At 35.2% G+C, this 222185-nt stretch overlaps 36 protein-coding genes, 1 long non-coding RNA gene and 36 other non-coding genes across 95 annotated transcripts; 17 read left to right on the top strand and 56 right to left on the bottom strand.

Moving 5' to 3' along the window:
* Nucleotides 1–8393: 8393 nt before the first annotated feature.
* Nucleotides 8394–10287, bottom strand: LOC111809346. Its single transcript, XM_023695790.1, has 3 exons — nucleotides 9373–10287; nucleotides 9195–9266; nucleotides 8394–9047 (listed from the first exon to the last, which is right to left on the bottom strand). Exons 1-3 carry the CDS (start codon nucleotides 10033–10035, stop codon nucleotides 9042–9044), a joined length of 741 nt encoding a protein of 246 aa, XP_023551558.1. The 5' UTR covers nucleotides 10036–10287; the 3' UTR covers nucleotides 8394–9041.
* Nucleotides 10288–15686: 5399 nt separating this feature from the next.
* Nucleotides 15687–22505, top strand: LOC111808951 (E3 ubiquitin-protein ligase HOS1-like). Its single transcript, XM_023695204.1, has 10 exons — nucleotides 15687–15973; nucleotides 16364–16751; nucleotides 17002–17136; nucleotides 17235–17410; nucleotides 18270–18674; nucleotides 18770–18928; nucleotides 19640–20134; nucleotides 20538–20675; nucleotides 21071–21750; nucleotides 21844–22505. Exons 1-10 carry the CDS (start codon nucleotides 15860–15862, stop codon nucleotides 22016–22018), a joined length of 2865 nt encoding a protein of 954 aa, XP_023550972.1. The 5' UTR covers nucleotides 15687–15859; the 3' UTR covers nucleotides 22019–22505.
* A 423-nt stretch (nucleotides 22506–22928) lies between these two features.
* LOC111807996 (O-fucosyltransferase 30-like) lies at nucleotides 22929–26738 on the top strand. Its single transcript, XM_023693746.1, has 3 exons — nucleotides 22929–23576; nucleotides 24211–25913; nucleotides 26455–26738. Exons 1-2 carry the CDS (start codon nucleotides 23131–23133, stop codon nucleotides 25265–25267), a joined length of 1503 nt encoding a protein of 500 aa, XP_023549514.1. The 5' UTR covers nucleotides 22929–23130; the 3' UTR covers nucleotides 25268–25913; nucleotides 26455–26738.
* Nucleotides 26739–28413: 1675 nt separating this feature from the next.
* LOC111809255 (peroxisomal acyl-coenzyme A oxidase 1-like) lies at nucleotides 28414–35695 on the top strand. The gene is made up of 14 exons (XM_023695679.1): nucleotides 28414–28834; nucleotides 28920–29028; nucleotides 29123–29184; nucleotides 30292–30501; nucleotides 30599–30686; nucleotides 30769–30931; nucleotides 31876–32071; nucleotides 32376–32573; nucleotides 33454–33585; nucleotides 33765–33885; nucleotides 34008–34118; nucleotides 34296–34365; nucleotides 35062–35245; nucleotides 35334–35695. Exons 1-14 carry the CDS (start codon nucleotides 28697–28699, stop codon nucleotides 35541–35543), a joined length of 1992 nt encoding a protein of 663 aa, XP_023551447.1. The 5' UTR covers nucleotides 28414–28696; the 3' UTR covers nucleotides 35544–35695.
* Nucleotides 35696–36015: 320 nt separating this feature from the next.
* On the bottom strand, nucleotides 36016–41326 carry LOC111808252 (probable glycosyltransferase At5g03795). The gene is made up of 6 exons (XM_023694122.1): nucleotides 41135–41326; nucleotides 39110–39767; nucleotides 38887–39017; nucleotides 38183–38531; nucleotides 37244–38067; nucleotides 36016–36204 (listed from the first exon to the last, which is right to left on the bottom strand). Exons 2-5 carry the CDS (start codon nucleotides 39563–39565, stop codon nucleotides 37381–37383), a joined length of 1623 nt encoding a protein of 540 aa, XP_023549890.1. The 5' UTR covers nucleotides 39566–39767; nucleotides 41135–41326; the 3' UTR covers nucleotides 36016–36204; nucleotides 37244–37380.
* A 5826-nt stretch (nucleotides 41327–47152) lies between these two features.
* Nucleotides 47153–51831, top strand: LOC111809421. 2 transcript variants are annotated; one of them, XM_023695879.1, is made up of 12 exons: nucleotides 47153–47342; nucleotides 48318–48359; nucleotides 48442–48473; nucleotides 48592–48651; nucleotides 48777–48816; nucleotides 49390–49568; nucleotides 49722–49760; nucleotides 49949–50035; nucleotides 50162–50222; nucleotides 50781–50905; nucleotides 51379–51470; nucleotides 51571–51831. In XM_023695879.1, the coding sequence occupies exons 4-12, from the start codon at nucleotides 48607–48609 to the stop codon at nucleotides 51683–51685; spliced, it is 783 nt and encodes a 260-aa protein (XP_023551647.1). In that variant the 5' UTR covers nucleotides 47153–47342; nucleotides 48318–48359; nucleotides 48442–48473; nucleotides 48592–48606; the 3' UTR covers nucleotides 51686–51831. The 2 variants fall into 2 exon arrangements, with proteins under 2 accessions (XP_023551647.1, XP_023551646.1); XM_023695878.1 differs by lacking the exons at nucleotides 48318–48359; nucleotides 48442–48473.
* A 1324-nt stretch (nucleotides 51832–53155) lies between these two features.
* LOC111808782 (3-isopropylmalate dehydratase small subunit 3-like) lies at nucleotides 53156–55503 on the bottom strand. Of its 2 annotated transcripts, XM_023694953.1 has the most exons (3): nucleotides 54721–55503; nucleotides 53361–53438; nucleotides 53156–53274 (listed from the first exon to the last, which is right to left on the bottom strand). In XM_023694953.1, the coding sequence occupies exons 1-3, from the start codon at nucleotides 55463–55465 to the stop codon at nucleotides 53270–53272; spliced, it is 828 nt and encodes a 275-aa protein (XP_023550721.1). In that variant the 5' UTR covers nucleotides 55466–55503; the 3' UTR covers nucleotides 53156–53269. The 2 variants fall into 2 exon arrangements, with proteins under 2 accessions (XP_023550721.1, XP_023550722.1); XM_023694954.1 differs by lacking the exon at nucleotides 53361–53438 and having other exon boundaries at nucleotides 53158–53274.
* A 1132-nt stretch (nucleotides 55504–56635) lies between these two features.
* On the top strand, nucleotides 56636–58683 carry LOC111808783 (60S ribosomal protein L15-2-like). The gene is made up of 5 exons (XM_023694955.1): nucleotides 56636–56677; nucleotides 56721–56725; nucleotides 57238–57410; nucleotides 57909–58106; nucleotides 58252–58683. Exons 3-5 carry the CDS (start codon nucleotides 57294–57296, stop codon nucleotides 58495–58497), a joined length of 561 nt encoding a protein of 186 aa, XP_023550723.1. The 5' UTR covers nucleotides 56636–56677; nucleotides 56721–56725; nucleotides 57238–57293; the 3' UTR covers nucleotides 58498–58683.
* Nucleotides 58684–59783: 1100 nt separating this feature from the next.
* On the bottom strand, nucleotides 59784–59856 carry TRNAK-CUU. The gene has a single exon. It is a non-coding gene; the product is annotated as a tRNA-Lys (tRNA).
* Nucleotides 59857–59972: 116 nt separating this feature from the next.
* Nucleotides 59973–60045, bottom strand: TRNAK-CUU. Its single transcript has one exon. It is a non-coding gene; the product is annotated as a tRNA-Lys (tRNA).
* A 336-nt stretch (nucleotides 60046–60381) lies between these two features.
* On the bottom strand, nucleotides 60382–60454 carry TRNAK-CUU. Its single transcript has one exon. It is a non-coding gene; the product is annotated as a tRNA-Lys (tRNA).
* Nucleotides 60455–60562: 108 nt separating this feature from the next.
* Nucleotides 60563–60635, bottom strand: TRNAK-CUU. Its single transcript has one exon. It is a non-coding gene; the product is annotated as a tRNA-Lys (tRNA).
* Nucleotides 60636–60735: 100 nt separating this feature from the next.
* Nucleotides 60736–60808, bottom strand: TRNAK-CUU. Its single transcript has one exon. It is a non-coding gene; the product is annotated as a tRNA-Lys (tRNA).
* A 476-nt stretch (nucleotides 60809–61284) lies between these two features.
* Nucleotides 61285–61357, bottom strand: TRNAK-CUU. Its single transcript has one exon. It is a non-coding gene; the product is annotated as a tRNA-Lys (tRNA).
* A 117-nt stretch (nucleotides 61358–61474) lies between these two features.
* Nucleotides 61475–61547, bottom strand: TRNAK-CUU. Its single transcript has one exon. It is a non-coding gene; the product is annotated as a tRNA-Lys (tRNA).
* A 148-nt stretch (nucleotides 61548–61695) lies between these two features.
* On the bottom strand, nucleotides 61696–61768 carry TRNAK-CUU. The gene has a single exon. It is a non-coding gene; the product is annotated as a tRNA-Lys (tRNA).
* Nucleotides 61769–62027: 259 nt separating this feature from the next.
* Nucleotides 62028–62100, bottom strand: TRNAK-CUU. Its single transcript has one exon. It is a non-coding gene; the product is annotated as a tRNA-Lys (tRNA).
* Nucleotides 62101–62200: 100 nt separating this feature from the next.
* On the bottom strand, nucleotides 62201–62273 carry TRNAK-CUU. Its single transcript has one exon. It is a non-coding gene; the product is annotated as a tRNA-Lys (tRNA).
* Nucleotides 62274–62457: 184 nt separating this feature from the next.
* On the bottom strand, nucleotides 62458–62530 carry TRNAK-CUU. The gene has a single exon. It is a non-coding gene; the product is annotated as a tRNA-Lys (tRNA).
* A 184-nt stretch (nucleotides 62531–62714) lies between these two features.
* TRNAK-CUU lies at nucleotides 62715–62787 on the bottom strand. Its single transcript has one exon. It is a non-coding gene; the product is annotated as a tRNA-Lys (tRNA).
* Nucleotides 62788–62935: 148 nt separating this feature from the next.
* Nucleotides 62936–63008, bottom strand: TRNAK-CUU. The gene has a single exon. It is a non-coding gene; the product is annotated as a tRNA-Lys (tRNA).
* Nucleotides 63009–63267: 259 nt separating this feature from the next.
* TRNAK-CUU lies at nucleotides 63268–63340 on the bottom strand. Its single transcript has one exon. It is a non-coding gene; the product is annotated as a tRNA-Lys (tRNA).
* A 165-nt stretch (nucleotides 63341–63505) lies between these two features.
* Nucleotides 63506–63578, bottom strand: TRNAK-CUU. The gene has a single exon. It is a non-coding gene; the product is annotated as a tRNA-Lys (tRNA).
* A 117-nt stretch (nucleotides 63579–63695) lies between these two features.
* On the bottom strand, nucleotides 63696–63768 carry TRNAK-CUU. Its single transcript has one exon. It is a non-coding gene; the product is annotated as a tRNA-Lys (tRNA).
* An 89-nt stretch (nucleotides 63769–63857) lies between these two features.
* On the bottom strand, nucleotides 63858–63930 carry TRNAK-CUU. Its single transcript has one exon. It is a non-coding gene; the product is annotated as a tRNA-Lys (tRNA).
* Nucleotides 63931–64047: 117 nt separating this feature from the next.
* Nucleotides 64048–64120, bottom strand: TRNAK-CUU. Its single transcript has one exon. It is a non-coding gene; the product is annotated as a tRNA-Lys (tRNA).
* Nucleotides 64121–64262: 142 nt separating this feature from the next.
* Nucleotides 64263–64335, bottom strand: TRNAK-CUU. Its single transcript has one exon. It is a non-coding gene; the product is annotated as a tRNA-Lys (tRNA).
* Nucleotides 64336–66224: 1889 nt separating this feature from the next.
* LOC111808290 lies at nucleotides 66225–68628 on the bottom strand. 2 transcript variants are annotated; one of them, XR_002817043.1, is made up of 3 exons: nucleotides 68531–68628; nucleotides 68235–68383; nucleotides 66225–66541 (listed from the first exon to the last, which is right to left on the bottom strand). It is a non-coding gene; the product is annotated as an uncharacterized LOC111808290 (long non-coding RNA). The 2 variants fall into 2 exon arrangements; XR_002817044.1 differs by having other exon boundaries at nucleotides 68231–68383; nucleotides 68531–68616.
* Nucleotides 68629–69863: 1235 nt separating this feature from the next.
* LOC111809178 (cucumisin-like) lies at nucleotides 69864–74278 on the bottom strand. The gene is made up of 10 exons (XM_023695559.1): nucleotides 74192–74278; nucleotides 74026–74114; nucleotides 73711–73805; nucleotides 73248–73494; nucleotides 72639–73152; nucleotides 72437–72540; nucleotides 71861–72082; nucleotides 71669–71780; nucleotides 71369–71582; nucleotides 69864–70393 (listed from the first exon to the last, which is right to left on the bottom strand). The coding sequence occupies exons 1-10, from the start codon at nucleotides 74276–74278 to the stop codon at nucleotides 69864–69866; spliced, it is 2214 nt and encodes a 737-aa protein (XP_023551327.1).
* Nucleotides 74279–75607: 1329 nt separating this feature from the next.
* On the bottom strand, nucleotides 75608–79346 carry LOC111809040 (VAN3-binding protein-like). Its single transcript, XM_023695362.1, has 6 exons — nucleotides 78633–79346; nucleotides 77780–78146; nucleotides 77047–77223; nucleotides 76723–76772; nucleotides 76587–76644; nucleotides 75608–75986 (listed from the first exon to the last, which is right to left on the bottom strand). Exons 1-6 carry the CDS (start codon nucleotides 78870–78872, stop codon nucleotides 75751–75753), a joined length of 1128 nt encoding a protein of 375 aa, XP_023551130.1. The 5' UTR covers nucleotides 78873–79346; the 3' UTR covers nucleotides 75608–75750.
* Nucleotides 79347–83099: 3753 nt separating this feature from the next.
* Nucleotides 83100–83172, bottom strand: TRNAK-CUU. The gene has a single exon. It is a non-coding gene; the product is annotated as a tRNA-Lys (tRNA).
* A 316-nt stretch (nucleotides 83173–83488) lies between these two features.
* Nucleotides 83489–83561, bottom strand: TRNAK-CUU. Its single transcript has one exon. It is a non-coding gene; the product is annotated as a tRNA-Lys (tRNA).
* Nucleotides 83562–83666: 105 nt separating this feature from the next.
* TRNAK-CUU lies at nucleotides 83667–83741 on the bottom strand. Its single transcript has one exon. It is a non-coding gene; the product is annotated as a tRNA-Lys (tRNA).
* A 144-nt stretch (nucleotides 83742–83885) lies between these two features.
* TRNAK-CUU lies at nucleotides 83886–83958 on the bottom strand. Its single transcript has one exon. It is a non-coding gene; the product is annotated as a tRNA-Lys (tRNA).
* A 105-nt stretch (nucleotides 83959–84063) lies between these two features.
* Nucleotides 84064–84138, bottom strand: TRNAK-CUU. The gene has a single exon. It is a non-coding gene; the product is annotated as a tRNA-Lys (tRNA).
* A 144-nt stretch (nucleotides 84139–84282) lies between these two features.
* On the bottom strand, nucleotides 84283–84355 carry TRNAK-CUU. The gene has a single exon. It is a non-coding gene; the product is annotated as a tRNA-Lys (tRNA).
* Nucleotides 84356–84816: 461 nt separating this feature from the next.
* TRNAK-UUU lies at nucleotides 84817–84889 on the bottom strand. Its single transcript has one exon. It is a non-coding gene; the product is annotated as a tRNA-Lys (tRNA).
* A 491-nt stretch (nucleotides 84890–85380) lies between these two features.
* TRNAK-CUU lies at nucleotides 85381–85453 on the top strand. Its single transcript has one exon. It is a non-coding gene; the product is annotated as a tRNA-Lys (tRNA).
* Nucleotides 85454–85824: 371 nt separating this feature from the next.
* On the top strand, nucleotides 85825–85897 carry TRNAK-CUU. Its single transcript has one exon. It is a non-coding gene; the product is annotated as a tRNA-Lys (tRNA).
* Nucleotides 85898–86147: 250 nt separating this feature from the next.
* Nucleotides 86148–86220, bottom strand: TRNAK-CUU. Its single transcript has one exon. It is a non-coding gene; the product is annotated as a tRNA-Lys (tRNA).
* A 73-nt stretch (nucleotides 86221–86293) lies between these two features.
* TRNAK-CUU lies at nucleotides 86294–86366 on the bottom strand. Its single transcript has one exon. It is a non-coding gene; the product is annotated as a tRNA-Lys (tRNA).
* Nucleotides 86367–86409: 43 nt separating this feature from the next.
* Nucleotides 86410–86482, bottom strand: TRNAK-CUU. Its single transcript has one exon. It is a non-coding gene; the product is annotated as a tRNA-Lys (tRNA).
* A 1360-nt stretch (nucleotides 86483–87842) lies between these two features.
* Nucleotides 87843–87917, bottom strand: TRNAK-CUU. Its single transcript has one exon. It is a non-coding gene; the product is annotated as a tRNA-Lys (tRNA).
* A 232-nt stretch (nucleotides 87918–88149) lies between these two features.
* LOC111808087 (pentatricopeptide repeat-containing protein At5g06540-like) lies at nucleotides 88150–92613 on the bottom strand. 3 transcript variants are annotated; one of them, XM_023693883.1, is made up of 5 exons: nucleotides 90775–92613; nucleotides 90574–90697; nucleotides 90195–90437; nucleotides 88837–88988; nucleotides 88150–88506 (listed from the first exon to the last, which is right to left on the bottom strand). In XM_023693883.1, exon 1 carries the CDS (start codon nucleotides 92436–92438, stop codon nucleotides 90843–90845), a length of 1596 nt encoding a protein of 531 aa, XP_023549651.1. In that variant the 5' UTR covers nucleotides 92439–92613; the 3' UTR covers nucleotides 88150–88506; nucleotides 88837–88988; nucleotides 90195–90437; nucleotides 90574–90697; nucleotides 90775–90842. The 3 variants fall into 3 exon arrangements, with proteins under 3 accessions (XP_023549651.1, XP_023549650.1, XP_023549652.1); XM_023693882.1 differs by having other exon boundaries at nucleotides 90195–90697; XM_023693884.1 differs by lacking the exon at nucleotides 90195–90437.
* Nucleotides 92614–94647: 2034 nt separating this feature from the next.
* On the top strand, nucleotides 94648–98923 carry LOC111808043. Of its 2 annotated transcripts, XM_023693818.1 has the most exons (11): nucleotides 94648–94944; nucleotides 95375–95453; nucleotides 95561–95671; nucleotides 95961–96074; nucleotides 96255–96596; nucleotides 96815–97119; nucleotides 97314–97413; nucleotides 97489–97548; nucleotides 97948–98034; nucleotides 98121–98261; nucleotides 98370–98923. In XM_023693818.1, the coding sequence occupies exons 1-11, from the start codon at nucleotides 94832–94834 to the stop codon at nucleotides 98697–98699; spliced, it is 1782 nt and encodes a 593-aa protein (XP_023549586.1). In that variant the 5' UTR covers nucleotides 94648–94831; the 3' UTR covers nucleotides 98700–98923. The 2 variants fall into 2 exon arrangements, with proteins under 2 accessions (XP_023549586.1, XP_023549587.1); XM_023693819.1 differs by lacking the exon at nucleotides 94648–94944 and having other exon boundaries at nucleotides 95534–95671.
* Nucleotides 98924–101657: 2734 nt separating this feature from the next.
* LOC111808660 (metalloendoproteinase 1-MMP-like) lies at nucleotides 101658–103971 on the top strand. The gene is made up of 2 exons (XM_023694776.1): nucleotides 101658–102396; nucleotides 103607–103971. The coding sequence occupies exons 1-2, from the start codon at nucleotides 101721–101723 to the stop codon at nucleotides 103969–103971; spliced, it is 1041 nt and encodes a 346-aa protein (XP_023550544.1). The 5' UTR covers nucleotides 101658–101720.
* A 2533-nt stretch (nucleotides 103972–106504) lies between these two features.
* Nucleotides 106505–115393, top strand: LOC111808626. Of its 3 annotated transcripts, XM_023694736.1 has the most exons (5): nucleotides 106505–107567; nucleotides 112081–112191; nucleotides 112312–112407; nucleotides 112671–112826; nucleotides 115332–115393. In XM_023694736.1, exons 2-5 carry the CDS (start codon nucleotides 112129–112131, stop codon nucleotides 115377–115379), a joined length of 363 nt encoding a protein of 120 aa, XP_023550504.1. In that variant the 5' UTR covers nucleotides 106505–107567; nucleotides 112081–112128; the 3' UTR covers nucleotides 115380–115393. The 3 variants fall into 3 exon arrangements, with proteins under 3 accessions (XP_023550504.1, XP_023550501.1, XP_023550503.1); XM_023694733.1 differs by having other exon boundaries at nucleotides 112081–112407; XM_023694735.1 differs by having other exon boundaries at nucleotides 112081–112407; nucleotides 115349–115386.
* LOC111809477 lies at nucleotides 108196–108331 on the top strand. The gene has a single exon (XR_002817246.1). It is a non-coding gene; the product is annotated as a small nucleolar RNA Z247 (small nucleolar RNA).
* Nucleotides 115394–116684: 1291 nt separating the features above from the next.
* LOC111809113 (zinc finger protein ZAT9-like) lies at nucleotides 116685–117674 on the bottom strand. Its single transcript, XM_023695465.1, has one exon. The coding sequence runs from the start codon at nucleotides 117584–117586 to the stop codon at nucleotides 116828–116830; it is 759 nt and encodes a 252-aa protein (XP_023551233.1). The 5' UTR covers nucleotides 117587–117674; the 3' UTR covers nucleotides 116685–116827.
* A 1680-nt stretch (nucleotides 117675–119354) lies between these two features.
* On the top strand, nucleotides 119355–124277 carry LOC111808858 (polyadenylate-binding protein RBP47B'-like). 7 transcript variants are annotated; one of them, XR_002817137.1, is made up of 10 exons: nucleotides 119356–119469; nucleotides 119570–119809; nucleotides 120523–121006; nucleotides 121612–121685; nucleotides 121756–121886; nucleotides 122123–122219; nucleotides 123130–123285; nucleotides 123559–123659; nucleotides 123774–123944; nucleotides 124069–124268. XR_002817137.1 is itself a non-coding variant. In XM_023695068.1 (9 exons), exons 2-9 carry the CDS (start codon nucleotides 119675–119677, stop codon nucleotides 123862–123864), a joined length of 1251 nt encoding a protein of 416 aa, XP_023550836.1. In that variant the 5' UTR covers nucleotides 119355–119469; nucleotides 119570–119674; the 3' UTR covers nucleotides 123865–124275. The 7 variants fall into 7 exon arrangements, 5 of the variants coding, with proteins under 5 accessions (XP_023550836.1, XP_023550835.1, XP_023550834.1 ...); XR_002817138.1 differs by lacking the exons at nucleotides 123774–123944; nucleotides 124069–124268 and adding an exon at nucleotides 123377–123488 and having other exon boundaries at nucleotides 119355–119469; nucleotides 123559–123647; XM_023695068.1 differs by having other exon boundaries at nucleotides 119355–119469; nucleotides 120523–121000; nucleotides 121624–121685; nucleotides 123774–124275.
* On the bottom strand, nucleotides 124248–126835 carry LOC111808860 (probable pectinesterase 68). The gene is made up of 5 exons (XM_023695070.1): nucleotides 126588–126835; nucleotides 125432–125621; nucleotides 125098–125304; nucleotides 124753–124991; nucleotides 124248–124556 (listed from the first exon to the last, which is right to left on the bottom strand). The coding sequence occupies exons 1-5, from the start codon at nucleotides 126821–126823 to the stop codon at nucleotides 124400–124402; spliced, it is 1029 nt and encodes a 342-aa protein (XP_023550838.1). The 5' UTR covers nucleotides 126824–126835; the 3' UTR covers nucleotides 124248–124399.
* A 3071-nt stretch (nucleotides 126836–129906) lies between these two features.
* On the bottom strand, nucleotides 129907–137573 carry LOC111809419 (protein arginine N-methyltransferase 1.6). Of its 2 annotated transcripts, none has more exons than XM_023695875.1 (15): nucleotides 137498–137573; nucleotides 136861–137311; nucleotides 136537–136759; nucleotides 136338–136463; nucleotides 135320–135484; nucleotides 135124–135242; nucleotides 134958–135037; nucleotides 133685–133956; nucleotides 132707–132943; nucleotides 132527–132600; nucleotides 132134–132227; nucleotides 131884–132033; nucleotides 131695–131769; nucleotides 130421–130517; nucleotides 129907–130295 (listed from the first exon to the last, which is right to left on the bottom strand). In XM_023695875.1, exons 2-15 carry the CDS (start codon nucleotides 137265–137267, stop codon nucleotides 130138–130140), a joined length of 2277 nt encoding a protein of 758 aa, XP_023551643.1. In that variant the 5' UTR covers nucleotides 137268–137311; nucleotides 137498–137573; the 3' UTR covers nucleotides 129907–130137. The 2 variants fall into 2 exon arrangements, with proteins under 2 accessions (XP_023551643.1, XP_023551644.1); XM_023695876.1 differs by having other exon boundaries at nucleotides 136918–137311.
* On the top strand, nucleotides 137466–141826 carry LOC111809420 (bifunctional adenosine 5'-phosphosulfate phosphorylase/adenylylsulfatase HINT4). The gene is made up of 6 exons (XM_023695877.1): nucleotides 137466–137630; nucleotides 137717–137763; nucleotides 138679–138755; nucleotides 139264–139327; nucleotides 141321–141398; nucleotides 141500–141826. Exons 1-6 carry the CDS (start codon nucleotides 137556–137558, stop codon nucleotides 141579–141581), a joined length of 423 nt encoding a protein of 140 aa, XP_023551645.1. The 5' UTR covers nucleotides 137466–137555; the 3' UTR covers nucleotides 141582–141826.
* Nucleotides 141827–142494: 668 nt separating this feature from the next.
* On the top strand, nucleotides 142495–145713 carry LOC111808803 (vesicle-associated protein 1-2-like). Of its 2 annotated transcripts, XM_023694990.1 has the most exons (9): nucleotides 142500–142695; nucleotides 142850–142920; nucleotides 143002–143048; nucleotides 143293–143374; nucleotides 143462–143577; nucleotides 143655–143819; nucleotides 143899–143949; nucleotides 144956–145033; nucleotides 145314–145713. In XM_023694990.1, exons 3-9 carry the CDS (start codon nucleotides 143025–143027, stop codon nucleotides 145422–145424), a joined length of 627 nt encoding a protein of 208 aa, XP_023550758.1. In that variant the 5' UTR covers nucleotides 142500–142695; nucleotides 142850–142920; nucleotides 143002–143024; the 3' UTR covers nucleotides 145425–145713. The 2 variants fall into 2 exon arrangements, with proteins under 2 accessions (XP_023550757.1, XP_023550758.1); XM_023694989.1 differs by lacking the exon at nucleotides 143002–143048 and having other exon boundaries at nucleotides 142495–142695.
* Nucleotides 145714–146026: 313 nt separating this feature from the next.
* On the bottom strand, nucleotides 146027–148430 carry LOC111808804 (leukocyte receptor cluster member 1 homolog). 4 transcript variants are annotated; one of them, XM_023694992.1, is made up of 3 exons: nucleotides 148164–148430; nucleotides 147037–147732; nucleotides 146027–146358 (listed from the first exon to the last, which is right to left on the bottom strand). In XM_023694992.1, the coding sequence occupies exons 2-3, from the start codon at nucleotides 147687–147689 to the stop codon at nucleotides 146316–146318; spliced, it is 696 nt and encodes a 231-aa protein (XP_023550760.1). In that variant the 5' UTR covers nucleotides 147690–147732; nucleotides 148164–148430; the 3' UTR covers nucleotides 146027–146315. The 4 variants fall into 4 exon arrangements, with proteins under 4 accessions (XP_023550760.1, XP_023550761.1, XP_023550762.1 ...); XM_023694993.1 differs by having other exon boundaries at nucleotides 147037–147725; XM_023694994.1 differs by having other exon boundaries at nucleotides 147037–147725; nucleotides 148251–148430.
* Nucleotides 148431–150207: 1777 nt separating this feature from the next.
* On the top strand, nucleotides 150208–153062 carry LOC111807979 (autophagy-related protein 8f). Its single transcript, XM_023693726.1, has 6 exons — nucleotides 150208–150405; nucleotides 150838–150885; nucleotides 150974–151029; nucleotides 151432–151484; nucleotides 152376–152494; nucleotides 152782–153062. The coding sequence occupies exons 2-6, from the start codon at nucleotides 150849–150851 to the stop codon at nucleotides 152877–152879; spliced, it is 363 nt and encodes a 120-aa protein (XP_023549494.1). The 5' UTR covers nucleotides 150208–150405; nucleotides 150838–150848; the 3' UTR covers nucleotides 152880–153062.
* A 2620-nt stretch (nucleotides 153063–155682) lies between these two features.
* On the top strand, nucleotides 155683–157754 carry LOC111808196 (L-lactate dehydrogenase A-like). The gene is made up of 2 exons (XM_023694038.1): nucleotides 155683–156410; nucleotides 157132–157754. Exons 1-2 carry the CDS (start codon nucleotides 155802–155804, stop codon nucleotides 157573–157575), a joined length of 1053 nt encoding a protein of 350 aa, XP_023549806.1. The 5' UTR covers nucleotides 155683–155801; the 3' UTR covers nucleotides 157576–157754.
* Nucleotides 157755–159747: 1993 nt separating this feature from the next.
* On the top strand, nucleotides 159748–160665 carry LOC111809401 (14 kDa proline-rich protein DC2.15-like). Its single transcript, XM_023695851.1, has one exon. The coding sequence runs from the start codon at nucleotides 159749–159751 to the stop codon at nucleotides 160226–160228; it is 480 nt and encodes a 159-aa protein (XP_023551619.1). The 5' UTR covers nucleotide 159748; the 3' UTR covers nucleotides 160229–160665.
* A 3334-nt stretch (nucleotides 160666–163999) lies between these two features.
* On the bottom strand, nucleotides 164000–164698 carry LOC111808944 (14 kDa proline-rich protein DC2.15-like). The gene has a single exon (XM_023695195.1). It carries the CDS (start codon nucleotides 164619–164621, stop codon nucleotides 164202–164204), a length of 420 nt encoding a protein of 139 aa, XP_023550963.1. The 5' UTR covers nucleotides 164622–164698; the 3' UTR covers nucleotides 164000–164201.
* A 3578-nt stretch (nucleotides 164699–168276) lies between these two features.
* Nucleotides 168277–168687, bottom strand: LOC111809212 (14 kDa proline-rich protein DC2.15-like). 2 transcript variants are annotated; one of them, XM_023695606.1, is made up of 2 exons: nucleotides 168598–168687; nucleotides 168277–168528 (listed from the first exon to the last, which is right to left on the bottom strand). In XM_023695606.1, the coding sequence occupies exons 1-2, from the start codon at nucleotides 168685–168687 to the stop codon at nucleotides 168277–168279; spliced, it is 342 nt and encodes a 113-aa protein (XP_023551374.1). The 2 variants fall into 2 exon arrangements, with proteins under 2 accessions (XP_023551374.1, XP_023551373.1); XM_023695605.1 differs by having other exon boundaries at nucleotides 168277–168687.
* A 3225-nt stretch (nucleotides 168688–171912) lies between these two features.
* On the bottom strand, nucleotides 171913–172323 carry LOC111809207 (14 kDa proline-rich protein DC2.15-like). 2 transcript variants are annotated; one of them, XM_023695596.1, is made up of 2 exons: nucleotides 172234–172323; nucleotides 171913–172164 (listed from the first exon to the last, which is right to left on the bottom strand). In XM_023695596.1, exons 1-2 carry the CDS (start codon nucleotides 172321–172323, stop codon nucleotides 171913–171915), a joined length of 342 nt encoding a protein of 113 aa, XP_023551364.1. The 2 variants fall into 2 exon arrangements, with proteins under 2 accessions (XP_023551364.1, XP_023551363.1); XM_023695595.1 differs by having other exon boundaries at nucleotides 171913–172323.
* A 3054-nt stretch (nucleotides 172324–175377) lies between these two features.
* LOC111809217 (14 kDa proline-rich protein DC2.15-like) lies at nucleotides 175378–175788 on the bottom strand. The gene has a single exon (XM_023695613.1). The coding sequence runs from the start codon at nucleotides 175786–175788 to the stop codon at nucleotides 175378–175380; it is 411 nt and encodes a 136-aa protein (XP_023551381.1).
* Nucleotides 175789–179027: 3239 nt separating this feature from the next.
* On the bottom strand, nucleotides 179028–179438 carry LOC111809220 (14 kDa proline-rich protein DC2.15-like). Its single transcript, XM_023695616.1, has one exon. It carries the CDS (start codon nucleotides 179436–179438, stop codon nucleotides 179028–179030), a length of 411 nt encoding a protein of 136 aa, XP_023551384.1.
* A 3916-nt stretch (nucleotides 179439–183354) lies between these two features.
* LOC111809205 (14 kDa proline-rich protein DC2.15-like) lies at nucleotides 183355–183765 on the bottom strand. Of its 2 annotated transcripts, XM_023695593.1 has the most exons (2): nucleotides 183676–183765; nucleotides 183355–183606 (listed from the first exon to the last, which is right to left on the bottom strand). In XM_023695593.1, exons 1-2 carry the CDS (start codon nucleotides 183763–183765, stop codon nucleotides 183355–183357), a joined length of 342 nt encoding a protein of 113 aa, XP_023551361.1. The 2 variants fall into 2 exon arrangements, with proteins under 2 accessions (XP_023551361.1, XP_023551360.1); XM_023695592.1 differs by having other exon boundaries at nucleotides 183355–183765.
* A 2448-nt stretch (nucleotides 183766–186213) lies between these two features.
* On the bottom strand, nucleotides 186214–186624 carry LOC111809222 (14 kDa proline-rich protein DC2.15-like). The gene has a single exon (XM_023695617.1). It carries the CDS (start codon nucleotides 186622–186624, stop codon nucleotides 186214–186216), a length of 411 nt encoding a protein of 136 aa, XP_023551385.1.
* A 4761-nt stretch (nucleotides 186625–191385) lies between these two features.
* LOC111809088 (14 kDa proline-rich protein DC2.15-like) lies at nucleotides 191386–191796 on the bottom strand. The gene has a single exon (XM_023695437.1). The coding sequence runs from the start codon at nucleotides 191794–191796 to the stop codon at nucleotides 191386–191388; it is 411 nt and encodes a 136-aa protein (XP_023551205.1).
* A 5022-nt stretch (nucleotides 191797–196818) lies between these two features.
* LOC111809090 (14 kDa proline-rich protein DC2.15-like) lies at nucleotides 196819–197256 on the bottom strand. Its single transcript, XM_023695438.1, has one exon. The coding sequence runs from the start codon at nucleotides 197203–197205 to the stop codon at nucleotides 196831–196833; it is 375 nt and encodes a 124-aa protein (XP_023551206.1). The 5' UTR covers nucleotides 197206–197256; the 3' UTR covers nucleotides 196819–196830.
* A 3658-nt stretch (nucleotides 197257–200914) lies between these two features.
* On the bottom strand, nucleotides 200915–201320 carry LOC111809193 (14 kDa proline-rich protein DC2.15-like). The gene has a single exon (XM_023695578.1). The coding sequence runs from the start codon at nucleotides 201287–201289 to the stop codon at nucleotides 200915–200917; it is 375 nt and encodes a 124-aa protein (XP_023551346.1). The 5' UTR covers nucleotides 201290–201320.
* A 3924-nt stretch (nucleotides 201321–205244) lies between these two features.
* LOC111809083 (14 kDa proline-rich protein DC2.15-like) lies at nucleotides 205245–205682 on the bottom strand. Its single transcript, XM_023695428.1, has one exon. It carries the CDS (start codon nucleotides 205629–205631, stop codon nucleotides 205257–205259), a length of 375 nt encoding a protein of 124 aa, XP_023551196.1. The 5' UTR covers nucleotides 205632–205682; the 3' UTR covers nucleotides 205245–205256.
* A 7413-nt stretch (nucleotides 205683–213095) lies between these two features.
* Nucleotides 213096–213669, bottom strand: LOC111809082 (14 kDa proline-rich protein DC2.15-like). The gene has a single exon (XM_023695427.1). The coding sequence runs from the start codon at nucleotides 213615–213617 to the stop codon at nucleotides 213243–213245; it is 375 nt and encodes a 124-aa protein (XP_023551195.1). The 5' UTR covers nucleotides 213618–213669; the 3' UTR covers nucleotides 213096–213242.
* A 3434-nt stretch (nucleotides 213670–217103) lies between these two features.
* On the bottom strand, nucleotides 217104–217177 carry TRNAI-AAU. The gene has a single exon. It is a non-coding gene; the product is annotated as a tRNA-Ile (tRNA).
* A 64-nt stretch (nucleotides 217178–217241) lies between these two features.
* TRNAI-AAU lies at nucleotides 217242–217315 on the bottom strand. The gene has a single exon. It is a non-coding gene; the product is annotated as a tRNA-Ile (tRNA).
* Nucleotides 217316–217395: 80 nt separating this feature from the next.
* TRNAI-AAU lies at nucleotides 217396–217472 on the bottom strand. The gene has a single exon. It is a non-coding gene; the product is annotated as a tRNA-Ile (tRNA).
* Between the last annotated feature and the right edge of the window lie 4713 nt (nucleotides 217473–222185).

The raw sequence follows: 222185 nt of genomic DNA, 5'->3' as shown, positions 1-222185 counted from the left end.
TTAAATACTTGATTAATAAAAATAAAAATAAATAATTTAAATTATTCAATGAGACTGTCAGAATGTAACTGTCTATTAATAATAACTATTACACGTACCATTTATAATTTGGTTGTTCCAAATAACTACGAGATGCGAATTCGAGGTTCTTTTATCCTTTTTCTCGTACACCCAACGATGTAAAACTGTAGCATGTTTTTGGGCTCGATGTAGGTGTTCTTGAACCTTATTTCCCCGATCCGTGCCACGACTTCAAGCATCCCTCCGCCGTGCAACAGTGTCAATTACCAGGAGATTTCAGGTGGTTTCGTCGACCCACGGACAGCAAAAGAAGCAGTGTCGACGCTGCGTTCCCCGGAGGAGGAAGTCGGAAACGAGCCACGAGGGGTGGAGAAGAAATGGGTGTCGGGTCGGGTCGGGTCGAACCCAACTCGCAGTCTTGATCCACGAGTGCAGACGACCCAGCCCATCCACACACAACTCAGGTCCAGACTTCCACCAGCTCGGCCCAATGCAGATACAAGACCGACTTCACCAGCCGACCCACACTTGCGGCTCGCCTCCATGGTAAGCGCGCGTTCGGCTTGGATAAGCTGCATCACCTGCGGTAGGCTCGGTTATGCTTTCGTCGGCTTAAACGGCTTCCTTAACTTAAACGGCTCGACTAACTTTTCTCTTCTTAGTGCTCAATTGGCTCGTTTTAAGGTTAGTATATGTTTAGCCAATGCAAATAAGCTATAAGCTCAATATTTTTAAACGGATAGAATGACGTAGGTGAAATTGAATCACGTTAAAGCTGATCTTACAAATAATCAGCAAAGAAGAGCTCGGAATTACCAAAATTGAACTTAAATCGTAAGTCGACTCACTAATGAAACGCCTACAATTTAGTTGGAGAAATTATTGCGTTGTGATTAATACACGTTATATATGATAATGATATGACTATGCATATTTTTATGTGATATAACGCATTTTCATGCCTGTAAATCTTATGACATGATTATATAGCCATGCATATTACTCTCGAGACACCATGAACCGAAATATGTTATAAAATATGTCAGAAATGTCATAATTTAATAAATTCTATGAATAATACATTAATTAAAATGTAGGCTAAAATATAATTTGGTCCTTAAATTTCTATTTATTTATCTTCGTATATAAAATAAATATTATAGAAATTATAATTTAATATAAATATTATTTTAATAATTTTACTTCCATTTTTATAATGTTTTCATATTTAATTTTATAATTTTATAAATATTACAGTGAACTCACACAGGCAAATGAGTAATGGAGTCGAGTAATTTGTCTGAAACAATTTAAATATGTTATAATTATCGTGGATGATTTGTTCAACTCAATTAACAATAAATTTTGAATGTCTATGACTCGTTCATTACAATTTTTTTTTAAGTACAACCGAAACCTTTGACCAAATTGAAATAATTCAAAACCATGGATGGTTGACTTCTTCGCAATTTTCAGCTGAACAAATTCATAGTCAATGACATGGAAAGGACAAAGAAAGCTTCCCAAATTCCCCATAACCCTAAATAAACTATGCATCCAAACCAAACTTCCCTCATTCTTCATTTCCTTCCACTCTTCTTCTACTTCCAATCCATGGATCCCCCTCATCCATTTCTCCTCCCGCTCTCTCGTATCGACCACGGCCACACCGAGTTTGAGAATTTCCATCTCATCCACTCACTCGTCCGCACCAGACCTTCTATAACTGATTTAGAAGACGAAACTCCACCATTAGATCAGAGCTCTAGCTCAAACACCCACGACAGTACAAATAACAACAACCAACAAGAACGACACGAAGAAGGGGTTTCGTGTTGTGCATGTCACAAGCCATTGACATCAATAGGTGTCGAAAGTACAACTCTTTGTTACATATGCAATAAATTGCATTCCACGTACTTTTGTGGACCGTGTTCAAATGGATGGATCAATTTCTTTGATAGAAGATGCTCGGAGTTGCCAAAGGAGATTCATTATCCCTACCATCGTCATCGTCTCACCATGAGCATTAGAAAGAACTCGAATTGCTGTGTTTGTGGGAAGAGGTGTGGAGCTTTCAATTATGGCTGCGATGGCTGCAGCTTCATTGTTGATATCAAATGTGTTTTGAAAGAGAAAAAGAAATATGATGGCCCTAATACAAGTGTGAGAAAGTTTATGGGTTTGGTCTATGATTTGTAATTAAATGGTTTATTTATTGTAATTTTTAATAATATTGATATTTAAATAAGATTTATTTTGTGAATTTTAGGGTTTATTTTGAAAAAAAGAAATGAAGGAATAATATTTTTTTAAAAAAAATTAAAAAAAAAAAATTTATGTTTTTTTTTTTTCAATCGAGTGGTTGCTCTAACTTAATATTAAAAAAATAGCAATATATTAATTTTAAAATTGTGTATTAATTGGTCAATTTTATTTAGTGTTTTTTAATGGTTGACTTCAACCACTTTTTTTGTAATTTAGTTTCTAAGAAGCCTAGGGAAGAATATCATTGTTCAACTAAACCTAAAAATATTAACCCGTAATGAATTTGACTTCGCTTAAAATTAGCTTTAGAGAATAAATTACAAGATAGTATGTAGAATATTACTGTATTTTGCTTTACTTAAGATGTAGAATATTACTGCATTTTGCTTTACTTGAGAGACCGTATGTAGAATATTACTGTATTTTGTTTTACTTGGGAGACTGCATTTTGTTTTACTTGAGAGACAATATGTAGAATATTACTGTATTTTGTTTTACTTGAGAGATAGTATGTACTGCATTTTGCTTTACTTGAGAGACAATATGTAGAATATTACTACATTTTGCTTTACTTGAGAGACAGTATGGAGAATATTACTGCATTTTGTTTTACTTGAGAGACAATATGTAGAATATTATTGTTACTGCATTTTGCTTTACTTGAGAGACAGTATGTGTATGTAGAATATTACTGCATTTTGCTTTACTTGAGAGAGTATGTAGAATATTACTGCATTTTGTTTTACTTGAGAGACACTAGGTAGAATATACTGTTTACTGCATNATATTACTGTATTTTGTTTTACTTGAGAGATAGTATGTACTGCATTTTGCTTTACTTGAGAGACAATATGTAGAATATTACTACATTTTGCTTTACTTGAGAGACAGTATGGAGAATATTACTGCATTTTGTTTTACTTGAGAGACAATATGTAGAATATTATTGTTACTGCATTTTGCTTTACTTGAGAGAGTATGTAGAATATTACTGCGCTTTACTTGAGAGAGTATGTAGAATATTACTGCATTTTGTTTTACTTGAGAGACACTAGGTAGAATATTACTGTTTACTGCATTTTTGCTTTACTTGAGAGATAGTATGTAGAATATTACTGCATTTTGCGTTACTTGAGAGACAGTATGTAGAATATTACTGCATTTTGCTTTACTTGAGATTGCTTAGGATTTCTTTGGCGGACAACCTTAATAGGGTCGAGAGGTATTTACAATAGATGTTAGACAATTTATTTCTAAAATATCTAAATTATTTTTGTAAAATATATAGAAAATAAGCTCATACAATTGATTTAGCGATGATATTTTAACAGTCTCTCTCACTAGTCCTAAGTCACTGCACTATATTGAGCTGTCATTGAAGGCTGTCACTTAGTCATTTGTATTCTTCCTTCAAGACTTTGTCTCTAATATATTGACAATGCACCTCCACATGTTTTGTTCTACTATGAAACATCGAATTTTCTACTAGACGAGCTACAGATTGGTCGTTGCAAGGACATGATTCCAGATAGCCAAATCTATTACAGTTTTAGCCATGTAATTTTTTGAGTTGTTCCCTGTCGTTGCTCTATACGTCGCTTTTATAGTTGACAATGATATTATTGATTGTCTTTTGTTGCAACAAGAAATTGCTCCTGAATTGAACTTGAACACATATCCAATGACAGATCTTAAGGTATTATGGTCTACTGCATAGTCAGCAGTACAATATCCAGCTAGTTTGCAGTCTTCACTTCTTTTGTAATAATAATAAAAAAAAAAAAAAAAAAATTGCATCTCGGTAAGCTAAATGAGATTGACAATGAATATTATATTTCTCATCTCTATCCTCCGTCCCGCCCTAATTCTCACCATGCCTCACCTCACTTTTTTGTAAGCATTATTGAAAACTATGTTGAAATATTGAAATTTGAATTTTTTAGAATTTATGTTAAATATTATAGTAATATTTTTTCTCGGTCGGTGTATTATTACCTAGACATCTCTAAATATGAGTCGAATAGGATCCATATCTGACAAATATGATTAAGCATATTTAGATTAATGGAATGTTTATGGTCAAAATGTGGATTCAAATAATCATTTAATTTGATACTTTCCTGGCAGAGGGATTGAACCAACGCCTATAAATGAGTTTATTTGGAGTCGGAGCTCCAGCGTCCTAATCTAATCTGATCTTGGGCTTCTAGACAATACGTTGGTCTTCTCCTGGAGGAGGAGGATCAACCTCCACAAGCCTCCACAGTTGAGGCTACAGAAGAAATAATATTAATATTATCCTTTTTATAGTGCTCCACGGCATGTATCTTCTTTGATTATTGACGTTCTTCCAGTATTTTCTTTTACGTTTCTTCTACTTGTTGGACCACAACACTTCTACTCTTTTCTTTTGATTGTTGTATCCAAGAAACATACACTTGATTGATTTCTTGTCAGACTTGTAGTCTAGATGACTAGACACAAATACATATCAAACACAAACAAATACTCGAAAGTAGCTAATCGTTGGTTTCATAATAGCATCTCAAATTGTGCAATGAAACCTAATCTAGAGTGACATTCAATTTGCATTACTTCGGCCTGAAATTTTTCTGGAGCATTCTTTGCATTTAGCATGCTTCAAAACATCTTTACAAGATGTCGATTATTTGTCTCTGTTACACCATTTTGTTGTGGCGTGTTGGCACATGTAAATCGATTAGACTCATCTAGCGTATATTCTCCTTCATTGTGGCGTGTTGGCACATGTATGCAACAAATCTTCATTTTTACTTCTCCTTATCTTGAATTCCTGAAATTTTGAGAATGTTTCGTACTTTTATTTCCTGAAAAAAAAATCCATAAATATCTCAGGTAGTCATCCATGAATGGCACAATATACCATATTTCGCTTATTGATGTTAGTTTGACTAGACCCACCAAATCAAAGACTCTTTGTATGTAATTGATGAGATTGTTCGTACTAACCTCCCACACAAACAATATCTATTTTGATCTTAAGTTGAGATATCATCGTGAATTTCTTCATAGTCACCTTCAACTTGTGGTGGCCAACATGTTTGGACCTTGCGTGTCATATATTTGTTGTCTCATTCTTACAAATCTTGTCCACACAGTAGCACATAAATGGACACCATTCTTCTCTCTTTCATGATTGGCTCTCCCACATCTTAAAATCTTCATAGACTTTCACATCTTCTAGCATGATCATCATGTTGTTGATTTAAGCAATTGGCAACTGTGAGTTGTTGGTTGTGCGTACCATAAGACTTCCTTTGTACTGTTTCTTGTCTTGCAGTTTTCTCTTATCGCCCGTCGTTGTTTTAGTATATTGAATCAATGATCCAGTCATTCTCATAATTGATATGCTCTCTCATCATCATCATCACGAGTGCTTGCTTGTGTTCTTCTAAAGCACATAGTACCTATGTATTCCATTCATCCTCCATCTCCTTTTTGGAAGTTGTCGCATTAGACCCAACAATCATTTTAGACATATGACCCTTCTCACTGTAGCAAATGTCTTCAAATCTTATTCTTTCAAATCTTATTCTTTGAGAACTCTTCTTGTCATTCTTTTAAGTTCTCTAAAATTGTGCAATTACTTGGCAACTTCTTCCTGGTGGGCAACTTATTGTTGTTCCGACTTTACTTGTGAGAGCATTTCTTCTTCACACTTCGGTGTGATACCTCTCATTTACTTAGCCATAGTTTCTTGGCTAGCTAGCAAATTTTCAAACTCTACCGGGGTGGTTGAGTGAAACATTCTTATACAGCAATAATAAAACTTTTATATTCTAGTTGTAATCTATGGATGATAATACTCAATGGACTTCGAATTTAGTTCAGTAATCTCGCGACAGATTGACTTAATCGTCATGTCACGTTGTGGGATTGATAACAGCTCGTTCTCCAGAAGTTGCAATCTCGTATAGTTCTTCTTTGAGAAAAATGTCACAAACATATCTCATGCTTGTTTCAGTTCCTTGTCATCCCAAATGTGCTCCAACATCTCTTCTTCAACTATGGTCTTCAAGGTGATCATTGCTTTACATGCTTTGATCCTCCATTTGTGCAAGACGCCATTAGGATTCTACTATGGCAACATAGTTTTGCTTTCGCCAACAACCTCTCAAAGGTCTTGTCCTTGTAGATAGGAGATCATTCATAATTGTTATGGTTGAGTTTCTTGATTCTTCCAACAAGATCACCCATCGTATACTAAACAAACTAGTTTTCGACACAAACTAGTAGAGTCACGGTCTACTCACAACATGAAGAAACACATTCACTAATAATCTCAAAATATAATTTCTAATGTGAAAGATCAAGGAGACCCAACCACAATATTAGATTGTCGAACAAACAATACCCATAAACGTTAAACTAAAAAAAACAATAATAAAGATCAAAATCAAAGGGTAAATCAAACTTTTTTCGTTTTAACTACATTTTACTTGCAAAATTAACGAACCTTAACCTATACCATAACTACAATACAAGTACAAATGGACCAAACTTGTAAATATCTTTGGTCAAGTGAGCATCACAATATTGTAACATAATATTACTAGAGAAATTAAAGGGAAAAACATTATATAATCCAAACCTACTTTCATAAGTTTAGGTATCGAACAATAAATGGTTGTGGTTAAATAATTAATTTGATGAAAATCACAGTTCAATTTTTCAAATTTCTTTAAAAAAAAAAAAAATTAAACTGGACCAGGTCTAGATTAAATAGATACAATTATTAAAATACTTTTAACTCAAATTTGACTTCCAACCTAGGAACCTTCTTATCAACACCCAACAATTACCTGTTAAAAACAACTAAAAGACTTGAATTCTATTTCGTACACATCTTAAGGCCAGCATACCAAGAAAAATCAATTCATGAAAATTTTAAACCATTTCTACAGATGCGATAATCATAGCCAGAAGCTTATTAAATTCCAAAGGTCAATAATGGAGTCTGCAGTCATCAGCTAAGAAGAACATGTGTATTAAAGAAAAGACCAATCTGATCAAGGAGTAAAGAACCACGCAGGCTTGCTTCCATATCAAACAATGGCACTTAAAGATCAGAAACTGAAAACTCTACCAACTAACCAGCTTACTAAACACACTCACACACACAGACTGATTTAGAAGTTACCCTTTCGTTCTTCGAGTGATGACATTCAGCTGCAGCTAAGACGAAGAAACGCACAACACATTTTAATTCTAGACGAACAGAAAAGTTAAGAATACTAGCGTAAGCATAGGAGAAATTACGACATTTCATCAAAATATCTGTCCCCTAGGTTGTACACAATTGTGTCCTTGAATTCTAAAAACATAGAGGAGAAAGTTTGTTTTCGGAAACTGAGTCGGCATGATTTGCAGATATGGAGGAACAAAGGAGAAGAAGCTACTACTCGTAGGATCAAAATTTTAATTCATGGTTGGACCCAACTTGAAAAGTTAACAAAATGAAGCAAATCATGCAATATAAGTATCAATTTCTCATTATCAATCATGGAAAGATTCAGGACCGGGGTATGGAATGACCTTATAATTGCTTAAAAATACTTTTTTAAGCACTTAAAAAGTCATCCCGATCGACCTTAATCGCTACTACATAAGGGATTAAGGTTTCTCAAAGAAGAAGAATAGACCCAAGCAGAGAAATGTCACCAAAATCATGGAGAGACCATATGAATGATAGTCGTGCAAAACTACATGGTAGATTTTTGATCAATGATAAACAAATGTGTTCAACTGAGACGAGAAAAATCATCGTGAGGAAACTTTCATGGACAACAGTATCCTTTAGATCTAAAGAGAATGAAATCATCATACGAAAGCAGCCCAGCCTCTCATATACATTCAAACAAAACAGAATAAAGAACAAAAGGCCAGACCCAAATTATAGCTACAATAACCACTTACCTCAGGTGGGCAAACCCACAGATTTGAGTAACAGGAAGAATGAAAAAGAAAAAGCCAAGCAGTGCGAGGGACTTTGAAGAGAAAATATGAACATTGAAAACATTCACAAAACTAATGTTCAGACATCCCAGAGATCCCAAAGATTTAAATGATGCAGAACTAGAATGTTTTTTCAGCATATTATTGACAAGAAAAAGATGCAGCAAGAAGCTGCTTTTAGCCCATTCAAATACAGTAAGAACGGATGAAAATCACGGAACGTTACGAAGGATAGAAACATATCACCATTAGCATCAGCTTGAAGCATTTGAATGAAAGTTCTACCTGAAAAAAGAATGCACAGACAGGTACAAGCTATAGAAATTGCAAAAGAAACCAAGCTCTTGATAATCTGCCCCCAAGCAATCTAGGGAAGCCTGTGAAACATTATAACCGATCAACTAATAAGAATTGTTCATATGAGCAGTAAAATTCCAGACTATATCACAAAAGGCTTTAAGAACAAAACCTTGTAATAATAAGATGCAATTCAACCTACTTTACTTTCATGTTGCATAAGGAAATTACAGAGTCAGATGACTAACACTAGAACCTGCTCTTGCAACGGACCATAGAGATTATTACACAAGGGGGAACAACAGCATAGAAAATTTGGATTTCCTATGTGGTCAATGAATCGTAACCTTGTTTCCTCTTCCTAGAAGTAAGAACAGTATACCTCCAACAAAGGTCCGAATCATTGCAGGCGAGGCAAACTATTCCAGCTTCGAAGATCAAAAGAATTATCGTGATCTTGTCTATCTCTGCAGCCACAAGAATAAAAAACATGTGGGAAAACGAAAAATCTTTGGTTTGTCAAGTTTGACAAACGAAATGGAATAAATGAGGAAATATTAATGCACCGTCGTGTTCAGAATTCAATCGGAGCAAGAAAAAAGTCTTTGAAGTACCTTGGCTGGAGAATCCGAGAGACGATAGGCGTCCGCAGTAACTCCGACCAACCACAGTCCAGGAAACACAGTCTGAGAGACGATCGAGAAATTAAGAATCGAAAAAGAAAATAGTGAAACCATTTCAGTATCACCAAGCGGAGAAGAAATGGTAAGAAAATTTCAGGAAAAATCATACATCGAGTTGCTTCTGCACATTCTTAGGTCTCTTCTTCGGCCGCCGAGAAGGTCTAGATCCAGTCATGATGAATATATCTTCCTCAATCTCATCTCTCGACAGAGCGATCCAGAACTTTCTTTTCTCCTTCTTCTCTATCCTATGCGACTCTGTAAATCCCCGCAACCGGAGCGACTTCGGCTGCGGATTCTCCCCTTGCTGAGACGCACCAGCAGCGGATGAAACTGCCCCGTCCGGTTCTTGAAAGTATCCTCCATTCTTCAAATCACCAAAGCCTCTCAACGACGGCCCCTTCCGCGGCCTGAGATTCCAAGGCTTCTGCACTATTTCCTCCCCCTCGGCCTCCTCCCCTTCCTGCTTCTGCTCCTTAACAACTTCATCTCCAACCTCACCTTCAGAATGCTTCGCCAATTTATCTCCCAGTGAACATGGCGAAAACGCCAATCTGTTCCGAGCGGTGCGCGATCCACCTCGAAGTTGAAGCTTAGAGTCAGCTTCAGACTCTGGTTCGGAATGATCGACAGCATGCGATGAGTCACCGCCGCCGCTGCCGATTGCCCGACGAATGCGGTGATTGCTGTTGGTCTGGTTCTTCCCACCCCATTTCAGAAAAGGCAGAGCGAAGTTATGCAAAGGCTGAGACTTAACCGGTCCAGTAGCCATAGGAAATCCACAACTTCCACAATCTCCACCTACAAAACGTCGTAAGACACAGAATGCTTCTTCCTGGAAACCACCTTCACAATCTGTATCTACAAAACGTTCTAAAACAAACTTCGCGGCCTGTCAAGATCAATGAGCCCTGAAAAGAAATGGTCCCCGGAGATCGGCAGAGCCGCCGCGGCCGGAGGAGACGAAGAAAGAAGAAGAGAAAAGAGAGAGACCAAGTTCCTTTTGGGGTGAAATTTGTAGTGGGCTTCGTGCTCGCCTAACTTATACGAGGAACGCAGAGTCGCAGCTAAGTTCGTTCTGCGTCCACGGTTTTACGCCATGCGTATTTACGATTTTACCCCTCCAATTTTTGTATTGATAGATAAAGGTACCTCTGTAATTTATTCTATTACATGCCACGATGATCACGCCCTTTTCAGTAATTTAATCGCTTTTATTAATTTTTTCTTTTTTCTTTTTTACTTTCATCTTTTTTTTCATTGTTTGCTTGCTTTATAAGATAAATGAATAATTTACCCTCAATTTTAATAGAATTTAAAGTAAATTTTGTTAGATCAATCCGACTCTTTTGTTTGACATTTGATACCATGTTAGACGAACACGACTCACGACTCTCCACAATGGTATGATATTGTCCACTCTAAGTATAAGTTCTCATGACTTTGTTTTGGGTTTCCTCAAAATGCCTCACACGAATGGAAAGAGTATTCTTTACTTATAAACCATCAGTCGATGTGGGACTTTCATAATTCAACAACTTTAACGTAACTTTTTAAATCTTAATAAATTAAAATTACTCAGATTAATTTAATTTAAAAATTGTTTGAAAATTTATATATTATTTCAAAATCACTTCAAGTAATTAATGGAAAACCCTTAAAGTATATAATAAAAAGGAAAACATATTTGTAATTAATATAAATTGTTTTTTTTTTTTTTAACATGCCATAGAATAACATTTTTATTGAAAATATTTAAAACAATTGTTGAACCTAAGCTTTCCAATTTTGAAACTATAATGACAAATTAGGTTTGCAGTAAATTTTGTTGACTAAATTACTATTTGGAACAAAAATGTTTTAAATACATTTTAAAATTATCTACTTTTTAATTTTATATCAAAATTATATGTCGGATAAATTTATAAATTTTTAAATCAATGTCTAATAATTTTATAAATTTTTTATTTTAGTTTAATAAATCCCCAAATTAAAAAAGTATCTCGTAAATCTTTAAATTCACTAAATACAAAATGGAAATATTATATTAGTATCATCTCTCGACTTTTATAAATATTATATTTTCTGTTTAAAATATTAATTATTTTATTTTAAAAAATTAATACCATGAGTAAAAAAATTGAAATAAATATAATTGTATAAATTGACGGTGTAAAATATGATGATACTCGTATTTTTTTTAATGAAATAAATAATAGCAATAATTTCAGTATTATGTAACAAGTTAACTCAATAATTTTAAGGGTATTAAATAAATCTTATAATATCACTAATATTATCTGATAAAAAGTAATAAAATATCAAATATATATATATATTAAATAATTAATATTCACTTAACCCAAATCCAAACTTTGATTCGATAAGTCAAACTCAAACCTGAATTTTGATTCGATGAGTCAAATCCAGTGGTTGACTCATTGGCTTGGCTATAAGGTTGAATCATCACGAGCTAGCCTCAGATAGTGTCTTAGGCTCGTTGGATTTGGACCTCAATCGAGCTTGGATTTTTCTTTGTAGGGTCAAGTTGCTCGAATGGTGAAGATAAATTAGGTAAAAAAAAAATCACCAAAGGTTCGAGATTGGGTGGCTAAAGCCTATAATTAATTTTAAGAAAACATTCGTAAAAATAATTAAAAAAAAAAAAGAAAAAAAAAAAGGATAAAAGTGCAAACCAACCCAGAGGAAGAAAAATTAAAAGATGAGACTAAGTTCAAAGTCCTAACTTCGACCCACCACAAAAATCAATTAGTCATTAAAGTGTATATTAGCACGATTTTCATGATGATACTCTCTAGTCGCCTTATTAAAATATATTAAATAAATATTTTTCGGTGAGTCGATTAAAAATAAATTTAAAAATTATGAATCTTCACACCGACCACGATGATGATGATGATGATGATTATTATTATTATTATTATTTATTTATTTATTGGAGAATATATGCATTGAAGGGATTAATGGATAGGAAAATAAGAGAGTATATTTGTAAATTTAGTTAAAATCAAAGACTTTGAACAATCAAACAAATGAAGAATCTTTAAAAGCTGAATTGTTGAATTTGGGGGTATATTTGTAAATTTAAAATTACATCAGGGGTAAATAAGTCCAAACGAAACTATTCACATTGTTTTACAAAAATTATAGACACGTGTCTATGAATTGATAAGCAATAGCCATGGACTCAAAAGTCACAATTAATTTTCAAAAATGGGAAAAATCTTGAAAATAATAACTACCTTAATTTGGCATTAATATGTGCTTCACCCATAAAAACAGCTATTTATTTATATGAGGTGTATTTTTTAAAAAATGATAAATTAATAATTATGGTAATTTAAATGGCGAGGAAGATGGGGAACCAGCACACTTGGAGAGCGTCGAGGAAAAGGATGAATCGATCCCGAGAAGGAATCTATTGATTCTCTTATAATTAATTGGATCGTACATGCGGTGATTTACGTTACGGGTGAGGTTTCTAATTCAAGTTCAGAAGGAAAAGGATGAATCGATCCCGAGAAGGAATCTATTAATTCTCTTATAATTAATTGGACCGTACATGCGGTGATTTACGTTACGAGTGAGGTTTCTAATTCAAGTTCAGAATGGCCCAGTTACAAGGAAAAAAACGAAAGAATAAAAGAAACATTTGAACCCTTCATGAAATCAGTGGGTCCATGCCGTTACATCTGAATATACCTTAGATAGGTCAATCCCTCCCTTATGACACCAAAAAATATTGGGCCGAACTTCTACCCGCCCGCTTCCATAGAACAAAATCGTGGCAACGTAAACTAAGTGGTCATATTATACCTATATTTGAACAAGAATGTCCAACGGGCCTGGAAGAAAGTGACTCGCGTAGACAACTGACTCATTTTCAATAGAAACGTATAGTCAAACCAACCCAGCTGGATGGTCAATCTCAAAGATCTTACCAGTCAGCAAATCGGAGACGAATGACCACGGTCCTAACCTTACCAACACCAGAGGTTTACCAATTAATGAACCCCTGAAACCTATTTTCTTTTATGATAAAATCAACCAAGCCTAACCAGTCACGACATGTCATTGGTATTGATTGAGTTGGATTTTCATTGACTGAATCAATTTAGACTATTCTTTATAATTTTAAATGCAAGAATCAGCTTAAATTATAGAAAATGGCAATTGTGATTGACTTGGGAAGTCGCTCGAGTACGTGAGCATCCCTAATGGCCCCAATTCAAGTTCATTTTGTGGAGATAGACTATGATCGAGATAAATAAACTTACTTTTGGACTCTACACGTCATGTAAAGATGTATGATGTTATGTATTTATAGTATGGGGCATGTTAGTCATAGTCAGAATGATAATATTTAATGAATAGTCATGACAGTATGTCACGAGTTGTATTATATATATATATATATATATATATATATATATACATATATTTGTTACCATCGGGTGGATCTGTGTTTGTATAAATTTGTCTAATAAATTTTAATATTTAAGAAAATGAGTTAATTAATAATTTTTAATACGTTAAAGACAAAATAAAAAATTTTAAAATATTAAAGATACTTACTGATATTATTTTACCGATCAGATACAATTTAGTATAATATGAACTTAAAAAACGAAGTCAATTTGAGTCTAACCCATCTAACTGAATAATAAAAAACTTGAATTCAACTAAAATAATTACAATAAATATACTAAATTTTTTTAAAGATAAGGTATTTCAATTTCACATAGAGTTGGGAACGGGGTGGGACGAGGACATATCCTTGCCTCGGTCCCTGTCAATCCTAGATTTTTCCCCGCCCAAAAAAATAAATGTTAAACAAATCAATATATATTTTAAAATTTTGATTAAGAATATGAACGAGTCGAGTTTAGGAGTGAAGTGAGGGATGGGGTAGAAATACCATCCCATCCTTGATCGGACACCTAAAATAAATTTCCAATTCGACTCCAACGCTCAAATAAATCGAGGATCTTTCGACTCGATCTCTGGGGTATTTTTGTCATTTCAAATCTCATAAAAAATTGATATTAGAATATGATTGATAATTAATTAATTGTTATGTGACTTTTCCCTCACACAAAGGCAGAAAATTCTGAAACTCTAAAAATCGAGAGAGTGAAATGACCATAATACCCTCATGATGGCTATTTTATTTCGTGAATTACAAAAGGGAGCGTCATGTGCTTGGTAGGAAAAGAGGTCACAACAGCCGACAGGTGACGCGTTGATACTGATTTTTCCTTTTTTTTTTTTTTTTCTTCTTTTGTCGTTTAGTGGCCTTTACCAAAATTCACTCTATATTAAGGGTAAATTGGTAATTTGACTTTTTCCAATATGCTCGCACATTTATTTTAATGATATTTTTGTGAAAATCAATTTTGGTGTGAGTCTATTTACTTGTAATAATTTAATACGTAAACTTTAATATATAATAATATAATTTCTGTATTTTAAAATTTAGAATAGTACCCTAAAATTAATATAAATATTTAATGAAATTTATTGTACTAATAAAGGGACTAAAAATTTAATATGGACGAAGAAAATCTAAATCATTAAATAATAGAAATAATTAATTTTTTTTTATTAAAAATTTAAATTGGTGATTAAATTTTTATAAGTTACAAAATTCGAGATCTAAATAGTTACGTATTATTATGAATATATTAATTTTGATTAAAAATTGTTGGAATAATACTATTTAATTAAAAAATTTAAAAACTTATCATTCTTAAACCTTTAAAAGTTTTTTTTAATTTATTATTTGGGTTAAAATGTTTTACCCATGCTATTTTATTTTCAATAAATTTTTATTTTTTTAATTAATATGAATTCTTACGTTTAATATGAAATTTTTTTGTAAATAAATGATGAGAAAACAAACATAATTTTTATAAAGTCGAAAAATAAAAAATTAAGATTTTTTTTCACATAACAATATAATCAGTTAAATTACATGGTTGATTTTTTTATTGGATAATTATTCAATAAATTAATTTTTATAAGTACTTTTAAAAAAATAATAATTTAAAATGTTTTTAGTATAAATTATTGAATGATTTAAAAAAAAAATTAATAACAGAAAAAAGCATTTTATAAAATTGGATTTATTCAGAGAAAAGAAAAGACTTTAAAATAATTGACGGAAAATATTCCAAATATTTTATTTGGAAACACATTTGTAATGAAATAAACTCCACAATTAAAAAAAAGAAATGTGAGATAATTTATTATTATTATTATTGAGAATGTTTTTTTTTAATTAATATCATTGGGCCAAGTGCGAGCCCAAAACCTGAATTAGTTTGAACCCGGCCCATTTATATTTTGTNAAAAAAAAAAAAAAAAAAAAAAAAAAAAAAAAAAAAAATCATTTATTTTCTCCTCTCCCCCGTAGGAGAAGCTTTTCAATTTTTCTGTATGCGGAACTTGGAAGCTTCAAAACCTTCAAACATCTATAATGGCGTTCCTCCATTGACAAGCCCTAGCTTCAACTTCTTCACTATCATTCTTTGTCCTCAACGCTCGGGGATATTGTTTGCTTCTTCTCCCTCTCAATGGACAGGCAAATCGACGGTCACGCCGTTCCTTCGACATATACTAATGGCAGGGCTGCTTCAGCCTCCACTTCTTCGTCTCTGCGACCTGATTACAGTAGTCGAGCAGTACAGGTACTCGTTTCTTTCTACTAGTTGATGCGTTTATGTTGTAATGCTTGATAGGGAAACCCTAGCTATTTTGGTTAGCATGTGGAGAGTTCATGTTTTTTTGTGCTTTGATTTTTCTTTCCGGAAGTATTTCCCTTCTCGAGTTGCTGCTGTAGAGTGTAGAGCAACTTTTGCTTAAAGTTTTACTAGTTATGTGCTTTAATGGTTGTTGTGGTTGTTATATTATTCAAAATTATTGACTGCCTGTCGAACGTTTGTGTTTGTGGATTTGACTGGTTGATGGCATTGTATTCATTAAAATGATGCTTATCCTGTTAGACGTTGATTTTTAATTAGTCTGTTCATTAGGTGGTAGACTGTTTTTAACTGTTTTGATTATATTTTTAAATCTAGGAAGCGCTGAAACATTTGGCATCTATTGATCTGATCGAGTTATGCAATGAAGCAAAAGTTGAGCATTGTCGAGCTACACGAGACTTGAGAAGCTGTGGACGGGATGTTCAGTTTGTGTTGAATTCATGTGGGCATGCCTCTCTGTGTGAAGAATGTTGCCAACGGTGTGATATTTGTCCAATATGCCGAGTCCCAGTTCCAAAAACCAGTGCTAGAATACGTCTTCGTCTCTTTTATGAGTGTGTTGAAGCTGGTCTCATTCCCAAGAATTCCAAGGAGAATCCTCCTGAGGAAGATGGGGAGAATAGAATAACTACAGATGTTCAACGCTTGTACTCCTTATTTGATATTGCGCTGGAAAACAACTTAGTTTCTTTAATCTGTCACTGTATCCTTATCAGTCTGACTATTGTGCTAGCATTCCACGTATATGTCATCCAGTTCTTATATTGTCCTCTTTTCACCTTACCGTGAAACACTTGTTGTTTCTCTCTCTTTATTTTCTTTTGCATGGGAGGCCTTAAACAATCTAACAAAGTTGCAATCCGTTTTGAAGAAATACGCTTATCATCTTACTTTGTTAACTTGTGTTTAATCTAATGTTTAAAGTTCATGATTCCTTTACAATAAGTTCTCAGATGTTACAGATGTTTGTATGGATGAGAGTGCTGTATCAAGTGATCCTGTAATTGCATTCTTATTGGATGAAGTGGTTGTGAAGGATTGGTGTAAGCGGGCCTCCAGGAACATTATTACAGAACTTCAAGAAATATGTAAGCTAAATCTTGAAGATTTTGATTCCTTGTACCTTAATATGGCCTGCATACTGAATACTTATAAGCTTGTATGTATACTTTCCATTTCATTTTAGATAACTCTGGTGTAGAGGGAATGAGGTCTAGGATGAGCCTACTACTTAAGTTTTCGGTGCTGCTTGCTGGCATATCCAATGTGCTAGAAGTTTTAGACTCATCATTTAGAAGCTCTCATTCAGCACAACTTGAGGACCTGCACAATCTTCATGAGGGCATATTGAAGATCAAGCAGGTTCAATATCTTTGGTAGCAAATACGGTTATCAATCTCAGTAGTTTTCTGCTTTACATTAGGACATAGTTCTTGGCTGTCCTTAAATGAAATATGTGCTGGCCTTCGATTAACTTAAATGTCATTTTAATAGTTCATGTCACTGAATCCTGATATCTGGCTTTGTTAATTAGTAGATCTGCTTTCTGATCAGTTGGAGAATACTAAATGGAAACAAGCTAACTCAGTAGATATGCTAAGATGTTCTCCAACTTGAGAAAAACAAAGATAGCCTTTCCCAAAATTTGTTTCTCTTTTCTTCCTTTGATGAAAAGATATTATCACAACTCTGTATTCAATATTTCCTTTCACACGACTGAAAAATATTAAAATTGACATTCCTTAGTGAAGAAGGAAAAAAAAACATTATTACTGGTTAGCATCTGGCAATGATAAGTCATCCAGGAGGTTGCATGTGTGATCATTTTATCACTCTTCATTTATGTCGACTACGTAGATGGTTTCTATCAAATTTATTATCGTTGGATAAGTAAACATAGGAATTTATAATCTGTAGAGACTAGACTCTCATCCATTGGCATTGAATGCTATTTTTTATTTTCTTTTGCCATAAATTTTCTAGGTTTAGAAAACAGATTATGAAGGTAAAATTAGATTATTTTCTCTTAGCTTTCTGTTTTTTCCCCACTTTTAAATAGTAAATGTTTGCAATTCAGTTACTGGTAGATCTATATGTCCCATGGAGGGTTAGCAAGAAGCTGGGAGATTAGAATTTTAGACCATCCTACTGTAACTACTGTCCCTTTTCTCACGATAGTCTTCATGTTAAAATACTTTTTGGTTACAATTTCTTTTACCAGCACATGGAGATTATGATGTGGTGCATAAGGCATCAGTTTTTGGAGAATATCAGGTCCCGCCATTCTAGCTTCACATCATGGCTTACTGCTGTTCGTGAAAGGAAATCTGCTGCCATCCGGCAATCATGGCCTGATGCTTTAGATGACTCTGCTGATTCCATTGGACTGGATGGATCTCTCTTTATCGAGGATGCACTGGGGAATCTTGATATAGAGCAGTGGTTCTCCCTAGATGTAGTGGATGGTTTAGAAATTGCATCTCTGGAAAATGATGGGGCCCCAGTAATCTTTAGATCTAAGATTGGGGGGAGTTCAGGATGCTACCCATTTGAAAATCTTCGAGTTGCTGTTGACGTCCTCTTTCTTCGTGGAAGTTCTGATGTATTGGTTGCAAAGGAAGCAATTGTATCCTTCTTTAGTGATACATCTGTTTCATTGCCCATATAAATTATATAATTGGCTAGATATATTCCTCTTTTTTTTCTCCTTAATCATGGTAGCTTTTGTATTACTTGTTTGACCGCCACTGGACAATGCCTGACGAGAAATGGAGACATATTATTGAGGATTTTGCAGCCTCTTTTAGTATAACACGGCATTCTATATTAGAATCCTTCGTCTTTTATCTTCTAGATGATCATACAGATGAAGCTCTGCAGGTAAATTCTGTGCAATCTTTCTCCTGCTTGTCCTCATCTTATAGTTTCAGTTTTGCATTACTTATTCAAATACCTAAGATTTATGGTTATTTGCTGTGTAACTTTTTAATCATGGGATCTATGTTTGATAGGAGAGATAGACGATTGATTTAGAATATGTCTTACTGTGGTTCTAGTTCAAGACCAATGAATTAGTACTGACCCTAAAATTTCAAGTTATTCTTTGAAAAAAGTAAAATCATGCAAACGATGACGGAATTTGAGAGAATGGATTCAAACCATTGGCGATGTGCCAAGGATTTTGTATCTTTTGAGTTATTTGGTTACTAAATGAATGATAGGGTTGGGTGTTGTATTGTCATAATAGTGGTTGTGCAAATGGTTGAATTGATGAATTCACTTCGATGTCTTCGACAGAACCCCATGGTAAGGCGAGTCATTAGTTTAACAAACTGTCCTACGTGTGGGGATCTAGTTAACCCAACATGTATACTCTAATACTGAAGTGAAGGATGAAACAGTATCACCCTCGTTGATGTACACTAGAGCAAGACAAGTCCTTTAAATTTCTGCCAATAGTTTAATCTAGTTACTCGAGAGTTTTTCTAGTTTCAAATTTACAGACTGCCTATTTCTTGCCGTTTCTGTAATGTATGACTGTCTTCTTCACATGCTAACTTCTAACTTTTCCCTGAATATGATATCATATAGGAAGCCTGCCGTCTTCTTCCTCACATTTCAGGCCCAGCAACACATCCTAAGATTGCTCAAGTTTTGTTAGAACGGAAAAATCCTGATACAGCTCTTATGGTTTTGAGGTGGTCAGGACATGACAGTATGTCAGTCCCAGTTTCACTTGTGGAAGCTGTAACTGGTGTCCGGGTGAGACTGGAATGTGCACTCCTGACCGAAGCATTTATGTACCAGAAAATGGTCTGCAATAGGGTAAGAGATAGGAAAAAGTATGAAGAACATGAAGATGCATTTGGTAATGCTCAAAGCAAATTTAAAAGCTGGGAGGGTTGGATGAAAATATTGGTGACTGAAATTTGTTTTCTTTGTATCCGTCGAAACTTTGTGGATAGAATGATTGAGTTACCATGGAGTTCTAATGAGGAAAAGCATCTCCACAAGTGCTTGCTGGAGTGGTCCACTGCACATCCATCATCCACTATTGGAAGTCTCCTATTCGTATACTATCTTCAGGTAATCTCTACATTTGCCCGTTATGACTTTTTAAGAAACCATCCCATTGGAATTAATCACTTAAGGAATACAAGGAACCAGATAAGCTATCAAGAAGAATAACAAAAGCAAACCGAACTATTGCTTCTTTTTAAGTTCTTTCCCTACATTGTACGTTCAGCAGTTCCTTTCCAACTAATGGACTGAAGAGATTGCTTTGTTTGCTCCAAAGAAGGTTGTCTCTTCTTAATGGTTTAGCTTACAGACATGTTTTATTTGTTAACTTTTTGTTGTAGTTAAGTCACTGTCATTTCTAGGCATCTTTTCGTCTGCGATATAAAGCATGCTTACTAAATTATCATCTTGAGATCTATTTTGCACACGGAGATGGCATATCATGAGGACTTTCTGTATATTCTTTCAGAGGTTTCGATATCTTGAGGCCTACCAAGTAAACCTCTTGCTTCAGAAAGCAGAACAAGGCTATCTTTCTGAAAATTCTGTTCATGAAGATGTTTTATCCAGGATGAAATCGACTAGTCACTGGCGAGCAGGATTGGTTGTAAGTTTCCCGAACCATGTTTATTTTATTGGGTGGTTGTTTGCCATGGGGTGAAGGCATGTTCTTTAGAAAACACTTTTCAGTGTAATCTAAACACCAGAAGTTTCCGGTTGAATGGGTTCTGAATTGTTGTTGGCTTGTTGTGGTTTAACATATTCAACCACAAAGGTTGAAGTATTTTATTGAAATCATTTGGCACCAACTCTAAATGTGAGGTTTAACCTCACGATCTAAACAATACTATATTTAATTGCAAAATCAATACAGCCATTTTTTTGGTCCTTCATAAATGCTTTTATAGTACTTTCTGGGTTCGCAACTCATGCTTGGTCTTGTTATTTCATTATTATTATTTTTAAGTTTTTGATATTTAATTTTATGCCTCAAATGAACAGGATAAATTCATGGAGTTGCTACCAGAAGTCCAACAGCTGGAAATAAAATCTGGGAAGTTGCCCACGGTCGATGTTAGTTCCAAAGTGGAATCGTCACCAGAGGCTGATCCATCTGGGGTCCAGGAGCAGCACTTAAGTAGTATATTGATCCCCTCAACTAATACGTCTACTGTATCACAGAGAAACGACAGTCAATTTATCCTCAAACCCCCAGTTTTCGAAACTCCAGGAAGACTAGGTGGGACATCGAATCATTCCAAAGTTGCGAAGTTTGGCTCGCCATCGGTTCACAAAAGGCTGTTTAGTAGTAAGGAAAGAGTACCAAAGATAGGAAATAGCCTACACAAGAGTGTAGATTTTCAGGACATGTTTAGTTCCGGATTCCATCAAGCAAGTGCTATGAATATTTCCCCCTCAGAAGAAGCCACGAGAAGTTCAAGGCTCCTTCCAAATAGTCATGAGAAACTCTCACTGGATAAAGAGCAAAATGGAATTACTAACCAAGTTCGGAACACCTCTCAATATTCCCGTAGGATAACTGCTAACCCGACATATAATACACCCGACCACAAGTTCGGTTTATTAGATGTTCCTTCAAGGAGAGTGCAGGAAAATGGATCTACTAAAGATAATGGAACTTGGAACATCTCTTCTTTAGATGATCCAATGGACATTTCGAGGTAAGAAACACCTATTTCATCCTCCCATTGCATTTCTTTTTTCAGTTTTCTTGTTATTATTTATGTTTATACTGTCTGTTCCAAAAAATTCAGTCATGGAGGAGGACAAGATTCTGCAGCTGATATTCGATATTCGAATGGTGCTCCAAGATGGAGATCTGATGAAGCGAGCGACGAGGAGGAAGCAAGTCCTAATAGAGTTCCAAGCAGGGTAGGTCACAGAGCTACCCTAAGCGGTAGTAGAAGGACAAGGCTAACCAAGAGATAATGACCATCATGTTCATCGAACAACTCAGAGATAATGCATTTTATGCGATGTGGCTAGCTTGGAATCGGTTCAAAGACCATGAGAGTTGCAAAACCTTACCACCTTCAAATACTCTTGGCTAGGGTAGGAGGACGCAGTGGCTTGAATTTGCTGCTTCCATGAGAGATCGAATCATTTACAGCCAAAAGCTTCACGTTGCGAAGCTCGGAAAGGAACGAGGAACTCATTCGAGGTTTGCTGTTTGCTTCCCTTCACTCTCTATTTTCCATGTGAATTTTTGTATTTCAAATGTCAATATCAATAGCTTGATAATTTGATGAAATGAGTGTGTGTTTGATCAGGCCAGCAACGGGTGAGATTGGTTGAAAATATTTCTTGTAATGCCTCTTTTTTCCATTGCGAATATTGATAGAGAACTAATTTATGTGAGGTAAGAGGTAGGACTCCCTCAATTTTGACATCTATATTTAAGTGCAAATTTTGAAAATAATTTTTTTTTTTTTTTTATGTATTTATTAGATCTAAATTTTAATTTTAAAATTTTTTAATATAGCATTTTCTCTTAAAAAGTTTAATACATAAAATATTTCATGGTATAAATTATATGATATTGCAAACTAATAATTATACAAAATAGGTTTATAAATGAATTGATCATAGTTTATATTCAACTTGTGCAATTTTTTACATTACTTAAAACTTTATTATCTAAATTTGTAATTTTAATTTTTAGAATACTAAATAATTTAATGTCTAGGAAAAAATGATTTTAAAAAATTAGAAAAATGATTTAATTAACATTTTCCCTCTTCCGAGGTGCTTATAATTATAGAAAGGTAATTTATAGAATTTTAAAAAAAAAAATTAATTTCAAACTCATAAATTGGATCGATAATTCTTTTTTTTTTTTTTTTTGTAAGTTTTAGCCCAAAAATTGGTCCCAGCTAATAATCCAGGCCCACTATGGATCCATTGTGAGCCCAACTAATATCCAAAGGCCCATTCCTTAAGGCCCACTAATGGAGAAAGGCGACACTGCAATCTCCTTTGTTTCTCCCCGTCTTCAATATCTCACCTCAGTTGCAGAGAAGCTCTGAACAGAGAGAAAAGCCATGAATATTTTCGGTTCGAGCAGATCTCCGATCAATGGATGGAACTCGAAGAAATCCAATTTTCTGCACCGACGTTTTTCTTTGCCTGTTCTCGCTCTACTCTTCTTCTGTTCCTTCTTTCTCCTCTACCTGTTCTCCTCCTACTCTTCCTTCATGCCCTCGACTGCATTCTCAACTTCAAATTCGCGCCAATGCAGTTCCCGGATCTTAGATTTGGGGGAGAGATTTCTGTTTTACGCGCCTCACAGCGGATTTAGCAACCAGCTTTCTGAGTTCAAGAATGCAATTCTCATGGCCGGGATTCTCAACCGGACTCTTGTTGTTCCTCCGATTCTGGATCACCATGCCGTAGCTCTCGGGAGTTGTCCGAAATTCAGAGTTACGGATCCTGGTGAGATTCGGTTTTCGGTTTGGGAGCATATGCTTGAACTTCTTCGGAATGGAAGGTAATCATTTTCCCCTTGGTTTGTAGTTTTTTTTCTTTCAGATGTCTTGATTTTTCTCTGGATTCATGAGTGTTCCGTTTGTTGGGTTGCTAGATTGATATGGAAGTTTGTTCTAAATCAAATACTTGTACCGTTTTGATGAACTGGTAGCAATCCTAGCTATATAGCTTTAGTTTACTTTTCCATTCTTTTCTTTTGTGACTCTGATTTCACAAGAAGATGAAAGAAGATAAGGCTAAATTACATATATATAAAATAAAATAAATAAAAAAAACCTTAAACTTTTTTATTTGTTATAAAAATGCCCGGTTCTTTCAAAAGTTGCAATATTATCATTGACATTTCATAAACGTTGAAACTACCTTGGTAGAAATTTGCTAGAATGTTAAATGAAAATTGAGACTCTGGTAGGAGTTTGAGGATTTCTTGGATCCCAAATTGGGACCACAACACAACACCGTTCCAAATCCCAATTTTTATGCAACGTTCAAACGAGTTTCTACTCCAAGAACAGGTTTGAAACTTCTATGAATGGTCAAGAGTAATATTGCAATTTTTGAAAGAATAGGACAAAGTTCGGGAGTTCTTTAGTAATATTTTATGACATAATCTATGTATTTCAATTCTGTGGCAGGTATGTTTCAATGGCGGATATTGTAGATATTTCATCTTTAGCTTCTTACTCTTCTATTAAGGCAATAGATTTTAGGACCTTTGCATACTTATGGTGTGGAGTGGATCTGGAAAGTGTTTGTTCCAATGAATACAACCTAAAGCAATGTGGTCGTCTACTAGCAGGGCTTGATGGAAATGTAGACAAATGTTTACATGCTGTAGATGAAGATTGCAGAACTACAGTTTGGACTTACAAAAATGGTGAAGTTGATGTAGCATTAGACGTTTTTCAGCCTAACGAACAGCTTAAGAAGAAAAAGAATGTGTCGTATGTCAGACGCCGTCGAGATGTATATAGAGCCCTTGGACCTGATTCCAAAGCCGAACTCGCTGCTGTTTTGTCGTTTGGAAGTCTTTTTACTGCTCCATACAAAGGTTCAGAACTGTATATTGATATCCATGAAGTTAGTGGAGATCAAAGAATTAGTTCTTTGATAAAAAGCATTGAGTATCTACCATTTGTCCCAGAAATCTTGAGCGCAGGGAAAGAGTATATTGACAAGATCATAAAAGCTCCATTTCTTTGTGCTCAACTGAGATTGTTAGATGGGCAGTTCAAAAATCACTGGAACGCTACTTTTTTGGCCCTCGAACAGAAACTAGACTCTATATTGCAGGATGGTAATGAACCCGTTCATGTCTTTGTGATGACCGATCTTCCTGAATCGAATTGGACTGGAAGCTACTTAAGGCATCTGGCTAGGGATTCAAATCACTTCAAACTCTTTTTACTCAAAGAACACGATGAATTGGTTCAACGAGCATCGAAAAAAGTGATGGCTGTAGGACATGGCTTGAGATCGACATCCAGTGCATTTGGTCCTAGCAGAATTCATGATATGAAGAACAAATGTACTTCTGAGAGATTACCCGATATTCTCTTATACATAGAGGAAACTGTTTGCAGTTGTGCTTCACTTGGTTTTGTTGGCACTGCTGGCTCCACAATTGCAGAAAGCATAGAGCTGATGAGAAAATATGGATTATGTTCAGATCAAAATTCAACCCCATCTTGACATTTGACTTCGAACTTTAAATTCTTTAGGATGTCCACTGAAGTTGTTCTGTGTCGACTTAGTATCTCTGGATCATTTGACGTAGTCAATGCTGATGTACTTGGATTGAACGTATGCAAACCATTTGATTCTGCTCGGTTTGTCATCCATTGAAGACTACTCGAATCATGCTTCGAATTTACCAGCATCTGGTTATGGTGGATTTCACCAACATTTGAATTCTTTAGGACGTCCACTGATGTTGTTCTGTGTCGACTTAGTATCTCTGGATCATTTGACGTAGTCAATGCTGATGTACTTGGATTGAACGTATGCAAACCATTTGATTCTGCTCGGTTTGTCATCCATTGAAGACTACTCGAATCATGCTTCGAATTTACCAGCATCTGGTTATGGTGGATTTCACCAACATTTGAATTCTTTAGGACGTCCACTGATGTTGTTCTGTGTTGACTTAGTATCTCTGGATCATTCGACGTAGTCAATGCTGATGTACTTGGATTGAACGTATGCAAACCATTTGATTCTGCTCGGCTTGTCATGCATTGAAGGCTACTCGAATCAGGCTTCAAATTTACCAGCATCTGGGTATGGTGGATTGTACCAACATTGATCATCACATCAGTTTTCAAGGTTGCATTTGGATGTAAGTATACATACACTATCATATTCACCATGTAGAGGAAATCATATTGTACTGTCTGTTTTGTACAAACTGGATAGTTTAGGAGAGTCATATAGTTCCTTTAGGAAACACCCCTGTTGTTTTCTTAGAAAGATTGGATCTCTGTACCGCCTTTTATCGGACTTTCGTCCCTTTGCCTCCTTCCTGACTTTTCAGAGGGACCCTTTACGACTGTAAAGAAGAAAGGTTGTTCCCCTTTGTCAACTTAGCTACTTAATATTCAATACTAAAGTCAAGACGAACGTTATTCTGAGCTATAAGGAGGTAAGCAAATGAAGGGAGGCATTACGGGCCAACTACAGTAGACTCGACAAATTGCTTATAGAATGTCGACTACCATGGTGGACATTCTTCTCCTCAGCCCTCCATGTGGGCTGTACCATTGTGTATTTAGAACTGTTTTATTTCTATTTAAAGTTGTTTTCACTTGGGGCTTAACTCCAGAAATGTTGGGCTTCAACTTCATATGAACTAACTTACAGTCCCTTTTTCCTTCTTCCAGATATTGGTCATCTTCCTTGATTGAGATGCATGGAGCTGGCAGCTAAGGGTATAGACAAGGAAAAATGGTCGGTTTGATCTGAACCGAGCGGGTTCGGTTTGTTCGTGTCCCTTGGCAGCTTGAGCCTAGCATAATGTCATTTTCTCCTTCCCTATTGTCTGCACAAGCTTTGTGCTCAGATCTGGTAAGGATATACAAAATCAATGTTTATTTTGTGGAGCTAAACTTTTGAAAACTTTGATAATTAATATCTAAGTATATAAATACCTCAGAATTATAGGATTTATTTTAAAATAAATACATTAATTTTTTAAAATGCTAATATGTAGTTTATATGAACAAATCTAAACATAAAAAAAAAAAATCAATTTTGGGAAAGCAAGTTAAAAGAAAAAAAAAAATCAAATATAATTTTGGTCCATATAAGTATATGTATTTTCAACTATTCAAATTTTGTTTATTTTTTGTGAAATCTCTATTATAGCCTTCTTTTTTTTTTTGTACTTTTAATAAATTTTAAGTTTAGTCAAAATTGGTTAAATAATAATAATTTTCATGTTGAAAAGTACACCGTATAAATATATTTTAAATATGTATTTTCAACATTTCAAATTTTGTTTATTTTTATGTGAAATCTCTATTATAGTTTTTTTTTTTTTTTTTTTTTTTTTTTTTTTTTTTTTTTTTTACTTTAAATAAATTTTAAATTTAGTCAAAATTGGTTAAATAATAATAATTTTAGTACACCGTATAAATCTATTTTAAAATTTATAAATGGAATTCAAATGCAAGCTAATTTTTTTTTAAAAAAAAAGTCACACAAACAAATAATACCAAAAGAATCTTACCATTTCAAGTTATATTGTCCGAAAACTATTTAACATTTAATTTAAAATGTTTAAAAGTTTCAAACCTTTCTGTTACCAAAAAAAAGAAATAAGAAACAAATATCATTTTAATATCTATCTTAAAATAAATCTCTATTGATAATTTATGTTTAATTTCCAAATGCACATTTACAACTTTTTTTTTCCTTGCATGATAATAATAATTATTATTTAACCAATTTTCATAACAAACAAAACTTCAAATTACTTATTTTAGATTTATTAAAAAAATACAAAATTAAAATAATATTTGGATATTTAAAAGGATAAAGACCCAAATAATATTTTAAAATAAAATTTAAATAGTCTAACAATCATTAATTTTTAACCCTGGGAGAATAAACATGTAACGACCCAATCCACCGCTAGCAGATATTGTTCTTTTTGGGCTTTCTCTCTCGGACTTTCCCTCAAGGCTTTAACGTGTCTAAGATCCACCACTGTTAGATATTGTCCTCTTTGGGCTTTCCCTTTCGGACTTTCCCTCAAGGCTTTAAAACGTGTCTGCTGTTAGATATTGTCCTCTTTGGGCTTTCCCTTTCCCTCAAGGCTTTAAAACGTGTCGTCCTCTTTGGGCTTTCCCTTTCGGATTTTCCCTCAAGGCTTTAAAACGTGTCTACTTGGGGTAGGGAAGGTTTCCATGGTGGTTTGTTCTCCTCTCCAACCAACGTGGGTCACAACACAATTTGAAAAAAAAGAAAAAGAAAACAATTTGAAAAAAAAGAAAAAGAAAAAGAGTATTCGGTGATATATTAAAAAGAAGAAAAAATTGTACAAAAAAGATCAAAATTGGAATAAATTTTACCACTATATAAAATCCATGAAAAGTCAAACTTTTGAACATTCAATTTGGATTAAAATAATCTCAATTTGACTGTTATAAAATTTTAACTGTATTATATGAAAAGTTATGAATAATCACACTCAATCTTAATTATTGAATTACCTAAAAGGTATAAATAACGATAATCAAATTCGAATTATTGACTTATGGAATTGGAACAAACTTACGGTTCCAATCCAATGAACATAGAACGAATATTTAATTTGGAAAAACAAAAATCTCAAACCCACTTTAGAAATCTGTGGATGAGAAATAAATAACTCCAGGATACTTGCCAAAAAAAAGTGAGGAGTCTATGGACAAGGGCTATGGTCATATGAACACGAGCTTAAATGCGAAAAGTAATCGAAATTATCGAAGAAGTGAACTTGGACAAGGAAAAGCTGCCTTAAATACCCATGAGCTCCATTGCATTTCGGCGTGATTTGCCGCTCGTTTTCGTTATCTGAAAGCATTTTGCGAAGGTTTTTCCATTTGGGGGTTTTGATTTTGAATTCTTTTTGAGGAACAAATGGAGGGCGTTGATCATCTTGCGCATGAGAGGAACAGCGCGCAATTTGATGTCGATGAGATGAAGATCGTTTGGGCGGGTTCTCGTCATGCATATGAAGTGTCTGATAGAATGTCTCGCCTGGTTGCTAATGATCCAGTGAGTAATTTGTGTTCTACAGTCCAATTTTTCCTGATATTGGATCAATTTTGGTTATTCTTTTGATGGATACTTTGGGTTTAAGGCGTTTCGAAAGGACAGTAGGGCTCAATTGACAAGGAAGGAGCTGTTTAAGAACACTCTTAGAAAAGCAACTTATGCATGGAAGAGGATTCTTGAGCTTAAACTTTCTGGTAGGGCTGCTTGATTCGAGCTCTTTCTGTGGATTGTGCTGTGTTCCTTATGTTCTTTAACCTGCATTTACCTTGTGTTGTTGTTTCTTGGCAGAGGAGGAAGCTGGTAGATTAAGGTTCTTTGTGGATGAGCCAGCATTTACAGATCTTCACTGGGTGAGTTGAGTTTATTCTCTTTGTTGGCATTTCAAAGACACAGTAGATATGGTCTTATTTGGACTTTTCCTTTCGGTTTCCCCTCAAGGTCTTTAAAACGCGCTAGGGAGAGGTTTCCACCCCCTTATAAAGAATGTTTTGTTCCCCTCTCCAACTTATGTGAGATCTCACAACCCACCTCCCTTCAGGGCCCAACGTTCTTGCTGGCACTTGTTTCCCTCTTCAATCAACGTGGGATCTCACAATCCACCTACCTTCAAGATCCAACGTCCTCGCTAGCACTCGTTCCTCTCTCCAATCAATGTGGGATCTCACAATCCATCCCCCTTCGGGACCCAGCGTCTTTGCTAGCACATCACTTGGTGTCTATCTCCTTCGGGGCTTAGCGTCCTCACTGACACACTATCCGGTGTCTGGCTCTGATACCATTTGTAACAGCTCAAGTTCACTGCTAGCATATATTGTCCTATTTGGGTTTCCCTTTTCGTCCCCTCTAGGTTTTTAAAATGCGTATGCTAGGGAGAGATTTCCACACCTCGTTCCCTCTTCAACTGATGTGGGATCTCACAACCCACCTCCCTTCAGGGCCCAACGTCCTCACTGACACTCGTTGTACTCTCCATTCGACGTGAGATCTCACAATCCACCCACCTTCGGGGCCAGCTTCCTCGCTGACACTCATTCCTCTCTCCAATCAATGTGGGATCTCACAATCCATCCCCCTTCGGGACCCAGCGTCCTTGCTAGCACATCGCCCGGTGTCTATCTCCTTCGGGGCTTAGTGTCCTCACTAGCACACCGTCCGGTGTCTGGCTCTGATACCATTTGTAACAGCCCAAGTCCACCGCTAGCATATATTGTCCTATTTGGGCTTCCCCTCTAGGTTTTTAAAACGTGGCTACTAGGGAAAGGTTTGCACACCCTTATAAAGAATGTTTCGTTCCCCTCTCCAACCGATGTGAGATCTCACAACCCACTCCCTTGGGGGCTGAACATCCTCGCTGACACTCGTTTCCTTCTCCAATCGTTGTGGTTTCCATCATCTGTCCTTCTAAGCTTTTGGAATTACATTTAATGTTTAATGTTCTCTCTTTCACTCTAATTTAGGGAATGTTCGTTCCATTTCTCAAAGGGCAAGGAACTGAGGAGCAGCTACAAAAGTGGTTGCCATTGGCAAATAAGTTGCAAATAATTGGCTGCTATGCTCAAACTGAACTCGGTCATGGTTCAAATGTTCAAGGGCTTGAAACAACTGCAACATTTGATCCAAAGACAGATGAATTTGTTATACATAGTCCTACTCTTACATCGAGCAAAGTAAGTTCACTGATAATTATATATTCAGGCAGGGGAAGTTTGGATGTGAATTGCTGCACTATATGTCTTATTTTTGGTTCTTCTTGCTTGTGAACAGTGGTGGCCTGGTGGTTTGGGTAAGGTTTCAACACATGCAGTTGTATTTGCTCGTCTTATCACCGACGGTCGGGACTATGGAGTGCATGGTATGCAAACTCTGATTGGTTTCGATCCTCTTGTTGTTGATCATGACTTATTAAGTGTAATTGGAAAGCTTCCATTTGGTAGGTTTCTTGGTCCAGATAAGGAGTTTGGATGATCACTCAGTTCTACCAGGCATAACCATTGGAGATATTGGTATGAAATTTGGAAATGGAGCTTACAATACTATGGATAACGGGGTCATGCACTTTGATCATTTCCGCATACCGAGAGACCAACTTTTGACGAGGTTATTCTTTTCTTTCTTTTCGGGTTTTATTTGTTGTTTCTATTCATTTTCTTTGTCAATTGTCCATTTGTGAGATCCTATATCGGTTGGAGAAGAGAACGAAGCATTCCTTATAAGGGTGTGGAAACCTCTCCCTAGTAGACACGTTTTAAAACCGTGAGGCTGACGGTGCTATGTAACTGGGCAAAGCGGACAATATCTACTAACGGTGAGCTTGAGCTATTATAAATGGTATCAGAGCTAGACACCGGGCGGTGTGCCAGCGAGGACGTTGGGCCCCTAAGAGGGGTGGATTGTGAGATCCCACATCGGTTGGAGAGGGAAACAAAGCATTCCTTAAAAAGATGTGGAAACCTCTCTCTAGTAGACGTGTTTTAGAATCGAGAGGTTGACAGCGATATGTAGCGGGCCAAAACGGACAATGAACTTGGACTATTATAAATGATATTAGAGTCAGACACTGGACGGTGTGCCAACGAGGACGTTGGGCCCCCAAGGGGGTTGGATTGTGAGATCCCACATCGGTTGGAGAGGGAACGCAACATTCCTTATAAGGGTGTAGAAACCTCTCCTTAGTAGACGCATTTTAAAACCGTGAGGTTGACGACAATATGTAATGCCAAAGCGGACAATATCTGCTAGCAGTGGGCTTGTTATACCATTACTATTTCACTAGTTACTAGTTAGATACCTACCAACTTCAACATTCATTAGGTTTGTCATTGTCATATGAGTTAATCATGCCTATCAATTGGAAATGGGGATGGAGAGCATTTTCCTTGTTCTGCTCTCATTGTTTGATCTTTGTTTCGAGGTTGAGCCTTAGAGAAATTCATTTCTATTTTTCCATCTTACAAATAAAGAACAAAACCAATAAAATACGCTCGTATGTATCGATACATTCAGTTCAACAAGCCTTCTAACGTTAGTTATAAACGTTACAGGATTTCTCAAGTTACAAGAGAAGGGAAATACGTGCAATCAGATGCTCCGCGACAACTAGTTTACGGCACTATGGTATTCGTTAGAAAAGCAATTGTAATTGATGCTTCAAATGCCTTATCACGTGCAGTCTGCATCGCTACTAGGTACAGCGCTGTTCGTAGACAATTCGGATCACAGGATGGCGTGGAAACCCAGGTATGAACATTTAATGCTAGCTCAAGCTGTTCGTACCTGCTATAGTAACAGCAGACCACATTTTTAACCATGATTCTGATGCATAGATCTTATCATTTTACTCGGTTTCATGATCGATACCGATGGAATTGTTGCCAGTTTCTCGCATTTAACTGACCCGTTGCATTTATTTTCCCGATACGAGTTTATGACTACAAGTCTAACATAGATTCAAATTGATAAGTATATGAACATTGTCACAAGTACATTTTGCCCTTTTAGATTGTCGACAAATAATGTCGTTCTCGTTTGTTCGTTTCTTTAGGTGATCAATTATAAAACGCAACAGAATAGGCTATTCCCTTTGCTGGCCTCTGCCTATGCTTTCAGATTTGTTGGTGAATGGTTACAATGGCTATATACGGATGTGACTCAGAGACTGGCAGCTAGCGATTTCTCGACGCTGCCTGAGGCTCATGCATGCACTGCCGGGTTGAAGTCGATCACAACGGCTGCAACCGCTGTGAGTAACTTTTTGGATTACTTTAGCTTGGCCATCTATTTGTGCATTGTTCTTTTATGTTGAACTTTTTAATCAATCTCTTTCTCCTGGTTTAACTTGTTATGCTAATATTATGTTAACAATTTGAGACACTCTTACATCTATGTCACTTATTTTACCCAAGGGGCTTGGGATGTTTGGATTACTCCCAATGGTTTTGGGCTCGATCTTGCGGATTTAGAACTGAATAACTTAAAACCCTTACTGGATAATGGAGCTCGAGCTGGCCTTGGGCTGGCAAAGCCTACCAAGGACTAACCAGTGGCCCATGGCCCGTGACCATAATGCAGGAGTGTCCCACTCTGTGAGATCTCACATCGGTTAGAGAGGAGAATGAAACATTTCTTATAAGGGTGTGAAAATTTCTCTCTAGCCAACGTGTTTTAAAACCTTGAAGGGAAGCCCAGAAGGGAAAGCACAAAGAAGACAATATATGCTAGCGGTGGGCTTGGGCTGTTACAAATGATATTAGAGTTGACACCGGGCGGTGTGCTAGCGGGACGCTAGGCCTCCAAGGGGGTAGATTGTGAGTGAGATCCCACATCGGTTGGAGAGGAGAACGAAACATCCCTTATAAGGGTGTGGAAACCTCTCTCTAGCAGATGCATTTTAAAATCTTGAGGGGAAGCCTAGAAGGGAGAGTCCAAAAAGGATAATATCTGCTAGCGGTGGGCTTGGACTTGGGCTTGGGCTTGGGCTTGGGCTGTTACACACTCCCAGTCCTGTACTTTTCTCTGTTAGTCTACTAGCAGCGTTTTTGGTTCTTAATTCTTTATGTACATCTGTATAATCAAGCCGACCTTTAGTTTTCTTGCCGTGTTATCTTACATTGTAATTTCAGGATGGGATCGAGGAGTGCCGGAAGTTATGCGGTGGCCACGGTTACCTGTGTAGCAGCGGGCTTCCCGAGTTGTTTGCAGTTTATGTCCCTGCCTGTACTTATGAAGGAGACAATGTTGTGCTACTCTTACAGGTCTGGTTTAAGATTTCAAGCGATGAATTATGATAACGACTTGTATCAAACTCCTCGACATGGGCAAGATGCTCGACGCTCACTTCATACTACTTCCATCGAAACTTCAAGATTTTTGCATTCAAGTCTAGATTCTCGCCTCTTCCTCACCTGACTATTGTCGAGCTGTTTTGATATAGGTTGCACGATTTCTCGTAAAGACCGTGTCCCAGTTGGCGTCTGGTAAGAAGCCCGTCGGTACAACAGCTTACATGGGACGATTACAACATCTTATGGAATCCTCTTGCAAAGTTCAGAAAGGTAATTTTTTTTTGTTTTGGGGTTCTCAATCCCTTAATGGAGGCCTGTGAGGGTGGTGTGGAGCTGAAGTTTTCAAGACTTTTGTTTATATTGATGTTCTTGTCAATTTTGATAATCTACAGCTGAGGACTGGTTAAACCCGAGCATCGTTCTTGAGGTTTTTGAAGCACGGTCGGCTAGGATGTCCGTTGAGTGTGCCAAAAGACTTAGCGAGTTTACTAATCAAGAAGAAGGTTGGTATACTTCTACCTAGATGAAAATGGATTTGTTCGAAATATCGGAATAACTACGTCGAAATTTTCTGCTATTCGACCAGTTTGCACTTGCGTCTTTGAACTATTAGTTAATTATCGATGCATGACAATGCCGATTTGTTCTAATCCGATCGAGATTTTCGTAATTAACTGCAGGTTTTCAGGAACTTTCTCCTAGTTTAGTTGAGGCTGCAGCTGCGTATTGCCAACTAATTATTGTTTCCAAGTAAGTTCCTGCCTTGTTAGATTAATCAAATCCTTGAAAGCTTTGATTCTTTCGACTGGTTTTGAGCCCATCATATATGGGCTTTCCCCTCTTGAGCTTCCTCTCAAGGTTTTTAAAACACGTTTGCTAGGAAGAGGTTTCAACACCCTTATAAAGAATGCTTCGTCCTCCTCTCCAACCGATGTGAGATCTAACAATCCACCCCCTTTCGGGGTCCAGCGTCCTCATTGGCACTCGTTCCNCCCCCCCCCCCCCCCCCCTTCGAGGCCTAACGTCCTTGCTAGCACACTGCCTCGTGTCCACCTCCCCCTTCGGATCTCAGCCTCCTCGCAGGCATATCGTCTGGTGTCTAACTATGATACCATTTGTAACAGCTTAAGCCCACCGCTAGCAGGTGTGGAAACCTCTCCCTAGTAGACGCGTTTTAAAAACCTTGAGGGGAAGCCCAAAAGGAAAAGCTCAAAGAAGACAATATCTTTAGCGGTGGGCTTGGGCAACAACAAATATTTTCACGCACCCTTCTTCCCGAAACATTACAAAGACGTTTTTTTCGCACCAATCACCGAGCGTTCCTTCTTGTGAAGTGATATCTGATTGCCATGAAATTTGATTCAAAGAAGAACCCGGTTTTCGTGTATTCAACCTCGTCTTTCCTCAATCCCTTAACTAATCATTTCGAAAATATTTCCATTTCAGATACATTGAGAAACTTCAGGGAGACATACCTGGAAAGGGAATAAAAGAGCAACTGCAGATTCTTTGCAGTGTTTATGCTTTGTATACACTTCACAAACACAAGGGTGATTTTCTTTCCACTTCCACCATCACTCCCAAACAGGCTTCACTTGCTGATGATCAACTCAGATCTCTATATTCCCAGGTTTGAACTCCAACAAACCTTTTAATTGTTGAAGGGAAGCTGGCTGGCTTCTAACCCGACATCGGAATTACGTTTACCTCTTTTGTAGGTTCGGCCAAATGCAATTGCTCTAGTCGATGCGTTTAACTACACCGACCATTACCTTGGTTCTATTCTCGGCCGTTATGATGGGAATGTTTACCCAAACCTGTACGATGAGGCGTGGAAGGATCCTTTGAACGACTCCGCTATACCTGATGGCTACCATGAATATATCAAGCCATTGCTTAAGCAGCAGCTCAGAAATGCAAGGCTATGAAGAACACGATAGTGTAACAAAATGTTGTGTTCTTGATAATTTGTAACAAATCCATGGATTCAGCTTGGAATTCTATGGTATTGTATGAATTCACATTAATTTAGATCCAATTACTGCTATTAAATTGAATGGGGCAAATTTGTTTTATTTTATTGAAATTAATAAATTTAAGAAAATTCTATACGGATTTTTGTTAAAATTAGTGGTGAATTAGTGAAAAATTTTATTTAAGTTTTTGAGAAAATAGACCTTTATGAATAAAAAAAATAATAATAATAAAATAAAAAAAAACTCACTAGATGTCATTTCTATCTAGCTCGATATAACCTATCTAGAACTATATAGAATTATATAGGCAATTTATCGACCATAGTTCAATAGATAAAGACACCTATTACTATTTTACTGATCGATAGCTCGATCTTTTACTCCTGCAATGTTTGAACTAAAAAAAAATGGAAGTTCGAAAGGGTTACTCAAATCCATATTCTAAATTTATCTTAATTATAATTTATTTACTTCACAAATACATCCAGTTTACAATAATTGGTCTTTCAAATTTACTCGAATACTCACTTACAGTATATATTTTGCATTAGTGTATACACCGTGCTGCAGTATTTACATATCCAGCAGCAAAGCCCTCTTTTCCTTGCATTCCCTGCAGTGGAGATGGAATCTACAGCTTTAATATAGCACAAAAACAGAGAACAAAGGGACAAGAACAGCATAAACTTATCAAGTTTGGGAAACTCCAAAAGATTGGGCTACTAAAAGTTCATAATAGAAAGAGAATCATTAAGTATTTAGTCCTTTAAAAATGTTTAATAGTTACCTAAAAATTTAGTACTTAATAAGTCCCTAAACTTTCAATATTATATCAAATAAATCTCTAATAAATTTAAAATTTGTTGATGGGCTATTTTGGTATCTTGGTTGCCCTCTAGCTAACACACCCCTGCAAAATAGATGCATCTCAACACACTCTACTCCGGAGTTCGTAGGAGAGCTCTATCTTGTCAGTGGAAGAGATGTCGAGGAAGTGTGAAGACTTGACGATCGGGCCGGGATTTCTTTACCTCGGGATAACCACTTTGATAGCTTATGGATTTGGTCTCATAATACCTATTACCCACATGTTAGGAAAAGGAAAGAAATTCCTCGGGACTAGTAAAAGCCAAAGTTGAAAACTAAATAATCTATTAGATATAAATATAAATTTTATGTTTGATATGAATCTAGTAAATAATTACATTTTTTAAAACACCACGTTTTTAGAGACTAAATTTATAATTTAACTAATTCTGTCTCTTCTCATTCTTCCTTTAACTTTTGTCTAAATATACTTCCACTTGCTAATCTTTCTTAGGCACAATTCTCTCACTAATTGTTTTCTACCCACCTGCTTTCTCTCCATAATCTAAACTCTATCTCCATAATCTAAACTCTATGCACATTTTCTCTTATTTGTTTCACTACACAAATGCTCCCTCTAACCAAAATCCATCTTCTCTTTTTACAATTTGTTTTTAGTTGCTTTCTCAATTCAAGAAATACTGGATTGGGAAAACCAAAGAAGAGGGTGGTTAACAGCACATGATGAAAGCACTATAGTACTCCCAAGCACATCTAAGAATCCATTCAACATGCAGTAAATATAAACAGCAATTCATAAAACAAACGAGTTATCCATGCCGTACCTGAATGCTGCTTGATGATTCCCAAGTGCCATTCTTGTTCTTAGGTGATTGTGTCTATATCAAGATGATGTAAACCTCTCAGCTCTGTAAGACTTCGATTCTGCTCGGTTCTTCATTTAAATCAGGTAAAAGAGATATTATGTCCCTGGGATTTGAAACCGATTTAGTCTACTAAACCAAATTGAGTGCAGAACCATGTGGAACAAATCATATTTAAGGGGTTTTGGGTTCCAAAGAAAGTGTTTCTGAACCATTTTCACATTTATCTGCATAGCAAGATATCTCCTCAGTGGGATAGCCGTTAGAATCTCCTTCAGCTTGGGAATATCCTTTTCAGCAACAACCACAGAGAATGCACTCCAATCGAGAAACTCACTAAAGGGAAGCACAAAATTATCAGCAATGATTACTGGGACACATTCATAATAAATGGCTTCAATTATCCTTGGGCTGTTCACTTCATATCCCATTGGGCAGATGCAGTATTTGCTTGACTTCATATGTTGAATGTATGACATCTTACGGGAAATTCTCTGTGGCAAAGGTCCATAGACTCTGATATCATCATCTTTGTCCTTCCAATGCCTCAGAAGTGTTGGACGGACTCTCCCATGCATGTTCCCAGCAAAGAAAGCAAGAATTGGACGCTGTGATACCCTTTTCCCACCAACATTCCTAAGAGGTTTCCGAGGTGTCCTTATTGTAGTTTCTGGCAATGAAACATCCTTCCCAAGTTTAAAGACCCCTTCTGATACATCAGCATTACATAAAGCTTTTATGGTGTTTTGGCTAAGTTCTCTATGTTCATTAACAGTGTACGGGCCCTGCAGAAAGTTTGTGGCACATCAAAAGAAAGAAAATGGATAGCCATAAGAGTAGTGGCTTCAGTAATCTCTGGCATTCATTAAGAAATCTGAGATGGAGAAATAGGCTTCTCACCCAGTCATGGCAAGCGACAAGGAAATGATCAGAGCCATGCGTACGGTTCCAAAATGGATACTTTCCAGCAAGCCAATTCACATGGTTCCTCAGGTATATTGACAATGGTTTCATGTTATGCGAATTAGGCACATAAAGAGCCGTTTGCAGCTGGCGTGCACTATATGCAAGATAAAATAAGTGGGCCTTTTCTGGGTCCTTAGTGACGAACTGCCTGTTTTCCTCCATCAACTTCATAAACCACCCTTCAGAAGCATAAATTCCTCTCAGATGGGGAGTATGAAAGATAGGTCTGGATCCATCTCGGTAAATGTAGACTTTGAGTATCAATTCCATCAGTTCATAACTCCTGACAATTTGGGAAAGTACAACGGAATCAGTTGACTACAAATATCGGAAAGGAATGACATGTAAGAAACTATACAAAGTATTAATTGAAACATTCTTCTCATTCTGCGTATCATACGTGTTAGGAATTACACTCTCTATAATGGTATGATATTATCCAATTTGAGCATAGACTCTTATGGTTTTGCTTCGGGCTTCCACAAAAGACCTCATACTAATGGAGATGTATTTCTTACTTATAAATACATCATCATTTCCTAAATTAGCCAAGGTGGGAATTTATCCATTCTTTCAAATCATTCTAAAATACTTAAAACATATTTAAGTTAATACCAAAGCAGTGATGATTCAACTACCTTTTGAAAATTGATATATTCAAGAACAAAGGGGCATACAGATCAGCATCATCTATTACTGTTGGAGCATGTTTCATCTCTTCTTTTGCATAAGCAAGTGCTTCCACAGGCTTTAAGGACCAAACATGCCTCTGGATTACATTAACATGGTCATAAAAATGTTAAAATAACTTTACTTTATATCATTAAATAAAAAAGGAAACAGAGTTCGAAATTCCCATACCTCCAACGCAGTGGGCGGTCTCCTGGGTGGGGGAGGAGTAACAGTAATTGGCTTCTCTTTTACTTTGGCATGCTTCCTTCTTTTAGATGATTTTCTACTCTTAGAAGTTTTGTCTCTCTCTTGATTCACTGAAGCCAATTGAATCACTTGATCGGAAGCATTATGCGAGACAACAGAGTTAGTTGGTATCAGTTGGACCCTTTCTGTGCTATTCTTGTGGGTCTCATTCAACTGCATGGGTTCCTTCGTGGATTCATATAATGTAACTGTAGCTGGCCGATAAATGAACCATGTGTGCAATGAATAAGGAAGTATCAACATTTGAAGTGAAATGCCACCAACGGTCAAAATGGCGCCAACAAAACATATTTTTGTCCAATCAATTTTATAGCTTATGGAAGCCCTAAAAATTTCTCTCATTAGATATAGAGTAAAACGGTGCAATAGTCCACTCATTTCATTGCAACAATGTTTTCAACCTTGTCAGTTTGGAAGACTAGTTCTAGAATCTTGGTTAATGAAAGAATATATTCTTGCTGTCATCATGATGTGAAAACAGACATAGAAACTTAGGCCTTAGAAACAGTCATTCAAGACCAAGGCAGTATCGAAAATCACACCGAACGCAATCAGTTACAAAATCATCAAGCTTCAGCACCTGCCAACAAACAATTTAACAGTCATATTGGCTTAAAAGATTATTTCTGCGACAATAAGGACAGAACTGAAAGTAGATTCAATATAACTGAAATGTTACAAATGAATAGCTTATTATCTATTTCATGCAATCAAACTCTCTGGAAAAACTAGTCTATTGTGCTAAAACGTGTTTAAAATAAGCCCAGTTTGAAACATCCATAAAGAAAACGCAGATCCTGGAAGAGGAAGAGATTATCGTAACTTCAAAAGGATATAAAGAGAGTCGACATGAAGTAAAAGTTAGGGTTATATTTTTCATTAAAGAGGGTCACTATAACTTTAAACCACTGGCAATATGTACACATTTTTTTCTCAGATTAGATTAATTAGGGAGGCCATGCTCCATATCTTATATATTATAAGGCAATTTCCATGAAAAGAAAAGGAAATTAAGTCTTAAAGGATTTTCAGATATGAACATCAGAGTTCTGAGAGAAATGTGATCGCTGTACTCCTCTGACCAATATTTCTCATTAAAGTACTAGACATTGCTGTGGTTTAAAAATCCCAAATATGGACCAGAAGATGATCAAAGGGTTTGATGCAGCTGCCCTAAAAGTTTGTCCAGCTGATGTACCAGGCAAAATGATTGGTGATAGGGCTAAGGGAATGAGCAAGGAATCCAGCATTTAAAACTCTAGAAAGTCCGAGGTTTAGAGAGGTGAAGAAGTTGTTTCTAATATCTATGGTGATGCAGACGACACACATCTATACTCTGTTTGTAAAAGCCACAGGATCCATCATTCTAATTGTGGACATGGAAAATAACAACCCAATTACTAGCAGACGAATAAACATAAATCAATTTGAAGTTCAAAAATCTAGAATGGAAAATCCACTGAAAGAAACTAGTGGACGACACAAACCCATACTCCCTGTTACTAAAAGCTACATGATCCATCATCCTAATTGTGGAAATGGAAAAAAGAACCTTATGATTAGCAGATGTCAATTTTAAACTCGAAAAATCTAAAATGGAAAACACCGAATACAGGGGGCAATCAAACTTCGTTGATCAAACAGATACAGGATCATTATCCTCCATCAAACATCCTGGAGGCTGGGAATACAAACCGATAAACAGTCACCAAATTCTAAACCTAAACTTCTTAATTTTCAACCATCACCAAAATCGACGGAAACTTACGTCATGAGAAATCTAGAAGCTCGTATTCTTCTCAGCTACGTCAAGTCGGAATCAATTTCAAGAACTGAATTAAACAACTATCTTATATAAAAGAAAACGTTGCTAGTCGAGTAAATATAGAAATCATAACAGCAAGAAAAGATCAACACGATTGTTGATAGTTGCATCAAATTCCATACCTGGATTAAGAATGCACAAAACAGAGAAAAATTGAGCCGAAAGGATGCTGAAGAACTTTCGGGGGAACGATAAATTGTTGATAGCAAGAGAATCGAATGAAATCAATCGTTCCAGATTCCAGAATGAATGAGGAAGAACTAAAAAGGAACAGCCGAAATGGAAAACAGAGGGAGTGGAACCAAATGGAGGGAAATTACACACAGGCGACAATTGCGGGAACGGTTCTTATTTATATACGTACACTTTTTTTGGCTTAACGACCCAATAGATAAAATAAGGGAAAATTAAAAATAAAAAAAATAAAAAACAAAAAAAGCAATAATTATATATTCAAAAAACAATAAAAAAAAAAAACAGTTTATTACTAAAAAAATTATAAATATCTTAAATATAACTCAACCATAATCTTGTTTTTAAAATTAGATATTCACATTTTCATAAATAAAAAAAAATAAAAAAAGAATATTTTTTAAAATAATCATCTATTTAGTTAAATATTAAATTAAAAAATTATCGAGATTCCGACCAAAATTCAAAATTCAAATTGGGTCCTTGATGATATGGTATTCTCTTACTACATAACCATGTTACCTATCTGTCTTGGAACACTTTTAAAAGTGAAACAATTCACATATATCTGTTGGATGATGAAAGTTCCACCTCGGCTAACTTAGAGAATGATCATAGGTTTATAAACAATCTCTATTCGTATGAGCCATGAGAGCTTAAGCTTAAAGTGGACAATATCATACCATTGTGGAGAGTCGTGTTCGTCTAACAGTATCAACCATGTCAGAAAATTCTCGAAATTTCATCTAAATTTTTTTTAATAATTGAACGTAAAATGGAGATGTATATTGTTGGTATAAAAAGAAAAATAATTAATTTTATCCTTTATTGAAATGAAAATTTTGAATATTTTCGGTAATTAAATGAAAAAAAAAAAACTCAAATTTCTTATATTGATAAATATGAAAATAATAATTTGCAAGGTTTTGTTTTAATAATAAAAGAAATTTTACCACAATAAATTGAATAAACTAATTCATAAATTATAATATACAAAAATGAGTGTACGACAAAACTTGGAGTTGCAACCATGGTTTGACTTCGGCTTAGATACGCCACCGTGGTTTGACTTCGTGTTTGACACGCCACCGTGTCCTCATAACAAAGGGCGTGCCACATACAGCTGGCGGCATGTGATTGGTGGCATTGAATCGAAGTTGAGGAAGACAGCTACTAACAGAAAAAAATAATTAAGTTTGAAAACGTTGTATTATATTTTTATTTTTAAATTTTGAATTTTGAGTTTAATTTCTATTTTATCTTTTGAGTTTAAAATTTTAATATTTTTGTCCATAAATTTTTACTAATTAGGTCTTTGACGTTTAATTTAAAATAATTATTATGTGAAGTTTGTTAAGAATAATTATTAATATTGAGTGCTAAATAAATTTAAAAACTTAAAATATATTAATAATATATTAATAAATTAAAATTAAATCAAAATTTAATTAGTTAAAATTATTTTAATAATTTGACTTAATAAAAATAAATTAACTTACAACAATTAATTATTCAATCATGTAATAAGTTTCTACGATAATTAAAAAATATTATTTATTTATATAAAATTTTAATAATATTTCATATTTTATTTTGAATAAACTCAATTAGTTAATTAATTTTAGCTTATAAAATAATTATAATTAATTATTTAATTATAATAAATCAATAATAATCTTTTAAACATATATTTAATTTATTTTGACCAATAATTTTCTAAAATTAATGAAAATAATTTGGTTACCTACCATACAATATGTAGACCTATTTTCAACCATTTTTTAGGTAAATTATTTTTTATCGAGCATCATGAATAAAATTTTAAACTAAACGACCCTAAAAGCATTAAATTATTGATTTAAGAAAAATGTTTAAATTATATTAATTTAATATTTATTAAAATTATTTGTTAAAATATTGTATTATTTTATACTTTAAAATTGTATTCTATAAAAATAGTTGTTGCACGTTTATTTTTTAAAGAAATTTTTTTTGGTTAAGAATGAGAAATAGAAATAGAATTGAAATGGAAGGTGTATATTCTCATTGATATTATAAGCTTTAAATAGAATAACCACTGATACCAACAAATAAGGAAATTATAAACTTATTAAATATTAAAAATAAAATAAAATATACTATAAATTAAATCATAAAGAAAGAATATTAGGGGAACCTTCGACTGAAAAAGAAGAGACCTAGCTACATTTAGGATATGACGATGCTTACGTTCTATGACTACGTGAGCTGAAATTCAATGCCACAAGTGAGAAAAATCATCAACAACAGTGAGAAAAAAACCCAAACTAGAATGGGTTGAAATTTTATGTGGTCCCCAAACATCACAATGTAACAGATCAAAGGCAGAATGGGTCGTTATTGAACTTCTTGGGAAAGATAACCTAGTTTGTTTTGCTAATGGGCAAATGCTACCGTTATGAGAAAGAGTAGCATTATTAAGATGCAATTGATCTGCTAGAAATTTAAAACGAGAAGAAAAAGGATGACCTAAGCGTAAATGTCATAAATCATATGACTGAGATACTTGATTTGCTGATGATTTGATTGGGATGAAGAAATATGATAGCGACCTCCGAATTGTTTACCCGAGCCAATCATCTTCCCCGCAGCTAAGTCCTGCATAACACAAGAATCAGGATAGAACGTGACATAACATTTCAAGTCATTGGTAAGTTTGCTGATAGACATTAAGTTTAAACTGAATGAAGGCACACATAAAACATTGTTTAATTTAAGGTTAGGATTAAAGGAAACATTGACAGTATGTGACACATATGTTGTCCCTCCATTAGGCAAATATATCGTAGATATGGTGGTAGCCTTTGGTTCAGTCATAACAGAAGCTTTGGATACTATATGATCTGTAGCTCCGCTATCGAGAATCCATGGATTAGAATTTGTAGAGTTAATAGATAATGCAGATACTGGAAACAAACCTGCAACATTGATGTTATTATCAGAATTACCAAAAGGACGATGATTGAGTGCAGATAAGGCTTGTACAATCTGTTGTAATTGCTCAGAAGAGAAATTTTGGATGGAATTAGGTGACTGTTCTTCTGTATTCAACTGAGAAACATCGGCCATATTTGGAGATGATTGATATCCTCGATTGTTGCGTTGATTGAATTGTACTGCCANGTGCAGATAAGGCTTGTACAATCTGTTGTAATTGCTCAGAAGAGAAATTTTGGATGGAATTAGGTGACTGTTCTTCTGTATTCAACTGAGAAACATCGGCCATATTTGGAGATGATTGATATCCTCGATTGTTGCGTTGATTGAATTGTACTGCCATTCTAGAATTATTTTTCTGTTGACATCGATCTTCTGTATGTCCCCTTCTATCACAAAATTTACAGTGAAACTTAAGAATTCGACACTCATCAATTGTATGACCACTTTTATTGCAGTGTTCACATGATTTATCCCTGACGAATTTTGAATATGTTGTTTTCTTCTGCACTGCTGATGCAATCGAGAAATTCTTAGTACGTTCAGAAGTTACCTGACGTTGCATCTCTTCTTGTACAAGTAATGAATAGGCTTGCTTCACATTAGGTAATGGAGTCATCATCAATATGTTATATCTCACCGTTTTATAAGACTCATTGAGCCCCATGAGTAGTTGCATCAACTTGTCTTCTTCGCGTTGATCAACATGTATTTGACGTTGATTACAGGTAAATGGTGTGCGGTACGCTTCCAATTCATCCCAGAGTGCTTTGAGCTTGGTGAAATATGCTGACACTGTCATGGTTCCCTGTGACATAATTGCTATCGACTTTTGTATCTGAAAAATTGCTGGAGCATTCTTTTGTGAGAATTGATCGTGAAGATCAACCCACACTTGATGAGCTGTCTTGGCGTGAATAATACCCTCAGCGATATCTGCTTCAACTGAATGAGTTAACCAAGATATTATCATACTGTTGCACTGATTCCAGAGTTCAAATTCGGTTGAATTTGCATTTTTAGACGGTTCTTCAATTGTGCCATCAATGAAGCCAATTTTCTTTTTGGCAATAAGAGCATGCATAACTGATTTACTCCAGGATCGGTAATTTGTTCCATTTAATTTGATTGGAACAAGTGAATATCCCGACTGATCAGAGTGATGAATATAATAAGGATGTGTTAAATCAACATCCGAAATTTTGAAGCTGGATTTGGCTGATTCCGCCATAGAAGAAATTTTGATATTTAAGAATATCAAGATCGGTTCTTTGATACTATGTTAAGAATGAGAAATAAAAATAGAATTGGAATCGAACGTGTGTATTCTCACTAATATTCACAAACTTTAAATAGAATACAAGCTGACAACTAATACCTACCGATAAGGAAAAAATAAATTTATTAAATATTAAAAATAAAATAAAATATACTATAAATCAAATCATAAATATATATTTCATAAATAATATATACTCAAAATATTATTTCTCAATAGATATTGATAAAAAATTTTAAAAAATATTCTCACATTTTACTTGCATAAAAATAATAATTATTATTTAATATAAAAATTAACTTTAAAAGTTTAAATTTGAGATTTGTAAAAAGTAAAATACTAAAAATTAAAACACAAATATTTTTTTATTTCAATTTAAAAAATTAATGATTAGATGATTTTCCGATATATTTATTTGAAAAATACTTTCAAACTTTCAAAAGTTAAAAAAAAAAATTAAAAAATTACACTTATCATTATTATTATTATTATTATTATATAATTGTTATTATTTTGTTTAAAATATACTTTAGTTTTTAAATTGATATAAAAATAACTTTAAATTTTTAAAAGGGTTTAAAAAATACACTCGAGTTTTCTAAATATTTATTAATACTCTTTAACCTTTTTTTATTTAAAAAATACTTTAAAAAAGTTAAAATACTCTTACCATTAGTATATACATATAACCGTTAGTACCATTTTAAAAATATTAATGAATTTTAAAAATGTTAAAAATGACAAACAAAAATGGAATTAAAAGTCTGATTTTCATTGATGTTCACAAAATTTAAATAAGATATAAGCTACCAATTAAATATATTACTAATCAAAATCTTGAAAATAAAATAAAATATACAAAATATATTACTAACCCAAATCTTGAAAATAAATAAAATATACGCGAACCAATTTCTAAAAATAAGAAAAAAAAATATGTAAAATATATATTATACAACTAAATTTATATTTTAAATCAAATTTCATAATAAAAAAATAAAATCATTTTGTTCGTTTGATTTTTTTTTAAGTTTAAAGTTATTAAAATTTTAGTAAATTTAGATATATTTATTGAGGAAATTTTGCCAAAAATTAATCTAAATATTAGATAAAAAAAAGGGTAAATACTAACCAAATACAATTATAATTGAATAAATTATTGAAATATAAAGTAAATACGGAAATTTCTAAGTAATAAAGATAGATTATCCGACCAATTACAATTTAGAGATTTTTTTAAACAAAATTAAATGAAACATTTGGCTATTTTTGAAAACTACGATCTAAATATGGATGGAATTATTTAATTATTTATTTAAAAGAGGCTGGCCAAAAGATAATGTCAACGGCTCTCGAACTAACGGCGTCGTATAGTCAGACCGAATAATTCGTCATCACGGCGCCCTATGTGCTTACGTGTCATCTAACACGTAGGAGGCTGATAGTGCGCCCAATGAAAAATAGCCACGTCATTAATTTCTCAACGTGGACTCCACCATGGAATCCCCTAATCTCAAATCTGAAATGTATCAGTTCATTGACATATAAGCCATCAGGAAACCGATAATTTACAAGATTCCACGGCCATTAATGTTTTGCAGGAAAGGCTATTTCAGTAATTTAGGTTTTCCCCAAATTTTTTCCCGAAAAGTAATTGGGAAAAAAATAAAAGAGAGGAAAAAAAGAAATTGGTCTATTTCAATTCAACTCCTTCTTGAATTTTCCGTTTCGGAATTGCTACTTGGGCGCATCAATGGTGGCATAGATTTTAGAGTGGTGCGCACTTCTGGTTCGATTTCGATCTCTGGTGATTTAGAATTGAGTGTTTCTCGAACATGGCTGCTCCGTTTTTCTCAACGCCATTTCAGCCTTACGTTTACCAGGTGATCTCTCATTCTAGATTCTTATTTTGCCTTTTGTAATTTTTAAGTTGATTCTGGATCCTGCTTGGTTTGGGGGAAATTCAGGAAGTTAATGGAAACGTTGATTGTATGTGGCGTGTTTGATCGTTCGGCATTTTTCTTTTGTGAATAAGGGTTAAACTTCCTTTCGAATCTCATCGATTTTGAATATTGGGTTTTTTTTTTTTTTTTGTCCATTCTTAGTTGTAAACGAAGGGTTTATTGATTCGTGGAGGATATTTTGTGATTCAATTAGGCAGGCGCGGACTGTTTTTGAGTTATGTTCTTACCAGCCTTGTTCCCACAGCCCAAACATTAGATGCATTGATTGAAGCACCAGACTTTGTCTGGAATGTGCAAATTGTTGAATACTTTTCCACTTCTAGATTATACACTGGTCATTAGTGTGTTGGTCTTCTAATTTTTTTTTAAAAACACACACACACACACACACATGAATTCTGAAGATGAGTTAACCGGTACGTTTCTATAATATTCAGTTACTTCAAATGTAGTTCAAGGTATATAACTCTATGACAGAGTGGGATGGGCCTTTTTAACTCTATGACAGAGGTGAGCCATTTAAGCATTTACGAACCAACATCAAATTCTTTGTACAACCAATGAGGTATAAAGCAACAATCTCTCCTAAGTTATTGGTTCATTATGTTGGATCACCATTTACCTAATCTCTACAAGTCTGTAGAGTGTATAGACTGTTGGAGTAAGTTGTTATAACCTAGGCTGTAATACCACCCATTGGCCAAATGGGTCGTCCCCCTCCAAAAGCTAGTTTTAAGAGGCAAGTCAAACATCCAACTCTTTCATGATCGATGTTGGCCTAATCCAAAAATAATGGATGTCAATTTAAGAAGGCATAAAACGAAAAGAAAAATTTTAGACATTGCCCCATGCCCATTCTTACACTAAGAATACATGTTTGTGATATGTCAACAGGCCTGAAAGGAGGTGATATGGGTTGATGACAGACCAGTAACCACTCTGAGACAGCGTAGCATTAAAATAGCCAAATAGGGAAGCACACATTAGATGCCATCCTATTTAAAGAAAAAAAAATATGAATGGCTTTGAATAAAATCTCTCCTTCTTAATGTAGATTTGGAAGATTTGGAAGGATTAACTCTCATGAAGCTTTATTGTATTGCAATCTAGTGTATAATGTTTATTACTTTTGTTTTACTAACAGTAGTTTTTTTCCTTCATGTTGTAGAGCCCACAAGATGCAATGATACCTTTTCAGATTTTGGGTGGTGAAGCCCAGGTCGTACAGGTATATAATATATTATTATTGTTATTTCGTGTCACATAGTGGCATCATGGTTAACTTTTTTCATATTTATTGTCTCTCTTGAAGTACTGTAACTCTTTATTTTCTTGTTCATCCTGCACTGGCAGATAATGCTGAAGCCACAAGAGAAGGTTATTGCAAGGCCTGGTAAGTAGTGTTAGAATGATTTTTTTTTTCTTGGATACACTCGTTTTGGTTTCTGTCTCTTTATTGAGAAACGTTATTGAGCTTTTAGAATATAGTTTCTATTTCTTATAACACTTTCTTTAGGTCAAGTTCATGTTTAACCTTTTTGGGATATCGACCTCAAATTGCCTCAAACACTTGTTTGATATGCTTTTAATTTGTACACAATGTTCTCACTATCTTGACACACTTGTATAAAAGGATTGTTTCGTAAACATAGACCCTTCTAATTTGTGAATAGTAGTTCAAGTTCTCTTTCCATAGTGTTGGTAAATAGACATTGGCATTAGGTATACAGAGCGTTTCCAATATGATGATTTTTTATGCTCTTTATCTGCTGTTTTAAATGAAATTCACTAATGTTCATATGAAACTTGCAATGATAGTCTTGACAATTTTTCTTATTTCAAAAACTTTTGTTTATGAGAATTGAGGTTTCCTTATAGTTCATCTACTTTTTCTTATGGGAAAAGGTTCTCTTGTTTCTTTGTTACTTGCTTATTGTATGTGCAACTGATACACTTATTCTTGCAGGCTCCATGTGCTTCATGTCTGGGTCTATTGAGATGGAAAATGTTTTTCTCCCCGAAAACGAAGTGGGCGTTTGGCATTGGCTATTTGGCAAGAGTGTTACTAGCATCGTTCTTCGGAATGCCGGTACAAGTGATGGATATGTTGGAATTGCTGCGCCTTCTCTTGCTAGGATCCTTCCGGTTTGTGCTGCGTTTTGTTTTCCCTTTTTTAACAAAAAATAAATAATTAAAATTAAAAAATAATCAAAAGCTTTCATCAATCGAATTTAGCTTCAATGTAGAACATTCCAATTTATCCTCAATGTCATATATGTTTCTACAATTATGTTGCAGATTGATATGGCGATGTTTGGTGGAGAGCTTCTATGCCAGGTAGAGAATATTGTTTATTTGTTATTTGCTAAATAGCTTCTCTCTGGTACTTTTCTTAATCGCTGATGGAAATAAATTAAATTTATATGTTTAAGACATTGGAATTTTAGTTACTTTAATTCAATTATTCAATCTTATTCTTCTGAGCTCCATTGCCTGATAATCTTCGCTTCATTTTTTATACGTAGCCAGATGCATTCCTTTGCTCTGTCAATGATGTGAAAGTTAACAACACAATTGATCACAGAGTACGCAATGTTGTCACAGGTGTGGAGGTATGCTGATTTATTAATCCTTATTGGCTATACTGCTCCATGTATCTCTGCTTTCTGGTATTCATTTTTGTGCTTCCTAATGTTATTTATTTTTCCTTTCTCTCGCTACTCTGGATGTTATTGTAGGGGTTTCTTAGACAGAAGTTATCAGGCCAAGGACTTGCCTTTATTCTTGGGGGTGGATCAGGTATGCACTTCTCACTTTTCATTATATTTTAGCAAATTCTCCGAGGACTGTTTGCATTCGTTATGCAATCGTGAAAACGGAAAACAAGCCTGAAGTTTCTGCTTTGAGTTTTCATGTGACCTCAACCTGTTGGCTAGAGCATCCAAAGTGTTCGATTTGTTATTATGATTTATTTCCACACTTTTAATGTGGTGAAATCACAACTGCTGACCTTGAACAGTAGCAAGTCAGATGCTAATATGTTATATTGGAATTATATTTTAATCACACTTGATGTAGATGGAATACTACTTTACGTGCTGGTGTTTGTTTTTCCTTCCGAGATTTTTGGTTCATAATTTACTAGGTATGATATATATAATGGCTTGAAGGGGGAGGGAGATCACATTATTTATATCTAAATGTTTATTTTAATCTTCAAGATGAAACGCACTTCATGCTTCAGCCTTTAGACAATTCAAAATTAGTATTTTTATTTGAAGAAAAAGCCTTCTGCTTTTAAAATAAATAATGTTAATCTATGTCTACTGATTATGAAAGTTTTTCGGGTTATGCTAGTTGTACAGAAAAATCTCGAGGTTGGTGAAGTACTAGCAGTGGATATCTCCTGCATTGTGGCTATGACCACCACCATTGATGTCCAAATTAAATACAATGGTCCTGTGAGAAGAGCAGTATTTGGAGTAAGAGTTCTTTATTTTTATGGAGTTTGCTTTCACTTTCCATGTCTAATCTTCGTTCGCCATGCCGTAATTTTGATTTCTGGATTATTATCTACACAAAAGCCGAACCGATATGGGATACACTTCGCTTGAAATAAAGTAAAAATACAAACACACACCAAGCTTTTATGTTTGATGATGATGGTAGGGCTATATTCTTCAAAATTATAGTCTCGGGGCTATTTGGGGATGTATTTGTATAGTCTTTGTTGTGGGCTTCTCTCGGGTGGATATCTCATTTGGCCTTCGTCCTCTTAGTTATTTGCAGAGAAATCATAAAAATACCAGCGCCTTCTGGTTCACAAGAAGGAAACTTAGTCCAACCATTTCGAACACTTCTCGTTCTTAAAGCTTTAACCAGACATTCTGTGTATTTATATAGAAAACATTTGTATCATCTTCTAAGAGGCCTTCTCACCATTGTTAAATTGCAGGGTGACAACTTAGTGACTGCCACATTAACAGGACCAGGCATGGTGTTCATACAGAGTTTGCCATTTCAACGACTTTCGCAGCGTATTGCGAGGTAATTACTGTCAAATTTCTGTGAAGCTATGGAAAGATGATCGGTTTCTTCTCCTTTTGCCTTGAAACTTACTGGAGAAAGTATGTTATGAATTTTGCAGGGCCGTAACATCCCCAAACATGAGGGAAAATCCAAAGTTTTTCGTTCAGCTTGCACTTTTCTTTTTTCTGGCGTATGTTGTGATTGTATCTTCAATAATCTTGACAGATGTATGATTTTAGATCTTTAAATCTCCCGGGGTGTTTAGGTAGGCTGAAATTGGGATAAGTAATACAAAGCTTTAGGGGTCTGAGTTGGATAACTTTTTCTTTCCTGTTAATTATTGGTTTTTATTTTATATATTGGAGAAGTTGTGCAGATATTTTGTGCTGAGTAAATGATATATCTCCCCAGCTTGATTTTGGGATTTGCATTGAATTTTATGTACTTGTTATCATGTGATGGATGTAAGAAGTATTTTATAAATATCATGTCTTTAATTAACTATGCTAACTTGATTTATGACATGTTTAATATTTATCAATGTTTGAACAAAATGAAACTTCTCTCTATTAATCTATTATTTTGTGTTGAGTTGATTTAACCGAAACTTGTAAATTAATGATAATGCATCGTAGCCATCCGAGTAAGGGTAAAGTGTTGAAGCAAAAACTCACACTCCCTACTAATTGAACAATTTAGTTGATCGAGCCAAGGAGATCAATCAAAGTGCATACATACAAGCTTGTTCAAACACTTCAAATATTAAAAGAAAAATAGAAACTTGAACTAATTTGGACGGACTTAGTTATTATATGAACAGTTATGTTCTCTAAGAAAGGTAGTACAAGTTAATTACGGTCTAGTTATGCTCACCTTAAATCATGTCTTTTTGGTGTTATCATTGTCAACATGATAATTGACTTCCCAAACAAGATTTTGCAGAGGTCTAAATGCAAAATTGAATTTTGTCAAGGAATTTGCATGAACTAATTTGGAGTGGACCATATCGATAATGTCCCGCTTTCACAAATAGAAATGGTAAAGGAGAGATGATGAAGACTTGAGTTACATAGCTTAACAAGGAAAGTATGATGCACACCTCGAGTTACATAGCTTAACAAGGAAAATATGATACACACCTCGAGCTATGATACACACCTCGAGTTACATAGCTTAACAAGGAAAGTATGATGCACACCTCAATAGTGATCCAAAATAAGACTAGGCTGATTTCCTTCCTAACTGTTATTCGTAAATGGATGCATCATATCACAAAACAAGACACAGATTAAACATGATATTTCAGCTATAATTGGAGAAATGGTCAACACTAGGAATCTAGATGAGGAAAAGGATGTTATTGACCCAAAACGGAGTTCAAACCTTGGCATAAGCTCATTCATACAAACCGTTCATCGACCACAAAGTGCATTAGTGATATCACAAAAAATTAACATCCCATAGCTCAAAGGACACTGATGTCAATATGGGATAGAATTCCTTGCAAATACGAGTTTTTCGTGACAATCCAGAAATGTCATGGTTCCTCATATACACATTCAATGTAATTAGTGCATAATTTGACGATTTCAATTTTCTTTATCCGATCCAATTCGTTTGTCTTCTTTCGGATCAGCCCTATGAGATTGAGAAGGGCTTCCGATTCTGTATGATAACAAAACGAGCATTCGCTGGACGACCAAAGATTTAAGTAGGAGCTCGAATTCTAAAATAACTATCTGCATTATATGAGCCACAAGTTGATCAAAGAACCAGCATACCTCTCATATCGTTCATGATCATGACCTAGAGGACTATTAGCCTGAACCAGAAAGCTCAATCTCAGAGACTCTAGTTGCCAAAGAGCAAAATGATTCAATATTACGAGCCCCATCAATCAAAAAATACCTAATGCAGAGTAAAAGTGGTGGCTACATTCCCTTGCCAAGCCATAACTCATAACTAGTTTGAGCATCTTAAAATCACCTTCCCCATGCACAAGTAACCTCAGACTAAAGTCAAATTACTAGCTCCGGAGGCTTACCTCAATCACTCGACTATTAGGCCACAAGAACTAGAACTGATTAGTGCCAAAATTTAACTACAAGACTTCATTTACATCGAAATCACATAAAAATCAGAAGTGAGAGTGAACACTAAACCATCTACAACCAGCAAAAAGGTGTAAAAATCCCTCTAAGCGCTCTCCAATATTACGAATGTGAACACATAATCGATATTGCTTAAAAGTGGAGCAGGCCTTAAATATACAAGTACAGTATCTTACCGAGACTACGTGGGTGCTTTAAGCCGAAAATAGACAATATCTTTCTATTGTGCGGTGTACCCGTCACCAACCAACCAATCAACCAGAACTCCCACGGTGAGATCCCACATCGGTTGGAGAAGAGAATGAAACATTCTTTATAAGGGTGTGGAAACCTCTACCTAGCAAACGTGTTTTAAAAACCTTGAGGGAAAGCCCAAAGAGGAAAATATCTACTAGCGGTAGGCTTAGGCTGTTACAAATCGTATCAGAGCCAGCTAGGAGGTTGAACCCTAAAGGGGAGTGGACACGAGGCGGCGTACCAGCAAGGACGCTGACCTCGAAGGGGAGTGGACTTGGGGGGTCCCACATCAATTGGACAAGGCAACAAGTGTCAGTGAGGATGCTAGACCCTAAAGGGGGTGGATAGTGAGATCCTACATTAGTTAGGAAGGTGAATGAAACATTCTTTATACGGGTGTGGAAACCTCTCCCTAACAAACACATTTTAAAACCCTTGAGGGAAAACTCAACCCTTGAGGGAAAACTCAGGAGGGAAAGCCCAAAAAAAGGACAATATCTGCTAGCGGTGGGGGCTTGGGCGGTTACACCCACTACGACAGGAATAAATACGACAGGAATAAAATCCCCAAGTTGTCCATAAATTAGCAGGAGATCAGAACTTTGGCAGAAGCAAATACTGAAACATATAACATCTCAAAATCAAACTTTCCAAAACATGTAATAAACGTTGACACAATGCCTCCTCCTAAAGAAGCTAAGCTAACAACACAAGACTCATTTCAGACTTCAATTCTAAGAGCAATCATTTTTGCTTCCTAAATTCAGTCCGAATTGTTGATTCATTATTGTTATCAAAGACAGACAGTTCTACAGAATTCTAAGCTCAGTAGCAAGCAAAGAAATAACTCTAACAAACAAACAAGAAACGATCACTACAATCTTAAATTGAACTTCACTGCGCATGGCTTGGAATCATACCAGTCTTCCTTGCATATGCGAAGATCCCTCCAGCCTGGATGACAGGACCCGCATCCCCAATAGGCTTGAGCTTGTATTCTTTCCCCGTCGTGTGGTTGATCAAGCAGCCATCTGCGAGCTCGATAGTCACCACATCGCCAGTCTTACATTCATCGCAGACCCTAATTTCCGATTCCAAAGGATAAATCTCTCCAGTCGCTACCGAGTTTCTGAAGAATATACGCGCATACGATTCAGCAACCACAGCCACCGCACCGGATGCTCCCAACGCAACCGGTGCATGCTCCCGTGAAGAACCGCAACCGAAGTTGTCACCGGCAATTATGATACTATATTTGGTCTTCATCTCGTTAGATTCCACGAAGCGTGTGGAATAAGAGGAAGGAAGGCCAACTAGGGCGTGAGATCCGAGCTTCTCGTACTCGCTGGGATTCGAGGGGACCAAGGTTAAGTACTCAGCCGGGATAATCTGATCGGTGTCGATGTTGTCTCCGACGACATAGCAGAAGCCGTGAAATACGGTGCTTGAAGAAGCGGCGGAGGACGGTGTAGCGGTTGCTCGAGGGAGAATACTTGCAGCACGTGACGGCGCGTGGGAGACAGTGGTGGAGAGATCATTGAGGAAATTGGAATAGAAAGTGGGAAATTTGATGGTTCGAGGAGGTGAGAGATGGGAAATGGAGGGAGACGATCGGGGAGTGGAAGTGGCGAAAGTGCTTACAGACACAGAGGGTGCAGTCGTCATGGTTGTTGCTGGGCGAGAAAAGGTGAGATCAAATGGGGACTCCTCACAAAATGCTTTGATAACTATATAGATTTTTGAAGCACTCCACCCCTGAACAAAACCTAATATTTTTCCTTGTCCTACCTGGACTAAATTGTTACATACTAAAGTTTAAGCACTAAATTGTTACTCTCATAAAAAAAAATTCTAAGAACAAGTATGTATGTACGTGTGTATATATATATATATATATATTTTTTTTTTGTACGCTAACATTAAGATAAAATGTATAATATCTTAACCAATTGAGTTATACTACGACTTTTATAGAGGGTTAAGTGCATCTGATACGATAAGGAATCAATACAAGGGGAATAAGATTCAGATTACCTTGTTGATCGAATATCTCAAGGCAAGAACACTTGTTTGACCTAAACTACATAGAATTGAAAATAAACTTAGCCATTGGCTAAAGAACGCACAAATGCTTCTTTAATAATATTTTCCAAGTCTGCTTACAAATACAACATATATGGCTTATATAGCCTCAAAATGAAACTATTAAAGGCATTTCAAGAGTGGTAACATTCATACTTAATGACCATAATCAACCATTATGTAATTGTAACCTAAATTTAATAAAAAGTTTAAAATACAATAACTCTAAATTGTAACCCACCCAAAATTTAATCAAACTTCATTCTTCTTCAATGTGGCATGAATTGAAACAACTTTTGATAATTTTGACAATTTTCTTCACATCTTCATTGAAGTATATTGTATGATTGATATCTTTTGGTTCATATCAACATGCCTCATAGTAACACATGGGCTAATTTTGAAGCGATACAAACACACATGGGCTAATTTTGTAGCGATAGTAACAACCGGTTCATCAGGCAATGGGAAAGATATTATTTCTAAAAATTTAAAATTAAATAGAAATATATATTTAATAATATATATATATATATATACTAGCAAACTTTTACATGGGATTGCATGAACATGAATAAGGCGAGCAATATGGGCTCCTAGTTAATAAAGCCCATTGATGAGTTGGGCCTACCATTCGAAGCCCAAGGTGTGCTTTTAGTGATGGGTAACACGACGTCGTTTCAAAGGGCGAAATGGACGGTCCAGATCGGAAACATGGGATAAATCGCTCTATATAAACTGTGGTTCTCTTAACGAAAACCCTAGTTGGTGAATCCTCCCTGCAAGTTCTCCTTCNTTTGATGGTTCGAGGAGGTGAGAGATGGGAAATGGAGGGAGACGATCGGGGAGTGGAAGTGGCGAAAGTGCTTACAGACACAGAGGGTGCAGTCGTCATGGTTGTTGCTGGGCGAGAAAAGGTGAGATCAAATGGGGACTCCTCACAAAATGCTTTGATAACTATATAGATTTTTGAAGCACTCCACCCCTGAACAAAACCTAATATTTTTCCTTGTCCTACCTGGACTAAATTGTTACATACTAAAGTTTAAGCACTAAATTGTTACTCTCATAAAAAAAAATTCTAAGNCTCTCGTTCTCTAGGGGGTTTCTTTGATATATTCATTCTACTCTCCATTTTCGTTCCAATTTGCTAAGAGAATTAGGGTGTTGTTGCAAGTTTCCGAATCGATATTCTTGTTGCTTTTTTTTATTTTCATTCATACTTGCAAGTAATCTTTTAGTTTTGGTTTGTGGAGAAGCTTAGACTGTTGAATGTACTTTTTTGATAATGTGAAAATTGTTTTTTCTTTTTTGCTGATCGTTTGGATTTCGTTCGGTTGCTCTTGGAATTTGGACAATAGGGGCGTACAAGTACGTGTCGGAGCTATGGAGGAAGAAGCAATCGGATGTGATGAGGTTTCTACAGAGGGTGAGATGCTGGGAGTATCGCCAACATCCATCCATCGTCCGCGTCAATCACCCTACTCGCCCTGATAAGGCTCGCCGTCTCGGTTACAAGGCCAAGCAGGTTTCAAAACTTCTAACCATTTTAAGATTCAGTTCTTTCTGTGTAGCCTTGTTCCCAGATTTTCTGTGTCGTCATTTTCGGATGTGTTGTTTAGGCCGTCACTTTTGCACACTATTTCTGTTGCATTTCTCTTAGGAGCGATTAGCATATTATCTTCTTCTGTTTCTTGATTGTTCGTTTATTTGAGCGTTTTTCTTATGATATTGTTTAGAAGTTCAGATTTCCTGCAATTTTGTTGGTCGGATTCATGTATTCTTTGATTCTTCTTTCTATCGGATTGGTTTGTCGCACCTGCCATGATTTTTTGATAGGGTTTGGTAGAATGGTTTCTGTTTGATTGACAGGCTTTGCATTCAATATTAAAGTCCGGCAGTATATTTTTTCAAGAAAAATAAATATATTAATGCTATAACCACGTTTAATTGAGTCTGGTATTTTCGTACTGTGAGCGTCATATGCATTCGGACTTGTATTGTTACCAACGAAAATTGTTTGCAGGGTTATGTGGTATACAGAGTCCGTGTGAGACGTGGTGGTAGGAAGAGGCCAGTTCCCAAGGGTATTGTGTATGGAAAGCCAACCAACCAGGGTGTTACCCAATTGAAGTTCCAGCGCAGCAAGCGATCCGTTGCAGAAGAACGAGCAGGGCGAAAGTTGGGTGGTTTGAGGGTTCTCAATTCATACTGGATCAACGAGGTTATATTCTCTACCTCCTATTTTCATTTGATAACCTGAGGCCTGTAGCAGTAAATGAATATGAAATTGAGTACAAGTTATTAAATCCTTGCATATCGTTCTCTTTCTGCTCTACTGTTCTGATTGTTCTTGAATTTGAAAACAGGATTCTACTTACAAGTACTATGAGGTGATTTTGGTGGATGTTGCCCATAATGCTGTTCGCAATGACCCAAGAATCAACTGGATCTGCAATCCAGTCCACAAGCACAGGGAGCTCAGAGGACTTACATCCGCCGGCAAGAAGTACAGGGGACTCCGTGGAAAAGGACACTTGCACCACAAGGCCAGGCCTTCTCGCAGGGCAACCTGGAAGAGGAACAACACTCTCTCCCTCCGTCGATACCGTTGATTCCGGTGATGTTTCTCTCTGTTTTGGTATTATTGTTATTAACTGCATTCTGTTTGGAGAATTTAGCTGGAAGATTTTACTCCTTCGATCTAGAATTTTTCGAACTTTATATTTTACATTGAGATTTGTCTGAATCTTTCTAAACTAAGTGATAATTTTTGTTTATTGCAGTCCCTGATTTTTATATTTCATAACCATTTTTGTTTGGACCTATTTGGTTAAAAGTGCCCATGAGTTAGTTGTATTTTTGAACATTCATTGAAATCATAATCCTATTGGATATACTGTTCATTGAAAATATTATCAGTAGTACCCCTGAACAAGAAGGGGCAAGCCTGTAAGCCCGGCAGGTCTTTTTGTTAACTCAAATGCTTGAGCACAATTTTCTCACTTAAAAACGTCTCGAAATGGAACCTTTTGTTTCTGCACTAAGCATTTTATTACGAGAAAAATATGAAGGTCACTGAGAATCATTGCCTGCAACTAATTATAAACCTTTTAAAGTTTAAAACGCAAGGTTTACAAATTTTTAGAAATGGGAATTAAATTCTATATCCCAATCCTGTTTAAATTCAAACTATTATGTTGGTATTATCTAAACAGAATGAGAGTTGCTGTTTTGGAAAATGGTGATGAACAGAATTTTCAACCGTCTTTCGTCTTCATTATCTATATATACTCAGAAAATTTGTTTAAAATTTTTTATTATCATTTTATCTAACAAAGCGTATATTACCCAAAATAAGCCAATTTAGTGTAGTATAGGTTAAAAATTGGACCATTGATGATCTATGTGTGAGAACAAATCCTACAAGGATTGGTTTGAGTGAATGTTCTATTTTTTCAAACTTGCTCCCTTCTTTCCAATTGGACTTTGGACATGCCATTTTGAAGAGTAAAACGATGGTTAGGTCATCTTATTTTAGTGTGTAGGTTGGTGATGGCTATGTCATCTTATTCCAAGTTTCTTTTTTATCCCAATTCCATTACGATCCCCATGTCTCATTAGCCCATACGGCCCCTGAAAGAATACCTCTGCTTAAAATGATAAACCATAGATTTATAATACGATAACTCCAATGATCTAATTGTTGAATCAGTAGTTTTGAAATGAAATCACTATAAGAACTACTGAATATAATGATCCATACAATCATATTTAGGTGACCAACCCAATTAGTGTTTATTCGTTAGTGTCTCTTCACCGAAGAAGAGTGAGTCATTTGTTGTCTTGATCGAGTGACATAATTAGTAACTTTTCTCTATTAAAAACAATTCGAACAAATTGCCCACCATGGGGCTCCTACCCATGACCACAAGGTTAAGAGCCTTGCGCTCTACAAACTGAGCTAGACGGGCTTACAGAATAGATANTTTTCTCTATTAAAAACAATTCGAACAAATTGCCCACCATGGGGCTCCTACCCATGACCACAAGGTTAAGAGCCTTCCTCTCTACCAACTGAGCTTCAAATGGCCCACCATGGAGCTCAAACCCATGACCACAAGGTGAAGAGCCTTGCGCTCTACCAACTGAGCTAGACGAGCCTACACAATAGATACAACCCTTAGACATCATGTCGAGTGACCCAATTAGTGTTTCTCAGTTGGTAGAGCGCAAGGCTCTTAACCTTGTGGTCATGGGTAGGAGCCCCATGGTGGGCGATTTACTCTAAATTGATTTTAATAGAGAAGAGTTAATAATTAGGTCACTAGATCAAGACATCAAATGATTGTTTATTAGTGAATAGAGCCTTGCGCTCTACCAACTGAGCTACAAATTCAAAGTTGGGTCTTGGCCAAAAAGAATGGAATGAGCCGGTGTAGCTGATGGAAAAGGATTGGGAAGAGAACATCTTGCGCTCTACCAACTGAGCTACAAATCGCCCACCATGGGGCTCGAACCCATGACCACAAGGTTAAGAGCCTTGCGCTCTACCAACTGAGCTAGACGGGCCTACACAATAGGTACAACCCTTAAACATCTTGTCGACACTAATAAAACAATAATTGATCGAGTGACCTAATTAGTAACTCTTCTCTATTAAAAACAATTAGAGCAAATCGCCCATCATGGGGCTCGAAACCATGACCACAAGGTTAAGAGCCTTGCGCTCTACCAACTAAGCTAGACGGGCCTACTCAATTGGTACAACCCTTAAACATCTTGTCGACACTAATAAAACAATAATTTGATGTGTCTTGATCGAGTGACCTAATTAGTAAATTAGGGCAAATCACCCACCATGGGGCTCGAACCCATGACCACAAGGTTAAGAGCCTTGCGCTCTACAAACTGAGCTAGACGGGCTTACAGAATAGATACAACCCTTAGACATCTTGTCGAGTGACCCAATGTTTATTTGTTAGTGTCTCTTCACTATTAAAAACAATTACAGCAAATNCCACAAGGTGAAGAGCCTTGCGCTCTACCAACTGAGCTAGACGAGCCTACACAATAGATACAACCCTTAGACATCATGTCGAGTGACCCAATTAGTGTTTCTCAGTTGGTAGAGCGCAAGGCTCTTAACCTTGTGGTCATGGGTAGGAGCCCCATGGTGGGCGATTTACTCTAAATTGATTTTAATAGAGAAGAGTTAATAATTAGGTCACTAGATCAAGACATCAAATGATTGTTTATTAGTGAATAGAGCCTTGCGCTCTACCAACTGAGCTACAAATTCAAAGTTGGGTCTTGGCCAAAAAGAATGGAATGAGCCGGTGTAGCTGATGGAAAAGGATTGGGAAGAGAACATCTTGCGCTCTACCAACTGAGCTACAAATCGCCCACCATGGGGCTCGAACCCATGACCACAAGGTTAAGAGCCTTGCGCTCTACCAACTGAGCTAGACGGGCCTACACAATAGGTACAACCCTTAAACATCTTGTCGACACTAATAAAACAATCATTTGATGTATTGATCGAGTGACCTAATTAGTAACTCTTCTCTATTAAAAACAATTAGAGCAAATCGCCCATCATGGGGCTCGAACCCATGACCACAAGGTTAAGAGCCTTGCGCTCTACCAACTGAGCTAGACGGGCCTACACAATAGGTGCAACCCTTAGACATCTTGTCGAGTGACCCAATGTTTATTTGTTAGTGTCTCTTCACTAAAAAAACAATCATTTGATGTCTTCATCGAGAGACCTAATTATTTACCCTTCTCTATTGAAAAGGGTTAGAGCAAATCACCCACCATGGGGCTTGAACCAATGACCACAAGGTTAAGAGCCTTACACTCTACCAACTGAGCTAGACGGGCCTACACATTAGGTACAACCCTTAAACATCTTGTCGAGTGACCCAATGTTTATTTGTTAGTGTCTCTTCACAATCATTTGATGTCTTGATCGAGTGACCTAATTAGTAACCTTGCGCTCTACCAACTGAGCTAGACAGGCCTACACAATAGGTACAACCCTTAAACATCATGTCGACACTAATAAAACAATCATTTGATATCTTGATCGAGTGACCTAATTAGTAACTCTTCTTCTCTATTAAAAACAATTAGACCAAATCGCCAACCATGGGGCTCAAACCCATGACCACAAGGTTAAGAGCCTTGCGCTCTACCAACTAAGCTAGACGGGCCTACTCAATTGGTACAACCCTTAAACATCTTGTCGACACTAATAAAACAATAATTTGATGTGTCTTGATCGAGTGACCTAATTAGTAAATTAGGGCAAATCACCCACCATGGGGCTCGAACCCATGACCACAAGGTTAAGAGCCTTGCGCTCTACAAACTGAGCTAGACGGGCTTACAGAATAGGTACAACCCTTAAACATCTTGTCGACACTAATATCTACCAACTGAGCTAGACGGGCCTACACAATAGGTACAACCCTTAAACATCTTGTCGACACTAATAAAACAATCATTTGATGTCTTGATCGAGTGACCTAATTAGTAACTCTTCTCTATTAAAAACGATTAGAGCAAATCGCCCATCATGGGGCTCGAACCCATGACCACAAGGTTAAGAGCCTTGCGCTCTACCAACTGAGCTAGACGGGCCTACACAATAGGTGCAACCCTTAAACATCTTGTCGACACTAATATCTACCAACTGAGCTAGACGGGCCTACACAATAGGTACAACCCTTAAACATCTTGTCGACACTAATAAAACAATCATTTGATGTATTGATCGAGTGACCTAATTAGTAACTCTTCTCTATTAAAAACGATTAGAGCAAATCGCCCATCATGGGGCTCGAACCCATGACCACAAGGTTAAGAGCCTTGCGCTCTACCAACTGAGCTAGACGGGCCTACACAATAGGTGCAACCCTTAGACATCTTGTCGAGTGACCCAATGTTTATTTGTTAGTGTCTCTTCACTAAAAAAACAATCATTTGATGTCTTCATCGAGAGACCTAATTATTTACCCTTCTCTATTGAAAAGGGTTAGAGCAAATCACCCACCATGGGGCTTGAACCAATGACCACAAGGTTAAGAGCCTTACACTCTACCAACTGAGCTAGACGGGCCTACACATTAGGTACAACCCTTAAACATCTTGTCGAGTGACCCAATGTTTATTTGTTAGTGTCTCTTCACAATCATTTGATGTCTTGATCGAGTGACCTAATTAGTAACCTTGCGCTCTACCAACTGAGCTAGACAGGCCTACACAATAGGTACAACCCTTAAACATCATGTCGACACTAATAAAACAATCATTTGATATCTTGATCGAGTGACCTAATTAGTAACTCTTCTTCTCTATTAAAAACAATTAGACCAAATCGCCCACCATGGGGCTCAAACCCATGACCACAAGGTTAAGAGCCTTGCGCTCTACCAACTGAGCTAGACGGGCCTACACAATAGGTACAACCCTTAAACATCTTGTCGAGTGACCCAATGTTTATTTGTTAGTGTCTCTTTACTAATAAAACAATCATTTGATGTCTTGATGGAGTGATGTCTTGATGGAGTGACCTAATTAGTAACTCTTCTCTATTAAAAAATAATTAGAGCAAATCGCCGACCATGGGGCTCAAACCCATGACCACAAGGTTAAGAGACTTGCGCTCTACCAACTAAGCTAGACAGGCCTACACAATAGGTACAACCCTTAAACATCTTGTCGACACTAATAAAACAATCATTTGATGTCTTGATCGAGTGACCTAATTAGTAACTCTTCTCTATTAAAAACGATTAGAGCAAATCGCCCACCATGGGGCTCGAACCCATGACCACAAGGTTAAGAGCCTTGCGCTCTACCAACTAAGCTAGACGGGCCTACACAATAGGTACAACCCTTAAACATCTTGTCGACACTAATAAAACAATCATTTGATGTCTTGATCGAGTGACCTAATTAGTAAAATCACCCACAATGGGGCTCGAACCCATGACCACAAGGTTAAGAGCCTTGCGCTCTACCAACTAAGCTAGACGGGCCTACACAATAGGTACAACCCTTAAACATCATGTTGACACTAATAAAACAATCATTTGATGTCTTGATCGAGTGACCTAATTAGTAACTCTTCTCTATTAAAAACAATTAGAGAAAATCACCCACCATGGGGCTCGAACCCATGACCACAAGGTTAAGAGTCTTGCGCTCTACCAACTGAGCTAGACGAGCCTACACAATAGGTACAACTCTTAGACATCTTGTCGAGTGACCCAATGTTTAATCGTTAGTGTCTCTTCACTAATAAAACAATATGTCTTGATCGAGTGACCTAATTAATAACTCTTCTCTATTAAAAACAATTAGAGCAAATCACCCACCATGGGGCTTGAACCCATAACCACAAGGTTAAGAGCCTTGCGCTCTACAAACTAAGCTAGACGGACCTACACAATGGGTACAACCCTTTGACATAAGTGTTTCTTAAAACATTGTTCTCTTCGTTCATATATTGGATTTCATCAAAGGAAAATAACGCATTTAATAAATGATTGTTTTTACCAAAATTTTTTTTAGAGTTTTGAAATGTAATCACTATAAGAGCTACTGAAAATAAGATCCACATAAAAGAGATGCATAACTCAATACCATCATACTTACGTTCATCATTAACCAATGAGATTGGATAGCGGGAACTAATATTGGTTGAGAAGGAACCTTTTTGTATATTGATTTTGACAAATACATTCACTTATTCATAGATCAAAAGATTAGAGATTCGAATATTTCACTCTGCATATTAAATTAAAAAATGTTAAAAAAAAAAGTCAACTAAAATATCATTTTAGTTCATACAACTTTTAAATATTAAAATTTAGTCATCTACTCTTAATAATGTTTATTTGATGGTAGTTTTTACTGAACTTTGCAAAATAGTTAAATAATGCATATGAACAAAATACAAAGTGTGAAACTGTTTGAAGTTGATAGACTGATTTTGTACATTTAAGTACTTACTAAAATAGAACAAGTGGTTTATCTTTATAACAAGATAAAAAAAAAAGCTTAAGAATAATGAAGAAGCTTAGTGGTTAATTTACTGATAAGCCCATAATAATAATAATAATAATTATTATTATTAAAAAAAAAACGAAATGGCAATAGAATAGAAATAGTGACATTAGCCCGAAAGATTTAACAGGTCATGTTTAGAAGTGATTTTGAAACGAGTCTAANAAGGAAAATAACGCATTTAATAAATGATTGTTTTTACCAAAATTTTTTTTAGAGTTTTGAAATGTAATCACTATAAGAGCTACTGAAAATAAGATCCACATAAAAGAGATGCATAACTCAATACCATCATACTTACGTTCATCATTAACCAATGAGATTGGATAGCGGGAACTAATATTGGTTGAGAAGGAACCTTTTTGTATATTGATTTTGACAAATACATTCACTTATTCATAGATCAAAAGATTAGAGATTCGAATATTTCACTCTGCATATTAAATTAAAAAATGTTAAAAAAAAAAGTCAACTAAAATATCATTTTAGTTCATACAACTTTTAAATATTAAAATTTAGTCATCTACTCTTAATAATGTTTATTTGATGGTAGTTTTTACTGAACTTTGCAAAATAGTTAAATAATGCATATGAACAAAATACAAAGTGTGAAACTGTTTGAAGTTGATAGACTGATTTTGTACATTTAAGTACTTACTAAAATAGAACAAGTGGTTTATCTTTATAACAAGATAAAAAAAAAAGCTTAAGAATAATGAAGAAGCTTAGTGGTTAATTTACTGATAAGCCCATAATAATAATAATAATAATTATTATTATTAAAAAAAAAACGAAATGGCAATAGAATAGAAATAGTGACATTAGCCCGAAAGATTTAACAGGTCATGTTTAGAAGTGATTTTGAAACGAGTCTAAATTGTACATATCACATCAAAACATATGTTTGATCATTCAATATCAATTTTGATAGTATAAAAGTCGTGTTTAAACATAGAAAATCAACATTAAATTAATTTTTAGTGACTAAATACACGTTTTGAAATTATTTTGAAACATAAAAAAGTAATTTTTAATCTTTTAAAATTACTTTCAAACATGCCCTTGCCTGCTTTGGCTTTTAACTATCAAGCATCATCATGACAAGTGGTTTCTCGTTCATTGGTTCTTTGGTTACTTTGGTGTCCAATCCTTGCACATGGCGGCTTTCAACTCGAAATTAGTAGCAATAAAATGTTGATCAAAGTCATAATCGACTAAACCTAAAGCTTTCAATTCAAAGTCACTGGGAGGAAAGATACCCATAGGAGACCAACAAAGAGTACTTTCATGCCTTTGTGGTTGTATCTCAATAATACTAAGTGTGGGTCAACTGTAATCACACATAACTCCTTCAACAATACAAATGACAAGATGCAGTTGTATGCCATTGATTTCAAGAAAAAGCAACGATGAAATGCATTGCTTAAGGTCAATAATTGGGCCATAATCGTGTCGGTTTCAACAGAAATTTTAAATCTCAATGCATTTACATTACCCTGTGAATAGCATCCTCCATTAGCTGAGCCCAAAACTGAAGTAGATGTGTCTCTTCCTCTATGCAACTAAATCAAAACCTTGATCCTGAAATTCCAAATTGCAGAATTCCCATTAGAGTCGATCATAAAAAAACATCAATGTACTACAAAAGACTAAACTCGTTACTTGCTACTTGTTCCTATCGATGATCCGCTTACACATGCATACAAGCGCTTACACTGCCCTTTTTTAAACTACAGTTCCATCCTTGCATTAAACTTATCGAAAGTTATGCATATGAATCCTGTAACCTTTACATGGATAGCTCTGAAATGGTACAGATAGGAGAGGAGTATCTTAGTCCTATATGCTTGAGGAAATATGGAATAATCTTCCTACGTCCAACTCACAGGATAATCTTCTTCCCTAAAAAAATCCAAGATGATGCTCCTCCATAAAGAAAAGAGGGAACTTTATCTTTATGAGCTATGAAACGCCTACTTTAATGACATATACAACGTGTATGTACAATCTCCAATGAAGTTTGACTTAACAAAAAAAGGGCTACAAGGACTAATATTTCAGAAGGAAAAAAGAATTAGGAGTACAATGGAAAGACACAAAGAACAACGGGGGCATCATTCAAATAAATAGTTCATTTCACCCTAAACATAGAGATATAGAAAAGTGTGTAACCGATGAAAGTTCCTATACATATTTCACTTTCTGAGTAGCTCTGTTTCAAGATTTCATCATAAAAGCACAATTAATACTTCATATTTCTTCACATATTATTACATTTTGCAAATTGAATGTTCTAATATACTCTCCCCTATCACTTATTAGGAAAATGAAAACCCCACGCACACTGCCCCTCCATCTATTGCTTCCTACTTTTTGACATTGCCTTTCCAACACGAGGGCATGGCTAACAATGGATGTACCAGCAGATGATGAACTAATGTAGTACAGGAAAGTGAAGGAAAAGCGGATACAGCAAGGTCGAAGGAAAGGAGAAGACGATGTTCTGTTTGAGGTAGTTTTAATTTCGAAAAAGAAGTATGAAGATTTGTAAGTCGAATGACTAAATGCATACCGAAACTTCCAACATGTGCCAATTCAAATGATATCTAAAACACAAATACTAATTCACAATATCCTGGCCATCCAAAACACTAATTTTAGTTGCTAAAAAAATATCTCACCCGCCCTCTACCTCCATCCAGAAAACTCATTTTGGTTCATATGATCAGTTGCCAGATTTCTGACATTTCCACGAGAAGTTCAAGAAGAGAGCCTAAACAAAAGGAGCCATAGAGGTAAGGAAACAAGGAGTTCCTACGCTAGAGTCAAGTATTTTTGCTTTCTTATTATAATCACTCTTTTCTCAACAGGCCTAAGAAATAATTCACTGCACAACGAGAAATTCCCTTCATCTTTTAGACAGAAATCCAACCAAAACCTCATTTGGAAATTTACAAGGTGCATCAGACCGCATAATCCTAATAACCAATACTAGAAGTAAATGTTCAACTACCATTTGTACCCAAGTCCGATTTCTTCCTGTAAAAACCGAGCTCCGAAAGTCCATAAGTCAGGTCAAAGCGATTTGAAGAATGAAAGAACAAATCCAATTTCATATAAAACAACAGGAAGAAGACCTTGATTTCCAGTCATAAACAGATCACAGGAATGATAAAATTATACAGATAACGCGAAAGATCAAGAAGAAAGAACTAATTAACAAAAAAGCGAAAAGGAAGAATCGAAACCAAGTAAATTTCATAGGCACACCTACGTCTGTTTGGAGTAAGAAGAAGAAGAAGAACCACGCTTGTTCCGGAACACCATATATCCGAGGGGCAATACAACTCCGATCATCATTATAACGGCCCCAATTATGTATCGCAGTGGACCGGGTGGTTCCACTTCAATGAACGTCGTGAACTGCGGCCAACGCAATCATGTTCCCGGATCAGAAACTCACAAATTCCATTGCATAAGAAAACAAAATGAATATAGAAAGAAGAACCCTAGAATTTGAGATTCAGTTGATGTTCTACGAGATCTGATCTTAAAGTTGGAGAGACTTACAGGCATTTGTCGAACACAGAGCGAGAGGACTGCAGGAGGTGGAAGCCAGGGATCTTAGTAAAAGACGGGCAGGGGGAAGATCACCAACCGGTTTATTCAGTTTATTTATTTATTTATTATTTATTTTTTTAAAGTATTTTTCAAATAAATTTCTCGCCATTAATTTTTTTTTTNAAAAAAAAAAAAAAAAAAAATAATAATAATAATAATAAATAAAAAATAATAATAATAAAATAAAGTAAAAAACAATCCATAAGAGATGAATTTATGCTTTGATCGGTTACATATCATTGTCAGTCTCACGATTTTAAAACGTGTCTATTAAGGAGAAGTTTCCACTCCTTATATAAGAAATGATCCACCCCTGGGTCTAGTGTCCTCGCTGGCACACCGTCTGATGTCTGGTTCTGATATTATTTGTATCTGTTGTAGACCGAAAGTGGAACAAATGTACTCACAACACCAATGAACGAAATTACACAAAGAGACACCAAGATATTTACGTGGTTCGAAGAGAAGAAGTTCCCCTACATCCACGAGTAGCAACCAATCACTAATAAACAGAGTGTTACAAGTGAATACTTCACTATCATACTACACAGACTCTCACCAATATGTCACTCAAGAAATACGCTGTGATACACAAAACTTGATAAGTTCAGCAACAGATTGTTAGAGCAGAGAACCTAAACAATTGGATCTCAAGTGTTTTTTTTATTAATTCTAAGTTGTCATTATGTAGACTTTACTATCATCCTTGAACCTAAAAATATCAGCAGAAAGAAACTTAAAGTCCCATAAAATAGGACCTTACGAGAATTTACAACAGTAGTATACATATAGTCGTCAGCCTCACGGTTTTAAAACGTGTCTGCTAGAGAGAGGTTTCCACATCCTTATAAAAAATGATTCATTCTCTAGGGCCAGCGTCATCGCTGGCACACCGCCTGATTTCTCGCTCTAATACCATTTGTAATAGCCCAAGTCCACTACTAAATATTGTCCGCTTAGGCTCGTTACATATCACAATCAACCTCACGGTTTTAAAACGTGTCTGCTAGAGAAAAGTTTCCACACACTTATAACGAATGCTTCGTTCTCCTCTCCAACCAACGTGGAATCTCATACATTATTATTATAATTATTATTGATAAACAATCATGATCATCACAAATTTTAAATTCCGTTCATCTATGATCTAGATCACATTCATATCCAAATGATATATTGTATTAATCTATAGCCACCTTCCCTCCGAATAATCATCGACATAAATTAATTTATTAATAATTTAAAATTTTATGTAACAAGAATAATACAATAATGAATTTAATTAAAAGGTATTAGGATCAAAGACTACTATAGGACTCTTCACTTTATGTTGGCCATCATCCCACACCAATGAACCCGACGCAATGCCCCTACTAATGCTTCCTTCAATTGTAACCTCAAAGCTCAGCTCCTCGCCCAAGGCATTGAACGAAAGAACAGAAGGATTTACTGTAATTTTAAGCCCCGAAGGACCCGAAACTATGGCGTTATATGTCGAATTCGCCGACCCAACATTTGTGACCCTTCTTCTATAAACTTGGCTGATCGAGGTTGAGATAGGCGTGGAAAGAGCAAATGAAGGATAGTTTAGATCGAAAACTAGGTCGAAATCGCCTCGAGAACACGAGCTATTATCTCCAGAAACTTGCTGGACCAACTTGGTGCTGTAACCTTGACCACAAAGGAACCTTACATAGTCGATCTCAGTGGCGTTGTAGATCAGTCCGGGATTCACTGCGCTTAAAGGGTTTATGTGGCCTGAACCATATGCGAATTCTGCTTCTGGGTTAAGGTCAGCTCTCATGGGAAATGCTGCATTCGTAAATTCATTGGGTTAGTAATCTATAACCTAAATTAATCGGGTTAATAATAGTTAAAATGCGTTCACGCTTAGAGATATCCATTTGTCCTGCAGGATTAATCTAGAACGAGGAAGATCCATTTAAATGGGGGAGAGAATGGAGAGAAATTTTTACCCGTTAGCTAAACGGGGCCGAGGATAGTGATTATATTCTCCATCCCCGAACTTGCCCCAAACCCCGCCTAAATCCCCGTCCTGTCTAATTATATATATTTGAAGTGTGGAAGTGTGATATCCCACGTTGATTTGGAGAGGAGAAAGAAACACCATTAAGGGTGTGGAAACTTTTCTCCGACTAAGTAACGGGGAAGCCGATAAGGGAAAACCCAAATACCTTGAGGGGGAAGCCCAAATGAGAAAGCCCAAAGCCCATAAGGGAAAGCCTAGAGAGACAATATCTAGTAGCAGTGAGCTTGGACGGTTATAAATGGTATCAGATCCAGACACCGTACTATGTACCAGCGAGGAGGCTCTTCCCTGAAAGGGGTAGACATAAGGCGACGTGCCAGTAAGGACGCTAGGCTAAAAAAAGGAGGTGGATTTGGCAGGGAAAGCCCACAATATCTGTTAGCAATGAGCTTGGATTGTTACAAATGGTATTATAGCCAAATATCGGACTATGTACCAGTGAGGAGGCTCTTCCCTGAAGGGGGTAGACACGAGACGGTGTGCCAGTAAGGACGTTGAGCCACAAAGGGGGGTAGATTTGGCGGGGTCCCACATCGATTGGAAAAAAAACGAGTGTCAGCGGGAACGCTAGGCGGGTGAATTGTGATATCTCACATTGGTTGGGAATGAGAACGAAACACCCAAAAAATTATGTCCGGATCTCCGCAAAAATAAGTAGAGAATTTTGTAAGCTTTCCCATCCCACCCGGTAGACATCTCTATACAAACTAGCTACGAGTCAAGTATTGGTGTTATACCCGTTGTCATAAGTGCGGATTTGAGGGCAGCAGGAGACCAAGAAGGGTGAAACGACTTAACATAAGCAGCAACAGCGGTAGCATGTGGGCAAGCCATTGAAGTCCCTGAAATGATATTAAAAAGGAGTTGTCTGCTATCTTCTTTAGCTCCTGAAGGTGGGCCTAGAGGACTCCATGCGGCTAGAATTTCAACACCTGGACCACTCAAATCTGGCTGCAATGCCACAACAGACAACTCAATAATACTAATAATAATCAAGATTAGAGAGTGATTAAGTTTATGATTATGAAGCTAATCACCTTCAGAATGTCTGGGGTTATTGGATTTGGACCTCTTGAAGAGAAGGATGCAACAAAAGGGGTTTCTTTATACTTCCCTTCAGTGCTTTTTAAAATAGTAGCCGTTGGAAGGCTGTAAATAATGATGTAATTAATTAGTGTTAAGTAATGGTAATTAGTGAGATTAAAAGTAAAAAAGATTGGATTAATTACCTAGTTAAATTGGCATAAGAAGAAATGAGAGCTCCTTCTTGTGTGCCAAGATGAGAGGCAGGCAAAGGAAAAGGGGATGAGAGATCCTTTGGATTATTGTCTTGCATTATAATCCCGATTGCACCTTTTAAAAATATTGTCTTTTTCGGCGATACGAAATGATCACAAAGGACAATTTTACCCTTCATCAAATCCCTATCCACCGAGTTTCTCGTACAAAATCTATTTCACATCAAAAAAACGTCAAAATTCAACTCGAGCATAGCTCAATTATATTTCACAAACAAGAAAATATTCTAAAATATATCGGGTTTGAAAGCTCGTGTTATTTTCTCACTGTTTGACCGTGGTTTTAATACTTCTTGACTGAATCATATTCTTATCTTTATTTCATAAAGAAAAATAAGTTTCTAATGGTAAGATCTCGGATTGTAGCATAAATTAATTCATCGAGTTGATGATAAAATACACGGACGTGTCATGCGATTTGTTGAGACATAAGTTTTTTTTTTTATATTTTATTTTATTTATTATATAAAAACAATATTTATAAACTATATATATAATTAATAGTACCTCGAGATGGATCCATTAAAGCCAGCAGTAACATTGGGAATATTTCCGGCATACACCAATGGATATTGTGTTCCATTTAAATCAAATGTATTGATCGTGACTCCCTGTCATAAATATATATATAAAAAAATTATATTCAAGTTCATAAAATTTGATAGAAAAGTATATTATATATATATATATATATATATACACGACTTACATTGAAGCTTCTTCCATCTCCGAGTTGAACTTTAGACAAAAATCTCCTATCAGTAGTACTAGCTGCTACCGAAAGAGACCAGGGTGAGAAGTTTCTAATAGTGAAAGGTTTCCAACCATCGTTACCCGCAGACATCGATGTAAGGATTCCGTTCTTCATTGCATGGAATGCTCCAATAGCTATGGAGTCATTGAAGTAATTATTTGGTGTGTGTCCTCCGACCGACAAAGAGATGATATCAACCCCATCGGCAATGGCATCATCGAATGCGGCAAGAATATCAGCTTCAGGACAACCGTCAGACCAACATATTTTGTAGGAAGCGATTCGTGCTGATGGGACTCCTCCCCTTGCGGTGCCAGTGCCAAGACCAAGCATACTCGCTTGCCTGACCAACCCGCCTGCTACTGTTGATGCCGTATGCGTCCCATGGCCATTTGAATCTATTGGACCTTGGATATCGCCTATTACATAACTACCACTGGTGCGATATGATCGAGCTCCAATGATTTTACTACGTGGCACATCCAATATCATATTAGGCTTGATGAATACTAAATTTGTGGGAAAAAAAAATCATTTGAGAAAAATATATATAATTGAACGTACTTGTTACACGAGAAATTGAGTGAGGCTTCACAGCTACCCTTCCACTTGGGTGGCGGCCGGCCATATCCTTCATCGAGGAAACTAGGTGATTCTGGCCAAATCCCCGTGTCGAGTACTCCAACAATAATATCACTTTCTATGGATGGAACTCGGCTGACTTGTTGAGACAATCCCATGAAGTCCCATGATCTTGTCGTGTGGAGTTGTTTCTTTCCATTTGGAAAAACCGAGATTACACCCTTCATTTCTGAAATTAAAAAAAATATTTTTTTTATATAATTTTTTCGGAGAGAATCAAAAGTGTATATATAAGGATATTTTCGAGACCCGACATGGAAAATGTTCAACCATATTGTTTAAACATATTGCATTATATTTTTAGCTCACGAGAAATCTTCTCTCATTCCGTCTCTCGATCTCCATAGAGAAAAAAAAAACATATTTTAGGTTCTTATGAACGTACCTGAAACTTTTTGGACTTCGTCTTCAGTCAGCTTCGCGACAAAGCCATTAAAACTTCTCTTATAGCTATGGAGTAAAGAGCGTGGAGCGAAACTACTGAAATAACGTTTAATTTTATTTGTCAATATATTTTTCGACCTATATTACTTAATTTATTAAATTTTAAATTTTAAAAAGTGTTTAATAGATTCTTCACCAACTAATTATTCAATATTTTTTAAAAATTAAAATAATTATTTGATACAATTAGATACTTTTTTCAGACACAAACACGAAAGTTCATTGACTAGACTCGTAATTTAACCTAAACAATCACCTGCCAATGGCTTCTCCTAACATTCTCTCGTGATGAGCTCGAGTCGAAACTCGATCTTTTGGATGACTTCCCATGTACACAATATACGTCTACAAATTGAAAAACGACATATTAGACAAAAAAAAACACGACGAAAATTAAGATTTAGAGACAAAATTAGGGTTACCGTTCTATCATCATCTTCAGAATTTGAGCCGAGAAATAGCAGAGAAAGGCAAAAGGCGAGGTAGAGAAGCCTTGAAAGAGAAGACATTGAATATTTGTTTTGATATTAAGGCATGAAAGGATATGGAAAGGTATTTATACACCAAAGTTTGATTGAAATTTATGAGGAAAAAAGAACCCATTATTTGAAAATGTCAACAAAAGTATTAATGATTTTTATTTCCTTGGTCTTCAAATTAATCAACAATTGAAATAAAATACATGGGAGACGCCTTTTCTCCTTTGGCTTGTATTTAATGAGTCAAATTAATAAATTATATTTAGATTGGTATAATAGGTCGAGAAATGCATTCGTGTACATGTATCGTGACTATTGTGACCTAAATTCATGATTATTTCTTGGACTTTTCTTTTCCGGGTAGAGTTGGATGAATAGTACTTTTCTGCGTGGACCCACTAGTCGAGCTCATTAACGTACTGTAACAGCCCAAGCCCACCACTAGCAGATATTGTCCGCTTCGGCCCGTTACGTATTATCATCAGCCTCACAATTTTAAAACGTGTCTGCTAGGGAGAGATCTTCACACCCCTATAAAGAATATTTTGTTCCCTTCTTCAACCGTTGTGGGATCTCACAATCCACCCCCTTCAAGCTCAACATCCTTGCTGGTACTTGTTCCCCTCTCCAATTAATGTGGAATCTCACATGTACCTCTTAAGCTTGACTACGGACAAACATACGTCCACACGTTCAAACTCGATCCAATGTTTCTATGTTTTTGTGAGTTGATCGGCGCCTATACTCAGCCTTAACGGAATGCAATTCTATCAACAACATTTCATTCATTTGATCAATTTATCTTAGAGTCTATTCACGAGACCGATATAACTTAATTGTCTTAAAATCATCCCTAAATAGTAAGAAATATTACCAGTCGAGCTAAAATTGATCAATACCGATTTTAATTGGGACTAAAACACTAAAAAAACGTTCTAAAACAAAGCTAATAAAATAGTAATTTATGAGACGAGTTTTTATTATAAAATTCAACATTTTTTTTAATGAAATAATTGAGAAATTTCAATATAATAAAAGATAAGTTTGAGAATTTCAAAATTTTAAAGAGCAACTTGAAAATTGCCTTATTTGAATGATATAGAAGTCATTTAGCACGTTTAGTTGATTTTATTTATCTATAATATTTTAATTACTTCTAGATAAAATAAAATAAGTACTTGTTTGACCGCCAAATGGTTTCTATTTTTTGCTCTTTAAAATAATAACAGACAATAAAAATATTTTTTTAAAAATATAAATTTATTCAAAAAAATATTCTTAATTTTTTTGATAAATAATTCTATAAGAAACTTAACTAATAATACAAAAAAAATTATAATGTTTATATAAAAATGTCATTTAATTTTTTTATTCCACATATTATAGCCTCTCGACCTCAATCGTTATACATACATACATACGTATATACGTGCATAACTTTGGTACTATAGCTCATTTTTATTGATGTGTACATATGTGCGTGTACCAAATGAACAAGTGATTTACATACTCTCATTGAAACTCAAAATCTGTAACGACCTCGTTGTTTCGATGCAGTTAACTCGATGAAGAAGGCTTTGAATCCCTTGAACCCAGCTCTGTTTATGGATCTTGTTTTTGCACTTGAACTCTAGAAGACCTTGGGCAGTTTTCAAGCCGAAATAGACCTCGTTCAATATGTCTCTCTTTCTTACGTATGGCCATGAAGATGATTCGTCGCAGAGCCCGTAAACAATACCTAGAATAGGATAGATGCTGTAACGCCCCAAATCTACCGCTAGTAGATAGTGTCCTCTTTGGGCTTTCCCTTTCGGACTTCCCCTCAAGGCTTTAAAACGCGTTTGCCAGGGGAAGGTTTCCACACCCTTATAAAAGGGTGGTTTGTTCTCCTCCCCAACCAATGTGGGACATCACAATCCACCCCCTTCGAGGCCCAGCGTCTTCGCTGACACTCTTTCTTTACTCCAATCGATGTGGGACCGCCCCCAAATCCACCCCCTTTGGGGCCCAACGTCCTTACTGGCACACCGTCTCGTGTTTACCCCCCTTGGGGGAACAGCGAGAAGGCTGACACATTGTCCAGTGTCTGGCTCTAATACCATTTGTAACGCTCCAGATCCACCACTAGCAGATATTGTCCTCTTTGGGTTTTCCCTATCGGGCTTCCCCTTAAGGCTTTAAAACGTGTCTGCTAGGGGAAGGTTTCCACGCCCTTATAAATGGTGGTTTGTTCTCCTCCCCAACCAAGGTAGGACATCACAGATGCACAGTTAAGACAAGTCGTTTTCTGAGACGACAAATAGGATGGAAGAAACTAATGATGATATTAGATGCATACATTTGTTTTTCTTGGAAAAGGTCCCTCCAACGTGCTTGCTTTTGATCGATGCTACAACCTGAAACCACGTAGTTGATATGTTCATAACAACAATTTGGATCATAATTCTACTTTCTATTACGCAGTTTCTCAGCACCTGAGATTTCTTGTTGATGTAGACAGATACTTCCTTCCATCGCAGGGTTCCTGTTAGTACAACGAGAAGTGATTCAGAATGAGCAGCTCAACCAGTGACATATCATTAAAGTTCTGTTATCATCAAGAGTGATTGATGTTTAAATAAAACAGCTAAGAAGAACAGACACTTTAGTTTGGCTAGCATGTTTATGTTCGATGCGTGTCGGACATTTGGACGCTCCGACACTTATTGGACATGTGTTAGAGACTTGTTAATGCAATATATCCATCTTCGAGTAAGAATGTAAGAAAAATTGAAGTTTGTGAAGAAAACAAGCTGTACCTTTCCGTGTAAACTGCAGCAATTCACCCACACAGGGAAGCTCCTGCTCCTCCATATGGCTACTAAAAGCGGTAGCCCAATGATTCTGAGCCATTATCCTATCATAAGGACTCACAGAAGCTATTTTTCGGCCTTCCTTCAGTAATCTGGATCTGAAAGCGGCTTCTCCTCGCAAAGCTGGATTAGTAGTAAAAAAACAATACAGCATTAACTAAGATCCAGATATGCTTTCTTCCATGAGCGTCGAGGATTGTTTAGAGGGAGTCCTACATTGGCTAATTTAGGGAATGATCATGGGTTTAATAAGTAAGGAATACATCTTCATTGGTATGAGACCTTATGGGGAAGCCCAAAGCAAAGCCATGAGAGCTTATGCTCAAAGTGGACAATATCGTACCATTGTGGAAAGTCGTGGTTCCCAATATGGTATCAGAGTCATGCCCTTAACTTAGCCATGTCAATAGAATCCTCAAATGTCGAAGAAATAAGTTGTGAGTCTCGAAGGTGTAGTCAAAAGTGGTTCAAGTGTCGAACAAAAGGTGTACTTTGTTCGAGAACTTCAGAGAAGGAGAGCCTCAAATAAGGAGAGACTGTTTGAGGGCTCTATAGGCCTTGAGGGAGGTTTCTCCTTGCAAAGCCAGCTTTGCTCAAAGTGGATAATATCATACCATTGTGAAGAGTTGTGTTTCCTAACAAACTGCTATTGAGAAGCAAAAAAGGATAGAACAAGTGCCTGTGGCAGCCGCAGCTGTTAAGGTCATGAGGTCGCCCGGGCTCTGGACATCAACTGCCGAGCTGATAACCGAACTGACCTGCTCATGGTCAGCGCCAGAGAATTCAGCCATCTCTACGCAATGTGATGCCAAAATCTCAGTAGCTGAGGCCAGAGCCATGCCCATTTTGGAATCAGACTTCTCTGCTGCGGCCACGGCAGCCAAGGCTGCAGCAAGTGCTGTCACAGATAAAGCAGAATGAACTCTAGCATTTTCAATTCTTGCCCTGTCCTTCTTTTTGACAATACTATTACCAGCCTCTTTGTGGGGAAACTGAAACCATTTTCCAAATGATCCTACCCTCCAAGCACTCACAATCTTTCCTGGCTGTAAAAAGAAATAGAACAACCACTCAGCACAACACAACACCAGAGCTGAAAAGCATTTAACTTGCCACGAATATGAGAAAAAAGCTTTAAAAGCCTAAACCCACCGCTAGCAGATATGTCCTCTTTAGATTTTTCTTTTCAAGTTTCTCTTCAAGGTTTTCAAAACGCGTCCGTAGGGAGAGGTTTCCACACCTGTATAAAGAATGTTTCGTTTTCCTCCCCAATCGATGTGGGATTTCACAATTCACCTCCTTTCGGGGCCCAACGTCCTTGCTGACACACGTTCTTCTCCCCAACTGATGTGGAAACTTTGAGATCTCACATCGGTTGGAGAGAAGAACAAAAAACGAAGCATTCTTTATAAGGGTGTGGAAACCTCTCCCTAGCAAACACATTTTAAAAACCTTGAGGGGAAGCCCAAAAGGGAAGTCTCAAAGAAGATATTATCTACTAGCGGTGAGCTTGGGCCATTACAAACGCTTACAAGTTGTGGGACAACAATGGCCTCAGGAACTGTGATGGGGCACCTTTCAATGTGAAGTGGCTTGTGCTTTTGAGCAAGAGCTTTTGAAATCGCAGAAGCTGAGAGACTCCAAGTCCTTGCCAAGAACTCCATAGGCTCTCGTGGAGTTTGAGGCTGAGGAATTGAAGGCAAAGAAGACACCATTTTTAACTCCTCATCTTCCTCCATACTCTTTAGCCCATAGATGTAACCCTTTTCCATTTTCCCTCCCAAAAAAACCCAAATACTTTCCACAAGAGTACAATCAAACAGCCGTGTTTTTCAAGACAAAAAACGTCTTTTCCAAGAACAATTCCCTCAGCGGCATTTTCGCAAACACCTTAAATACCCAGAAACATACAGACAAAACGAGATTCAAATTCACATTCCAAAGGCCTCGTGCTTTGAACTACCACAAAATCAGATTGGGTTTCAACCAAAAAGCAATCAGAAACAGAGAAACAGATTGAAAATCACGGATCTCGAAATGGAGAAAATATTAATTTAAAAAACACCATGCATTAGCGTCGTCCTGAATCGACGGAAGCTGCTTCTCAACACTCGGGCAAGCAGGTGATCCTTCCATTTCAAAATTGGGAACAGACCCAGATGATTCATCAATGAAACATTTCGCCTTGTATTTGTATCGAGGAACAAAGTTTAGGCGCCTTCACTGTTCTCTCTCAACTCTCAAAAAAATCTAAAATATCCTTAAATGTTCAAAAATATGATTGAATTGGTAGTTAGTTCTCTATTTAAAAAAATACATATAAAATTTTAAAAATAATATTAAGATTTTTATTTTTATAAATAAAAATTTAAGCATTTTTTTTATTTATAAAAATTTTATTTATCTTTTAAAAGAAATAATGTATAAATTTAATAATCGGAAAAAGAAAAAAATTATTATTTTAACATTACAGAGTGGAAGATCGAACCATCGACTTTTAAAATAATAATTAATTTATATTTGATCTATTGAATTGGGTTCCGATCGACAATTTTGTCTTCATTCTACTTTTATTTTATTTTTAATTTAAAAAAAATATGCTTGATAATGTTATTTATTTTTCTTGTCATATGTTAATAAGCTAAAAGTTTAGATATTTATATAAGATATTTTAAATATATAGATTTATAACATAACCACAACAAATAAATAAATAATGAATTAAAAAAAGGGGATTTAATAAATGAAAAAATGGTCACATTTTTTATTTATTATCATTTTTCAATATAGAAAATAAAAAATAAAAATGAAGACAAACGGTTGTGGTATCCATTGTGGAGCTCAGAAAAAAGCGCTAGAAAGTGAGCTGTCGGTAAAATTACAGAAATCCATGCAATGACGGTGACCGGTTTGGACGGTGACCTTCCATTGCGCCCTTTTATTGTTTCTTCCTTTTACGTATTTTCCTTATGATTTATTCATTAAAGAATAAATATATTGCTTATTCTCTATGGATTCTTATTCTTCCAATTTTATCCTTTTAGATATTACATATGAAACTACCAGATATTTTGTATCGAAAATCATTATTATTTATCCAACATTTAATTCAATTAATTAAAATATCTATTTAATAAAAAAAAAATTAAAAATAAATGTATTTATATAATTTAAAAATCTGACTAATTCGGATTAGTCAACTCAAACTATAAATATTGGATTGAGTTGGTTTTTTTTTGTTTCGGATTTGGGTTGAGTTAGATTTTTGGAAAACAAAAAAGATCATTTGGTTTATGAGTTGACATTTTTTGTTTCGAGTCAACCTAGTCAACTCGAAAATAAGGATACAACTCTCTCAATTTTACCCTACTTTTATTTGACATTTGTAAAGGATACATTATGACTTGATAAATATTTAATATTTTAGTTTTATGAGATTTTAATTATTAAGTTAACATATACTGTAGGTAATATAATTTTTTTAAATAATTAAAAAATAACGACTCAACAACCCTACCCAATNAAAAAAAAAAAAAACAAAAAAAAAAAAAAAAAAATAGAAGGTTGGATTGTGAACTTTGTTCTCGTTGCTTGGGTTACCAACCCAACCGACCTAATATTTCAAATTTATCCAAAATATTTTTCGATTCGAACTTAATCCATATACACCATTACATTTTTTTTTTTTTAATTGAAAGATGGTCGGAGAATAGATATTTAGGAAGGAAGGAAGGAGGGGGGTTGAAAGACAAGGGAAGGGGTTAAAACGGGAAATAGAAACAACGAACTAATGGAATCATAGAATCGGACAAGAATGTAGCGACCTAATCTTGGTGGAACATATAAAATGCCGCCGACAACGACCATCACACTATCTTGGTAATGTTTTAATTAATTGGGTTATGCTTGTATTTTAAAAATGATTAAAAAACGTGATTTAGTAGTACTTTGACATAAACTCGTGAATCTCACACTTGTCAATATGCTCGGGTTAACGAAATCGATTAATTGTTTCGTTAAAAACAGTGTGTTTTGAGTGTTTAAAACAAGATTGTAAGGTGATAAATATCTACCGAGAAAAATATGGTCTCCACATTATTCTCAAATGAAATATCAACGTGACAAGATTAACGATTATCTCTATCTGAGTTTAAGAGCTAACCTTCCTCGAATTTTGCATTTTGCTAAGCGGGGTTTTCACTTTAAAATCTATAAGAAAAATTATTGATATATAAGTTTAGTTGAAAATTATTTTTTGTTTTTTATTTAGAAAAATTAAGATTATATGACATTACTTTCATATTCCCATCTTTTTTTATTGTCTACTTTTTATCATTTTCAAAATTTAAAGACTAATTTGAAAACTATATTTTTAATTTTTAAAATTGGACTAAAAATTGAAGTATATATATATATATATTCTAAAAAACTAAGTATAAATTTAAAAAACAAAAATAAAAAAGAAAATTATTATCAATTTATCTTATTAGGGTGAATTTAGTTATTATGTTGGTAGTTGATATTTACATATAATAAAAATTATATTATTTTTTATGGAATTAAAACGGCTAATTAATGAAAATATCTTATATTTTATACTTTATTTTAAAAAAATCCCAATCTTTTAATAATACTGTTAAACTTTCAAATAAATTCAAAATACAAAAAAATAATAAATAATAATAAATAAATAAATAAACTTTTAAAATAGTTTAAAAAATACTTTTTAATCTTAAATTTCGTTTAAAAAATACCCATAAATTTTATCATTAATATTCTTAAAGTTTAAAAAATAAAAAAAGTAAAAACTTCAAAAATATTTTTAATTTTTTTTTTAAAAACAATACCACAACTTTTGAAAGTAGCTGAAAATATATTGATATATATATATATATATATATATATATATATATATATATATATATATATATTTTAAGTTTAATGTAATATTTTAAGGATATTTCTCTCCAACAAAATACAAAATTTAAGAGTATTTTTATTAATTTTGTGTTAGACGAACACAACTTTCCACACCACAATGGTATGATATTGTCTATTTTAAGAATAAGCTCTCATGGCTTTGCTTTGGGGAAGAGGTCTCATACCAATGAGAGAGTATTCCTTGATTATAAACCTATGATCATTCCCTAAATTAGCTAATGTGGGACTTTCATCATCCAACACCTCCCCCTCGAACAAAGTACGCCTCCCCTTAATCGAGGCTCGACTCCTTTGGAGTCTTAGTCATTTTTTACTGCCTTCGAAGAGGCTTGACTCCTTTTCTTTTGGAGTGCTTTGTTCGAAATTTGAGGATTTATCAATTTATTAGCACAACTAAGTTTAGGGCATGGCTCTTATACCATGTTAGACGAACACAACTCTCCACAATGGTATGATATTGTCCATTTTGAGCATAAGCTCTCATGGTTTTGCTTTGGGCTTCCCCAAAAGGCTTCCTACGAATGGAGAGAGTATTCCTTGATTATAAATCCAAGATCACCGTAAGAGATAAAGAAAAAAAAAAAGTTTACATTCAATGCAATAATCAATTATCCTTGGAAAAATATGAAATTTGGAGATGAAAATTGTGGTCAAAATTATTTTCACTATGCTTACATTATTTTCGTATCTCATTGTCAATTGTGGGCTTGAATCTACAACTAATAACCGACATACAACGAGTGACCCAATTAGTGTCTCTTCTCTATTAAAAAAAACTTAGAGAAAATCGCCAACCATGGGACTCTTCTCTATTGAAAACAATAAGAGCAAATTGCCCACCACGGGGGCTCAAACCCATGACCACAAGGTTAAGAGCCTTGTGCTCTATCAACTGAGCTAGACGGGCATATATACAACCCTTTGACATCTTGTCAAGTGACCCAATTAGTGTTTATTCGTTCGTATCTCTTCACTAATAAACAATCATTTAATGTCTTGATCGAGTAACCTAATTAGTAACTCTTCTATATTAAAAAGAGTAAGAGCAAAGAGCAAATCGCCCACCATGGGGCTCGAACCCATGACCACAAGGTTAAGAGCCTTGCGCTCTACCAACTGAGCTAGACGGGCCTACACAATAGGTACAACCATTTGACATCCTGTCGAGTGACCCAATTAATGTTTATCCGTTAGTGGCAATCATTTGATGTCTTGATCAAGTGACCTAATTAGTAACTTTTCTCTATTAAAAACAATAAGAGTAAATTGCCAACCGGGGCTTGAAGAACCCATGACCACAAGGACAACAGCCTTGCGCTCTACCAACCGAGCTAGTCAAGCATGCACAATAGGTACAACCCTTTGACGTCTTGTCAAGTGACCCAAGTTGTCTTGATCGAGTCACCTAATTAGTAACTCTTCTCTTTTAAAAACAATTATAGCAAATCGCCCACCATGGGGCTCGAACCCATGACCACAAGGTTAAGAGCCTTGCGCTCTACCAACTGAGCTAGACGGGCCTACACAATAGGTGCAACCCTTTGACATCTTGTCAAGTGACCTGATGTCTTAGATCGAACGAACAATTAGTAACTCTTCTCTATTAAAAAATAATTAGAGCAAATCGCCCACCTTGGGATTCAAACCCATGACCACACAAGGTTAAGAGCTTTGCGCTCTACCAACTGAGCTAGACAGGCATTAGACAATAGGTACAACCCTTTGACATCTTTTGGGTTTGGGTCGTGACCCAATTAGTGTTTTTTCATTATTGTCTCTTCACTAATAAACAATCATTAATCCTAATTAGTAACTCTTCTCTTTTAAAAACAATTATAGCAAATCGCCCACCATGGGGCTCGAACCCATGACCACAAGGTTAAGAGCCTTGCGCTCTACCAACTGAGCTAGACGGGCCTACACAATAGGTGCAACCCTTTGACATCTTGTCAAGTGACCTGATGTCTTAGATCGAACGAACAATTAGTAACTCTTCTCTATTAAAAAATAATTAGAGCAAATCGCCCACCTTGGGATTCAAACCCATGACCACACAAGGTTAAGAGCTTTGCGCTCTACCAACTGAGCTAGACAGGCATTAGACAATAGGTACAACCCTTTGACATCTTTTGGGTTTGGGTCGTGACCCAATTAGTGTTTTTTCATTATTGTCTCTTCACTAATAAACAATCATTAATCCTAATTAGTAACTCTTCTCTATTAAAGACAATTAGAACAAATCACCCACCATGGGGCTCGAACCCATGACCACAATGTTAAGAGTCTTGTGTTCTACCAACTAAGCTAGACGGGCTTACACAATAGGTGCAACCCTTTGATATCTTATCGAGTGACCTGATGTATTGATCGAGTGACCAATTAGTAACTCTTTTCTATTAAAAAACAATTAGAGAAAATCGACCACAGGACTCAGACCCATGACCACAAGGCACTACCAACTGAGCTAGACGAGCCTACAAAGTACAACCCTTTCACATCTGCTCTATTAAAAACAATTAGAACAAATCGCCCACCATGGGGCTTGAAACCCATGACCACAAGGTTAAGACCCTCGCGCTCTACCAATTGAGCTAGACAGACCTACACAATAGGTGCAACCCCCAGGTTAAGAACCTCGCGCTCTACCAATTGAGCTAGACGGACCTACACAATAGGTGCAAGCAACCCCCTTTGACATCTTGTCGAGTGACCTGATGTCTTAGATCGAGTGACCAATTAGTAACTCTTCTCTATTAAAAAACAATTAGAGCAAATCGCCTACCATGGGGCTCGAACCCATGGCCATAAGGTTAAAAGCCTTGCGCTCTACCAACTGAGCTAGACGGGCATAGACAATAGGTACAACCCTTTGACATCTTGCAGTGACCCAATTAGTGTTTATTCATTATTGTCTCTTCACTAATAAACAATCATTAATCATTTGATGTCTTGTGTGACCTAATTAGTAACTCTTCTCTATTAAAAACAATTAGAACAAATCACCACCATGAAGCTCGAACCTATGACCACAAAATTAAGAGCCTTGCGCTCTACCAACTAAGCTAGACGAGCCTAGGTGCAACCCTTTGACATCTTGTCGAGTGATCTGATGTCTTGATGAGTGACCTAATTAGTAACCCTTCTCTATTAGTAACAATTGGAACAAATCGCCCACCATGGGGCTCGAACCCATGACCGAATGATTGTTTTATTAGTGAAGAGACACTAACAAATAAACATTGGGTCACTCAACAAGATGTCTAAGGGTTGTACCTATTGTGTAGGCCCGTCTAGCTCAGTTGGTAGACAAGATGTCTAAGGGTTGTACCTATTGTGTAGGCCCGTCTAGCTCAGTTGGTAGAGCGCAAGGCTCTTAACCTTGTGGTCATGGGTTTGAGTTCCATGGTGGGCAATTTGTAGCTCGGTTGGTAGAGCGCAAGGCTCTTGACCGGTTTCGAGCCCCATGGTGGGCGATTTGCTCTAATTGTTTTTTAATAGAGAAGAGTTACCTATTGTGTTGGCTTGTCTAGCTCAGTTGGTAGAGCGTAAAGCTCTTAACCTTGTGGTCATGGGTTTGAGCCTCATGGTGGGCGATTTGCTCTAATTGTTTTTAATAGAGAAGAGTTACTAATATTAGGTCACTTTTTATTAGTGAAGAGACACTCACGAATAAACATTGGGTTACTCGACAAGATGTCTAAGGGTTGTACCTATTGTGGAGGTCCATCCAGTAGAGCACAAGGCTCTTAACCTTGTGGTCAAAGAGTTGCACCTAATGTGTAGGCCCGTCTAGCTCAGTTGGTAGAGCGCAAGGCTCTTAACCTTGTGGTCATGTGTTCGAGCCCCATGGTGGGCGATTTGCTCTAATTGTTTTTTAACAGAAAAGACCTACTAATTAGGTCACTCGATCAGTGAAGAGACACTAACGAATAAACATTGGGTCACTCAACAAGATGTCTAAGGGTTGTACCTATTGTGTAGGCCCGTCTAGCTCGGTTGGTAGAGCGCAAGGCTCTATCCACTAATAAACAATTAATAAACAATCATTTGATGTCTTGATCACCTAATTAGTAACTCTTCTCTATTAAAAAACAATTAGAACAAATTGTCCACCATGGGGCTCGAACCCATGACCACAAGGTTAAGAGCCTTGCGCTCTACCAACTGAGCTAGACAGGCCTACACAATATGTGCAACCCTTTGACGTCTTATCGAGTGACCTGATGTCTTGATTGAGTGACCTAATTAGTAACTCTTACCATGGGGCTCGAACCCATGACCACAAGGTTAAGAGCCTTGCGCTCTACCAATTGAGCTAGACGGGCCTACACAATAGGTGCAACCCTTTGACGTCAGGTCACTCCAAATCGCCAACCATGGGGTTCGAACCCATGACCACAAGGTTAAGAGCCTTGCGCTCTACCAACTGAGCTAGACGGGCCTACACAATAGGTAACAACCCTTTGACATCTTGTCGAGTGACCCAATTAGTGTTTCTTCGCTAGTGTCTCTTCTCTATTAAAAAAAATTTAGAGCAAATCTCCGACCATGGGGCTCAAACCCATGACTACAAGGTTAAGAGCCTTTCTCAGGTACAACCCTTTGATATCTTATGGAGTGAACCAATTAGTGTCCCTTCTCTATTAAAAAGAATTAAAGCAAATCTCCCGCCATGGGGTTGGTAGGCTCAAACCCATGGCGGACATAAACAACCATTTATTGTCTTGATCGAGTGACCTAATATTAAATGAAATTAGAGTAAATCGCCCACTATGGGGCTCAAATCCATGATTATAAGGTTAAAAGCCTTGCTCTCTACCAACTTTGCTAAACGGGCCTACACGACAAATACAACTCTTAGAGTGACCCAATTAGTGTTTCATCGACCAACTGAGCTAGATGGGCCTACCCAACAAATACAACCATTTGATGTCTTAAGCACTCTACCAATTGAGCTAGACAGGCCTACTTGACCAAGTGACTCAATTAGTGTCCACAAAGTTAAGCATCTTGCGCTCTACCAACTGAGCTAGACGTGCCTACTTGACCAAGTTTCTCAATTAGTGTCCACAAGGTTAAGAGCCTTGTCTATATGAACCAAAAGACATCAATCATACACTATACTTTAATGAAAATGTGAAGAAAATGTTGTTGAAATTATCAAAAGATATTTCAATTCATGTCAAATTGAAGAATAATGAAGCTTCATTGTTATAAATTTTGGGTTGATTACAATTTAGAAGTTACATTTACACAATGGTTAATTATAACCATAAAGTATACATAGAGGTTAATTATAGTCATAAAGTCGCTACAGACGGTTGAAATTTCTGATGTAAGGTTAAGAGTTTCATTTTGATCCTATATAAAACCATGTACGCTGTATTTGTAAGGAGACTTGGAAAATGTAGTAAAAGAAACATTTGTGCTTTCTTTTAGCCTAAGTTTCTTTGCAATTATATGCAACCCACCTAGAATCATCAATTTTGTTTGTGGAGTGATTCGAATCTCAAACAAATGTTCTCTTGTCCTGAAATATTCGATCAACAAGGTAATCCGAATCTTACTCCCCTTGTAGTGATTCCATATCATTTGGAATCAACAAAGTAATCCGAATCTTACTCCCCTTGTAGTGATTCCATATCATTTGGTATCAAAGCTTTTCCCTTAGGTTAGATTCCATATCACTTACGCTCTACCAACTGAGCTAGACGAGCCTACACAACAAATACAACCCTTTCATTTCTTCATTGAGGGACCCAATTAGTGTCTCTTCTCCGATAAAAAGATTTAGAGCAAACCACCCATTGTGGGGCTCAAACCCACAACCACACAAGGTTAAGAGCCTTGCACTTTACCAACTAAGCTAGACGGGCTTACACAACAAATAACCCTTTGATGTCTTGATTGAGCGACCTAATTAGTCTCTTCTCCGATAAAAAGATTTAAAGCAAATCATCTACCATGGGGCTTGAACCCACGGCCACAAAGGTAAAAGCCTTACTCTCTACAAACTGAGCTAGATGGGCCTACAAAATAAATACAACCCTTTGATGTATTGATCGAATGACCTATTAGTGTTTCTTCTCCGATAAAAAGATTTAGAGCTGCCAACAATTTAAAGAATAAAAATAAAAAATTACCCATAATAGGGCTCGATCCATGAGCACAAGGTTAAACTGAGCTAGACAAGTGTACATAATAAATACAACCTTTGGGTCTCTTGATCGGGTAACTTAATCAGAAAAAATAAAGTTCAAGGGTCTATCAAACACCTCTGAAGGTTCAGAGAACAAATAAATACCGACCTCAAAATTCTTGGACTAAATTTGTAATTTAACCAAAACGGTCTCTAATGACTTGCCATTGACCGAGCACAGACAGTAAGAAAAGTTTCAGATCAAGAACAAAAGGACAGCATATTTAGAACTCTTTTCCATAATTTGATGCATTCTTCCTCGAATCCTGGGCAGCATATTTAAAGAATAAGAACACAGTATCAGATCAAGAACAAAATGGTTCACATAATTGGAGCTTATTTCAAAAGCATTTATATAAATGTTTCACATAAAAGCATCACAAATAACCTTAACCATGTGACAATCATAAATTATTATATCTTCAGTCCACAAGGAGGAAACTCAATTATCTATGATATAATAGGTATAGCAAAATGGTCCCAAGTACTTTAAAATGATCTTATCTTGGCTCTCCGACCAATTTATACACACCTCGACTAACTTAATATCTACCAAGACATTCATATGTGTCACAGTCGCTCTTAAATTCACTTACCAAGCTGGAGATTGGGGCCACCCTGCAAGATTGGCTCCACCAACCTATGGTTTCTTCTATTGATTTTGCAGGCACCAGATAGCAACCTCCTAATCGTCCAGAGTAGCGAACCTCTAATTACTCAGCGCAAGTAAGTGTTCGTTTGGAAATGCCTGTTGGGAAAAAAAAAAGTTCTTAACTGAGCACTTTTAGCTAAATGTTTCCTCTAAATACATTTTAAATGTTTTTTTTAATCTCTTATTAGAATGTTCAGAAACCCTTTTCACCGCTCTTTAAAATTTTAACCGAACGCCACTGATTTCTAAAAAAACACTTTTTGTGAGATCCACATCGGTTGGGCAGGAGAACAAAACATTCTTTATAAGAGTGTGGAAACCTCCCTCTAGTAAATGCGTTTTAAAAACCTTGAGGGAAAGTCCGAAAGGGAAAGCCCAAAGAAGACAATATTTGATAGTGGTGGGATTGGGCCGTTATAAATGGTATCAAAGCCAGACACCAAGCTATGGGCCGACGATGTGGCTGAACCTTGAAGGGGGATAGACACAAAGTAGTGTGCTAGCAAAGACGCTGGGCCCTGAAAGGGGGTGGATTAGAGGGTCCCACATCGATTGGAGAAGGGAACGAGTGTCAGCGAGGATGCTGGGCCTTGAAAGGGGGTGGATTGTGAGATCCCACATCGGTTGGGGAGGAGAACGAAACATTATTTATAAGGGTGTGAAAATCTCTCCTTAGCAAACGCATTTTAAAAACCTTAAAGGGAATTCCGAAAGGGAAAACCCAAAGAGGACAATATCTACTAGCGGCAGGCTTGGGCCGTTACACTTTGACCAGTATATAGACATTTTAAAACACATACCAAACATGCACTAATATAGGGAAGCATAGGAATTGATGTAATAATGATATGCTTCATGGGTGAAAAATGATATAGGCATTTGAGATTGTTCTTAGTGCTCTAAACATCAGGTAGAATTGATCACTCATGCCCCAAATGGCCCATACCATTGAGTTCCATCAATGAGCACCGTTTTATTTTCCATGCCTAGAGAGACAGAGGGCAGTATACTCCAGGTGCTGTCTTTATCAACAATACATTAACTAAGCTGCATTCTCTCTACGCTTTTAAAAATACCCAGTAGTCTTAACTAAAAAAACAGGCTCAGTACACAACTAAAAGAGTAAAACCCTATTGTTTAGAAAACTTGCAAGTACACATCCAGTTTAGCAGAAGTTGTCCCAGAAAATATATAAACAGGCAGCCAACCGTGACAAAGAAGAATTCAAAGTCAAAACTTTCAATTAAGTCCTAGAAAAGTAGTGCAGCTGAACATATGTAGAAACTATAGATATAGGCTTACCGTGAAGATGATTTGCTAAAGGTCTCTGTAACAGCCCAAGTCCACCGCTAGCAGATATTGTCCTCTTTGGCTTTTTCCTTTCGGACTTCCCCTCAAGGTTTTTAAAACGTGTCTACTAGGGAGAGGTTTCCACACCCTTATAAAGAATGATTCGTTCTCCTCCCCAACCGATGTGGGATCTCACAGTCTCCCAATGACTTCTACAAATGGATGACACGAGAATACCCTTCAAGTATAAGCGATCTACGGGTAAAAAGAGATGAAAGACATGAGTCACAAGAATCTGTATCGTTTTACTTGGTATATAACAATGAACTGCAAATCGAAATTAACCGGCAAAACTTGTAACTTGCCAATATCCATCCCTATCTCGTCATACCTTGGTTTTTTTAGAACAACAATTATGGGAGTGAGGATTTGAACCTCCGACCTCGGAATAAATGTCTTGACCTTACGTTGGCCATGACAATGTGCGTTCTCCATCTTAAAGCACAACTTTTTCCCTGTAACGAAAAGAATTTTATTATGCTTTTAGAAAGATAAGGAAATTAATCACTTAATAGCCTAAGCTATTTCTTACCAACAAAGGGCAGACTTGCAATTATGTGAACCTTCTAAAAGACTTTCATCTCCTGTTTGAAGCAATTTCTAAATTACTTGACCAAGGGTCTCCCACTTCACCATTCTAGAAAGAGAACCAAGCATTTCACATATATCTTGCACTTGAGGATGAGAGAGATCGCCTGCAAGGAACTCTTGAACTGCACCATCGACCTCCAACACGCTGCAACCTGGCGTTTTTTTCGACCTGGTTTCTGATAAATTTTTCCTTACCTCCTTCGCCGCCATTTCCCATCCAGCTTCAGCATAGATGTTGTATGAAAGGACTTGCGTACCACAATCTGTTACACCCATAGCTAAAAGCTTTCTCCAAATTCTGTTCCCAACTTCAATATTCCCATATTTTCTACAAGCACCCAGCATTGCTCCCCACACATTGGCATCCACATTACTAAAGCCTCCCATTTTCTTCTCTATAAATTCCTCAGCATCCTCTACCATACCTGCTCTAGCCATAAGATCAACCACACAAGCATAATGCTCGAATTGAGGTTGAACCCCATAAACAGTATACATTTGGTCAAACAATTTAAGGCCCGTGTCGACCATCTTGGCGTGCGTACAAGCAGCAAGAACAGCTACAAATGTAGTTTCTGTAGCCTGAGTTCCGTTGAGAATCATTTTATCAAATAACTCGAGCGATTTCGTCACATCCCCATTCATTGCAACTCCAGAAATCATTGCATTCCATGCCCCTGCATCTTTATTTGAAATGCCCTCAAACACTGCTAATGCTGATTCAATGTAACCACATTTTGAATACATATCAACCAATGCAGTAGCCAATATCAGGTTCGATTCCCAACGGTGGCGCTTGGCATAAGAGTGCATCCAAAGTCCTTGTGTTATAGCACCAAGATGAGCACAAGCAGTAAGAACACTAACAGTAATTGATTCATTAGGCTTAATATCCTTCTCTTGCATTTGTCTAAACAAACAAAGCACCTCTCTGAAGTCACTAACCCGAGAATAAGCAGCTATCATGGCACTCCAAGAAATTACATTCCTCACAGGCATTTCATCAAACAGTTCTCTAGCACTCTCAACATCCCCCACCTTCCCATACCCATCAACCATCGCCGTCCACACGACCACATCCTTCACAGAACTTTTGTCGAACAATACGCGTGCAACTTTCAAATCGATTAAGGAATAAAATTCAACAAGCGTACTCACAACAAATGGATCATTCTCATATCCAAGAACAATAACATGGGCATGAACCAAATAACCTACTCGCTTCAATTCACTATAAACTAACGCGGAAGCTTTTATCAATGGCGGAAAAGTATAGTTATTAGCAAAAAGCCCTTGATCAATCAAATCTAAGTAACACAAAATCGCTTGTTTCGGAGCCCGCGATAGAACATACCCTCTGATCATCGAATTATACATGAAAGTATTCCTATGCCGAAGGTTCTTAAAAATTGCACAAGCGTAAGAAAAGAAAGAACCGTCATTATCGCCGGAAGTTGCAGCGACGGCGAGTAAAGGTGCGACACCGTATGGACTTTCAGGAAGGTGGGTCTTGAGAAGGTGGCCATGGATTTCTTTGAGATGTTGCAGCGATTTGGATTTGTGTATAAGGGGAGCAATGGCGTCCTTGAACGATTTGTGAATCATTTCAATTGTTGGTTTTTGGGTCAATCGTATTGATGGAAATAGGTATTTCAGGTTGTTAGGTGGCGCTTCAGTCTAGAAGTGGGTTTCAACCGCCGCAGCACGGCGGCGCGTGAGTGGCTGACGTGTAACCTAGCTTTGCAGAAGGGTTTTTCTTTTTCCCGCCTGAACTTCAGAAAAAAAACAAAAAAGCAAAATTGTGGGCCGCCGTTTACTTGTCGGAATTTCAAAACTAAAATGAGATTTGTTGGCAATTCAGATTGCTCAACCGATTAAACCATTACTCCAGAGCTTAGAATCTTTGGCCCCACTGATTGTTTGAGGAAGACCTCGATTTTCGTTGAAGGACTGAATTAATAGAAATATATAAAAATATTTTGAATTCATCTTCAACCCTCCACAATCCACAATGGTACGATACTATCCACTTGAGCATAAGATCTCGTAACTTTGCTTTTGACTTTCCAAGAAGTCTCATACCAATGAAGAGAGTATTACTTGATTATAAACTCATGATCATTCCTTAAACCTTCATCATCCAACACCTCCCCTCAAACAAAGTGCGTCTCCCTTTAATCGAGACTCGACTCCTTTGGAGTCTTTGTCATTTTTTATTGTCTTCGACGAGGCTTGAGTCATTTTTCTTTGGAGTCCTTTATTCGATATTTGAAGATTTAGCAATCTATTGGCATGACTCTGATACCATGTTAGGAATCACGACATTTTCCACTTTGAGTATAAGCTCCCATGGCATTGCTGAAATTAGCAAGACTTTACCATCCTTCGAAAATATTTTAAATTTTTTTTAATATTCTTAAATTTTTTTTAATATTTCAAGAATATCTTTAATTTCTTTTAAAGTTTCATCAATAAATTTAAAATTTTTTAATAATATATATTAAAGCAGATTAGGAAGGTTAAAACTACTTTAGGGTTTTTTTTTTTTAAATTTTCTTTAATTAAAATATATTAATAAAATTTTTCAAAATTTGACGATATTTTTTAAAATGGAAAGTTTAAAAGTGTGTTTAAAATAAAATATTAATGTTTTCAATTTAAAACAAATAAATATTTTTTTTAGACTTCTAAAAATTTAAGAGTATAAATTCAAATATCCATTTCACTTCTTATCGAATTAAAAAATTAATATATTCAAATATCCATAAAATATATTTTGAAGAGGACCCGACTTAAATAATATAATTTAAATTTAAAATTTACTTTACAAACACAATCAAAATTATTGGTAATAAAATTTATTGGTTAAATTATTGTACTTTATTTCAAAAATAGTCTCTCAATCTCTCATAGATTATCTCCAATTTTTTAACATTATTTTGAAAAGTTTAGGAGTATTTTTAAAATGTTGTACTAATAGTAAGAGTAACAAAACTTTTAAAAATCAAAGTGTATTTTTAAAACCTCTTTAAAAATTCAATGATAATTTTAAATCAAAGTATTAATCGTTTCTATAGCAGCGTAACGATAAAGGTATTTTTTGAATTTTTTAAAAAAGTTTAATGGTATTATTGGAATTTTTGAAAGTTTAGGAGTATTTTTTAGATAAAATATAAATTTAAAGATATTTTTATTAATTTAGCCTATTTATTTTCCATCCATATATTAACGATAAAAATATTTTGTTAAGGTTAAGATAATAGTGTGACATTTTAAATGAAAGCAGAAATATATTTTTTATTTTTTAAAAAATTTAAAAATATTACGGTAGAATTTGAATTAGTGGTGGTTCATAAATTGCATTCATTTAGAGTAAAAATTGCAAAAGATTTAATTATTACCTGATTTAGTATATGAATTATTGTATAGATGAACATGCGTGACAGAGACACATAGAGACATTGGGACCTCACAAATGAATATTAATCTATATATATATATATAGATATATAATAATTTAAACTTTTCTCCGTATGAAATTCAAAGATTTGAAAATCCCCTCCAAATTCAAACATTTCTATCTCAGATTCTCACGAACCGTAAATCAACCTACTTCAACGGCGAGGCTTGGATTTCAGTCTGTCTGTTTGTGGAAAAGACAGAGAGAGAGAGAGAAAACTTGATCAGAAAGATGAATTGAATTCTCGAATTGAATGCGATCAACAACCCTAAAGTGATTGAATTCAATTTTCTGGCAGAGGCAGAGAGGCCAACCACCATTGTCCGCTTATTCCACTGGTAATTTCTACAAATCTTTTCATGTCTGAGTAAAAAAGAGAGAGAAATTTTGCGTTTCGATCTTTGGATCCTGTTTTTCTTTTCATTTAATAGCTGACCCGTCGCGCAGTTCATTATATTTCTTTATGATCTTTGCTGAGTGGGGAGGTAGAATCATCGAGTGTTTAATAGAGCAAGAATGTGTATTCTGAATAACAATAATGAGTGGATTCGATATGCATTTGCGTGGTGAAGAAAAAGCTTCTGGGAATAGAGAACTTCGAGATTATTTAGCGTCGCATCATGTTCATGCCCGCCATAGGCGCTCTAGAAGGTTTAATTTGGACGTTTTTTTTTTATATATCTGTTGCATTTTGATCTCATCTTCGTTAGTTTAGGGTTTTTGTTTCCTTTCTTCTTTTGTTTGATTTTTAGAAACTGGAGAATTTAGAGGAGAGATTTATAGGCAACTTGTTGATATTGAATGTTGGAAGCTGGATCTAGTGGTTCCTTCAAGCAAATGAAGTTCTTAGTTTATAAATTGGCAGCGAACTAAACTTGAACACAGGGAATAATGTGGGGATGGAAATGGCGAGGATAGTTGTTTGTTCACATAATTTTCTCATTTGTTCTTCTTTTTCACTAACAAAAAGTTCGGTTATGAGGGTTTTTATAGAATCTATGAATTGCTTGATTCATCTGTCACTCTATAATGATCATAACATTATGTCACTAACTTTTGATCCTTTTTGTTCTTCTTCTAGTTCTTCAGACAGGAACTCCAATGTCATTAGAGGTGGGGTTCTGCATTCTAATAGCAAGAATGGCCGGAGCGACAAACAAGTGAGGCATCGAATCGTAGTTATCGTGCTTATGTTAGTGTATTGTTTTTATGTGTCTGCTTCTATAATGACTGTCTCAAGGGCGTTGGATCTTGTATGTATTAACAGGCATCCCCACTGTCTACAAGTGGTATTAGAGCACGAAGTCCGCTGCATGAGGGTGCTACTAATTTCAATGATAATTCGTCTTCTAAACACCGAGCGTCTTTGGAAAATGATGTAAGTATCTGGTCTCTCTCTCTCATGTTCCATTTGGAATCCATTTCAAGATATCAACTCTCGATGGTCAAGTGTGAGATCCCACATCGGTCGGAGAGGAGAACGAAGCATTCTTTAGAAGGGTGTGGAAACCTCTCCTTAGCAAATGCGTTTTAAAACCTTGAAGGAAAGCTCAAAGAGGACAATATCTGCTAGCGGTGGACTTGGGATGTTACATCAAGTCAATGAAGTTTCAAACGGTAGTTGAAAAATATTCTAACATCTCAATTTGTACACGTACAAATTGCAGATTGAGTTGCTACAGCTGCGGTTGCAACAAGAGAGATCTATGCGAAGTATGCTTGAAAGGGCAATGGGTCGTGCATCAAGTACTTTATCTCCCGGGCACAGGCACTTAGCTCAGGTAATTCTTTCACTTATTCACGAATGTATAGAAATGGTTAAGAGCTTTTCTGGTATACATTTCTAAATGCAGTGGTGAAGGCTTGAATCTTGAAGTCAAATTATCTCCTTGTATTCTAATACATTATATTATTGATTATTTGATCTCATACTTGCGCTGATCGGAGTACGTTTTTCCCAGACGAAGGATTTGATCACAGAAATTGAATTACTTGAAGAAGAGGTCGCAAACCGCGAACAGCATGTGCTCTCTCTCTATAGGAGTATTTTTGAAAATTGTGTTAGCAAGACATCTTCTCAGCAAAGTTCAGTCACAGTCTCTCCAGCTCATGGGAAGCATGAATCAAAAAAACACCCCAGTATCATTTCAAGTGCATTTTGTTCATCAAGGAAGTTCCCTTTGGGACCTTTGCAAACGTTCTCCGTAAACGACTTGGGAAAAAGAGCCTCGAATGCTGGTCCTAATTCCTTGTTGGGAGGAAAAGGCGACGTAAGTACGGGAAAAATTTCAGGCCCTGCAAAGGTACACTCTTAATATAGGTTGTTGTTTCTGCCCTGCTTAGCTAATACAGGGATATCAAGCAGTGACCATTTGTAGAATGTAATCAAGTTTCAGAACTCAAGAAGGTTTCTTGCCCATTAACACAACATTCAGTATTCCACATGTTGAAACTTCATGTACTTTGTAGCCATTACCTTCTGTGCCAAGTAGTGAAATATTCTCATCGAGTAATTTGTCAGGTTCGTGAAGCGCTTTCACAGGTGAAGAAAACTTCTCTGCGAACTCTAAAAGATCATCTTTTTGAGTGTCCAAGCAAATTATCAGAGGAGATGGTGAGGTGCATGGCTTTTATATACTGCTCTCTTCATAGAGTGGCATCTAACAATGCTAAAAAAAAGGCAAGTTCCTTCCCTAAAGTTAAACGGCCCGAGAGTGGACCTGTGGAGGAACAATGTGGGGATGTGAAAGCAATGCTGGAAATACATTGCATATCAACCAATAACACCCAGTTCTCTCGTGCTTCATATGCAATCAACAATTATAGGTATGTTTCTTGCCTCGAAATATAACTCCCTACAGAGTACGGTATGGGGTAGAAAAGGAAGACATGTTCGGTCCTTGTCTTTTGAAAATTAACTGAATTGTTGGAGTTCATTTTTTTTACGATTGTCCGGGACTCGTGCTTTGATGCCATTTTTCCTTTGGTTGCCCTTAACCATCCCATTTTATTGGTTTCAGAGTATTAGTTGAGCAGCTGGAAAAAGTGAATGTCAGTAAGATGGAGATTGATGCTCAAACTGCATTCTGGATTAATGTGTATAATGCTCTTCTAATGCATGTAAGATCAGCTAATTGTGACATTTCCAGTTCATTCTTCTCATTTTGTTGAGCTTGTTTTGCCTGCCTTTTTCAGGCATATTTGGCATATGGAATCCCTCATGGCTCTCTAAGAAGGTTGGCTTTGTTCCATAAGGTATTGCATTTCTCTGTCTGCAGTACATGAAATTTGAGATAGATATTTGTGTCGAGGATTGTCTGGAGGGAGTCCCACATGGGCTAATTTAGGGAATGATCATGGGTTTATAAGTAAGAAATACATTTTCATTGGTATGAGGTCTTTTGGGGAAGCCCAAAGCAAAACCATGAGAGCTGATGCTCAAAGTGGACAATATCATACCATTGTGGAGGGTCGGGATTCCTAACAAATTAGCAGCTACAATATGTGTAATATAATGCTCTAGATTATTACTATAGATGGACACTTTAAGGGGTTTCGTCGTTCATTCAAAGACCTTTGTGCTCGTGTCGGGCGAGCGAATTTGGTCCTTTTCGATAGACTAGCATTGTTGATGGGCTTTTCAGTATAGTGCAGGCTGCTTACAACATCGGTGGCCGTATCATCAGTGCAAATGCAATAGAACAATCAATTTTTTCCTTCAAATCCCCTCGAATAGGATGGGTATACACTCTTTTCTTAAACTTTCAACTATTTTTGTGTATGGATGAAAGAGATATCGCTCATTCTGTGACTTGTATAAACTATAGTGGCTTGAAACCATCATTTCCACCGCACTGAGGAAGAAGTCTGGTGAAGAAAGACAACTTATCTCTTCAAAATTAGGCCTTCCAAGTCTTCAACCTCTTGTTTGCTTTGGCCTCTGCACCGGTGCCTCTTCAGATCCTGTGGTAAATTATTGTTGATCCCTTAATCGATTTTATGAAATCTTTCGTTCTTTTTGTATGAAACGAATCTGTTTTTTTTTTTTTTTCGTTCTTTTTTGTTTAAACCTGCAGCTGAAAGTGTACACTGCATCAAATGTAAAAGAGGAACTGGAATTGGCCAAAAGGGAGTTTCTCCAAGCAAATATAGTTGTGAAGAAATCAAAGAAAGTATTCCTACCAAAGGTGCTCGAACGATTTGCACGTGAAGCATCCATCAGCTCAGACGAACTTCCGAAATGGATTTCCGAAAATGTCGATGGGAAACTCCACGAGTCGATACAGAAATGTATGGATCTTCAGACTGGCAAGAAGGCATCTCATATCATTGAGTGGTTACCTTACAGCTCAAAGTTCCGGTATGTATTTTCTACCAATCTAACTGAAAAGCCATGGTGCTCGTAAGACAAAATATCGTTGACTTGTCGTGAGGCGTCGAAAAGAAGACTGACCAAAAAAATTCTATGAATTCGAGTGGAAACAGATAGAGAATGGATTTTTGTAGTTGGAAGAACTCACCATTTGATAGTGTATATATCAATTAGTTCTGATTGTTGATTGTTGCAGCTTACCAAGCTGGTTCTGCTAGAAAAAGACTGCATTTTGAACCCTCCCTCTGCTTATTATTCTAAGCCATTTTGTTGGTTTCCTTTCAACACTGAAAAAAAAGGGTTCAAATTCAAATATATATTTCAATATCTTTCGTTAAATGGGAACGGAGAGATTCAACGCTCTAACATCTTAACTAATGGTGTATATTTTAACTAGTTGAGCTATGTTTAAGTTTGCAAATACATTAGAATATACATCGACGAGCCAATTGGTGCATTCCCTCTTTGTAAGCTTCATGAATGTCATATGTTCTATTGAATACACTCTTCATTTTCGTTTTTTGAGTTGAACAAACCCGGATTTGTACCTTCTAGATCAAGATAAATTCTTATTTTTTAGAGTTACTCATCGAAAATTGAATCATTGGCCAATAAGGTGATAATTGGGAATCTATATTTACTCGGTTATGTTTTGTTGTTGTGAAATAACATTAATAGTTAAATAACATTTTTTTTAACCAACATGAATTTTCAAGTTGGTCGGAATAGCTACTTGAATGAACTTAATAGAGTTTCACACCCAACTCAATGCTCTATTTTGAGCTCTACTTTTGGGTTAGGTTAGGTTAGATTGAATCTCTCGATAATAACACCAGAGTCAAAAGGGAAGGTTCCTATCACCCAGCTGCTTTCATCAACCAGAATCTATTACTAACATTATTACAAATGTCAAATAGTTTTCATCGCGGTTTTAATCTTTATAACAATAGTCATTAAACATTCATCAACCAGAATCTATTACTAACATTATTACAAATGTCAAATAGTTTTCATCGCGGTTTTAATCTTTATAACAATAGTCGGTAGGAGTTTAAGATTTAATAAATAAATTATATATATAAAAAAAAAAAAAAAAACAATCCCAATTTATGAAAAAAAAAAACTATAAAATCAAATGATTATAAAATGGACCTAAATAAATCAAATATATTATTAATGGGTTTTGAAAATAAAAATTCACAAATAGACTTTTGATTTTCTTCACCACTTAATATTGAAATGTTGAACCAAAATGTAAATAAATAAATAAGAGCTGAAACAGCTCAACTTCTCTATGGAAATCTTTGTTGGGGCACTTTAACAACTTTTGCATTATTTTCCTTACCATATGCTCCTAATTAATGATGCAATCATCATTATATGATTATTCATGTCACAAATCAAAGCCTCAAACTTAATGTGGTTTCATATCTGACATGAATAATTATAGACTGGATTAAGTTGAAACAAATTTTTAAATTCAACTCAATTGTTCCGGTACTCAAATAACCTTAATTAAATAATTAACCTAATTAAACCCAACGGTAAAATATTGGATTGGATTGGTTGAAATTGTTCAGCTCATTTATTCAAATTTTTATTTTTAATAAAAGTGTAAAAAACATCTATCTAAATTAAGTTTTGTAATTCAATATAATTCACGTTTTAAGGGACTTCAAAGGAGTTGTTGGAAATTAAATTATGAAAATGATAATAAATATGTGTATTAATTGTGTGGTGAGTAAAAAAAATTAAAATTAACAGTAAATTGGAAAATTCATGTTCAATTTATAAAATTTTCATTTATTTAAAATTAATTTGATCCAAATAAGTCGATAACTCATGATTTATTTCTATTCCACGTGGATTTTTTATTTTTAGATTTTTGTGAAAAAATGGGGATTTATTGACTAAAAAAGAAATTAATTCGTGAAATTATGTCCCAATAATTGTGAATTTATAAGAGAAAAAGAGGTTTTTTATTTTTGGACGTACTAGAAAAGAAAAAGTTATTGTAGGGCGTGGAATGATGAATTCAATTATTATTAAAGTCATGACGTACCCAATTATATCTTGACTTGATGTTATATTACGTCTTTGAGTGTTCGAGTGGATTTAATCATCCTCTAATTTTAAGGATTTGGGGCTTTATCTCGTAACGTTGTGGACGAACCCAATAATCTCGTAGTTATTAGAACTTGCTTAATCAGCCACGATTTATAAGAAATCANAAAAAAAAAAAAAAAAAAAAAAAAAAAAAAAAAAAAAAAAACCACACCCACATATAAATACCTTCTAGTAGAAAAGCTCAATTGACTAGTCGTGTAAGTAGTGATGGACGAAGTGGAAGCGAAGATGTCGACTTGAGTAACACAAACATCGATGAAAATCTGTTACCTCAAAAACCTAAATGCTCATCCACCGAAGGTTAAACTCTAATTTTTAAATTAATAATCTTTTATATATATATATATATTATTATTTTGGAGTGATTTGTTCAACATTTGAGGATTCTATTGGCATGGCTCTGATACAATTTGTAACGGCTCAAGCACTAGCAGATATTATCCTACTCTAATACCATGTTAGATGAACACGACTCTCCACAATGGTAGGCCTCAGACCAATGGAGATAGTATTACTAGATTATAAACTCATGATCATTTCCTAAATTAGCCGATGTACGACTTTTCTTTTCATGCAGCACAATAAAGACTCGTGCAAATACTAAATTAAAAAAAATATATAATAATTATTAAATTGAAAAAAGTTTATTTTAATTTATTAAAAATGGCAATGGTAATGAAAGAAAAGTGGGAATCTGCAATATAAAGGGAAGCACGCCAGAATCTTCTTAACTTTCCCATCCTCCTCTGTTTTCTTTTCCCCCAAATCCAGTTTCGACCATTTTTTCTAAAATCAATTAATTATTATTTCATAAATTTTTTAAAAAATAATTATTAATAAATAATCAGAAAATCCATCGGAAATAAAGCTTTTTTTTTTTCCCTTTCCATTTCTCTTGTCCCGATAACCGCCACCAAATAATATCCCCATGTTTCCGTTTTTCCGTTATTACCTCTGCTTCTTCTACCTTCTTTACTCTGTTTTTCCCGCCAGAATTTTGGCCGACTTCACGGCGGCGACGGCGACAATCGACGGCGATAGCAACTACGCATGGAGAAACTTCGCTCGGTTCCTCGACGCTGGCAAGGGCCGCGAAGTGAACGGCATGTCGGAGTTGAAGAAGTATTTGAATCGATTCGGTTACCTTCCGATTCCTCCTGAAAACAACTTCTCCGATTCCTTCGACGATCAATTCGTATCGGCGTTGATTCTTTATCAAAAGCGATTAGGTTTATCAGTCACTGGAAAGCTCGATTCCGAAACAATCGCGAGCATCATGTCGCCGAGATGCGGAATGAGTGACCTAATTAAAATCAACCACAGCGTATCAACAACGATTCGTTCAACGAGACGATACGCTTTCTTCAACGGTCAGCCGAGATGGATTCGATCATCGACTCTAACCTACGCTCTCTCACCGGATTACACAATCGAATACCTAACTTCAACGGAGATTCGAAAAGTAGTCCGGCGATCGTTCTCGCGATGGTCCGCGGTGATTCCGTTAAACTTCACAGAGTCTTCCGACTACGAATCTTCGGATATACGAATCGGATTCTTCCGCGGCGATCACGGAGACGGAGAGGCGTTCGACGGAGTATTAGGCATTTTGGCGCACGCGTTTTCGCCGGAAAACGGTAGGCTACACCTGGACGCGGCGGAGCGGTGGGCGGTGGATTTTGAAAAGGAGAAATCGAAAGTGGCGGTGGATTTGGAATCGGTAGTGACGCATGAGATAGGGCACGTTCTTGGACTGGCACACTCTGCGGTGAAAGAAGCTGTGATGTATCCGAGTTTGAGCCCGAGGGGGAAGAAGGTGGACCTAAGGATCGATGACGTGGAAGGAGTTCAGGCCTTGTACGGCTCAAACCCTAATTTCAAATTGAAATCCCTTTTGGAATCTGAAAAGTCTATCAACAACAACAGTGGATCGTCTTCTTCTTCAAACAACGCTAATTTCTTCTTCCTCTTATTCTTCCCCTCCATTTTTGCTTGCTTTCTGTTTTTCTTTTTATGAAATTAAAATTTCTCGTTTTTTTTTNTTTTTTTTTTTTTTTTTTTTTTTTTTTTTTTTTTTTTTTTTTTTTTTTTTTTTTTGTTCATTTTGTTACAATTGTATGTATTCGAAAGTAACACAAAAATGAATGAAAAAAAATAATAATAGAAAAGGGATCATTTGTTACATAATTGTGATGTTTTCTCCATTTTTTAAATATTTTTTTCAAAAATAAACTCTCTCAATAAATTTTTATAATTTCTATTAAAAAAATATAAAATATGTTAATAAATTCAATAATATTTTCAAAATTTTAAATTTCAGTATTTTATATATATATATATATACACGTTTTTGTGTATCTTCATCTCTTTTTTGTTCATGGGTTAATGAAATAAAATTTTATATCATTTAGTAACGTGACATAAATGTTTGAATAAGATAGCGTTTCAAATTATTTTATTTTATTCATTTAAGAATATTGTGAAATTAATGAAATAAAACAATATGTTATTTAATGAGAGGTAAAATATTTTGGATCATCATATAAGAATATTATTGTTGCCTAACCTTATCTTTATTATTAATTTTTTTAAAATGAATTAAATATATAACAAAAAAATGAAAAATGAAAGGTCAAATACTCCCCTATGTTACGTTCGTTTGAATAACAAAATAAATAAATTGGGGCAATTAAAGAAAAAGTCTTGAAAATGAGAGGAAAAATAAATAAATAAAAATTTTCCAATTTGGAATGCCCCACTCAAGGGTATTCAAAATATATACTTTTCAAAGAATGGAACTAAACTANGTATTAGGCATTTTGGCGCACGCGTTTTCGCCGGAAAACGGTAGGCTACACCTGGACGCGGCGGAGCGGTGGGCGGTGGATTTTGAAAAGGAGAAATCGAAAGTGGCGGTGGATTTGGAATCGGTAGTGACGCATGAGATAGGGCACGTTCTTGGACTGGCACACTCTGCGGTGAAAGAAGCTGTGATGTATCCGAGTTTGAGCCCGAGGGGGAAGAAGGTGGACCTAAGGATCGATGACGTGGAAGGAGTTCAGGCCTTGTACGGCTCAAACCCTAATTTCAAATTGAAATCCCTTTTGGAATCTGAAAAGTCTATCAACAACAACAGTGGATCGTCTTCTTCTTCAAACAACGCTAATTTCTTCNAATAATAATAATAATAATAATAATAATAATAATAATGAGAATAAATAAATAAATAACAATTTTTTATTCTTTTATAAGAGAACCTTAAAATTAGAGTAAACTTGTCATTTTTGTAAATAATTAAAAATTTAAGGACTCAATAAAAGTAAAATAAAAGATTTAAGGAATTATTAAAAAGAAATTTGGTAAGAACATGTTAAAAAGGGAAAGTTGTAGAGTGGAGACTACCTTTTCCTTTCCTATAATGTAATTTAAATTCAGATTTTAAAAAGAATATGCTTAACCTTAACGAACAAAATCAACATTTGGGTATTACTTTATGAAAAAGTAACCCACTTCTTCAATCATATAATTTTAATTCAACTCAATCTTTAATTCCCGATGTTTTAGAATATTCAAACCTTTATTATATAATCTTCTGGTTTCAAAGAAAAATATAAATGTCTTAATTGATCAATAAATTATATTCGTGTTATCGTTATATCAATCATGTTAACAATATATGCTACAACGAATTAGAGTTCATAGTCTATGAATGCTTTTATAATTTTAATTTTCAAAAGAACGAATAAATAAATATTATTTTTTTATTTTTTTAAAATTAAGATTATAAACACAATTTACCAATATTTTAAAAAATTCAACCAGAAATCAAAATATTTATTTAAGAAAAAAACTTACGTAGAATTTCAATGTTTCTAGAAAAAAAATATAAATAATATAAAATGAAATTTAGTACCTAAAATATAATATATATATATATATATATATATAATTTTCAAAAGCTAAAATTTAGGGAATAAATATACCATTGAATGGTTTCTTGAAATTTATATATTAAAGTCAAAACTGTTAAATTGAAATATAATTAAAAAAAATTATATTACGAAAAATATTTAGCCAATCTTGAAATATATTTTTCTTTAATTTTTTATTGTTCAATTAATAGTCATCTAAGATGGCGTAGCCATCGGTCTTTCTAAATGCAAGAAACCCAAACGGGTCTTCTACCTTTACCAATTACTAAAAAGAATATACTTTTTGAAAAGACATCAATAATTAGTCAAACACAGAATAAATAAATAATTCTAATAATACACGTGGAAAATACAAAAATAGTCAAATTTTGGGAATTAAATAGTCAAATTATTTACAAAAGTATCCATAGAATTGAGAAAGTTATAATTTACTTGGAAAATTTAGTTTTCAAATTAAATAAATGTATAAAGTAATTCTAGGAAACAAAAAAGTATAAAATAATATTTATTTATTTATTTATTGCTTCTATTTATAAAGTATTTTATGTTAGTAATGAAATTATTTTCCTAAATTTTATATGTTACCTCTTTATAATATTATTTACAAAACTTTATAAATTATTTATTTTTAGCATCCACAAAGAGAGAGAAGATATTGTTTAGCGACCGTCAATCACTCTTGTGGGGATGTGATAACATTTGAAATAATGACGACAATGAGTTGATCAAAACGACATGAGTCTAATCAATCACAAGTTCAAAGGAGCCCACAAGAAGCCAACTTGGGCCGGCCCATTATCGCCTTGATCAGTTCTTTTATTTATTTATTTATTTATTTATGTTAATTACGTGTTTTTCTCAAACAAATTAAATTTTTGTATGATTTTATTAAAATCTTTAAAAAAAAATTATTAATATTAATAAATAAACAAACTCAAAACCCTAAATTTAATGTATATTATTAATAAATGAAAGTTAAAATTAAAATTCAAAATATATTATTATTTTATTAATAAATTATTATAATGATATAAGATTTATAAATATATTATTTAATATAATTCACTCCAGCGTATACAATATTTAATTTTTGAAACATTTAAGTTTATATAATTTTATTTAAATCATTTATTTTAAGATAATTATTAAGAATTTATGAGAAAATAAAGTAAAAAAACTTAAAATTTAAGATACTTGAATGAAAATTAAATTAAAACTTAATTATTTAAAATTATTATAATAATATAAAATAACTAACCCTATTAATTATCTAAAATTAAATAATGTAGTAAAATTGTTTATTTATATAAAATTAATATTTACCCTACAATATCAAAAATTAAATTAAAACTTAATTATTTAAAATTATTATAACAATATAAAATAACTAATCCTAGTTAATTATCTAAAATTAAATAATATAGTAAAATTGTTTATTTATAAATTTCGATAATATTTACCTTATAATATCAGATATTTGATTTATAAATATTATTTTTTAAATATTATTTTACCATATATTTTTTTATCATGGATTATAAACAAAAATTTGAATCAAAACAACATAACTGACTTATAATGAAGATTGAGACCATTACATTGTTACATGTCATTACCTTAATTTTTCCTCGTCCAAATTTTATCCAAAATTCTAATAAATTTAGATTTATTTTATTATTATTATTATTATTATTATTGTAATTTAACTTAAATTTAAAGATTTATTAGAAATATTTTAAGACTAAATTTATATTTTAAAGCATTTTTGTTTTGATTGATTTCTGGCTAGAAGCTAATCCCGCCCTGTTAATGATCCTTCACCATCGCCCTTGGTTCCGCTTCTGAATCGTCGTCGTCTTCACTTCATGCTCTGATGACTGCTTCAACTTGCAACAGCAGCATCTCTTCTTCATTACATTGCTTGATTCTGTCAGATCCGCCATAAAAAACGACGACTGTAAGCGTTTCTTTAGTTACCTAATCTTCCAAAATTTCCGAGTTCACTTTGATTCTTTCTCACGATTCTTCAATACCAGGTCTCTCTCTCCCTCTCTCTTTCTCTCGTAGTGTATTTACTTTGTTTGTATGTATGTTTATGCGTTTTAGATTTAGTTTCACTTTCTGGTTTGATTTTGGTTTCTTCCTTGCATATTCGAAGAAAGTAGATTAAGATTGTGGAGTTTTGAAGCTCTCGCGTAGTGTTTCATTTTCTCCAACTATTTTTCAGCGATTGAAAATTGATTCAAATATTGATTTGAAAGTTAGAATTTATATCGCTACATGGAGGAGATTGAAGGAGAAGGTGCTTGACTTTCTAATTTTGTATGATCAAAACGTGCGAATACTTTGGTAGATTATGTAGAACAGGATTATAGCAACGCTAGAAGATATAACTATCAAATGACAGCAAAGGATTAGAAAAAATATAGCACCTGAAAATCCAAGTTATTTAGAGATGGAGAAAGATTTTAGGGTTTAAATTCCCTTTCAAGCGAGGGAGAGAGAGAGGGAAGAACAGAGGCTAATAACTTTTCTTAATTCTATTAAATTCATCGTGCGGAAATATTCTCTGTCCTTTTTCTTTTACCTTTTTCTTCCGGAGGACGACGGACGTCGGGAATCTTAGTTCATTTAAGCGCGGCGGCGAGGAGCTGAAACAGAGGGGAGGAAATTAACAAAGACTCCAAAATCGAACCGCGTCAATTCTTATCGGAGTTCCATCGTTTACTAGAAATAGAGCTCAACGAGCTCCTGGCGGCGGCGGCGGCGGCACCACATCGTACTGTAAGGATAGAATGCTATTGTAATTAGCACAAATGTCCTCGGAAAAATAAGGGGAAAAGGTGTTAGACGAACACGACTCTCCACAATGGTATGATATTGTCCACTTTGAGCATAAGCTCTCATGGCTTTGCTTTGGGTTTCCCCAAAAGGCCTCACTNGAAATAAGATCCACGAGATCCATAGCCTCTGCTGTTAGACATGTCAATCCCAAACAACACAATGTCTTCTCCGTCGATCAGTCAGGTGATTAGTGTTAAGCTTACACAAGAAAATTATCTACTGTGGTCTACCCAAATCCTTCCCTACTTGCGTAGCCAAAACCTTGTTGGTTTTGTGGATGGATCCATGCCTGCACCAAGCCAGACGATCGCCGTTGAACCAAGTGAAGAAACAGGGAATCGCAAAATTATCATCAACCCTGAGTTCACAGTCTGGTACCCCCAGGACCAGCTGGTACTCAGCCTCATCAACTCATCAGTCACTGAGGAGGTTCTCAGCACGATGGTTGGAATCACCACTGCACGAGAAGCCTGGATTACGCTGGAGCGACAATTTGCTTCCACATCTCGAGCAAGAGCAATGCAGATCCGTATGGAACTCTCTACTATCCAGAAAAAGGACATGACAATTGCTGACTACTTTCGTAAAGTAAAACATCTTGGTGATACACTTGCTGCCATTGGCAAGCGAATAGAGGATGAAGAACTCATCGCCTACATGCTGCAAGGACTTGGTCCAGATTATGATCCTCTAGTCACAAGCATTACAACCAGAACAGATGTATACACTGTCAGCGACGTGTATGCTCACATGCTGAGCTATGAGATGCGGCACTTGCGTAAGGGTACATTTGAGCAACTTTCATCTGCTAACAATGTCAATAGGATATCCATTCGTGGAGGTGCCAATGGAGGTCGAGGTAGTCGCGGTCGTAGTCGTCAGTTAAATAGTGGTCATGGACAATCAAGGCGTACTGTGAACAATCCTGGACGTCAACCATCAAAGACACAAAGCAGCTCAGGCATTGTCTGTCAGATTTGTGGTAAGCCCAATCACGATGCTTTGCAATGCTGGCACAGATTTGATCAGGCATATCAAGCCGAAAATAATCTCAAACAAGCAGCTTTGGCAACAAGTGGATACACTAGTGACACAAACTGGTATGTTGACACTGGAGCCACAGATCATATCACCAATGACCTAGAGAGGCTTACCACCAGAGAACGCTACACTGGCACCGACCAAATTCAGGTTGCAAATGGCGCAGGTTTGTCTATCTCTCATATTGGGAATTCATTAATTTCTGGTTCATCTCTTGTTCTGAAACATATCCTATATGTTCCTAAAATCAATAAGCACCTAATTTCAGTACAAAGACTAGCATCTGATAATAATGCTGTTGTAGAATTTCACCCAAACTATTTTTTGGTTAAGGACCGAGTCACGAAGAAACTCCTGCTCCACGGTAGATGTAAGAATGGCCTATACGTTCTACCGCATAATTTCAGTCAAGCCTTGCTGACAGCCAAACTTTCGAAAGAACAATGGCACAGAAGGCTAGGGCACCCTGCATCTCCAATTACCATTAGAATTCTACAAGATAATAATTTAGCTATAGATACTAATATTCCCTCTTCCTCAATTTGTAATGCTTGTCAATTAGGGAAAGCACATCAATTGCCATTTGGTTCTTCTCAGCATGTATCTACAGCACCCCTTCAATTAATTCACACTGATGTATGGGGTCCATCCATTGCGTCAGTAAATAATTCCAAATATTATGTTTCCTTTGTTGATGATTTTAGTCGTTATGTTTGGATTTACTTTCTGAGATGCAAATCTGATGTTGAGTCTGTGTTCCTTCAATTTCAAAAACATGTTGAAACTATGCTAAATACCAAAATTCGCTCCGTCCAATCAGATTGGGGGGGTGAATACCATCGGTTACACAATTATTTCAAATCCACAGGCATTGAACATCATATCTCCTGTCCTCACACACACCAGCAGAATGGGTTAGTCGAAAGAAAACACAGACACATTGTAGAAACTGGCCTTGCTTTACTCGCTCAAGCCAACATGCCTCTATCCTACTGGGATGAAGCTTTCAACACAGCTTGCTTTCTTATAAATAGAATGCCCAGCCGAACCATACAACAAGACACACCACTTCATAAATTGTTTGGTAAAAGTCCAGACTACTCCATGCTTAGGGTGTTTGGCTGTGCTTGCTGGCCTAATTTAAGGCCTTACAACAACAAGAAACTGAGTTTCAGAACTACTAGATGTATATTCTTGGGTTATAGTTCTTCTCATAAGGGATATAAATGCTTAAATAGAAGTACAGGACGTATTTACATCTCTAGAGACGTGGTTTTCGATGAAAATATTTTTCCTTTTGAAGAATCTAAGCCACCAAACAAAACCACAAATCCACATCATCCTGTTCTACTTCCAGCCTTAGCCAAACTTGCTAGTTTTTACACTGAAAATGCTCTTACAGATATTGAACCAGTTGTTAGTAATTCCCATATGAATGATGGTCAAACTGATAATATTGCTAGTGACAACTTGTCTGGTGTCAGCTTATCTTCTGCAGATAATACAAGAAGTTCAGAGGAAATTGCAGAATATGAAGCTGAGAGCAGTTCGATCAATGCTCAAAACCAAACTCATGAACATGTGTCTGATCAACCAACTGAAGCAGCTAGTCAACATCCAATGCGAACAAGGTTGAGAAATAACATTGTACAAGCTAAACAATTCACTGATGGAACTATCAGATATTCAGAAACCTCAAGAAAATTCGCAAGCGCTGTAACTATCACAACTCCGATCATAGAGACTGCTACTGAACCTCGAAACCTGCAGGAAGCCATGCAACATCCAAGATGGAGAGGAGCAATGAATGATGAGCTCTCAGCGCTAAAACGAAATGCCACTTGGGATCTAGTTCCACCCAAACCTGGAATAAATCTCATTGATAGTAAATGGGTGTATAAAGTGAAAAGAAAAGCAGATGGGTCAGTTGAAAGATTAAAAGCAAGATTAGTTGCCAAAGGATTCAAGCAAAGATTTGGTGTTGATTACACTGATACTTTTAGCCCTGTGATCAAACCGTCAACAATCAGGGTCATTCTTTCGCTAGCAGTAACCAAGGGCTGGAATATGAGACAAGTTGATATCCAAAATGCATTTTTGCATGGAATTCTGAAAGAGGAAGTGTACATGCGACAACCACCAGGATTTCAAGACTCAGCCAAACCAAAGAATTACATATGCAAGCTCAAGAAAGCCCTTTATGGCCTGAAACAAGCCCCAAAAGCTTGGCATTCAAGGTTGACTGGAAAACTTATTGAGTTAGGCTTCAAGGCTTCAGTAGCTGATTCATCTCTTTTTATTCTCAAAAACAGAGAGATAACTATCTATATGCTCATCTATGTTGATGATATAATTATTGTGAGCTCCTCTGATCAAGCAACCGAAAGGTTGATTCAGAAATTGAAAATAGATTTTGCAGTAAAAGATTTGGGTGGTCTTGAGTATTTTCTGGGTATTGAAGTCAAGAAAACACGAGATGGTATCATACTGTCACAGAGACGATATGCCTTAGATTTGTTGAAAAGAGTAAACATGGAAAAATGCAAACCTATGTCTACACCAATGGGTTCTGCTGAAAAATTATTCAGAGAACAAGGAATACCCTTATCAGCTGAAGAACAATTCAAATACAGAAGTACAGTGGGAGCACTACAATATTTGACAATGACTAGGCCTGATTTGGCATTTGCTGTCAATAAAGTGTGTCAATATCTTCATACACCTACTGATGCTCATTGGGGTGCTGTGAAGAGAATTCTTCGTTATGTTAAAGGCACACTAGCATTAGGAGTGAAAATTCAGAAATCAACCATGATGTTGTCGGGGTTTTCTGATGCTGATTGGGCTGGTTGTCCCGATGATCGACGTTCAACTAGCGGCTTTGCTGTATTTCTTGGAGCAAATCTAATCTCATGGAGTTCCAGAAAACAGGCTACAGTGTCAAGATCAAGCACCGAAGCAGAATACAAGGCCATTGCGAATCTTACTGCAGAAATGATTTGGATCAAGTCATTACTGAAGGAACTGGGCGTGTATCAATCAAAGGCTCCTCGCCTCTGGTGTGACAACCTCGGAGCTACATATTTAACTTCAAATCCAGTATTTCATGCTAGAACGAAACATATTGAAGTTGATTTTCATTTTGTTCGAGAACAAGTAGCACGTAAAGCAATGGAAGTTCGGTTCATTTCATCAAGTGATCAAGTAGCTGATATCCTGACAAAACCACTGTCTAAAACTCCTTTTACTACACATTGTAACAATCTCAACATGTACAAGACTTGTTGGGATTGAAGGGGACTGTTAGAATTGGTCAATCCATTAGAATAGCTTGAAGTTAGTCATGCCATAAGAATAGGCTTACTTCGTTAGTTTCCTATGAAATCGGATCTATTAGTTAATCTTTTGCCAATATAAATAGAATATGTCCTCAATAGTGTGAGGCACAGTTTTGCATAAACTTGATAAAAGGAAAGAAAATGAATCGGGGAAAAATTGGAAATAATAACGATAGGAGCAATGGAAGATGCGGAGGTAACTGGAGGATTGATGGCGGTGCAGTTCATATACGCCGGAAACTCGGTATTGCTGCGTTATTTGATGTCGTTAGGGCTCAATCCGTTTACCGTCGTCATTGTTATTGCCTCTGCAACTTTTCTCTTTCTCTGTCCTCTTCTCCGGCTTTATATCTTTTTCTCGCAGATGAATTTGATGAACGATGTGCATACCGAGGAGCATTTGGCTCAAGAAATTGAGTTTCATGTTGCTGCTTCAGCTTGTTCTGATCTCCTTTCGCAGGTACGCAGAATTATCTAGTTTTTGATTCCATTCTCATTTTCGAGTCTTTAATTACATAATTTTTTTTTTTTTTTTTTNTTTTTTTTTTTTTTTTTTTTTTTTTTTTTTTTTTTTTTTTTTTTTTTTTTTGAATATTTGTTCTTATACCATTTTTTAAGATGAAACAGTTCGAACAGAATTAATCAACTCAGTTAAAAAGATCTTGTCATTAGGATAACTTTGTAGACTGTTTCAGAATCTTTTGTGCACTAAAATTCATATAGAGGAATAGTGATTGGCATAAGCTTGAGGTTCAACGGATGGGCACGAAGAAAAGAGGGCCAGTTTTGGTGTCAATTTTCAGGCCATTGGAATGGAACAGTTTTCTCCGTCATTCTCTCTGTCTCCACCTTAGGGAACACTATTATTTCCATTTGAAGGTACGTTAGACAGCAACTCTTCTTCTAATCATTTTCACTCTGTTGATCTGCTGCTCTGTTTTCCTTTGGTTGAGTGTTCTTTTAATTTTACTTTAACAACAAAACCAATCTATGGGGATATTTTTTAAACGACATTTGAAAACAATAATCAAAAGGTAAGCTGCCGACTGAGTTTAATTCACTCTGTTGATCTGCTGCTCTGTTTTCCTTTGGTTGAGTGTTCTTTTAATTTTACTTTAACAACAAAACCAATCTATGGGGATATTTTTTAAACGACATTTGAAAACAATAATCAAAAGGTAAGCTGCCGACTGAGTTTAATTCACTCTGTTGATCTGCTGCTCTGTTTTCCTTTGGTTGAGTGTTCTTTTAATTTTACTTTAACAACAAAACCAATCTATGGGGATATTTTTTAAACGACATTTGAAAACAATAATCAAAAGGTAAGCTGCCGACTGAGTTTAATTCTGGTTAGAGGGGGTTGAGTTCAAATAAATGAAAATTTTTTTAAATTGGATTGGTTCATAAGTTTTCCTAATAAATGAAAAGTTTATAACCCGAACAACTTGATAAATCCAATCCAAAAAGTTTATGTTCGAGTTGGGCTCATGGTTTAATAGGGTTGTTTGGGTTGAAAATTTTACCACCTGAATAGTTGAGTTGAGTTTGGGTCTAAAAAGATGTCCCAACTCAACCGATAGATACTCCAAATTCTAACATCCAATCTTACTGGTTTGTTCTTGATATTGTGTGGGCTCTACTTTGTGGTTTGGGGAAAAAGGAAAAGAAGGTTACGGTGATGGGAGTGGCTATGAAAGTGATGAGTTTGGTGTTGGGAAACCTTTACTCTCTTGAACTTTGAAAGCGACTGTATAAGTCACTTGCCATTTCTTTCCATCTTGGGAGGGAAAAACTAAAGATAAAGATTGCTTGAGAGGGAAAAACAAGAAATTTTGAACTTTGATCCAGCTCCCTTTCTTTTGGTTTTTGATACCCATTTGAGCTTAAGCACCATTAATAAATTGTTTGACAAGGCTTAGATTTTAGTGTTTTAGGCGTGGGGACACTACTTTGATTGCAATCCAAGAATTTCATTAGTACCAAAGTTTGTTGCAATTGATTTCTTCTTCAAAATCAACCTTATACGGAAAAAGATAGAGCTTCAAAACAAAGACTCCTAAGGTATCGAAAAGATGGTGCCTTTATTTATTACTTTTCCTTTGTTTTTGTGAATCTTTTGAAGGAGAGATTCTTTTTCTTGCTTTTTGGGAAGAATATTATTTTTCATTTGGTAATGCCTTTTCTTAGTCTTGTTGGCTTGTAACTTGCGTCTTTTCTTAGTCTTGATTTGGAGTCTAATTTCTATTTTCAAACCATCATGTTTAACTATTTCAATTTTGAGTTTTATTTGTATTATTTTTTTTAAAATTATTACCACTTTACACTTAAGTTCATAGCAGAATCGAAGTCAAATGAAAAGCAACAAGGTCATAGCATAGAAAGTTTTAACCCTATGACAGAGAAGAAATTGGAAAGAAAAATAGAGTTGTATCTAGAAGTGGTTCTTTGGATCATGTTGGTTACACCTACAACTGAAATGCTTGGTTTTGTTGGCTTATTTATTGAGTCTTGAATGTTTTGCAAATGAAAAAAAATATCCTCTTCATCTCTCGATTTTGAGTCTAGTTTCTGTTTTCAAACGGTTATGTTTTACTTTAGTTTCCCCAAAATGTCTCGTACTAATGGATATTGTGTCCCTCACTTATGTCTCAAACAATCCTCAACAATCTTCACATGAGACAAAGTACACCATATAGCCTCTCCTAAGGCCTATCTACTTCTTTGGAGCCCTTGAACAACCTTTGTTTAATCGAGGTTCGACTCCTCTCGAGCCCTTGGAGAAAATATACACTCTATGCAACACCTGACTCACTAAAACTACACTTTCCAAATATTTGTGCAATTGATTCTTTTTAAAACCCACTCAACAATTTTTATTTTATTATCTTTTTATGTTTTGAATTGAACTAAAGTGAAAGAAAAAAAGAATGGAATTTGAGCAATCCAATTAAGTTTGAATAATGGTGGGAAAAGGTGGATTCCTTGGAATTTCCCCCCCTTTTCTATACTTTTTTGTGTGATATTTGATTCACTTCCCCATCTTTTCAATGGATTGTTTCTTTTGTAGTTTTGCTTTAAAGTTTAACATCTTCTTTTCATAACGTTTGTAGTGAAGTTTCCATAAAAGAAAAGAAAAAAAAAAAACACAACTAAGATTTATAATGTAAAGTTTAACAATTGAGGTTAGGAGTCAAAGTATCGATCTTTGTGATAATAATTAGTGTCTTATTCATTGAGTTATAGATTAACGGAAGCGTGAAAAAAAAAAAAGATTCATAAAGTTCATAATTTAGCTCGAGATGGGTTCAACAAATAAATTAAACATATGATTGTTATATTAAACTTAATGTAGACATATTATTATTGTATTGAGTATTAATTTAGATAATGACATGGTTTAGTTGTAAGATGGTGATGGTATGGTGCACGTGATGAAATGCGTAAATAGTAGATGTTCATTTAACCCGCATGGTTAGGGCTCCCTGAGAACCTGCCCCGAATAGGAGGAGAATCTCTTTTAAATGAGGATGGGGACGGAGATTACATTTTTCGTCTCCGTCCCCAATCTCAACCTCGCCCCAATTTTGTCTCTGCCCGACCTATCCCATCGACATCTCTAGTAAATGGGTGTTAAAAGATTGCATAGTATATTGGGCCTAGTCTGAATTGTGGGGCCTCATGTTGGTGGAAAAGCCCACCTGCTCAACTTTTATGGATCTGAGCTCTCCCCATCACCAAACATTGTTTTTATTATTATTATTATTATTATTATTATTATTATTATTATTATTATTATTATTTAAAAAATCAATTATTTATTATTGAGGTGACTTTTTAAGACCATGCAAAAAGCTCTTTGTGCTAGTCTCTATTTGATTTTTTTTTTTTTTGGTGAAAAAATTAACTATATTCCTAAATTTTGGCTGTATGGATTAAAATTTTAAATTAACAATTGTATTAATTTAAAATTTAAACTTTAATTGATAATTCTTATTTGGATGGGTTGTTTATTTTAAGTTAAATAATACGAGATGCTACTTAACTTTTATAATTTATTTTAATTATATCTCTTAATTTAAAAAATAAATAAATTTATTCGAAAAGATACCTCATGAAATTGTTTTAAATTTTTTCTTAATATAACGAATTAAAATTAACGTGACAACGCATGTATAAAAAATAAAATACTTATCAATTTTTGCACTTTAGCTCACACAATAATTTACTTGAAATTTAACATTTATTTTATAAAAAATTTAGGAGTTGAGTTCAAAATTTATTTTTATCACAATACCCTAAAATCAATAATAATTTGGTAATATATAAATTTTCTTATCTATTCATTATAATTCATATATGTATGTTGTGGGCATAAATTCAAATTATATACACGGAATTAGTTGAGACTTCTTTCTCGAATTTGTGTATCACGAAAGATCTTTACAAGTGGCATTGTCTTTTTTCGCTCACGCAATATTGTTGAGTCGGACTTTCACTCGTTGTCTAAGATTCCTCACTGTTGCTCTTGATAGGAGTCGGGGCTGTGTCTCAAATCCGATACCAATGTTTCACTCATTTCTCTTAAAAAGCACTAATCTCTCTTTACTCGCAATACTTTTCCACTCAACTTTCCTAATCATCTTCTTCGTCTTCTCGAAGTAAACACATTTCTACGGTCAAAACAAACATAAAGAAGAAAAGAAAGACCCATAATTAATTAACCCATTGGACCAATTCTTTCACTAAACCTTCGTCTTCTTCCATTTACTAGAAAAAACAAGAAACCCACAAAAGAAACTGAATTGTTTTCTTGTTTGAACGATCAAAACCCATCAAAATCAGGCCATTCAACTAATTAATAACAATCATTAACAAATTCCTCAAGCATCCGAAACTACACTGTAATCATCTTCTTCAATCGGCGCCGGTAAGTTCAGATCTATCAGACTAATTTCAAGCTTCAAAGAAACAGAGGCATTTACACTAACAGCAGCGTTTTCAGAGCTCAAAACATGGGATCTCTTATGGCCGCCAAGGGCTTGTCCTGATCCAAATAGCTTAAAACAAAATGGGCATTTGAAGACTCTTCTAGTTCCCCCATTTTTTAACTCTTCGTGTTCTTCCTGTTCTTCGTCGAGCTCTGTTTCTAATTGGCAGATTTTTTCATGGCTAAACAGAGCTCTGTAAGATCGGAACAATTTCGTGCACTTTCCACACTTTTTCTTCCTTTTAATTCCCTTCAATGATTTCGTTTCTGGTTTCATCCATCGATCGCGTGAGAGCATCATCAGAGACATGGCGAGGTCTTCCTCCGGCGAAGTATCAGAAACAGAGCTGCTTGGTTCCAACGGCGGTTTCCGGTACTTTTTGGATCTTTTCCGAGATGGGTTTGTGGATTCCGTTTCGCTCTCTGTTTCTTGAAGGAGAATGTTGAAAATTCTCTTGGGATCTTCTCGAAATTCGTCGTCGTCAGCGGAGTAGGAGGAGAAGGAAGAGGGAACGCCGCCGTGGGTCTCTGGAGGAGTGGGCGGAGGGAGTGGTGGCGCCATGGTGGCAGTGAGATGGGCCTTCATGTGGGCGGCGTAGGCTTTGCCATTGGCTAAGGATTTGAAACAGAGCTTGCAAATGTGGGACTCCATTACCGAAATGAAATCAAAGCTTTTTTTTCTTGGTTTTTGGTGGAATGGAAAGTACAGAAGGGATTGGGAACTTAAAAGGAGTAGATGACAAGCATTCCTCCACCAAAAGGAACAATAAACAGCACATCCAATAAATATTTTCTTTTTTTTTTCTTTTCTAAATATTCTCTTTCCCAGTAAGAAAAAATTAAAAAATAAAAAGCTGGTATTTCCTATTTTCAGGGTTGTTATTATTAGGTTAAATTAATAAAAATTATATCCAAATTTCAATATCACCCCTTAAAAAATAAAAATGGTTACCACTTAAATTGTTAATTTAGGTTTAGATGTGTTCAAATGATTCGAGTAGGCTAATCCAAACTATAAAGTTTGGGTTGGGTTTGACACGATATGTATCACTCAAAAGTGTGAATAGATCTGAAAATATTATTACTCAATATATAATAGAATAAAAGTTCAATCTTCATATGAATATTTAGGATACAACAAACCAACTAATACTTAATATTAACTGATTACTAAAATCTGAGATATATTCTATAATTAATATACTCTCTAAAATAAGTTGCACTAAATTTTGACACGGTTTGATTGAATTTTTCAAATTCGTTTTATGGGTTGACATTTCTTTTTTGTTGGGTTAACCGGATCAATATTGAAAATAGGGTTACAACTCAATTCTACCCCACTTTTAAAATTATTATGAAAATTAAAAATATTTTATGTTTATAGTGATGAATTGTGACTGGTAAAAATTTGATATTTGAATTTTATGAGATTTAGTTATTAATGTAATATAGAGGGTGGAGTAATTTTAAATGGATTTAATTAATAATAATAAAAAGGCAAATTTGGTTCGAAAACGACAAGAGGTTTAAGAAAGTTAGAGGCGTGAATGGGAAAGTAGGGACAAGCAACACGCAAACCTTGCCGGTCGGAGTAATTAAAGTCCTTTTTATTTTCTGATCCCTCTATTTTTTACAAATTCCACAATTTTCCATTTCCATTGCTATTATTACAAATATTCTACTTTTGGGGGCTCATAAGTAAATTAATTAATTATTTTATTTTTCAAATCACCAATATTTATCCGCTTTACCCTATCATGAGTACCACAATGATGTTCCTAGACAACCTTGATTATGTAACATGTTTTTTTTTTTTTTTTTTTTTAACAAATTAATTATTTTTTTGGTTGATATTTAATTTTAAAAATATATAATATGAAAAATTAATACAACGATTATTTAAACTTATCTGAAAAAATTTAATAATCAAATAAACACAAAATAAACACAATTATTAAAGTACAATTTTTTAATTTTAAGTCAAATTAAAAAAAATTAATAATTAATAAATTAACCTAAATTTTCATAGCTCTGGTAATTTTGCTTTTAATTTTTAAGTTATATTCTAATAAAAATTATATTATTTACTTATAAATTCATGATTTTTTTTCTTTAATTAATCAACGTAAAACTACACCTTCTAATAATATTCAATTTACACGATGATATAACGAGTAAAATAATTAAATAAGTAATTTATGAGTTGAGTTTTATTTTTATTTTTTATGCTCAAGGACCCATTAAAAACCTGTTTTAAATATCGAGATCATAGTGAGAAATAAAATTTAAATATGGATAATTAAATGTATCAATTTTAAAATTTTAAGGATCAAATACAAACCGAAGTTTAACATACTAAAAAAAATGTCAATTTTAAAATATTACGGGTTAAATATAAAGTGATATTTGCGAATTTAAAACATGAAGAAAAAATAGGGTAAATAATTGCCATTAACTGTACTCCGGAGTTCAATCGAAGGTCCGAGGCGAAAACGGAACCCTAGAGGTGGCTGGTGACGTGACGAGAATCCGCAGGTTTTTTCTTGTAATCTTCAAATATCTTCACTTGATTATGTTTCTATTGTGATTTTTAAGCTTTGCGCCAAAATCTTTGGAGTCACCGATTAATTTGCAGAGACGGCGACGTCGGAGCATCATACACTGTAGAAACCATATTACGAGGTACACGAGAACACCAGAAAGTTGAACGAAAGTAAAAGATAATGTGTCAATAGATACGATGGCGACTCTGGCAAGTCAACCAACGCACCATCAACCAACTTCGGTGGAGGAAGTTAGAACACTTTGGATTGGGGATTTGCAGTACTGGGTCGATGAGTCTTACCTTAGTTCTTGCTTCGCTCACACTGGCGAGGTTCGTTTGTTTTTTTTTTTTTTTCCTTCAAAATTTTAGGCACTTTTGTGTTTAATGATGTTGCTTTTAATCATAGACCCATTAGGACTTCAGTAGTTTCTCAATCTAGATGTGTATATGGATTTTTGAGGATTTGTTCGTTAATTTATAGCGTATGCGATTATTATCTAGGTCTGAAAGTAGGAAAAATGATTCAATCTGGTTGCCTCTTCGTAGCCATTGGATGTGGATTCAAAATTCCGCATGTCCCTAGTAACAACTAGATATATGTCTGAGATACTTTTGCAGTTCAATGTGAAGCTGCCCATGACATTTTGGCGGCCATCTCGATTAAGCTCTCCTGAAATTGAGTTGTTTTCTTCTGGTCTTTGGAAGTGAATTGGCGTGATCAAATTAGAATGTGTTTGTATTTTGGTCTATTGCTACGAGAGCTGAGCTGTAGGGAAAGCCTCTCTTATGACCTTTCATGCCACTGAATGGGGATGAGTTTGATGTTTAATGTTAAAGAGAGCCGTGGTAGCGAAACGTCATTGTGTAAAATTATAGTTATTTTTTAGTAGTTGTTATGTTTCAACGGCCAGTACAAATATACTTTTGATGCCTGGTAGTTGTTGTTTGTCTTATTGTATTTGAGTAAGAGCTTATAACTTTAAGCCGCTTGAGAAAAGAGAGTGTTCTGTTATTTGTGAACTATTCTATTTTTTTTAATGCAGGTAATATCAATTAAAATTATTCGCAATAAGATCACAGGGCAGCCTGAGGGTTATGGGTTTGTGGAGTTTGTGTCTCATGCAGCAGCAGAAAGAATTCTGCAGACGTACAATGGGACTCAGATGCCTGGAACTGAGCAAACTTTTAGGTTGAATTGGGCCTCTTTTGGAATTGGAGAAAGGCGTCCTGACGCTGGCCCTGAGCACTCTATTTTCGTGGGGGATTTGGCTCCTGATGTTACAGACTATCTGTTGCAAGAGACCTTTAGAGCTCAATATCCATCTGTTAGGGGTGCTAAAGTTGTGACTGATCCAAACACAGGACGTTCAAAGGGATATGGTTTTGTAAAATTTGCTGATGAAAATGAAAGGAATCGAGCTATGTCTGAAATGAATGGTGTTTATTGCTCAACCCGACCTATGCGTATTAGTGCAGCAACACCCAAAAAGACCATTGGTGTTCAGCAGCAATATACTCCAGGTAAAGGTAATGAGTATGTGTTGTACTGTCTTTCCTTTTCTTCATTTTATCACTTCTCACGTTTTCTAATCTTTTTGTTCCATATGGAGCGGGTACTATCTTTTCTACTTTTCATCCAACTTTCCGGTCTTCCTAGGTTTTCTATTTGTATGAACTGGTCTGGTTCCTATCTGTACGAGGAGTCATAGATATGAAGCTATTTGGCTTAAAAAGTTGAATTTCACCTTTTTCACTGAAAGTTCTCTTTTGGATACTGCTAAGCATTTTTGCATTAACGAACCTAGAGCTAGGAGTTCAATAGGCACAAATGGACCATTCTGAAATTTTAGCAGATATTAGCTGAATTAGTGTTCTTGGATCTATGATGAAAACTTGTCAAGTTGATTGTTCCGTATGTATAATGTCTATGCCAAAATACAATTTATCTCTATGATTTTCTTGGATAAAAATGTTAATCAATGTCGAACTTGATGGGAGATGTCATCTGTCAGTCACGAATGAAATTTATTCATTGTTATTATTATTTTTTCCTTCACCTAAAGAGAGAATCTTAGGAGGGGATGGTACTGCTATTTTTAAACTCGTACTTACCAATGTGCCTCGTGGCTCAGCAATGTACCCAGTTCCAGCTTACACTACACCCGTGCCTGTGCTTCCAGCAGATTACGATGCAAATAACACAACTGTAAGTGAAGTGACAGTGTTATTTTCTCTGGTTTCTGTGCTTATCTCTTACTACATTGATCTTTATGCAGATATTTGTTGGTAACTTGGATCCTAATATTACAGAGGAGGAGTTGAAGCAAACTTTTTTGCAGTTTGGTGAGACTACTTATGTGAAAATTCCTGCCGGGAGAGGCTGTGGTTTTGTACAGTTTGGGACGAGGTATGTTTAGCATGAATAATTTTATTGATGCAAGTTGATTAAATTTCATCTTTTCTTGCTCCTGTTCCTATGCCTCGAAAGAAGGCCATGAATAAAAATAATAGTCAGTGGAAGAAAAAAATTATTGTGGAATAGGGAGAAAGCTTTTGTGTACGTACAATTTTCAAAGATATGTTATCAACTTCTTATTTCACCATGAACATTTGGACTTGGATTAAGTACGTGTGTCCATGCAGGGCTTCAGCTGAAGAAGCCATCCAAAAGATGCAAGGAAAGATAATTGGTCAACAAGTGGTTCGTACTTCCTGGGGTAGAAATCCAGCTGCCAAGCAGGTAATTGACCTTCTATTGCAGTACAGAACAAGTATTTACTTGATTTACTAAAATTCTTTTACTCTGTGGATGTGATGTATAATTATGCGGTTTATAATTTAATGCTTGGGTTCACAATAAATTTGTGTATAAAACATTAGGCGTATTGTCTTTTATTTATTTATTTTTATTTTTGATAAGAAACGAGAATGAATTAAAGAAAAATGATACAACCTAGGGGGCCCAGTCGTGAGAATCCCCTCCCAAAAGAAGCTATGAGTAGGCTTTTCAATTGTTAACAATGGTAGAAATGTTGTATTTACAGAAGAATTTTCTGTGACTAAAGCCTCACCAAGAAACAAGGAGCTGTACATTTCTAAAAAAATAAAAAGAAGACTTCTTATCTTCAAAAGTTATTTGGTTCCTTTCAAACCATATGTGCTAAAACAATGCCTGGATTGCAAATCTTCATAAAATATCAGCATGTTTGGACAGCACAGTCTTTTATTTAGCCTGTGAATTTGAAATTCATCTATATGAAGAAGGCTTGCATTTCATCATATTTAATAATTTTCTTTTTCTTTTTCTTTTTCTTTTGTTGTGAACGTTAAAACAGAATGGTATGAAAATAGGATCTAAAGAAAATGTATGGAAACGAGGTATACCCTAAGAAAAGTATAACAGAAAATCATCTAAATACTCTGTATCAGACACAATCATTATCTTAATTATAATATATTGTTTTCAAATATTTTATCTCGGCAGGACTTTGGTAGAAAAGGAAAGGACTTTGAATTTTCTTCTTTTGTGCACTCCTTGATAAAATTGGTTATGCGCGTTATCTTTCTGTTAGCAGCTCTGTGTACTGCTCATAGTGAACTAGAGTTCACTCTATTAAGTAAACTTTGATGAAATGGTGATGAATTTTTAGGACTTGGCTACTTGGGGTCAGCAAGTTGATCCGAACCAGTGGAGCGCCTACTATGGGTATGGAGGAGCTTATGATGCTTATGGATATGGAGTTGTACAAGATCCATCTTTATATGCTTATGGTGCATATTCGGGTTATGCCTCGTATCCTCAACAGGTAAGTTTCATTTTCTTTAGACGACAAGAGCTGTATATACTTCCGTGGTAGGTAATGGGCAGTGTGATTGTTATAATCTATTTGTTTGCAGCCATTTTCAATTGGAGTCTATTGGGTGAATTCTAATTGAACTTTCTGGATGCTAAGGCTTAGAATCAGAATAAAATGAGTGGGAATCAAGAGCAATATATGTATAGATGAAGGTTGATATATTCAGAAAATTCATTGCCTGTTCTGATCTTGGAACTATTTACATGAACTATTTTCTTTTAGGTTGATGGTGTACAAGATTTGGCCGCTGTAGCTGGTGCTGTCCCTGCTGTGGAACAGGGAGAGGAATGGAATGATACGCTGGATACACCAGATGTTGAATGGTTAGGATCTCTCTCTCTCTTTTGTCCCTATGGAGATACAATACAAGTTTGGAAATTTACAAGTCTCTATCAGCATTTGAACTTTGCATTGACATCAAGTTGTAAATTTTGCAGTTTAAACGACGCATACCTCTCGAAACACGAAAGTGCTATTTTAGGCTGGCCTTTATGGTTGACTACCTCGTCACTGGTTAGGCAAACATGAGCTTGGTGGTCCTCTGCATCTCCATTGTCGTCGGTAGTGGTAGGTCATCAGTGCACAAAGGCAGCAGGAGGAAGATTGTGGTATGTACTTTATATGCTCGACTATACTTGGGAAGGATGATATCGACATCATACTGTTGCTGTGTACTATACAACAGTAACACTGTTATTTAATTTCGTACTTCATTTTCCTCGTTCGGGATAGGTGCTTTGATGCTGTCCTCCGCCATTCGGAAATGGCGTTTTCGTATCAGGAGAGCATCTGCTTTGTTCCGTACCTTGTTTTGTATTCATATTAACTACATGTACTACCCGTTTGTCTGTTTTTTAACAGGCAACTCGAGCCGAAAACCGTTTCTCAGCTGAGATTTAGCCTAAAGTAAATGAAGTTTAAATGATGAATTAGCTATTTTTTTTAAAATTCTGGAGTACAATTTGAATAAATTAAATAATATAAATATTTGGAAATGAATTTAAATATGAAAAATACATATTATGATATATGAAGCATTGCATTGCATTGCAGAGGTGCCTGCCTACGCATCAGAGGGTGCAATCCAGTGCCTGCCATTCACAAAACTCTTCACAAGAAATGGATGGGCCTCTTCAAACTCCAATTCCTTGGCCCATGATACTCCCTTTACTTTACTTGCTCCTGGGCCCCAGCACTTGTATACTCCAAAAAATACAGTCCTGCACCACCCCAAAAGTAAGTATGAATAAACAATAAACTTTCAAAATTGCCAAATTGGGCCTGTATAAGCCCAATTTGACTGACTGGGCCCCAAGATCATAGATCGATGGGTAAGCCCAGCCCAGCCCATATTAGAGAAGAGAAGTGGTATCATGGGCCGTTAGGGCACACAATAGAGATTAGAAGAGATTTTACTTGTTTTTGTTGCTGCTGTGGTCCCAGTCATCCCATCCACCGTGGGCCACCACGTCATCAAAGTATGTATACGCGTAGACGATTCTGGAGTACTGGCCCATAGCCCGGCCCACGTATATAGGTCCAGAACCGGTCACCTTGCATCGGACGAAAGCGAACCCGGTCTTCTCGTTAGGTGAGTTTCTATCTTGGGCCGCTATGGAACCGAACCGGGTGGCGATCGAGTGCAGCTCGCAATCCTAAGGCATCAAACGGTGCCGTTTAATGATTTTGTTATAATTTTAAAAGCCTTAAATTATACATGAAATTAAAAAAAATTAAGAAATGGAATTAAAATTAGATTACCTTATACATGGAACGCCCGTTGCCAAAAATGAAGTCTATGGAGCCTTCGATGTAGCATTCTTTGAAGTAATGGCGGCCGGCGTCGTCACAGAGGGTGTCTTGTGCGCCGTAGAATCCACACCCGGAAAAGTAGGCCTTGTCACCGGAAATACGAAACGCCGCCGCCTGCCACCCTTGCATTCCGGGCATCGGCGCCGGTGCCGTATTCTGCCGTCACGTGAACCACATATGAAATACCCATTAAATAATTATTTCAATAAATGGTAGAAATATGTAGGACAAGTAAGTTCACGGGCAGGGAAGTGGAAAGTGTTGGTGGGGTATTTATTTTTACCTTGAAGCTGATGTTTCGGGCAGAGAAGTAATTAGCAAAAACTGTGACAGATGCTGTTCTATAAGTACGCAGCTGCTGCCCGCTGGGACCACGGTCACCTGCTCGGTCGTGCCACTCTATCACCGTCGTCTCTTTTCCCCCTCCTTCAAATGTTATGTACGGCTTCGTCGCCGGCACCACCACCTTCTCCCTGCAAATTTCCATTCCCAAAAAAAACCTTAATCAAAACGCCTTAATAATACCTATAATCCCTCAAACTTAAAAGCTTTTGAGTTTATTGTATAATTCCTAGCACGGGTCTAGCTCAATTAATCAAGACATCACCTACTGGGTTATAAAACTCGACAACATGGTCTAACTCAATTGATCAAAACATCACCTATAGAGTTATATAACTCGACGAAACGGGTTTAGCTCAATTGATCAAGACATCTATCGAATTATATGATTTGACGACATGGGTTAGCTCAATTGATCAAGACATCGTCTAGAGTTATATAACTCGACGACCCAAGTCTAGCTCAACTGATCAAAACATCGTCTACCGAGTTATATAACTCGACGACCTGGGTCTAGCTCAATTGATCAAGAATCGCCTACCGAGTTATATAACTCAACCACATGGGTCTTGCTCAAATTTTCAAGACACCACCTATTGAGCTATATAACTCAACGACATGGGTCTAGCTCAAATTTTCAAGACATCGCCTACCGAGTTATATAACTCAACGACACGAGTCTAGATCAATTTTTCAAGACATTACCTATTGAGTTATATAACTCAACGACGTGGGTCTAGCTCAATTTTTCAAGACATCGCCTACCGAGTTATATAACTCAACGACACGGGTCTAGCTCAATTTTTCAAGACATCACCTATTGAGTTATATAACTCGACGACACGGGTCTAGCTCAATTGATCAAGATATTGTTTCTCAAGTTAAATAAGACGACGACATAGACGTAATTATTGGATGAAGATATTGGTTATGGGGTTAGAAAGATTTGATAGGTAAAGGCGTGTGGGGAAAGTTAGTAAAAAAAAGAGGGAAGGATTTATACGTAAAGGGGAAGAAAAGAAAAGAAATGAAATGGAAAATAATGAGTGTTTTATAATGAAGTTTGGGTTTGTTGTGAAGGAAAGAAGAGGCATTACACGTAATAACCAGGGCTGATTCGGATGAGGGTGTTGACGGTATTGTAATCGGGGACTGCATCCACGGCGGCTTGGACGGAGAGGAACTCGCCGGAGATGCCGTTGACGTCCACTTTGATAAGGCGGTGGCCGGTGGGTCCGACCCAGTGGTGGCGGCGGTGCTTGGCGGCGGCTAGGAGAAAGAAAGCCGGAACGGAAATGAAGAAGAAGAAGAATGAGTTAAGGGAGAATGCCATTTTAGAGAGAGGTTTGGGGAATTTGGGAATGTTCTGCAAATCTATATATAAGGGAGATGATGGATGGAATGATTTTCGCTAATAAAATAATTAAAAATAAATAAATAATTTTATTTATTTATTTATTTATTTATTTATTTGGGTTTGCTTATAACGGTCATTTGGGTCGGGATACACTTACAACTACGGCAGTGGCATTTTGGTAATATCCGCTGTTGAGTGAGGTTGTTTTTGGGAATTTACTAGAGAGAGAGAGAGTAACGTTTTTTCCCGCGGAAGAATGTGAGAGAGTGATTAAAATTAATCCGTTTAACAATTATTTTAAGCTATATTACAAAATAAATAAATAAATAAAAATTTCCCAAATTTTGTGATTCGTGTAGAAATTCATGAAAATTTTAAATGAAAATTGGGATTTGAAATGACGGTATTCGAGTTAGCATCTTTAGGTTGTTGTTACACGGTTTCGTTGAATTAAAAAATATATCAAAATTTCATAATATATTTTAGATTAAAGTTTAATGAATTAAGGTTAAAAGTAAAATAAATAAATAATATTAACCAGAAACAAAAAAATAAATAACAGGTGATAATTTACTCTTTTTTTTTAAGGTCGAAATTCAAGTTCCCATCGTCGTGGTTATTAGATGAACACGACTCTCCATAATGGTATGATATTGTCCACTTTGAACTTCCGAAAAGGCTTCTTCTGAATGAAGATAGTATTCCTTGATTATAAACTCATGATCATTCTTTAGATTAGCGATGTTTTTATCGAACAGTGGTTTCATTTTCATTAAACGTGAAAACTTTTAATGAATAAATTTATGAGTTTTTTTTATTATATATAATAATAATATCATATGACTGTGTCTCCCAACCACTAATCTCAATTATGTTGATTGGTTTGGTTGAAAATTTTACTTTTTTTTTTTCTAGTTCACATTTCAGTATTTATAATAATTTTTTATATTATTTCAAACTTTTTAATATTCATTTTTCTAATCTTTCAAATTTTACGATAATAATTAAATATCAATAGCAGTTAGAAACGTTCATTTAACTTGAGGTCGAGACCTTATGAAAAAGGACGGTTTCCATTTATAAAAAAATATTATTGACTAAATAGAGACAGAAAGGACTAAAAACTAATTTAAAATTTATATATTACATTTAGTCTCTGAACTTTTAGTAATATAATATATTACATTTTTACTTTTAAAATATGAATTTTTTTTGTATGGTATTTCTAGATTTTACATTTTTATTCGTAACTAGTGACATTTAGTCTTTTAATTAATCGATTAAAAATAATTATAATACGATAAAAATTAATAAAATATCAGTAAAATTTAAAATATTGAATAAAAATATAAGAGATTGAAGAATTGGACTATAAAAAGTAAACTAAAAACGAGTAAACGTTTAAAACTTTGAAACGTAACGACGAAATCGAACTCATTTTCAACCTACGAGAACTAAAATTAAAAAAATTAAAAATAAAATTTTAATTAAACTTGAAATTATATAATCATTTATTTTATTGTTATTGGTGGAATGTGTAAAAAGTAGAAATGTATTTAATTTGAAGATTGCCCATACGGAAACAGAACGGAATGTCAGAGAATAATAAAATAATTACCTTTTTATTTTTTATATTTATGGAACCCTCTAGAAGTTAACCAATTATAATATGAATGCCTCTAAAATTTTATTAAAAATTACAAATTTACCATCAATTTATCTCTAAAAGGTGGAAAATGTTTAATAGTTTTATAATTTTTTAAAGTTATTAATATATTTTAAACGTTTTTTAATTAATTGATCCAATAAGAACTTTATTAAAAAGGTCGGGATCAGATATCAAATTAAAAAAGTTTGAGAACTATGAATATTGAGAAATGAAATTCAATAAATTACTAATATTTTTTTTGGACCAACCCGAAATTAGAGTATGATCTGAGCAACATGAAAAGCTTCACAACTTAATCTAACTTAGCTCTCTTTTTTCGGGTTGAGTTATCAGATTGTTCTTTTAATTATTTAAAAAATTATACTTAATTTATAATACATTTTAAATATCTATCAGTCACAGCACATCGCTAATATTGATTACAAATATTAAATTTTTTTAGAAGTATGATAAGATTGGATTGTAACACTAGTCATAACAAAAAAAAATTAATTAATAAAATGAACAATTTTTTTTTTATTTTAAATAATTATAACCAAAATCAATATTAATTAATTTGCAAAAGCGAGATTAATAAGTTAATAATAATAATAATAATAATAATAATATTGAAACCCATAATGCTCAAACAAACGGTTACATTATGAGTGTGACCACTAGCTCCAATCATGATATTCAATCGTGGGGCCCACTGTTTTTATTTATTTATTTTCCTTATTTTCTCCGATTACCAAGGAAAAAAAATAAAAAACATATAACGGCGGACATATTCTCCCTTCCAAATTTGTCTTATTTTAGAATTAAAAAATTCAAATTCTTTTATTGTAATATATTTAATATACCGTAGATTAAATTATAAATTTAAATTTTGAACTTTGTCTTTAAAGTTTTAAAATTATCTAAGCTTAATAATATTTTTTAAAATTTATAAATAGTTAACCAATAGATTAATTAATTTAATTTTTAGTTTTTAAAATGACAAAGAATACACTTATTAAAAATTTATAGAACTATTAAACACTTTTGAAAGATTAAAAACTTCAAAATTGATTTTTTGAAGTGATAATGAAATAAAAAATAATGGTAAAATCATTTAATAATTATCTCATCATATAATGATAAAAAATTCTTAAAATTTTAAATATTATTCTACAGACAAAAAAATATCATTTTTGTACAAATATGTAACACACTGAGCTATGTTCATATTGGTAAATTTTTTTTTCCATATTGGATATTCTTGACTCAAATAAGACACTCTAAACATAATCGTGATTATAATGCAAAGATAATTATAAAACTTTTAATACAACATGTGGAAAGAAGGAATTCAAATTTTAACCTATTAGTGGAGGATATAATGACTTTGCAATAAAAATTATAAGTCCTATTTAATCAACTTAAACATCATCATCATGTGTTATTAAGAGTACATAAGTTACAAAATGATCTTAATTCTCACCAAAAATGCCAAAAGATCACCTAAATGCAGAATGACATCATATGAGAGTCCACTTGATTCATACCTCTTCAACATATTACCATTTTGATCCATTTCAAAAATTTCTTTACTCACCATTTTGTCATCCGTTTCAGATCGAGAGCCAAAAGCTTTGTTGTATTACAAAAAAGAATGTCTTACGTCGAGTTCACCCGTTGATGGATCGAAGGATGCTTCGATGACAGCAGAGCAGCATTCGACGCCATCAGCGGAGCCTCGAGCTCCAACTGCCACGGGGTTGGCAAGAAGCTTAACTCCTTGTTTCCAGTATCTCTTATCTGAATCAGTTCATGATGAAATGAGAAGCATTTTAAAGTAAGTATCAATTTTCTTTTAAGTTTCTTTGAATGATATCCATTTTTGTTATCAAATGAGACGTTCAGACCAAAGTTGAAGGCAATACCTGGGCCTGTGGATATGACAATGGAGCTCTTTGAATCCATAACCCAATCAATCCACAGTGCAATTCCATGACATGTTCCAGCCTTGCTTACCTTAACCTGAAAGAGATACATCAATGTTCATTATATAGATGAAGTATGGTCTCAACTCCTCACCATTTGTATGTTTATTTTGTATGTTTATGTGTAAGATCTCACGTCAATTGAAGAGGGGAACAAAACATTCTTTATAAGGGTGTAAAAACCTCTCCCTAACAGACACATTTTCAAACTTTGAAGGTAAGCCCAGAAGGGAAAACCCAAAGAGGACAATATCTGCTAGCAGTGGGTTTGGGCTATTACAAATAATATCAGAGCCACACACCGGGCAGTGTGCTAGCGAGAACGCTGGACCCCCAAGGGGGGTGGATTGTGAGATCCCACATCGGTTGGAGAGGGGAACAAAGCATTCCTTATAAGGATCCAGATCCACCGCTAGCAGATATTGTTCTCTTTGGGTTTTCCCTTTCGGGCTTTCCCTCAAGGTTTTAAAACGCGTCTGCTAGGAGAAGGTTTCCACACTCTTATAAAAGGTGTTTTGTTCTCCTCCCCAACCAATATGGGATCACAAGACGCGTTTTAGAACCTTGAAGGTAAAGCCCAAAAGGGAAAGGCCAAAGAGGACAACATTTGTTAGCGGTGGGCTTGGGCTGTTACAAATGGTATCCCAGGCACTAGGCGGTGTGCCAGCGAGAACGCTGGGCCCCCAAGGGGGGTAGATTGTGAGATCCCACATTAGTTGGAGAGGGGAACGAAGCACTCCTTATAAGGGTATAGAAACCTCTCCCTATCAGACGCGTTTTAGAACCTTGAAGGTAAAGCCTGAAAGGAAAAGGCCAAAGAGGACAATATTTGTTAACGGTGGGCTTGGGCTGTTACAAATGGTATCAGAGCCAAACACTAGGCGGTGTGCTAGCGAAAACGCTGGGCCCCCAAGAGGGGTGAATTGTGAGGTCTCACATCGGTTGAAGAGGGGAACAAAGCATTCCTTACAAGGGTGTGAAATCCTCTCCCTAATAAATCCTCTCCCTAATAGATGTGATTTAGAAGCCCGTGAGGCTACCAACAATACGTAACGGGTCAAAACGGACAATATCTACTAGCAATGGACTTGGACCGTTAGTTGAAACGGCCTAGTCTACTAGATCTTGAGGAAGCTTTCCCCTACTCTAAAACTCACTTTATAAGAGACAACAAGAATTTTCCAGGCAAGCTGGGGATGAAAAAATTGCATTACCTGGCTCTTCCCACTACAGGGGCTTATTGGTTTTGAGAAATCAAACTCCATCACTGTAAATATCTCACTGAGTTCCTGAAAGTTTTCAAGACAGTGGCACCCAATCAGTATCATTGACATTCTTACACTGTTCAAGAAAGCTTCATTTGTTTACGTTTTAAACAAGTTGATTTTATATTCAAGGATTACCTCGTATTCTCCACACTGCCAAATGTAAAAAGCCAGGCATGGGCCTTCTTGTCCTTCAGGTAACTCACCACAAGCTCCTAAAGTGTCATTTGTAACAGAGTGATCAAAGCCTTCGATTGTTCCCAATCGACGACGGCTGCTCCATAGATCCTTGAAACGACATTGAAGAAGTATAGTAAGAACTTCCATTGAATAACGAAGACGAGTTCAGTTTGGATCATGTACTTTCGAGATAAGAGAGAGATCTTACAGGCAATGACATGAAACAAGCTCGCAATATGCCTTTACTTGGCATTATTAGCGCATCATCAGATAGGACTGAGTCGAGCATCGTTCGCTCCTTCCTGGAATATCAATTTAAAGAAGTTAAACGCTATACTTATTTGACTGAAGTTACACAAAAAGAAACAAAACCCTCCCATGGGAGATGTTCAGGATTCAGAGCCTCTTAGGATTATGAGATCTACTCGAGTCATCCTGAGTAGATGGGTCGATTTAGGTTAGATCCAATGTAGATCCAACTTGACTGATATAAGCATTCAAACATGAAATTTGGATCCTAAACTTGTCGAATCGAGTAAAAACTATCATAAAGAAACCAACTTCACAACATTGCCACTGCATTTCTGAGCAAAATTCTTACCAAAACCGCAGGTTGTGCCATGGGAGTGCATTGTCATTACCATAGTAGAATGGTTCACTGATAAGCAAGTCAACCTAAAGATTGAACAAAAATTATAATGAACTTTCCAATAAAGAGAAGCATGCATCATGATATGTAAGGGGGAAAACGAATGCAAAAGCGAGTCAGTAAATACACGACCTTTTTCTCAAACGTATCGTGCACGGTCAAGCACGACTTCCTCTTTTCAATAACTTTTATACTATCCATAGAGATATCGTTTGCATACGAAACAGCCTGCAAATACTTGGCACCCTTTTCGCGAATCCCCGGGAACAGTGATAATACAAGTGTTTGTTTCGAAAGGCAAGCAACCATGAGTGTTAAGAAAACACTATCATCTGCAATCATGCATGCAGAGGGAGATCTTCCTTGCAACTACAAAGATTTCAAAGATGATGATAACAACGATGTTTTGCAGATAGTGGAGTTCAATTATAAAGAACTATGTGAGCATATTGCACGGCGTGGTTTGTTGTAACAGCCCAAGCTCACCGTTAGCAGATATTGTCCTCTTTGGGTTTTCCCTTCCAAGCTTCCCTTCAAGGTTTTAAAACACGTCTACTAGGGAGAGCTTTCCACACCCAAATAAGAATGCTCTGTTCCCCTTTGCAACCAATATGGGATCTCACAATCCACCCCCTGGGGGCCTAGCATCCTTACTGACATATCGTTTGGTGCCTGATACCGTTTGTAACAACCTAAGTCCACTGCTAGCAGATATTGTCCCTTTTGGGCCTTTCCCTTCCGAGCTTTCCCTCAAGGTTTTAAAACGCGTCTACTAAGGAGAGGTTTCCACACCCTTATAAGAAATGTTTCGTTCCCTTCTCCAATCAATGTGGGATCACAATCCATCCCTTGGAGGCCCAGCGTCCTCGTTGGCACACCGTTCAGTGCCTGACTCTGATACAATTTGTAACAGCCCAAGCCTACCGCTAGCAAATATGACAGGGCTTTTCCTTCCGAGCTTCCCTTCAAGGTTTTAAAACGCGTCTACTAGGAAGAGGTTTCCACACCCTTATAAAGAATGCTTCGTTCCCCTCTCCAACTAATGTGGGATCTCACATATGTGCTTAAGAAATAAGGAGAAAATGGGGATTAGTGAGAAGGGAATCATACTGCATTTGTTATTGCCGTTAACATTGCCAGCCTCCATTCTCTATCTCCATAGACTGCAATTCTTTCTGGTGGCAATATGAGTTTAAAATTCTCAGCATTGTCGCCATGCTGCAAAGCCTCACCTCTTGGGATTTGAGCTTTCAGATGATATGAGAAGGTAGTTTCATCATGAGAAGCACAAATATGAACTTGTTCATCCTTGGATATTGACACACCATTGTCTGGGATAAACCAAACACACTGTTTCCAATGGTCACACCAGTCACCAGCTCCTGTTGAAATATGGAACAAGCTTAATCACTCTGTCATGTCAATCTTTGAGAAACAAACCATGTTTCTTGTCTGATTGTGTAACGCCTCTCATTTTCTTACCATCCATGCATGATTGCTTTAAATACATATGTAGAAATTCACAAGAAATGCTTTTAAAATAAAGCTATAGACTTACATATTCAATTCAAAACAGTTTTTGGAACATAAAACAAATTGCATTAAAAACACCTTACAACTACTAATTAAATTCAATGCTTCTACCCTATCATGATCTATCTTGACTTCTATGGTCTTTCTAGTGTTCACCGTCATCCTTCATAGGAGCTTTACCTTTACCTGAAAAAATATAAGGGTGGCACATTGCTTGAGTATTTTATGAAATACTCAGTAAGTCACCCCACTAATAATATCAGAGTCAGACACTGGGCGATGTGCCAGCGAGGAGGCTAAGCCCCGAAGGGAGGTCGACCGGAGATGGTGTGCCAATAAGAACACTGGGCCCTGAAAGGGGGGTGGATTGTGAGATCCCATATCGATTGGGGAGGAGAACGAAACATTCTTTATAAGGGTGTGGAAACCTCTCCCTAGTAGACGTTTTTTAAAAACCGTGAGGGGAAACTCAAAAGGGAAAGCTCAAAGAGGACAATATTTGATAGCGGTGAGCTTGGGCCATTACAGATTGTCTACCGTAAATCAGTTAGATTGACATGTGAGATTTGAAATACTGAATTCCAAAAGAAAGTACCTTTTAAAACCCTTATATAGATATATATAAACTGAAGGCAGAAATGTACAACTCCCTTATGAGCTTTTTTAACCCCGCCCCATATCAATGCTTGCCGTCAGACATAGATTTTACACATAAAATGATTGAATACATCATGCCAATATTAACCATTTGCATTATTAACAAAAAGAAGTCTATGATTTTGGGCCATAGCAGAAAAAATTGGCATTCATACCAAAGGAAAATGTGTCTTATGACTCGTCTACGACTCACCTATGTTGAAAGGAGGAGATATCCACTTCGGGGCAGTGGAATAAAAGACCGTTCCTTCACGATCGAGCTGCAGCATCCACCTGCAGACACATAATAGAAATTAGGCACAGTGGTTCATTTAAAACAGTTTGGCAGAAAACAACTATAAGAACAATGAAGTGGTTACCATGACACTACAGCATGAACTCTTCCACCGTCAGTTGCCTTGATATGCAACTCCTTTTCAGCCTTACTCTCTGGACGTTTCCAAAAATCAAATTCAAAAACCCTGAAGGGTTCTGAGAGCTGGATGAACCCTGAAACAAATAGTAATAAAAACACTTGAAGATTATGAGAACCAGGTAAAGATTTTTGGTCATTACCAGCTTCACTTCTTTGGCAATTGCATCACAATGCATTGGATATTGCTGTGGCTTAACACATATGATAGGATCCATCCCTTCTGGAACGAGATGGATGGCATCACATGCTTTAGCTTCATTGTTGTATAAATCATGAAGCTTCCATAAATATGTGCTTTCAACCAGCTGAAAGGAAATAAACAAAGAGATTCTTAAACCTTTTGGATTAGAAACTAGTTCTCACTTTCACTATTGTATTACAGCTTTATCAAATTATTACAAATTTGTAGTCTATTCAATCACAGCACATGAATGCATGCAGTCGACTGAGATATATCTGAAATCTGGATAATCACTTTAGTTCTAGTACAGTGAAGCACTTATCATATGTAATGGCCCGAGCCCACCGCTAGTAGATACTGTTTTCTTTGGGCTTTCCCTTTCGATCTTCCCCTCAAGGTTTTTAAAACGCGTCTGCTAGGGAGAGGTTTCCACACCCTTATAAAGAATGCTTTGTTCTCCTCTCCAAACGATGTGGGATCTCACAATCCACCCCCCTTCGAGGCCCAACGTCCTCGCTGGCACTCGTTTCCTTCTCCAATCGATGTGGAACCCCCCAATCCACTCCACTCACCTTCGGGGTGCCAGCGTCCTTGTTGGCACACCGCCTCGTGTCCACCTCCCTTCAGGGCTTAGCCTCCTCGTTGGTACATCGCCCGGTGTCTGGCTCTGATACCATTTGTAACATCCCATGCCCACCACTAGCAGATATGAGCTTTCCCTTTCGAGTTTTCCCTCAAGATTTTTAAAACATGTCTGCTAGGAAGAAGTTTTCACAATCTTATAAAAAATGATTCATTCTCCTCCCCAACCGATGTGAAATCTCACATCATCAAGGAAACTGCAAATGTAGAAGAATGCAAGTTCCATACTGCATAATTTGACCCATAACACTAAGAAGTGAAGAAAAAGAAAAAAGAAACTTCCATGCACAAAAGATATGAAAGGTTTTGAAGCAATTGAAGGCCTTTCTAAATACCTGGCCGTATATGGTGGCTCTGTATGGCACAGTCAATGGATTTTCCACTAAAAGCTTGTCATGTGCATGTTGTAACGTCGGTATAAGCCCCTCGCCTAACAGTTCTGAGTCCAAAATCTCACTAACCTTCAATTAATTGGCAGACTCAATCATTGAAAAGAAAGAAGAAAGTTGCTATTCGAATGTAAATGATACTCACAAGGGCATCAGCTCGAGAAATGATATCAGAATCAAACTGAAGTTCATCAGAGCGTTTGTTAATAACTTTAACTTTCCTTTCCATCCCATTAAGACGCAAGACTTTCCTCATTAACTTCACCATTGGAAGATAGGATTCACAAGCCGTAACCATTCCCTTGGAATCACCCACGGCAGAGTCCATTGCCCGTGCAGCCATCATTGATAGCAAACCAGTTCCAGCACTGGAAAAAATTGATTAACCACGACGTCAGTAAACCTATAAAGATCAGTGGCAGTCTCTTACCAAATGAATGAACTGCAAACCACAATTCATAAAAGATACCATCTTCTTTTCCTCGATTTCAAAGCAAGAAGGCTGAAAACAGGACTAGAAAAATACCCAATATCAAGAACACGGCAAGGTTTTGATATAGTCTTATCAATGGCTTCGCGAAACGCTCTGTTTCTAGTGGCATCATTAAGCATATCCAAATATGAAGTTGTCGCCAAAATGGGTTTCTGGGTATTCTCTGAAACTCCCTCAACCTCTTCTTCTATGACTACCCACTCCGAGTTACCCGTAAGTGGATCAAATTTTAGCTGGAAAAGGCGCTGAGTTGACGCGGAACTCATAGCTCGATTTGCAGAGAACTTCAAGGGATTGAACGATTGAGCGTTCAAAGTCAAAGGGCTTGTGGGGAAGAGATAAAGAATGCGAAACAAGGATCTGGGTACTAGAGAAGTAGCCATGAGAGGCCGAGGAATAGGAAGATCATGGTCATTTGGGAATTTGGCTGCAAAAGCGGCGCCCAAATTAACTAAGATTTATATACTTTACAATAAAAATAACATAAAAATAATTAAGAAATAAAGTTCACATTTTTTGCTATCACGCAAAACAATACTATTAATCATTCATTTCATCCTAATTAATCCAACTTAATTTAATCGAAATCTATTTCACGCGGGTGCCATAATACCCAATCAAGAAGCACCGGTGCAAATTGGGAAATTGGTCGGAGAAGTTCGTGAAAAAAAATGGCAGCAACAGCTTCATCTTGCATTTTCTGCCAGCGAGCTTCTAATTCTACCGCCAATAACCTTCTTCATTTTGTCTGCTCCTTTTGTTTCTCTGTGTTTCTTCTTCTCTTATACCGGCGATTGAATGAAGGGTCTGATTAAATATATGGGTTCTGCAGGATGAGAGAGTTGTTGCGTTCGAAGATGTAAACCCTTCTGCCGTCAGGTATTTTTCTAACATTTGATTCAGTTTTGCAATCGACATGGGGCATCTGAAATACTTCTGTGTTGATTTCATTTTCATTTCTGGCATTTCATCAGCTTCATTAGACAAAATTCATCGATTGTTGCATACCCAGTTGCTTGATATTCAATGGTCAATCCATATATATCTAAACCTCGAATGTGTGAGCAAAAGTAGTGCAAAATGTAGATTTATCGTTTACAATGAACATTCTTGGATGTGATTATGAATTGAAGTCCTTGATAACAATCTGAGCTTATTCAATTCATTCAATCATAGTCTTTTAAATGCTCTCCCGTTCATCTTTCCTTTGTAGTTTGTTGGTTTTTAACTTCTATGACCTGTTTGTAGTATGTTCTCATTGGCCATCGAGAGTGGCTTCAAAATGCCTTTGTGAGTAGCCATCTCGGACGCTCTATGTCCGGTTAGGAATTATGAACCTCCATAATAGTATGATATTGTCCGAGCATAAGCTCTCATGGGTTTACTTTTGGTTTCTCCAAAAGGCCTCATACCCATGGAGATGTATTCGTTACGTATAAACCCATGATCAACCTCTTAATTAGTCGATGTGGGACTCCTCACCTAACAATTCTCAACATGGCCTCTATAAGGTCACTAAGAGTGAAAATCAATTGCCATTATGCATTTCCGAGAGTCTAGAAGAAGATATATGCACAACTTACTAAGAAACAAAGAGATAGTGGGTTGTTGTCAATCTTTGGACTGTCATTTTTCATTTGTTCATGTTCATTCAGCTAAGAGTCATCTGCATGAAATCCCCATTTCTTTCCTTTCTACTGTTCTTCTTACTAGGCTAAATGGAAGGATCTTATCAACGTCTTATGTTGTAGACATGGATACAAGACATTCTTACACTGAGCTACCACTTTATAGGCATTACTTGGTAATTCCCAAGGAGCACATTCCCACAGTTAGGAATCTCCAGAGAAGAGCTGAAGATTACTCACTTGGTAATGTAACCTTTGGTGACTGCATTTCATTTATGTCTTTTTTGTTTAAAGAAAGGGAAAGGCGAGGGCAATGGGGTGGGGAAGCATGTCCTTAAAAAGCAAGAGGTTTAGTTACATGTTATAACTTTATCAAACATATTGGTATCTTTTGTCTGTATTACCATATTCTCGTTCTCGAAAACCTGCATGAAGATTAGTAGAGGCATAATGCTAAGAGTGACCGTGACACCCCAAGGTCGCTTGCCGCTTAGGCACCTAGATTAGAGGGTTGTTACCATTTGTAACAGTCCAAGCCCAAAGCTGGCAGATATTGTCTTTTTTGACTTCCCTTCAAAGTTTTTAAAATATGTCTGTTAGGGAGAGGTATTCATATGCTTCGTTCTCCTCCCCAACCGATGTGGGATCTCACACTCGTCTTCTAAAACAAGGGCATTTTTTTAGATATTTAGTCAGTTTTCTAATTTCTTATAATGACTGTGCTCATGGCTGTCTTGATTATTTATGTCAGTAAGTCACATGTTAGAGGTGGGGCAGACACTTCTATCCCAAGATTCCCCTCAATTAAAGCACAGGTAATCTGATAATCCTCTAAGCCTTTTACGTTGCAAGTTTTCAGCAGGAAGAACGGTGTTTATATTTTACTACTCATGCATGAAAGTGCTAAAGCAGGATGAAACTAATGAAAACATGGGCTTCCATGAACTAACACTATCTATCAATCCTGTCATTTGTTTGGTTTACAATATTGTACATTGGACTAGTTTGTGCCTGTGACTTATTATTGAGCAACTTATGAAATTTTTTATTAACTATTCGAGTAACCGCCCAAACCTCCCGCTAATAGATATTGTCTTCTTTGGGTTTTACCTTTCATGCTTCCCTCAAAGTTTTTAAAACGCGTCTACTAGGGAGAAGTTTCCACACCCTTATAAACAATGTTTCGTTCTCCTCCCCAACCGATGTTGGATCTCACAATCCATCTCCCTTTGGGGCCCAACGTCATCGCTGACACTCGTTCCTTTCTCCAATCGATGTGGGACCCCCCAATCCACCTCCTTCAGGGCCAACGTCCTTGCTGGCACACTGCCTCGATTCCACCCCTTTCAGGGCTCAGCCTCCTCACTGACTCATCACCCGGTGTCTGGCTCTAATACCATTTGTAACAGTCCAAGCCCACCGCTAGTAGATATTGTCCTCTTTGGGTTTTCCCTTTCATGCTTCCTCTCAAGGTTTTTAAAACGCGATTGCTAGGGGAGAGGTTTTCACACTCTTATAAAGAATGCTTCGTTCTCCTCCCCAACCGATGTGGGATCTCACAATTTGCATTGGTTGATGGCAATGCATTGTGAACAATTTTATTAGTGTGAGAAATCCGATCACCTAAAAAGCTACTTTAGGGACACATAGTACATGGTAGCAGTTTAGTTCTTTCTTGTGAGGTGGACTAAGTGATGTATTATGTACTGTAGTTGTGAATTCCTCAGTTGTACTACAAACTTCGTCCAATGCGAAAGGATATCCTGCCCATTGAGCTTCATTTGCTAGATGCCATGAAGGAGAGGGACACCCTTTCGGTTGAGATACTTGAAGATAGTTGCAGTAATTTTTTGAATTTTTATTAAGATTATCTTTTGGTCAATGTTCATTGGGCAAAAAGAAGAAGGGTCTTATTTCCCAATTGATTTCTGAACCAAAGTGTGGTTAATGATCGGGTAACAATCTAAGTCTACCGCTAGATATTGTTTTCTTTGGGCTTTCCCTCAAGATTTTTAAAACGCGTCTGCTAGGGAGAGGTTTGCACACCCTTATATAGAATATGTCTGATGTGGGATCTAACAATCCACCCCCTTCGTGGCCCAGCATCCTCACTGACACTTGTTCCCTTCTCCAATCGACGTGGGACTCTCTAATCTACCCCCTTTGGGTTCCAGCGTCCTTACTGACACACCGCCTCATTTCCACCCCCTTCAGGGCTCAGCCTCCTCACTGGCAAATTGCTCAGTGTCTGGCTCTGATACCATTTTTACCGCCGAAGCTCACCGCTAGTAGATATTATCCTCTTTGGATTTTCTTTCAAGGTTTTTAAAACGCGTCTTCCAGGAAGAGGTTTCCACACCCTTATAAAGAATGTTTCGTTTCCCTCTCCAACCGATGTGGGATCTCACAATCCACTCTCCTTCGGGGCTTAGCGTTTGTGTCGGCATACCACCTGGTGTCTAGCTCGGTATCCACCTGATGTGGGATCTCACAATTCACCCCCCTTCGGGACCCAACGCCCCTCTTCAACTGATGTGAGATCTCACAATCCACCCCTTTAGGGCCCAACGTCCCTCTCCAACCAATGTGGATCTCACAAAAATGAACAAAAGTTGAAAGTACCGGAACTAAAATAAACTAAATTCATAAGTACATTAGTATTTAAGCCTTCATTTTATGAACGAAATGCTTTGTTCCTTACAAAAGAAGTACTAAATGTTGCTAGTTTTTCTGATTTCAACTCTACTTTTAGTTCTTATCTTTCATTTTAGATACTAAACTGATGCTTCTCTTTTCTTTTTCTGAAAGATTTGGCTTCCATCAGCCCCCAATGAACAGTGTCAACCACCTACACCTCCATTGTTTTGCACTTCCTTACACACCCAGGTAACCAGTTTCTCACCTTTCACATTATCAACATATGCTTAGGATATTGCTTCAAGAAATGCCAACAATATGGTTCTGAACCGAAACGGGGGCGTAAACAGGTGGAAGTTCGCAAAATACATATCATTGGGATCGATCGGATTCATCGAAGCTGAGAAATTGTTGGAGAAAATAAAGCCTTAACTCACACACCAGATCACTTCAGCATCAGTCAGTATGTGTTCTTTATTATTGTTCAATGCTATGAACAGCAGAAATGTTTGATATCTCTAACCAAAGTTGAGGCATCCATCTGATATGAGTCTATTTCTTCCTTGAATCAAAGTTTTTGTGTCAATTTCTACGGGAATTGCTGTTTTTAGTATAGAAAGGCTTTGTTTTTGGTTTATTATTTTAATGGAATGCGAAGAAAAAGATGAACGTTTTAATGAGCAATTTTAATATGACTACCCTTTGAGGTGGGTCCGAGCTATCAGTGAGATGAAGAGCTAGAATTCTAACATTGTGTCTATCGGATTATTTATTTAATTTTTTTATTTTTAATAAAAATAAAATGCTAATTTGTAAAATTTTTGTTTATTTATTTTCAAATAATGAATTAAGAATAAGACATCAATTTTAATATATATTTTAAAAAATTATATTTCAATAACCATTAAAATAGGTATAAAAATAAGTATACGGGTATCATAAGCGTTTAATTCAAACACATTTTAAATATAAATTTATAAAAAAAAATAATTGTACATTTGGATTACTTTTCTTTAATAAAAATAATCTACTATTAATTAATTTGCCAATTTTATCATTATATATATATATATATATATTTATTTATTATTATTATTATTATTATTTGTGCACAAAATAGGTAATTTAAATAATTTTAGAAATGAATTAAATGTCATGAAATAATTCACATCAAATTCATTTACTTAAACAAATTTACAATTAAATAAGGAGGCTGAATGGGCCGACAAGAAAGCCCACGGAGCAGGCAGAAGGGCCCATTGAAAAGGGCCGAACGGCCGAATAAAGGAAAGAGTTACTGGGGATGGGCGGCACGTGTTTTGCTTCACCCTCCCTTGGCCGCAGCACGTTCGCCATTGTTGCTCGTTCGCCATTGTTGCTCCTCTCTTTAATCGATCGGTTCGGGAAACTTGCTCGCAAGCAAACTCATTTCCAGATTCTTTTTCTCTCTTCAATTTCATCTTCCTCTCTTGTTCCTGGTTCAATCTTCCAAGAATGAGTACGGGAGAACTCCTCAGCATCGAACCTCTCGAGCTCAAGTTTCCCTGTGAGTTCATCTTCTTTTGGTGGTGGGGTGGACTGATTTCTTGTTGCGGATCTNTTAATTAAATAGTTTAATTAATCGTTTAATATTACTTTAATTTGAAATTAATTATTCAAATTCATTAGTTGTAGTTTTTTTTCTTTTTCTTTCTGGTTAGTCGAATTGAAGAAGCAGATCTGTTGTTCCCTTCAATTGTCTAACAAGACCGAGAGCTGCGTTGCATTTAAGGTGTGTATTTTGTTTCTCTCCGTTTGAATCTTTTTGGTGTTGATTCAATTTGTGTGATTTCGTAATTGATCTTTTCTCCAGTGAAGTGATTTGGTGCTTGTAGTATGAAGGTGTTCTGGATTTGGAATGTAAGCGTGTGCACTTCCAAATCACTTCTTTTCTTTTTCATTTTTGTCACTCTCTCTTGATGTATCTGTCTGCGCCAGATCACGCTGTGAAATTTGTTGATTTCGTCGATTTTCAATTTGCTCGCGTGTTTCTCTGTTTCTATAATTCATTATTATTTGGAAAATTTAGCAAAGATTAAGCTCGTAATTGATGACTTTGTTCCGTGTTTGTTGTCCACTTAACTCGAATTTTATACTTTTCTAGGTGAAAACTACGAACCCTAAAAAGTACTGCGTTCGCCCAAACACTGGAATTGTCTCGCCACGATCAACATGCGACGTTATAGGTGCCAAATGCCAAATATATTCATTCCAATACTTAATTTTCAAATAAGTTTTTTGGTTACTGATATAAGGATCACTTTGTTGTGTAGTCACAATGCAAGCCCAGAAAGAGGCTCCTCCTGATATGCAATGCAAAGACAAATTCCTCCTTCAGAGTGTTAAAACCGCTGATGGCGTAACCGCAAAGGATATCAATGCAGAAATGGTACATATATGATGAATGTTTAAAGCTTGTGGTTAGTATTAGCATTTTACTTTTATTTAAGGGCGTGGGTTTTGCAGTTCAATAAGGAGGCTGGGCATGTGGTTGAGGAATTCAAGTTGAAAGTCGTTTATGTTTCTCGGCCGCAACCACCTTCTCCAGTACCAGAAGGTTCCGAAGAAGGGTCCTCCCCAAGAGGTTCTTTTTCAGAGAATGGAAACTTCAATGATGCTGATTTGAACACTGTGAGTAGTTGGGTTCTTTTTTTTCCCTTTTTCGTTCAACTGCATGGTTGATTGACGCACCTTCACCTTCCATTGGCAGGCCACGAGGGGATACGTTGAACGGTCGGAGCCCCAGGATAAATCTGCCGAGGTAAAAAATAGGATGATTGTTGGTATGCTCTAGGTGTATAGTTTTATGCCTGCAGATATAGATGATTCTCTTCTTTTCTGTAGCTTTGATACCTGGTTATGCATATCTTGTGATGTATTTTCTCCAACTAATGCCATTTTTTTTTATTAGATAGAACTCGATGCTAATATATGACCTTGTGATTAGAGTGTCACTCCGAGAAGTAAACAACAAAATTTTCTTGGGACAGTATTCTACGGTAGTTGACGATACAGTTGTGAAGTTTTGTGTGTACATGTTACATGATAGAAGTTTTTGTTTAATAAAGAGTTAGGATAGGATACGTCCACTTGGAGCGAACCTCCGATTTTTGTTTTGACTTAAAACGATCTTTTATTGATAAAAGAGTGATGGTATGTTCCTGTGTTGTTGCTCTGTATTTAAACTGTTTCCAAAGTTTCCTGGCAACTAATTGATTCTCCAAAGTATGTTTTATGCATTCAGTTTGGTTTGTTTGTTCGTTGAACATTGTCAAATTCCACGGACTCTCTGTTCCTTGGCGCCACTATCCAACTAATTTCTCTTACACAGCTAATCAATCGTTAGTCTCTTTGCCCAAAGATGCCTAAGCTAAGCTCAGAACATGGTGTCTGCCCACCGTTTATTATCAATAGACAAACTGTTTCAATCTTTCAAGATATTATGGGAAACTCTATCCCTTCGCTTCAGATTTTTTCGTTGAAACCTGAAAAGTACCATAATTCATAAGTCCAACAACCTTTGGATCTCTCCTTCTCCTTGTTCCTTAAAACAAAAATGTTGTTGTTCTTCTTTGTTTGTCCAATGTTCTCAAACCTTTATCATGGTTCTCAAATGTTTTAAAATTATTTGGCACTACACAGATGGTTTGATTGACTAAATCTTGGGCCACTGCAGCTATTTGTGTACGTGTGTGTTTTTGTGTATTCATATGCTGTACTTTCTGCTTCTACCAAGCTGCGTATTGACGGCTACTTGGCATGTGCAGGCTAGAGCCCTCATAGCAAAACTCACAGAGGAAAAGAATAATGCCATGCAACAGAATAACAAGCTTCGTCAGGAATTGGTAAGAAAATGGATGGTTTGAAGCTTCACTGGATGCAATTTTGCTGAAGTTTCCTATATGATTACATGGGAAACAATGCCTTTACTTTTGAGATATACATGCAAAGTTTCTACGTCTCTTTGCCTGAATACCGTTCAACGATTATGCAAATGAAATATTTCTATAACATCGAACGTGTGGTTGTAAATAAAATTATGACCAAATTTGATTCTCATTTTCGTGAAATATTAGAATACCAGGTCTACATTAGTTTCTTACGTTGGACGTCTGCATCGTGCAGGAACTTTTGAAGCGTGAAGGCAGGAAAAATGCCGGTGGCGTCTCCTTCCTGTTCATCATATTAACCGGATTGATTGGAATCATCCTTGGCTATATTATGAAGAAGACTTGAGAATCTCTTTGCAGCAAACTGGATTATATCATTATATCTTCCATGATGAAAGGAAGGGAACTACTAATGTTCTTTGGGTGGATCTGTAGCAAGTTTTAATTTGTTGAAGTAGCAAATTGTTAGGTGGTGTTCAAGAATTTGTAGTTGCTGAATTTGCAAGGTAGCACACTCTAAATGTAACTTAAAAGAGTTTTTTTCCCCCTCTACTCCCCCCTTCTGTTGCCATTCAACTTATTATATTTGGTGACACTGTTGATTTAATAATCTTACAGCCTCCATTGTTACCTGATTTGAAGTTTATATTTTAGAATGAACCAAATCACCTGATAAGCTCGATCCATAGCTCGGGCATTAGATTGCGTTATTTACGAGGACAGAACTTGTTTTGTATCCCATTATGATTTGCAATACCATTGATAAGAACTCGCATACTTGAATCCATTACTACATATGAGCACGATGGTGTTAAGTAAATGAATCTAATCTGTTACCTTAGACGCCAGAGAGTAAAAACCAACTCTTGCTGCACATCGAAGTCCTACGAGAGCTTCCCGGACTGAAGATGGCAGAAAGATGACAGAAAAATACTGATACAAAACATCGACATCGATGAACGTTACCTTATCTGTACACAAATATTGTCGAGATGAACTGCAAATTACACATTCCATAAGTGCCCAGATAAATTTCAGCCACAGTGAATCAAAATTTTCAGGAGTGCTTAGAACATAAAACAATCCTCCGGGATTTTTCATTTAAGAGCTTTGGAATGCATCTTCATTATAAGATGCTAATTACATTTTACACTTGGAATTTGTACTTCAAGAAATCATCTTAATATACTGGAAGTCAGCATCCTTCAGAAACTGCGAGCTAAAACCAAGATTGATATTAATGATCCTGATAACCTGAATCATATCTTCTGGATTTCCACCTGCATAGAAAGGAGAGATGCCTTAATTCTTCCGGGCAAGTTTATTAGTTAATGAACTAAGATTAAGCACTAATGACGTCCCAAAACCCATCAGTAGGGCCTAATAATCATCCGGAATGCAACCTTCCCTAACTAATTACTAATATATCTCTAATAACATTCCTATCACATAACATAGTTCTCAAGCAGAATTCAAGTTCGCTGAAAAAGTAGGACTCCCTTCGATGTAATCATTTAGAACACCATTAGAAATTTTTGGAACGGATTGATCAAGAATAAAGAAAACTTATTTCTAAACTCATAATTCGAATCACTCCATAAGAGGTTTGATCAAACACCAATGACTCTAGCATGCAATAGAAACACAAGAATTTTGCCGAGTAAAAGCTTAGCTCTCAACAAAGCTAAAATAGAAATTCTATTCTCTTCAATTCTAAAATGTGATACTAAAGCAATAACATGAATGACTATTTATTCCTAGCAATAACATGAATGACTATTCCTACCTATGGTTAAGTGAAACTAATTGTAACTTAATAATTTAAAGAAAATTCTCTAAAACTTGAAAAAATACAATAGAACCTTCTTAAATCTAAATCATCCATGACATGATTAACATGACCTCTTTAACAAAGTAAAGGACAAAGACAGAGAAAATTGTTGTTAGCTTAGCCTTACCTTCTGGATGATGAATCTCTTTCCCTTGAAGCTGTTCCACTCTTTCCACTTCTCTCTGCAATTAAAGCACGCTCCCTTCCCTTCTCCTTCTGCTCTCGTTTCAAACGCTCGGCCCTCAATTCTTCCAAGGTCTTTTTTCCTCCTTTTTTTACATTTTCGCTCACTACTCTTGACGATGAATCGTTTTGATCACTCTCAGCATCATCCTTGCTACGCCGCTCAAGGTACCATGGCAACTTGACACCCTTTCCAGCAACACCATAACCTAACTTATACTTTTCATCTTCAGCTGTGATAACCCTTTTTTCCACTTCTTCCTTCTTCATCCTTTTCTTCTTAGACCCATCTTCACCTCCCTCATTCTCTGAACTCTTAACTGGGTCAAAAATCTTAATGCCTTCAAATAGATTTAGGTGACCAGGTTTCAGGTCTGTTTCTACAGGCTTTGTAGTGTCAATTACTGGAGCTATACCCCGTGCAGTACGAAGCTGCTCGAGACGAAACTCAGCATCCCTTTTCCTAGACTGCTCACGTTTAAGCTGTTCTTCTTTGGCTGCAGCTTCTTCATCTCGCCGCACTTTCTCTCTGTTCTCATAGTTGTACACATTCCATCGCTTTTGGGGAAGAATATTTAAACCTCCATGACCCCCCATAATCACCAAATCTAAGAAACTAAGATTATGATTCACCTGTAGGCTATAACAATTAAAAATAAGTGCCTGAAACAATAATTGGATGCAAAAGGAAGATGAAAAAGAAAAAACAAATTGCCAAACAGCATCCAGAAATTCTGCAAAAACTAACCAGGAAGGAAAGAAGGAGCCCGAGGGAGCCAAAATTAGGGTTTCTAAGGCAACACGTAATTAAATTTGATTTCGAGATCAGAAATAGGAACTTCTTCGTTTGCAACAGATAGAACAAGGGCACACATCAAACACCAATAGAATTAAGATACGATATTTCGGAAATTCAAAACGACTCGACTCTTCACAAAAACCATTGATCTTCCAATTCAAAGCTCAGATCGTTCATCTATTGTATCTATCGGATTAGGAAACCGGGAGAGAATTTAAGATAGGAAATCATTATTTACCCTAAAAATTAGAGCAAAATTAGCAGAAGAAAACCTGAATCGGAAGCAAGAAGAAGCCGCGGGGCGGATAAATACTTCCAATTGAATTGATCAGAGATTGAGAAGGTCGAAGTGAAATTACCCGAAAATTGAAAGTAGCGTTAGGGCGACTGCTTGAATATATTGAGGGAAAGCACGTCGTCAGGCTCTTGTAATTCAGAGAGAAATTCTCAAACCCTCTGAAACTCAATTTATGACTCCGGTGGCGGTGTGAAAGAATCGGAAAAGGATTACGCGCTGTTTTAGAAGTTAATCCGAGAGGCAGGAACATGGCGCTTTTATACCCCCTTCTCTTCTTTTTTTTTTTTNTTTTTTTTTTTTTTTTTTTTTTTTTTTTTTTTATTTTTTTATTCAACAAAACCAGACCTTCATTTGGTTAAATTATAAAATATATATATTAATAAAAGTACGCTTAAAGTTGTATATATTTCAAAAATATAATTAAACATTAAAAAGTTTCATTAATATTTTTTAAGAAAATTAATCAAAAATATTTTTAATACATTTAAAAAATATACCATAAAATTTTAAAAATAAAATTAAACTTTTAACCTTCATAAAAAAGAATTAAAAAAAGTTCCGTGATATGAATAGAAATCGTCAAACTTCATAAATTATTTTAAAAAAATTTAATGTTACTTTTGAAAGTTCACGAACATATTTAATACATTGTATTAACCATGGATACATTTTTTTTTTATTTTTTTTATTTTAAATTTAATGTTATTTTTAAAAAAAAATTAAAAAGTTCCAAGATATTAATTAAATTTTTGAAAATGGAAGAATATTTTTTTAAGTGTATATTTGAAACACTTTTAAATATTCAAAGATATTTTTTAATAAAATATTAATGATTTTTATTTAAAGTAATAAATATTGTGCTTTTATTATTATTATTATTATTTTGTTGAGAAAATACAAAGTTGAAAGGTATTGCGTTATTCTCTTTAATTTCTTATTTTTAAGCATGAAATTTAAATACTTAATTGATAAAAACGAGTATATTTAAAAAAATAAATTAATTAAAATTTATAAATTGTAAAATAAAATTCTAAAAAAATGAGTATATATATATATATATATTTATTTATTTATTGAAACATAAAAAAGGAAATTTTAAAAGCGCCTTTTGTGTGCCTTAATTTGTGCTTCTAAGTTGTAAGGATAAATTGCTGGAAGACTTGGGAGGTAGAATCGGGCCCACCAGAAATGCCACGTATTTTGGGTGGGTGAATTAGATGATTAAAAAATTTAGTTAAACTATTTCAAATTTCAAAACTACAAAAAAAAAAAAAAATAATAATTATTTAATTTAGGGGAAAAAACCTAATAAAAAAGTTCAATATTCAACTAATTCACCCCTCATTATTATTATTATTATTATTAATTAAAATCAAAGTAAAAAAAAAGTTACTAAAAAAATTAAATAAAATGATAATCTATTATTCTTGACTTAATTATTGTTTTAGTCATTAATTTAATTAGTTAGTATTTGTTATATTATGTTATATTATTTATTAGTTATTCACTTAATTGTTTATTAGTCATTAATGTAATTAGTTTGTATTCGTTATTTTTTTCTTCGATTTTGTATAATAAAATAAAATGTATTAAATTAAAATTTTAGTATTATAAATTAAAAAAATATCTAATTTTAAATTTAGGAATCTATTAAATATAAAATTTAAATTTATAATATAATATATTAATTTATAATTTTATTTTTGAATATGTAAGGGACTTATAAGATATAAAATTAAAAAAATTAATTGAATACAAAATTAAATTTCGTATTTAATAAATTTTAAATATTTAATTTTGTGTTGGTAGACTCATAAATTTTAAAAATATAAAATTTCAAATAATAAATTTATTATTTTGAAAGTATTAGACATAAATAATTAAGCTAAAAAAAATAGTTAAATTCAAACTTCCTAAATAATATTTGTATTATTATTATTATTATGCTCATTAATTTAGTAAATTTGATTAATAGTTGAATATCACAATCAGATAAATGGTTTTAAAAATAAGAAAAATTATTGAACACCGAAGCAACGCCACCGTGAAGGCTTCTCTCCCTCTCTCTCATCTCTCTTTTATCTGTAATTCAATCAAGCTCGATTCTCGCAAAATTTCTCGGCCAAAAATCATTTCCTTTTTCGTTACCGGATAATTGGCTCCAATTTTTACTCTCAGCTGCGTTCGCTCCTCGATTGATTTTGCTCAACTCTCTCGTAAGTTTGTTCTTTCTCAGTCGATGATCGTTGATTTTATCTGTTAGTTCTTCTATCAATTCCACGATCTACTTGATCATCTGCTGAGTTTCTTATTCTTTGATTCACCGATTGTTTATCATCATGCGATGATTGAATGTTTGAATTCGATTCCGTGAGTTTAATTTCTTGTTGTTGGTTGATTGGGAAAGTTGAAAAAGTTTGTTGCGCTGTCGAGTTTAGCGGACTGGTGAATTTCTAGGTTGTTTTCCGCTATTCTGTTGCTCACGATTATATTTATTGCGTTAATTATGGGGATTTTTAGCCTTTTATCGTTGGGTGTTGATTTTAATGTTCATATTTTTCGCTTTGCCAGTTTACCTACTGTTTATAATTTTGTGATTGCGTCTTTTAAATTTAAAACTTAAGGAGTCCGACTTTTGTGGATTGTAGTTTCAGCGCTGATGGCTAAGAGCTACTTCAAGCAAGAGCATGATCTTGGTAGTCTTCTACTCCATGCTTTGAAATATTATATAAAGTTCAGTTTATAAGATAAGAACTGATAAGTTTTCCATGTTTGTTTTATTAGAGAAAAGAAAAGCAGAGGCCGCAAGGATTAGAGAGAAATATCCTGATAGAATCCCAGTAAGAAATGATATTATTTTGTTACCGTGATTTGATTGCCTATTTGTTATCATCAACTTGATATTCAAATTTTGTTTTGCCATAGCTTTGATGTTCTGAATCAATTACTTCTATTAGGCAATGAGTCAAATTTGTTCTGAATTCGAAGCTATCGATGTATCTGCGTTAATCAGTTGAACAATGTTTAGGTTGATAGGAAGTAATCGACTGATGATAATGTTTTCTTTGATTTTGTTCCTGAAACGTGGATAACGAACAGTGACGATTATGGTGTTACTTGTTTAGCAGTAGTGGGTTGTTTATAATGAGAATATGCAAATTGTCTCGAGATAAAGGCAGTTCATCTGTTGTATTTTTGTTTATGAATGGTTTTAGTTATAATTGTGTTCTTATGGTTTGAAGGTTATAGTGGAGAAGGCAGAGAGAAGTGACATCCCTAGCATTGATAAGAAGAAGTACGAATCACCAGCATCCATTTAAACTTGAATTTCATGCTTCTGTGTTGGAATTTATGTTCAATGACTGCAATTAAAGAGAGTTTTCTCTTTTTGATTGATGCTTGAAAGCTCTTCTTCATATCTTTGAAAGTGGCCTTTCTTTAGTTCTTAAAATTATGCTTCAGTTTCTCATGAACAATTTCAATTTAAATCACGGACCCTTCACAATGGTAATGATATGCTCCTTCTTGAGCATAAGCTCTCATGGTTTTACTTTTGGTTTCTCCAAAAGGCCTCATTCTAATCTAATGGAGATGGATTCTTTATTTACAAACCCATAGTCCCATAGTGCATCCCAACAATCCTCAACAATCCTCCCCTAGTACACCATAGAGCTTCCCCGGAGGCCTATGGAGCCCTCAAACAGCCTCCCTCGATTGGCTTGACTCCTTTTTCTGGAGTCCTCGAACAAAGTACACCCTTTGTTTCACCCTTGACTACACTTTTGAGTCTCTAAACTTTTTTGTTGGACACTTGAGGATTCTATTGACATGGCTAAGTTAAGGACATGACTTTGATACCATTTTAGGAATCATGGACCCTCCACAATGGTATGATATTATCCACTTTGAGCATAAACTCTCGTGGCTTTACTCTTGGTTTCTTCAGGAGGCCTTATTCCAATGGAGATATATTCCTTACTTATAACCCATGATCATCTCTTCTTTACTTTTGGTTTCTTCAGGAGGCCTTATTCCAATGGAGATATATTCCTTACTTATAACCCATGATCATCTCTTTAATTAGCCAATGCGGGAATTCACTCCCAAAAATCCTCAACACAATTGGCAAACCATGCCTTGACCTCTTTCTCTTTCTGTAGCTAAGATTTTGATGCAACGACTGCAGGTACCTAGTTCCAGCAGACCTTACCGTCGGACAGTTTGTTTATGTCATCCGTAAAAGGATTAAACTCAGCCCAGAGAAAGCGATCTTTATCTTCGTCGACAATGTCCTCCCTCCTACAGGTACATCCTTTTCCTCTATTATATATTGTAGGATATGTCTTGGGACAACTTTTGAAAATGAAATTCCACATGATCAACAAGTTCGTTTAACAGATTTCGATAAAGCTGCTTCCTGGAATACGTCATGTGACTATGATCTATCATAATCACCACATTTTACTGTTAGTACACATAGCACCCACAAGTAACAATTTTATTGAAGATAACAGAAAACTTAAACATTGAGTATCTATTAACTTGTTATACTCAACGTGGCTGAACAAATCACATAATCCTTCCTTCTTAAGGAGCAATCATGTCTGCAATATATGAAGAGAAGAAGGATGAAGATGGATTCCTGTATGTTACTTACAGTGGAGAGAACACGTTCGGGTTCGGGTGGTAGCGGGCTTGTGTGACAGACTTGATTGTCGTCGTCATCTCCTTCTCTATTCTTCTGGTCTCTTTGCCTCTTGCTATTGCTGCTTGTTCTTCTAGTCCATGGATTCTAGCAAGTGATATCCTGTACAGCTTTACATAATGAATAAAAATTGTGAAAACATCTCCACACCCAAAAGTTCCTGCTTCAGATATTGTCTTTATAATTCCTTTTGTGCCCCTTTTTTTGTGGGGCATTTCTTATCTTTATGTGCATGTAGATTTCAAAGAAACTCACCACAATTAGATTGAATTATGAAAATATTCTTAAATTAGTTTCAATTAATTATAACTTTAAAAAAAAAAAAAATCATTTTTAATCTTTAAAGTTTGAAGTTTCTTCAAAATAATTTTGGTAAGCTTTTGCAGTCAAATTCCTAGACAATTTTCTTTATTTGCATATATGAAGAAATATAAACACAATTAAAAAAAAATAATAAAGATATCTGATCGTAGAACGGACTATTCTAGAAGCTTTATGTGAGCATTAGACTTCAAGCCCATAACGCTCATACGGGGTTGTGGAATTTCAACTTATCTATTCAACTTTTGTAGGTAGACACACACATGTTTGAACCATACTTGTTCTTTTCACCCAAAATTTTTTCACTCATAAATAATATTGGATGAAAACATATTAATATTTTTTTCAAAAATATCCAGAGTGGTTAGCACGAGAGCTTCTCTAAGTGTTCCAGTCGGCAGAGCGACTCTCGGCCGAATAATTTTCAACATGCTTGGAGAGGGTAGCACAACATCCCCTATTCATAGACAACATGCTGGAGAGCCTAGTGATAGATACTAACAATGCTTTTAGATCTTTTAGCCTCTATGATCGGAGGAAAAATAGGACTATTAGGAGGGGTTGGAGTGGGTAGGGGGACCGGAGGAAAAATAGGACTATTAGGAGGGGCTGGAGTGGGTAGGGCGGGAGTGGGTAACAGTAGTCAACCTTGCCAAAGCTCATAACTCTTAGGTTTAAAAAAAACCTCTCTAACTTTAAAAATGGTTTTAAAATACCCTTTAAAATTTTTGAAAACTTCAAACAACTTCAAACATGTTTAAAAAAGCTTCAAAAATATCATTATTATTGGTATAATAAAGTTTTAAACTTTTTTAAAAATATTTAGAGATTATCTATAACGGGTAGATATACAACAAAAATAATTTTTTCTAACTTTTTTTTTTTTTATACAGTTCAAGGTCTTCTTTTTAATCGGGGATTAATAATAATGATAGTTTTTATTTTATGAAAAATTAAAGTTATTAATTAACAATTTTATTTAAGTTTTATTAATTATTATTTTGGTCCCGCCCATGGTTCCAAAGCTCAAAACCTTCAACTCATTATTCAATCTTCATGGTTTTGGGAGTAATTGATGGAACCCATTTCTCCACAAACTTTCAAACTCTCTCATCACATGCTTACACACACCTTTTCATGCACATTTCCACCCACCAATTTTTTTATTTTTTATTTTTTTAAATTATAATAGATTATAAAAAAAAATATCCATTTATTACGTCTTTATAACTTTACAATAATTATTTCTCCGTATTTAATCTAATCAATTTTATATCATATAGTTCATCGATGACATGATAATACTTCTAAGTGCAATTAATGTATATATATTTTCTATTTTTAATACTAAATTCTAAAATTAAAAAAAAAAAAGAAAAAAGAAAAAAAAAATTCCACGTGTAAAAGTCAAGAGTTCTATTTTACGTTGAACATAACAAGTCCAAATTAAAAAATTAAAATTAAAAAAAGGTTTGATTTTTAAAATGGGGACAGAGATCTAAAATTCCTCTCTCTCTCTCTTCATCTAGATTTCTTGGAAATTCGTATTTTATTATAAAAAATGAAAAGAATATAATAGTTACTAAATAATTCTAAATATTCCTCCTTAACTAATTAATTAATTACTTTTTTATTTAATAATAATAATAATTAATATTATTTATAAAATCCAAACATTTCAAGAGGAGTAGGTGTCTTACACGTATGCTTTTGTTCGCCAATGAATACCTAACACTCCATTTATTCATCGTCTCGTAACTGTTTTTCCGTCAATCGCCTAATCAAATTAATTAAGACACGTTGGATCTCTATCGGTGTGAAACCTTTTGAAGAATCCTAAAGTAAAGTCATGAGAGTTTATGTTCAAAGGTCTTCAACGAGGAATTCCTAGTAAACGCGAGCCATTAGCTCGCGTTGACTACGTCCCTGCCCTTTGTACACACCGCCTGTCACTCCTACCGATTGAATGGTCCGATGAAGTATTCGGATCGTGGCGACGTGGGCGGTTCGCTGCTTGCGATGTTGCGAGAAGTCCACTGAACCTTATCATTTAGAGGAAGGAGAAGTCGTAACAAAGTTTCTATAAGTGAACTTGCGAAAGGATCATTGTCGATGCCAAAACATCAGACGACTTGTGAACGTGTTTACAAACTTTTGTGTCAGGGGGAGCATTCGTTCCCACTAGGTGAACCACCGAGTCTTTGAACGCAAGTTGCGCCAGGAGCCTTCTGGCCGAGTGCACGTCTGCTTTCATCGGTCACGCATCATCTTCAAAAATAAAATTTATTTAAATATTTAAAAACTAAAAATTAAAAAATTGAAAAAAAAAAGAGTTGTGGTTTTAATCTCTCTCCCACATCTTTTGGAATGAAAAAAATTGTTCTAAAAATAGGAAGTGGTGGGACCCACCATCGGCCAAATAAAATAATGAAAGAATATTGATCGTTGAAAAATCTCTGAAAACTGTTCTTACTTTCCTAACTTTCTTCTTCGTGTTCTTCCCTCTAACCCAATCGTCTCTTTAAAATCCGTAAAGTTCTCTGTGAAAAACATCACCGCCAATCACAATCTCCGAAACGTTTCACAATGGAGAAGAGTTCATCAGCATCTTCCTTAGGTCCAGGCGGCCTTGACATTTCGCAGGCTTTCTTCAAGCCTGTAAGCGACGCCTCTCCGCCGTCCACCTCTAAGCGCAACACCAAAATCTCCGTCATCGGCGCTGGAAATGTCGGCATGGCCATTGCTCAGACCATCCTCACTCAAGATCTTGCCGATGAACTCGTCCTTGTCGACGCCAAGCCTGACAAACTCCGAGGCGAAATGCTCGATCTCCAACACGCCGCTGCTTTTCTCCCACGCACTAAAATCAGCGCCTCTACCGATTACTCTGTTACTGCCGAGTCCGATCTTTGCATCGTCACTGCGGGCGCTCGCCAGATCGCTGGCGAGTCTAGGTTGAATCTGCTGCAGAGGAATGTCGCTCTGTTTCAGAAGATCGTGCCGCCGCTTGTTCAGTACTCTCCCGGGACGATTCTGCTGATCGTTTCGAATCCGGTGGATGTTTTGACTTATGTTGCTTGGAAGCTCTCTGGTTTTCCGTCGAATCGAGTGATTGGATCGGGAACGAATCTGGACTCGTCTAGGTTTCGGTTTCTCATCGCTGATCATCTCGACGTCAACGCTCAGGATGTTCAGGTCAGTTTTCCGATCGACATTTCTTCTACCTTCTTTAATCGATTAGTGCTTATTGTTAATTTGCTGTTGCTGAAAAACTTTCAACCTAGGGTTTGGAACTTTTCGATTTTATCGTTTTTTATTGATTGATATCAAATGTGGCTTAGAATAAGCTTCCCTGAAATTTGGAAGATAATTTCCTAATTTCTGGCAACTAAACCACAATAATTAACAATATACTATACTTTAAATAATATTTAATGGATATTTGACTTCAAATGTTTATTAGGCTTTCAAACTCCTATACATCTTTGAATTTTGTTAGATAGGGAAAGTTTGGAGATCCATTTGGCACTTTTTAAAGTTAGATGGTTATAGGTGTTTTTTTGTCTCATTTTGGTCTTACTATCCTCTAGTGAGCATAGTAAGAGATAAAAACGAGAAAGAAGTATGTTTGAACGTCTTAATGGGAGCTCGTCTGAAAAATGAAGAATGTAGTTAATAGTACTCCTATGAAAAATGGCTCGGGACTGTTGTCTATTGAAAATGTGGGGTCAATTTCATCAAATATGAGCATAAAACGATTGATCTTAACTCAATTTTTTCTCATAATGTTTCAAACGCCTTAAATAACGTACAATTTTAGATCATAAAGGTCTAGTGAACATAGCTACATGGCTTCTGAGAAAGTAGCGTTGATATTTATATTATGAAGCTAAAAAGGGGCTATATTTGTTTGAAGGCATACATAGTGGGAGAGCACGGCGACAGCTCGGTGGCGCTATGGTCAAGCATAAGCGTGGGCGGAGTGCCAATACTGAGCTTTCTACAGAATCAACAAATCACCTACGAGAAGGAAACATTAGAGAGCATTCACAAAGAGGTCATAGGCGGGGCTTATGAAGTGATAAACTTGAAGGGCTACACATCATGGGCGATCGGCTACTCGGTGGCAAGCCTCGCCCGGTCGCTCCTCCGTGACCAGCGGAGGATCCACCCTGTCTCTGTCCTTGCTAAAGGGTTCTACGGCATCAATGGAGGTGAGCTGTTCCTCAGCCTGCCCGCGCAGCTCGGTAGGGGCGGAGTATTGGGGATCACCAATGTGCATCTAACCGACGAGGAGTCGGGACGGCTGAGGGACTCAGCCAACACCATCTTGCAGGTGCAGACCCAGTTGGGTATCTGAAAATCCTTACACTTTCTATCCATAAATGATATATTATAGTTGTTTTTGAGGAGTAGGATTCATCATGTTTCCTTCTATTACCTCCATAGGATATATATTACAAATTATATATAAACTATATTTAAACGAGAGCACACGAACGTGACTCTCCATTAGTCAATATATACCTTTTATTTTGAGTTTTAAAGTTCAAATTATCATACTCTCACATATCTAACTTTTGACACATCGATTGCGCCGCAATGTCGACACATTCGTGTTGTTCGATACTACTATCGAAGTACCCATTTCAAAGGAAGATGCTCGAGATGATTGTCTCTTGACGCTCACCGACACTATAATACACGTATGTACCATAGGTAGCTCATTTAAGCCACAGAACCTAAAGGCAGTGGAGAGCTAACATCATACTTCCTCCTATAGTATATTTGGAAGCATTTCTAGTCTTTTTGGAGTATACGTCATGTGGAGAATGGTCATATGGCCTTGTGGAGTGTTCGTTGGATATCTGATGGACACCAAATTTGGTGAGCTTTCATCTTTCATATAGACAGATTTAACTCGAAATTGATATCCGAACTCTGATTCTAAGGTTATAGTTCGGGCCCTACTCGACCCTCTTCGATCTTGTCTTTGATACTCGTGTTGTCTCGTTCTCTTTTACTTTGCTTATGCCTCAACTTAACTTCAATGCACACTCTTCTTGGTGTTTGGTGTGTAGGATGATGAACTATGTTTTTCGGTCGTATCATAATACTTGTCTTACTCGACCTTCACGTGATTGGATGACACTTGTCTTGTCTCATCTCGGTTTTTACAACTTATTATCTCGTAGTGAGGTTGTGATACTCTGCAATCACACATTCTAGTAAGGATGACTAAAAACATTATGAGATAACTCCTTAAAATTTTTATTATCGATCCATCGCAGTTGATGTCAGCAGTGGTGGTAGTGATTCATTTTAAATTGTATTTAAAATGCTATCGTTAGAATTAACCGTGGTTATTTATTTATTTATTTTTCCATTTTTCAGTTTGGGCTTCCACTTTTTGCTATACATCCCAATTTCTCTTGGGCCCAAAGCCCAAAGGAGTAGGCCCAAATCGCGTCCAAATCCAATAAAACCAAAATTCAAATAGTTGAGCCCAAATTCCATAAAAAGGCCCAAAGAGTTAGGATCCAAACCAACGAAGCCCAAGTCAAACGGGTTGGGCATAAAAGTTGACTAACTCAAACCCACGCAAGACTTTATATTTTTAAAATAAAAGAGCTCTCAAAAAATTTCATAAGAATAAATGGAGAATTTAGAAATAAATTAATTAAAAAAATTCCAAAATTGCGACTTTAAGTTCGAGAGCAAGCAAATATTAATATAAACGTCTAAATAAGAATCCGATGATGAAATATTAATATAAATAAGTTGATTTTATCGAAAATAATACATATGAATTTCGGTTTAGTATTTATAAAATATTGAATTGAGAATTCATGAATTGAGAAATTTGGTGGATTATAATTAGTTTGGTAGTAAGCTTTAATTGGTTTAAATTATTGTAATACTCAAATCCAATCTCATTTCTTGAGTTTGGTACTAACTTTACAAAGACCAAACATGGTGCATTCACTATTCAATTTAATTTATATGGAAACAGTAAAAATTCAAAATATTTAGTTAAAAATATATATAAAAAAAAAACTATGGTAAAAAAGGTGTAAGAAAATAAACAAACTTTTAAAAAGAAATAAATGGTTAGCAAACAAATTAGTGTTTATTCAAAATTTTATTTTTAAAAAGAAATGTTATTTATTTTCGTTTATTCGAACATAAGTACATATTCCAAAATGTATCGATCGGGTCCATTTAGTTTTTTAGTAATCGAGTTTTTTGAACACGTTAACGAAAAAAAAGTAATTTTTTAAAATTTAGCTAAAAAAAAGTATTTTTTTTTTAACATGAACACAAATTTCTTACCCTCAGTATAACCTCTCATGACTTTGCTTTGGGCTTCCCCAAAATGCCTTGTGTCAATTGTAGAGAGTATTACTTGATTATAAACTCAATGATCATCCCCTAAATAAGTGGACGTGGGACTTTTCATCATCTAACCTGACCAATGTCTCTCCTATAAAAGGTGTGATAGCTATAACAAAACATTAGAATATTGAGAGATTATGGGTTCCAAACCTTATTCATTCTCTGCTTTTGCCTTCTTCCTCTCCTTCAATCTTATCTTCTCCACGCTCATCACAACACCTTCTGCTACAGATTCACCCTCCAACCCACCACCCATTCTTCCACCTCTAACTCCGGCAGCGTCTCCTACCGCCGATGGAGAACCCGTTCTTCCTCCTCTAACTCCGCCACCGTCTCCTGGCGCGGGTGAAAAATGTGGTGAAGATGGTATTAAGATAAGCATGTGCGCAATGTTGCTGGACTGGGATTTGCTCAAAGTGATTGTTGGGGGTGGAGCACCTGTAGCACCGTGTTGCAGCCTCATGGAAGGCCTTGCTGACTATGAAGCCGCTGCCTGCCTTTGCGCCGCCATCAAGGCCAGCGTCTTGGGCGATGGTATTGTGGATATACCAATTTCATTCACTTTGCTCCTTATTAATTGTGGTGGAAAACAAGCACATGGTTTCAAGTGTTCTTGAATTCATTCACATTTTTATTTCCTTTTAATGTTATTTTCATGTTGTTGGGGTCTATTTTTCTTACCTTAATCTTGTCGAGTCCATGTTTGTCTGCTAGTAATAACCACCTCCACCCTCTTTCCTAATAAATAACAGGGTGGAATCTATCGATTTGAAATATAGTAGCATGATCTTAAACAACTTTTCAGACCAAGCGAGGTTATATGTGCAGTACTTCTTTACACATGGCTCACGTGTGTGAGCATAGGCTTCCAGACAGGCTCGCACACCATCTGGGTTTGACTTGTCGGTCAAGCACTTGCTAATGTGTTCTTGTCGAACACCACGGAGAGAAAGGACCCGCATAATATCATGACGAACATAAATGTCGAAAATTATAAGTCGTAAGATACGTGTTCGTATTCATCATATTGGAGAGGTATCCTAATGCACATGACACACAAATATGCATGAGGTCTTCAGAACTTATAACCATGACATAATGTATGATCCAAGATAAACCTCCATTTCTCGATAACATAACAAGTCTTGGAATTATTCTTTATGATTCTTATACATTATGTAGTACTTAGCCTAACTTTTATGATATAATCTACACAGGTCTATGCACGAGACATTATCGTTTCGTAACAATTTTGTACCACATAAAAATTACAAAATAACGTAGTTTTATTACATGACATGATGAGATATTTAGTTTCTTAACCTACATGTTCTAAGAGATAATGTTGTCATATAAATCCAAGCTATCTCATTTGTCCATTTAACCACAAAAATACATGTTTTAGAAGATATCTTCTCATTTTCAAATTAGTATATGCTTAAATTATGAAACTCCGAACATTTGTGACAATTTTACGAGTATTTTCTAGTCGTTGGAATTTGAATTTAGCACTTGATGGTACTGTCATCCTCCTACATCTCCTATGATCACGTTAAAATAAGACTCACTAATGTGTGAAGTAAATCTCACACACACTAACGATAGAACGCTCCGTTATCACTTTGTGAAAATACTACTCGGGTATTTGTGAAAGAGATGTCGAGAGATGAGATACAAGGAAACAAAGAACACTAATTTTATAAAAAAAAAATATATATATATTTTCTATTGATTGTATTTCTTTTTTCTCTCTTAGCTCTCTGTTTTGCTTTGACCTTACAACTACTTAACTAAGTTAACATTCAACATTTTTAAGTTTATTTCAACAGTCACATTATTTACTACTTGCTTTAAATACTAAACACTATTTCCACAAACCAATATAGTATACTTTGTCCTCATTCACATGCATCATACGAAATTTTTCAAGATCACCCAACATAGAATTACTAAGTCATAAAAAATTGAGTCATAAAAAAGAAAAATGCAATTTATTAGTATAAGCATCGAGCTTCAATTCTTTTAAACATTTTTAGTTATCCTATCTTCAGGATCACTCTTATTTGGATATAGAATCGACTCATTCATGTACGGTTCGTTTACTCAAGTGTCACATGATTACATTACTCATAACTCAAAAGTTTAAAAAAATTGAACCAATTATTAAATATAAAATTAAATGTTAGGTTTAACTTTGAATGGTGTCCCATAGACGTAAAAAAAAAAAAAAAAAAAAAAAATTATTAATTTTATAAGGTTGTTTGCTTAATAAAAGCCAAAAGAGGTTCACGGGAAATCCAGGATAATGCAATACATTTGAGGTATGGCGTGGAGGCATGTGGCCATATGTATGAATGATTAGCAGCTAAAATAAAAATCTATAATATCAACTTTTCATATTATTTTTAAATTCTTAATTACAAACAAAAATAAATTTCAACTCAATCTAACTTTTTGTTATTAACACAACTCAATCTAATTTATTAATTGAAAAACTAAAAATTCTATTCGGGTTCGAATCAAAAATAGGGTTTACAACTCAATCTAACTTTTTGTTATTAACACAGCATTACAGATAAATAGATTTTCTAATCCATCCAAACCCAACTCGAAAATAGAAAGTTGGGTTGAGTTGGATTATAAACCATGTTATGGTCATTCGAGTCACCGATCTAATTAACTCAACAAAATTTTGAGTTGGTCCAAAAAATTTCTCCCACCTAACCCAACCTTACTCATATACGTCCCTAACTGAATATTAACTTGTACAAATCATCAACTATGAAATAACAAATATAAATCGTTCTTGCGAAAAGTCTTCGACTTTAGAGAAGGAATCGAGACGATGGATTCCCCATCTCAAATCGATTACTCATTCTCTTTTGTCTCGATGTGAAAATGGGAGTCGAGGAATCCAATTAAATCTTAAATAAATAGGCAATATCTTTAAAAAAATAGAAAAGTCTAACTTTGCAACTTAATCACAAATGCTCGATTAACCTAAATATTTTATTTCAAAAATACTATTGAAATTTTAAAATTATTTAAAAATATTTTTGAAATTTTAAAAGTTTCGTCAATACAATAACATTTTTCTGAATACGTTCAAAAATATATATACTGTTAGTATATGAACGGAATCGTTCATGCCATGTTTAATAAATATACGTGAAAATTCAAAAATAATATTAATACTCTTAAACTGAGACCGGTAAAAAGGAATAGTAGCATTATTGAAAATTTAAAAGATTAAAAATATTTTTAAAATAAAATATAAAATAAAGCGATATTTTGATTAATTTAATGTTGAGAAAGTTAGGATCCGTGGTATTGTGTGCACATTAAGCGCCAGAATGACACATACGCATGCATGCAGAGCAAAGGCGCCCGCCATGCCCTCCATCACAAAACTACACGTCGATCTCTCACTTGTCGACATGTAACTACTTCTTTATTTTACCCATCATCAAAGGGGTTGACCTTCAAATTCATTGCTTTTATGTATGTGTATATATATAAAATATTAAATTCCTCAAAATAATAATAATAAAAAATCCGCTCTTAGATCTCATATAGAACGGGTCTTTTTAAGGATGTAAAAATCTTTCTCTAGTATAGGCATTTTAAAATCGTGAGGTTGATGACAATATATAACGGGTCAAAACGTACAATATCTGCTAACGGTAGACTTGGACTTGGGCTTGAGTTGTTACAGTGATATCAGAATCATACATGGAACAGTATACTAGCAAGGACGCTAGTCTCTCAAGGGGGTGGATTGTGAGATCCTACATCGGTTGGAGAGGGGAATGAAATATTTCTTATAAAGGTGTACAAGTCTCTCCCTAGCAAACACGTTTTAAAACCATGAGGTTGAATTGGACTTGGGCTATTACAGTGGTATCAGAATCATACATGGAACAGTATGGTAGCGAGGATGCTAGGCTCTCAAGGAGATGGATGGTAAGATCCCACCTGATAGGGGAACAAAATATTCCTTATAAGGGTGTGGAAATCTCTTTGTAATAGACGCGTTTTAAAACTATGAGATTGACAGCGATACATAACCGATTGAAGCAAACATTATATGCTAGCGACGGATTGGGCTTCGGGTGTTACAGTGATATCAGAGCTAGACATTGAGTTGTGTGCCAGCGAAGATACTAGGTCCCAAGGGGTGGATTGTAAGACCCCACATCGATTGGAGAATGCCTGAAGCATTCCTTACAAAGGCATGAAAACGTTTTTTATTCTAAATTCGTGTGACAAACGATGATACGTAATGAATCAAAGTGGATAATATCTGCTGGCAGTTGGTTTGAGATTCATCCACCCATCTCTTTTTGTTTTTTTTGTTTTTTTGGGAAGAGATATGCAAGCAGAAAAAGTAAAGGGGAAAATGATAGATCCTTTCATTTCCAACCTTCAAAACTACAATCATTAATAATAATATTACCAATAGGCAAACTTATTGAAACATGTTCCAACCCCAAAAACAAAATAACCCCATGAACCAAATTAAAACAAACCCCAAATCCAAACACATATAACAAAACATAGTACTCCCAATGGAAAAGACACTAATTAAAATCAGCACTGGAATCCCTTAGGAACATTCTTCTTGCAGACATTAAGGAGCAAGCTGAGAGAGACAGGGATGTTAAGGTTGTTGCCCAACACACTAGCCTTAATGGCGGTGCAAAGGCAGACAGCAGCTTCAAGATCAGCAAGACCTTCGATCAGACTGCAGCAAGGGGTCACGGGGGGCTTGCCGATGGTAACATCGACGAGCCCGCCGAGCAGCTTGGCGCAGACGCCGAGTTTAAGGGTATCCCTTGGGCACTTTCCATAGCCAGATGAAGGGGTGGGCTTGGGGTATGGCGGAGGAGGGCATGGCTTTGGCTTGGGTGGGGCTGGGACGTAGCAATTGTTGCAGGCTGAGACAAGGGAGAAGAAAAGGAGGTTGAGAGAAAGGAGGAAAGCAAGAGAGGCGGTAGCTTTGGAAGCCATTTTGGGGCCTTCTTTGAGGGATTGGTGGTGGGAGAAGGGAGAATTGGTGGGGTTTTATAGGGTTTGAGGGAAGGAAGAATATGATGCCACTAGCTTGGCCAACCCATGTGTGGTCTCTTGGGATTTTAGCTGGCAGGGTTTGAAGAAGAAGCTCACAAGTTTAGGCAAAGTTTTGGAGCTTTGTGGATTGAAATGGGAATATTATTCTCTCACTCTTCCCCATTTTTTTTTTCTTCTTTGAGTCCATCCATAGCTGCAAATATTGATATGATCCAAAGCTTTCTATGGTATATGACAAGTGGCTCCACCAGGGATGTCGTGTCGGTGTAGTGGACATATTTCGATTTGATACTGATTTATTTGAGTTCATACCGAGTTTGGTTCTTTTTCTACCTATATCAAATAGAATAAACAGTGTGCCATAGCTTCAATCTCTAGTCAATTTTGTAAATAATAGGAGTAGTTAACAATTCAACTTGATTTTTTCAAATAGTGTGATTTTCTTACGACTGCTCTTAATATATAAGGGTAATGACTCTTGTGTTACTCGTTCGTGGAGTGGACGATCATGACAGAACTCTAGGAAGAAGCTCTAGCTAATTCTGTGCTAGTAGTATGCGAAGACGGTAAGACGAGAAATAAGTGGGCGTAAATGAAAAAACATGGAGAAAATCTTGAAGTTCAACAAAAATAGGATTTTATTCTACTTGTTCCTTCAATTTCAAATTTTTAATTATTTTTAATTTAATGATAGTTTATTAACTTTTGTATTTATGTAAAAATAATAATAATTAATAAATTAGAAAGTATTTGGATCTGAGGGACAAATTGTGGGGATGGCATAATGGTAGGACCATAGTGTGGGGTCACCTTCAACCCTTATTTTAAGGCGATTACTTGGAGATAAATATCCATTGTACTTTTATTTTGTAACTAATTAATTAATTAACTTTTAAGATTCTCTTATAAATTTATTAAAAAAAATTATTTTATATCTAATAAACCAACTATCTATTTTTTAACATTTACTTACATGTTAATTAATTTGAGAGATTAATTTATTTTTCTAACGGTTTAAGTTCATCATTGTTTGCTTTGGCCGGTTATGTATCGCCGTCAACCTCACAGTTTTTAAAATACATTTGCTATATAGAGTTTTCCACGCTCTTCTAAGAAATGTTTTGTTTCCATCCTTAACTGATGTGAGATCTCACAATCCACCCTCCACCCTGATGGCTGATGGCCCAACGTTCTCATTCACACACCGCCTGGTGTCTGATTCTGATATCGGACTAAAAATGGACAATATCTGTTAGAGGTAGACTTAGACGGTTACAATTTTGACCTTTAAGCTTTTAAATTTCCATTTTAGTTCTTAAACTTTGATGCTCTATAAAATTTATTTTAATATTGGAATTTTAACAAATAATTATTTTTATTTTTATTTTTATTCTCTATGTATACGAGGAATTGACTTGTATGCAATTTAGTTTGATTGGCTAAATGAGAAACCAAATGAAATGATTATAATGGATATTTGTAACGAATGATTTTTTTATTAAAAATAAGGTTGTCATGGCATACGTAACATGTCTAATATGTGCGAAAAAATACGAACATTGAACATTTCATATACAATGTCATAAACTTAAACATTCATAAAATCCATTTTAAATAAAGTAACAATAAAGGAAATAGCGGGAAAAGAAACTCAAAATAACGAAAACACCATGATCTAACCTAAGAGATACAATTTAAACATGAATGCAACTATTCTAGATTCGGTCTCAAGGGGTGTAACTACCGTATTTTCCTACTGAAATAGAGCCACTACCACATGCATGACGTGATTTTTTTTATGCAGAAACATTCATTTTAAAATAATTCATAAAACGATGTCATGGACTTGAATGTTCGCATTAAAAGCCTTAAAACAAAACAATGAAAAATAATCAATGTGAAATATAAATAAAAGAAAGAAAAGATTAAAACGATGCCGGGATATAACCTAGAGCTACAAAGTAAATTAAATGCAACTATCCTAACACAAGTTTTGTGGTCTTCAAAATGATGTCGCTATCATCCGTACACAGTTGTCTTGCCTTTGCCTGAAATATAAGAATAGCATAAGACTTAGTATTTTAAGAAATATTTAGCAAGTGACCCCACTGTTGGCGTTAGGGAATGCACACACATACAGAATGATGGGACCTATCATTTAAAACCGTCTTCTTTTAGGTGGCTTTCTAGTCCGGGCAAATTGGATGTGTAGTACTTCTTTACACACGACCCACACATGCGAGTTCCCAGGGTCTGCAAACACATACACATGTGTAGTACTTCTTTACATACGGTCCACGAGGCGGGTTTGCACACTCCCAGGGCCTGCTGGTTGGGCTATCACTCTCTGGGCTGTTACCAGACACCCCGTGAGAATAGCAACTCATCGTAGCATCATAGTAAGCATGATGGTCCTTTAAGTCTCACAGTGTACGCGTCTGTATTTATCATCAATGGTAGATCTCACGTGTACATATAATTATGCATGAGGTCCCCGTATTTTCCATTGTAGTATAATAAATCATGCAAGACAACCCCCATTCTTTCATCACATATTACAATCGGTAATATGCCGGCATAAAACTATTATAAAATCATTTCATACACATAACATGACATTTCATTTATGCCATAATATTATTTGGCATATCATATGATGACACATAACATAACATCACATATCAAAGCATACCACACATATGACATGTGCAGGGCCACTGATCACGTGTCATCATACATAACAATTCTTTCAACCAAACTCTTAGGCAAGCTTGTATACGTACCCCTTGGACATGGCCTTCGACTAGCATACACTCATGCTACCGGTATACCACGGAAGGTAGTGAGTACACATAACATCATAATATACATAATACCATATCATAACATCATAGTGTACACGTTCGTACTAATCATAATTGGAAAGTATATTGATGCATGTGAATATAGAGTATGCACGAGGCCTCCATAGTTTAAAATTATGATATGTATCTATGATGCAAGATATATCTTCGTTAATTTCATAGGTAAACATAACCCTATTATATCATTTTATAATGTAGTGTATAACATAGTACCACATTTTCGTAACACAACATAATCATCAATGGCATAACGTGTCAACATGATATCCCATAACATGCCATATCTCATATTTACAACATAACAAAACATAATAAACAAACATTAGACAATCACAAGGTACGAAATGTACAAGGACAGCACGTGTGCCATTCATACTTCAAACAATTCATCCAACCAAACTAGTAGCGAAGCATGATTAGCCCAAGGCGAAAGTTACTTGCACAAATCTTTTCCTCAAAATCAAATTCAACCTATATGGCCGGCGACATTAGAACATCAACTAAATCCACTTTCAATTTTTTTTAAAACTACATTCCTTTTAATTCCTAAGAGAGTTGTGTTTAAGAACTTAATTTATTGAAACCTTCAAACTCCAAGAGGAATAGACCTCATGAAGAAAATAGAACAATAGATAATAATTCTTAATAAACTCTAAGACAGAGAGAATCCCAAACGACGTACATCAAAACACATTTAAGAATTCAAGGATAAGGAAAGTCACTGATTATGATCAGCATTGGAATCCCTCGGGAACGTTCTTCTTGCAGACATTAAGGAGCAAGCTGAGGGAGACAGGGATGTTAAGGTTGTTGCCCAACACATTGGCTTTAATGGCAGTGCAAAGGCAGACAGCAGCTTCCAGGTCCACAAGGCCTTCGATGAGGCTGCAGCACGGCGTCACAGGGGGCTTGCCGACGGTAACGTCAAGGAGGCCGCCGAGCAGCTTGGCGCAGACGCCGAGTTTAAGAGTGTCCCTAGGGCACTTTCCATGGGCAGATGGAGGGTTTGGCATTGTAGGAGGGCATGGGTTGGGCATGGGAGGGGAAGGGACATAGCAGTCGCTGCAGGCTGAGACAAGTGAAAAGAAGAGGAGATTGAGAGAGAGGAGGAAGGCAAGGGAGGGTGTAGCTTTGGAAGCCATTTGGGTGTCTCTCTTTAAAGCTTTTGAAGGGAGTTTGAGGGATTTGTGGTGGGAGAAAGGGGAGAATGGATGGGTATTTATAGGATTCAGGAAAGAAGAAATGATTTATGAAAGAATTTTAATTAATATATTCAAATAGTTTTGTAATATTTTAATTACAAACGTTTTAAGGATTTAAATTGGTTTTTTTTTCCTACACATTTCATTATTAAATTATAAGAAATAAATATATTATATGGTATATGCGTTTCTTGCATGCCGAATAACTACATTATAACCACCCATGTCGTTCGTTACCGGAACACACGTCGGCCGGTCAACCGTCGACATGTCCGGCACTACTTTATTTCAGCTCTAAAATCTTGAAGATCTTCTGGGCTCGATTTTGAACTATTTAATTTACTTGCAAAAGTTCATATTAAGGAAAGAAATTATTCAATCACACAGCTACCATCTAGTTGTCATCTTGCTTGTCAATTAAAAAACCTTTCTTGAAATAACTATTAAATACAAATTCAAAATGTTTTTTTTTTTGTTACATTTTACGATAAATATTTTTCTCAAATATTTTTCGTATATGTGGTGAATTGTTCGAGTTTAGATCATGTCTTTTGTTTTTCAAATTCACTAAACTAGGATTTGAATGAGTTTAATGAATATTCATTTGAGATATTTATTTATGAAAGTTATTTTTGGTTGTGTGATCCTAATACTATCATTTTCACTTGTTAAGTTTTATATTCACACAAATATATAAAACGAGGAACTGATATTACTTGAGAGAAAGTGGTAAACTATTGAAATAAGTTCAAAGTTATTATAACTTTTAGACTCGTGATAATTTAACATAGAGGAAGAGGAAGAGGAAGAGGAAGAGGGCATGTAATCACGGATACTTTGCAAGCAAGGAGGAAATACTCACATTTGGGGGCTCAACATCCTTGCTGGCACGCTACTCGATGCCTAACTCTGATATCATATGTAACAGCCCAAACCCACCATTAATAGATATTGTCCACTTTTGAGCGTTACGTATCGTTGTCAGTCTCACAATTTTAAAATGCATCTGTTAGAGAGATGTTTCCACTCTTATGAGGAATGTTTCGTTCCCGTCTCCAACCAACGTGTGGGATCTCTCACGATTTTAAAATGTATCTGTCAGGGAGTTTCCATCTCCAACCGATGTGAGATCTCTCAATTCACCCCCTTCGGAGCCCAATGTCCTCATTGGCACACTGCCTCATGTCTGGCTCTATCCCATTTGCAACTTTGTGCCTGTTTGTCTTACATCATTTATTATGCCATGATAGAAAGTATGGGGATCTCATGCATAACTTTGTGTTCACGTGCAGCGATATACTTTCCCATGAATATGGACGCATATACTATGAGACTGATGGTGGCAATTATGTTTGCCATGATGATACGACAGCTGCTATTCCCTACAGGTGTCCGACAACAACCCATCTAGCGAGTGCTAGCTAGATCAGTAGGCCCAAGGAGTGTGCGATCCCGCTTGGTGGGTCCATATTTGCATGTGTGGGTCGTGTATAGAAAAATACTACACATCTAATTTAGTCCAAACTAAACAGTCGCCTGAGAGAATGAAATGATGTTTTAAATGATAGGTCTCACCATGTTGCATGTGTTTACATTTTCATGACCCAGTATTTCTTAAAATACTTAAGCCATATGCTACTTTCAAATTTGAGGTAAAGGCAAAACACCCATGTACGAATGAATGACGGTGCCAATGCGTGAAAACCATGGAACCGGTGTTAGGGTAGTTGCATTTCATTTCATTATATAGTCCTAGGCTAAATTATGACAATGTTTTATTTTCTAGTTTTTAGATATACTATTTATTCTCTTTTCTTATATGTTCTTAAATTGATTTAAGGATTTTATTTTTAACGCGTAAGTCCATGACATTGTTTATGAACTATTTAAAATGAGTGTTTTCGCATAAAACACCAATCAACATATCATAGCTGTCCTATTTCAGTAAAAAAAATAGGATTGATAGATATAATACGTTAATATGGAGCTGATAGGTGAAAAATACGCATGAGTAAGATAATGAGTTATAGTCTACGTAATATGCATGATTGATTGTTGTGGTGTGATTCTTAGAATTTGATGAGATAGTTAACCTATTTAGCTTATGATTGAACAATTTTGATCGACTCCTTGACTTTCTAGGGTTAAGTCGGATAAAAGGAGCTATTTACTGATAAGCATAATACATATGTGCACGATCATGATTGACCTAATAGAATTTAGACTGAATTGCTTGTGGTTTATGAACTGCTTCCTTTAGATTTTGATGTAGAATTTAACATGGATAAGATTTATCATTTAATTATGCTTTGTGAGGGTAGTATGTTAGATACCGTGCCAAGTAGTAGAACCATGAGCACGATAAGGATTTCGGTTTTGTCACTTTACTCGGCCCTGTCTAATGATTTATGATTAGTATCATACAACATGACGTAGCTACCTTGCGGGAATCTTTGGGGGACTTTTTAACTCACCTCTAATCATGAATTCGTTTTGATTAACGAGGGCCTACATGATATTACAAGAATATGGAGCCAGATCCCTACGATTGACTATACAATGCAAGGACTATTAGAGGTAGCCAACGAACCCTTAGTAGCGAACCCATCCCGATTGATGAAGCCTGTATTCATACTTAGGAATGTACCACATGAATCGTCTATAGAAACGAGATCAAGGGATCCCTAATAATCCCTTGGTGGTAAACTTGCTTACCCGAACAAGAGACCACATGAAGACATAATAGTTAGCAGGCACAAAGGTCGGTCCTCGCACTATTAGTAAGATATTATGAGTCCTATTAGTAAGATATTACGAGCCCTATTATAGAGTTGCTAGTTAATCGTATATCAGATCATTTTCTTTTAAATTTATGATTTTAAATTACTAACCAAATCAACTTTTCATACGTTTTATTAAATTACATTAACTTTAATTCTAATGCGTCTAAAAACAACTATTAAAAGATACAATTACTACTCATAATTCACCAATAACCAAAGTTTAATTTATTGATTCCTTCAAACTCCAAGAGGAATAGACCCCATGAAGATAATAGAGCAACTGATAATAATTCGTAATAAATTCTAAAACAGAGAGAATCCCAAACCACGTACATCAAAGCACATTTAAGAATTCAAGAATAAGGAAAGTCACTGATTATAATCAGCATTGGAATCCCTCGGGAACGTTCTTCTTGCAGACATTAAGGAGCAAGCTGAGGGAGACAGGGATGTTAAGGTTGTTGCCCAACACATTGGCTTTAATGGCAGTGCAAAGGCAGACAGCAGCTTCCAGGTCCACAAGGCCTTCGATGAGGCTGCAGCACGGCGTCACAGGGGGCTTGCCGATGGTAACGTCAAGGAGGCCGCCGAGCAGCTTGGCGCAGACGCCGAGTTTAAGAGTGTCCCTAGGGCACTTTCCATGGGCAGATGGAGGGTTTGGCATTGTAGGAGGGCATGGGTTGGGAATGGGAGGGGAAGGGACATAGCAGTCACTGCAGGCTGAGACAAGTGAAAAGAAGAGGAGATTGAGAGAGAGGAGGAAGGCAAGGGAGGCTGTAGCTTTGGAAGCCATTTGGGTGTCTCTCTTGGAAGTTTTTGAAGGGAGTTTGAGGGATTGGTGGTGGGAGAAAGGGGAGAATGGATGGGTTCTTATAGGGTTGAGGAGAGAAGAAATGATTTGAGAAAGAATAATAAGAAAGCATTAGTTATTGTATATATTGATAGCTAACCCAAGTGGGCTCCCTTCAGATTTTAGCTGGCAGAGATTGTGATTTACTTGCTTCTATGATGATTGATATGATAGGATAGGTTTCATTCATGGAAGATGTATGTATTTGTATTTAACCGTAATGGTAGGGTTACTTATTGAGTATTTCTTATAATATCAAGCCACGTGCTACTTCTATTTCAAGTAAAGACAAGACATCCTGGCTGACGACGACATCACAACTTGAGACCATGACATTTGCTTATAGTGGATACATTTATTTTCTTAGACTTAGGCTAGAATATGATTTTTTAAAAAAAATTTAAATGTTTATTTAATTTTTCTCAGTTTTTCATTGTGTCATTTTAAAGATGTTTTCAAACACGTAATTCTATGACAATGTTTTAAGATAAGTTTATGTTTTCGGGAGAAATTTAAATGTTAATTTTCGCATAGAAATTATTAGCTATGATGATAGTAACGACTCTAGGTGTTAATGTTTGATTAATCCACCACTCATAAATGGGGTGAGAGTTCTCTTATTTATAATCATTTACAGATACAGAAATATCGTAAATTACAAATAATATGGAAATAGTAATAAAAGAAAAGAATAATGAATGCAATATATTTGACTTTAATAAGAGGGTAAATATGGTAAACCGTAATGTAAGGCAAATATCTAGATATTTGCCTTATAATGAACGGTCAACTATCTTTAACACTAGGTAAATAGAAATCTAGTGTCGTTGTAATATCTATTTGGATTAACTTAATTTTAATAAATGTTCTTTAAAAATTTCAAATTAAAATTTCTTATTGTTCATAGGTAACCTATGATATACAATAACTCTTTCAATTTAAACGACGTGACACCAGAATAAAATATTGGTATATAAATGAACTAAGATCAGATCCAAATAAAACCATATTTCTTTTTGTTTATTGAGCCTACTTTCTTCTTGGAACATTGTTTTTTAATATTTTTTAGATTGCTTATCAAACCAACCCTTAATAGTTTAATTGGATTTATAATACAACTTCGACGCACAAATAATGAAATTTAGTCAAAACCCGTCCCGTGAACCAATAAATAATAATCTTCGAGAAGCATACAAATGAAAATATGACATTACATTAAATTATATAAAAATTGATATTTTTTTTTTCCAATACATTACATTATCAAATTACAAGAAATAAATATACTATATGATATATATGTGTAAGGAGCTATTTTATTACCGCCAATGCCGTTCGTTACCGGGAAACATGTCGGCCGGTCAACTGTCGACATGTCCGACACTACTTTATTTCAGCTCAAAATCTTGAAGATCTTCAGGCTTTTCTCTCCAACTATTAATTAAACTTAGTCGCAAAATTTCATAATGAAATTGGATGCATTTCTGTATGGAAAGACAGCTACAATTTAGTTGTCATCTCTTAGTAATGGCTAATTATGAATTAAAAAATCTTCATTATCTCCTAATAATTATTAAATGAAAATTAGAAATACTTTTGTTCTTATATTAAATAATGCCCAATTGTTATCTATATTATAATGACATCTTCAAATATTTATCATGTATATGATGAATTATTCGATATGCAATCTTGATGTATCTTTTGTTTTAAAAAATTCACTAAATTAGAAATTTAATGAATTTAGCGAATATTCATTTGACATATTTGTTTATGAAAGTTGTTTTTTATTAACTCTCGTAATGTCATTTTTTGTAATATTCTTAAATTAAAAAAAAATTCACAATAATCGTTGGTATTGTTCATGTACGACCAGACGAATGATAAGATTATGTCTAATTTTTCATGATTTACGTCCCAAAAATTATTGTGGATAAGGCTTGAGTTGATTAAAGAATTGGAAATGGTAGCTTGATTTAGTGAAGAAAATCGTGATTTTGTTCGGATAAGGAAAAGGGAGTATATAGATATATGATATTGAGCAGGCACGAGGGTTGCTTCCTCCTTGATGATGATATTATGGTTCCTAATCGAGAACCTTTCTAGATTGACAATGGTCATAACATATAATGAACTATGAGTTAGCACTATTGATACAATTGCACCTCAAGTACCTATAATATATGAGTTGAATCTGATTGTAGGGACTAGTAAAGAGTTAGCTAGAATTTCCTAAAACCTTTAGGTAATCTCAATGAAATAGATGAGTTTCAAAAAGTTGAATGTTGAGAATCGACGAAACGAGAACCCTAATAAGACTGTTAGATGAAAGTGTTCCACATCGGTTAATTTAGGGAATGGTCATGGGTTTATAATCAAAGAATACACTCTCCATTGGTGTGAGGCTTTTTGGGGAAGCCCAAAACAAAGCCATGAGAGCTTATGCTCAAAGTGAACAATATTATACCGTTGTGGTGAGTCGTGTTCTTCTAGCAAAGACTACTATGTACCTTGATGCAAAGACTTCTAGCAAAGACTATTAACGAACTATAACCTTGCGTAAGCTAGTAGAACCTTGATGCTTGCCTTAGAAAGGGTATGACTAGATATGGTATTGAATAAATAACTTTTGATATTACTTTTAGTAGGAGTGTTAAGTATTGATAAAAGATTAAATTTTCAATAATCAAAGTTCTTAGGTTTCTAGTATAATTACATTTTTAAATTTAGATTTTAAAGTTTAAGACTTCATGCCTAAAGTTCTTTAAAAATTTCAACGAACAAATATTAAAAAAAAAAAAAAATTATCGCACATAATTCACCAATAAGCAAAATTTAATTTATTGATTCCTTCAAACTCCAAGAGGAATAGACCTCATGAAGATAATAGAAAAACCGATAATAATTTGAAATAAATTCTAAAACAGAGAGAACTTCAAACCACATACATCGATACACAATCAATAACTCAAGAATCATGATAGACATTGATTATAATCAGCACTTGAATCCCTCGGGAACCTTCTTCTTGCAGACATTAAGGAGCAAGCTGAGGGAGACAGGGATGTTAAGGTTGTTGCCCAACACATTGGCTTTAATGGCAGTGCAAAGACAGACAGCAGCTTCGAGATCCACAAGGCCTTCGATGAGGCTGCAGCATGGCGTCACAGGGGGCTTCCCGATGGTAACGTCAAGGAGGCCGCCGAGCAGCTTGGCGCAGACGCCGAGTTTAAGAGTGTCCCTTGGGCACTTTCCATGGGCAGATGGAGGGTTTGGCTGTGTAGGAGGGCATGGGTTGGGCATGGGAGGGGAAGGGACATAGCAGTCGCTGCAGGCTGAGACAAGGGAAAAGAAGATGAGATTGAAAGAGAGGAGGAAGGCAAGGGAGGGTGTAGCTTTGGAAGCCATTTGGGTGTCTCTCTTGGAACTTTTTGAAGGGAGTTTGAGGTATTGGTGGTGGGAGAAAGGGGAGAATGGATGGGTCTTTATAGGATTGAGGCACGAAGAAATGATTTATGAAAGAATAATAAGAAATTATTATGATATAATATTTGAATGATATGATATATGTTATAGTACGACATGTTTGATGAGCTGATATGATATGTTAAAGGCATGCTTGGAATATGTTATGTATATTGTGAATTGTTACGTCGAGAAGCATGAAAACGTTATGATATGACATATGTGTAACATGAATAATATGATTGATATGCAAAATGACGAATTGGCATGAAATACAACCCCAATAAACGCATACGATATGATAAAAATTATATGAGATGAAGGAAGATGCTAGCGGGGTTGTAGTATATGATAATGAAAATGAAAAAATGTTGGAATCTCATACATTATTGTGTGTTCATGCATCGGGGATACCCCTTCTTCTTCATAATAGTATGAACACGTACGCTACGAGTCAGGAAAATGATAATTATGTTTACCATAATTCTGCCATGTCGCTATTCCTAACGGGTGTCCGACATCTATAGCTACCAGAGAATGGTCACTCGACCAGAAAGGAGACTATGAGGTGTACGAACCGACTGGTGGGTCCATACTCGCACGTGCGGACCGTTTGTAGAGAAATTAAGTACACATCCAATTGCCGTTAGGATAGCTGCCGTAGGAAACTAAACTGATATAATAGGTCTCATTCGTGAAATTATGTGTTTGCATTTAACCCCAATAGTGGGGTCACTTACTCACTATTTCTTAAGCCACATGCTACTTCTATAGGTAAATGCAAGACATCTCTTTACGACCGACAATGACATCACAACTCGAGACCATGACACGTGCATAGGGTAGTTGCATTTATTTTCTTAGACTTAGGCTAAAATAAGATGTTTTTAATTTAAATGTTATTTATTTCATTTAGTTTATTGTTGTGCCGTTTTAAATATGTTTTCGAACACATAAGTCCATGGTTGTGTTTTAAGATAAAATTTATGATTTATGAACGAGTTTAAACGCTTATTTTCGTATATAAATTATTATGCTATGATGACAGTGAAGAGTCTAGATAAGTAAAGATCTAGGATCGTTACATTTACTTTGATGAATTTAGTTCGAATACACATAATTGAGTGTTGTGTTGTGATTCTTAGACTCGAATGTGTATGAGGAGATTTGTCCACATTTGCACGTGTGATTGTATGACCGATCTCTAACAATAGAACTTAATCAAATTGCAATTTGCACGATGGGTTCCTCCCCGACTTTCTGAAGTCGAATTAGGTAACATGTGCTACTGATAAATAATTTACAATCTTCTATTTATGATACATAATCATCGTGTTCTATAAATCAGTTTCAAAATGCATGTGAATAATGGATTACCAACTATTTCCATGCCATCTCAAGTAGACTTTAGCCCTAAAGATTATTATGACTAATTAATACCGAAAGGATGAGATTCATCCTTTAAGTAACTCCTACAAAGATATATATATATATTAGATACAACGTCAAGTATGATTATTATCATACAATATGATGTTGTTACCAACTCATCCTAAACATGAACTCATCTAGATTGACGAGAGTATGTGTGGTGTTACCAACTCACCCAATGATTGAAGGTACAATATAAGGATTTTATTTTGGACAGAATATCATATCTCTAAAATATTAAATTAAATTTATATTATTTTTGACCGTAAATAATGAATTTATAATTAAAGGAAAATCCTTCCGTGAACCAATGAATAATGATATGTTGGAGACATATAAATGATACTTTGCCAGATAGCTTCCAAATTGTGACATTATATTAAATTATCAAAATTATATATAAATAAATATAATATATGTGTTTCATGCATGCAGAGTAAACTAGTGTATTACCACCCAGGCAGTTGGTTACCGGGGCACGCGTTGGCCGGTCAACCGTCGACATGTCGGACACTTCTTTATCACAGCTCAAAAATCTTGAAGATCTTCAAAGTTTCTCTCTTGGATTAATAAAATAACTAATAAAATTCATACTAAAATAGGATGCTATCTCTATACACAATTACTAGATACAAATTCGAAGTAATTTCCTGCTACGATGTTGTAAATTAAAATTCTTGTCTTTTAATAGCTATATTGAATACGGATTCAAAGTAGTTTTTCAAAGACAATATAGTTGTCCCAACTTAAAATTGGTTGGTGGTGAATTATAAACTTTTCATAGCAGGATTATGCATTATAACTTTTCATATATCTTATCGTGAAAATTTGGTTCATTTGTCTTTTGATACATTCCCCACTTCGATTCATGTACCTACTGGAATCATTTGGTTCATCCTCATATTGATATATTCTCTCGTATCGTTTTGATTCATATAACAAGTATAAGTATGACTATACCTATATAAATGTTGACTTTGTAGCGTGAGAGTGTGAGAGATACAGTTGTAAACACTTTGGTTATAGTGATTGACTACCACTCATGGATGTAGGATAATTTTCTCTCCGAACTATGTAAATTTTTGTCTTTTTATTTATCTAAGTTTGTGGGTATGTGAGTATGATAGATCTTGATTCCGCTTTCGCTTCCGCTACAGCAATATTCTCTCATGTTTTAAGTGGGTAGGTTAACATATTGTTGTACTGTTCAATTTTTAGTAATTCAAAAATTTATATATTTCTTTTTTACGGGGTGATTTAATATAAAATAGTGAAAATTATGAAAATAATATTATATTGTATATTTTGATTATATCAGATTTTTTTAATTAAAAATTGAAAATTTTGAAAATTTTAAACTACATACTATTTTTATATGTTACAAACACATTATATTTTTGTTAAATAGTAAGTAAAACCTTTATAATTGATATGCGTTGTAAATATGAAATGCAACTTTGTTTTTCATTTGATGCTTTAATTTGTCTTCTACTTTTAATATTTTTTGTTAAACTATATTAGTTTATCTAAAACTTCTTTAAAATATTTTAAAATGCGCTCACTACTCATAATTCACCAATAAAAAAAATTTAATTTATTGATTCCTTCAAATTCCAAGAGGAATAGACCTCAGGAAGAAAATAGAAAAACCAATAATAATTTGTAATAAATTCTAAAACAGAGAGAACCTCAAACCACATACATCAAAATACAATCAAGAACTCAAGAATTATGAAAGACATTGATTATAATCAGCACTTGAATCCCTCGGGAACCTTCTTCTTGCAGACATTAAGGAGCAAGCTGAGGGAGACAGGGATGTTAAGGTTGTTGCCCAACACATTGGCTTTAATGGCAGTGCAAAGGCAGACAGCAGCTTCGAGATCGACAAGGCCTTCGATGAGGCTGCAGCACGGCGTCACAGGGGGCTTGCCGATGGTAACGTCAAGGAGGCCGCCGAGCAGCTTGGCGCAGACGCCGAATTTAAGAGTGTCCCTAGGGCACTTTCCATGGGCAGATGGAGGGTTTGGCATTGTAGGAGGGCATGGGTTGGGAATGGGAGGGGAAGGGACATAGCAGTCGCTGCAGGCTGAGACAAGGGAAAAGAAGAGGAGATTGAGAGAGAGGAGGAAGGCAAGAGAGGGTGTAGCTTTGGAAGCCATTTGGGTGTCTTTCTTTAAAGTTTTTGAAGGGAGTTTGAGGTATTGGTGGTGGGAGAAAGGGGAGAGTAGATGGGTATTTATAGGATTGAGGAAAGAATAATAAGAAACTAGAAGTGATTACGTGCCTGTGGGCTCTTCCCTGATTTTTTTAAGGTGGAATTAGGTAGAATGTGGTAATAATTTATGATCTTTGGCATTGAGTTTGGGTATACTTATGCATAAATAATCATCGGGGTTCTATAACTGAGTTTCGTCAACAAAATTGGACTGAATTGCATGTGAATAATGGATCATCAATGAGTTCCTTGAACTCCCAAGTAGACTTTAGGAGTAAGGATCATTTATGATTCATTAATACGTGATGGATGAGATTCATCCATGTTGGGTAAGGATATATACATTACATACCATGTCAAGTGTAACGACTGTAGTTTTTTATTAACATAAAGTCGTCATCATATGTATGATATAATTTTTTATACAAACATATTCATTTAAAACAACTCTATAGAACAATGCCATGGACTTTCAAATTTAATATAAAGGTCTTAAAATAATATAAAAGAAATATTAGACTAAACATAGGTAAATGTAAAAATAACAATATCTTATACTAACCTGTGATTTATGAAATTAAATGCAACTATCATATGCATGTGTAATGGTGATGCCGCTGTGAACTGAGAGGGGTGCCTTGCCTTTATCTTAAATACAAATGTAACACATGACTTGAGTCTTTGAAGAAAACTTCAATATTGAGATAAGGGAATGCAAACACATGCAATCATGATTAGGAACATATCATTTAAAATCATTATAGAGGTGGCTTTCAATCTGGACAAATTGTAGAGGTGACCTCTAGTCTAGATAAATTGAATGTGTAGTAATTCCCTACACACGGCCCACATGTGCGAGTGTGAGCCCACTAGTGCGGCTCGCACACCCCCTGGACTTATCATAGTCAAGCTAGTTGGTTGTAGCCGAATGTCCGAAGGTACAATATAAAAGGGAAAATAACCAGATATAAATGAACATACAATATGCATATAAGGTCCCTATAGTTTTCATTTTAAATCATTTACGTGACACAACCTCACACATTCTTCACATGTTACTCTAGGTAACATGCATGCATAAGTTTTCATATATTCATCACTTATAACATTTAGAAGCGGTGTATTAGAAAACTCTTCATCATAATGCAGTATGACATCTTTTACATGCACATCATCGTAATATGAGATATAATTATATTATGTGATCTCATCATCATACATCTTATGTCATCATGTCATAATGCATCATCATCCTAGTATATTATAGCATCATAGTACATCACAACATCATAACATCATCATAATACATCATAATGTCATATCAACTCACAGCATCATAATATCATAGCATCATCATAACACATCATAATATCATATAAACATACATGACACGTGCAAGGGCTATTGGGCACGTGTTATCATAATAAAACAAGTCTTCCGACCGAGCCGATAGTAAGATCACTTACTTGATTGACTTAGGCTAAAGCTACTACGACCCTTTAATGTCAGCCTAACGCTGCTCTCTAAAATTTAATTATACCTAAATAGTTCCAAAATTATAAATTAACATTGTAATATGAGAATTAAAATAATTTAAACTTATTCATAATAATTTAAATTAACGGGATTTTACATAAAATAATCTAAACTAGACTTCAAAAATTTAAACTAGATAAAAGGTAGTTATATTAATTTTAAACGCTTCTGAAGAGTTGAAACTAATAGAAAAGAATCCGAGCATATCATACTCAAACCAATTAGCCAAAATGCTGGCCTGGATCTGTCAGAAAAGTATTCTCCGATTGGTTTTGAATAGTTGAAGTGAAATGATAAAATAAAGTGAGGGTTCTCACGTTTGTAAACCACTTCTCAACTTAAGTTACGTGGGACAATTTCCCCTTTCTTTTCTAGTTTTGTAGTTTTGGATTATTACATATGGTTGATGTTGTTATGGGATGGTTAAGAGATTGCCTATTACCTAAACATAGTGTCACTCCTAATGATTGAATGTAATGTAAGGATTATTAGAGGGAGCCAGCTCACCTTCAATAATCTTAATTTTAATTTTTTTTTTTTTTTTTTTTATATTTAAGATCTAACTATTAAATCTAACGTGGAAATACGAAATACAACTCTAATTCTATAACGAGTTTTTAAATTTGTAATTTTAGATCGCGTATCAACTCACTCTAAAATATTTAATTAAAAATTAGAGTTTTTAAATTTATAATTTTAGATCGCGTATCAACTCACTCTAAAATATTTAATTAAATATGTATGATTTGAGGCACAAATAATAAAATTTTATAATTAAAAAGAAAATCCTTCCCGTGAATGAATGATGAGGTTGGAGAGATATAAATGATACTTTGCCAGATGGCTTCGTGATTCAACTCAATATTCCAAATTGTGACATTATATTAAATTATTAAAAAATTGTTTATAAATAAATATATGTTTCTATGCAGAGTAAACTAGTGTTTACCGCCCAGGCCGTTCGTTACCGGGCCACACGTTAGCCGGTCAACCGTCGACATGTCGGACACTTCTTTATCACAGCTCAAAATTATTGAAGATCTTCACATTTTTTTCTTCAAATATTAAAACAATTAATAAAATTCAAGGATAGCTATCAGTTCGAATGTTTTGTATTTATAATCAAATAAATTAAAAAGATATGAAAATAACAATAAATGGAAAGATACCTAAGGATAAAAGAGAAATATCTAAATATTTATCTTATAATAAAAGATTAAATATGATATATACAGTAAACTATAATTTAGTATTAAATATTTTTAACATTTATACCCTTATACTTATCCTTTCAAAATATATATAAATTTGACATGATGTTAGACCTTAATCGATGGAAAATGGTTTGATATTCATATAAAATTAAAATTACTTTTGTTTAAACCCAAATAATGTTACAGGGGTTGAGAATTGTTATGAAGATGTGGTTCATTCTCTACCTCGATTCATGTAACTACTGGATTTATTTGGTTTATTCCCATATTCGTACCTTCTCTCATATTGTTACATGAATAATCTTGATGCAGGTATGAGGATTAATATTTTTATATCTATATAAAAGTTTATCTAGCATTGTTTTGAGATGTGGAGTCAGTGTCATTTTGTATTTGTCAAGAGGGAATTGAGAGAAATTTTAAAAGTGAGACTTTATAATGTGAGAGCGTGAGAGATATATTATAAACACTTTAATTACCGTGATTAGTTACCATTTATTCTCTCCAAATCGCATAAATTTTTATGTTTATTTGTTTATTTATGTTTGTGAGTACGTGAGATGATCGATCTTGATTCTGCTTCTACTTCCGCTACAACAATATTCTCTGACATTAATATCGATTTTTTAAGTGCGTCAAGAAGTTATATATTTATTTCTTTTTTAAGGGGTGATTTAATATAAAATAGTGAAAATTATGATATTACATTCTTAGAATTGAGTATATCGACATTTTTTTTAATTGAAAAATTTGAAACTTTAAAATTAACCTACATGCTATTTTTATATGTTACAAACGCATTATATTTTTGTTAAATAGAAGCTTTATAATCGAAATGCATTGAAAATATAAAATGCCTTTGTTTTTCATTTGACGCTTTTAATATTTTTTGTTAAACTATATTAGTTTATCTAAAACTTCTTAAAAATATTTTAGAATGCGTTCACGAATAAGAAAATTTTAATTTATTGATTCAAACTCTAAGATGAATAGACCCCATGAAGGAAATTGAATAACCCATAATAATTTGTAATAAATTCAGAACCTCAAACCACATACATCAAAACACACTCAAGAACACTCCAGAATTATGGAAGACATTGATTATAATCAGCATTTGAATCCCTCGGGAACGTTCTTCTTGCAGACATTAAGGAGCAAGCTGAGGGAGACAGGGATGTTAAGGTTGTTGCCCAACACATTGGCTTTAATGGCAGTGCAAAGGCAGACAGCAGCTTCCAGGTCCACAAGGCCTTCGATGAGGCTGCAGCACGGCGTCACAGGGGGCTTGCCGATGGTAACGTCAAGGAGGCCGCCGAGCAGCTTGGCGCAGACGCCGAGTTTAAGAGTGTCCCTAGGGCACTTTCCATGGGCAGATGGAGGGTTTGGCATTGTAGGAGGGCATGGGTTGGGAATGGGAGGGGAAGGGACATAGCAGTCACTGCAGGCTGAGACAAGTGAAAAGAAGAGGAGATTGAGAGAGAGGAGGAAGGCAAGGGAGGCTGTAGCTTTGGAAGCCATTTGGGTGTCTCTCTTGTAAGCGTGAGAGTCATTCTCTCCATGGCATTATCAGACCTATGAGGGAGTTTCCTCTAATCTCTAGTACAAAACTAGTGTCAATTGATAGTTTTTTTTTTTTTTTTTTTTTTTTTTTTTTTTTTTTTTTTTTTTTTTTTTNTTTTTTTTTTTTTTTTTTTTTTTTTTTTTTTTTTTTTTTTTTTTTTTTTTTTTTGGTAATGTCTCAATAGTTCAATACTTGAAACTAGAACGGGGTCGCATTCACACATTTATGATATACAGGGAATAGTAAAGAACTAAACAATTCATCTTAAGATCCTATAGTGAAACTCTGATGAGCCGATGTACTTTGAAGAGTTAGAATGAAAAATATCTCGACATGATGAGAGACAAAAGCTTGTTAACTTGCACAACCTAGTGATTGTCCTCTAATAGCCTTTTGACTCATGACACGTAGAATTTAATTACAAGATAAAATAATTTAGAGACCTAGAAGTAGACATTATTCAGTGTTTATACTCATTCATGCTATTTTTTCGTTTTCAGATTGAACACAAATAAAACAATTGATAGCATGAGCGTTTTAGAGCTATGCTATAGAGACCAATAGATCCGAGTCATGTATTTTGATCTCAAATAAGTTTCTTATGATTTTACATTTTTGTATCTAGTCTCCCGAGAATTTGTTTTATATTTAAATATTTCTATACTATCTATATATATTGATATTAAAACTTTTTCAGCAACTTATATCTCTTAAATAATTCTTAAAAAAATTATCTGGTTCTTCTATTATGCATCAGTTTCTAACCGTTGGTGGCTATAGATCTTCGAAAAGTGGAAGCTACAATGTAATATATAATATGTTATAAACTATATGATATTATATTCGTTAATTAATTAAGAATAATTTCTATTACAACTTTGACTTACAAATAATGAATTTATAATTAAAAAGAAAATCCTTCCCGTGATACTTTTCCCAGATGGCTTCGTGATTCAACCCAAGATTACAAGTTGTGACATTATTATTAAATTTATCAAAATTATATATAAATAAATATAATATATGTGTTTCATGCAATGCAGAGTAAACTAGTTGATTACCGCCCAGGCCGTTCGTTACCGGGGCGCACGTTGGCCGGTCAACCGTCGACATGTCAGACACTAATAAAATAACTAATAAAATTCATACTAAAATAGGATGTTATTATGGAAATATTATTATAAAAGGAAAAATGAGTTTCAAATACACTTACAAATGAAAATGAAAATGAAAAGAGTCAAGATGGATTGACGCTGCGTAATAACCCTCTCTATGATCATACAGCTCTCGAACACTCACCCACCTCGACCAACAACTTATGAACAACTTAAAAGAAAATATAAAAGTATTAAAATAGTCGGTAAGCGATCTACTTGTAGGCTCTCTTGCATCCAATTCCTAATAGGTCTCCACCGGTTTGTAATTAGATTCTAGAATGTACTCTTATTGGGAGTAACCATTATGAATCTTCTATTCGTGTAGTCCCTAGTTTCCTTTAAAGACCGGCTTACGACATTGCGACATCAACTTCGAGTCGTTACTACACTCAATAGAGGCTCTCTCCTTGTTAACTACTCACGTAGTCTCTAGTCCCTTCTAAGACCTATTTACAGAGTCACGGTATTGGCCTTGATCCATCTCTACACTCAATAGAAGTTATTCACGCTAAACCACCAACCTGTGTAGTCTCTAATCTCTTTGGAGACTAGTTTATAGGTTCGTCTGCTTCTAAACTCGATAGGAATATTCACCCTAAACCATTTATCTATGTAGTCCCTAATCTCTTACTAGACTAGTTTATGGGTTCACCAGTTTCTACATTTAATAGGAGTCCCTGTACTATAGCTAACTACCAGTAATCCCAAGTCTCTTCAAAGACTAGTTTAAGGTTTCACCTATTTCTACATTCAATAGTCACTCAAGTGACTTCAAGATTCTTTTAAGATTTTTTAGTCTTATTTAGATGCCGTGGACGTTTACTAGGTCCATAGGGTGTCTAGGCAGTTTAGACTACATCTGATCTCTCATTTACACGACATTCGGGGTTAGTTTCTCGGAATAACCTGATCACGTGACCAAAGTCATTATAATTTTGTTGAATAGTAAGTACAACCTTTATAATAGAAATCCATTGAAAAATATAAAATGCTAACTTTGTTCTTCATTGGATGCTTTTATCTTTGGCTTTTAACTTTGTTCTTCATAAATATGCTAACTACTCATATTTCAACCATAAGCAAAATTTAGTTTATTGAAACCTTCAAACTCCAAGAGGAATAGACCCCATGAAGAAAATAGAACAATCGATAATAATTCGTAATAAATTCTAAAACAGAGAGAATCCCAAACCACGTACATCAAAACACAATCAAGAACTCAAGAATCATGATAGACATTGATTATAATCAGCACTTGAATCCCTCGGGAACCTTCTTCTTGCAGACATTAAGGAGCAAGCTGAGGGAGACAGGGATGTTAAGGTTGTTGCCCAACACATTGGCTTTAATGGCAGTGCAAAGGCAGACAGCAGCTTCCAGGTCCACAAGGCCTTCGATGAGGCTGCAGCATGGCGTCACAGGGGGCTTGCCGACGGTAACGTCAAGGAGGCCGCCGAGAAGCTTGGCGCAGACACCAAGTTTAAGAGTGTCCCTTGGGCACTTTCCATGGCCAGATGGAGGGTTTGGTATAGTAGGAGGGCATGGGTTGGGCATGGGAGGGGAAGGGACATAGCAGTCGCTGCAGGCTGAGACAAGGGAAAAGAAGAGGAGATTTAAAGAGAGGAGGAAGGCAAGGGAGGGTGTAGCTTTGGAAGCCATTTGGGTGTCTCTCTTTGAAGCTTTTGAAGGGAGTTTGAGGTATTGGTGGTGGGTGAAAGGGGAGAATGAATGGGTATTTATAGGATTGAGGAAAGAAGAAATGATTTGTGAAAGAATCATAAGAAAATAGAAGTTATTGTATATTGATAGGTACCCCATGTGGGCTCACTTGGGAATTTAGCTGGCATGTTTGATGATGGAAACATTCTCTATTCTCTGTCTTCTACCATTCTCTGAGTGGCCCTATGGCATGTGATTGTATGCCTATGAGCTCTTTCCTGATTTTATGAGGTCGAATTAGGTTGAATTGAGCAATCTACCTATCAAATTTGGGTATACTTATAAATGAACGACCGCCGTATTTTTATAAATCCGTTTCATTAGCAGAGTTAGATTGAATTGCATGTGAATGGTAACGACCCTAATTAAGGTAATTATAGTTAGTACGATGACCTATTTCACAATTTCAAGTTGAATTTTATTTAGAATTGTGAAATACTAACGAAAGGAACGAGATCACCTAATAGGAAATGAACTCCAGCGATACTTGGAGCAACTTTCGAGGAACGAGAGCTAACATATTTTAAATTAGAAAGAACGTCGTCTAAAACCAACCAAGTAAGTGGTCTTACTATAGGATATGCTAGGTACTCGTTTGATGTATGACGACACGTGCCTAGTGGCACCGACATGTGTCCTTTATGCTTTATAAATATGACGTATGACGTATGATCTATGATGTATGATGACATGTATGAATTATATGATGATGTTTGATGATGTGTTATGATGGTTATGACGTATTTCGATAGCGTTATGATGACGATGCATGATGTTATTTCTTTAATATGACGTTATTTTCCCTATTAAGTTGAGATGCATGTTGTGAATGCCACATTGCATTATGTCAATAATTCAACTTAGGACGCAACCCTACAAAATATTATTTATGATGCTAAGATGGAAAGCTAATGCACATGTATTGCTTAATACAAGGATGAAACTAGGGTTGTCATAAAAACGTTTTAAAGACAAGAAACTCTAGGGACTTCATGCATTCCTGTATGTACATAAGCATCGAGATACTTCCCATTTTATGATGATGAGTATGGACGCATACGCTATGGTGATGATGGTGATCATGTCGAGCATGACACTCAGGGATCTACTAACATCTGAACGTCGCTACAACCAACTAACTCGACTATGATGCATTTAGGGGAAAGCAAATCGTCTGGGGATTCACGCTCACACGTGTAGGTCGTGTGTAAGGAAGTATTGCACATTCAATTTAGTCCGGACTGGAAGCCACTCCTAGGATGTTTTAATGATAGGTCCCTAGAGCATTATTGCATATGTTTGCATCTATTCACGACCCTTATAGTTGGGTCACTTACTGAGTATTTTTTGAAATACTTAGGTCGTGTGCTACATCATTTTTTAGGTAAAGACAAGGCGTGCCCCTGTACGGTTGACAACGACATCGCCAACACAGGCCATGACACATACATAGGCTAGTAGCATATTTCATTCCCTAGACATAGGTTAGAATAGGTTGTTGTACATTTCATGTTTTTAATTTTATTTCTGAATTATGTTTTGAACACGTAAGACCATAACCGTATTTTGAATGATTAAGTTATATTTATGTTGAAATATTTTATTTTAATGATGATGTTTTAAGAGTTATATTCCGCATATGAGCTTAGAATAAGATGATAGTAGCTACTTTAGATAGTTGAAATCTAGGGTCGATACATAAATAATGAGCTACGAACTATTTCCTTGGGTTATGAAGTAGAATTAGGAAGTAAGGATTATTCATGACTGATTAGTACACGATGAACGAGATTTATTCTTTGAGTATGCATTGTTAGGATATATATGCTAGATACCACGTCAAATAACTGAACCATAAGCATGATAAGGATTTAGGTTACACAACTTTACTATGCTCTATTAATATCATACAATATGATGTTACTCGTGGCGGTGGTTAAGGGGCTTGCTAACTCAACCTAATTGTGAATCAATCTCGATGGACGAGGGGTCTACATGGTGTTCCCGGGATAAGGAGTTACTCTCCAACAATTTACTACACAATATGGGGACTATTTAATTGTAAACCTTTCTTGTGCTGTAGGAATATCGTCTATTCAAACGATCGGGGGTGGATCTCCAAAAATCCTTTGGTCGTAAACCTTCCTTCCGTTGCGAGGAACCACATGAGAACACAATAGCTTGTAAGCACGAGGGTTGTTCTCCCTATGACATTATGAGGCCTATGTGGCAGTGACTCGCTAATCTCTAGCATAAAACTAGTATCTATCGAGAGCTTTCCGTAATGTCTCAACCGATCAGTAGTTGAAACTAGAACGAGGTCACACCTTACAAATTTATGATACATAGAGAATAGTAAAGAGCTAAACAATTCACTTTAGGATCTTGCAGTGAAACCATGATGAGTAGATGCACTTTGAGGAATTGAACGGTAAGATATCACGACATGATGAGAGCATCAAATTGGACATCCCATGAAAAACCATAGAAACTAGATTCAGCGAAATAGTAGGAATTAATATAGGGTCAGAACATCAAAAACAATCATGCTACTTTTTCATTTACAGATTGAACACAAACAAAACGATTGATATCAGGAGCGTTCTAAAGTTGTGCCATAGGGGACCAATAGATTCAAGTTATGTATTTTGATTACAAATAAGTTTCTTATGATTTTACATTTTTGCATTTAGTTCTCGGAAAATTTGTTTTATATTCAAATATTTCTATATGATCTTTAAAAAATTTATCCGATTCTTCTATTATGCGCCCGTTTGTAATAGTTCGTCCAAAAGTGGGTATCTTCAATGTACTATATAATATGTTATAATCTGTATTATATCATAAAATATGAGTTATGAGTTATACAATTTTATAAATATAAAGCATATTCATTAATTAATTAAGAATAATTTCTATTACAACTATGAAGCACAAATAATGATTTTATAATTAAAAAGAAAATCTTTCCCGTGAACCAATGAATAATGATGTTGGAGACACATAAATGATAGTTTGCCAGATAGCTTCCAAATTGTGACATTATATTAAATTATCAACAAGTATTTATGAATATATTATAAGAAATAAACATAATATATGTGTTTTATGCATGCATAGTGTATTAGCGCCCAGGCCGTTGGTTACCGGGGCACACGTTGGCCGGTCAACGGTCGACATGTTACACACTTCTTTATCACAGCTCAAAAATCTTGAAGATCTTCACAGTTTCTCTTTTCAACTAATAAATTCATACTAAAATAGGATGTTATTTTGGATATATTATTCTAAAGAAATCTGATATAAATTAAGAGTATTTCCCTACTAAACATTGTTGTCATAAATTAAAATTGGTTGGATGTGATTAAAAGATTTGCACGCGTCTCAAATACAAGATGGATTGACGCTCCGACATGACCTTCTCTGTAACTACACAGCTTTTGAACGCTCACCGACCTTAACTAGCAACCAGTGAATACCTGAAAAGGAAAAAAAAAAGAAAAAAAGAAAAAAAGAATGGAGGTATAAAAATACTCAGCAAGCAATCAACTTGTAGGCTCTTACACTTCCAATTCCTAGTAAGTCTCTACCAGATTTTATCTAGGCTCTAGAAAGTTCTCTTACATGTCGTAGGCCCTATCGAGGTCTGGAGCCGTTACCACATTCATTGGGAGCAACCATCATGATTCTTCCATTCATGTAGTCTCTAATCTCCTTTCAAGACTGGTTTACGGCATCGCAGCATCAGGCTCGACCCATTCCTACACTCAATAGAGGCACTCTCCTTGTCAACTACTCGTATAGTCTCTAGTCTCTTCTGAGATCGATTTACGGAGTCACGACATCGACCTTGACCTATCTCTAGAGTCAATAGAAGTATTCATCCTAAACGACCTACCCATGTGGTTCCTAATCTCTTATGAAACCAGTTTGCAAATTTTCCCACTTCAACTCTGAATAGGAGTATTCACCCTAAACCACCTATCTGTGTAGTCTCTAATCTCTTTCGAGACTCATTTACAAGTCCGTCCGCTTCTACACTCAATAGGAGTATTCAGCTTAAACTACCCATGTAGTCCCTAATCTCCTCTGAGACAAGTTTACAAGTTCACCCATTTCTACACTTGAGTCTTTGTACTATAGCTAACTACTCGGGTAGTCCAAAGTCTCTTCCAAAACTAGTTTACGAGTTCGCCCGTTTCTACACTTAATAGTCACTCTATTAATTTGGCACAATGCGAAAGGTATTTTTTATTTAGTGATTGAGATAATATCATACTATGTTACAAACTCATTATATTTTTGTTGAATATAGTAAGTACAACCTTTATAATGGAAATCCATTGAAAATATAAAATGCAACTTTGTTCTTCATTTGATGCTTTTCTCTTTTGCTTTCAAATCAGAGACCAAATTCTACTTTTAATCATATTTTTTAAATTATATTAGTTTCAATTCAAGACTTTGAGACTGATATCTAAAACTTCTTAAAAATATCTTAAAATGCGCCCACTACTCATAATTCACAAATAAGAAAAATTTAATTTATTGATTCCTTCAAACTCCAAGAGGAATAGACCCCATGAAGAAAATTGAACAACCGATAATAATTTGTAATAAATTCTAAAACAGAGAGAATCCCAAACCACAACATCAAAACACAATCAAGAACTCAAGAATCATGATAGACATTGATTATAATCAGCACTTGAATCCCTCGGGAACCTTCTTCTTGCAGACATTAAGGAGCAAGCTGAGGGAGACAGGGATGTTAAGGTTGTTGCCCAACACATTGGCTTTAATGGCAGTGCAAAGGCAGACAGCAGCTTCGAGGTCGACAAGGCCTTCGATGAGGCTGCAGCACGGCGTCACAGGGGGCTTGCCGATGGTAACGTCAAGGAGGCCGCCGAGCAGCTTGGCGCAGACGCCGAGTTTAAGAGTGTCCCTAGGGCACTTTCCATGGGCAGATGGAGGGTTCGGCATTGTAGGAGGGCATGGGTTGGGAATGGGAGGGGAAGGGACATAGCAGTCACTGCAGGCTGAGACAAGTGAAAAGAAGAGGAGATTGAGAGAGAGGAGGAAGGCAAGGGAGGCTGTAGCTTTGGAAGCCATTTGGGTGTCTCTCTTGGAAGTTTTTGAAGGGAGTTTGAGGGATTGGTGGTGGGAGAAAGGGGAGAATGGATGGGTTCTTATAGGGTTGAGGAGAGAAGAAATGATTTGAGAAAGAATAATAAGAAAGCATTAGTTATTGTATATATTGATAGCTAACCCAAGTGGGCTCTCTTCAGATTTTAGCTGGCAAGTTTGAAGTTATAATTATTAGTTTTTTTTGTGCAAATTGATATAAGCTCAAAGTTTGGGGCATAAATGTTTTTATTCCCTTTCTTTTTACGAAAAAGAGAAGTAAAAATAAATAAAGCTAACTCCTTGCATGATCGCACAACTCCCAAATACTCCCATAACTGGCTACTCTTCCTTAGGAACCATAATAGACTCTCAAATCTGGAGGAGTGACCCTACATGTCGACAAGCTACTAAGCTATCTGTGCGGTCTCTCACTCACTCTTAGAATGGATTTGTAGTACAATGACCCTATTCAAGGAGCCCCTTACCATTTCCACACACAATAGCACTCATCATGAACTAAACTACGCATATAGTCCCTTGTCCCCTATCAGAGTAAATTTTCGGAATAGCAGTCTTGGCTCTCGACTCGTTTCTATACACTCTCAAGTCATTAGGACAAGCCATCCTATTTTACCTTGGTCAAGCTCAACAAATTTGGAGATTTGTGAGATGGGGACCCATAATTTCCCTTTCTTCTTCCCTCAATCTTTGGGCCCATAATTATCATCAAACGTTGACTTGATCCACATTTTCCGTGATATGAACAAAAAGATATATTTTTTTTTTGAAATATTTTTGAAAATATTTTCATATGATTTCTTTTTTAGTACGAATATTATTATTATTGAACTAATTTCATTAAAATTGAACTTTGAACGATTAAATTTATATTTGATTGAGTTACGTGATATGTTTGGACAATTGAAAGTTCTAACTAAAATATAATGAAATCAAAATGATATTTAAACCAAAAGTATACATTGGTTTAAATTACAAATTTTGACTCTCAACTTTCTGTTTAATAGTTCTCTTAAATTGGAAAAAAATATTTCTGTTTAAATTACAACCTGTTCCTAAATTTTCAATTTTGTATCTAATATGTGTCTATATTATAAAATAATTGAATTTTGGGTATGTGTAGGCTCATGAAATTTAAAAATATTAAATATGTCGGAGATTCTATAACAACTCAAGTCTACTGCTAGCAAATACGGTCTAATTTGGCCCACTACATGTAGTCAGCCTCATGATTTTTCACACACTTGTAAGTAATGTTTTGTTTCCCTCTCCAACAGATGTTGGATCTCACGATACTTGATATGTGTAAAATGTTTATGAATTTATATGATTATGATATGTGTATGAAATGATATGACTATGATAGATTTATAAAATGATATGACTAAGATATGTTTATGAAATGATATGACTATGATATGATATGATTATGATATGTTATGTTAATGTTATGACACGTATTATAATGTGACGTGTTGATTATACGATATATGTTATGGTGTAACATGTTTGTCGATATAGTACATGTTGTGACATGTTTTATGATATGATATGTGCATGATACCATATGATATGTCGAGGATATGTCATGTGCATGATATGACATAAGACCATGTATGATATGAATGATACGATACTCAACCCCAATACATGCCTTAAAGGCTATGTTGTAAAATGATATGGTATGAAGGAAAACGAAAGGGGTTGTCTTACATGATAATGAAAGAAAATGTTGGGACGTCATGCATCATTTGTGTGTTCATGCATCAGGGAATATCTCCTTTTTATGATGGTACAAATGCATACATTACAAGGCAGAAAATGATCATTATGTCTTATCATAATGTTGCAACGGTCACTATTCCTAATAGATGTCCGACATTATCTCCCGAGAATGCTAGCCTGACTAGGAAAGGGGCTTAGGAGGTGTGCGAACCAACTGATGGGCCCAAACTTGCATGTGTGGACCATGTATAGAATAGTAAATACACATCCAATTATCTGCTTAGGATAGTCGCCTAAGGAAATACAGATTGAAAGGATAGGTCCAATTTATGATTGTATGTGTTTGCATCTAACCCCAATAGTAGGGTCACTTGCCGAGTATTTCTTAAAACACTCAAGCATATGCTACTTCTATTTCACGTAAAAGCAAGACACCCTAAAAAAGAAAAACAGAAAGAAAGGGAAGTTTTGTATACGACGGATGACGACAACGCAAGTCAAGACTATGACATGGTTAGGATAGTTGTATTTAATCCCTAGACTCAGGTTAGAATAGGGTGTTTGCAATTTTAATGTTTATTTATTCTATTTAGTATTTCATTATGTCGTTTTGTATACGTTTTCGAATACATAAGTCCATGATAATGTTTTATGTCGAAGTTCCAAATTATTATTTTCACACAAATGAGTACGTTATGTATACAGTAGCAACTTTAGGTTAAATAGAAATCTAAGATCGTTACACTAGCATCCTCTCTAGCACATCGCCCGATGTCTAGCTCTGATACCATTTGTAATAGCTCAAGCTCACCGTTAGCAGATAATGTCTGTTTTGACCCGTTACGTATCACCGTCAGCTCCATAGTTTTAAAACACGTCTGCTAGGGAGATGTATGTTTCCACACATTTATAGAAAATATTTTGTTCCCTTCTCCAATCGATATGGGATCTCACAGATCTCAATTGATCGATGATGAAGAAATGTTTTCTAGATTATGATATGTGGCATACCTCTATTGGGCGAATGTTATTTAACTTTGGCACGACGTGGTAGACAAATAGGTGGAAAAATATGAAAAAACAATTAAGCATAAATTAGGGTAACACTAATTTAATTTTCAAGATTTCGAAATTCGGACAACTATTAAAATACGGAAACTAAAAACAAATAAAAGGAAAAGTAAAATAAAATATAAGATTAAAATTTGATAAAATATAAATTGAAATAAATACAACGTCAAATTCAAATACAAAGTAAAAATTTAATTATAAGACGGTGTTATTCAAATTTACTATAAAGTGAAATTACTTTTGGATAAATTACAAATGACTTGAAATGTAGAAACCAAATAATGCTCTGGAACGATTATTCTCTGACTGCACAACTCTAAAACTTTCATCCACCTCGACCGGCTGCCTATAAACATTTGAAAATGAGAGAAAAGACTGGTGAGAATAAAATACTCCGTAACCAATCTACTTGTAGGCTTTCGTTGCATCCTAACCCTAGTAGGTATCCACGAGCTTTACTCTAGGGTATAGAAAGTTCAAGACCTAGTTTCCAAGACTATCTAAGCACGTGGGATGCCTTGAAGTTCCAAGTTGTAATTAAGCTGCTCCCTCTAGATATGGAGGAGGTGTTCACTCATTCGTGGAGTTGCATGTCTTTTTGGTAACAAATCTCATTCTTAGAGGGAATTACTTTTTTGTTCTTAGACTGAGATAGCTTGATTTGACTAAGTAGTGTGATTCAGTGTCTTGGGTTGAGCAGCTACATCATAAAACTCTCACTCTCGGATGGAGACAGTATAATGTGCACTAGCCTGTTCTCGTCATTAATGGAAGGTTAACTAGCGAACTTTGCCCACAGGACTATCTAGTCGCCAAGGGTTGGAGAACGCTCCCCATGTTTGCATTTCCTAACTCGAATAGTGAAGTAAATTACTGAGTATTTCTTAAAATACTCTAGCCTTGTGCTATTCTTATATTTCACTTAAAAGTAAAGCGGTTGACGGCGCATCATATCAATGAGTATGAAACCTATATAGGGCAGTTGCATTTATTTTTGTAGGTCATAGTTATTATAGTTCATTGTTCTTTTTAATATTTTCCTTGATTTTATTTTAATTTAATATTTCTCTAGTGCTATTTTAAGACTTTTATGCAAATGCATGACATCATTTTATGAAATTGTTTTAAATGAATGTTTCTGCGTAAAAAAATTATGTCATATATATGGTAGCGACTCTAATTTAGTAGAAAATTAAGGTCGTTACACAAGACACCCACCAGCCACTCCAAACTCAATAGCGCCCAACAACCCAACCTCCTACCTCCTATAGCTCAAAACCAAATGCCAGCCCGCAACATGAGCACCCTAACTCGTGACTCACACCTCGACCTCCAACCGGCTTCCTTTTCCAGCATCGGCTTAGCTTGCCTATCAGCTTCTTTGGCTTGGATTACCTAACTGGGACTAGATTTTTGCCATTTAGATCCATTTCCTACTCTCTTGGATCGTCTTAGAGCCACTTTTTATATTATTAGAATTAGAAGCATTTTAGGTCAGTATGACCACTGCTTGGTCAATTTAAGTTATTTTTTAGCCGAACAAAGATTTAATTGATGTCATTAGATGAATGAAGTCGTTTATTATGCCTTAATCTGATTTTGTGGGTTCACATAGGTTGAAACCGATTTCAAGAAATAGATCCTAACTAACACCAAGGATAAATTAATGACTTTAACCTACGCCAACTAAGTAAGTAGCTCTATCATTGACTTGGTTTGATGACTTATTTGCCGTATGAACGACGTGTACCCTTTTTATCCCACACACGTCATCTTTTCTCATTGCTTAACATGTGATATGTTATATGTATGCTCTGATATATGTTATCTCATGTTGTGAGATATGCTATGTTATCAGTTATATAAATGTTGTGAGTTATGCTATGTTATCAGTTAATAACTGTGATATGATTATGTTATGATGCATGAACTCATTTCGTTCAATTATATTTTATATTTTAGTAGGGTTTTTTCTTTTAATGAATTTAAGTTCCAATTTATATAGATATGAAAAGATAAACGATATATTCATTCAATTTATAATATTAGAACATCAATCACTAATCAGATCACCAATAGGTGAACTTATTGACCTTCAAACACAAGTAAAAAACATGAAGCAAAACAAAGAAGCGAGCTACAATTGTAATTATTTTAAGACATTAACCAATATTGAATAATAATTGAAGCAAGAAAGATGGTAAATTAGCACTGGAATCCATTGGGAACTTTCTTGCCGCAGGCATTGAGAAGCAAGCTGAGGGAGATGGGGATGTTGAGGTCCTTTCCTAACACATTGGCTTTAAGGGCAGTGCAAAGACACACAGCAGCTTCAAGATCAACTAGGCCATTGATCAGACTGCAGCAGGGAGTCACGGGTGGCTTGCCGATGGTTGCATCGACGAGACCGCCGAGCAATTTGGCACAAACTCCTAGTTTAAGAGTGTCTTTAGGGCATTTTCCATCCTCAGGGGAAGGTGTGGGGTTAGGGTAGCAGTCACCGCAGGCCGAGACGAGGGAGAAGAAGAAAAGATTGAGAGCGAGGAGTAAGGCGAGAGAGGCAGTAGCTTTGGAAGCCATTGTTTTGAACTGAATGGAAACCAAAAGTAAGGTAATTGTGAGGTGAGAGATTGGTGTGGGAGAAATGGAGATGGGTTAGGGTTTTTATAGGGCTTATGGAAGCTGAATGATAAATAAAAAAATATAATGATAACTCCATCATTCATGTGTGATATGCATTTTAGCTGGCACTGACGGAGTTAATTTTGGACACTTCCTGAGATGGGTACCCATCATTTTCATTTTCTTCTTCCCTTAATCTTTGGGCACATAACTAACTTGAAAGGTTGACTTCATCCAGATTTTTCGTGATATGGAATAAAATAAACTTTAAATTGTATGATTTTGATAGATCTCTATCGATTACTATGAACAAATGTTTACTAAATTATGATGTGTGGCATACTTCTATTGGACAAACGATATTTAAATTTTGCACGATGTGTAAACATATAATATGATTAGTTTTATAAAGAAAATAGAGATGCTTCACATGTCATATAATAATATGAATATATAGAGATTGTTAGAATGATATTTTGTGTTGTTATTGTATAATACTTCATATGCACAACTCTCCCATATACATATTTGTTTTCAATTACAAACATAAATTAATACTTCGCCACCTAGCTCTCTCTCGCATTCAATTCAAGATTCCAAATTATAAGATCATATATGAAAATTACAAAAATTAATCAAATTAATAAATGAATTGAATGAAAGTGATCTTCTAGCCTAGGACGGGCTTAAAAAGTTTAAAAAGTAATCATGGAAACTACAAAATTAAGCATGTTTTGTTTAGAGTAATTTTTATGTTGTGTGATATCCTATGAATTTTTTTAAGAAATATGTGTGTGAGGACAAAATATGTTTAAAGAACTCATGTTAGCTTGTGGGATAGTTTTCACTCTTTGAAGTGAATCAGACCTCTAAAAACGTCAAAATTGGCTCCAAAAGAATAAAAATGATAGAAAATTATCCAAAGATACAAAAGGGGCTCAAAATAGACAAATTGAGCCAAATGCACCAATCAGAGCTGCTAGAGCGCGCCAAGTTGAGCTAGCCACAGCTCGATCACGGGTCGATCATGCGAGTCAAAGCAGCTTGCGGGTTGGCATGGAACAACTGGGAGTTGGCTCATGGGGCGTTGCTTTAGTTTATTTAAATTCATGTGATGTGTTTTTCTGCTATGTTGTTGATAATAATATTATTTTAAATGAATTGAATATGGACGTTTAAGTCTATGGCATTGCTATGAAATATTTTTACTAACTTTTCTGCATATATTAGGCCTGTTATGCATGCAGTGGCTTCTCCATTGGATTATAAAAAATAGGGTTGCTAAAGCTAGTATCAAAACTCTAGGCTTATAAATTTTGTAGAGTAACATATTACGCTCAAAATGTTTCAATGGCCTTGCAGTGACGCATTTCACTGTCAAGTATGCCTTAGGAAAGATAATAAATAATGTATATATGTTGATTTACTATGCTTGAAATGTGAGTACGGCATAATGTATCGATAATTTAGAACATGTTTACATTTAGTAAGATTTTTAGTATAATTGTGAAGATATATAGTCTCACGAAAGGAGATCAATAAGCTACTAAACACTAGTATATGCATTAAAATGATTTTGCTTCAAAATGTTAGATGTTTGAGTCAGATGTCTCGGAACATAGAAAAACAATGTAGTGTTATGACTAGATACACGAAAAAGGATGTACCCACATGTACTTATAAATTGCTTTTAATGAAATGATCAAGTAGGCTTGGTAGACAATAAAAACCTATAGACTACCATAGATATCAGAGTGGTAGCGTCGAAGAAAAATTCTACTACAACGAAGTATGTAACTATGAAATCACGACGTTAGAATGAGAAGGGGGAAAAATCAGGGGAAAAGTGATTTGGGCTTGCCAAAGGAAACTTTTACATGCTAATGAAATGAAGAGATCTCCCTAAATGATTCTAATTATGAGTTTAAAGCCAAATTCGAGACAGTTTTCGGTGTGAAATTTACGAGATAGTTAAGGACTATGAAAAAATTAAGACAAGAACTGAAAGTCAAGGACTTAAACCGAACAATTTGCTGAAAATGCAAGTGACTTTAAAATAACCCACTAAAATGGAGTTCGCTACCCAGTAAATTTTAGTAGAAGGCTTAATAACTCATAAATTTTAGTAGAAGGCTTAATATAACTTGATAAGGTTATGCATGAAATTTGTGGTTATTTTATTATGTTAAGGGACTAAACCAAGGATAGTTACCCACCACTTGTCTTTTACTTCAATGATCTCTAGATAGAAGAAATTTTTACAAGGAGCTTTATTTCTTGGTCTAAAGGGATTATTCAAGGTTTAAAGCTATCGGAATATGCTAAGAACTCAAACCAAGATTTGAGGTGGTAAATAATTAAAATAACCCTATAAGAATTCTGAGATGTTTCAACCTCCTAAAAAAACTTCAAAGGTTATGAAACTTTATATGAGATTTATTTATGATCTTAAGGGTAATCATGTGAGACCTCATGAGGGGATTAAAACATGTTTAGGGCACAAACCATGAGGAAAATGATGGAACTACCTCAAAGACGGTTTATAAGAAATCAAGGTTTATATGAATACTAGGTGAAAAGACGCTTATGAAATATTGATGTCTATGAAAAATTTATGCATGTTAGCGGAATTGTTTGACTCATGAATTTGAACTTACATGTTAATGGTCTTATGACACAGACTACATCACATGAAATGCATGAAACCTTGGGGGTAGGTATTCCAACGATGTCGTAGGGAGCGCATGAAACTTTAGATACAGGTATTAGGCTTTGTTGCGATGAACGCATAAAACGTAGGACATAGGTTAGAACTGAGTTGTTCAATGACCATAGGATCCCATAAGTTTCCTAGGGAGAATTTCTACGAGACAATAACCTTCAAACCAAGGTTCTTGGTTAAAAAAAGAAAAAAAAAAAATACCAAAAGAGTTATCCCTCGAGGAAAAGTGCTAGAAAACCTCAGCACTTTAGAGTGCACATGGTTGATACGAGTTATTGTAGGATGTTAGGAAATTATTAATCTTTCAACAAGTAAAACTCATGCGGCAAGTGCTTGTTGAATTATGACGACCTATAGACGATAGAGATGTTACAATATCTGGATATAGTAATGGACTTCATCATAGGTGAACTTCGAAAGGATATAGGGTGATATGGACAATCATAGTTAAACTTATCAAGTTTCAGAAAATCATACCTAAATTATTGATAATTGAACACAACCATATATAAAAGATATTGTGAGATTGCATGGAGCGTCTAGATCGATAGAATCGGATAAGAACGTATGCTTCACATCTAATTTCTAGTGCAATCTCTAAAAAAAAACATGGGTCACGTACTTGAATTTTAACACTGCTCTCCACTAACAAACAAATTCAATGTGTATGTAAAATTTGAGATATTTATACATTTGAATTTCCTCATTGGAAGAAGTTAAACAAAATTTTGATGGAAGAATTACGGAAAGAAGATGGAAATAATAAATTCATTCATTTTAATATATTAAAACATCAGTCACTAAGCAAATGACCATTAGGTGAACTTATTGACCTTCAAACACAAGTAAAAGACATGAAGCAAAAGAAAGAAGCGAGCTACAATTGTAATTATTTCAAAACATTAACGAATATTGAATAATAATTGAAGCAAGAAAGATGGTAAATTAGCACTGGAATCCATTGGGAACTTTCTTGCCGCAGGCATTGAGAAGCAAGCTGAGGGAGATGGGGATGTTGAGGTCCTTTCCTAACACATTGGCTTTAAGGGCAGTGCAAAGACACACAGCAGCTTCAAGATCAACTAGGCCATTGATCAGACTGCAGCAGGGAGTCACGGGTGGCTTGCCGATGGTTGCATCGACCAGACCACCGAGCAATTTGGCACAAACTCCTAGTTTAAGAGTGTCTTTAGGGCATTTTCCATCCTCAGGGGAAGGTGTGGGGTTAGGGTAGCAGTTACCGCAGGCCGAGACGAGGGAGAAGAAGAAAAGATTGAGAGCGAGGAGGAAGGCGAGAGAGGCAGTAGCTTTGGAAGCCATTGTTTTGAACTGAATGGAAGCCAAAAGTAAGGTAACTGTGAGGTGAGAGATTGGTGTGGAAGAAATGGAGATGGGTTAGGGTTTTTATAGGGCTTACGGAAGCTGAATGATAAATAAAATATAATGATAACTCCATCATTCCATCATTCATGTGTGATATGCATTTTAGCTGGCAGACTTAATTTTGGACACTTCCTAAGATGGGGACCCATAATTTTCCTTTTCTTGTTTCCTCAATCTTTGGGCTCATAACCAACTTGAAATGTTGACTTCATCCAGATTTCCCGCGATATGGAACCAAATGAAAACGCGTTCTTGTTTCTAATATTCTTAAGCTCATGGGTATCACCATTGATTTGGTTAGAGATGTTTGAGACTATCTTCATCCTCGCTTCCTATTTTAATTTTTACATGTTTATTTATTTTCTATTTTTTTAGAAACGGAATCGACTAGTTCATAAATAAAATATAAGGAGGGAATTGAGAAGGTGTCCGGCAAAGACGGGAGGGTAATATACTCTTCATTTTCTGTCCCTTTTAGCTAACAGAAAAAAATTTCTCTTCGATCTGTCTTACATTTTTGTTTAAACAGGGATTCTTTCCCTCATTTAAGACAGTTCTTGGAAGAACCCAACTTCAAATATTAAATAGATATCTCTAAATTTTCTATTTAATCATATGAAGAGGTGATAATATAGTTCAAATTTCTTGTATGACATTTTTTTCTCAGTTCAACAGTACCAATGGTAACATAGATGTGGAAAGTGTACAAATAATATACTTTTAATATAGTTCAAGTTTTATAAAGAAAATAGAGATGCTTCACATGTCATACTATTATATATATAATATTTTCTGTTGTTATTGTATAATACTTCATATGCAAAACACTCCCATGTATATATTTGTTTTCAATTACAAACATAAATTAATTCTTTGCCACCTAGCTCTCACATCCCATTGGAGATTCCAAATGATAAGATGAAATGGAATCACTTTTGAATCTTTAAACAAACATAAGACGGCTGACAAACGCTTAAAAAGTTTAAAAGTTACTGTATATATTGATAAGATGCATTTTCTTTTTCAATGACTCAACTACGAGAACTATAAAATTAAGCATGTTTTGTTTAGAGTAATTTTATGTTGTATTCTCCTATGAGTTATTTTAAAAAATATGTGTGCGAGGACAAAATATATTGAAAGAACTCATGTTAGCTTTTGGAATAGTTTTCACTCTTTGAAATGAAAAATAAGTAATTAGGTTTCTAAATACGTCAAAATTGGCTCCCAAGAGAGTAAAAATGGTAGGAAATGATCCAAAGATGTCAAAGGGGCTCAAAAGGGACAAACCGAGCCAAAGGCACTGATCAGAGATGCTAGAGTGCGCCGAGTTGAGCCAGCCACAGCTCGGACACGGGTTGATCATGCGAGTCAGAGCATCTTGCGGGTTGGCACAGCTCTGGGAGTTGGGTCATGGAGCATTGCTTTAGTTTATTTAAATTCATGTGATGGGTTGATAACAATATTATTTTAAATGAATTTAATATGAACATTTAAGTTTATGGATTTATCATGAAATGTTTTACTAACTTTTTTTTTCACTTATTAGGCCTTTCATACATGCACGGAAAGTCGTTAAAGATAGTATCAAAATTCTAAGTTTATAGATTTTGTAGACTAACGTAGGCTCATGGCCTTGCGTGACACTTTGTCACCGTCATGTATGCCTTATGAAAGATAATAAATAATGTATATATGTTGATTTACTATGACTGTAAATATTACATAATGTATTGATGATTTAGAACATGTTTAGATTTAGTAAGATTTTTACTATAATTGTGAAGATATATAGTCTCACAAAAGGAGATTAATAAGCTACTAAATACTAGTATATGCATTAAAATGATTTTGCTGAAGAAGGTTAGATGTTTGAGGCAGATGTCTACAAAATTAGAAAAACAATTTAGTGTTGTGACTAGAGAATCGAAAAAGGATGTACCCACTTGTACTATAAATTGCTTCAAATGAATTGATCAAGTAGGCTTGATAGACCCTAAAAACCTATAGACTACTATTGATATCGAGAGTGGTAGTGTCATAGAAAAAATCTATCACTATGAAATATGTAACTATGGAATCATGGTGTTGGTACGAAAAAGGGAAAGAGTGATTTGGGCTTGTCAAAGGAAAATTTTACAAGCTAGTGAAATAAAGAAATCTCTGTGGCTCGACCTCTAATTGCGAGATTCAAAACCAAATTCGAGACAGCTGCAGGTGTGAAATTTACGAGATAATTTAAAAGAGTATGGAAAAATTAAGACAAGAATTGAGAGTCAGCAACCTAAACGCATAATGCAATGACTTTAAAATAACCCACTAAAATGGACTTTAACTTCTCATTAAATTTTAATTGAAAGCACAAAGTTATGCATGAAATTTGTGGTTATGGTTTTATATTAAGGGCTAAACCAAGGATAAGTGTAAAATGACAAAAATGCCTCTATAGTTACAAACCATTGGTTAGTGATCTCTAAATAACAGAAATTTTTACAACAGCTTTATTTCTTGGCTTAAAGAGATTATTCAAGGTTTAAGGCTATTAGAATATGTTAAGAACTCAAATCAAGATTTGAGGTGGTATATGACTAAAATAACCGTGTAAGAATTCTGAGATGTTTCAACCCTAAAAAGACTTCAAATGTTATGGAACTTTATATGAGATTTATTTATCGACTTAAGGCTAATCATGTGAGACCTCATGAGGGAATTAAAACATGTTTGGGGCAGCAACCCTGAAGAAAATAATGAAACTTTGAAAAAAATAATGAAACTTTCTCAAAGACTCTTTATAAGAAATCAAGGTTTGTAGGAATATTAAGTGACAAGATGCTTATGAAATATTGGGTTTGTATGAATTCTAGGTGACAAGATGCTTATAAAATATTGATGTTTATGAAAAATTTATGCATGTTAGCATAATTGTTTATGACTCATAAGACTTAACAAAGAATTCTTAGAGTTAGAACTCAAGATACCCTAAATACCTTCTGATGTGCAGTGGAACATGGTCTTATGACACAGACTACATCACACGAAATGCATGAAACTTTGGGCATACATATTCAGATGATGTCGTAGGGAGCGCATGAAGCTTTAGATGCAAGTATTAGGTTTTGTTGCGGAGAACGCATAAAACATAGGGCATAGGTTAGAATTGAGTTGTTCAATGACTATAAAACCCCATAAGTCTCCTAGAAAGAGTGTCTAGGGGACAATAGTCTTCGAACCAAGGTCCTAGGTACAAAAAAAAAAAAAAAAAAAAAAAAAAAAAAAAAAAAAAAAAAAAAAAANAAAAAAAAAAAAAAAAAAAAAAAAAAAAAAAAAAATTAAAAAATTAAAAATTAAAAATTAAAAAAAATTTAAAAACGTTCCATGGGGTTCCTAAAAAAAAAAAGACGATAGACAACCACAACGCTTAGGAGTGCGTATGGTTGGTAATAAGAAGTGCAACAATTTAAGGGAGTATAATTGTGACATCTTACAAAGGAAGAGGGGAGAAGTTATTGTAGGATGTTAGGAAATTAATAATGTGTCAACATGTGGCAAGTGCTAGATGAGTTATGACGACTTAAGGACGACAAAGATGTTACAACACTGGAATATTCTAAAGTGGAAGCAGGAAAATATAGTAATGGACTTGATCGTATGTGAATTTCGAAAGAATATACAATGATATGGACGATCATTGTCGAACTTACCAAGTCGATAGATAGAAATAATAAATTCTTTCATTTTAACATATTAATACATCGATCACTAAGCAAATGACCAATAGGTGAACTTATTGACCTTCAAACACAAGTAAAAAACATGAAGCAAAACAAAGAAGCGAGCTACAATTGTAATTATTTCAAAACATTAACGAATATTGAATAATAATTGAAGCAAGAAAGATGGTAAATTAGCACTGGAATCCATTGGGAACTTTCTTGCCGCAGGCATTGAGAAGCAAGCTGAGGGAGATGGGGATGTTGAGGTCCTTTCCTAACACATTGGCTTTAAGGGCAGTGCAAAGACACACAGCAGCTTCAAGATCAACTAGGCCATTGATCAGACTGCAGCAGGGAGTCACGGGTGGCTTGCCGATGGTTGCATCGACGAGACCGCCGAGCAATTTGGCACAAACTCCTAGTTTAAGAGTGTCTTTAGGGCATTTTCCATCCTCAGGGGAAGGTGTGGGGTTAGGGTAGCAGTCACCACAGGCCGAGACGAGGGAGAAGAAGAAAAGATTGAGAGCGAGGAGTAAGGCGAGAGAGGCAGTAGCTTTGGAAGCCATTGTTTTGAACTGAATGGAAGCCAAAAGTAAGGTAACTGTGAGGTGAGAGGTTGGTGTGGGAGAATTGGAGACGGGTTGGGGTTTTTATAGGGCTTATGGAAGCTGAAAGTGGCGTACAATCATAAAAAAATTAATGATAACTCCATCATCGATGTGTGATAAGGACTTTAGCTGGCAGAGTTGAAGAGCTCAGAAGTTTATGGAAACAGCTTAATTTTGGAGACTTGGTGAGATGGGGTCCCATAATTTTCCTCTTGTTCTTCCCTTAATCTTTGGGCTCATAACAAACTTGAAATGTTGACTTCATCCAGATTTCCCGTGATTTGGAGCAAAATGTAAACGCGTTCTTATTTCCAAGATGTTTGAGACCATCTTTATCCTCGCTTTCTATATCAATTTTCACTCGCAATATTGTTCATTTATTTATTTATTTATTTTTTTTGTAGAAATCAAATTAAATACTTCATAGTAAAATGTGAGGGAATTGGACAGGTGTCGGTGAAGACGGGAAGGGTAATATATTCTTATCTTTAGAACCTTTTAGCTAACTCAAAGAAATTTCTCTCCACTTCGTCTTCCATAAATAGTAATTCTCTAGTTCATTCAAGGCAATTCTTTGAAGAACCCAACTCCGCATTTAATACATATCTCTAAATTTTCTATTTAATCCTAGCATTTGAAGAGGTAATAATATAGTTCAAATTTCTTGTATGGCATTTTTTTTCTCCATTCTATAGACGTTGTTCTATTTGAGTTCATGTCATTGCAATAACCATTAAATTTAGTCCATATATTAGTTATGGTGTTTTTTTTCTTCAAAAAGAATTAATGAACCTTCTCNTCCATTGAATGAAATTTTGATTTTGATTTTGTTTTTGTTTTTTAAAGAAATATTCGTTCACATCGATGTTTTTTTAACATTTTTATCTACATTTACATAAAATTTAAATTTTCAGATTAGCATCGATATTTTAAACTTTGGTTATATCTAGGCATTTTAAATGATATGATTTTGATATAGATGCTTATTGATTACCATTAACAATGTTTACTAAATTATGATGTGTGGCATACCTCTATTGGGCCAATGATATTTAAATTCGATACCACATGAAAAACAATAAAACATATAATATGATCAGTTTCATAAAGAAAATAGAGATGCTTCACATGTCATACTATTATATGAATATATAGAGATTGTTAGAATTATATTTTGTGTTGTTATTGTATAATACTTCATATGCACAACTCTCCCATATACATATTTGTTTTCAATTACAAACATAAATTAATACTTTGCCACCTAGCTCTCACATCCAATTCCAGATTCCAAATTATAAGATCATATATGAAAATTACAAAAATTAATCAAATTAATTAATGTATATTAGAATTGGGTGTATTTGTAAGCTAGAGAGATATATACTTAATTTTGTAAAGAATGAGTACATAAATGAACTAGGATCACATTAAAAAAAAAAAAGTGATGTTTAAATATAGGATGGCTAAGAAAGGCTTAAAGTTTAAAAGTTACTATATATATTAATAAGGTGAATATTTCTTTTAGATGACTCAATCCTGGGATATACAAAATTAAGCATGTTTTTCTTAGAGTAATTTTATGTTGTGTGATATTCTATGATTTTTTTTTAAGAAATATGTGTGTGAGGACAAAACATGGTGGAAGAACCAAGGTTAGTTTGTGGTATCCAAAGTAAGTAACCAATCCTCTAAAAACGTCAAAATTGGCTCCCAATAGAGTAAAAATGGTAGGAAAGGATCCAAAGATGTCAAAGGGGGCTCAAAATAGACAAATCGAGCCAAATGCACCAATCAGAGATGCTAGAGCGCGCCAAGTTGAGCCAGCCACAGCTCGATCACAGGTCGATCATGCAGATCAGAGTGGCTTGCGAGTTGGCACGGATCTAGGAGTTGGGAAATGGGGTGTTGTTTTAGTTTATTTAATTCATGTGATGTGTTTTTCCGCTATGTTGTTGATAACAATATTTTTAAATGAATTTAGTATGAACGTTTAAGTCTATGGCATCGTTATGAAATATTTTTACGAACTTTTGTGCAAATATTAGGCATGTCATACATGGAGTGGCTTCTCCATTTTATTATAAAAAATAGGGTTGCTAAAGTTAGTATCAAAGCTCTAGGCTTATAGATTTTCTAAATTACCCTACAATGTAGGCCCTGAATGCTTCCATGGCCTTGCAGCGACCCTTTGTCACTGTCAGGTATGCCTTATGAAAGATAGTAAATAATGTACATATGTTGATTTACTATGCTTGAAATGTGAGTACTACATAATGTATCAATGATTTAGAACATGTTTAGATTTAGTAAGGTTTTTATTGTAATGGTGAAGATATATAGTCTCACGAAAGGAGGTTAATAAGCTATTAAACACTAGTATGCGCATTAAAATGATTTTATTGAGGAATGTTAGAATGTTTCAATCAAATGTCTTGAAATCTAGAAAAACAATGTAGTGTTGTGACTAGAAACACGAAAAAGGATGTACTCTCATGTACTTATAAATTGTTTCAAATGAAACGACCAAGAAGGCTTGGTAGACAATTAGAACTTATAGACTACTATAGATATGGAGTGTAAGGCCCCGAGGCTTTATATATTAAAATAAAAATAACAAAATAAAGAAAAAAAAATTGACCACCCCTCCTTAAATCTCTCCTCCCTCCCCTAAAATACTCCCTCATCCAGTATCAATAATCCAACGAACAAAACAGAAACACAAAGATAATGGAGAGATAGTTAATGGAGAGATGGTTAGACAATAATGATGGAGAGATGTTAGAATGGAGAGATTGAGAAGGAAGGTGGAAAGATGGTAGGCAGATAAAAGGAAGAGAGATGTCATCTGAAAAAGGTTAGTAGTCAAATTTTTTTTTTTATTTTTAAGGAAAGATATCAGCAATTATTTAGATGTGAGTTAGAAATTTAGAAATTATCTGTTGTAATGATCTGAATTAGAAATTATCTATCGAGTTCATTAAAATTGGTCAGAAAAAAATAGATAGATAAGAAAGATAGGAATATAGGGAAAAGGAAGATTTGGAAAACCTATTCAAATATAAAAAAATAATAATAATAATAAATAAATAAATAAAAGAAGATTTGAAAACAGGATGAAAAGAGAAAAAAAAAACGGATAAAGAGAGGAAGATTGGGAAAACAGATCAAATAATTAAAAAAAAAAGAAACAATACATGGATAGAGAGGAAGATTGGATTTGGAAATAGTAAAGGCAAACAAAATTTGGAATATAATTAAACTGCGGAACAAAATTAAACTATTTAGAGAATTAAATGATTTAGATATGGTTAACTCCGGTGAAAAACTACTTAAAAGAATTATAGAATTAAACTCCGGTAAAGAGACGGATTAAAGGAAGGATTAAAAGAATTAGATTTAAATTGCTTAAAATAATTAGATAGGAGGTAGAATTCAACTCCTTCAAAAAAAAAAAAATAGAAGTAAAAGAAAAGAAAAAAAGAAAAAAAAAAACAAAACAAAACAAAAGGGATTTAGATATCGTTAACTCCCGTGAAAAACTACTTAAAAGAATTATAGAATTAAACTCCGGTAAAGAGACGGATTAAAGGAAGGATTAAAAGAATTAGATTTAAATTGCTTAAAATAATTAGATAGGAGGTAGAATTCAACTCCTTAAAAAAAAAAAAAATAGAAGTAAAAGAAAAGAAAAAAAGAAAAAAAAAAACAAAACAAAACAAAAGGGATTTAGATATCGTTAACTCCCGTGAAAAACTACTTAAAAGAATTATAGAATTAAACTCCGGTAAAGAGACGGATTAAAGGAAGGATTAAAAGAATTAGATTTAAATTGCTTAAAATAATTAGATAGGGAGGTAGAATTCAACTCCTTCAAAAAAAAAAAAAAATAGAAGTAAAAGAAAAGACAAAAAGAAAAAAAAACAAAACAAAAGGGAAGATTTTAGAAAAGAAAAGAAAATTAGAACGGTTTGAAATTTGCGAATACTGTTCAGATGGCAAGTACGGTGAACCAAATTAAAATATAACATAGAAAAGAAATAAAGTGAGAGAAGGAAAATGGAAGATATGAGAAATTATTATATATTTGTATCTATAAATATAACATTAAAGGTTGAATTATCCAAGCCGCTTGAAATATTAATAATATTGACATATCTTTAATTTAAGTTTTATTATCATCCTATATAATTTAGAAACAATGAAAACGTGGAATTCGATTTTTATTGAGGCCGTTTAGAGCCGTATTTGACACTATTAGTTTGATTATTCATTAAAATGTGAAATACTAAAAAAAATGTGACGAACGATGCGATAGAAAGAAACCTTGGCAACATTTGGTGTAGTTCTCGAGGAACGGGAGCTTACGTTAAATAAATTAGGGAATACTTCGGCTAAGGCCAACCAGGTAAGTGGCCTTACTATAGGATAGGCTAAAAATTGTATGAGTTACAATGATGTATGAACTATGTCGTACGATGCGATATATGAGTTATGATGATGTATGAGTTATGATGATTTGCGGGTTACGATACTTGATGATGTGCTCAATATATATATATTTTGATGAATGTCGTACTTGATATGTTTGATGCACTTTGTGGCAATATGATGAGTATGATGATTGCGTGACGTTTACCCTAATATGATGATGTTTTCCATATTGAGCATGCTATGATGATGTTTTCCATATTGAGCATGCTATGATGATGAGTGTCATATTGCATCATGTCGTTAGATCGACATAGGACACAACCCTAAGATCGTGAAAATGATATTAATCTAAATATCCACGAGTATGTGTTACCTAGAGTAACAAAGAGATGAGACTAAAGGGTTGTGTCAGAAGAGACATTATGATGGATTTAGAGGGACCTCATGCATATTGTATGTTCATAAGCATAGGGCTACTTCCCCTAGAGATGATGAGTGCGGACGCGCACCATATGATGAGCGCGAATGCGCATAAGTGCGAATGCACACAGATGAGGGTGTTCATGAGGCGCATGACACTATGGGGTTCCGCTGACCTCTGGACCTCGCTACATATTAGCTTGACCAGAGGGTCCAGGGGGTGTGCGAGCCCCCTGGGGATTCACACTCGCACGTGTGAGTCGTGTGTAGGGAAGTACTACACATCCAATTTGTCCGAGACTGGAGGCCACCCCTAAGATGATTAGAGATAGGTCCCTAAATCATGATTGCATGTGTTTGCATTTGCATGGCCCCTATAGTGGGCCCACTTACTGAGTATTCTTTGAAATACTCAGGCCGTGTGCCACATCATTTTTCAGGTAAAAGCAAGGCACACTTGTACGGAGGATGGCGGCATCACGAGCAAAGACTGTGGCATCTGCATAGGGTAGATTCATATTTAAATTTCTAGTCTTAAGTTAGAATAGGTTGATTTTCATTTCATTGTTTTAAATTATTTTGTATTTGTTTTTGTTTTCTATACATTTCAGTATTTCATATTTAAACAGATAAGACCATGGCTGTGTTTTCCAGAGAAGAAGTTGTTTTAAACATTTTTTTTTAAGTTTACGTTATCAATTATGTTCATGTAAGAGTTATATTTCGCATTATAAATGAGCATGAGACGTTAGTAGCGACTCTGAGTATGTGGAAATTTAGGGTCGTTACATCGAGAGTGATAGTGTCAAAGAAAAATTATATCACTACGACATATGTAACTATGAAATCACGGTGTTGTTAGGACCAGGGGAACAGTGATTTGAGCTTGCCAAAGGAAAATTTTACAAGCTAATGAAATGAAGGAATCTCCTTGACGGATTCTAATTGTGAGTTTAAAGTCGAATCCGAGTCAATTTCAGGTGTGAAATTTACGAGATGGTGAAAGAACTATGGAAAAATTAAGACAATAACTGAAAGTCAAAGACCTAAACCGGACAATTGGCTGAGAATGCAAGTGAATTTAAAATAACCCACTAAAATGGACTACCCTACTCATGAAATGTTAATAGAAGGCTTAATATAACACGGTAGGGTTATGCATGAAATTTGTGGTTATTGTATTACGTTGAGGGGCTAAACCAATGATAGGTGTAAAATGACCAAAATTTCTCTATAATTACACACCACTAGTTTTTAACTCGAGTAGTCTCTAAATAGCAGAAAATTTTTAGGAGTTTTATTTCATGGTTTAAATGGATTAGGCAAGGTTTGAAGTTATTAGAATAAGTTAAGAACTCAAACCAAGATCTGAAGTGGTAAATGATCAAAATACCCCGGTAAAAATTCTGAGATGTTTCAACAACCTAAAAAGACTTCAAATGTTATGAAACTTTATATGAGACTTATTTATGAGCTTAAGGGTAATCATGTGAGACCTCACGAGAGAATTAGAACATGTTTGGGCACCACCCATGAAGAAAAAGATGGAACTACCCAAACACTATTTATAAGAAATCAAGGTTTGCCTGAATATTAGGTGACAAGATGCTTATGAAATATAGACGTTTATGAAAAAATTATGTAGGTTACAGAATTGTTTATGACTCATATGGATTAGAACTTACATGTTAAGAATCTTGTCATGGTTGTGCCTCAAGACTTACCAAAGAACTCCTAAGTTAGAACTCAAGATACCCTAAAGACCTCCTTATGTGCAATGCAACATGGTATGACACAGACTATGTAGGTATTAGGCTCTGTTGTAGATATTCAGACGATGTTGTAGGGAGCACATGAAGTTTTAGATGTAGGTATTAGGCTCTGTCACAGGGAACGCATAAAACCTAGGGCATAGGTTAGAATTGAGTTGTTCAATGACCATAGGACCCTATAAATCTCCTAGGAAGAGTGTCTAGGGGACAATAACCTTCGAATCAAGGTCCTCGGTACAAAAAGAAAACATGTACCATGGGGTTATCCCTCAAGGAAAAGACGCTATACAACCACAACGCTTAGGAGTGCATATGGTTGGTAATAAGAAGTGCAACAATTTAAGGGAGTATAATGATGACATCTTACCAAGGAAGCGGGGAAGCAAACTATTGTAAAATGTTAGGAAATTATTAATGTGTCAACAAGTAAGAATTCATGTGGCACGTGTTTGATGAGTTATGACGACTTAAGGACGATAGAGATGTTACAACCCCTAAATATTCTAGATTGGAAACAGGAAAATATAGTAATAGTTTCATCATAGGCGAATTTCGAAAGGATATACGATGATATGGACGATCATCGTCGAACTAACCAAGTCGATAGATATTGTAAGACAATTGGACACAACCATATATAAAAAATATCGTAAAATTGCATGGGGTGTCTGTATCGATAGAGTTGGTCATTTTGAATTTCCTCATCGGAAGAAGTTGAACAAAATTTTGGTGGAAGCATTAGGAAAAGAAGATAGAAATAATAAATTCTTTCATTTTAATATATTAAAACATCGATCACTAAGCAAATCACCAATAGGTGAACTTATTGACCTTCAAACACAAGTAAAAAACATGAAGCAAAACAAAGAAGCGAGCTACAATTGTAATTATTTTAAGACATTAACGAATATTGAATAATAATTGAAGCAAGAAAGATGGTAAATTAGCACTGGAATCCATTGGGAACTTTCTTGCCGCAGGCATTGAGAAGCAAGCTGAGGGAGATGGGGATGTTGAGGTCCTTTCCTAACACATTGGCTTTAAGGGCAGTGCAAAGACACACCGCAGCTTCAAGATCAACTAGGCCATTGATCAGACTGCAGCAGGGAGTCACCGGTGGCTTGCCGATGGTTGCATCGACCAGACCGCCGAGCAATTTGGCACAAACTCCTAGCTTAAGAGTGTCTTTAGGGCATTTTCCATTCTCAGGGGAAGGTGTGGGGTTAGGGTAGCAGTCGCCGCAGGCCGAGACGAGGGAGAAGAAGAAAAGATTGAGAGCGAGGAGGAAGGCGAGAGAGGCAGTAGCTTTGGAAGCCATTGTTTTGAACTGAATGTAAACCAAAAGATAAGGTAATTGTGAGGTGAGAGATTGGTGTGGGAGAAATGGAGATGGGTTAGGGTTTTTATAGGGCTTACGGAAGCTGAATGATAAATAAAATATAATGATAACTCCATCATTCATGTGTGTGATATGCATTTTAGCTGGCAGACTTAATTTTGGACACTTCCTAAGATGGGGACCCATAATTTTCCTTTTATTGTTCCCTCAATCTTTGGGCTCATAACGAACATGAAATGTTGACTTAGATCCAGATTTTGGGTGATATGAAACAAAATGAAAATGGGTTATTGTTTTTAAAATTCATAGGTTCATAGGTCTAGAAGTGATTTGGTATATAATAAGAGGGTTTGGAAATGAAAATGGGTGTTTTTTCTACTATGTTATTTCTTCTCTATTCGATTTTATAGTTAGATGTCGTAGAATATGAACCGACCTAAGCTTAAAATTTTGAAGTTTGAGATGGATCATAACAAAAATTAGAGATTTCAATATTATTTTAGTTATTTTATTTTAAAATATTAAATTTTGAATTCTTAAAAATTATAATAGGATATTTGATTTATTAAGATTTTTTTTTAATTAAGGATTATATTGAAAAATAAAAATATTAAAATAGTTTTTTTTTAATTAATAATAAACGGAAAAAATTACTTGCAGAGAACCGAATCCCTATCAGTTTCTCGTGGTGAATCCCCACCCCTATCCAAGCAAAAGTAAATGTGTAACTTTGCGAGAATGGAGAATGATATAAATGGTAGGAAAGGTTTTCTCGGTCTCCACCCCACCTCGTTGACATCTCTACCAATGAGGTCTTTCAATCTTTTTACCTTTTCAAAAATATATATCTATGTCTAGGGTATTAAATTTTTGTGGTCGATATTTTCATCAATATTTCTACTTGGTCATGGTACAAATTAATATGAAATTTTATTGATATTTTCATCGGTATTTTGTAAAATTAAGGTTTTTACATTATTGTTAATCTCGTCATTTTAAACCTTAGTTACACTTATACCTATAAACTTTAAATTGTATGATTTTGTTATAGAATCTGGTCGATTAATGGATGTTATTTAAATTTGCCACCTAGCTCAAAAGATTCAATTCAAGATTCCAATTTACGAAACATATATAACAATTAAAATAACGTAATATTATAATTTGGTGTACTAATTTCCCATAGTAAAAGCTAACCTTTTGGGTAATGACGTACAAGGAACAAAGATTAATTTTGACTCGTAAAAAAATGATTCACATAGAATTTTCAAATAATGCAAATCATTGAATAACACTGCGATCCATAAAATATTACATTTCAAAATGAAGTGCGTAATGCAGCTTCAACATTCTAGATGAGGTACGAACATTATGAGTTCAATGTGATGTTCTTTGGCCTTGTGAATGCACCAATAATGTTCATGGACTCGAAGAACAGAGTATTCAAGGACAAAAGAGGAGCACGAGGAACATTTGCAAAAAAAAAAAATCCTAAGAACCCTCAAAGAAAATCAAGTGTATGTTAAGTTTTCTATGTGTGAATTTTGCGAGAATTGGTGGTTTTTCTCAAACATGTTACAACCGAGGAAGTATTACTGTTAATTTTGAGAAGATATAACTCATAGCAAAGTGGCCTCAGTCGATGTAAGATCCCACATCGGTTGGAGAGGGGAACAAAACATTTCGTGGAAACCTATCCCTAACCGACACATTTTAAAATCTTGAGAGGAAGCCTAGAATGAAAAGCCCAAATAGTAGCTAACAGTGGCCTTGTGTTATTACAAATAGTATTAGAGCTAAACACCGAGCGATGTGTCAGAGAGGACATTAGGCCCCGAAGGGGGTGGATTGTGAGATCTCACATCGGTTGAAGAGAAGAACGAAACATTCCTTATAAGGATATGAAAAGTTCTCCCTAACAAACGCATTTTTAAACCTTGAGGAGAAGCTCAAGAGGGAAAGCTCAAAGAGTACAATATCTGCTAGCGGTGGACTTAGGCTGTTACAATCGACCATTAAATACAAAGTCGAAAGTTTAGAATGGTATAGAAAATAAATTTAATTTTATGTATAATAAATTTATTAATTTTATTTAATGTTGAATATGTGAAATATAAAAATAAAAATTTAAAGATTTATTAAATTAAATTACAAAAATCATAACAAATAATGGGATATAATATTATATTAAAGACGTGATTACTACTTTAATTATTTTAGAATATAAATTTATAATTATTTATATTATTGAATCGTAGCACAAATAAATATGACATATATACCATGTTCTTTAAGACTAACCCAATAATTTAATTTCCACGACATCTATTGCTTTATTGACATGTTAATCCTTCAATAATAATGGGATATTTTAATTTAATTATTGTGGAAAATCAGTACATATATATATATATATATATTAATTATAAGAAAATAGCTGTCATTAAATTATGATCGATAATTAGCTAGTTATTATTAGTATTAATAGCTTAAACTATCAAATGGAGATTAATTAAATTATTTAAAAATGTAGCATGTGACATGTGAGAAGAAATTATGAGGTCGAATAATAACTGTGCACGTGGCAGTGTTCGACAAATAATATGGCATGAAAAGATTTTTTTTTTTTTTTTTCAAATGAGATTCCATAAAATTAATATTTTATTATTTGTATTTTAATTTGTTATATCCTTGGAAAAACCACGTCGTTTAATTTATGTGAATTAAGTCAATGGTTGCTTAATGAAATAGTTACCAAATACTATTATTTTCTTGACAGATACCAAGTATTATTGTTTTTACATTTTTTTATAATTTTTATTAGTAATCGTTTATATTTCCATACATTTCCAATTTCGCTTTTATTATTATTGCAACAGATGCACGTGGTTCAATAATAAATTTATTGGTTTGGACAAGAGGTGACCGAACACTAGTGTGGTGCTTGGTATCACACTTGCACTTTTTTGGTACGTTTATAAGCGATTGTGTGGCACCCTCTTTCAACACGGAGTGAGTCAGCCAACTCAAATTCATGTTGGTTATTGTTAGACGACATATGCTCAAGTTACTAGTCTCGCTATGATTCACTTTCAAGATGCTTTGGTGGTGAAATGGTAGACATGCAAGACTCAAAATTTTGTGCTAAAGAGTATAGAGGTTCGAATCCTATTTAAGGCATAATGTTGAGAATTAAATCGGTGGAAGGAATAAGTTATGATTACGAAAATAGCAATTAAATCACAAATTGATTGCACCATTATTTGGACTTAATCTTTATAGTATAGTCATTGATATAGTTTTAGCCCAATGGGCTCTTTCTCAAGCACACCAAAACCTTATCGTATCATATGAAAGCAGTCCACAGACTGCAGTTCACGAACCCCAGGAGAAAATACACTAAATTAAAGTAAGTTTACGGTTTTGCCCCTAAAATAATAAAGAATATATTGTTTTGAAAATAAATGGCCCATGCAGGTTTCGAACCTGCGACCTTCGCGTTATTAGCACGACGCTCTAACCAACTGAGCTAATGGGCCATGTTTGGTGTTACGCTAAATTAAATAATTTTACTGTTTGTTCCTGAGAAAATCAAGAAATAAATGGCCCATGCAGGTTTCGAACCTGCGACCTTCGCGTTATTAGCACGACGCTCTAACCAACTGAGCTAATAGGCCATATTTGTTTTACTGAATTGTAGTAAATTTAATCTTTTTTCCCTGAGAAAATAATAAAAAATACATTATTTTGAGAATTATGGCCCATGCAGGTTTCGAACCTGCGACCACCTTCGCGTTATTAGCACGACGCTCTAACCAACTGAGCTAATAGGCCACATTTGAAATTGATCTTTATAAAAAATGTATAAAATCAATATACAAGATATAGATTATATGCAATTTATGAGTTATACAACTTTTGGTGGACACCAGCAGTTTTGTTCATTACAAACGCTATTAATTTAGTGTAAATTGGAGAAAACAATGCTTTTTTTTATAAAAAAAAAAAAAAAGATGAATACAGTGATCAATGTTTTCGTAACACTCAAGTAAATGAGAGGTACATGAATGAACAAAAATTACATATGAATGAGAGTACTTTGATGATAGAATAACTAACAAAGACTTAAAAGAATTAAAAATCACTCTCTAGCTCAAACATAGGAATTTCGAACGCATGTGAGTAAAGACAAACATAGGTATGATATATTTATAATGCAAATACAAAGACATTATCTTTTTCATTTATTTTTTAAAGAGAACACATATTATTTTTATCATAGTAATTTATCTTATTATTTCAACATATTTATTTATTGAGAAACATTGCACGAAAATTTATTAGATTATATTTTTAATTTATATATGAAGAAGATAATCGTTGGGTTTAAGATAGAAAATTACAAGTGTGTGATGATCGAGACCATCATTTAAGCATCATTAATTAAAGTTTTGTTTTTAAATTTACATATAGATTATAATACATATAATAAAGTCAACATTTCAATTTAATTAAACAAAAAAAATACAGAATTATATCCCGACACTCTCTATTCTTCACGAGCAGAAAGAAACAAAGGAATTTTGTATATATTTATCAAACGTCACACATTACAACCATATTATATAATAATAATCTCTCTCATACTCAGCTTTGCCCTAAAAAAACATTACTCTATAGATTCTGGTGGCTACAAATTAAAATACTTGCGTATACAATTGCATGTGTTAATAATAATCTTGCTTCCTACCATATACTATATTATAAAAATATTAGCATATATGATTTGTATTATAAATACTTATATGATTTTTTTGATTTGGATAAGAGTAAATTTTCAAAAATATTAGCATAATTCATCGTAAATATTAGATATTCGATCGAGGTTTTAAGTATGATATGACATGTAATAGTGATAATTTGAACCTACTATGATCAAATATTTTAACCGACCATATTCATTTTGATTTAGCTAGTAAAACTATGACCTAAAGCTTCAAAAGGTTGATGTTCACGAAAATATAAATCTCAACTTTATGAAAAAGGTTGATATTGATTGATATTTCTAAATATTTTAAAAAAAATTTGTTTAAATGAGTAAATAAGTCTTTTACACAAAGTTAGAAGGTTTATTATTTATATTAGTGACGTAAAGGACGGGTATATAAATGAAGTCGATATCATATTCTAATTAGTACGATCTTAAGAATATGATAGTTATGAAAGGCTTAAAAGAATTAGAAGCTAATAATTATACTAACAACATGATATGAACTCAGAGACATCAATCATACAATATGTTTCAATGAAGATGTGAAAAAAAATATTGTTGAAATTATCAAAAGATATTTCAATTCATGCCACGTTAAAAGAAGAATGAAGTTTCATGTTATAAATTTTAGGTGGGTTACAATTTAAAGTAATTTTTCTTCACATCTTCATTGAAGTATATTGTATGATTGATGTCATTTGGTTCATATCATGCACGTTGTTTTCTGGTAGTTCAATCATAAAAGTAAAGTTTTGTGAGCTTACGTTCGTAGACAGTATCTTACTACTAATGAAGATATATGAACACGGATCGTTCCACGTCAGATTTGGAGGAACAATCTCTCTCATAATCAGCATTGTTCTTAAAAAATTAGGGTTCCCTACATTCCATGTTTTTTGTATAAATAAATGAATAAAAAATAAATAAAAACTTAGGTAAACCCTTACCCCATGCCTAATCCAGCTCTAATTAAGTTGCCCATTTCCAGCACAACACCTTCAAATCATGTCTAGACATGACTCCTTATCCCTCCCTTCAAACTCCTTTCTTTATGAACTCATTTATTAATCTTCAATCATTGCTATTTTTTTATTTAGGAATCCACTTTTTTTCCATTTTAAATCAATAATTAACATTATAATCCCGTCTTTAATTCCATCATTCATCTAATTTAATACAAAAATCTATTAATTTAGTGTTATTTTGACTTTCGATTAATCATTGTTTATGATATATATATAGTAAAGATGCTACGATGACACGTCATAACGATAAAATTATATAAAACAAATAAAAATTAAATTTGATAAGTAGAATTTACATCCATTCCACGTTTGCTTGTATATAATTTAAATTTAGAGGCAAAAGTTAGAAGCTTATCATCTGTGAGATCTCACATCGATTGGAGAGGGAAACGAGTATCAGCAAGGACACTAAGAACTCGAAAGAAGATGGATTGTGAGATCCCACATCGGTTGGAGAGAAGAACGAAACATTCTTATAAGAGTGTGGAAACCTCCCCTTATAAGGAGAAAACTCAAAGAGAACAATATCTGCTAGCGGTGGGTTTGAACTGTTACAACTAGCCAATGATATCGTATGTGCATGCTAAACAAATCTTATTTGTTAACGTGCGTGGCTATCATAATTTCAAAAGAGATATATTAAACTAAGGTTAAAATATTATTTTGGTTCACCGTTTTAATAACGGTTAAAATATTGTATAGAGACTAAAATGAAATGACGTTTTAAGGGAAGCCCATGGACAAGTAACGTAAGCACAAGTGGCAATCTTCTGTCCATGAGGTTCCTTGGCTCTTATTTAATTTAATTTTGTTGGTCTCTTAGGGGCCAAAATCAATGAAACCCATTGGTTTGCAGTGGTCAAATCTTTGACTTTTTTAAATCATCCTTTTTATTTTTCTGATTTTGAGTGTGGCTCTTGGAGCACATGAAAGATTACCCACGAAATTCTGTTCTTTAAAATTATTGTTATTTTCAGTTTGATGCTTAGTTTAATGTTCAACGTTGTTGTCGGTTTGTGTTTGGTTCTTTTTATAATCGAAACGAGGATAATAAGAGTGAGAAAGGTTGTTTTCTACAATGATGTCAATGTTTTAAACATTAGAATATGCTTTCGAGTTTCATTTATTTTATTGAGAATATTTCAGATGAAATTAGGTTTGATGTTTTTGTGACGTGATATTGATATTGTTATAAGTTATAGTTGGAAGAAATTTTAATAAAGAATCATACAATATGGTACGGGTAGGAAAGACTTGCACCTATTTGGGTCGGTTTGATAATCATTTTTTAAAAAAATTATGCTTCATTTCAATATTATGTCGAATACTTCTCAGAATCTAATATCTAAGCTCTGTGTGTGAGATCCCATATCGATTGGAGAGAAAAACAAGTGTCAGTGAGGATGCTAGACCTCGAAAGGGTATATTGTGACATCCCACATCGGTTGAAGAGTGGAACGAGTGTCAGTGAAGACGCTGGGTCCAAAGAGTGTAGATGGTGAGATTCATATCGGTTGGAGAGAGGAACGAAACATTCTTTATAAGGGTGTGAAAACTTCTTCTTAATAGATGCGTTTTAATTGTAAGATCAACTTGGAAGATAAAATAATAGTAATATAAGATATAAGCTTAAATATACTCTACCCGACATGACTCTAACTCAACTTGTTAACATGACATTACAAAAGTTATTGAAAATTTTCCGTTCCTTTGAACTAAAAGAAAATGATAATATATTTTACTTTTAAAATAGTAATTTAATGCTCGAAACTTTAGCATGCTTAGTCTATAATAAATAATAAACAAATTTATTTCGAGACTCGGACTCTGATATATATATATTTTTTAATTATATTATACCCAAGTTGAGTTAAATTAAAAAGGAAAAAGAAAAAAAAGAAAAAAACTATGAAATGTTGTAAATTTGTAGGCTCAACAACTATTGCAATGGCGGATATGTACATAACCCACAAAGTCAACTTATTTTTCAAATATTGAAAATCACTTAATTGTTTTAAAATTTAAATTTATTTAATAATAATAATTAGTAGTCTTATTAGTATTATTAGTATTTTTTTTTTTTTTTGCCGACCTAACTCAGTGAGTCAAAATACGTGTCGTCCCACTTTGAGCGAGGTCGATGTGTCGTTTTGGTTTTTAGTTTTCTATTTATGCAACCTTATCCACCTCCATACACTTCAACCGACATTGACCAAAAAAAGTCAATAATTTTAAAGAAATTTAATTTTAAGATGCATTAAGAAAAATATTAGAAACATTAAATCATTAATGACCTAAAATTGGTTTAATTATCTATTTCAAAAAAGTGATATTTATTTTATTAAAATATTGTTTTTAGTAGTTTAAATTTAAGTGATTAAAATACTATTCTTTTTTCGTTCGAAAGTTGGGAGTTCAAATCTCTACCGTACCTTCGTTCAATTCAATTTAACTCAATAAATATATTATTTATTTTGTCTTGACTCGTGAAAATAATTATAAAAAAAAATCTAAATTTTGGCCTTTCAAATTTTGGCCTTTCACGTTTGGCCCGCCGAATTTCCTAAACTAAGTGTTCATGAGGTGAGTTAAGTCGGCTTGAAACATTTTTAAACTCATTCCAATTGTTCGAATAATATATTTTTTCAATCCAAACAACTCCTATGAAATAATAAACTCAATGGTTGGGTTGGTGCGAACTGTTTGAGTTATTTATATAAATTTTTGTAAACCCATTGTTGTGTTCTTCTT

Source organism: Cucurbita pepo, chromosome LG13 (assembly GCF_002806865.2).
Source record: "Cucurbita pepo subsp. pepo cultivar mu-cu-16 chromosome LG13, ASM280686v2, whole genome shotgun sequence".
NCBI classification, from domain to species: domain Eukaryota; kingdom Viridiplantae; phylum Streptophyta; class Magnoliopsida; order Cucurbitales; family Cucurbitaceae; genus Cucurbita; species Cucurbita pepo.
This window is presented reverse-complemented; position numbering and strand designations above follow the sequence as displayed.

Excerpts from the sequence above, each read along its gene's own strand:
- LOC111809346 (XM_023695790.1), bottom strand. The coding sequence starts at position 10,035 with ATGGCTACTGGACCGGTTAAGTCTCAGCCTTTGCATAACTTCGCTCTG. Across the intron at positions 9,267-9,372 it reads ATGTGCAGAAGCAACTCGAT|ACTGTGTTTCCTGGACTGTG; the intron begins GTATGATTTTTC and ends ATCGTCTCTCAG.
- LOC111808951 (XM_023695204.1), top strand. The coding sequence starts at position 15,860 with ATGGACAGGCAAATCGACGGTCACGCCGTTCCTTCGACATATACTAAT. Across the intron at positions 17,411-18,269 it reads GCATATTGAAGATCAAGCAG|CACATGGAGATTATGATGTG; the intron begins GTTCAATATCTT and ends TTCTTTTACCAG. Across the intron at positions 21,751-21,843 it reads GATCCAATGGACATTTCGAG|TCATGGAGGAGGACAAGATT; the intron begins GTAAGAAACACC and ends CAAAAAATTCAG.
- LOC111807996 (XM_023693746.1), top strand. The coding sequence starts at position 23,131 with ATGAATATTTTCGGTTCGAGCAGATCTCCGATCAATGGATGGAACTCG. Across the intron at positions 23,577-24,210 it reads GAACTTCTTCGGAATGGAAG|GTATGTTTCAATGGCGGATA; the intron begins GTAATCATTTTC and ends ATTCTGTGGCAG.
- LOC111809255 (XM_023695679.1), top strand. The coding sequence starts at position 28,697 with ATGGAGGGCGTTGATCATCTTGCGCATGAGAGGAACAGCGCGCAATTT. Across the intron at positions 30,687-30,768 it reads TCGGGACTATGGAGTGCATG|GTTTCTTGGTCCAGATAAGG; the intron begins GTATGCAAACTC and ends TCCATTTGGTAG. Across the intron at positions 30,932-31,875 it reads AGAGACCAACTTTTGACGAG|GATTTCTCAAGTTACAAGAG; the intron begins GTTATTCTTTTC and ends TAAACGTTACAG.
- LOC111808252 (XM_023694122.1), bottom strand. The coding sequence starts at position 39,565 with ATGAGTGGACTATTGCACCGTTTTACTCTATATCTAATGAGAGAAATT. Across the intron at positions 39,018-39,109 it reads GACCGCCCACTGCGTTGGAG|AGGCATGTTTGGTCCTTAAA; the intron begins GTATGGGAATTT and ends AATGTAATCCAG. Across the intron at positions 38,068-38,182 it reads TTGTCGCTTGCCATGACTGG|GGCCCGTACACTGTTAATGA; the intron begins GTGAGAAGCCTA and ends AACTTTCTGCAG.
- LOC111809421 (XM_023695878.1), top strand. The coding sequence starts at position 47,295 with ATGGCTGCTCCGTTTTTCTCAACGCCATTTCAGCCTTACGTTTACCAG. Across the intron at positions 50,906-51,378 it reads TGAGAAGAGCAGTATTTGGA|GGTGACAACTTAGTGACTGC; the intron begins GTAAGAGTTCTT and ends GTTAAATTGCAG. Across the intron at positions 51,471-51,570 it reads CTTTCGCAGCGTATTGCGAG|GGCCGTAACATCCCCAAACA; the intron begins GTAATTACTGTC and ends TGAATTTTGCAG.
- LOC111808782 (XM_023694953.1), bottom strand. The coding sequence starts at position 55,465 with ATGACGACTGCACCCTCTGTGTCTGTAAGCACTTTCGCCACTTCCACT. Across the intron at positions 53,439-54,720 it reads CGCATATGCAAGGAAGACTG|GTGATTTTAAGATGCTCAAA; the intron begins GTATGATTCCAA and ends TGCATGGGGAAG.
- LOC111808783 (XM_023694955.1), top strand. The coding sequence starts at position 57,294 with ATGAGGTTTCTACAGAGGGTGAGATGCTGGGAGTATCGCCAACATCCA. Across the intron at positions 57,411-57,908 it reads TCGGTTACAAGGCCAAGCAG|GGTTATGTGGTATACAGAGT; the intron begins GTTTCAAAACTT and ends AATTGTTTGCAG. Across the intron at positions 58,107-58,251 it reads ATTCATACTGGATCAACGAG|GATTCTACTTACAAGTACTA; the intron begins GTTATATTCTCT and ends ATTTGAAAACAG.
- LOC111809178 (XM_023695559.1), bottom strand. The coding sequence starts at position 74,278 with ATGTCTTCTCTTTCAAGGCTTCTCTACCTCGCCTTTTGCCTTTCTCTG. Across the intron at positions 73,806-74,025 it reads TTAGGAGAAGCCATTGGCAG|TAGTTTCGCTCCACGCTCTT; the intron begins GTGATTGTTTAG and ends ACGTTATTTCAG. Across the intron at positions 71,583-71,668 it reads TAACCCCAGACATTCTGAAG|CCAGATTTGAGTGGTCCAGG; the intron begins GTGATTAGCTTC and ends GTGGCATTGCAG.
- LOC111809040 (XM_023695362.1), bottom strand. The coding sequence starts at position 78,872 with ATGGAAAAGGGTTACATCTATGGGCTAAAGAGTATGGAGGAAGATGAG. Across the intron at positions 77,224-77,779 it reads AACAGCTGCGGCTGCCACAG|CTTTGCGAGGAGAAGCCGCT; the intron begins GCACTTGTTCTA and ends CTACTAATCCAG. Across the intron at positions 75,987-76,586 it reads CTTTTCCAAGAAAAACAAAT|GTATTGTTTACGGGCTCTGC; the intron begins GTATGCATCTAA and ends ATCCTATTCTAG.
- LOC111808087 (XM_023693882.1), bottom strand. The coding sequence starts at position 92,438 with ATGATTCACAAATCGTTCAAGGACGCCATTGCTCCCCTTATACACAAA.
- LOC111808043 (XM_023693818.1), top strand. The coding sequence starts at position 94,832 with ATGAGTGGATTCGATATGCATTTGCGTGGTGAAGAAAAAGCTTCTGGG. Across the intron at positions 97,549-97,947 it reads GGTTGGCTTTGTTCCATAAG|GCTGCTTACAACATCGGTGG; the intron begins GTATTGCATTTC and ends AGTATAGTGCAG. Across the intron at positions 98,262-98,369 it reads GTGCCTCTTCAGATCCTGTG|CTGAAAGTGTACACTGCATC; the intron begins GTAAATTATTGT and ends TTAAACCTGCAG.
- LOC111808626 (XM_023694733.1), top strand. The coding sequence starts at position 112,129 with ATGGAAGATGCGGAGGTAACTGGAGGATTGATGGCGGTGCAGTTCATA. Across the intron at positions 112,408-112,670 it reads GTTCTGATCTCCTTTCGCAG|AGGAATAGTGATTGGCATAA; the intron begins GTACGCAGAATT and ends AAATTCATATAG. Across the intron at positions 112,827-115,331 it reads ACTATTATTTCCATTTGAAG|ATAATGACATGGTTTAGTTG; the intron begins GTACGTTAGACA and ends GTATTAATTTAG.
- LOC111809113 (XM_023695465.1), bottom strand. The coding sequence starts at position 117,586 with ATGGAGTCCCACATTTGCAAGCTCTGTTTCAAATCCTTAGCCAATGGC.
- LOC111808858 (XM_023695064.1), top strand. The coding sequence starts at position 119,675 with ATGGCGACTCTGGCAAGTCAACCAACGCACCATCAACCAACTTCGGTG. Across the intron at positions 121,686-121,755 it reads ACGATGCAAATAACACAACT|ATATTTGTTGGTAACTTGGA; the intron begins GTAAGTGAAGTG and ends ATCTTTATGCAG. Across the intron at positions 121,887-122,122 it reads TTTGTACAGTTTGGGACGAG|GGCTTCAGCTGAAGAAGCCA; the intron begins GTATGTTTAGCA and ends GTGTCCATGCAG.
- LOC111808860 (XM_023695070.1), bottom strand. The coding sequence starts at position 126,823 with ATGGCATTCTCCCTTAACTCATTCTTCTTCTTCTTCATTTCCGTTCCG. Across the intron at positions 125,305-125,431 it reads CCCGAAACATCAGCTTCAAG|AATACGGCACCGGCGCCGAT; the intron begins GTAAAAATAAAT and ends ACGTGACGGCAG. Across the intron at positions 124,992-125,097 it reads ACGGGCGTTCCATGTATAAG|GATTGCGAGCTGCACTCGAT; the intron begins GTAATCTAATTT and ends TTGATGCCTTAG.
- LOC111809419 (XM_023695875.1), bottom strand. The coding sequence starts at position 137,267 with ATGGCTACTTCTCTAGTACCCAGATCCTTGTTTCGCATTCTTTATCTC. Across the intron at positions 132,034-132,133 it reads CTTGTTTCATGTCATTGCCT|GATCTATGGAGCAGCCGTCG; the intron begins GTAAGATCTCTC and ends TGTCGTTTCAAG. Across the intron at positions 130,296-130,420 it reads TGTCATATCCACAGGCCCAG|ATAAGAGATACTGGAAACAA; the intron begins GTATTGCCTTCA and ends GAACTGATTCAG.
- LOC111809420 (XM_023695877.1), top strand. The coding sequence starts at position 137,556 with ATGGCAGCAACAGCTTCATCTTGCATTTTCTGCCAGCGAGCTTCTAAT. Across the intron at positions 137,764-138,678 it reads GTAAACCCTTCTGCCGTCAG|GCATTACTTGGTAATTCCCA; the intron begins GTATTTTTCTAA and ends ACCACTTTATAG. Across the intron at positions 138,756-139,263 it reads AGCTGAAGATTACTCACTTG|TAAGTCACATGTTAGAGGTG; the intron begins GTAATGTAACCT and ends TATTTATGTCAG.
- LOC111808803 (XM_023694989.1), top strand. The coding sequence starts at position 142,644 with ATGAGTACGGGAGAACTCCTCAGCATCGAACCTCTCGAGCTCAAGTTT. Across the intron at positions 142,696-142,849 it reads TCTCGAGCTCAAGTTTCCCT|TCGAATTGAAGAAGCAGATC; the intron begins GTGAGTTCATCT and ends CTTTCTGGTTAG. Across the intron at positions 143,950-144,955 it reads CCCAGGATAAATCTGCCGAG|GCTAGAGCCCTCATAGCAAA; the intron begins GTAAAAAATAGG and ends TGGCATGTGCAG.
- LOC111808804 (XM_023694992.1), bottom strand. The coding sequence starts at position 147,689 with ATGGGGGGTCATGGAGGTTTAAATATTCTTCCCCAAAAGCGATGGAAT. Across the intron at positions 146,359-147,036 it reads AGAGATTCATCATCCAGAAG|GTGGAAATCCAGAAGATATG; the intron begins GTAAGGCTAAGC and ends CTTTCTATGCAG.
- LOC111807979 (XM_023693726.1), top strand. The coding sequence starts at position 150,849 with ATGGCTAAGAGCTACTTCAAGCAAGAGCATGATCTTG. Across the intron at positions 150,886-150,973 it reads CAAGCAAGAGCATGATCTTG|AGAAAAGAAAAGCAGAGGCC; the intron begins GTAGTCTTCTAC and ends TTGTTTTATTAG. Across the intron at positions 151,030-151,431 it reads AATATCCTGATAGAATCCCA|GTTATAGTGGAGAAGGCAGA; the intron begins GTAAGAAATGAT and ends TATGGTTTGAAG.
- LOC111808196 (XM_023694038.1), top strand. The coding sequence starts at position 155,802 with ATGGAGAAGAGTTCATCAGCATCTTCCTTAGGTCCAGGCGGCCTTGAC. Across the intron at positions 156,411-157,131 it reads TCAACGCTCAGGATGTTCAG|GCATACATAGTGGGAGAGCA; the intron begins GTCAGTTTTCCG and ends ATTTGTTTGAAG.
- LOC111809401 (XM_023695851.1), top strand. The coding sequence starts at position 159,749 with ATGGGTTCCAAACCTTATTCATTCTCTGCTTTTGCCTTCTTCCTCTCC.
- LOC111808944 (XM_023695195.1), bottom strand. The coding sequence starts at position 164,621 with ATGGCTTCCAAAGCTACCGCCTCTCTTGCTTTCCTCCTTTCTCTCAAC.
- LOC111809212 (XM_023695605.1), bottom strand. The coding sequence starts at position 168,687 with ATGGCTTCCAAAGCTACACCCTCCCTTGCCTTCCTCCTCTCTCTCAAT.
- LOC111809207 (XM_023695595.1), bottom strand. The coding sequence starts at position 172,323 with ATGGCTTCCAAAGCTACAGCCTCCCTTGCCTTCCTCCTCTCTCTCAAT.
- LOC111809217 (XM_023695613.1), bottom strand. The coding sequence starts at position 175,788 with ATGGCTTCCAAAGCTACACCCTCCCTTGCCTTCCTCCTCTCTTTCAAT.
- LOC111809220 (XM_023695616.1), bottom strand. The coding sequence starts at position 179,438 with ATGGCTTCCAAAGCTACACCCTCTCTTGCCTTCCTCCTCTCTCTCAAT.
- LOC111809205 (XM_023695592.1), bottom strand. The coding sequence starts at position 183,765 with ATGGCTTCCAAAGCTACAGCCTCCCTTGCCTTCCTCCTCTCTCTCAAT.
- LOC111809222 (XM_023695617.1), bottom strand. The coding sequence starts at position 186,624 with ATGGCTTCCAAAGCTACACCCTCCCTTGCCTTCCTCCTCTCTTTAAAT.
- LOC111809088 (XM_023695437.1), bottom strand. The coding sequence starts at position 191,796 with ATGGCTTCCAAAGCTACAGCCTCCCTTGCCTTCCTCCTCTCTCTCAAT.
- LOC111809090 (XM_023695438.1), bottom strand. The coding sequence starts at position 197,205 with ATGGCTTCCAAAGCTACTGCCTCTCTCGCCTTACTCCTCGCTCTCAAT.
- LOC111809193 (XM_023695578.1), bottom strand. The coding sequence starts at position 201,289 with ATGGCTTCCAAAGCTACTGCCTCTCTCGCCTTCCTCCTCGCTCTCAAT.
- LOC111809083 (XM_023695428.1), bottom strand. The coding sequence starts at position 205,631 with ATGGCTTCCAAAGCTACTGCCTCTCTCGCCTTACTCCTCGCTCTCAAT.
- LOC111809082 (XM_023695427.1), bottom strand. The coding sequence starts at position 213,617 with ATGGCTTCCAAAGCTACTGCCTCTCTCGCCTTCCTCCTCGCTCTCAAT.